The sequence below is a fragment of the Odocoileus virginianus genome, chromosome 20 (genome assembly GCF_023699985.2).
Source record: "Odocoileus virginianus isolate 20LAN1187 ecotype Illinois chromosome 20, Ovbor_1.2, whole genome shotgun sequence".
NCBI lineage: Eukaryota > Metazoa > Chordata > Mammalia > Artiodactyla > Cervidae > Odocoileus > Odocoileus virginianus.
In genome coordinates, this window is record NC_069693.1 from 34,016,557 (window position 1) to 34,303,603 (window position 287,047).

Below are 287,047 nucleotides of genomic sequence, written 5' to 3' on the forward strand. Positions count from 1 at the left end.
ACTCCAGTATTCTTCACTAGAGAATCCCAGGGACAGGGGAGCCTGGTGAGGCCATCTATGGGGTCGCACAGAGTCGGACACAACTGAAGTGACTTAGCAGCAGCAGACTTGTTGGAAAAGTCCCTGATGCTGGGAAACACCGAGGGCAAAGCTTTGGGGATGAGGATTAGAGAGATGGTAGACTCACTGGAGGAGAAGGCAATGGCAACCCACTCCAGTACTCTTGCCTGGAAAATCCCATGGACAGAGGAGCCTGGTGGGCTGCAGTCCATGGGGTCGCTAGGAGTCGGACACGACTGTGAGACTTCACTTTCGATTTTCACGTTCATGCATTGGAGAAGGCAATGGCAACCCACTCCAATGTTCTCGCCTGGAGAATCCCAGGGACGGGGGAGCCTGGTGGGCTGCCGTCTATGGGGTCGCACAGAGTTGGACACGACTGAAGCGACTTAGCAGCAGCAGACTCACTGGAAAAGTCCCTGATGCTGGGAAAGATCGAGGGCAGAAGGAAAAGAGGGCGTCAGAGGATGAGATGGCTGGATGGCCTCACCGATGCAATGAACATACACTTGGGCAAACTCCGGGAGTTGGTGAGGGACAGGGAAGTCTAGCGTGCTGAAGTTCACGGGGGTCGGAGAGTCGGACACGACTGGGCGAGTGAACAACAGTTTAACACTGACTCCCGCAGAGAACTACAACTCCCAGCGTGCCCGGCGGTCCGGCCCGACCCCGGCAGTCATGTGATCGCTGCTCACGTGTCTCCACTGCCAGCCGGGGCTAGAAAGACCGCAGGTAGGTGGAAGGAGGTACAGGTTGCTGGAGGGTGGAATCTGGGTCCCCAAGGCCCCCATCGTGGCAGAACCCTACTCACTCGCTGCAGGGCCCTGCAGCCTGGCATCCTCTGCCCCATGCCCGCCCGGGGTCGGCTGGCCCTTGCTGCGCCTTATCCCGGCCTGTCCCTACCTGGTCTCCACCTGTCAAGCCCCGGAATCCCCTCCCCAGTTTAACACACAGCAGCCCACTCTCCGCCCCGGGTAGGCCGTGGCCCATTTTCCAATGCAGCCCACCCCTCCTATTTCTGGGATTCGGCCCCAGGCTGGCCTGGGTACTTCCTCTCGTTGGGCTCTCAGGGGCCTACTGCAGTGGTTACAGCCCTGGCCTGAGCGCCTGGGCATTAGGCTGCTAGTTCTGACTGCCAACGAGCCCCTGGGACATTAGCCTCTTTCCCTCCATGGCTCTGTTTCCCTAACTGAGCTGGTGCTTCACTCTGTGAGTTAAGAGTGCGTCTCAGTTGCCTTCACTCTGTTGACCAGCAATGGTGAAGTTTGAGAAAGAAAAAATTGAAGGCAGAGAGGGAAGTGGGGAGAATCAGATCTCAGATTTTGGGGGAGAAGGTGCCATAAGGAATAGCTCTCTGTCCACCAAAGCCAGAAGGGTGGAAAGAGCAGGTAAGCCGGGGACCATGGAGCAGAGTAATTTGAGGGGAGGGGAGGCTAAGAGATTCTGGAGCAGTGCAGAGACTTCTTGTGTCTGAGAAGTGAGCAGGATGGAGGACGAGGTCTCACAGTGTGGGGAGCACCAGCTTTACATGGTTCTCTCTGGCGCTACCCTGGAAGCCTGAGAGACCAAAACTGCCTCCAGTACTCATTCACTGCTTTGATTTTTTGCTGAGTTGCTGGCTGGGTGGCAAGTTGCATAAGAGGAAGCCCTGGGGTATCTGACTGATCTTTCTGGATTTGGAGCCAGCAGGGAGACATTTTCCCTGGAGCTGTGTCCCTTGGTTGCATGCTTGGTGACATGTCTGAGGGTCCCCAAATGCCCCCTTTTCCCTCTGATGAGTTTACAGCTCCCAACTTTGTTCAGCCATCACAGGAGGAGCCATGGAAAGAATCAGACCACCCAAGAGGCCTCACTAGACATTTTAAACCCCCCAGTGTGCTGGGGGCACGAGATGGAATGCCTCTGTGATGAGCAGTGGTGAGGTCAGTCATGTGGGAGAAGAGAATTTAAATCCTCACTGAAATTTTGAAGGGCTTTGAAAGCACCACAGAGTTTAGACTCTGGGCCGGAGGGAGGTATGCCAAGCTGTAAGAAACTGAAATACCCACAGTTCTAGGTGAGGATTGTTCTTCAGACCCTCTGGTGTAGAAACCAGTTGAGAAGCCAGACAGATTTGAATCTAAATCTTGCTCTGCAGCTTGCTACTGTATGATCCTAGATGAGTGATTTGATCTCTCTGAACCTTATGACCACTGTCATCTAAGAAATGAATGAGAGATGTGCGTGACACTCCTGCTTGATGCACGGCTTCTAGTGCTGACATGTCGGTACCTCTCTCTTCTGGGTTTGTGTCTTATTTACCTGGTCGGTCCGTAAGCCTGAAGCAGGCAGGAGTTGCATCTGACATCTGTCTGTCTCTGCCATTACCCTGTGGCACCCAGTGCAGTGTTCCACACACTGGCACACCTGGATTTGAATCTCGACCATTTGATCTTGGGAAAGTTGTTATCTTGGGATAACGGTATACCTGCCTTTCGCATCTAGGTTTAGGAGAGCCAGAACCCATAGGCCTCCTAGGATAACAGCCCCACACAGTCTGGGGCACCCTCCAGCTGAAAGTGTGTTCCCTCGGTTCCCCAGCGGATGAGGCCGTGAGACAGAACCCACAGACTCTGCGGGAACAGGACTCCAGGGGCCATGGCCCAGGTCAGCATCAACAGAGACCTTGACGAATGGGGCTTAAGCACAGACTCTGGGGAGCGTGCCCGTCTGCTGCAGAGTCCCTCTGTGGACATAGCCCCCAAGAGTGAGGGGGAGGCCCCTCCTGGGGGTCTGGGCGGAGGCACCACTTCCACACTTGGAGCCATCTTCATCGTTGTCAATGCCTGCCTGGGCGCGGGGCTACTCAACTTCCCGGCAGCCTTCAGCACTGCTGGGGGCGTGGCAGCTGGCATCACGTTGCAGATGGTGAGTGAGGGGGGCCTGGCAGGCAGAAATGCAGAGTGGTGGGTCTGGGCTCCTGGCCTCAGAAGGGAGGCTCTGGATCAGGAGTGGTCAGTGACACATGCTAATCACTCTCCCCTCTGCCACACATGGCTGGCATTATTAAGCTATTGTAGCGTTCTTTCCTTTGAGGCCAGATGAGGTTTCAAAAGCCTTCCTCACAATTAGGGAATTTCAGACATCAATTGCATATTTAATAGTTATGTGGTTATGTTTAAAAAGCGGGCCCACACCTTTTAGAACTGCATGTTGAAATATTTACTGATGAAATGATACAATAGCTTGTATTTTCTTCAACATAATCCAGAGTGGGAGAGGGACGAGATGAAACAAGACTGGTCATGAATTGATGACTGTTTTGTGTTTAATCTTTTGGCCACACCACACAGCATGTGGGAGATTAATTGCCCACCAGGGATCAAACCTGCCCTCCCTGCATTGGCTGCATGGTGTCGGAACCACTGGCCCACCAGGGAAGTCCCTGAATTGATGATTTTTGAATTTGAGATTTGAGTGATGGGTGCATAGTGGTCCGCTGTTCTATTCTATCTACTTTTGCTCACGTTTGAAATTTTCCTCAAAACTTTTTGTCTTTAAGGAAAAATCTCAATTCCAGTAATCTGTTAAGATCGCCCTGCAGGATAAGGCTCATTTGCCAAATGGGCTTTGGGCACCAGGCCAGTAAATGCTGAGCAAAACCAGGCTGCTCTTTGCTGCCAGACCTTTACCACACACTCTTGCTCCACCCTGCCTGCAGGCCATGCTGGTTTTCATCATCAGTGGCCTCGTCATCCTGGCCTACTGCTCCCAGGCCAGCAATGAGAGGACCTACCAGGAGGTGGTGTGGGCTGTGTGTGGCAAGCTGACAGGCGTGCTGTGTGAGGTCGCCATTGCTACCTACACCTTCGGGACCTGCATCGCCTTCCTCATCATCATCGGGGACCAGCAGGACAAGAGTGAGGTCCCCCTTCAGTATCTACCTCATCCCTCCCCCTTGGCCCTGGGAATCCTGCAGTGGGCAGGGAAGAGCATGGAATACCCACCCAAAGCCTGGACCCGGCATTCATCTGGGAATCCTCCCTCCTGGCTGCTGGGCGCATGAGACAGTTGGCGATCCCGGCAGAGATGGAGGACCATGCCCTGCAGTAGACTGGCATCACCTTCTCTCCTTCCTCCCTCTGCAGTTATAGCTGTGATGGCAAAGGAGCCTGAGGGGGCCGGCGGCAGCCCCTGGTACACAGACCGCAAATTCACCATCAGCCTCACTGCCTGCCTCTTCATCCTGCCCCTTTCCATACCCAGGGAGATCGGCTTCCAGAAATATGCCAGGTTCGGAGGCCCCACCCCAGCCTGCGCTGGACAGCAGTTCTGATCACAGGCAGTCAGAGACCCAAGGGCAGCAGGGGAACCCCGCTCCTCCATGCCACCTTGCCTCCAGGGACAGAAAGAGGGGACGAGGCAGGGGCAGACCAGGGCTTGCAGAAATTCTAGCAGAAGACCTTCCTTTTGTGTCATCAGCTAGGGAGACAGTGGCTCTTTGCATCAGGTCCAAATGTCCTTGTCCAAGAAGGGACGGATAGTAATCCTGAGTGTGAAGGCCTCTCCTGGCCTCGGCCTTGTCTTTCTCACAAAGCATGGGATTTCTTGATCATTTGGGATTGTTAGCTTCGCAGCGTTTTCCATGCAGCTCAGTGTGAAGGGAAGGGACTAGCTTCTTGGCTCAGAATCTGAAAAACAGGGATTCTAACCTGTTTCCTGTGATCCTTAATTGAAGGGGTCACGCTCAGTGTCTCCAAGGTTCCCTTTAATGTTAACTTTCTGGTATTAATGCCTTGGAGCCTTCTACCTCCAACCTTTCCTGCTTCTCAATGGCCCTGCTTGCAGCTCTGGCCATAACTGGGCTGCTCTGACTGAAGTAACAGATGTGCTTTGAAGCCCAGCGCCCCCTGCTGCAGTCTCTGAGCTATGGAGCTGAACCACCTCATTTCCCAGGGGCCACACGTGTCAGTCTGGCCCCCTCTTGGCTTCCTAACTGTGGCTTGTTTCTCTGAAATTTATTTCTCATGCATTTCTTAAGTCTTTTGTTTGGAGTGATCTCCCAGTTGGTTCCTTAGACACTTTAGGTCACTAAGGTGAAGGATGGATGTCCCTGGGGATAGAATTGAAGAAGAGGCAGCTGGGACTAGGGAGGAGGAGGCTTAATTCATCCTTCCTGGCAGCTTCCTGAGCGTCGTGGGCACCTGGTATGTGACTGCTATCGTTATCATCAAATACATCTGGCCTGATAAAGAGATGAGCCCAGCAGACACCCTGAACAGGTGAGTGAGGGCCCCCAGGAGGCACCCAGGATAGAAGCTGCACTTGGGCCCCAGGAGATATTGGGTCCGTCATGAAAAAGCCACACAGGAGACTTCCCTGATGATCCAGTTGCTGAGACTCCGTGCTCCCAATGCAGGGGCCCCTGGTCAGGGAACTAAATGCCACATGCGATGACTAAGACCTGGCACAGCCAAATAAATACATTAAAAAAAAAAAAATCCCAAGGCTCATTAGGGGTTTGACTCATTGGTCATTGTAGGAAGGAGACAAGAGGTCCTGATCTCTTTTTACTGGAGGAAAGAGTAAGAACCAGAGATGAGGGCCACTTTGCCATTAACGTCCAACAGATGAGCCAGTGTGAGACTAGGCCTTAGGTTATAGACCCTGCCAAAGTGTAACTGCACATTTTTTCAACATGTGCTTATCTTCAACATGTGCTTACCTGTATCTTCTTTGTGAAAATGAATCAATTTTCCAATTTTTTTTAAAGAAAGGTTTCTTTTTTAAAAAGCTTTAAAACTTTTTTTGATTGATTGATTGATTTTTGGCTGTGCTGGGTCTTCATTGCTTCTAGAGCTTTCCTCTAGCTGTGGCAAGTGGGGACTACTCGCTAGGTGTGGCACACAGGCTCCTTTTACAGTGGCTTCTCTTGTTCTCAAGCCCAGAGCACAGGCTCTTGGGCTTCAGTAGTTTCAGCATGTGGGCTCAGCAGCTGTGGCTCCTAGGCTTAGTTGCTTCTCGAAATATGGGCTCTTCCTGGACCAGGGATCAAACCCCTGTCTCCTGCATTGGCAGGCAAGGTGTATTTTTTTTACCACTGAGAGGAAGTTTGGTTTCCTTTTTCTTGAACAAACCAGAGAAGCAGAAGCCCAAGTGCAAGAACCAAACCTTCTGGATTTGAGTCCCGGGAGGGCCTCCCAGAGCCCCAGTTTACTGACCTGTGGAGTGTGTCCTTTCCCAGCTCCGCACTTGTGTGGGCGGGACGTGTGTAGCTGGCTGGTAGGGGCTGTAGGGGGCTGACTCAAGAGTAAAGGCCTGGGGCAGCTGGGGACTCCGAGGGCTTCCTGGGCAGCAGCATCTTGTGTGTCTGTCTGCAGGCCAGCTTCCTGGATAGCCGTGTTCAACGCCATGCCCACCATCTGCTTCGGATTTCAGGTGCCAGTTGCAAGGTCCCTTTTAAGCTCACTTCCCATCCTGGGATGGAGTCCACATTATTGGTGGGACAGGGGCGGGTGGTCCTGGAAAGGGGAGCTGAGTGGGAGCCCCAGGACTCTGCCCTTTGTCCTTGGGATGAGGTCACCTGCCCACCCTGACCCTGCCCTTCACCCTGACAGTGTCACGTGAGCAGCGTACCCGTCTTCAACAGCATGCGGCGGCCCGAGCTGAAGACCTGGGGCGGCGTGGTGACAGCCGCCATGGTCATCGCCCTCGCTGTCTACATGGGCACAGGTGAGTGCTCCCCTCTGAGGGCCAGGCTTAGAGGGCTCCCACTCTCCCTCATTCCCAAGTGCTCTGGCCCAGGATTTCCTGGGCTTAACCCTGCATTCCCAGCACGTCAAATACTTGTGTTGGCATTTTGGGCCTCCTCCTTCCCAGATGAGAGATGAGTGCATGTGTTCATTCATCAGCTCTCAGTGGGCGCCTAGTCAGTCAGCCCCAGGAGCTTTCTCAGCATGGAGGGGATGCCATAGAGAGAGGTCTGGTCCTGCTTGCATTGAGATTGACAGTCTATTCGGAGAGACAGTCTCACAGGAGTAAACCGGGAATCAGTAAGGAAATCGAGATGAGTGCCACGGTAACAGTGAACCAGGGAAGATGTGAGTGGGGCTGGCTTTAGGGGGTGGATCACAGACAGCTCCCCTCAGAGGAGCTGGCATCCGGGGAAGCCCAAACCATGAGAAGGAGCTAGAATCTGAAGAGCCCGGGGGAAAAGCTTTCTAGACAGAGGAACGAGAAAATGCCGAGTCCCTGAGGCCGGGACAGAAGGTGGTCTGTGGAGCAAGCTGTGGGGGTGGGTGGTGGGCAGCACAGCCAAACAGGGAGCACAGCCAGATCCTTGAAGACTGGTGGGAGCCAGAGAGGAAGCGTTTTCAGCAGGGGTGTGGCTCGGAGAAGGGTTGGCTCTGCGTGTTGTGTGGAGAGTGGTGTGGAAGAGGGAGCAGGACCGGGAGACCAGGAAGAGTGGCCCAGTGATGGCTGCCACAATGGGGCTCAGGACCAGCTCTGTACTAGCTTCTGCGGACACAGCCAGGAATACAGAGCCAAGAACAAGGGAGGGCAAATAGGCAGAGGCCCTGTTCTTCTGGGGCTTATGTTTTTACTAGTTGAGGGAGACAGATGATAAACAAGTGAAGAAAAGGAAAACCAAAGAGAGAGGAACACTGTGAAGAAAAGAGATCAAGGTGATGTGGAGAGAGTGCCTGGGGGCGGGGGTCACTGTGGATGAGGGGGGACCCCTGAGCTGGGACCTGAATGATGAGGAGATGGGCAGGCAGAAGTTAATGCAGAAGCTCTGAGACAGGAACTGCTGGGGGAGTTCAAGATCAAAGAGGTAGCAGTGTGGGGTGGGGAATGTGAGAAGTCAGGGAGGGGGGCTTCTGAGCCCAGCCCTGACAGCCTTCTAAGCCTCAGTCTTAGCCTCCAGGGCTGCTGTGTCACCTCTCCATCTGCTGCTGGACTGAGCAAGGGATGGTCCATCTCCCTAACCCTCCCAGGGTCGCTCTGACCCAGCCCTCTTGTCCCCGCCCTCAGGTATCTGCGGCTTCCTGACCTTTGGGGCCGCTGTGGACCCTGACGTGCTCCTGTCCTACCCATCGGAGGACGTGGCTGTGGCTGTGGCCCGTGCCTTCATCATCCTAAGTGTGCTCACCTCCTACCCTATCCTGCACTTCTGCGGACGGTGAGCCCCTCCCCACCCCACGAAGGTGCTTCTTCTCACCAGGGCCCCTGGATGCCCTTTGAACATGGTCCTGTATAGAGCGAGACACTGAAGCCCATAGGAAACAGTCAGTGCCTAGGATGGCCCTGCAAGCACCCCCAGCCAGGTCTTGGGGGGCCACCTTTGTCCCAGAGTCCCCAGGACAGTCTGTGAGTGCTCTGAGAACCTCTAATCCAGGTCCCTTCCTGAACACCCTGTCTTCTGGATACCCCAGACCCTCCCTTTCCAGGAGTCTAGTGGAATCAGTTCCCATGGGGTGTGCAAACTCTGGACCAGGCAAAGCACTCAGTCTTTCACATTCACCATCCCATCCGGTCCCCATGGCAACCCTGAGAAGAACGACACTAGACCCATTTCACAGAAGAGGAGACTGAGACTCAGGGATCGTCTTACCTACAATCCATCCAGTTGGGGGTCTGGCTCTGTGGCTGGAGTTGGGGGTTGCTGTCAGCAGGTATGCCTCTGAGCCACTCTCTGTGTGGGCAGGGCGGTGATCGAAGGCCTATGGCTGCGCTACCAGGGCATGCCGGTGGAGGAGGACGTGGGGCGAGAGCGGCGGCGGCGAGTGCTGCAGACGCTGATCTGGTTCCTGCTCACCTTGCTGCTGGCGCTCTTCATCCCTGACATCGGCAAGGTCATCTCAGTCATCGGAGGCCTGGCCGCCTGCTTCATCTTTGTCTTCCCAGGTGTGGACCCCCAGTGTCCCCACAGCACTCACTCCCAGACCCTCCTGGCCTCAGCTCCTCTCTTGCTCACCTGCGGGGGAGCATAATCACCAGCGTTTATTGATCACCTTCAGGCTCTGTGGGAACCCCTGTTTAAGCATCACCTCCTGCAAAGAAGGTGTAGTTGTCATCTCCATTTTACCCACGAGGAGGTATGAGGTTCAGAGACGGTAACAAACTTCCCTAGAGGTTAACAAACTCAACTAAAGAATAACAGACCCTTTTCAAACCGAAGTCTGTCCAGATCCACAGTCTTTATAGTCTTAACTCTTATTTCAAGAACCTATTCCTCCGTGACTGTCAGGGATCTGGCTGAGTCAGCCCCTGAGAGGGTAATTAGGGTCTGGCATTGGCACCCTGACACGGAGGTCGGGAGACCAGGTCCCCGGGAAACCTTCCTGTCTGCCCAGTCATGAGTTCTGCCTATACCCAGCTTATTTCTACCCAAGAGGCCACCTGGAAAGCTCTTGCCACTTTGGTTGGAGCAAGGGGGCCACACCTGCTCAGAAGTGCATTGGGAAGGGCCCTGCAGTGAGGGCAGCACAGAGTCGCATCCCAGTGCCGCCCCTTTAGCTCTAGCTCTTGCGTGCCACCCAAGGACCTCTCCTGGGAGACCAGCCGCCAGGCCTCCAGCGGGGTGCAGGGTAGAGGCAGAGTGGAAAATGTGGAGGAAACACAGGCCTTTCTGCATCCACCTCCCCTGTCTCCTGGCCAAGGTGGAGGCTGGCCTGTGGGCCGGGGGACCCACCCAAGCTCTCTCTTCTCTTCCAGGGCTGTGCCTCATTCAAGCCAAACTCTCTGAGATGGAGGAAGTCAAGCCAGCCAGGTAAAGCAGGGCCCAGCCTGTGGGCCTCTCGGGGAGGTGCTGGATGGGGAAGTACCCTTTAAACGGGTCGGAATCAGGAGACCTGTGTACTTTGAAAATAGGAGTTTTTAAAATGCTGTTTAAAAAATATATATATATATTTATTTATTTGGCCGTGCTGGGTCTTAGTTACAGCATGTGAGATCTAGTCCCCTGACCAGGGATCAAACCCAGGCCCCCTGCTTTGGGAGCATGGAGTCTTAGCCACTGGACCACTAAGGAGGTTCCTTAAAATACTCCTTTTAAAATGAGTAACGTGTAGTTGTAACAGTTCAAGCACTTCTGAAGGACTTTAGAGAAAAACGTGGAAGTCCATCCTTCCCCACCGCCCTCTCCCTTCTCCTGAGAGAGCTTCATGTCATGAGCATGGCCTGTGCCCTTTGTAGACTGTCCCTGTGTGTGCACAGATGTCTGTGTACACAAAGCGGTGTGTGTGTATACTCAGACGCATAGGTTTTGTGTCTGGTTAGGTTTTTTCCAAAAATTATTTCAAGCCAGACACACTTTTCTACCTCTTGCTTTTTTTCACTGAACCATGTATCTTGGCGATCACTCTGTGTCCACACAAGATCTACTGCTTCCTATTTCAGTGGCTGTAGAATCTGTTGTTTGAATGTGTTGTTTGAAGCGAACACACTTCTGCGCATACACCTTGGCACAGCTGTTCAAGGATCTTAGTGTCATCGATTCTTAGAAGGAAGTTGCTTTATCACAACGCATGCTCATTTTTACTTTGGCACATGGGTTCAAATTACCCTCTCTAGAGGCAGTACCAGTTAAGAGTCCCAGTAGCAGTGAATGAAAGTGCCCTGTTCCCCATATCCCTCCCACCACAGTACATAGAGGCCTTTTCAATATTTCTTAGTCTATTGAAAACAAAACACTACATTTTTAAAAATTTTACCTTTTTAAAATGTTCAGTAGTATTAATTCCATTCGTATTTTTGTGTAACGGTCACCACCAGCCATCTCCAGAACTTTTGCATCATCCTAAACTGAAACTCTGTACCCATTAAACAGTCATTCCCTCTTCCCCCTCGCCCCAGCCCCTGGCAACCAGCATTCTATTTTCTGTGTGAATCTGACTCTTCTAGGTACTTCCTGTAACTGGAATTGTATTTCTCATTTTTGTACCTGGTTTCTTTCACTTAGCATAATGTCCTCAAGGTCTGTTTGTTGTAGCATGAGTCAGAATGTCCTTTGTTTTTAAGGCTGAATAATATTCATTGTATGTATAGGCCACACTTTGCAAAACACTGCATTGTTTTTAATATGTAGATATTCCTGAATGGTAGAGAGGTTGTGACCAGGTTGCTTACTTTAAAAAAAAAAAAAAACAGAAAATTTTTGTGGGGACTTCCCTGGCAGTCCAGTGGTTAAGACTCTGTTCTTCCAATGCAGGGGGCATGGCTTTCTTTGATCGCTGGTAGGGGAACTAAGATCCCATATGCCATGTGGTAAGGCCCCCCCCCCCAAAAAAAATCCAGTTATAACCCTGCAGCTATTTTTTATATATACGTTTGCAGATGTCTTTTGACTTCTTTTTTAATAAAATTGATCACTCCATGTGACTTGCTTTTTCCTGACCAGCTTTTCCATCAGGAGACATGCATTCTAATTCTGGTCCTGCCCCTGGTGTCCTGACCAGTCAGCTAATCACATTAGGTCTTGGGCTCCTTCCCCGTGGTCTAGGAGTCATCCACCCAGCCCCATAAACCCTTGTGTGAAAGCTGTTGAGAAGTAGGAAGTGCTCTACCCACAGGAGAAGGGGTATAAATAATTACAGTAATTAACTGATAGATGGCAACCCACTCCAGTATTCTTGCCTGGAGAATCCCATGGACAGAGGAGCATGGTTGGCTACAGTCCATAGGGTCACAAAGAGTCATGACTTCAGACATGACTGAAGTGACTTAGTACATGCATTTTCATATATATGAAAGTCAGCAAAGTCAAGAGTGGTTGACTGACCAGGCCCTCTCTCACCCTCTGCTCCACAGCTGGTGGGCGATGGTCAGTTACGGAGTCCTCTTGGTCACCCTGGGAGCCTTCATCTTCGGCCAGACCACAGCCAACGCCATTTTTGTGGATCTTTTGGCATAACTACTGCCTCCCAGAGAATTCTTGGCCTTTGTTGTTGGACCCAGGAACCCATCTCATAGAGCTTCAGGACCACCCTGGGCCCAGCATCATTCCCCTCCACTGGTGGGATGACATCTGCACATCCTTTTCCAGGAACAGTTCTGGGGTGAAATCAGGCCCCACCCCTATAGGCAGTTCAAACTCAGCTCCCTTCCTGCTCCCCCATCCTGGCAGTGCTATGGATGGTAGGAGGAAGTCTCATGTCACAGGGGAACCTCCTCCCCTCCTCCACCTCTCGACTTTTCCGTGTCTGGACACCATGGGTAAAGAGTGTCGGTAGGTCTCCAAAGAAAGAACTCAGCCTGACTTGCCTCTGGAGAAAGAGTGTGCTCCGAGGGGTGCCATCCTCCACAGAGGAGCCTGTCCTGAATAGAGGCTCTGCTCATCACCCCGGGACTCAGCACCTGCTCCAGGCTGTCGGCAGCCCAGCCACCAGTGGCTTCCTCTGGCAAGTCCCAGAGGTAGCTTGAAAGCATATGAGTGCACCAAAGCAGGTAGATGGATGCCTGTCCACTGCCTCCTGGGTCTGCAGAGAGCCCGAGAGCCCCCTTGCCCATGGCTGATTGACATTTCCCAAGGCTTTTGGGGTCTCGCCCTGCCTCTTTATCCAGACCTGATGGTCCAGGCATCCCTCTGCTCCTCCATCCCAGACATCACCAAGTCTAATGTTTACAAACGGTGCCAGCCCAGCTCTGAGCCAGGGGCCAGGGGCCGCCCCGTGCCACGGTGCTGTGAGTACTCCCTGAACTCTCCCCACGGTGGGGAGTCTGCTTTCTCTCTTAGATTCCAGATGGGCCCCTCTTTTCAAAGCAACAAGAGTGGGGACATCCCTGGTGGTCCAGTAGTTAAGACTCTGCTTGCAATGTAGGGGGCACGGGTTCAGTCCCTGTCAGGGAACTAAGATCCCACATGCCTCAAGGTGTGACCAGAAAAAAAGTTAAAAATGGGACAGAGGCCCAAGAGTGGGTGATAGAGCAGGCTGGGAATGCCACACGGGCTGGGCTCGTGAGGATCAAGGTGACTGTGTCTGGTATCTTCAGTTTCAATGGCTGCTGCTTCTCCCTGCCCTCCATGTTAACCCCAGCCAGGTACCCGGAGACGAGACAAGAAAGGCAGCTGACATGTCATTGACTGGACAACATTTGAGTGTAGTCATGCTGGCCTAGAAGTTTCCCTTCCAGTTTGGATCTTGTCTGCTCCTTTCCCCCATCACCTCTTCACCCCCATCCCATTTTCCTATGGAGCTCAGTCTCTCCTACTTACCTAAGTGTGGGAGTGGGGTGGACCAAACCCTCTCTTGTCCACTTCCTCAGCTCCACGTGTCCACTAGGCCTGGCCTTGGAGGCCTGTCGATCACGTTAAGGACATAGCTAGGTTGTGCCCCATGCGAGGTTAGGAGGGATATTCTCCGCCTTCATATTTTGAACACTTTGGCCACTCAGGCCAACCCCAGGCACCAAATCAGGCTTTCTCTACCTGGAACACTCAGCATTTTCCCTGGTCTTTCCTGCCCAAAACCTCTGAATGGCGAAGTGGGGATGAGAGGGACCCACGATCTCAGGGCAGTGAGATATAAGAAGCAGAGGCTGGCTGGAGCCGCATAGACTTCTGCTCAGTCCTAGACTGGCTGACTTGCCCCTCCTCACATCCCCTTGAGGCTCGCCCAGGGCCAGGCCACGTGGCTGTCTTCTCAGCCTGCTACACAGCACCAGGCCCCGCCAGCGCCCATCTGGACAAGGTTTGGGAGGACGGACATCAGCAGGGCTGCACCACCGCCTCATGTTGCATTTCAATCACAGGTGAGGGTCTGTAAGGGGGAAATGAGCTGGAATCTGGCCTGATAACCTCAGGAGCCCCTTCCCCTGCCCTCCCTGCCTGGGCATTTTACTGTTTTCTTTTTTACTTGTGCACATTCAGACCAGGAAGGATGGTTAATAAAAAGGGACTTGTGCTGCTAAGCTGCGTGGTCTGTGTCTGACGCCGAGGACAGTCCAGGCCACTGGCAGAAGGAAGATGGACTGGGGCTGGCAGTAGGGGCTGGGATGTGGCAAGCGCCTTTTTGCTTCACCATCTATGACCCTTGAGCTGAGAATGGGCCCACTGCGTCCCCTTTACCGAGCAGGAAGCCTCAAGTGGTTCTGGACACCTCTGCCTTCCACATCCCATCAGCCTTTCCCCGCTGACTTGGGACTCTGCCTTGGCTCACAGCCCTCCTATGCAGGCACACATTGGCCTCTGTGTTTTATGTCACCCGCCAACCTCAAGTTTTGGGGTGAGCTTCAAACTCCTGAGCATCCCCCGTTTGTCCTTCCAGAGGCCGGTGTTGAGAGCAGGCCCCGTTGTCCCAGTTGAGGAGCCAGTCACCGTGCTCAAGTGCTGGGGAGAAGATACTCAGCAAAACACACCAGCTCTGCTCTCCCTCTGCTGGGGAAGACTGATGCTTGGCAAGTCATCACAAATATAAACACACGAGTTGTGATACATGCCAAGTAGGGAAAATACAGAATGTTAGATTTGGGGGTCTGGCGCTTCTCTGGAGAGGCAAGGAAGGTTTCCTGGGGGAAGTGACATATGAGCTGGCCCGTGAAGGATGTGTAGGAATGAACGAAGTGAAGAGGTGGAGAGATCTTTCCAGGCCATGGGAAATGCATTTGCAAAGGTGGGAGGAACGTGGTGGTTTGAGGAACTGGAAAGTGGCCATTGTTGGTGGAGCATGGCCAGGGTGTGGGGGAGAAGCAGAGGAGAGCAGAGCATTCTGGGATGGCTTCAGTCATCAATGGCTGCCCCTAGTTAGACTTAAAAGTCTAACCAGCTCACCTCCCACACTGTCTATCCCTCTCACACTGTCTACCCTGCTCAGGTATTTTGCAAAGATCCCTCCCTCCTGATGGAGATGGGGACTGTCTCCAAGGAGGAAACACGATACAAGACTAGACAGGTGGGGGACTCCCCTGTGGTCCAGTGTCTAAGACTCCAAGCTTACACTGCAGGAGGCATGGGTTCAATCCCTGGTCTGGGAACTAAGATTCCACATGCTATGCAGCCAAATAAAAAGACTACACAGGTGGGATAGCTTTGGGCCACGCTGCACACTTGCTTAGTGGGCCAGGAGCTTGAGGGTGGTTTCACTTTCTCTGAGTAAACAGAGGGAAGAAAAGCTTACATCTAGGCTATAGGCAAACAAATAGCCAAATTCATCCACTCATCCATTTTAGCCAAGACTTGCAAGGACTTAATCAGTATCTGTCTTACTTCCCCATTAGACTGTAATTTCCATGGAGGCAAGCACATCTCCCTTATCCGTCAGTTATCTTAGCCAGTGCCTGGAACACCCGTAGCAAGTGTTCAATCGTTGTTGCATGAATGAATGAATATCAGCTAACACTTGCTGATTTCCTACTTTGTGCTAGCGCTTGTATCATTCACATTTGGTCTTTATGACAACTCTATGCAGAAGTGAAAGCTGAGAGATGTTACATAGTTTACCCAGGGATACACAGGAAGTAATATTGGAACCAGACAGCCCTCTTGCCATGCATGAATGAGCAAGTGAGCAAAGGGCTCTTAGCCTGGTGACTTCTGACCCCAGAACATAAGTTTAGGGACTTCCAACCCTCATGCCGGCACCAACATCAGATCCTGGAACCCTTGGCTTACCCTTCCAGCCAGACCACATCAAGTGGTGGGATGTCAGCCGGCCAGTGGCTCTGGGCAAGTCACTTCCATCTCTGAGCTGCTCTTTCCAGATCTCTAATGTGGGACTGATCCTCACTGACCTTGTTTACCTCCCAGGATAAAGGAGAGCCAATGTCAGGATAGTGCATGAAAAAATGACAAATGCTTTATAACCAGAAATCCACACTTACAGAAGAAATGTGAAAACTCAGTTTCTACTCAGGAGGCCACAGGCTAAGTTTCCCCTAACACTTCCTGGGAGTCAGGGTATTTCTCAAGCTTTAATGTACAGACAAAATTTTTATCTCCTTAGGATACAAGTAGATTCAGTAGATCTGCTGTGGGGCTTCAGTCTGCATTGTAAATGCTCCCAGTTTTGCCCATGCTGGTCCTTGGACCGCACTTTGAGCATCAGGGGACTGGTAGACAGAGCAAAGGCTTTGCCTTCAGACAGAGCTGGGTTAGATCTGAGCAGTACCTCTTTACACTGGGCACTCAGGAAATCAGTTCACTTCTATGAACCCCCCTTTCCTCGACTATGAAGTAGGAGTTATGTGCCCATCTTGTAGATGAAAATATTAAAAATCCAAGGACACATGGTAAAATATATGTGAAGTGCCTGGTAGATAGCAGGGATTATGTTGGTCATTTCCTTTACTGGAAAGAGAGCGGGGCAGGGGGCGCATGATGTGTAACTGCAGTTCTATCCTTTGGTCAGTAGAGGTCACCTTTGTATAATTTCAGCCTGAGAAAGACCGGCGCCTATGGCTTCAGGGGACACTGCGGTCCTGAGTCCCTCAGGTTCCTGGTAATCTGCTGCCTAGCATTTCTGAATGATGTCCCTCTACTGGGGCAGAGCCACTTCTAGATCATGGCCTCCAACCTAGTGGGGGAGTCAGACCAGTCAAATAATGTAATTATATAGGTACATGTGCTAGATGTAGATTCAATATTACAGGTCCAAATTTGGTAATTCACTGCTGTGGTACAATGAAAAATTTTTCAGTAGATGCAGAGGAAGGCCAGAGATAATGTAGCCAGGAAGAAGGAAGAAGGCAGATACCTTGTCCTCCAAATACTTTATGTTTCCTGAGAGGTGGGGTGGGAGGGGAGAGGAATAGGCACATGATTCATCCATGTGGATATTCTTCCATTAAAAATGAAATTGAAAAAAAGAAAAGAGATATAATTGATGTGTTTCCTAGAGTCCAGCATGTAAGAAGCTTGGAAGTGGCCACTCCATCCTAACAAGTAAAAAATTTTAACAAACCAAAAAAGTCAATTCTTCTAAAATGCATAAGATAAGTCAGACTATAAGGCACACCCCTGCCCCTCAAATTGGAGAGAGACACAAATACAGAGCAGAAACCCACAAGCGGAAACCTCTGTGGGAGTCAGTGCCAGAGTAAGGGGACCTAAACTGTAATTGATGAATTTCTGGAGGTCCAGGGCAGACAAATCTGAGGGAGAAAAACACCAAGGAGCCCCGTCCTTTTGTGGGGAGGGGGAACACTTTGAGACTTTGTTGGTTTTACCTGAAGTTCTACCAAGTTCTCATGATAAACAACAGAAAAAAATCCATCATGCTTCTAGCTGAGAAGGATAAAAAGAACAATTCTGAAATTGCTAGAGCATTCTGTTCTTGCTAACAAAGATGTGCCCTGGGGAGACACTTAAAATTTAACCAGAGCCTAACCTACTGGGATTTTATCAGAGCCTAAGAAACCTGAGGGAAGGGAAACACACAACTTCATCCCACTCTATCCACTGTGTCCCACCTAAGGGAGACTGGAGAGAGAGCTGAGAAACAGAAGGCGTCCACAGTCCAGAAGCGCACAGGCTCACTAAGAGTATGTGATCCAATCATAGGACTACAGAGCACTTCCCCTCCCCTTATACCCTGCAACCTTATTACTAAAGGCCTGCTTACAGCAATTCCTTTTACCTAGTACATTATGTCTGGCTATCAAAAAAAAAAAAAATTGTAAGAGGGCTTCCCTAGTGGTCCAGTGATTAAGAATCCATGTGCCAATGCAGGGGACATTGGCAGGTTTGATCCCTGTGATTTGGAGTGACGATCCCACATACCGTGGAGCAACTAAGCCCGAGTGCTACAACTACTGAGCCCACACGCTGCAAGTACTGAAGCCTGTGTGCTCTAGAGCCCACCTACACAAGAGCAGCCACCACAGCTAGAGAGTAGCCTCCGCTTGCCCCAACTAAAGAAAGCCCTCACACAGCAATGAAGACCCAGCACAACCACAGATTCTTTGTAAAATACAACACAGACTAAAAGGCAGAGAAGTACAGTTTGGAGAGACAGAGCATCAGAGCTAGACTCGGATATGGCAGGGGAGTTAGAATTATCAGAGCAGGAATTTTAAACAACTACGATTAAAATGCTAAGGGCTCCCACAGATAAAGCAGACAACCTGCAGGAAGAACTAGATGGGCAATGTAAGCAGAGATGGAAATTCTAAGAAAGAACCAAAAAGAAATGCTAGAGATTAAATAAGAAAAAAAACTTTAAGAGAGATGCAGAATGCTTTTGATAGGCCTGTACTGTATAGGGAACCCCCATAGAGGTTTCCCAGGTGGCTGAGTGGTAAAGAATTCACTGCAATGCAGAAGACTTGGGTTTGATCCCTGGGTTGGGAAGATCCCCTGGATAAGGAAATGGCAACCCACTCCAGTATTCTTGCCTGGGAAATCCCATGGACACAGGAGCCTGGTGGGGTACAGTCCATGGGGTTGCAAAAGTTGGACACAACTTAGCAATGAAAACAAACACACAGTATAGATTAGATACAACTTAGGAAAGAATCTCTGAGCTTTAGAATATCTCAATAGAAACCTCTAAAACTGAAAAGAAAAAAAAAAAAAAGAAAGAAATTCCAAGAACTGTAGAAAACCAAAAGTAATAATGTACACAGAATAGGAATATCAGAACAAGAAGAGAAAAAGGAACAGAAAAAAATATTTGAAACAATAATGATAGAATTTCCCCAAAATTAATTTTAGGCACCTAATTAACTAATCCTCTGAGGAGAAGGGGATGACAGAGGATGAGTTGGTTGGATGGCCTCACCGACTAGGCGGACGTGAGTTTGAGCAAGCTCAGGGAATTGATGATACACAGTGAAGCCTGGCGTCGCTGCAGTCCATGGAGTCACAAAGAGTCAGACACGACTGAGCAACTGAACTGAACTGAATTAACTAATGACTGATTCAGGAAGTTCAGAGAACCCCAAGCAGGATAAATGACAAAAAATTTGACACCGTCATACCATTTTCAAAAATACAAAAAAATCAAAGAAAAAATCCTGAAAGAAGCCAGAGGCAGAAAATACTACTATACTTACAGAGAAGCAATGATTAAGAATTACAGGACTTCCCCAGTGGTACCATGGATAGGAATCTGCTTGCCAATGCAGGGGACACGGATTCAATCTCTGATCTGGGAGGATTCCACATGCTGTGGAACAACTAAGCCTCGGCGCCACAACTACTGAGCCCGATCTCTGGAGACCTCAAGCCACAACTATAGAGCATGTGTGCCCCAGGTACTGAAGACCACGTGTCTCGAGCCTGTGCTCTGAAACTAGAGAGGCCACCACAATGAGAAGCCCGTGCGCCACAGCGAGGAGTAGCCCCTATTCACCACAGCTAGAGAAACCCCATGTGCAGCAACGAAGACTCAGTGCAACCAAAAATAAATAAATATTTTAAATAACAAAAAATTTAAAACCTGCCTTCCTCCTCCATCCGCACCCCCCGCCCCAAAAATAATTACAGAGAATTCCCAGGACTTCCCTTCAGTCCAGTGGTTAGGACTCCACTTTCACTGCCCAGACCTGGGTTCAATTCCTGGTTGGGGAACCAAGGTCCTGCAAGCCAACAGGTGTGGCAAAAAAAAAAAAAAAGATTCACAGTTGACCCTTGAACAATATGGGAGTTAGAGGTTCTGACCCTCAACATACTTGAAAATTTCTATATAATTTATAGTTGGCCCTCTGTACCCACAGTTCTCATCTACAGATTCAACCAACTGCAGATCATGTAGTGTTGTAGTATTTACTACTGAAAAAAATCCGTTATATATCGACCTTCACAATTCAAAGCCATGTTATTCAAGGGTGTACTGCACATCTGACTTCTCTGAAACTATGCAAGCATAAAGAGAGTTGAGTGAAATATTTTAAGTGTTAAGAGAAACCTAGAATTCTGTATTCTGTAAAATGGTCCTTCAAAAGTGAAGGAGAAATACTTTCTCAGACAAAAATTGAGGGACTCTGTTGCCAATAGACTTGCCTTCAAAGAACTGTTAAAAGGAGTTCTTTAGAGAGAAGGGGAATATTGTGTGTGTGTGTGTGTGTTGGGAGGAGGGGGTACATGCCACCTGGCTTGGCTTGTGGGATGCCAAGGGGTAGAAACCAAGCACCCTGCAGTGGAAGTTCGGAGTCCTAACCACTAAACCACCAGGGGATTCCCAAGAGAAGGGACATTAAATAAAGCAGATATCACAACTATAAAGCCAGAAGATAATTCTTTGAAAAATGGACAAAAAGAAAACTAGCACCTAAAAATTAAAAGTATGATTGCCAAATTTAAAAATAAATCAAAAGAAGAGTTAAAGATAGTTAAGAGAATCTCCTGGAAAGCTGAACAAAAAGACAAAGAGATGGAGGGAATTCCCTGGCTTCCCCACGGTTAGGGCTCAGCAGCTTCATTGACAAAGAGATGGAAAAGAAGAAATAAGAAAATTAAGTTTCAGCTCAGCTACAACATCTGACTAACAGGAATTCCAGAAATAGAGAACAGAGAAAATGGGCAGGGACAGGAAGTGGTGGAGTAGAGAAAAAGGGATATTATCAAAGAAATAACTCAAGAAAAGTTTGCAAAACAAAGACATGAATCTCCGTATTTGAACCAGTGAATTGAAAATTTTAGCAGCTGCACACTGGAAATAAAGCGCAAACCCTAAAGATTTTCTGAGATGTTGGGGAGCAGGGATGTCATGTTTCTTGACATCACTGCAGGCTAGAAGATAACACATCAATGTTTTCATAATTTTTTATATTTTTAAAAAATTGTTTAATTTTTTGACTGCACCAGACACCTTGGGGGATGTACAACATCCCGCCCCCTCCAAGTGGAAGTGCGAAGTTTTAACCACTGGGCAGTCAGGGAATTTCCAATGCCTTCATTTTTTTTTTTTTTTTTTTGCCTTCATAATTTTTGAGTGAAACTTTTCAACCTAGATTTCATGTGCAACCAAACTTTCAATCAAGTATGAGGCTGAAATAAAAATATTCTCAGATAAATAAAGGGTAAATAAATTTACATCCTGTTTTTACCTTTCTCAGAAAGTCACTGGAGAATATGTTTCAGCAAAATAGAGCTGTAAAGCAAGGAAGTGGAAAGCAGAGAATCTAGGAAACCAAGAATCAATCTCAGAAGAACAACCAAGAGGTTTTCAAATGACAGCTGGGCAGCTGACCAGAATGTGGCCAGTTCAGTTGGAGCAAGAATATGGAGCACTATCAAAGGAAAGGCTCCAGGGAGAAATAAAACTAAGAGGTTATCTGCTTGTCTAAGCATTTGGAATAATTACTGACAGATCTGTTGGGGCATTTGGATAAGTATGCATATAAAAGCAAATGGGAAAATATGGCCATTATTAATCACAGGAAAAACAAACAAGATTTACACAAAAGGAAAGGTAATCATAGTAAACTAGTAAGCACAGCAGTGAATGATATTTGCATACTCAATAATGTCCATACTGATTATTTAACCCTATGGGCTATATTGTGACATAACTTCATTTTAAAAGGGGAGGAAGGGACTTCAAGGTGCAGCAGTAAGAAAGCTAAATCTTTTGTCAGTAATTATTGCTTTTAGCTTTTAAATCACGAAATAACAATATAAGCATATTATCTTAAAATACTAAGATAAATGCCAAAAGAAACAGCTTAAAAGAGATAAATGTAGCCAACACAGCGAGCTGGAGGTGGGCAAAGCTAGGACAAAGGACTGCTGGCGTTTCATATGAGCTTTTTATTACCACTGGATTTTCTTTAGAAAAAAAAAAAATTTATTTGGCTGCACCTGGTCTTAGTTGTGGCATGCAGGATCTCTGATCATAGCTGTGGCATGTGGGATCTTTAGTTGTGGTCTGTGGGATTTAGTTTCCTAACCAGGAAGCCAGTCCAGGTCCCCTGCATTGGAAGGGTGGAGTCCCAGTCACTGGACCACCAGGGAAGTCCCAGGACTGGCTTTTTTAAAACAAGACGCATGACTCATTGTTTTGTTGTTGTTGTTGTTTTTGGCTACACCACGCAGGATGCAGTGACCAGGGATGGAACCTGTGCTCCCTGCAGTGGAAGCACAGAGTCTTACCTACTGGACCACCAGGGAAGTCCTGTTTTGTTTTGGTGCTTTAAACTTACAATTCTTTTTATACTTACAATAGCCAAGGTATAGAAGCACTCTAAGTGCTCAGTGATAGATGAATGGATAAGATGTGGTGTATATATATGTGTTAGTCACTCAGTCGTGTCCATGGATTGTAAACCACCAGGCTTCTCTGTGCAGGGGATTCTCCAGGCAAGAATACTGGAGTAAGTTGCCATTTCCTTCTCCAGATTTTCCCAACCTAGGGATCAAACCCAGGTCTCCTGCATTGCAGGTGGACTCTTTAACATCTGAGCCAGTAGGGAAGCCTGTATATATATATATATATATAAAATTTTTATAGAGTGACTGATTATACACAATTAACTATTTTTCAGTCATAAAAAAAAAAAGAAATCTTGCCATTTGGGATAATATAGATGGACCCAGAGGATATTATACTAAATGAGATAAGTCAGACAAAGACAATGATTTCAATTATTTTTGAAATCTTAAAAAACAAATGCCACCACCACAACAAAATGTAAACAGAGTCATAGATACAAAGGTGGATGCCAGAGGAGTAGGGTGGGGAGATGAGAAAAATAATTGAGGGAGACTAAGAGGTACAAACTTCCAGTTACAAAATAAATGAATCATGAGTATGGAATGTACAGCGTGGGGGATACAGTCAGTAATGATGTAATATCTTTGTATGGTGAAAGATAGTAACTAGATTTATCGTAGCGATCATTTTGAAATGTATGGGTGCTTAGTTGCTCAGTCGTGTCTGACTCTGCAGCCCCATGGACTGTAGTCCACCAGGTTCCTTTGTCCATGGGAGTTGTCCAGGCAAGAATACTGGAGTGGGTTGACATTCTCTTCTCCAGGGGATCTTCCCAACCCAAGGATCAAACCCAGGTCTGCCACACTGCAGATTCTTTATGATCTTTGCCACCAGGGAAGCTCATGAATACTGGAGTGGGTAGCCTGTCCCTTCTCCAGGAGATCTTCCTGACCCAGGAACTGCGGTCTCCTGCACTGCAGGCAAATTCTTTAACAGCTGAGCTACAAGCTGAAATGTAGAGAAATATCAAATCCAGTATTGTATACTAGGAAGTAATAAAATGTTGTAGGTCAATTATACTTCAGAAAACCAACAAACCAAATCATGGAAAAAGAGATCAGATTTGTAGTTACCTGAGGTGGGGGAGTTTGATGAAATTAGTCAAAAGGTACAAACTTCTAGTTAGTTATAAGATGAGTCAGTATTAGGCATGTAATGTACAGTATAATAAATATAATTAATACTATTGCATGTTATCTATGAAAGTTGTTAGAAGAGTAAATCCTAAGAGTTTTCATCACAAGGAAAGAAACTTTTTTTTCTGTTTCTTTTATTTTGTATCTATGTAAGATGACAGATGTTCGCTAAACTTATTGTGGTAATCATTTCATTTTGCTGTACACCTTATACTTACAGAGTGCTGTATGTCAATTATATTTCAATAAAACTGGAAGAAATAATAAAATAAAAATAATTAGAACTGAGGCAGGAGGGAAGGGGTCAGGTCACAACCTTTACAAGAATGACATAGGGACTTCCCTGGTGGCTCAGTGGTTAAGAATCAGCCTTGAAATGCAGGGGACTCGGCTTCACTCACTGGTTGGGGAGCTGAGATCTGACATGCTGCGGAGCAACTAAGCCCAAATGCCACAACCACTGAAGCCTGTGCTTCAACTAGAGAATCCATGCTCCACAACAAAAGTGACGCAATGAAGATCCCATGTGCTGCCACTAAGATCCAGCAATGAAGATCCCATGTGCTGCAACTAACTCCCAATGCAGTCAAGTAAATTTAAAAAAAAGAATGACATAGCCTGAGGATAGGGCTTCCCAGGTGGCGCCAGTGATAAAGAACCCACCTGCCAATGCAGGAGACTTAAGAGATATGGGTTCATAAACAGACATTTCTCCAAGGAAGACATACAGATGGCAAAAAAAACCACATGAAAAGATGCTCAACATCACTCATTATCAGAGAAATGCAAATCAAAACCACAATGAGGTACCATTACACGCCAGTCAGGATGGCTGCTATCCAAAAGTCTACAAGCAATAAATGCTGGAGAGGGTGTGGAGAAAAGGGAACCCTCTTACACTGTTCGTGGGAATGCAAATTAGTACAGCCACTATGGAAAACAGTGTGGAGATTTCTTAAAAAGCTGGAAATAGAACTGCCATATGACCCAGCAATCCCACTTCTGGACATACACACCAAGGAAACCAGATCTGAAAGAGACACGTGCACCCCAATGTTCATCGCAGCACTGTTTATAATAGCCAGGACATGGAAGCAACCCAGATGCCCATCAGCAGACGAATGGATGAGGAAGCTGTGGTACATATACACCATGGAATATTACTCAGCCATTAGAAAGAATTCATTTGAATCAGTTCTAATGAGATGGATGAAACTGGAGCCCAGTATACAGAGCGAAGTAAGCCAGAAAGATAAAGACCATTACAGTATACTAACACATATATATGGAGTTTAGAAAGATAGTAACGATAACCCTATATGCAAAACAGAAAAAGAGACTCAGATGTATAGAACAGACTTGTGGACTCTGGGAGAAGGCGAGGGTGGGATGTTTCAAGAGAACAGCATCGAAAATGTATATTATCTAGGGTGAAACAGATCACCAGCCCAGGTTGGGTGCATGAGACAAGTGCTCAGGCCTAGTGCACTGGGAAGACCCAGAGGGATCGGGTGGAGAGGGAGGTGGGAGGGGGGACCGGGATGGGGAATACATGTAAATCTATGGCTAATTCATTTCAATGTATGACAAAAACCACTGCAATGATGTAAAGTAATTAGCCTCCAACTAATAAAAATAAATGAAAAAAAAAAAGAGAGATGGGTTCAATCCCTAGGTAGGGAAAATCCCCTGGAGGAGGGCTGTATTCTTGCCTGGAGAATCCTATAGATAGAGGAGCCTGGCAGGCTAGTCCATAGAGTCGAAGAGTTGAACACAGCTGAAGCGACTTCACAGCAGCAGCCTGAGGACCTGACATAAGCTGTGTGTGTACTTAGTCACTCAGTCATGTCCGACTCTTTGCGACCCCATGAACTGTAGCCTGCCAGTCTCCTCTCTCCATGGTATTTTCCCAAGCAAGAATACTGAAGTGGGTTCCTAACCCAGGGATCAAACCCACATCTCTTGTGTCTCCTGCATTGGCAGGCAGATTCTTTATCACTATGCCGACTGGGAAGCCAATGGCATAAAGTGATTAAAACCAAATAGGTCCAAGATACCACTCTAATGGCAGAAAGCAAAGAGGAACTAAAGAGCCTCTTGATGAGGGTGAAAGGAGGAGAGTGAAAAGCTGCCTTAAAACTCAACATTCAAAAAACTAAGATCATGGTATCTGGTCCTATCACTTCCTGGCAAATAGATGGGAAAAAAGTGGAAACGGTGGCAGATTTTATTTTCTTTGGCTCCAAAATCACCATGGACAGTGACTGCAGCCATGAAATTAAAAGACACTTGCTTACTCCTTGGAAGAAAAGCTATGATCAACCTAGACAGTATATTAACAAAACAGAGATATCACTTTGCCAACAAAGGTCTGTATAGTCAAAGCTATGGTTTTTCCAGTAGTCATGTACAGGTGTGAGAGTTGGACTATAAAGAAGGTTGAGCACTGAAGAGCTGATGCTTTTGAATCGTGGTGCTGAAGAAGACTCTTGAGAGCCCTTGGATAGCAAGGAGATCAAACCAGTCAATCCTAAAGGAAATCGACCCTGAATATTCACTGGAGGGACTGATGCTGAAGCTGAAGCTTCAATACTTGGCCACCTGTTGCAAATAGCCAACTCACTGGAAAAGACCCTGATGCCAGGAAAGATTGAGGGCAGGAGGAGAAGGGGGCAACAGAGGATGAGATGGGTAGATGGTATCACCGACTCAATGGACATGAGTTTAAGCAAGCTCTGGGAGATGGTAAAGGACAGGGAAGCCTGGCTTGCTTCAGTCTGTGGGGTCACAAGGAGTCGGACACAACTGAGTGACTGAACAACAAGGTCCAAGGTGGCAGTTGAGTGGACTTCCACTAGACCTTGAGCTTCTGTGTATGATCACTATAACACATCAGCAAGTGATGACATACCCACAGGCGCCATAACAGTTCCAAAGCTCAAAAAGTGGGTGGTGGCCCAATTCCTGGAAATCCCCACCACTTCCCTGGTGACTCAGATGGTAAAGAATCTGCCTGTAATGTGGGGGACCTGGGTTTGATCCCTGGATCAGGAAGATCCCCTGGAGAAGGGATGGCAACCCACTCTAGTATTCTTGCCTGAAGAATTCTGTGGACAGAGGAGCCTGGCAGGCTACAGTCCATGGGGTCATAAAGAGTGGGACACAACTGTAGTCCCACTACACTTTCACTTTCCCCAAAATAGCTGTAATGCTTCTCCCTCTCATTAGCCTATGAAATCACCCACCCCTATATAAACTGACAACCCTACCCTGGTACCTCTCTCTCCTCAGATGGCCCACATTCTATCTGTGGAGTGTGTTTCTCTAAATAAATCCACTTCTTACCTATCACTTTGTCTCTCACTGGATTCTTCCTGTGACAAGACATCAAAGAACCTGAGCTTCATTAAGTCCTGAGACCAGGTGTACAATCTCAGTTAAAAGACCGTTGGTTCAAGTCTCAATCTGGATTTTGGCTGGGTTTGCGTCCCAGCCTGTGGGTTCAAGTCTCAATATGAGTAGCACGATTCAGAAAGTCAAAGTGTTAGTCTCAGTTATGTTTAGCTCTTTGCAACCCATGGACTGTATCCTGCCAGACTCCTCTGTTCATGGGATCCTCCAAGCAAGATTACTGAGTGGGTTACCATCCCCTTCTCCAAGGAATCCTCCTGATCCAGGGATTGAACCCAAGTCTCCCGCAATACAGGCAGATTCTCTACCATCTGAGTCACCAGGGAAGCAGTTTCAGAAATGCTTGTTAAAAGTGATCATAAAACAATTTTTTTTTAAAATAAGAGAAGTAAAAATTGAATGTCTATTATAGGCCATGTTGGAATTCTAGCTTTGCTGCTTCTAATGAGGCCTTAAGCAATTAGTTAAACTATCTGGGCCTTGATTTCCTTATCTATGGATTACAATATTTGTTGTGGCAAAGAGTGCTTGTCAGCCTTCTCCACTCTTAGACAACGGTACAGCTTGTGAAATAACTTAAAAAAATACATGTGTTGGCCTCTGCCCCATTTCTGGCACAGAGCTCCTGAAACGTTTGTAATTTCCTAAATGATAAGGGCACTTTGGAGCATGTTTTGTTCTAATGTTTGGTCTTTGACCCTGGTTCCTGCACAGAGCTACTAAATCCCTTGGAATTTCCTGGGCAATAGGAGTATCTTGTTCTAATGGGTAGTGATTGGTGTACTCTTGGATAACTGAAGGATTGGAGCAGGTCACAAGAAAGACCAGGTCATGATTAGAAGCTTGGAACTTTCAGCCTCATTCCTCAAACTCTGGGAAGAGGAGAGGAGCTGGAGACTGAGTTAGTGATCACTCAGGCCTATGTGTGAAGCCTCCACAGAAACCCTTAAAGTGCATGGCTGGCAGAAGTTCTGGGTTGGTGAATACATCCACATGGCAGGAGGGGGTACATCCTAATTCCATGGGAACAGAAGCTCCTGTACTCAGGACCCTTCTGGACCTCACCCTACGAACCTCTTCATCCTAGCCATTCATCTGTATCTTAAAATATCCTTTATAGTTTTATATATTTAATTTTGGCTAAATTTTTGGCTATGCAGGGTCTTCGTTGCTCCTCAGACTTTTCTCTAGCTGTGGAGAGTGGGGGCTACTCTCTAGTTGCATTGCATGGCTTCTCATTGCAATAGCTTCTCTTGTTTCCAAGCACAGGCTAGAGGGTGAGCAGGCTCAATAGTTGCAGCTCCCAGGCTCTAGAACACAGGCTCAATAATTCTGGTGCACGGGCTTAGTTGCTCCGAGACATGTGGGATCTTCCCGGCTCAGGGATCGAATTCGCATCTCCTGCATTGGCAGGCAGATTCTTTACCACCAAACCGCCAGGGAAGCCCTGATCTTATAATATCCTCTTCAATAAACCAGCAAATGTAAGAAAATGTTTCCCTGGGCTCTGTAAGTTATTGCAGCAATCGATTAACCTCTGAAGTGGGAGTCATGGGGTCATGGGAGTCATGACCAATCCATAGCTGGTCACCAGATTCAACTGGGGGAAGCTAGGCCCACCCCGCCAAGAGAGAAGTGACAATCAATTTGTGGCCATCTTTATCTACCATATACTCTGGAAAAATATACATACTTAGCCCAAAGGGTTGTTGCAAAAGTTATATCCAATATATAAAAAAGTGCCTTGCCTGTACTAAGGAATAAATAAATGTTTTATTCCTGTTATCCTTTTTAAGAGGTCACATTTGGCATCAGAGGGTACCTTTTTTGTTTTGTTTTGTTTTGTTTGCCCCCATGGTTTACAGGATCTCAGTTTCCTGACCAGGGATTGAACCTGAACCACAGCAGTGAAAACCCAGAATCCAAACAATAGGCAACCAGGGAACTCCCAGAGAATAATTTAACTACATTAGGATAGAATTGTTCACTTAGAAGAATTCACCTCAAGTCTCTAAACAGCAAAATCTCCTTGGAAAAGAGGACTTAGGTTATGTTATTTCACTGACATCTTACTAGCTAGAACTCACCCTTCATACTCACTGAGGTGTCTTTTGAAGGGTCAACTTGGAGAAAGAGGCTTTTGCTGGGAATGTGACCAGCTCCATCTCCTGGAGGGACAGTGGTTGGAACAGGGGCCAACTAAGACTAAATGATGTCCCCAGGGCTTGACTCCTGACGACCAAAGCTGAGGACGGAGGAATGATAGGATGTGTCCACGGGCCACTTGTTTATGCTCAGTGAGATTGATTCTGTGGTCCCTCCCAGCTCTGGAAGATTATCTTGTCCTCAGCCTTTTCCTCCTCAGTTCCTTATCACAGGGGTTGTCAATAGAAGCCCTTGTGTGCTTATCATTTAAAAAGAAGGAGGAGGAGAAAGAAAGAGAGAAAAGGAGGGGGTGGGGGGAAAGAAGGAAAGAAAAAAAAGGAGGAAGAATTAATAACTAGTGAGAACCTATTGTAGAGCATAGGGACCTCTATTCAATGCTCTGTGGTGACCTCAATGGGAAGGAAATCCAAGGAAGAGGGGATATATATGTGTGTGTGTATATATATATATATATATATATATATATATATATATATATACATGCGACATGTGGCTGATTCATTTTGCTCTATAGCAGAAAACTAACACAAGAGCAAAGATAGAAATCTGGATGCCCAGCTTCTCTGAGAAACTACCACATCTAGTAATACTGTGTTCCATCCTGTCTGGAAACCACCAGTTAAAGCTGGGTAGACCCCCGCTTTCCAGTTCAGTACAGTACCAGCCTGGAAGCTTCTGGCATGTATGTTTCCTGCCTGGCACCTGGGGATATCTGGGCTTTGGAGCCCTGCAGTGATCCTTGAGCCAAATCAGCCAATCCCAGCCCACCCACGTGCTACCCGGTAACCCAGCATCTGTCCTGAGGTTCTGAAGTGCCAGTGGCTGAGCAGGACCAGCTCTGGAGCCAGCTGTCCTACCAGCCTCTGCCCAGAAGCTCAAACTGACAAACGGAATGGGACTGGCCAGGAATACTAGCCAGGGCAGTGTAGGGAGTGAAGAGAGATGGATGTAGCCTCCCAGCTTCACCATAAACTTTGGCTGTTCTCAGACCCCAACATTCTCCAGGCTTGCCTGGCATCTTATGGTTAACAGAAGGCCAAGGAGAAGCTGACTGTGCCTTCTTTTGAGCCACGCCTGTGGGGCACCATGCATATTAGTGTAATGGAGGCTTCTGGGTGCTGTGATATTACACTGGATTTCAAGTAACCAGAGTTGACCATAAAGAAGGCTGAGTGCTAAAGAACTGATGCTGTTGAACTGAGGTGTTGGAGAAGATTCTTGAGAGTCCCTTGGACTGCAAGGAGATCAAAGCAGTCAATCCTAAAGGAAATCAACCCTGAATATCCATTGGAAGAACTGATGCTAAAGCTGAAGCTCCAATACTTTGGCCACCTGATGTGAAGAGCTGACTCATTAGAAAAGACCCTGATGCTGGGAAAGATTGAAGTCAAGAGGAGGAGAGGGCAACAGAGGATGAAATTAGATGGTGTCACCGACTCAATGGACATAAGTCTGAGCAAACTTCAGGAGATAGTGAAAGACAACGGGAAGCCTGGCATGCTGCAGTCCATGGGGTTGCAAAGAGTCAGACACGACTGAGCAATGAACAACAAGTACCCACAACCAGTGACCCATCTTTCTAACTGAATTCCTGATTAACCTGTATATCCCTAACCTATAGATCCTTGATGTTTAAAATTAAAAATCCCAAAATGTGTTAGGAATGTTTTCCTCTTTAGCAAAGAATACCTCATAAATACAATACAACTGAATCTTTCTTTGGGGAAAAAAGGTCCGGCAGAGAGCTTCTTTACTTTCTTCTTCCTTCCTCCACAAGCTGTTTTTAACCATCTATGATGTGTCACCCCCTGTCTAGGCTTAAGGACAGAGAGGTGCAGATAGCTGGCTGGAGTGGGTATTAACTAGAGAATATTCCTGAGAAATTGCCTTCATAGACTAAATTCTGAATCCTGTTCTGTTTCCTGTGGATTTGCTTTTTGTTTGTTTTACTATTTTGAGTAGGAAGATCGGGGGGGGGGGGGGGGGAAATCAACCTAATTATGAGCTCTGGGTGGTGGTGTTGTTTAGTCACTAAGTCATGTCCCACTCTTTGTGTCCCCATGGACTGTAGCCCACCAGGCTCCTCTGTCCATGGGATTTCCCAGGCAAGAATACTGGAATGGATTGCCATTTCCTTCTCCAAAGAATCTTCCCAACCAAGGGATCAAACGCACGTCTCCTGCATTGGCAGGCAGATTCTTCACCACTGAGCAACCAGGGAAGCCCAAACTCTGGCTAGCCAAGTTCAAATCAATCAAGGTTGAACTGAGCAGGGCTGGGACACTAGGAGACCCTAGATCCTTGGAATAGAGCAGAGGGGGCTGGAATTGGATAGGTCTGAATCTGAGTCTTGATCCTACATTGTCAACATTTTTTGAGCACTTACTATGCACTTAGCATTGTATTCAACACATCCCAGGCATTATCTCATCTGATAAGTGAATTTTAAAAGCACTGCCTAAGAAATACCAGGAGAGGCACTTTACCTTTCTGAGTCTGAATTTCTACATCTGCAAAGTGGAAACAAAAATAGCATCTGGCACTTTCCCGGCTGTCCAGTGGTTAAGATTCCTTTCTTCCACTGCGGGGAGCATGGGTTCAATCCCTGATCTGGGAGCTAGCATCCTCTCTGCCAAGTGGCCCAGCCAAAAAAAAAAGCAGTAACAACAACAAAAAAAATAGCATCTGACAGGTTTGTTGGGTAGATTAATTGAGCTCAGTGTTGGAAAGTCCTCCGCACTGGGTCTGGGCCAAGGTGAGGGCACAGCAGGTGTGGTGGCCAGGACCTGAGTGTGTGTTCAGTTGCTCACTTGTGCCCAACTCTTTGCTACCCCATGGACTGTAGCCCGCCATGCTCCTCAGAGTATTCTTCAGAGAAGAATACTGGAGTGGGTTGCCATTTCCTACTCCAGGGGATCTTCCTGACTCAGGGAGCAAAGCCCCATCTCCTGAGTCTCCTGCATTGGCAGGTGAATTCTTTACCACTGCACCCCCTGGGAAGCCTGGCAGGGCATTCCAAATGTGTCCTGCCAAGAAGCTCTGCTGGGAAGTCAGATTTGGGTTTTAATTTTTTCTTTCTTTTTAAAAATCTTGTCCCTCTTTTTTTTTTTTTTGGTCATTTTAAGGGAACTTTCTGCCCCAGTTCGACTGGGCATGAAAGATGATAGAAGACTCCCAAGGCCCAGAGCAATGCTAAATGAGTGTTCCTTCTCTTCGCTGGTTGCCTGCCCTCAGCAGGGTGCAGACAGTAAGAGAAGAGTCACTGTTAATCTAAACAGGTTTCTTTCCCTCTCTGGGTCTCAGGTTCCCCTACAGGGGGAGGGCTGAAGCACGTGACTGCGGAGGTCCTTCTGGCTTCTGTGGGTCCATCTGGAATTTGCCACTAACTGCCGCAAATGCCTCCCAAACCCTGACCCATCACACATGGCTGACGGGGCTGAAGCCAGGCCCGGAATTAGCCACAAGAACTGGAGCGGCCTGAGCCTTCAGTAAGGACCCCAGAAAAAAAAGAGAAGCCAGTCATTCCACCCCAACACAGGGTTTCTGTAGGAGGTGGGAAATGGTAGGGAGGCCCACTTTCAAGCAGCTGGGCTGCTTCCTGGCCACAGGATCTGCCACATCATTTGTGGAGTCCTTGCTCAAAAGTTATTAAGAATTCAAGACAGGGACAGCAGAAGAGTCAACCAAGAGTGGGGACCTTCTGACTATCAGACCATGCGACGGCACAGGTAGCGCGCCCATGAAGCTGGCCTGCCTGGAAAGCCTGGGACACAGGGCCGGAGGATCCCTTTCTCTTTCTCCTACAGGTCTGGGGAGTCCCAGGAGAACCCCTCATCCGACCATCTGGTACCCTGGCTGAATGGTCTGCGCCAGAGCTCCATGCAGGGAATTCTGGCCGAGGTGGGCCCTGCTGGGTGAGGCAGGGGCTTCCTGGGAGCTGCGTCGGGGTGGGGCAGGAGGGATAAAGGCCATCTGGTCTGCTTTTTCCTTGGTGATCTAAGCCAGAGCTATAGTGAGTTTCCCTAAGGAGCCCTGCTCCACCTAGTGCCACGTGGTGAGGGCTGGAGAATTAGACTCAGGCCTTCAGAGCCGAAACTCTGGGAGAGCAACCGGTGACAGCAGCTCCCTGTGGTGGAAAGAACACTGGACTTAGGTTCAGGGGCATGAATTGTAGCTGGTGTCACTCTGGGCCAGTCACTCCCCCTCTCTGAATCCCAGGATTCTCACCCATATATTTCCTTATGGACTTCTTAGGATCAGGTGAATAACATTCGATGGAAAGCAAACCATCCTGAGCATTACTAAAAGCTGCAGGGCCAGGGACTTCCCTGGTGTCCCAGGGCTAAGACTCTGAGCTCCCAATGCAGCAGACTCAGGCTCAATTCCTGGTTAGGGAACTAGATCCCATATGCCACAACTAAGGCCTAAGACCCATCACAGCCAAAGAAAGAAAGAATTTTTTTTTTTTTTTTAAGTTGCAGAGTCAGTCCATATGCTATGATAAGACCACCTCCCAGCTGTGGGAACTTGGGCAAATTACTTAACCTCTCTGTGCAGGTCTCTGTGAAGTGGAAAATAATATTAGTATTGTGAAGATATAGATCATTTAGGAGAAGTTTAGCATATATATGCCATGGAAACTGACTAGTTCAAATGTGGGTTCTGCCATATACTAGTTATATAGTTTTAGGTAAAGAAACCTGGTTGGGCCTCAGTTTTCTCATCTAAGAAATGGGAATAATAAAAGAACCTACTTCATGGGAATTCCCTGATAGTCCAGTGGTTATGACTCTGTGCTTTCACCACCAAGGGCCTGGGTTCAGTCCCTCATCAGGCAGGGAGGTAGGATCCCACAAGCTGTGTAACAGAACCAGAAAAAAAAACCTACCTCAAAGGCTGCTGTGAGGAATAAGGAGACAATTCCCATAGAGTACTTAGTACAGTAGCTGGCAGACAAGTTATCTATCCACAAAAGAGAGAATAGGACTAGCCAGGAGCAGTTTTGACATTCAGGAAGAAGCTCCATTGTAAAGTTTGGCCTGAAGTGGGAATACCCTCTGTCGCTTAGGTGGTGGAAGGATTCTCTCCAGGGAAGGCTGGAGAGACTGGAAGACAGAGGGCTTCCCTCGCCTCCCTTGTGATACCGACCTGGGGGATACCCTGGAGCCACCTACTCCCAGGCTGGAGCAGCCACCTACGCCCCTCCCTGGCTGCCATCTGGTTAGGAGGCACTGGCAAGAGGCCCGCAACCCCTGCATTCAGCCTAGTGGGTGCCCTTTGCGCCTGCAGCCCGAAGGTCACCCACACATCTCCCTCCTCCCTACAGAGGGAATGCTGACAAATCCCTCTACGTGGATCCGCACAGCCAGAACCTGGTGGCCCACGTTCTAGACCTGGAATCCCCGCTGGTGTGGGTTTAAAAAGTTCCCCATTTTTTTCCAGCCATGACTTATATGTCTTTGCAGAAAGTTATGGGGGTATATGGGGCTTGCCTCATAGCTCAGTCAGTAAAGAGCCTGCCTGCAATGCAGGAGACCCAGGTTTGATTCCTGGGTTGGGAAGATTCCCTGGAGACGGAAATGGCAACCCACTCCAGTATTCTTGCCCAGAGAATCCCATGGACAGAGGAGCCTGGCGGGCTATAGTCTATGGGATATACATCCCCCCAACCCACGTGCACAACTTTTCAAGGATCCATTTTCCAGCAACTTCAAGGTAAGTCTTGGGTCTCTGGATGGCTGAACAGAAGCCAAACGCCAACACTGCCCAATAATCTTTATCTTGTCCTTCACTCTTCAAACATTCTTTGAGCACTCAGTCTGACACAGACCGGGATATGATGGTGATCAAGACAGTCTCTGCCTTCTAGGTGGGGGGAAAATAGACAATAAATGTACACACATATAAACAAGGTCATTTCAGAGAATGTTAAGGCCTGTGAAGGACTGCTTTAGACATCACAGCTGGAAAACCTTCCTGAGAAGAAGACAAATGAGTTAAATGACTGGAAGCCAAGAGAAAAGCCTCAAGAAAAGTGGTCCAGGCAGAGAGAAAAACAAATGTAAGACGAGGCATAAAAGCCCAGGTGGAAAGAAAGCCACTGTGGATAGAGGAGAATGAGCAGGAGCACGTGGTAAAGTGCTACTGGGGAGATGAACAGGAACCTGGGGGCCTTGTAAGCCATAGTAAGAATTCTCTAAAAAGTCATTGGAACAGGCTTCCCGGGAGGCACTAATGGTAAAGAATCCACCTGCCAATTCAGGAGACACAAGAGACACAGCTTAGATCCCTGGTTGGGTTTGATCGCTGGGTTGGAAGATCCCTGGGGGGGAGGAAATGGCAACCCACTCCAGTATTCTTGCTCAGAAAATTCCAAGGACAGAGGAGCCTGGCAGGTTACAGTCCATGGGGCCACAGAGAGTCAGACACAGCTGAGCGACTGAGCAGCAGCAGCAGGAAGCCACTGGAGGGGTTTTAGGAGGAAGATGGATTGCGGGGGATGGAGGGAAAGCAGAAGGAAGGAACCCAGTAGGGCCTGTTGCAGTGATCCAGGCAGAGATGACGGTGACACATGGGCTAGAATGAGAGCACTGGAGGTGGAGATGAGCGGAAAGAGTTGGGATGTATCTGGAAGACAGAGGTTAATCTCTGACCTTGAGTCCTATCCCCTTGGCCTGTTTCCTGTCTATAGATAAGGTTAATCTGAGAGAAACCAGCTGCTCTGAGATAACTGAGTATGGTTCTGTGTTAGTCGTGCATGGAGGCACTAAGAACAGAGACCTAGAGATGGCACTAAGCTGGGTTTGAACCCTGGCTCTGACACTGACTGGCTATATGGTCATATGGTCGTGAGCAAGCTCTTTAGCCTCTCTGTGCCTCAGTTTGCTTATCTGTAAAATGGGGATACACAAAATAGTACTTGCTTCACAGGATTACAGTAAATAAACCTCTTCAGTGACAATGAACATATAGGGCTCAGAGCAGGGCCTAGTGCTCAAGCTCAGCCATTATCACTGTTACCATCAGGAGAGACTTCTCAGCACTTATTTGTGTCTTCTGGTGTCTGGGCTTCAGCATGGGAAAGGAAATGAGCAACTACCAGATGAGTGCTGATGCACTGATAGAGTATGGTTACTACCATGGGTTCATTGGTAATGAATAAGTCCTGTTTCCTTCCAGTCCCTGGCATGCCTACTTTTGATGCAACTGGCTCTCTGCCGTCCATAGGCCAGAGGCAGGTGATGCCACCAGGCAGGCCGGTTCACATTGATCAGAGGTAATTCATACGGCAGGCAATGGGGTAACTGCCGTGGGAGTGGAGGTGAGCCCAGGGGGCCACACCCTCACTGCCTGATTCCAGGTCTCAGCCCACATCCTCAGGCCTTCCCCCAACGCCTACTACTGCTCTGCATCTACACCACAGAGGACAACTGTTTCAGTGCCATGAGTCCCCCCTCTCGTCCATGAGGGCTGGAAACAGGGCACCTCCTTCCTCCTCAGCTGGTGGGAGAGTAAAGGAAAACGGGGGCTCAGAACCCCAGTATGCAGAGCTGGCCTTACACACACAGTGCATGCTCCCAAGTCAGCTTATAGCAACCCTGTGAGGCAGGCAGATTGGTGGGACTCACATGGTGATTTAAAAATTCTTATTTCTGGGGACTTCCCTGGTGGTCTGGGGTTAAGAACCCACCTTGCAATGCAGGGGACTCGAGCTTGCTACCTGGTTGGGGAACTAAGAGCCCACATGCTGAGGAGCAACTACTGAAGCCCGTGGACTGCACCTAAAGAGAGAGAGTTTGTGTGGGGCAAAGAATATCCCGAGTGCTGCAACCAAGACCCAGCATAGCCAAATAAATAAATATTTACATTCTTAAAGTTTTATTTCTGGAGGGTGGGGAAATTTCTGAAAATGGTCAAAGGGTACAAACTTCCAGTTATAAGATAAATAAGTTCTGGAGATGTAATTCAGCATGAAGACACTAGTGAATATACTGTTACTGTATATTTGAAAGTTGCTCATCACAAGAAAAAAAAATGTAACTATAAGAGGTGATGGATATTAACTAAACTTATTGTGGTAGTCACAATAAGTGATGCCTTCAAACTGTGGTGCTAGAGAAGACTCTTGAGAGTCCCTTGTACAGCAAGGGGATCAAACCAGTCAATCCTAAAGGAAATCAACCCTAAATATTCATTGGAAGGACTGAAGCTGAAGCTGAAGCCCCAATACTTTGGCCACCTGATGCGAAGAGCTGACTCATTGGAAAAGACCCTGATGTTGCGGAAGATGGAAGACAGGAGAAGGGGACAATAGAGGATGAGATGGTTGGATGGCATCACTGACTCAATGGACGTGAGTTTGAGCAAACTTCTGGGAGATGGTGAAGAACAGGAAGCCTGGCATGCTGCAGTCCATGGGGTCGAAAAGAGTCAGACACAACTGAGAGACTGAACAACAACAATGTGGTAGTCATTTTGCAATATATGCATATGTCCAATCATTATGGTGTATACCTTAAACTAATACAATGTTATATGTCAACCGTATCTCAATAAACCAGAAAAAATTTAAATATGTAAAAATAAAATTTAAAAACATCCTGTCTCTTTTTGCTTTTCAGTTGTAAATACAATATACTGTCCTCATTAAAAAGTCAGGCAATATTTCCTCCCCATCTTGCAAAAAAACAAACTACCCCAAAGCCTTCCAGCCAGTAAGAGGCAGAGTGTGCACTAGAATTCAGGATATTTTGTGTCCAAGGGCCGGGTTTGTCCCCTGAGCTATGTGGCCTCCCAGAGGGCCTCTACCTCTGCCCCTTACCCTGCCCTAATCCAAAAGAAACCTATAAAAGGTTTAGCAAATAGACAGCAGATAGGCCCTGATCCAAATCAGATAACATTTACTCTCCCGCAGGAGATCAGGACCGTCCCCAATTGCTCCTGCAGTATTTGCTGTCACACCACTCTAGTCTCTTCCTCCCAAGAGGGTGTGCATATCTGAATGCAAATGATGCCAATCTGAGTGCAAGCTTTAGCACTCTATGATTTTTTAAGCCAAATAAACAGCAGGAGGTCTCACTGGGAAAGATGACAACACTGAGGGGATGACCTTCCCAGAGCAGCATTTCTGCCTCTGCTCCCTAGGCTGGTGCTTGTCCCTCAAGGTTCTTTTTTTTTTTTTTTCTTAAGTATTATTTATTTATTTGGCTGTGCCAGGTCTTAGTTCTGGAATAGGGGATCTTTTAACTGCAGCATGCAAACTTGTAGCTGTGGCATGTGGGCTCTAGTTCCCTAAGCAGGAATTGAACCCGGGCCCCCTGCATTTGGAGTGTGGAGTTTAAGCCACTGGACCACCAGGGAAGTCCCAGCCCTCAAGGTTCTGATTAGCCATTCCCAGAACCCCAAATGGAACACCCTCACACTTTCCTTTGACCCTTGACAAAGTGTTACTGTACAGAGGGAGATATTCCGGTTCAACACATTTTGATTTGCAAATAAGGATGAGCATTTCAGGAGTGTTTACTGAGCAACTGAACTCCAGATTTCTGCCAAGGAGTTTGCCTGCCATGCAGCCTTGCAAAATTCCTGCTATGCGTGCTCACATGAAGATAGCAGAATACCACGAGGAGTACGAATGGGAAAGATAAGAGGACCACAGAGCCTTTGACCCTATCTAAATGGACCAAACTTAAAAAAAAAAAAAAAATCAATTGCTAATCCTGGCCTCTAGAGCAATGGTCCCTAACCTTTTTGGCACCAGGGAGCAGTTTCATGGAAGACAATTCTTCCATGGAGGGGGTGGCGGAGGGGATGATTTCAGAATGCTTCAAGCACATTACATGTATAGTGCAGTTTATTCCTAATTTAATGCGGGTGCTGATGTGACAGAAGGTGTCTGTGGCCTGGAGGTTGGGGACTCCTGCTCTAGAGCGTAACCCACCCCTCTGACTCGGTGGGGCTGGCTGGCACTTGGCGGTTCTCTCCCATGAGGAAGGAAGCAGCAGTGCCCTCAGCTTCCCGTGGTATGGCACGGATGTGTCTCCCCCAGTCAGTGCCAACACGGCTGCCCGTCCAAGAGGCCAGGGGGCACAGGCTCCGGCCCTTCATGCTTTGCTGACTAGTTTCACCATGTTAGGTATCAAAGTCAACAGTGTGCCTGAAAGGCCAGCAAATTGTGTTTTTACCCTCAACCCTGGAAAGCCCTTGGACTGGTCCCTCTCTGCAGGTTCTGGAAGCTCATGGCATGACTCAGGGCATTGCAATCAACATCTGCAACTTCTCACCCTGCTGGGGGGCACATGGCTACCAGGGGCCTTATGCTTGCTGACACGAGCAACCTCTTCTGAAGGTACCACGTCAAGACTTCCCTGGTGGTCCAGTGGCCAAGAATCTGCCTTGCAACACAGGGGACAGGGGTTTGATCTCCGGTTAGGGAATAGGGTCCCACATGCCATGGAGCAGCTAAGCCCAGCTGCAACTATTGAGCCAGAGCGTCACAACTAGAGTCTCAGAGTCTCTGAGAGTCTCTGACATGAAGAAGATCCTGCATGATGTAACTGAGACTCAATGCATTCAAATAAATTAAAAAAAAAAGAAAGCTGCCCTTGGGTAAAAAATTATATATAAAAATATATATTAAAAATTACATATATATATATATATATAAAATACCAGATCAAAATGACCACCAGAGAGTAACTGATTGGCGAGGTGGGGTGGGAAAGATTGAGGGCAGGAGGAGAAGGAGGCAACACAGAATGAGACAGTTGGATGGCATCATCGACTCAATGGACATGAGTTTGAGCAAACTCCAGGAGCCAGTGAAGGACAGAGAAGCCTGGACAGCTGCAGTCCATAGGGTTGCAAAGAGTAGAAACGACTGAGTGACTCAACAACAACGACAAAGGTGGGGTGGGGGATGGTGAGGGCTGTGCCCTGTAGTCTGGAGATAATTATGACAGGTAATGCGTCTCTCCACCTTTGCAACTGGTGCAATCCACCATAATGTCTTGCCTGGATTACTACATCCTTCTAATCTGGAGATTACTGCTGCTCCCTGCCCTTTTGCTCTCCTGAAATTTTTTCTTCTTGCAGTAACCTTTTAGAACTAAGGTCAGCTCACATCATTCTCAGCTCAAAATCTATGTATGGCTTTCTCTTCTTACTAGAATGAAAGCCACAGTCCTCACCATGGCGGACAAGGCCCCACAATTCTGGCTCCCGTCTGATCTCATCTTCTGCTACTCTTCCTCTCCCAGGGCTCAGCCCCAGTGGCAGACTCACCACCCTTCATCCTCAAGGACTTTATACTTTCTGGCCTCCTTCTTGGAACCCTCTGCATGGTTTCCTTCCTCACTTCTTTTGGAGCTCTGCTCAGATCCTTTATCACAGAGGTCTCCCTAAACAAAAAGAGCTGTCCATCTCCCTAACCACCCTCCTCCATCACTCTAGCACCTTGTTCTGCTTCATTACTTTTTGGAGCATTTATACTGCCTCACATGATTTCTTTAGTATTATTGTTTATCACAACCCCCTGTTTAAATGCAAGGTCAATGACTGCAAGAACTTTGCTTTTTTTGCTGCTATAGTCTCAACACCTGGCACATAGGAGGCACTTAAAAACTATTTGTTGGGGCTTTCCCAGTGGTCCAGGGGTTAAGACTCCATGCTCCCAATGCAGGGGGCCCAGGTTGAGTCCCAGGTCAGGGAACCAGACCTTGTTGTATGTCACAACTAAAAGATTCTGTGTGCCACAACTAAGACCCAGCACAAACAAAAAACAAACAAACAAATCTGAAAACTATTTGTTGAATCCATGACTGAATAAATAAAGTATCTCTGTGCCAGGCACTGAGTATTTTACATACTTCATCAGATCATATAACTCTCTAAAGAACCTCCACAGTAGGTATTATGGTGACCTCACTTCACAGATGAAGGAACTGAACTTTAAGAGAGACAACATCCCAGTGCAAGGTTACCTAGGGCAACCTTGGACTGTGGACAGCATGGTCTGAGCCGAAAGAGATCGGGATGTGGGATGCTCAGGATGGTGGGAATGGGGGCAGACAGCACTTCCCCAGGTTCCCCTGACCAGGACAGGTGTGTCCTTGGAATCCTTACTTCTTGGGACTATCATGTGGCAATGGTGAGAGTGGAAGGCAGGCAAAGTAGCCTGGCGGCCCCTCCTCTCTCTGTCCTGCCTTCTTCAGGCAACTCTCCCTGACAATTCCGATTTGGGGTACAGGGTGGACCAGAGGCTGCAGTGGAAGTCAGAACAGTTCCAGAGAGAAAGGACTTCGAGGTCACCTGGGTCAATTCTTCTGTTTTACAGGAAAGGATTCTGAAGTCTAGAGAGGGTGAAAGGGATAAGCAGAATCACAGTAGGGACTCAGGGGCTTAGAACATGGGAAGAGTTTGTGGAATCCCAAAATAGCATCTCTATGAGGCTCACCAAGTTTTGGGGGGGACTGGCATGGAAAGTGGGATAGTGGGAGGGGATAGCTGAGGCTTTCAACTCCTAGTCCCTTCCATACTCTGCCTCCAGTTTCCTAATGGCCCCATCTTTGGGGTACCTCAATGTCTCCAGGCCACACCACATACCTGTGGTTCAACCATGGGGCTGAAACACATCCCCAACTCCCTCCCTGCCTGGGAACTGTGCAGGTAAGCCTGAGGAGATCTAGCAGCTCCTGGTAGAGGCATGAGAGTGTGGATATGACCTCCCAGGATTACAGGGCCTTCTTGGGGAGAGGTGGGGCAGACATACGTGTGTGTGTTACTCACTCAGTCGTGTCTGACTCTCTGTGACCCCATGGTCGGTAGCCAACCAGGCTCCTGTCTCCATGGAATTCTTCAGGCAAGAATACTGGAGTGGCTGCCATTTCCTTCTCCAGGGGATCTTCCTGATCCAGTAATTGAACCCTGTCTCGGGAACTAGCCCAGGGCAGAGACAGCAGCACTAGGATGTAGGTGAGGGCCGGCTGTTTGCTCACTGTTAGGATCCCAGGACTTGGATCAGTGACTGGAACACAGTAAAGACTCAAATAGTTGTAGAAAGAAGAGATGGATGAGGCAGAGGCCCCTGGTGAAGTCGGAAGCAGATGGGATGGAGGTGCAGCCCGAAAGTCCAGAAGAGGTGTGGGAAGGAATCGTTATCCTGGGAGAGTGGATAGGCCTGTATTGAGGGGCAACTTTTCACTGATTAAGAGGTGAGGTTGGAAAAAAAAAAAAAGAGGTGAGGTTGGGACTTCCTTGGTGGCCCACTGGTTAAGAATCTGCCTTCCAATGCAGTGGATGCAGGTTCAATTCCTAGACGGGGACCTAAGATTCCCACATACTTCGGGGCAGCTAAGCACATGAGCTGAAACTGGAGAAGCCAGAGGGCCACAACAAAGGGTTCCAAAAATAAATAAATATGTATATATATATATATTTTTAAAGAGGCAAGGCTGAAAATGGGCTCAGGAACGCCAGTTCCCAGTTTCCCTGTGTCCCAGAGTAGACATGGGTCGTCTGGACCGCCCCTCTCCCTTGAGAGCTGCTGCAGGATGACCTCTGAGCCCTTGTCTATGAGGGGGACACTGACCTGGCTTACAACTTCATGGCGAGGGAGATGTGCGTGGAGGCCCCGAGGCAGCCAGTGAGGACATGACACCCAGGAGAAGGGTGGACTCTGGGGCGGTCTGGGTGGGGGTGGCTGCGGGTCTTTCTTCTTCCCAAACTTAGCAGCCCGAGAAGAGTCACTTCCCATGGGGGCTGTTGCTGGACACTTTCTGCTTCAGAAAAGCACCCTTAGGAGAAGAAGGAGGAGGAGGAGGAGGGCTGGAGAAGTTCAAAGCCCAAGTATTTCCAAAAACACAGAAGACCTTGTCCCTCCAGCTATCTAAAACTGACTGAACTCCAAGGACTTAATTATCATTCAAATGTGCCCCAATCTCTCTATCTTAAAAACAAACCCTCCCTTCCCCTCCACCTACAGCTCTCCTGGCAGCTCAGTCCCTTCTGGTTTAAGGCCCCCTCCCTCCACGCACGGAAAAGGCTCTCTCCAGGGTCACACAGCCCTATCACACAGCCCAAGGCCTTGTCAATCTCTTCCCTGCTTGGCTGCTCAAAAACATTGAGTCCCTCTGTCCTCTGGCTAGGATGACTTCATTTAGCCTCCAGCAGTCCTCAGGCCTCCTGGGCTGGTCTGTTTCCCAGCAAGCTAATGACTCTTCCCTCCTCAACCAGGGGTCTGAGCATAGCTCTTCTCAGGGCTCCAGGGCCTCTGCTCTCTGAAGGCGCCTCCAGGGCCACCCGCAAGTCAGTGACTCCAGTCTCCATCAGCAGTTCCAGCTCTCAGTTGCCTAGGGGTTTAGCCCAAGGCGGCCACTCCACTTGTGTGAAACATATACACTTTTAAACTGAACTCACTATCTCTGTCTTGCTCCTCCAGTCTCCCTGCTTCATGGGATGGAGTTTCCGGGGAAGTACCCAGGAGCAGACAATCCTTCCCTTTGTCCTCTCACCTTTCACATTTGATTAGTTGCCAAAGCCTGGCACTTTGACCTCCCATATCTCTGGTGGCCCCACTTCCCTCCATTCCCACCTCCCCTGGACTTCTGCGGTGGCCTCCTGGTTAGTCTCCCAGCTACGTCTCTTGCTGGACACCAGTCCTTTCGCCATGCTACAGCCAGTAGCATGGCCTTCAAACAATGCAAATATTAGCACATCAGCTGTTCCATCCAACCCTTCAAAGGCTCCCAGAGTCCTTAGGATAAAGGGTTGACCACAGAGGCTTAAGCCAGCCTCTGGCTGCTTCTCTAGGCTCCAACCTTTCTGTTTTTTTAATTCCTCAAAAATGCCAGCAGTCATCTCTTTGAGGCTTAGCTCTTTGCTGGAAGGTATTGCCACTCTGTCTAGAGCACCCCTACTCCTTTCACATCCTTAGAGAGTCTTTGAATCCCTAGACTAGGTTGCAGGTTTCTCCCAAACTCCCTATGTTCCCCATTTGTTAACATTGATTGCATTTGTAATCCTTTGTTCTGACAGTTGGCTTCTTGGCTAGTTTGAGCGGAGGATAATGAGCAACATTAACTTCCACAGGCGCCTGAAGTGCCTATTCTGCTCTGAGCAGGACAGAGCAGATGTTTAATCCACGGTAATCTGTTGAAGAAACGAGGGTTTTGCCCTGGTGGGGGAGGAGTGTGTGTGATGTATGTTGAACTGCCCTGGCCCAGGGTTCAACTGATTGACCAGGGCTCAATCCTTGGTTGGAAAACTAAGATCCCACAAGCTGTGAGGCTTGCATGCGTGCTCAATTCTGTCTGACTCTTTGCAATCCCATGGACTGTAGCCCACCAGGCTCCTCTGTCCATGGAATATTTCCTGGCAAGAATACTGGAATGCATTGTCATTTCCTCCTCCAGGGGATCTTCCTGACTCAGGGATTGAACCTAAGTCTTCTCCATTGGCAGGCAGTCTTTCCCACTCAGCCACCTGGGAGGGGTGGCTTGGCACCCCTCAAAAGGGGAATTTGGAAGACAATATTCAACTTATTGCTCCCTCCCCACTTCAGTTCAGGATATCGTGTAAGTTTATTTCTCTAAGATGACAGTAGAGATGGGCACTAGGTAAATGATGTTATGTGTAAGCTGGGGACAGAGGGATTGAGACAGAGCGCAGAGAAGTCTGTAGAACTAAATGAGAACTATCTGCGAAAGCAGGGGCCCAGATGGGCAGAGGATGAAGAGCTCGGACTAATGGTGCAGGTTTCAGCAATTGTTTCAAACATCAGATCTGTAATCAGGGAGAACATAGAAAATAGGGCAGAGTCACACAGACTCTGCCTGGCTCAGGAGAATTTCATCAATAGTCCTAAAGTCCACACATCTGTCTCCAGCCCAAGTCAGGTTTCTCAGACCTGCTCCAGCTTGTTTGCAAGCATTCACTCAGTGCTAAACTAACCATAAACTAACCATGAACCAGAGGAGATGCTTCACAGCTTTTCCTTTTCCCTCTTAGATTCTTCCCTGTTCACTCATGAAAAGAGACAGAGGGATAAACAATCTTACCCAAAAAAGTCAAAAGTTTCTACACAGTCTTTGGACCGAATACCCTGTTAAGGAGAGGATCTAAAAATTCAAATGTAAACTTAACTGGAAAACTCCAAACTCATGGCAGTATTTTCAGAACCTGTGACACTAATTTATAATACCCCCATCAGATGATGCATCACATTTTTTGGCTTGGAAATTGTCTGGTCACTACCGGATCACTGAACATGACAGTTGAGAGATCACCTAGGGGGGTTTCCAAGTGAAGGCTTAAAGGGCGATAACTGGGAATGTACACCATGAAGTCAGAGAGCTTGGACTGCAAGGCATGCTTTGCCATTGACTAGGTATGTGATCTTGGGCAAGTGATTCAGCTCCCTAAGCCTCAGTTTTACAATCTGTAAAATGGGGTCCCTATTTTACAGGGTCTTGAGGTATGGATGAGATAAAGCATGTAAAATTTTACCTTTAGAGTATAGTACTTGATATATTATTAGTTAATAAGCCTATGTGCACATAAGAATTCCAGGACCCCACAGTAAGTCCTTGCCTTCCTAGGGGTCCACAGAACATAATCACACCAAGCATCCTCAGGTATTGGGGTCACGCCCAATAACCTCAGAATAATGAAGAGGGAAAAAGAAATACAGGGAGGGGAAGTGACTTTCCCAAGGTTACACAGAAAGTTAAGGGCATAGCCCAGCTTAGGGACTGGAGTTTTTAATTCCTCAATGGCCTTCATAGAACGTGCCTCCTTGTTCATCCCCCATCAGGGTAGAGTCACTGAATTCATATCAAAGCCTGGGTGCCCAGGGAGCCAGAAGGTTTTGGAGCTAGGCAGTGGTGATGGACTGGAAGGAGATCAGAATTCAGACTTAGACTGTCAGTGAGTTGCTTTGGATAAGACAGTCAAAAAACTCCTGTAAGTTGAAGTTACTGACTCTGATAAATGGGACTGAAAAACAAGAACATGGAATAAAAAGGTCTAGTATCTCCTCTTTAAGCACCTCCAAACATTTTATAACACAGTTTTCTGCAGCCCTCAAAGTCTCAAAGTCCTTTGTCTTCCAGGTATTTTTGCCTCCACCCCAAGCCAATTCAATAAGGCTTTTGTTTCCTAGCACTTACATGTTCCTCTCTAGGCTATTTTAAGAAACAATTAAAAGAGTTTGTATAGTTCTTCCAGAGTCTGGGATGCACAATTAATTGGGGGGTGAAGGACTGGAAGAAGGCTGAGGAAAGAGGCCAAGTGAGTAATTAACAGCTGGTAAAAATATCCTCTTTCTAAATATGTTTGAATCCCAGAACACAAAATTGCTGAGTTGTAACTCAGCAGGTGATTCAATTCTTTGTGAAGGTCTCTAGTAAACTACTTTGTCCAGACAAAGTATGACTTCCAAACTATGTCTTTCAATAAAATGAAAATAGTACACCAGGTGATCTCCACTAACCCTTCCAATTGGAAAACATTCTATGCATCTCTCTCCTTTCTAGTAAGTATAGAAGCCACCCAGAATTCATGATAACACACAGTTGAAGACCTTTGATCTCCAAGCTAGTTATTGTGGGAGTCCTTGCAGGTACTAGGCTAAGTCCCCAAAGCAAGTCAAATCCTAGGAGTAGTGTTGGTGTAGCTGGGGCTGTGAGTTTGGGGGTGGGAGGCAGGGGCTGGCAGTGGACAGAAGGGTCTCCCAGAGCAGCCTTAGGGTAAAGACAAGCTGAAGTGGGAAAAGGCAACTTAGCTTTATTTTATTCAACTTACTTTATTTTAGGAGATTTATGTCTAAGACCAACTACAATTCTAGTTGTAGAATTACAGCATTGATCTTAAGATAGCTGACCTCTACAGGTATCATTTTAAAAATATATATTTTAAATTATACAAATAAAACATGAATACATCCTCTTTCACAAGTTCAAATAGTATGGTAATAAAACAAAACAAAGGTCAATCTTGTCAAAGCTATGGTTTTTCCAGTAGTCATGTATGGATATGAGAGTTGGACTATAAAGAAAGCTGAGCACTGAAGAATTGATGCTTTTGAACTGTGGTGTTGGAGAAGACTCTTGAGAGTCCCTTGGACTGTAAGAAGATCCAACCAGTCCATCCTAAAGGAAGTCAGTCCTGAATATTCATTGGAAAGACTGATGTTGAAGCTGAAACTCCAATACTTTGGCCACCTGATGCAGAGAACCGACTCATTGGGAAAGACCCCAATGCTGGGAAAAATTGAAGGTGGAAGGAGAAGGGAACGACAAAGGATGAGATGGTTGGATGGCATCACCGACGCGATGGACATGAGTTTGAGTAGGCTCTGGGAGTTGGTGACGGACAGGGAAGCCTGGCATGCTATAGTCCATAGGGTTGCAAAGAGTCAGACAGGACTGAGTCACTGAACTGACTGACTGAAAACAAAACAAAAAGCAAAAGCTCCCTTTACCCTTCCTCATTCCACTCCCTACCCAGGGATAACCACTGATGTCAGTTGGGGGAAATGGCATATCTTTTTAAATCTTTTTATACATTTATTTATAGGTAAGTACAAATATAGTTCCTTTCTCCTACACAAATGGTAACATACTGATTATGCCATCCATTTTTGGTTTTGTTTTTCTTATTCTGCACCTAACGATTAACAATAACTCTTTGAATCATTCCATATTAGTACCTACAGACTTATATTTTTAAAAAACTTTGTGGTATTCCATACTCTTATTCATCTTCTTTTCTGTTGTGTCCAACATTTTCAGTTCAGTTCAGTCGCTCAGTCGTGTCTGACTCTTTGCAACCCCGTGAACTGCAGCATGCCGGACTTCCCTGTCCATCACCAACTTCCAGAGTCCACCCAAACCCATGTCCATCGAGTCGGTGATGCCATCCAACCATCTCATCTTCTGTCGTCCCCTTCTCCTCCTGTCCTCAATCTGTCCCAGCATCAGGGTCTTTTCAAATGACTCAGCTCTTTGCATCAGGTGGCAAAAGTATTGGAGTTTCAGCTTCAACATAAGTCCTTCCAATGAACACCCAGGATTGATCTGCTTTAGGATGAACTGGTTGGATCTCCTTGCAGTCCAAGGGACTCTCAAGAGTCTTCTCCAACACCATAGTTCAAAAGCATCAATTCTTCGGTGCTCAGCTTTCTTTATAGTCCAACTCTCACATCCATACAAGACCACTGGAAAAACCATAGCCTTGACTAGACAGACCTTTGTTGACAAAGTAATGTCTCTGCTTTTTAATATGCTGTCTAGGTTGGTCATAACTTTCCTTCCAAGGAGTAAGTGTCTTTTAATTTCATGGCTGCAATCACCACCTGCAGTGATTTTGGAGCCCAGAAAAATAAAGTCTGCCACTGTTTCCACTGTCTCCCCATCTATTTGCCATAAAGTGATGGGACTGGATGCCATGGTCTTAGTTTTCTGAATGTTGAGCTTTAAGCCAACTTTTTCACTCTCCTCTTTCACTTTCATCAAGAGGCTTTTTAGTTCTTCTTCACTTTCTGCCATAAGGGTGGTGTCATCTGCATATCTGAGGTTATTGATATTTCTCCTGGAAATCTTGATTCCAGCTTGTGCTTCCTCCAGTCCAGCGTTTCTCATGATGTACTCTGTATGTAAGTTAAATAAGCAGGGTGACAATATATAGCCTTGACGTACTCCTTTTCCTATTTGGAACCAGTCTTATTGTTCCATGTCCAGTTCTAACTGTTGCTTCCTGACCTGCATACAAGTTTCTCAAGAGGCAGGTCGGGTGGTCTGGTATTCCCATCTCTTTCAGAATTTTCCACAGTTTATTGTGATCCACACAGTCAAAGGTTTTGACACAGTCAATAAAGCAGAAATAGATGTTTTTCTGGAACTCTTGCTTTTTCAATGATCCAGTGGATGTTGGCAACTTGATCTCTGGTTCCTCTGCCTTTTGTTTTTGGGGCCCCATTAACCCCATCAATGAATATCTTTAAATATCCCTCTCTGTACAAATTTTCAATATTCACCTGTGGAATAAATTCTTAGATGTTGGATCAATGGGTCTATGCATTTCAGTTTTGATAAATCTGGCTAAAATTCTGCTATCCATTGAGGTTTCAGCAACTTTATACAGCAACAAGGCATAGGAAGGACTTATAATCTCATCCTTGGTCTGTTTCAGGGGTCTTCTATCACTAACATTATAATGTTTTAAATCAAATTCTTCATTGCATCATTTTTCAACATTTATTTGCTCACGTGTCTATCAAGTGCCAGGCACTGTGCCAGGTGCTGGGATACAGCTATGAACAAGACGGAAGCAACCCTTGTGCTTATTGTACATGGGGTCCTTCGGCATCCTACAGGTATTTGAAACCACCACACACTCAGTAAAAGTTTGCTGGAAGAGTTGGCATCCAACCAAGGCAGGCGTCAAAAAGCATTTTTAGGAGGTTAGAGAAATCAGTCAGTCACAAAAAGACAAATTCTGCAGGAGTCCACCTGTAAGAGGTATCTAAAGTAGTCAAACTCTTAGAAAACAGAAGGCTGGCTGTCAAGGACTGGAGGGAGGAGATGGGGAGTTGTTCGACTGGTACACAGCTTCAGTTTTGCAAGACGAAAAACTTCTAGAGATCCACTGCACAATATGCATAAATTTTTAACACTACTATGCAACACTGAACAACAACATGCGATACACATAAAAACGTAAATTTTGTTAAGTGTTTTTACCACAACTTTTTTTTTTTAAGGTAAGATATGGACTTACAAACATACTCCACAGAGTGTGGGACATCTCAGAAGGCCACAGGACTTACCACAACTTTTCTCCGCCCCCCCCCCCCCCCCACAACTTTAAAAAAAAACTATTTTTAGGCACAAAATATAGTAGGAGAGATGGCTAGGAGACAACTCCGCGTAGCCCCAAGACGCGGATGACAACGATACGTGTTTTCAAAAAGTAAAAGAGCCACCAGTCAACACTTTCTTCTCACCTCTCCCACCCTGAGTTGGATACAGGTGACTACAAAATACTTTTTTTTTTTAATACTTTTTTTAACCACAAAATCTTAAAAAAGATGTTTCTACATTTTTTTCTCCTGAGAGCACAGGGCATAAGTATTCCTTCTGCTACCGCTAACAGGGACTAAGCCACAGAGAACCTGAGTTTCCTATTTCTCCGCAAAGAGTGCCTTCTTTAAGACGCAGAACTAGACGGGAAAGTTCTCCTGACGGGAGCATGAGAGGACCAAACAGGACTACGTTCTCCAGAATGCATTGCTCTTCCTGGGGCGCCGTAAATGAGGTAGGAGCTCGCACTACTTTTGCGACAGGAATGGGCAGAGTGGGAGGACTACACATCCCAGGATGCAAAGCGCCAGAGCTCTAGTTAGAGCCTGTTTTGCTTGTAGCTTTCTCGTAACCGGTGTTCCCCGCCAAAGAGACGCGGGGGAGGAGGGGAATGTTTAAGATTGGGAATCCCCGTGGTCTACTGGACAGTTGACACTTCGAAAGAGGAAGGAGAGTACTGGGTGTTTTCACTCTAACTCAGCGTAGTTCCCGCGCAAGGTGAAGAGGGTTTAAGGGCCCCCTCCTTTATTGTTTCTGAGGCATTGCCAGACCCCCATTGGTCGAGGCCCTCGAGGGCAGGTGGGAAGTCCGTGAAGCCCCAAATCGAAGTTATCTGCTTCTCCTCATTGGCCCTCGCTTCGAGCGCAGGCGCGAGGGCTCCGACTCCGGTCCCTGGAGACTGGTGAACGGCAATTGGCCAAAGCCCGCGAAGTAGGAGTCTGGATTGGTAGTTGCTAGCAGGAGCCTGGTTTCTTCCTTGACTTCTGCAAGTGATAGTGTGTGATTGGTTTAAATCCGCGGGCACCTGTCGGTGATTGGGCGGGAGCCACAGGCGGGGTGCGATCATTGGCTGGTGCTGGGTCCATCCCTCCTCGGGCGGGCAGCAAATGATGAAATGGGAACGGGGAGGGGAAAGGCCGCGACGTGAGCGCGCGACCTCCGGCGCCATTTTGTAGAGAAACAAGCGGAGTTAACCGAAGAGGGGGGTCTAGGAGAGCCGGAGTCGGGGACCCAGGAGTTTCCTGTGTCCAGCGCCGCCGGAGCCGCTTGAGGTGTGGTGGGCTGGGGTCGGGTGCCGAGGCCGGCGGGCGGTGTCAGCTACGGAAGGCGGGTGCCGGTGTGGGAAGGAACGGGGGTGGTCCCGGGGCTATTGGGAGCGTTTCCCGGGGCTCCGAGGTGTGAGGGGCAGTCCGGACGGGGAAGTGGCGAGGCGAGAGAGGGCGGACTCTCTTTCCTCGGCCCGCGGGGTCTTCGGCCTCTGAAGAGAAGAGGGCTTGGTGAAAGCTCTACGAAACCGAGGGCAGAGCGCGGAATGAGACCCGGGGTTGGCCCCCACCTTGCCCGGGCCTGGCGGCTCTGAGGGCGGCGCTGGCGGCACTTGGGGTGGCTTGGCCCTCACTTCGCGCGGACTGCACCCTTCGCAGACTCCACGAGCTCCTCAACTGCCGGATGCGTGCTTCGGGCATCGGCCTCGAAGGCCTAGCTCCGGGTGGGGGGGTGGGCGAGGTGACCGTGTTCGGAGTAGTTGCCGACTCCGGGTTCCTCTCGGTGGACCTGGAGCTGCCAGCCCCCCTCCCCCGCCCCCAGCACGTTGTCAAACCGCGGGTGTTTCGGGTGTCCGCCGGTGGGAGGGGCGGGCGGGAGCGAGCACTTCCTCATTACTCTCGCCACAGGTTTTGTTCCACTCGCGCGCCCGGGCGCTCACTCAAGTCTCCAAAGTCGGCCCTCACCCACCTGGCCCAGTGTCTGTTCTGTAGTAACGGTACTCCTCGCCCCGGAGAAGTGCCCTCCTAGTGAGCCGAGCATTTGGGAGGCCTCAGTGAGAGATACGACGGGTCTCGAGGGGGTTACATAAGGCCAAAAGCACAAATGTTCTTTTTCAGTCCCACCGCCTCTGCAGATTTCACCTAACCGGGTTCCACAGATGAGTACCCTTCCTAGGATTAAACTTCATTTTTTAATTTTTTTCCTTCCTAGGATTAAACTTTAATGCTTGATGTCTGTGGGTTTGGAGATGTGTTTAAAATAAACTTTGGGCAGAAAGCTTTTCCCTTTGAAGTCACTCAAACATCACATATTTTAGGACTTTTAAAAAGTATTTTTTTCCTGAAAGTATTAACTCTTAGTCTCCCTTCTTATTTCTCTGTAATTCGATTGCCTTGGGGAGTTAATAACTGAGTGAATATAGTTGATTACTTTTTGCGGAGAAAATTGTTTGCCTCGTGACAGTCCGTTTGATAGGAGTAGGGATACACAGATGGAAAAATGATTGGACACATACAAAATCAGGAAGTAGGTCAAACAGATTAAGAACAAACTTGTTTGTGTAGAAGTATTGTAGAAGTATTTTAATATCCTCAGGTTGTCATATCTATCCTTCCAGGGATTGGCAGTGTAGTGTTTTAGCTCTTGGTAACAGTTTAAATTATCCTGTTTTAGGACATTCCAAATTGTTACCTTGTCTAAGGAGAAAATGAACTGATGATAACATAACTAGATAACTAGATGTAAGCATCTAGCTGTGCTTTGAAATGGTCATAGGATAATAAAACTTGTTTGGAGAGTTGGTCCCTTTTCAACAAGTGAAGGGTCCCAATTCCTTCCCTGTAAACTAGGCAGAGATTTGACCATCAATAACAACGTCTTACCCTTTCTTGCCTAAGATTGTAGTCCTGGCAGTTTTAAGGCACCCTTTTCTGGCATTATTGTGGAACAGAACTGAAATGCTTTTGGTTCCTAACTCAAATGGATCTCTGGTTTAGCCAGAGAGAAATATAGTCTCTTAGATTTCTGTTGAGGTTTTAAGTACTGGTCTCTTTAATATTGATCTTGTCAGGCTAAATACTGTAATGTCCTCCTAACTTTGGGTTAAGGCATTAAAAAAAAAAACAAACTCGGAGGACAGAAGAGGAAATGCTTATTTCTTGACAACATGCTTAAAGACTAATATCAAATTATCCTTGAATATTGCTTTTTCCAAGTATGTTTTTGGTTAGATCCTGATCTAGTTATGAGAAGTTTCTTTTTAACCAACTTAAGTTTATGAATTTATGAACTTGAATCTTTATTTCATTCTACCGTGTAACAAATCTTTATTACCCAATACTGTGGAAGAGAATTTGTCTACAGTAATTTAAATTGGATGCCCAGATATTTCAAGACACTTATTTTTGGTAAGATGTTTATGATTCTTGAATTAACAAAATTAGTACCAGTCATAAACTTGGGTTTTTTTTGTTTTTTTTTTTTTTGGGGGGGGGGTAAGAGAACAAAACTAACTTTCAAGTCATTTACAAAATATTGGTCGAAGCATTTCTTAACTGGCCCTCTGTCCAAACTGAACTTCCTGCTGGGAAGTTTCAAAATGGCATCCTACTGAGTTTTATTTTAAGACCTTATATAAAGAAAGATCCTGCAGTTCCTTTCCTATTTGCTCACAATTTTTAAGAAGCATATTTCAAATCTAAAATGGGCTCAATACCTTTGCATCTTTTATGTACACAGTAGTTAATTTTAAGATACTTTTCATTCATGTATTTGCAAGAATGTAGCAAAGCAAATAAATTATTCGTTGAAAAACTCATTTGAGAAGTCAGTAGAGGTGTAGACTTAATTTGAAATCCTGTGTTGAGATTTGAAAGAAATTCAGCCTTTGGGAGTATGGAGTATAGGTTTGAGAAATGCATTTCTGGAAAAAAAAATGCGTTTCTGCCTCTAGGCTAAATTAGGATGTTGAATGAGATGTTAAAAGTGTCTGCAGTGGAGGTGTAGGTTTTGTTGTGGGTTTTTTGTTTTTGTTTAGTGGTGTTGGACTAATTATTTGAAATGTAAAGTGAAAGCATTATTTTGAAAGAGAACATTTTATTGCTCTTAAGCTTCATATTAAGAGCTCAACATTTCCCCTTTTAGATAATTAGTTTGAAAGTTTGTCACCTTGGATTTAGAGCTCTTAGTTTTCAAATGTAGCGTTACTGTTAATTTTTTTGTGGACTCAGAATAGTTCCTTCTTTGTTTTAGACCCTTTTTTGCATTAGCTTTCTAACTGATCTCTAGTATCTTTTGTTTATTGAATTTATTACATAAATAATGCATGAAAATATTGTAAATGATTCCAGGAATACAGTTAGTTCTTTACATTAATGACCAATTTTCTACCAAGTCATTGGTTTGAATCTAGGCATTGTGTACTTAAGTTTTTCAGTACCTTGACCTATCACTGTGTATTGATCCCTCCGTACTCATAGCAGCATTACTAACTTATGGTGTAGTTAAAAGATGGTTGCACAGTGGTTCCCAAATGCATTTTTGCCCTTATTATCTGGAGTGTCATCATCTGTATCTACCAAAACATTACCATTCCAATTCATATTCACATGTACTGTCTATAATCTTTTCCTTGATTTCCCTAAGCAGAAGTAATTTCTTCCTTCCTCTTGGCTAGTTTCACTTACCTGTACCATGTATTGATTTGTAAGTTTTCTATCCTACTTTGTAGTAGGTAAGGAGTCTCTCATCCTCCAAACACAAACAGTTGTCCTGAGTTGTAATTGAATAATGCTTCCATTTGTTACACTTGGGTAGATTTATAGAACATGGCGTTCTTGGAAAACCATACACCCTGGTTTTTGTTCTTTGAGGGCACAGGCTGTTGCTCTTCGAGCTATACTTATAATTCTGTTGACATCTTTTAGAAAGTTAAACTTTGAAATCTAGTCATACAGAATTAATGGTTTGTTTAGAAAATTGAGGCCCAGGAAATTGAAGTGACTTCCTTAGATTAGTGTTAGACCAGGTTTTCCTATTCTAGTCTACTGTTGGTTCTGTCTTGCCATACTACTAAAGTATAAGGAAAACGTTTTGATCGTTCATCAAAAAGGTGAGGATAATCTATGATCAACCACTTATTTTTGGAGGACAAGATACAAGGTTTGAGTTTTTCATCTCTTCGGTGTGAAAAATATAAAACTCAAGTACAAATATAAAACTCAAGTACAAAATATAAAACTCTCTTACAGTTATTGAAAGCGGGCATTACTGAACTTCAGTGTAATAAACTTGCATTTCTTTTGAGGCCTTCAAAGGATGAGCGGCTTAAATTTTTTTTTTTTTACTTAAGTTTTAAAATGTTCTTCACTGTAAGTTGAATTGTGACAGATATTTGAGTAAGTTTTCTCTTGGTGTAGTTAGAGTTTTAAGGTATAGCTCCAAGAAGAGTACTCTTATTTTTTAGCAGTCTTAAATATATACGGCATACGTTTGTAATTTTGCACATGTTACTGGGAAGATGCTTCTGAATATTTGGTTGATTTCAGATCAAGAACTGATTCGTTTCTGATTTTGGAGTAAGCATGCTTTTTTAGCTCTTCACTTTTTCAGTTTTTATAAATAAATTGTTATTTGCTAACACTTTTTTTTTTTTTTTTTGCTAGCACAGTTGTTTAAAGTATGCTGATGTATGGATTGTATTATTTTAAAAGTGTGAAGAGACTTTCCTGGTGGTCCAGTGGTTGAGACTTTACACTTCTACTTCAGGGGGTGCTGGTTCAGTCTCTGGTTGGAAAACTAAGATCCCATGTGCTGCGTGGCCATAAAATAAATAAAATTGCGAAGCTATCCACACAAGGCTATTAAATGTTTTTTAAGTTAGTATTAAGGTTCCATTGCCTTGAGTAAAATTGGCATATTTGAAGTGACATAGTCATGAAGTAAGTCGACTCTTGATTCATCTGTTTTTATCCTTGGCAGAACTTTCATTTCAAACCGATTTATTACCTATCAACTCTTATGCCCTTGAATATTTCCTTATTCCTTGCCAGGTGAGGTCTAAGAAAAAGTTTTACACTAAACCTTTCTAAGCCCGGAAATACATAATTTGGGAGTGTCCACAACTTGAATTATTCATGCTGATGCTCTTTGTTCTATAGGTAATGAAGAGATATGTATACCATGTATAAATAGTCACTATTATGGCATGAGTATTCTAGGAATAATTCTCTTCCCTTTTCAAACAGTTATGCTAGAGGTTACAAAAGTTGAGGTTGTCTGTCCAAAGGTAAAATGTAAAAATTCCTTGTAAGTATTTCATTTTGATTTTTGTCTTCTCTAATTAGTAAGCCCTCAAGGACTTTGGCAACCACAAAATGTTGGCATGATAAATTGCTTTAATATACTAACCTAGTTTTGGGGCATGTGTATAGCTTTTTTTTGTTTTAATGTGTATAGCTTTTTAGAGTTTTTCTGTGTTTGGGTTTCAGTCACTAATTCTCTTAATGTGCTGTTACCTACTTTGCTTTATACCCTTGGCTCCCCTATGGTTTATTCTCATCATCTAGAGTGATTCTTCTTTTTTTTAAGAGTGGTTCTTATATTTTTAAAACTAAGGTCGTGTCTTCTGTTCAAATTGTTCATTGATTCTCCATTTGTCTTTAGTAAAAGCCAAAGGAAGTCCTTTCATCCTTAGCCCTGCCCTGCACCTTCTCATATATTCCACCTTCCCCCAGCCAACTTATTCTCTCCCTCATTAAGTTTACTTCAGCTACACTTGACCTCCATGCCTTTCTTTTCACACATGCTTCCTCTCTGAGGAAGCCTTTGCATTAACTGACAGTCTCTCTGCCTGGAACATTCTTCTCTCAGATGTGTTCATGGCTAACTGAACCCTTCAACTTTAAAATCTGCTTAAATAACTGCTTTCTCCATAAGACTAACTGACACCCTACTTTAAAATTTATGACACCCTGCATCCCCTTCCAACTTGGTTTACTTTACTTTGCTATTTTTCCATAGTATGTAGTGTCTTTTAAAATATACTTGATAATTTTTTATGATTTCTGGTTCTCTCCCGCAGTGGGAATGCAGTGATGTATGACTGTCCACTGATGTAGCTCAGATACCCGACACACAGACTGTTTCTCGGATGAGTTTTGGTAGCCACTTCACATCAGCTGTATACTGTTTCCTACCACTTGGTGGGTATGAGTTGTGCTGGATTTTATGTTAACTTTGTGGAAAGCCAAACTTGAGGTGTTCACATTCTAGGGCCCACCCTGCAGAAAGTTGATGCAAAAGCTGTTTTTTGAACAAGGACACTGTTGATGTTTGGGCAGAATAGTTTATTGGTGGTGCTGTTCTCCTTATTTGCAGGGTGTCTGTTGCATCTCTACTTCACACTGAATTCCAGTGACTCACTCACATTTCAAAATACTTTTGGAGGCAATACTGCCTCCTAGTTTATTCCAGTGAATACTCTTTTGGGGTTCAGATGTGTTGTCAGGGTTATTTTGCTTACTTTCTATTCACATATTGTTGGGATAAGTCACAAGTATACTTAAAATTTTAATTTCACACTGGCATATGTGAAACACTACATATGGAAAAGGAATACCATACTTTACTGATTCTAAAAGATTTTTAACATTTTAACACCTCTGGAGTTGAGATGTATTATGTCAAAAGAAATACTGCCAAATAAACTTTGTAAGTGATAACATAAAATAGCTATCACAATTGAAGACAAACAAACCTGGAATGAGATTATGGAAAATTATCTCCACCTTTGATGGGTGATGAAGGTGGAAGAAATGCAAATTTTTAATACATTTTGTTTCCTGATAAGTCTAGTCAAATTGTTTTTTAGAAACCTAGAAATGGAATACTGGTTTTAGACTTAGCAGGGTCATGGAAGATTTTTGATGCCCTCGAAGCTAGTTGTTTGGTTGGGAGTGGAGGCAAAGAAGAGATAGGAAGCAAACCCAAGGTATGTCCTCAGGAACTGATGAAAAGGATAATACACATGAAACAATAGTGAACAATGTGATTAAATTTTAACAGTATGCAGCATGCATACTGAAGGGAAGGGGAAATAGGTCAGCACTTCAGTCTGTAGACCATCTGATGTGTTTGGATGGTTTTGGAGGGGCTGGGGCTTGGGCCTGGCCCTGGTCGTATTACCTTATGGTTTTATCCTCTTTATGGAGGGGTCTTGGCCTGTCTCCTGGTGACCACTAACCTCCCTCTCTTGGAGGTCATTAGTAATCTCCTAGTAATTCTGATAATTTACAATAATTTCTTTTTTATACTGCCAAATATACGTCATAAAATCTCTTGCCCGTGGTTTTCATAGACTATTATTGATGTGTTAGTTATCAGTTGCTGCACGATGGGTTTAGAAATAGCTCAACTCCCAAGTTTATCTATTTTTTAAAAATCATTTTGGCTTTTTATTCAGAGGCACAGCCTGGCTAGATGCTTCTGACAAAGTGTTCTCACAAAATTGCAGTGCAGGTATCCATAGGCCATAATCATCTCATGTCTGAAAGATAGTAAGAAGGGTCTGAAGGGTACAAGCTTACTCATGTAGCCGTTGTCAGATCTCAGATCCTTGCTGGCTGTTGTTTAGGAGATATCAGTTCCTTGCCATATTGCCCTCTCCACAGGGTTACTCATAACACGACAGCTTGCTGCTTTCTCTCAGAGCACAGGTTTAGAGAGGTAAACAAAGCTGAAGACAGTCTTCATGTAACTTCATCTTGGAAGTGACTTTCTAGTTTCTTATTTTTAAGCCACACTGACACTTAAGGGAGCAGATCACTTAAAGATGTAAATATTAGGCAGAAAATATTGGGGTTATTTTAGAGGCTGCCTGCCATAGTGGACAGATTCTTCCTGGGAGCTCTCTTAGGGGTGTTATCTGTTGCTAGGTTTTAGTTACTACCATTAAGTAGAGAACTTTCCTTGGTTTCTGATATTAATAACTCTCAAGTTTCTTCCACCTCTCTGTCCACTCTTCCCTTTTTGAGTGCCCCTCTTTTTTTCCTTAATGAAGTATAGTTGAGTTGCAGTGTTAATTAGTTTCAGGTGTACAACAGTGATTCAGTATTTTTATAGGTCATACTCTATGTAAAGTTATAACATATTGGCAATATTTCCTGTGCTGTACAGTGTATCTGCATAATAGCTTGTACCTCTTAATCCCCTGCTCCTATCTTGCCCCTCCTCCCATCCCTCTCCCCCATTTAACCTCTAGTTTGTTCTGTCAATCTGTTTCTGTTTTCTTATATTCATTTTTTTTTCCAGATTGCACAAGTGGTAACATACAGCATTTGTCTTTGATTTCACTAAGCATAATACCCTCTAGGTCCATCTACATTGTTGCAAATGACAGTATTTCATTTTTTTTTAATGGCTGAGTAATAGTCCATTTTATATGTATTTATATATGTCCATTATATATGTGTGTGTCCATATATATGTAAATGGACACATCTTTATCTGTTCCTCTGTTGATGGACACTTAGGTTCCTTCAGTATTGTGGCTATTACAAATAATGCTGCAAAAAAAAAAAATATGCTGCAGTGTGCATTGGGGTATATGTTTCTTTTCAAATTAGAGTTTTAATTTTCATTTGATACATACCTGGGAGTGAAATTGCTGGATCATATGTAGTTCTTTTTTTTAACATTTCCATAAGTGCTAAGCTTCCTTAGGACTCTCTGTAGGCCTGTCTTATGCTCATTTCTGTAATTCTCCCATGCTGTCATCTGTATGTTGATGATTGAGATCTGTTATTTGCATCCCACACTTGATGTGTTCCTGGCTGTAACTCCAGCTGTCCAGTGGACTTCATGTGTATGCCTCACTCCAGACATTCTTCATTATCTTTCTTGCCCTTCACACTTTCTTCCTCAGTTGTTTCATGTCAGGAGTGAGTGGAACTCAGGTGCTTAGTCTAGAAAGGTGAATATTTGATTCCTCCTCTTTCTTCACTTCTTTCCTTTTTCTCCAGTTAAGAGTCCTTGTAGTTCCCTCTTGAATGCATTCACTTCTTTTTCTCACTGATAGCCTTAATTTCTCTGACTTCTTCTCAGTTTTTCACATTGTCAAAAATAACTTTTAATTTCACCCATTGATGTCTGTTAGTAGGCAGAGCAAGCTAACATTGTAACTAACAACCCCAAGATACTAGCGGCTTAGCAGGGTAGACCTTTGTAACTTTAATTGAGCGTGTTCATTTAGGTCGCCTTCTGTGCAGTAGTGAGAACCCAGGCTCCTCCCACCTTGTGATGCTGCCTTCCTCTGGGTGCCGGGAATTCTCTTCATTCACCTGGCAGTTGATAAAAGAACCAGAGGAGCATGCGTATGAGGTTCTGTGGACTGGCTCTGGAAGTGGCTCATACCATTTTTGGCCTACATTTCATTGGGTAGAGCTCAGTCTGTTTGCCACACCTGTGCAGGAGCCTGAAAAATAAGTCTAGGTATTGAGCCAGGAAGAGAAAACAGATTTGGTGAGCATTTAACCAGACTCTCACTTCCTTCTTCCCTAAAACATATCTAAGCCAATCTAAATAGCTTCCAGAATTGTCTTTATGATAAAATGTAAAATTCTGAAATGGATTCTGCAGATTGTAGAGACGAGACCCACAAATTGAGTCCACTTACCTTCAGAAGGCACTTCTCGGCTAGTAACAGAATGAATGTGTTAGGAGGTGGGTGTCCAGTAATTCAGTAGGACTCATAGGACTTGGCATATGACTCTACTCAGGGCTGTGATTTATTATAGCAAAAGGATACAAAGCAAAATCAGGAAAGCAAACATGCTGAAGAGTCCACCTGCCAATGCAGGATATGCAGATTTGATCCCTGGATCATGAATATTCCCTGGAGAAGGAAATGGCACCCACTCCAGTATTCTTGCCTGGGAAATCCCGTGGACAGAGGAGCCTGCTGGGGTACAGTCCTTGGGGTTGGAAAAGAGTTGGACTCAACTTAGTGACTAAACAACAACAGCCAGAGAAAACTCGGGCTTGTTCTCCCGTGCCTGAGGCTCTCCCAGTGGGAGTCACACAGGACTCACTTCATTCCTCCAGCACTTGTGACAACACATGTGTATGAAATGTTGCCTGGCAGGGAAGCTCATAGACTCAGTGCCTCGGTTGGTCATGAAGGCACCTTCTGCCTACCACATAGAAAAATTCCAGGTTCCCAGAGGGAAAACAGCTGTTCAGCATAAGCCACATTTCTGGGTACAGTTTAGGCACAATGAGCCTCGTTCTGGGAGTGGGAATTCTCTCAGAATCCAAGTACCGTCAACAGCCAAGAGCCAACCTGGCAGGTCTTCCTAAGGAGAAGCAGTCCCAGGCCTTCTCTGTTAAATTAACTCTCTTCTGCACAGGGAATGAGGTTCAGACCTCTGTAGATTGGGATTTTTGTATAGAGAATCTTGGAATATGCAAAAACTTTTATTGACCTTAAATTTTGTTTTTGAAAATTACTTTTTTATCAGTGGGAAAAAAAGTTAATTCCCATCTTAGCTTCTTTCATCTAACTTTTCACGTATGGTTACTGTTTGTATTCTTCTAGATAGTCTGCATATAAGGACATATACACACAGGTAGCTTGCTTTTATCCCCTAATAGATATTTCCAATCTTTCTAAGTAACTTTTTTTAGTGTTCCATAATATTCCATTTTTTGATTTGCTTAACCAGTGCCCTTTTGGTGGATACCCAGGCAGTTCTCAGTAAGTTTTTTAAAGAGTTGGTCATGTCCTGGATGAAAAAGGAATCAATTAAAAGACAAAGTGCAGAGATAGTGGGCTTAGGGGCCTAAAGCTCTCTCCCTCTTTTTTTTAATGTGATGTATTATTTATCTGAAATTCAAATTTAGTTATCTATCCTACTTTTTTTCTTTTTGGCCACACTGTGCAGCATATGCTGAAGCTCTTGTTATTCATCACTTTCTGTAAGATTGGCAATACTTCTATCAGGAAATGACATTAAAACAATTAGATTCTTTAAAATACTTATTTGGAAGTTATAATACAAGTTGTGTTTTGTAAATCCTGTATCTCCTGCCCCATTATTACCATATTCTCATAATAATTCTACTTATATCTGCAAGTTCGGCTATTTCTCTATGAAGTTGGGATAATATCTTCCTCAACAAGTTACCAGGTTTAAATAAACTGACAAAGTTGACCCTTGAACAATGTGAGAGTTGGGACACCAACCCCATTGCAATAAAAAACTCATGGGCAGCTTTACAGTTGGCTCTTTTTATCTGTAGGTTTAACCAACTTTGGGTGTGGTACTGTAGTATGTATTTATTGAACAAAAATCCACATATAAGAGGACCCTCTCAATTCAAACCCTTGTTTAAGGGTCAGCTGTAGGTAAAATGCTTAGAATAATTCTAATATTAAAGTATTTGTTGTGATTATGCTTCTGTAAGTTATCCTATTATGTACACAGTAATTATAACTAGAATTTTAATAAGTGAGCCAATATTTTGGATGAATGACTTGGAGCTGTACACAGTAAACCTAGAGTCCCTGCCTACTGGAGAAATATTAAATCAGGATATATTTTAAGTTAGGGTGGGTTTGATCCCTGGATCGGGAAGCTCCCCTGCAGAAGGAAATGGCAACTCCAGTATTCTTGCCGGGAAAATCCATTGCACAGAAGAGCCTGGCAGGCTACAGTGCATGGGATCGAAAAGAGTTGGACTCAACTTAGCAACTGAACAACAACAATAAGGGTTTAGTTGGTCATGAAGTGAGCTCTCTTAAGGAAACCAAAGTGAAAGTGGGACATCTGGGAAAATTAGTACTGGTTGCTTCTGGATGCTAGAGTAGATACTTACCCTGATTCATATGGGCCATAGGACTTCACAGCTTTGTCCAGTGTGGTAGCACTGCCCACATACGGCATAATGCAGCACAGATACTTAGTTTCCCAACCAGGGATCGAACGTGAGCCCCCTGCATTTGAAGTGTAGAATTTTAACGGGTGGACTGCTGCGGAAGTCCCTAATTTTGTACTAAGATGAGTTAAAATTAAATAAAATTTTAGAAATTCAGCCTTTTGGTCCCTAGTCACATTTCAGTAGCCGCATGTTCGTAGCTGCCATATTGAACTGTGCAGTTGGAGAACATTTTCATAATTGAAGGAAAGGAATGAGAAAAGAAAGCTCAACTCAGCCTCTTTTAGTCAGTACTTTTAAAGACTTAGTTAAGGTAACAGATTTGTAGACACAGTTAGGGAAGGAGAGGGAGACAGTTCAAAGAGTAACGTTGAAACAAACCTTTGTTCAGTGCTATCTGATTGTTTGCCACCCCATGGACTGCTGCTTTCCAGGCCTCCCTGTCCATCATCTGGAGCCTGCTCAAACTCATGTCCATTGAGTTGATGATGCCATCCAACCATCTTGTCCTCTCTCGTCCCCTTCTCCTGCCTTCAGTCTTTCTCAGCATCAGGGTCTTTTCTAATGAGTTAGCTACCATATGTAAATAGCCAGTGGGAATTTGCCAAATGATGCTAACTGGTGTTCTGTGACAACCTGGAGGGGTGGGATGGGAGTTCAAGAGGGAGGGGACATATATGTATCTATGACTGATTCATGTTGATTCATGGCAGAAACTAACACAATATTGTAAAGCAGTTATTCTCTGATTTAAAAAAGCCTATCACAGGCAGAGCCTTAAAAAAAAGAGAAGAATTTTCAAGGTCAGACTTTGGTATTAATAGAGTATACCTAAGAATTCTGTGTGTGTTTTTTTTTTCTCCATTTATTTTTATTAGTTGGAGGCTAATTACTTTACATCATTGCAGTGGTTTTTGTCATACATTGAAATGAATTAGCCATAGATTTACATGTATTCCCCATCCCGGTCCCCCCTCCCACCTCCCTCTCCACCTGATCCCTCTGGGTCTTCCCAGTGTAGCAGGCCCGAGCACTTGTCTCATGCACCCAACCTGGGCTGGTGATCTGTTTCACCCTAGATAATATACATGTTTCGATGCTGTTCTCTTGAAACATCCCACCCTCACCTTCTCCCAGAGTCCACAAGTCTGTTCTATACATCTGAGTCTCTTTTTCTGTTTTGCATATAGGGTTATCGTTACCATCTTTCTAAAGTCCATATATATGTGTTAGTATACTGTAATGGTCTTTATCTTTCTGGCTTACTTCGCTCTGTATAATGGGCTCCAGTTTCATCCATCTCATTAGAACTGATTCAAATGAATTCTTTTTAATGGCTGAGTAATATTCCATGGTGTATATGTACCACAGCTTCCTCATCCATTTGTCTGCTGATGGGCATCTAGGTTGCTTCCATGTCCTGGCTATTATAAACAGTGCTGCGATGAACATTGGGGTGCACGTGTCTCTTTCAGATCTGGTTTCCTTGGTGTGTATGCCCAGAAGTGGGATTGCTGGGTCATATGGCAGTTCTATTTCCAGCTTTTTAAGAAATCTCCACACTGTTTTCCATAGTGGCTGTACTAATTTGCATTCCCACGAACAGTGTAAGAGGGTTCCCTTTTCTCCACACCCTCTCCAGCATTCATTGCTTGTAGACTTTTGGATAGCAGCCATCCTGACTGGCGTGTAATGGTACCTCATTGTGGTTTTGATTTGCATTTCTCTGGTAATGAGTGATGTTGAGCATCTTTTCATGTGTTTTTTTGCCATCTGTATGTCTTCCTTGGAGAAATGTCTGTTTAGTTCTTTGGCCCATTTTTTGATTGGGTCATTTATTTTTCTGGAGTTGAGCTGGAGGAGTTGCTTGTATATTTTTGAGATTAACCCTTTGTCTGTTGCTTCGTTTGCTATTATTTTCTCCCAATCTGAGGGCTGTCTTTTCACCTTGCTTATAGTTTCCTTTGTTGTGCAAAAATTCTGTGTGTTTTTAATAGTGGAAGTTGGGCGTTCAATAAACCTGGTAGCCTTGGGCCTAGTCTGTTTGGCTTTTTTGCGGGCGGCTTCTCAAAGTACCATGATGGCTACTCCCATTTCTTCTGAGGGATTCGTGCCCACAGTGGTAGATATAATGGTCATCTGAGTTAAAGTCACCCATTCCAGTCCATTTTAGTTTGCTGATTCCTAGAATGTCGGTGTTCACTCTTGTCATCTCTTGTTTGACCACTTCCAATTTGCCTTGATTGATGGACCTAACATTGCAGGTTCCTATGCAATATTGCTCTTTATAGCATCAGACCTTGCTTCTATCACCAGTCACATCCAAAACTGGATATTGTTTTTGCTTTGACTCCATCCCTTCATTCTTTCTGGAGTTACTTCTCCACTGATCTCCAGTAGCATATTGGGCACCTACCAACCTGGAGAGTTCCTCTTTCAGTATCCTATCATTTTGCCTTTTCATACTGTTCATGGGGTTCTCAAGGCAAGAATACAGAAGTGGTTTGCCATTCCCTTCTCCAGTGGACCACATTCTGTCAGACCTCTTCACCATGACCCGACTGTCTTGAGTGGCCACACATGGCCTGGCTTAGTTTCATTGAGTTAGACAAGACTGTGGTCCTGTGATCAGATTGGCTCGTTTTCTATGATTATGGTTTTAGTATGTCTGCCCTCTGATGCCTTCTCGCAACACCTACCCTCTTACTTGAGTTTCTCTTACCTTGGAAGTGGGGTATCTCTTCACAGCTGCTCCAGCAAGGCACAGCAGCTACTCCTTACTTTGGATGAGGGGTATCTCCTCATGACTGCCCCTCCTGACGTTGAATGTGGAGTAGCTCCTCTCGGCCCTCTTGCAACCGCGCAGCCGCTTCTCCTTGGACGGCGGGGCGGGGGGGGGGGTGGCTTGCTCCTCTCGGCCGCCACCCCTGACCTCGGGCCAAACCAACCTAGATAGCATATTAAGAAGCAGAGATATTACTTTGCCAACAAAGGCCCGTCTAGTCAAGGCTATGGTTTTTTCAGTGGTCCTATATGGATGTGAGATTGGACTGTGAAGAAAGCTGAGCGCCAAAAAATTGATGCTCTTGAACTGTGGTGTTGGAGAAGACTCTTGAGAGTCCCTTGGACTGCAAGGAGATCCAACCAGTCCATCCAAAAGAGATCAGTCCTGGGTATTCATTGGAAGGACTGATGTTGAAGCTGAAACTCCCAATACTTCGACCACCTCATGCGAAGAGTTGACTCATTGGAAAAGACCTTGATGCTGGGAAGGATTGGGGGCAGGAGGAGAAGGGGCGACGGAGGATGAGATGGGGCTGGATGGCATCACCAACTCAATGGGCATGAGTTTGAGTAAACTCTGGGAGTTGGTGATGGACAGGCAGGCCTGGTGTGCTGCGATTCATGGGGTCGCAAAGAGTCGGACACGACTGAGCGACTTAACTGAACTCAAAATACCTATTGATGACCATATTTAAACCTGGAACAAGCAAGTTAGATGATGCTATGAAGGTTGCTGGCCTCTGCTGTGAATAACCAAGTTATCTTTACAGAGATGTCTCTGGTGTAGCCAAAAAAGGAATCAGTGGGAGGGACTTTCCTTATGTTAAAACAACAGACTGTGTCAAGTTATACTTTTTTTTTTTTTTTGAGGAGGGAACGCAACAGTCTTTACTTTTCAGTGATTATCAGTACAATATCAGTACACCAAGTAGTAACATGTAACAAGTTAGTGAACTCTACCATCTAGTCAGTTTGAATAAAAGAAACTAAGAGCAGCCCAACACTAGGACCCATTATTCTAATCCTTGGCTGGAAAGGACTATTTTAAGGCTGGCTGCTGTTTCATGTGGGTCACAAATAACTATTTACTACTTTTTCATAGATAAAGCCCCTGACCTTCAAGAAAGATTTAGGGAAAAAAACATTTTAATCCCTTTCTTTCTTAAGAAAATTGGGTTTTTAAAAACTATCTAAGAAAGAAAAGTCAGCGTTGATAATATGCTGCTTGAGTGAAAAGGCATAGAAAACACACAGCATATATCCACTAAATTTCTAAGAAATATGAGGTAAACAAATATAATCTTTGGATAAGCTCTAAGCCTGTACAAAGAATCTACGTTTTCGATTCTGCAAAAAGTGAAGGGACCTACTATATAATGCACAGAAATATTTTAATGCCTTTTCATAAGATATAACTCAAGCCTTGCTAAATGAAACCTCACATTCCATGAAGGCATTCAAAACGCCAATCCACGGAACAGGCACTTTTCTTCTCCCTCTATCCATTTATGCGGTAGTTCTCATGGATTTCTGGCCGGATGTCGCAGACAAAGGCCAAGAGGTTATCCAAGACTTCATCCCTATTCTGCCGGAAGTAGGTCTGAAGGATGGTCATCTTCTCCTGGGTGTCGTCCTCTACTTCAGTGATGCAACTGCCCTGGGATCCCAGAGCCGCAGCTTCCTTGGCCTTGAGCTCCTTCTCCCTCTGCAGGCAGTACTGCTCAACTTCAGCCTGGGCTTCTTCCTTGGCCTGCTTCAACCTCCGGTTCTTTCGCTTGCGGGCCTCAGACACGTTCTCGGCGGCCCGTTTCTCCGCCTGGAGCAGCTGCTGGATGCCCTGCGACTGACTGGCCGTGGCTATGGCGATGGCGCTGGCGGAGGCGACTCCGAGGCCTCAAGTTATACTTTTCTTAAACTAATCCCAGAGCTATTTGTAAAATCTGTGGTTTTGTAACTTTAAAATTCACAAAAACCATCTCCAGAATTTAAAAAGCAGTGTTCTGTTCTCTTTCCCCAAAGATTTTGACTCTTGGTGTAAGGTGATGCTTAGGAATCATCATTTTTGGCCATGCCATGCAGCTTGCACGATCTTAGTTCCTTGATGAGGGACTGAACCTGGGCCCACAGCAGTGAAATCTTGGAGTCCTAACCACTGGACTGCCAGGGAATTCCCAGGAATCAGCTTTTTAAAAAAGAATTTTATTTATTTTTGGCTGTGCTGGGTCTACTTTGATGTGCAGGCTACTCTCTAGTTGTGGTGTGCAGTCTTCTCAGTGTGGTGGCTTCTCCTGTGTGGAGCGTAGGCTCTGGGGTGTGTGGGCTTCTGTTGCGGCACGTGGGCTCAGTAGTTGCACCTCCTGGGCTCTAGAGCACAGGCTCAATAGCTGTGGCAGATGGACTGACTTGTTTCTCGACATGTGGGATCTTTCTGAATGAGGGATTGAACCCATGTCTCCTGCATTGGCAGGCAGATTCTTTACCACTGAGCCACCAGGGAAGCCCCAGGAATCAACATTTTAAATACTGCTTTTTTTCCCCTTCCCACTCCTTACATACAGTTGCCTTGTTGCAAGCGTTGCAGTAAATTCTGTATTTTGTTAAGCCCCTTGAGATCAGTGTTTATTTTTGTGTTTTCTGTAGCATCTAAAGTATGCATATGGTATATGGTTAGGCTCAGCAGTGAATTAATAGGAAGACCATCTCTAGAAGATGATTCTTATGGTATAGTATAATGGAATAAACTGCAAAAGAATCATTTGACATTTTGTATAATCCTGATAAAATAAGGAATAATAATAGTGAAACTTTCCAATTAAAAATATTTTCAAAGTTTAATGAACTTGATCTTGTTTCTCTAGTAAGATTTATGTTGGTTTTATGCTTGAAAGAGCTACACATACTTTAATAATCTCCAAATTATTGACAATCATCATCAGCAAGAAGTTTCATTCGCATAAATATATGATACATTCAGAGCATTTTTTTCAAGACATTCAAAAATTTTGTTAAAGTGCTTAAAGATAAAGGCTTGTCCTTTTTATTTAGTACTGACTTTTAGAAAAATGTGAATGTATTTTGAGCCCAACATTAAAAACAACGATGTAAATGTAAAGATGTAGCTTCAATTTGAGAGTTTGTGTGCATAGCAGCATTGCAGCTGTCTTGAATGCCATTTGAACAGAGAAGACAAGAGATTTAAGGGTTTCAGTTGCTCCTGTCAGGAGCCAACAACTCAGCTTCACCATATCATCGCTGAGACCAGTCAGTCACAGCTTGGTCTGCCTGTCTACCCTTCTTGGCATGTGGTATGTAACCTTCTCCAGCAGCTCCGCTGAAAAGATTGACAGTTGCTTACTTTTCAGTTAGTTGTTAAAGCTGATGTTGAGGTGAAAGAGCATCATCTACTGTGCTTGGGATGGGCACCTTCCGTTGTTCCCATGAGTGCTTAGGAGATCCTTCTCTCTGCTATACCTTCTACCCCTTAAAGATAAACCCTTTTGGGAAAGCTTCGGTGTAGCTGAGAGGTGGTGCAGTGGTAAAGAATCCACTTGCAGGTACAGATGGGGATTCCATCCCTGGGTTGGGAAGATCCCCTGGAGGAAGAAATGGCAACCCACTCCAGTATTCTTGCCTGGAAAATTCCACAGTCAGAGGAACCTGGTGGGCTACAGTCCATGCACTCCGCAAGGAGTCAAACACAGCTGAGCTACTGGAGAGTGAGTGAGTGTACAGGCTCAGTAGTTGTGGCAAATGGACTTAATTGTTCCTTGACAGGTGGGATCTCCCGGAATTAGGGGTTGAACCCATGTCTCGTGCATCATTGGCAGGCAAATTCTTTACCACTGAGCCATTCAGGGAAGCCCTAGGAATTCAGGAATTTTGAATACTGCAGATACACACACACACACAGTATAGCTGAGGCCCAATTTTACAAATGGGGAGAGGGGGAAGCATATATGTTCAGTCACTTATTCAAGGTCATTTATCCTTTTGTTACATGTAGTTACAGGTCTTAATGACTTTAAATTTTGAATTTTTAAAAATAATTGCTTAAACTTACCTTAAATTTTTTACTTTGTAAAAATTACCATATACTAGTAAAAATTTAAATACAATGAGTGCAAAGTCAGTTTTTGGAAATCTCATCATGTGCTAATAATTCCTACTTTTAATTATGAAGGTAATCCCCAGTTTTGTTAAGAAAAATTCTTGGAAATGGCAACCCACTCGAGTATTCTTGCCTGGAGAATCCCATGGACAGAGGAGCCTGGTGGGCTACAGTCCACGGGATCGCAAAGAGTTGGACACGACTGAGCGACTTAGCTAACTTTTCACATGTACAGAAAAAAGAACAGTACAGTGAACAACCCTGTAACATCTTCCTAGATTCAGGTTAACATTCTGCCATGTTTATTTTCTCTACATTTCTATATTTTTACTGAAGTATTTGATCACAAATGTTTCAGCATTTATCTGCTACAAATTAAGACTTTTTGGCACATGTTTGTGTGAATGCTCAGTTGTGTTCCACTCTTTACGACCCCACGGACTGCATAGCCTGCCAGACTACTCTGTCCATGGGATTTTCTGGGTGAGAAGACTGGAGTGGGTTGCCATTTCCTTCTCTGGGATTTTCCTGACCCAGGAATCAAACCCGCATTTCCTGCATTGCAGGCAGATGCTTTATCGCTGAGCCCCTCGGGAAGCCCTGTACTCTTGGTGATTCTTGCCTGAATCGGTTTTTATACTGGGCCGGGGTATTACAAAATGGTAACTTAATCTTCTGTACTTTTAAAATTTGTTAGCCAGCACCTTTCTGTACGAGGTACGTCTTAGCCTTCCTCTTTAAGTGTAATCATGGATTCAGGAATTCTCATTCCCTGTGTTACAGTCATAGGTAATTTTTTTTTTTTACCCTGTGATTTATTGGAAGGAACTTTTACACATAGTAGCTTACTGCAGTTACAGGTTAGATAACATATTTTCATTTAATCTTCTAATTATGTCAGAATGCTTAACTGTGTTTGGATTTTATTCTCATCTGCACACATGAAGGACTTAGAATTCATAAATTTGTGGCTGCCAAAAGTAAATTTGATCACCAGTGTGGATTCAGAAATGTGTGTTCCATGTTCTGTTCCCTTAAGCATTTCTAAGTGATGTGGCATTTGTGGTAAATTATAGAAGCATTGTTCATAAGTCCCTTCTGGTGCTCAAATAGACCTAGCATTAGTAACAGTCCTTTTAATTGGCTCTTGTGTCTTTCTGACATTATCCGCTGGAAACTTCTGAGTGTTTCCCATTTTTGTCACGGGATGATCCAAACTCACCTTGTGTCTTCCTTGTTTAAAAATCCTGGAATTAGTCATATCTCCAAGGAATCTTGATTCTTCTTAGTATTTAGAAACCAAGATCCAGAAGATGAGCTCATTGCTTCTGGGGTATCATTGTTTCTAGGGCTTTTTAGAAATTGAGACAGAATTGATACATAACATTGTAAGTTTAAGGTGTATAACATATTGGTTTGTTACATTTATAATGTAGTATGATTACCTTTGTAATGTTAGCTGATACATCTGTCAACATCATATAATTATTTCTTCTTATGGTGAGAACAATTACTATCTTAATAAGTTTAATGTTTATTATACAGTTTTGTTGTCCATAATCACTGTACTGTGTATCAGATCTCTTGGACTTATTTGCTAGTTGCAAGTATGTACCTTTTAAACATACATTCCCTCACCCCCTGGTAACCACCATTCCACTATTCTTTTTCAAGTTTGGTTTTTTTTTAAACATTTTACCTTATTTTTTATTGAGTTATACTTAACATAATCATTTCAGGCATACATCAAAATGATTTGGAATTTGCATATATTTAAAAATGATCACAAATCTAAATGTTTATTATTACATATAGTTGTTAAATTTGTTTTTTCCTTTTTTCCTGACTTCTCAGATTTATTCTATTAATCACTATAGTCAGCATGTTGTATATTATATCCCCAGGACTTAAACTTTGTAACTGGAAACTTGTACCTTTTGACCACCTTCACATACTTAATGCATACACCTCTGGCAACCATCACCCAGTTATCGGTTCTCTGTATACGTTTGATGGTAGTTTTTGGTTTTTTTTTTTTTTTTCATAAAAATTCCATTAACTTTTATTAACATTTCTTTACATTTTTCTTGCAAATACTATAGCTTCTTCTTTATGAATATGGTTGCTGTATATTAATAATTTTATATCGTCATGGTGAATTACAGGCTTTATCATTATAAAATGCTCTTCCTGGTCTCTTTTTTTTTTTTAAAAGATTCCACATAGAAGGGAAGTCATAGTCTTTGACTTATCTCACTTAGCATAATGTTTTCAGACCCAACCACATTGTGACAAATGGCAGGATATTTTTTCCCCCTCATGGCTGAAGAGAAGTCCATTGTATACAGAGTTGACCCTTGAATGATTATGGAATTAGGGGCATGAATTCCCACATATAACTTTGTAGTTGGTCTCAGTATGTGCAGTTTGGCATCCAGCCACTGATCATATAGTGCCATAGTACATACTTAGTGTAAAAACCTTTGTGAAACCTTTGTTTGGTGGACCCACTCAGTTCAAGCCTGTGTCTTTCAAGGATCCACTGTATGTACTACATCTTCATGTTTGTCCATTGACAAGAAACTTAGTTATTTCCATATTGGCTGTTGTGAATAATGCTGCAGTAAACACAGGATACAAATATCTCTTTAATAACCTGTTTTCATTACTTTTGGATGTATATGCAAGTGAGATTGTTGGATTGTATGGTTGTTTTATTTTTAATATCTTGAGGAACCTCTACATTGTTCTCTATAGTGGCTGAACAAGTTTATAATTCCACCAGCAGTATACAGGGCTTCTCTTTTCTCCACATCCTTGCTCACCCTTCTTGTCTTCCTGTTGATAGCCATCCTTATAGATGTGAGGTGATGCCCTGGTTTTGATTTGCATTTCCCCCAAGGATTAGCAATGCTTCGCACTCTGACTGTTGGCTAGCTGTTTTGGTGTCTTCTTTGTCCACCTAGCTCCTCTGCTTGTTTTAAAATCAGATTTGGGGCTTACCTGGTGGTCCAGTGGCTGAAACTCAGAGCTCCCAGTGCAGGGGTGGGGGTTCAGCCTGGGAAACTAGATTTCAGATGCTGCAACAAAGAACTCCCACAGCCTAAATATTTTTTTTAAGTCATATTTGTTTTTCTTACTGAATTGTATGAGTTCTTTATAAACTTTGGATATTAACCTCTTGATACATGGTTTGCAGATATTCTCCATTCTATAGGTTGTCTTTTCATTTTATTTTTTTTGTTATACTGAAGCTTTTGAGTTTGTTGTGGCCTGATTTTGTTCTTTTTTATGATTGCCTTGGCTGTTCAGGATCCTTTGGGTTACATACGAATTTTAGAATTTTTTTTTTTTTCTATGAAAAAGACCATTGGAATTTTGATACTGTGTTGAATTTATTGATGGCTTTGGGTTGCATGGACATTTTAACAGTATTAAGTAACACTTTCCTTCCTGTGTTTATTACTATTGTTTTTCTGATGCTTGCTTTCAACAAAGTCTTGTAGTTTTCATTGTACAATCTAATATAGTTTATTAGACTCAGGAAATTTGTGTTTATTTGGCTGCACTAGGTCTTAGTGGTATGTGGGTCTTAGTTAAGACCTAGTGGCAGGAGGTTTTAGTTTGCAGCCTGTGGGACTTAGTTTCCTGACCAAGGGTTGAACCTTGGGCCCCCTTTGTTGGGAGAATGGAGTCTTCAACCACTAGGCCACCATAGAAGTCCCAGAAACTTTTCAAATGAGTTCCTGTTGATACTTACATTTCAAATAAAATATTTCAGGTTTTTTAAGCTTTTATCTTTTTAAAAAATTTACTTTTTAATTGAAGAATAATTGCTTTATAGAATTTTGGTGTTTTCTGTCAAACCAAACTTTGATCTTTACTACATTGATCTGTACTCATTCTGGATTCCTATTCATTTATTTGCTGTATCCAGTAATACATAAATGTAGCTTAAAATTGCAATAAAGTATTACTGCTAACTGTAAGATTTCTTTGATTTCTTTCTGTCCTTAAAAATATATCCCACTCTATATCAAGGATGTTCAGGATACTGTGTTAGTTGAAATATTTGTTTTTACTGTGTTCTATCAGCTTGATACTCAGGTTCATTTATTCTTTGTGTTAGTTTTTTTCTTATTAAATATCAAACATGTAAATAATGGTTCAAAAGTCAAAACCATATAAAAGGTATAATCAGTGAACTTTGTTCTGATTCCTGTGTCTACTACCCACTTCTCACCCACTCCAGCATAAGTAGCTTTTTATTAGTTAATGGCTGATCTTTCTATGTATTTTTGCAAAAAAAAAAAAAAAAAAGCAACTGTGTTTATGTGTGCATATATACAAAATAAAAAGTAGCATTTATAGGAATTAAAGCTTTAAACTTAGAGTAGAATACTTTGTACATTATCCGAGATGTTTATTCTCCAGTCACCAACTCATGGCCATTTCTTTGCTATGATAAATATTGCAGTGAATAATATTGTGTATATGTTATGTTACATGTGTGAAGTGTATAGATTTCTTGTGGACGTTTTAAAAGTGGAATTTTAAATGAAAGCCTCTCTGTAATCTCTGTTAATCTATAGCTTGTTTTCTCTGCACATGTAAACATAGGTGTGTTTATGCGATGGCATCATGCTGTTCATAGTACTGCAGCTTCTCACTCAGTGTAATGAATATTCTTCTATGTTAACACTTAAAGGATTAGCTGTAAACCACAACTGCCTGGTATTCCTTAGATTGGATGTTCAGGAAACAATTTGTAATATTGTGTAGTGTTTTTCAGTTAAAATGTGAAATAATTTTATATAAGTTGGACTTCTACGTGCCATTTTAGAAACTTTTCTTCATTCTGCACTGTGTGGTGGATGTTTGTAGCAAAACTACATTTTAAATATCTATTTCACATTTGGGTGGGATTCCGTTGTATGTAGGTAGATAATCCTTTTACTGCTCTGTGTGTGTGTGTGTGTGTATAAAAGATACTAGAGAAAAAAAAGATACTAGAGACAATTTACATGTATACTTTGAGCAGTATATATACATATGTAATATATACATATATAGTTTCTAATATCTTTAATATTAGGAAAAATACCAAGAATGCACTTAAACAATCTTTGTCTTCCAGAGTTGCTGTTTTAATCTTTACATAGCCGTATCCGTGGTAGATTTCTTTTATCCTTGCTAGATTTTTAAAAAAAATTAATTTGCTGTTTATTTGGCTGTACCCAGTCTTAGTTGGCAACATGTGGGATCTACAATCTTTGTTGCAGCATATGGAATCTTCTAGTTGTGGCATTTGAGATCTTTTTTAGTTGCAGCATTCAAATTCTTACTTGTGGCCTGCAAACTGTTAATTGCAGCATGTGGGATCTAGTTCCCTGACCAAGGATTGAACCTGGGCCCCCTGCGTTGGGAGTGTGGAGTCTTAGCCACTGCCATCACCAGAGAAGTCCCTGAAGTTAGTAATTATTTAGCAATTTGAGTCCCTGATACATATGGAGACCAAAGCTAGGCACTGCGTATGCATGCACATGAAATGCTTTTGGGCCACAGATCTCTTATAGCTGAGGAGTATCTTAGAATCTCAGATTTAGTGATCTTGAAATAATTTAACATCTAAACATTTTGATGGAAAGCTGTTGAAAGACATTTTATTGTTTTGCACTTATCTCAATAAAGATGGCCTATAAAGACATTGTGACCCAATTTATATACACATTATGATGCTAAAGGTTAATTGGAAGGGTCTTAACAACTTGATAGTGCAGCTACTGAGGCAGTTAAATTAAAAATTATCTATTATTTACTCTCATGTGATTGTACTTCTGACTAGGAAAATTTCAGTGGATTGTCATACCTTTTGGTAGAGTCGGAATATAAGTGCAAAATCCTAAGCTTCAGTTTATAGTTTTTCAGATATGCAGTGAACTCCTTGTATGTGTCATGTAGTACTTGTAATAAGTTGATGAACAGTAAACAATTAAGATCACTGCTTTCATGGACCTTGAAGAGATAGGCAAATACGTTACCCATGTTTGGTGATATAATGTGGAAAAAAAAAGACTGGTGGGGGGAGGATTGCAATTTTGACAGGGTGGTACTCACTGGGAAGGTGACATTTGTATAGACTTGAAGTAGTTAGCCGTACTGGCATCTGGAAGAAGATGGTTCCAGGCAGGGGAATCTAAGGTAAGAGTGCGCCGGAGCAGCAGCAAGGGGGCCATTGTAGCTCACGGGGGCTGAGCAGAGGCGGGTGAAGAAGAAGGCTAGGACGGTACCAGTGGCTAGGTTCCCTCAAGCTGTGTTTATTCATAGGCCATTGTAAGGGCTCAGGCTTCCTTTCTGAGTCATTGGAGGGTTTTGAGCACAGGATGACCTGAGTGTTTTATATTTGGAAAGTCTTTTTTGTTGTGTTGAGAATAGACTGGTGTGGAGCAAGGGTGGAAACAGGGAGACTAGGAGGTTAATATAGTATTCCCAGTGAGAGATGATGATGCTTGGTTATAGCTGTGGTGAGAAATGAATGAATTCTGCATATATTTTATCAGTAGAGCCAAAAGAATTTTTTGACTGATTACGGTGAATGGGAAATCTAAGAATTTGGCCTGAGTAACTACTGGAGTTGGTATCAACTGAGGTAGGGAGGACAGGTACAGGGATCGAGCCCATGCCCCTTCACTGGAAGCACGGATCTTAACCACTGCACTGCCAGGGAAATCCCAGGGGCTTATTTTCAAACACGTTGTAGTTGAGGTGTCATTAGGAAATTAAATAATACAGTCCTAGATATGAGAGAAATTTGGGTTGGAGATAGAATTTATAGAAGTTATTGCCATATATAGTTTTTAACACTGTAAGACTGAAGTATATCAAGAAAGTTAATGCAGAGAAGTCCAAAGATTCCAATACTGTGAAGTCAGAAGAGGAAGGGCTGGTAAAGGAGACTAAGGAAGAGATCAGTGACATGGCATTTTAGAAACAGGTAAACAAAAGTGTATCTTGGAGAGACAGATCAGTTTGTCTAAGGCTTCTGGATGGCTAAGGTGATCACATGTCCTAGTTTATACCTGTTGTCTTAATGTAAATTGTTAATGATACCCCTTTATTTTCAGAATCATCCAAGTTTGGTTAATAAATGATGTTGTCACCCTACTAACAGATCTCATAAAGTGAGGGCTCAATTGGGCATTAGTTTAATGCATTAACTTGCTTGTGCAATGAAGATTGACATGTTGAAACGTGTGTTACACTGGTATTTTTATCCTTTGCAGTTTTTTGGTTTTTTTTTTTTTGGCCACGCCTTGCAGCTTTGGGATCTTAGTTCCTGGACCAAGGATTGAACCCTGGCCTCTGGCAGTGGAAACACTTAAGTCCTAACCCCTGGACCGCCAGGGAACTCCCTCCTTCGTAGTCTTTAAATAGTAATGCGAAAAAGTTGTAACCCTTGTTACGGAGCTCATGTCAGAAGAGAAGATACAGTTTGAAGTGCCAAAGTTAGCAGGAATTCATTTTCTTGGAAGGTCAGTCAACACTTGCTTTCCTGGATTTGTGCTGTACCACAGGTAAACCTGCTTCCCAAGTGGCGCTAGGGTAAAGAATCCACCTGCCAAGACAGGAGATGCAGAGAGATGCTGGTTCGATCCCTGGATTGGGAAGATCGTCTGGAGTAGGAAATGACAACCTGCTCCAGTAGTCTTGACTGGGAAATCCCATGGAGCTGGGTGGGCTCCAGTCCATGGGGTTGCAAAAAGAGTTGGACACGACTTAGCAACTAAACAACAATATAGTGTAAGGTAACTACTGTTCATGTGAATAATATACTTTGAATAATGCAAATTTTGGGGGGTTTTTGGCTCCACTGGGTTTTCGTTGCAGCCTAAGGGGTTCTCTTGTTGCAGAGCACAGCTCCAGAGTGTGAGGTCTTGGTAGTTGCCATGTTCGCGTGCTCTAGCTGTGGCTCAAGAGCTTAGTTGCCCCATGGCGTGTGGGATCTTAGTTCTCTGACCAGGGATTGAACGTGTGTTCCCTGCGTTGGGAGACAGATTCTTAACCACTAGACCACCAGGAAAGACCTTGAATAATACAGTTTTAACTGAACACAACTTATAAAAATTAAAAATACTTTGACTTACACTTGCCACTAAAAACAAGCATTTTATTTTACTGTTATTATTATTTGGCTGTACTGCGCAGCTTGCAAGACCTTTAGTTCCCTGACCAGGGATTGACCCTGGGACCACGCAGTGAAAGTGATAGGCCCTAACCACTGAATTTCCAGAGAAATCCCTCAAAATGAGCATTTTAGATTTTTAATAAAGAGGTCTTGTTTTAACCTTTTATTCACACAGTTTTGATGATAATGTTATCTGAAGGCATCTTAGCCAAGGGTTTTCTGACTTCGAGTATTTTGAATTTGAGAGGGTATTGAATGGTTTCTTGGACATTTTTTTTCTGGAAATGACTTGTATATAAGCTGCCTGGTTTAGCTTGGATGTGAAGATTCTTCAAACAACCAGTGGTATATATGTGTAGCTCTGTTCATTTTTCCTCTAGTTTGTTTGGCTGATATTTTACCAAAATCTCAAGTAATCTACTTATTCTAAACTTACCAACCATTCTGATGGGTTTCCCCCCACTTTTCTTTGACTTTTCTTTAAACATTTCTTTGAAAAAGAAAGGTGGAAAATAAAATATATACTTGTGAGAAAACAATGTTAGAAACTAAAGAAGGTATAAAGGGCAGTCTTCCACACTTTACGTTCTTACTCAGAGGTAGCTATTAAATACTTACTCAACAAAAATTTCATGTCCTCACCCCCACCTGCAGGATCTTAGTTCCCTGACCTGGGATGAACCTGGGCCTTGGCAGTGAGAGTTCTTACCACTGACCTGCCAGGGAATTCCCATCTATGTCCCTTTTTTTGTCTTAATGAGTGTTTTTCCTCCATAGTTTTGCTTCATTTCTTGTTTAACAGCTGCCTTGTTTCAATATATCATAATTTATTTCTTCTTGTATTTCTTCATATTTAAGCAGTTACTTTTTGCTGTACTTTCTGTTTGCTGTGATACACAGTATTTCACTAAAAATCTATTTCCTTTGAGTTCTTGATGTATATACATCAAAAGATACAGTCTTAATGGTGAAATTATAGTTTCCAGAGTAATGCAAAAATCATCTTAAAATATTGCCAATTTGAGTTTCAGAAAAGGTTGTACCAGTTAATAATGTTAACAATCTTGGTGAAATATGCCATCATCATAATATGAAGGAAACAACTTGCTCTAAGAATTTATAGCAAGCATGTTAGTTACATATAATGGATAGATATCATCAGTTTATCTTTGTCGTCTTATATGGTATTACTTTAGAATAAACAAAAATGCCTTGCCACATCCCCAAGATTCTCTTACTGTTTTTTTTTTTTTTTCCAGGAAGATGTAGAGAAGAATAGCATAGGTAGAATCTTTGCTTTGTATAAACAAAACAGAACAAAGCAGGGTAGTTTTTCTACATTGTTAAGAAGTTATTAGAGGTTTAAATGCCCTTACCAAGGGGGTTTTTAATCTTCATGAATTCCCTTTACCTTACATAGTAAGTTCTGGTGGTAATGAAGTTATGAGCAGATTTCTGATTATGAAGCTGTGGATAAGCTCAGCTCCTTGCATTCAAAGATTCTTGTATCAGCAGTGGTGCTTGGTGAATTCTTAAAAACTTGGGTGGGTGGGTGGGTGTGTGGGTGTGTTGGGTTGTGATATGGAATAGTCCTGTGTGTGTTGTGATATAGAATAGTTCCTGATTCAGCAGGTGGTTGGAATTAATAAAATGATAAGCATCTTGTCATTTTAGCTATATTGCTGCTTTGAGCTTTCCTTCCTAAATTCTGTTACTGAAAAGTTTGAACAGTGCAGGAAGGAACTTGGGTTCTGGGGCCTTTAATTTACTTTCAAGTCAGCTGTTCAAATAGTGAAACATATATCCTAAAATACAGCTTTAAAACCAAACTACTGTCTGATTCTGAAGCAATACATAAGTAGTAAGGTGAATAAATGGAATCTTGTAAATAAGTTGTAGATAGTGTGGGAAGAGGGATTGAGAATGTCAAGATGAATGTTTCTTTCCACAAGCCCTAATTTTAGGGTAATACTTTCTTGTGGCTTCTAAAGGATGTAGTGTAAATTATCATTGAAATTGTTAAAAGAGAAGCCTCATGTTATAGGACATCTTGCTAAAAATACAATCTTTTTTGAAGAGGATGGATATATTTCCTTTTTATACTGCCCCTACCTAATTTTTCAAATTTGGCATCTTTTTATCAGTAATGGTTGAGACATCATAATTTTTTAAAAGGTCCTTAGTGGTATTTCAGGTCTTAAGATGGAGAGATGGTTATTTAACCTTTTTTAATCCTGATAAAAATTTAGCTAACTAAAAATTTCTTTATTTTAAACAGGTGCCATGTTTCAGAACAGAGTAAGGCTCCTGGTAAAAAAGAACTGAAGACACTGTACGGACAGCAGACACAGGCTGATTCCAGAGAAAGCGTTAGCCTGCCTCTGAGGTGACTAAAGGGGAATAATGGTGATTTTGCGCCGGGCTCGGCCGCCTGCTTCCGCCCCAACCAGCAATGAATCTTGACTCGCTCTCGCTGGCCTTGTCTCAAATCAGCTACCTGGTGGACAATTTAACCAAGAAAAACTACCGAGCCAGCCAGCAGGAAATACAGCATGTAAGTAAACTAGCATCATTAAAGGAATGAGTATACAGTGAAGAAAATTGGAAATTGATGTGGGTATGCTGCATGAAAAATAACTTTGCCCCTTATTTCTAGTGATTTCAGCTTAATATATAGAAGAGATTTTACTTCATTCCTTTTTTCAAAATTTTAGGATTCACAGATTTTGATTTTTCTATGAAACTTAGGAAATCTGGTCTGTTTTGTTTTAGTCTGTTCCGTTTTATTTTCTGCCTTAAAAAAAGTGAGAGATATTTCACAAACTATAAAACTGATCCTTTTAAAATGTAAAATTTGCTAGTTTTTAGTATATTCATAAAGTTGTTCGGCTATTGCCATCTAACTCGAGAATGTTCGTATCACCCCAAGAGGAAACACCTGAATCCATTAGCAGTTGCTTTCCATTTCACCCTCCCTCCAGCCACTGGCAACCACCAACCTACTTTGTGCCTCCATGGGTTTGCCTTTCTGAACATTTCATACAAATGGAATCATACCATATGAGGCATTTTGTTTCTGCCTTCTTTCACTAGGGTAAGTTTTCAAGGTTAATTCATGTTGAAGCATGCATATGGATATTTAGGTTTGGTTCCACTTTTTGGCTGTTGTGAATATTATGGCTATCAACATTCATTTACAATTTTTGGGTGGATGTTTATTTTAAATTTTGAGAGTATATACCAAATAATGGAATTGCTGGGTCATGTGGTAATTCAGGAGGACTGTGGTGGAAACTCAGTAAGAATCTTGGCCAGCTCCACAGGGAGAACTGGAACGGATATCATAGTGGTCCCCTGGGGCCCCAGGTGGCTTGGCCTTTATATCTGTGTTGTTGTATGAGGGCTGCCTCGGGAAGACATGTGCTCTTGGGTAATATGATTGCAGCTTAGACGAACACGGAAGGAGCCGATTGCAGGGGCACCTACAACTTTACGTTGAAGTGGGAAATATGGTGGTACTGCCTGGATTTCCCCCAGCAAGGCTCTATGTGGTCAACTTAGTAGTCTGTTATAATTGGTTTGATCATCTTCTCTACTCCAAAGACCTCAAGGTGTGGGACTGTCCTTTAGTCTCTGTCTCCTATACCTAACCTTCAGTGTTCAGGTGCATTTGAATAGAAAGGAAAGAAGGAATAAATTATTTAGTAATTAATTTTGAACGTCGATGTTAGAATGTTTGGTTTTAGCCTTGGGCTGAGGGTTTCAGTGTGTACAGGTTTTCCTTAGACAAGTGTGGCCTCACTGGCACCTTTGCAAGTAGCCCCTCTCTTTTACTTTGAGAATGGTAAGAATTTAGAACTGGGATGAGAGCAAGCTTCTAGTTCTTGACCCTGGATTTCCTTTGGTGATAGGTGAAGGCTTACTGCAGTTCTTAGCTGCCTGGTATTTACTTTTATAAATATTTAGGGGCTTCCCCCGTGGCTCAGACAGTAAAGAATCTGTCTGCAATGCAGGAGACCCTTGTTCAGTCCCTGGGTTGAGAAGATCCCCTGGAGAAGGGAATAACTACCCACTCCAGTATTCTGGCATAGAGAATTCCATGAACTGAAGAGCCTGGTGGGCTACAGTCCATGGGGTCACAAAGAGTCGGACACAACCGAGTGACTAACGCTTTTGACTTGTTGTGGCTTAAATAGGTTGACTGGAATTGTGTTCCTTTTGTTCTTTCTTCTGCTGACAAGAGAAAGAAGGAATATTTATCAGATTTTCTTTAGATGTATGAAAACATCTAAACGTGAATGAGCTAGCTAGCATTACTGTGCTATAGGTGAAAAAGCAACTTGAGAATTTAATTTGCCCCCTTAGTCAGGATTTTATGATGTTTGTTAGAGAGTAACTCCTATAGTTATTTTCTTTGAAAATATTTGTTGTCATTATTAAAGAAAACATGAGGACTTTCCTGGTGGTCCATTGGCTAAGACTCCACACTCCCAACGCAGGGGACCCTGGTTCGATTCCTGGTCAGGGAACTAGCTCCAACATGCCACAACTAAAGAGCAAAGATCCCTCATGCTGCTGCTAAAACCCGGTGCTGCCAAATAAACAAACAAATTAGTAAATATTTTAAAAGGTACTATGTAAGTAAAATATAGAAAAATAAAATCAAGCCTGGTTTTCCTACTCAGCTTTTTAATACTCGAGTAATTTTTGGTTTGCATTAAAAGTATTTTTATTATAAAAACATTTTATACTGTTCTTTAAATGATAGTCTCAATATAATTTTTAAAGTTTTAGTAAAATTTCAATTATTTCATTTATAAAGTATAATAATAATATTAAAGTTTAATAAGGTTTTATTAAAGATGATCTCAATCACACATGAGTAGATATAATAGAACCCCCATGAATCTCATCTGGTTTCATTTGAAACCAGACTGGTTTTGTAACCAGTCTTGTTTCATCTAACCCATTCTCTTCAGTTGTTTTAAAGCAGATCCCAGGCATAATTTCATTCATGTCTCACCATAAACCTAACCTCAATACCATTATCACATCTTTTTTAAAAAGCTCAGTTAAAAAAAAAAAAGCTCAGTAAGTCCTTTTCTTTTTAAAAATGTTATTAGAGTAGATTTACAGTGTTGGTTCGTTTCTGGTGTACAGCAAAGTGATTCAGTTATGTGTATGTATATTTTTTTGTATTCTTTTCCATTGTTGTTTTATTACAGGATACTGAATATAATTCTCTGTTAAGAATAGGATGTTTATCCAGTAGGATGTGTTTATCCATTCTGTACAATAGTTTGCACCTGCTACTCTCAAATTCCCAATCCTCCTCCAAACCCTTCCCCCTAGCAGAATAGTTCTTAAGCATCAAATATCCAGTTAACATTAACATTTTTTCCGCTTGCCTCATTTAAAAAAATGCAAAAACTGTTGACTTGAGTCAGGACCACTCCCCCATAGTTTGGTACATTTTTATTAAGTCTCTTTTAAAGTCTATGGTTTATCTTTCCCTTTTTTTTTTCCCCTTGCAGTTATTCTGTTAAAGAAATCAGATTGTCCCATAGTTACCCACTGTCTGAATATGCTGATTACATTCCCAGGGTAGTATTTTGCATGTTCTTTACTTTCTTGTAAATTGATAATTAAATTTGGGAGCTTAATCAGATTACGGTTTTTCCCTCCCTTAGGACAATTTTATGGGTGGCAGTGTATACTTTATTTAATTAGGAGGGTCATAATGTCTAGTCGTCTCTATTTTTGTGATTTTTGTTAGGCTTTGTTTATTGACTGGATTCATTGACTGTTGAGGATTGCAAAGTGGTAACATTCTAGTTGTTAGCATTTTTTATTAGTTGAAATAGTTCTGTGGATGGAAACTTCCCCTTACCACCTTTAATTGTCTGGTTGCCTGAAGTATGATTTATATAGAGGAAGGGCTTGATTCTGTTTGCCAGTTTTCAAAATGACTTATTTCCTAGCCTCCAAATAAGACCAATGAATGATTTTTTAAAATTAGAAATCTGTGTATTTTTTAACATTTGATGTGTTTGAATCCATTGAAAGTATTATTGATATTCATACATTATCCTCTTTGGCCAGTGAAAGCATATTCTTATTGGCTTCCAAGTCCTTTGACCCTATTTTAAATTAAAAAAAAAAAAACAATTTTCCGCTTCCTTCCCTGAGCCTTTGTTGCTGCGTGGAATGTCTGGTTGCAGTGTGCCGGCTCCCGTTGTGGCGGCTTCTGCTGTGGAGCCCAAGCTGTAGGTGCGCAGGCTTCAGTGGTTGTGGCACATGCTGTCAGTGGCTCCGTGGCATGTGGCATCTTCTTGGACCAGGCATTGAGCTTATGTCCCCTGCATTGGTAGGCGGATGCTTAAACCACTGGATGACCAAGGAAGTCGCTGAAGGTTTTTGTTTTTTAATATGACAGGCTAGAATAGGAAAGAAGTAGTCTTAGTTTCACCATCTTTTACTTAAGAGTTTGACAATTTTATCCTTAAATTAATGTCTTTTCGTTAAAAGTAATCTTTCATGTTTCCCGCAAAAATTTTTCATGTTCTTTTCAATATGTTAAACTGTTTTGAATAGGTGCGCTTTTTAAAATAAAGTGTAATCCAAAGCATTCATATAGATAATACACTAAAAACCCGGAACGAATCTTTTGGCTCGTGGAGTCTGTTAATGTGCTCTTTAATAGACAGATGATTACTCTACATATACATTGTGCTAAGCCTTTTCTTGACTAGATATGACATTAATACAGCTATATAAATTCCCAGTACTCAATTATAGTCTAGTGAGACATAGAAAATAGAAAATTACCTGGTGATGGTAAGTACCATGGAGAGAAGTAAAGCCAGGTCAGGGGTGATGACGGCAGGTCATATTGCTATTTTAGGGAGGGTAGTTAGGAAACCTCTCACTGATGAAGTGACTTTAGAACAGAAACCTAAAGAAGTGAGAAGACAAACCATTTGTAGATATCTGGAGTTTTTTGTTAGAGGGAATAGCATTGATAAATTTGAGCAACAGCCAGAAGCTCAGGGCCAGTACTAATAATCAGATCAGTTCCTTTAGGGCTTTTCCCTGAGGGCTTTTATTATAAAAGTTGTAGTTGTGTTAGATTTCAGGTTTTACTCTTTAGGGTAAAAACAACAATGGACAGAAAAAGTGAGGCTCCCACGAGTGCAGTTGATTAAAAAATTGTTGCCTTACAGCTTCAATGTGTCATTCGTGCTGTTTGATGTTTTTGGTGTAGAGGGGATTCAGAGCACACAATTAGGTGGGGCTAATTACTGATAGTTTTTCTTTTTCTCTCCTTCCTGCTAGTGCCTGTAGGAAGCACTTAAAAAATATTTAATCATAAAATATTGGTACCTCCATCTCAACTCCTAAAACTCTTATTCCAGAATGAACAGTTATGTAATTTGGGATGTTGTCCTAGAGGTAAGTTTAAAAAAAAAAAAAAATCACTCAGTTTTGACTACAAACTCGTATTTTTGGTCTTTTTAGATTGTGAATCGGCACGGTCCTGAGGCAGACAGGCATTTATTACGCTGCCTATTTTCGCATGTGGATTTCAGTGGCGATGGTAAAAGCAGTGGCAAAGATTTTCATCAGGTATTTGGGGCTTACACAGTATATATTCAGTTAGATCCGATTGTTCCCTGAGTTGCATTTTGGGCATAGTTGCATCGCAAATCACACAACACATACAAATAGGATCCAGAAATAATCTTAGCTGAATGGCTTCAAGATAGAGGGACTTCTCCTTTTCTTGTCCTTCTCTTGCCTGGCTGCAGACCATTATAGCTACACAATTTATGCTTAGAGAACGGGGAATGAGACCTGCCTGAAGGAAGCGGGACTGTAGAGCAGTCCTGCTTGACAAGTAATTCAGGCAGAAAGAAGATCTCTTGTTCTAGATTGAGTTCTATAGATTGATTCTCAATCTGGGAGCAGTTTGTCATGATATTACATGATATTATGGTTACCTTGTCAGTGGACACTCTCCTGCAGAGGTTTTGGTTAAAACTTCTTGTTGATAGACTTTGGTAGTTTCAGTGGGATTTTTAAAGAGCTGATTTTGATAATGTAGGAACAGTGTACAGTATCAGGTTACCCTTTAATGTTCTGAGCAACGCTGCTTCTGTTTGATGCAAGAAGATGACTGAGTGCTAATGAAATTTTACTTTTTATTTTTATTTTATTTTGTTTATTTATTTTTTTTACTTTTTATTTTTAAAGACTCAGTTTCTGATTCAGGAGTGTGCGTCACTGATTACGAAGCCAAATTTTATCTCGACGCTGTCCTATGCCATTGATAATCCACTGCACTATCAGAAGGTTGGTATTCCTTTTCTTTTTAGTAGTCCTAAGATGTGATGTCTTATTAGATGTTGTAAAAAAGCCTTAATCCTTGATCTTATATTTTAATTAAAAAACTTCAAATACTTACTTTGGTGGTTTTTATAGCTTTCTAACAAAGTCAAGGTAGTTTGATAATAATTAGAATCTTAATAAAACCAGGTCATATGAAGGCTTAATCTTGTCAGAACACAGTTCCACAACTGTTCCTAGCCTCACTACAGATTTATCACTCCTATGCAGCACCATAATTGGGTGAACAGACGCTTTTATAGGCTTTCTGAAAATTGTATGTTCCTATTTTAAAATAAAGTTTGGTTTGTTTCAGAGTTTAAAGCCTGCACCCCACTTATTTGCCCAGCTGAGTAAAGTTCTCAAGTTAAGCAAAGTACAAGAGGTAAGTGATTTAAGAAAAGAGATAGGCAGAATTAGAAATAAAACAACTATTTGTACTTTTTGGTCAATCTGACCCTTCTTATTTCAGGTAATTTTTGGCCTTGCCCTCTTGAATTCTTCCAGCACTGATCTCAGAGGTTTTGGTAAGTTTTTTTTTTTTTCTTTTTTTTTTTTTGGTAAGCTCGATCCTGTAGTGAGGTTAGAGTCTTTAAAATCTGTGGATTTCTGAATCTTGAACTTCCATAGTTTAGAAAGTGAGATTATTTTTGTTTGGTCTCCTTTATGTGTGTGTATATAGTAAAAACACAGTAAAATTTGCCTTCATAACCATTTTCACATGTATAATTCAGTAGGGTTAACTGTGTTCACATTGTTATGTAATGGATGTCTGGAACTTCTTTGTTCTGAAAAACTGAAGCTCTGTCCCTGTCCAAAAATTCTCTACCCCTTCACCAAGCCCTTGGCAATTTGGTCTTTTACTTTATGTCTGCCAGCTAGAGCTGTGAAAACATAGAGGGTGAAGGGTGAGTTGGTAAATGAGAATGATGGTCATCTATCTACATTTTGATGATATGTGACTTCTGACCTGTTATGGTGCAAAAATAGCTTATTTTGTTTGTTTGTTTGTTTACTTACCTTCTAGCTGCCCAGTTTATCAAACAGAAGCTTCCAGATCTTCTGCGTTCTTACATTGACGCAGACGTCAGTGGAAATCAGGAAGGTGGCTTCCAAGATATAGCAATAGAGGTCCTACACCTCCTCCTGTCCCATCTCCTCTTTGGGCAGAAGGGAGCCTTTGGAGTTGGACAGGAACAGATAGACGCTTTTCTTAAGACGCTGCGCAGAGGTAAAAAGACTGTCTGTAGCCTATAAAAGATGATACAAAAGATGGTTTCTTTGGATGAACACACATGGCAAAAGGATTTTAGAATACAAATGAAGACAGTGATTTACCTTTCTGTTAAGTTGATAATCTTTCAGAAGGAAGAGAGTATTTTATAATTTAAAATACAAAAGCGATCAAAGCCTCGTTATAGAAACAGTATAAAGTAAAGAGCACTCCACTGTCAATCTTGTTATCTAAGTGCCATCTCAGTTTGGACTTGGTGTATTTCCATGTGATCAGATTTTTTCCCTTTTATGGGAGACAGACTATGTATTGTGGCATGTTCTTTTTGGTTGAAAAAATTGATCACTTTTGATATACCTGCTTTAACTCTTTGTCTCTTGGCATTGTTGTGCTAAGATAACTCCTAGTTCTGTTGTTGCCATCTTCCTTCCTGTGATCCTTCTTTTAGAGATAATCTTTAAAACAAATCTTATAGTGGACTAGCCACTATCCATTTTCACTGTTGTTATTGTTTTCTTAACATTTATATAATTTAGGTTTTTTTTTTTTCCATTTATTTTTATTAGTTGGAGGCTAATTACTTTACATCATTACAGTAGTTTTTGTCATACATTGAAATGAATTAGCCATGGATTTACATGTATTCCCCATCCCGGTCCCCCCTCCCACCTCCCTCTCCACCCGATCCCTCTGGGTCTTCCCAGTGCACCTATACATAGAAACTATAATTTAGTTTTAAACGGCATTAACTTTCTCAGTAATAGAAAGTTTTCCACTTGTCAGTGAAATGAAGAGACATGGATGTACCAATTGTTTCTGATGCCTTCCTTGCATGGGAATTGATAGTTAGCTCTGTGTGACATTTTAGAGTGATATATAGGGTGTGAACTATATAGTGATATATAGGAACAAGAGACTGGTTCCAGATAGGAAAAGGAGTACGTCAAGGCTGTATATTGGCACCCTGCTTATTTAACTTATATGCAGAATACATCATGAGCTGGAGGAAGCACAGGCTGGAATTAAGATTGCCGGGAGAAATATCAATAACCTCAGATATACAGATGACACCACCCTTATGGCGGAAAGAGAAAAAGAACTAAAGAGCCTCTTGATGAGAGTGAAAGAGGGGAGTGAAAAACTTGGCTTAAAGCTCAACATTCAGAAAACTAAGATCATGGCATCCGGTCCCATCACTTCATGGCAAATAGATGGGGAAACAGTGGCTGACTTTATTTTTCTGGGCTCCAAAATCACTGCAGGTGGTAATTGCAGCCATGACATTAAAAGATGTTTACTCCTTGGAAGGAAAGTTATGACTAACCTAAACAGCATATTGAAAAGCAAAGACATTACTTTGTCAACAAAGGTCTGTCTAGTCAAGGCTGTCATTTTTCCAGTGGTCATGTATGGATGTGAGAGTTGGACTATAAAGAAAGCTGAGCACTGAAGAATTGATGTTTTTGAACTGTGGTGTTGGAGAAGACTCTTGAGAGTCCCTTGGACTGCAAGGAGATCCACCCAGTCCTTCCTAAAGGAGATCAGTCCTGGGTGTTCATTGGAAGGACTGATGCTGAAGCTGAAACTCCAATACTTTGGCCACCTGATGGGAAAAGCTGACTCATTTGAAAAGACTGTGATGCTGGGGAAGATTGAGGGCAGGAGGAGAAGGGGACGACAGAGGATGAGATGGTTGGATGGCATCACCAACTCAATGGACATGGGTTTGGGTGGACTCTGGGAGTTGGTGATGGACAGGGAGGCCTGGCATGCTGTGATTCATGGGGTAGCAAAGAGTTGGACATGACTGAGCAACTGAACTGGACTGATGGGGTGTGACTTGATCAATAGATAATGGGATCTAAAAGAACTGAAAATATACTCATGACCATTATATATGACAAAGGAACATTCAAATTTTAGCATTGGTGTTGAAGCCACAGTTTGGATTGGGCTAGCCGGGTTGGAAAAAACTGAATAAACTTTGAGTATGAACTTGTAAAAGACTCGGATTTAAGGGACTTTTAAAGAGTGAAAGAGGACAGTTCGTTTTTAATCAATATAGCAGTTATAATTCTCTTCTTCCTTTTTCAGATTTTCCCCAGGAACGCTGTCCCGTGGTGCTTGCACCACTTTTATACCCTGAAAAACGGGACATTCTAATGGACAGAATCCTGCCTGATTCCGGAGGGGTAGCTAAAACCATGATGGAGAGCTCTTTGGCTGATTTTATGCAAGAAGTAGGCTATGGCTTTTGTGCAAGGTTGGTAGTAAGGCATTTTAAACCTTTGTTTACTCTTAATGACAAGTCCAGTGTCATTTTTTAAAGCAAGTTCCTGATGATTTCCTTGATGTGTTATCTTTGCCTCTCAAGAATTTTGCTTCTAAATTCAGTCTTTCACATATTAGTTTTGCTGCCACCTATTAGCGTTTTGGTGGCTAAATTTCTACTTCTCCATCCCCCCTAATTTCTCACATTTACGGATCAGGGGTTCCTAGCTTAGTTGGCATGTTAGGCATTTTTAGCTTTTGTGAGAGAAAGGGCATTGCAGCAAGTGTTTATGGGATTGTGTCCCATCCAGCATGCCTGATTTGCTCCTGCCTGCTCCTACCCTCAGTTTCCTTACTGTACCTTGATTTTTACAGTCTTCCTTTTCTGGCCTTTCATACCCTGCCTCTCACGTATTTTCCCCACCTGCCAGGGGCATCAGGAAATTGCTTACCCTCATGTTAGCACTCAAGACTGTTAAACAGTGGATTATTAATGTTTCTTCTGAGAATATATTATTAAGGGCATTTATGTGCTTTAGTTTGACTTTAAGTGTAACATTTAATATTTTTAAAACTCATGACATTTCCACTTAAGTTTGAAAGTGTATTTCTTATGTGTATGTATGTGCCTGGCAGGCATAAAACTGCTGTTGATGCAAAGTGAAAAAAAGTACATTTTCAAGGCTTTGTGCATATCAGAATAACCCTTGATTGAATATCAATATTTTAAAGAATAACTTGATTATACCAAAGATTGAGGAGGATAATTTTGTTTCTTTTTGAAAGATACTACTTTTAATTCATATTTCCTTCTTTCATTAGTATTTTAAACTTTTTTCTTAATTGGGCAGTTTTTACATTACTTGCTATGTGAAAGTAAGAAGAAATGAAGTGTATTACTTACTCTATGTTAGTAAAACTAGTGATTTCACTCAAAAACTCATATGAGTTTTTCTTAGCCTTGGTGTTGAGAGTGCTATTTTTCTGAAGTTAAATTTTTGTTTCAGTATTGAAGAATGTCGCAATATAATCATGCAGTTTGGTGTTCGGGAGGTCACAGCTGCCCAGGTTGCAAGGGTTTTAGGAATGATGGCTCGAACTCATTCAGGATTAACGGACGGAATTCCATTACAGGTAAGTGTGGCAATCAACTATTTTACAAAGTGAATTAATGTCCTGCCCTTTTTAGTTTATCAAGTCAGTATGATTGTTCTATCAACCCGAGCTGAACACATGCAGTAGTTGGCTTTGTTTAATTCCTTTTTTACTCTTTCAGAGTATCTCTGCTCCTGGCAGTGGAATCTGGAGTGATGGAAAAGATAAAAGTGATGGAGCACAGGCACACACATGGAATGTAGAGGTCTTGATCGATGTTCTTAAAGAACTGGTGAGTACATATAATGTCGTATACTTATGATGTTAGTAAGATGTAGCCCAGAGAATGAAAATTTTAATGAGTAAAGTGCCTAGCTGAATGAGGGCTGCACTGTTTGTAATTTCTGACTTCATTGGCTTAAATGTAATGAAACAAGTAACTATGTACTGGAAACAGCACATAGTTAAACTCTAGCTTTGTTCATAATGAATTGTTGCTATGCAGTTCTGAATCACACTGATGAGATGATTTGCTGGTGGATAGTGTGTGGTTTTGGGGGAAGGATGAATTTGTTACAACAATGATTGTATGAAGAATTATTGAGGAGAAAGAAAGTCTGAATGTTTTCCGGAAGGTGTAACAAAAACCCTGCCAACTTTGTTTATGGTGGATAGGAATAATAAAAATCCATATTTCTCTTACTAGTTCCACTTCTAGAATATCCGTAAACTAAATAATTGGCTCCAAATAAAAAGTACCTCTCCTGCAATGTTGAAATGTTAAATAAAAGGGTAAAACTTCTAGTTATTAAAAGGGAATGTGGAGTCAAGATCAAGATGTATTATTCCAGTCTTGTTCATAAAATGTCAAGGAACTACATATAAGGCTAAAGACTACATACACACACATAACATTCTTGGCAAGGTGTCAGGTCATTTGTCTATCCTATATTTCAGTTTTAGTTTTCCACATATGTAACTTAGAGGCAGAACTGAATAACTGAATACCATTCTCTGTATGACCTTACTACTAACATCAGAGGGTTTTCCTTTTATTTTTCTTAATAGTAGATGGATTTATGATATTCAAACCTATTAAAAAAATAACATGATCATGGCAGAAAACTTGGAAAGTGAAATGAAAAAAAAGTAAAATAAAATCACAGTTTTATCACTTATGGGTAACCAGTTATTAATTTGTTCTTAACCTGTGGTTGTCTGTAAAAGGAAAGCATGCTTTTCCCTCTGTTTCATCTTGATAGTTTATTGCCTTATTGATAATACTTTTTTTTTGTAATTGTAGACAAGGACAGTGTTCCATGTTATCTGAACCTATGTTGATTTGATGTCAGAGTGCAAAGGCTATAAATTAAACACCCTCAGTGTGGATTTGAATAGTTGAGTTAGTAATACCTCCCTCTTTTTCTTATGTATTTGAGTTTCTGTACATTTTTTTGTAGACAGCAGAAGACAATTTCAGACACACATTGGGTTAATAATTTGTTTGTTTTTACTACCCAAGATGGAAGGAGGAAACCATAGGGGCACACCTGTGGACTTCCCAAACTTAACCTCTTTCTAGGAATGCTATTTAATAGTATATTTATGATTCTGTTCTGTCATATTCAGTCCTTGAAACAAATTGTAGGAAAAAATCTCACCTCTGAATGCTATTGTTTGTTGCCTTAGAGTGAATACCCCAACTGAGGTTTACTCTTTGTACTTTATACAAAGCAAGTGTTCAAGTCCTCAGAGAAGTCACTTTAAAGCAAAACTAAATTGGGCATGATGCTTTGGTTGGAGATTTAATTTTGAAGTATGCATATCCTTTTTTTTTCCCTTTTAAGCACAAAATATTCTTTTTTTTTTTTTTTCCATTTTGGCCACATGATGTGGCATGTAGGATCTCAGTTCCCCACCCAGGGATCCAACTTGTGCCCCTGGCATTGGGAGCTCAGAGTCTTAACCCACTGGGACACCAACTTGGGATACCAGAGAGGTCCCAAGCACAAAATATTCTTATTGCTTGGTGCAGAGTGTTTGGTAAATGATCTTCTATAAACTTGTTTCCTGTGCTTTGTGTTTCTTTAAGGAATCTCATACTGCTTTTATGAATACCTTTTCATAAAACATTTTTTAATATAATTTTTTAGTCATTTTGACATAAAGAATTTAGATCACTTTTCCTGATGCATACATTGAGATGCTTTTAGGGGAGATTGTTAAGATTGCCATTTGGGATAATTGATTTATCTTTGCCACTTTGTTCCAAAGTAATGAAATCTTACTGTAAAGAAGAGAGGCATTATTGGGATGGGTGTGTTCATTGCACTGTAGTAGAGAAAGAGAGATTTCCCCATTATGTCCTCATATATATTCTGAAGTATGTCATGACCTGAAAGGTTGGAGTTGTTTGCTGAAAGAGTGGAGTTACTTACTAGTAGAGCTGGTTTATTTTGAATATTAAGAATTTGCTTTTCTGAGACTCCCTGGTGGTCCACTGGTTAAGAATCTGTCTTGCAGTGCTGGAAATACAGATTAGATCCCTGGTCACTAAACTAAGATCCCATATGCCGTGGGCCAGCTAAGCCCATGTGGTGCAATGAAGACCCAGCACAGCCAAAATAAAAACAAAAAAATTTTTAAAAAGAATATACTTCTTCTAAGACTTTGGTAATGCCAGAAAGATTTAGATGATTTTGTGTCTATAATTAGACCATTTTGATTGAGCTAAAGATTTAATGTGACTCTTTGGATAAAGCAATCAAAATATGTACACTTTTGTTCATTAAACTTGGAAGTGCTTTTCTTTTTTAGAACCCGAGTTTGAATTTCAAGGAAGTAACTTATGAACTGGACCATCCTGGGTTTCAAATTCGTGACAGTAAAGGACTTCATAATGTAGTCTATGGCATTCAAAGGGGTCTGGGTATGGAAGTGTTCCCTGTAGATCTCATATACCGACCTTGGAAACATGCAGAAGGCCAGGTAAGTGAATAGTGTTTAGCTATAGAAGAGACACAAAATAACGACTAACATAGTGACATCTATCCTTTGATTAAAATACTGTTTTAAAGTAGAATTTGTTTTGCATTGCTTAGAAAAGCAGACTCTGTAAATTTTGAAGGAATATTATTATAGTTTAATAGCAGACTCAGCTGAAATGTAGCAATCAATCTGTTTTCCCAGTATTTTAAGAATGTTTATCTCCAGGGTCATCATGCACCTTATTTTGTCTGAATTATCTGTGGTTTTGAAAGATCAAATAATTAAGATTTTAAAGGGAAATTTCTGATAACCTTAAGATTGAAATTAGCCTTGTTAAAATGTTTCAGTTTTTTTAACATCTACAGTCATTTATGGTAGTAAGGACTTTTTTCTCTTTTTCCAGCTCTCCTTCATTCAGCATTCCCTTATAAATCCAGAGATCTTCTGTTTTGCCGACTATCCCTGTCATACTGTTGCCACTGATATTCTGAAAGCACCACCAGAGGATGACAATCGAGAAATTGCCACATGGTAAACACTCTTCATCTAGTTTTTTTTGAAGAGTCACTTCTACTTTTTTGAAATATAAGATTAATAGTTAGCCAACTACATAGTTAAAGGTTTAAACAAAATAGTATTTTTAGCAAGCCTGCTTACCGTAAATTTTATATACTAGGGTGTTGTGGGGTGAAAATCTATTTAGTCCTCTATCACTAGATACATCTTTCTTCTTGTAATATCTGACATTGTATATTTTCTCAAACTATCAACATGTTAGAAGGAGATTTGCACTTCTCTGTTAGGGTTAAATCCCTTTCTTTTCTCTGTAGATTTTGCTTGCTTGGTTTTGTAAGTGGCTCAAAATGGCCAACTCATGAAATCTCAAACTTAAGTCAGTTATTTATTTTCTCTGAATTTCAGTTCCAAATTTCTGAGGGAGAATCTGACTGGCTGAGTTGGTTTCTCCTGAAACTTAAGTCATTCCTCTCTGAGGGATGGATGTGCATTACTGTTACAATACTCTCATGGCTATAGGGAGTGGGCATGGGCTGTTTTGGTTCTCAAAGACATCTGCTTTATAATGTTTCTTCCATTTTTTCAAACCATACTCTATTGGGACACTTTTCCAACATGAACAGATAGTTTGAGGGGAGGGGGGGAGGATGTGTTGTGGCTGTTGGTTTTAGGACAGTATAAAGCCCTGTTGGGCTTCCCAGGTGGCACCAGTAGTAAAGAACCCTCCTGAGAATGCAGGAGACTTAAGAGATGCGGGTTCAATCCCTGGGTTGGGAATATCCCCTGGAGTAGGAAATGGCAGTCCACTCTAGTATTCTTGCCTGGAGAATCCCCATGGACAGAGGACCCTGGCAGGCTACAGTCCATAGGGTCACACAGAGAGATAGCTGAAGCGACTTAGCATGCACGCACACACAGAGCCCTATTGACACCATCTTATAAAACAAAGGATGGTAGATTTTCCCTGTAAAGGGTTTAACATCTGGCTTTGCAGGCCAGATGGTCTCTGTGCAACTACTTAACTCTCAAATTGTAGCACAGTATTGGTGTGGGTGTGACTCTATTCCAGCAAAACAGTATTTACAAAAATTAGGCATTGTGAGATTGGGCCTGTGAATGTTGTTTGCTGATCCCTGTTCTGAAAGATTGACCCAAGCAGTGGTTTGTTCTACAGTGTATCCTTTCCCCAGATGTTCCAGGTGGTAGCCAACGTCGGATCTGCTGGGTTGGTTGATTTTTTTTTCCCTCCTGTTAAGACTAATGTGTACGGCAGTGTTCCTTCATTTTAACAGATAAAGACCTTTTTCCAGTTTATAAAACTGAAATGTCATACCCTCAGTAACTCCTTAATACAGCTGTATATTCAGGTTTCCCTAATTGTCTTAAAAGTGGTTTGTAACAGTTTGTATGATTGCGAGTCCAAACAGGGTCTGCGTACATAGTTTTTTTCATTCTATAAGTCTTCTTCCTTTTTTTTTAAAATATAATTCTTGACCGTTGATTTAATGGAAAAATAGCATCCTATAGTCTTCCCTGTGGTATAGGGTATCTATTTCCTCATGGTGTTTAATTTGATCTCTGTCCCATAGTTTTTTATGGACTAGGATTAGTAAGATTTGAGGCTTGACTGAAGCCAACCACATTTAGCTTCTTAGGGCAAGAATAATTCATAGGAGGTATTGTTTACTTTTGAACTTGTATGACATCAGGGGGCACGTAAGTTAAAACTGTTGTTACCAAACTAAGTGTTCTGACTGGGCTTTCTTTTTAAATTGAAATATAGTTGATTTGCAGTGTTGTGTGAGTCAGGCTGTATTTTTATGTAGAATGTTTCTTGTGTTTATGTTTTATTGAATTTTTGACTTTTTAAACTCTAATATTTTTATTTTTCACTCTAATCGCAAGTTTTTCATGGTGAGGAGGTCCATGGTTATGCAAATAGTCAGGCACATCTACTCTCCTTCACTTATTTTGTTAATTTGGATGGCTTTTAAAGTTAGTTTGAAAGCATGCCAGCATTATATATTTGAGATGAATCAGCACCAATTTAAATATTTTTCAAATACTAAAAGATGACAGCAACTTGGTTTTGTCTTGATAGCTGGTATCATTTATTTGGAAAATGGATTTTGTGTCCTTAGATTTTCACTGACAGATTATCTTATTTCCATTCTTGTTAGGAAGAGCTTGGATTTGATTGAGTCTCTGCTAAGGCTCGCAGAGGTAGGGCAATATGAGCAAGTCAAACAGCTCTTCAGCTTCCCTATCAAACACTGTCCAGATATGCTGGTATTGGCCTTACTACAAATCAACACCTCCTGGCACACCTTGCGCCACGAACTCATCTCCACTCTGATGCCAATTTTCCTTGGAAACCACCCTAACTCAGCTATAATTTTGCACTATGCATGGCATGGACAGGTAAGATACGACCATTCCTTTGTCTTAATCAACATTAAAAATTTTTTGTTGATTTGTGTTTTGGGTGTACAGCAAAGTGAGTGTTACACGTACACATTTATTCACTCTTAGATTCTGTTCCCATACATGCTGTTACAGAGTATTGAGAGAGCTTCCTGTGCTGTACATTAGCTTCTTACTAGTTCTCTGTTTTGTGCATAGTAGTGTGTATGTGTCGTTCCCAATCCCCACCCCCCGTAACTATGTTAGTCTCCTACATTTGTGATTCTATTTCTGCATAATAGACATTCTTTTGATGTTGTTCAACTAGAGAAATTGTCAACCTTGGAATCCTGACACTCTGAGAAAGTCACACTTCCAAAAAATTTATCTTTTAGCATCATGTAGGTATTAAGTATAAAACGTGAAAGAGCAAGGAGGCAAGACAATTAAAAAAAAGTTCAGTATTATGAAAACTGTATCGCTAGGATACCAGTGCAAAGCTTCATAGAAACAGAAGCTTCTCGTTTTACTTCTTAGCAGCAAATGAGAGAAGATCACAGATCAATTGAATTGACGTAATTTTACTTTAAATTTAAATCCAACATTGAAATTTTATTTTGGTTCCTGCTGAGTTTTCAAGCCCTTGAGGCACCCCCACCCCCCCAAACACAATTTTGTAGGATGTATTTGACAAATAAATACTCTCTTGTCCATTGATCTTCCCCTCCTCCCCAGTAGCCTGCATTTTAAATGCAGATATATGTAGAAGCTTTAAGAAAAAGCAGTTGTTTTCCCCTTTATACCAAGTGCCCCTCTTTAAGATATTCCTGCTATTGTTTGTTATAAACCAGATAAAACTTGAAAAACATTAGCTGTGGTTCCGTTCCTTTCCTCAGGCCAACTGCGTTGCTGGAGACTGAAATCACATGATAGATAAAAGTTTATAAAGTGTTTATCAAACATTGAACCAGAAGTTTGCAGCGTAGGCATTCTTAGAGCTTTCTCAGCATATCTGTGAGAGAGGGCACAGTGAAGGGACATGCATCACCACTCCTGATGAAATACTTGTCTCACTTGGACTCTGTGTCACTCTGAGACAGTTACTGGAAAGTGGTTTAGATAATAGTAGTGATTGCTGTTGCTCTTCTGAGAGGCATTGGCTAAATATACCATTCAGCTGCAAAGACAGGCTGTTTTCTGCTTAAAACAGTTTGTTTTAATAATTATAGAAAATGAGCATTATTGTTTGTGAAAATAGCTAAATTCAGAATGTACAAACTCTAGTCCCAGAAACACTGAAAAAATATGGCCCTGTGCAACATATAAGATGATTATCTGAAACTGTTTTGTTTTTATAGGCCAGTAATATATAATTGAATTTAAGGGATCATATAAACTTGATGCACCCTCACATTCACATCATATTTTGTCTTTGAAAATGTTTTATAGGACAGATTTGTTGCAGTGAGTATATGACTTAAGGGTTTAGGGGTAGGCACCTTTTGGAAGATGTGGAAATAACACCCCTCCCGCCCCAACACACAAGTCATTGTAATCCATGCTTTATCATCTGCACTGATACAGCTCAATTTTACATGAGTACAGGTGAAATCAGTGTTTGTAATAGCAGTTGCAACAGTGTATCAAAATGGTTAGTAGTAGTATTGCTATTTAACTCCCTTTTTTCTTTTCTTAGGGACAGTCTCCCTCAATCCGCCAACTCATCATGCATGCAATGGCAGAATGGTACATGCGAGGGGAGCAGTATGACCAGGCCAAATTGTCTCGAATACTTGATGTGGCCCAGGACTTGAAGGTGAGCTTGGAGGGAGAGAGTAACTATTGATTGATGATAAAAGTTCCAAGTGTTTTAGGAATAAGTCACATGTAACTCTAGGCTAGAATGGATGAGATTTAGAGTTTTTCCTTAAAGGTAGAAAGAGGTTGGAAGAAGAATGGTTCTTTAGAAGTGTAAAAATGTTTTCATTTACATTTCACTGAGTTTTGTTTGGCCTTCTATGATATTTAAAGAGCTGTTCTAAAGCAAATGATATTGCCATCTTCTTAGATGTAATCTGTGAGATACAATTTTTGGAGACACTGGTTGGCTGTCGACTCTTTTACAGATTTCATTAGCATTAATGGATTCTTTTGACAAATAGTCTGATTCTTAATGTTTTTTATTTTATTTGACAGTACTGGTGTTGTAGTTGTACTTAGGTTAGAGGAAGGCTGAGTTTAGATTTTTTTTTTAATGGATAAAGATAATTTTTCATGCTTTGTGTTTTGCTTTGCTTTAGGTTTATTTGAAAAAACACAGGGTAAAGTTTATTGTGAAGGTAAAGTCATGTGTTTGTCTTTGAAATGTGATTGTATAGTTAGGTACAAGTATTACCATTGATATACATACACCAAACTGTCTAAAAAATTATGATTAAGAAAATATTAGCAATGTTTTATTTACACTTGTTTGTGAAAATAAAAACTGGAAGTCACTCAATTGCTTGACTCGCAGTTTCTAATATTCTTTTTCTTTAGGCTTTGTCAATGCTGCTAAATGGTACTCCATTTGCCTTTGTTATTGACCTTGCTGCACTTGCTTCACGTCGTGAATACCTCAAACTTGACAAGTGGCTCACAGATAAAATTCGAGAGCATGGAGTAAGTGGGATTTGTCCATTTATTACTGCTTTTAAGTTTTGATGGTCAGGATAACTGAAGAAAATGGCAATGAAAATGTTTTACTATATTTTGGAGTTGAGTTGTAGTGCTTAGTCTGAAATCAATTAATGATGAGTTTCAAATACACTGAAAGACTTTCCCTTTTTCAGGAGCCTTTTATCCAGGCTTGTATGACTTTTTTAAAGAGACGGTGTCCTTCTATTTTGGGCGGACTCGCCCCAGAGAAAGATCAGCCCAAAAGTGCTCAACTTCCTCCAGAAACCCTGGCAACAATGTTGGCCTGTTTACAAGCTTGTGCAGGGTAAGAAGAGTATTTAATACTGGAACTGGATTGTGTGGATAATTGTTGATTTGAGGAAGAGGGTTTGAATAATTTAAAACGACAGCATTTAAGGTAATCCAGTGGGTTTTAAGTCCAAAGTACTATACTACTGAAATATGAGATCTGTTTGAGTTAATTTTTTAATGTGTGGTGTGAGATAGGATCCCAAATGCATAGTTTTACATGTGAGTAGTCATTTTTTTGTTGAAGAGACTGGTCTTTCCCTTTGGAACTATCTTCTGAAAAATCAGTTGCACATAATATGAGTTTGTTCTGGGCTCTTAGATCTATTCCATTGATCTATATGCCTGTCCTTATTCCAGTACCACATTGTCTTGATAACTTTCACTTTTAAGTAAATTTTTTAATTGGAGTATGAGTTCTGCAGCTTTGCTCTCTACTTCTCTAAAATTGTTTTGGTCATTCTGGGTTCCTTAATTTTCATAAGAATTTTAGGGTCAGCTTGTCCATTTCTGCAGAGAAGTTACAGAGCCTAGTGGGATTTTGATAAGGATCATGTTGAATCTTTAGATCACCTCAGGGGATAGTGCCATTTTAATAGTATTAAGTCTTCCAGTTAACAAAGCTAGGATATCTTCCCATTTCTTTATCTTTCTCTAATTTCTTTCAGTGATGTTTGCATTGCTTTAGTCATGCTTTTTGCTGGGTATTTGATACAAGTCATGGTATCTGAATAGAGAGGTGTTTTGTTTTGTTGTTGGTTTTTATTTTTATTTTTTGGTCTAATTGTTCTTGCTTGAACCTCCAATCTAAAGTTGAATAGACATGGTGAGAACAGACAACCTTACCTTGTTCCTGATTCAGGAGGAAAGTACCCAGTGTTTGACCATTATAATGTTAGTTATGGGTTTATAGTTATGTTTCACATTGAAGGGAATTTCCTTATCTTCTGTTTCTAGTTTGGTTATATGTGTGTGTGTTGCATGTCTTATTTGTGGTTGAAAGCTGGAAAGTTTAATGTGGCAATTCTTGAAATCACATTTTACCCACTCAAGGGTTTTTTGTTTTGTTAATGCTTTTTTCTGAACAAAATCAGTAGTATCTGTATTCTTTGTCCTCTTTGGTCACTGATATCTCTGGGTAAGCTTTGTGGTTAGCTAAGATTGGAAGTTTTGTTAAACTAAACTCTGGAATCAGTAAGCTATTCTTTACCCAGGTACATCTTTAACCCTAAGTTGGCCCCTTGACAAGTCCACTTGGGTATTCACTTGCTTCTTAGTCAGAACCTGAGGTTGACTTGAGGTGAACGTGGGCTTGAACCTAAGAACTTGGGCTTTCTTAGGTGTTTCAAGGCAACGGCACACTTTAGATGCTAGCACAACCCTACACACACCTCATGCCCTCTAGATTCCTGGGGAAATGTGAAAGCTTTTCAGATTTCCACCCATGGAAATCATCTGAAGTTTTCCTTTTAAACTTTTGGTTAGCCTGTAGTTTAGTCAGACTGTTATCTTCTACCTTAGGCATTCAGGAAGTTAAAACAATGACCTTTAAAATTTTTTCTGCAGATACCCATGGGGAGACCCATGTGTGTTTGCTCTGGGTCAGTTCTTAGGTCCAGTATAGACAACCCGGCCATTGTGGTCTCACAGGGAATCCTCAGATAGGTGAAATGATGATTATTTCTCTGAGAATGAACTTTGAAGATGTTTCAGCCCAGTTCTGAGCCCTCTTCGTCTGGTGGTTGTCAGCTTGCCCGCTGGTTTTCACTGAGATTGTGTGTTTTAATTCTGAGGGAAGCATCAGAGTTGGGCAAATGAAGATGTCTTTATAAAGCCTGCTGTTGTTACCAAAAAGTAATCATCTTTCTGGAAGAAAAATTCCCCTCATTTTTTTTTTTCTTGGCCTCTCTGTGCTGCTCTGCCTGGGGTTGATCCCTGGCTCCAGCAGTGAAATGAAAGCAAGAAGTCTTAGCCCCTGGACTGACAGGGGATTCCCTCCCTTGACTGTTGTAAAGCCTTTTGGTTCATTTCCAGAGTTCTGAAAAAATCAACTCCTATCTTTTTTTGGCTAGTGTTCTAGTTGGTTTTATGGAGGAGAGAATATTTAGAGGTCTTTACTCTACCATCCTCACTTTTGTTCTGTCCTGTATATTCTTTTTTTGTAATTTCTGAAGCATAGTAAAATGAATACCTGTGCGATTCTCAAAGGGGAATAGTAGCAGCATTTCAGTAGAGAACTCTGGATCTGACATTTACAACATTAATTGACTGGTCAGGAGGTCACAGCTCCATTCTGCAGATGCCTCATGATAAAGGCATTGAGTAGAACATTGTGTAAGTTATGTGGTAATCTCATGGTCAATGCATGCAAAATACAAAGTAGCAGACAAACACAAATCAAGGGATGTTGTATAAAAACAAAAAACTGGCTTCTACTTTTTTTAAAAAAATCTAGTTTAAGAAAGAGAAATAAAAGTTGATGAATTATGACAGTTTAAAGAAGCAAAAGAGATGTGACAACCCAGTGCAATGCATCCTGATCCAAGGGGAAAAAAACAGCATTGAGGACATTATCGGAATAACTGATGTAATTTGAATCTGACCTATTTTATTTTATTCTTGCCCAACTTGTATTGAATTTCATAATTGTTGTTTTACAAGGTTATGTAAGAAAATGCCCTTGTTCTTAGAAAACAGGTAGTAAAGTATTTGGGGATAAAAGATACATGATGTATCTAATCTAAAACGTTTTGGAGAGAAGTGGATATTATAGAAAAAATGGTTAAATAAATAGGGCAAAATGTAGCTAATTGGTGAGTGAAGCATTTATGGGAGTTCTTTTAGTACTCTGGTCTCTTTAAGTTTGGAATTTTGTTGGATATGACAAGTTCTGAAATAGCAAGGAATAATATTTTAATTAACCATTTTTATCAATCATAAGATACACAGTTTTAATATTGTAACATCTCTGAAATGATGATTCATCTCATTGGTGACCTCTTACAATTAGAATTAACCCAGTTAATTTTGTACAGCGTGTAAAATAATGGTGTGGCTTACAATTGAAGGCATTTTGTGTTGAATACAATATGATATGCTTGTAGCCATTAACCCATGGCATAGATATCTTTGAAACAGTTTTCCTTTTAGTTTAAAGTGTGTTTTGGTGTGTGGTATGTGTGTTTATTATTAGTAAAACACAGATACCTGTTTCAGATGCAAAAATTCTAAAACGGTATATTCAATGAAATTTTCCTTTAGACTCTGTTGCTTCCATCTTCTAGTTTTCTTTGCCTTTAGTTCACCATTTTTGTTTATTTTGTGGGTTATCTCTGGGTTACAAGTGTATATATTTTCCTTTCACCTGTAGAAAAGGTGGTAGTATATTATATACTTTCTGCACCATGCTTCTTTCATTTGATTATATATCCCAGAGTTCACACCAAACATATAGTTTCTTTATTCCTCGTATTTGCTTATGTAGTACTCTACTAAGTAGATGTTTTGTGCCTTAGTGAACTAGTACCTATTTGTGAATATTTAGTTTGTTTTTACTATATATCACAAATAATGTTGGAATGAATAGCATTTTGCATCCATCATCTTTACCACTGTATATTTGGGCCCATTAGAAGTGGAATTGTTAGGTTAAAGGGAAATGGCATGTGCAATTTTGTTAGGTGCTGTAAAATTTTTCTTCATAGCAAGTTCTCCATTTATTACAACCAGAGGCAGTTGGTCTATTTCCCCATAGTTTTGTGCTTATCTGAAAGATAATTTTTTTTTGTTTTGGCTGTGCCTCATGGCATATGGAATGTTAGTTCCCCAACCAGGGATTGAACCTACACCCCCTGAAGTGGAAGCTCAGAGTCTTAACCAGTGGTCCTCTAGAATATTCTCTCAACTGTTTAATGTAGAGTTTTATTTGGTACTTTTAATATTAATATCCTAATCTGTCCTTTCCCTCCCCTCAGAAACAACTTTCTTGTCTGAGTGACTGCTTTTACTTTTTAGAGTCAACAGTATGATTAAGAATTTAGAGGGTAAGATCTAGGACAGTAGGAAGTTTGCATAGCATTTATGAGTGCAAGGGGTTCCACAGTTTTAGGAGACAATAGCACCCTGTGATAGGAAAGCGGATTTTTCTGTCAAATATATAGCCTAATTCACATTTTAGAAGTCAGTTTTTTACGTGCTTGCCTAATACATGTATGGCATTTTTATCTATACTTAAATTAATGTCTTATTTTTGACTGAGAACCTTGTCTAAAGATTGTTTATCTGTTTACTTTGATACGTCCACATTTGTGCATAATTTTTGATGAAGTAGTTGAGGATATGGAATGTTTCTTAGAGTGGTATTTCAAAATATACCGGCAGCACTATACCCAAGCCTTGTTAATTTCAGAGGTGTTAAAAAATATTTTCACAAGAAAGGCAGTGCTCAGAAAATCCTGGTGATTAATGACAGATACAGAGACATGGGATATAGTGGAAATTGAGCCATAGGTTCCAGGAAGCTTTCTATTTATTAGAAATCCAGATTTGTTTGTTTAGGTGTTCTAGGGAATAATTAATGATATTTTTCACTTTTCGTTTCTCATCAGGAGTGTTTCTCAGGAGTTATCAGAAACCATCCTCACCATGGTGGCCAATTGCAGTAACGTGATGAACAAGGCCAGGCAACCACCACCTGGAGTTATGCCAAAAGGACGCCCTCCTAGTGCTAGCAGCTTAGACGCCATTTCTCCTGTTCAGGTAAATGAACACTACATTTGATACATCTCCATTTGTTCATAGATTTGAAATAGAATAAACTTCTACATCATCATTAATATTCTACTCAAAGGAGATTTTTGTCTGAATTTATTACATTTTAGATAACTGCATGTCTAGTATCCACTTAAAGGAGATCTGTAAATAGGCATTGTGGTTGAGAATAGATTTGAATCATTAAACAGACTATGAGAGGAAAGATACAAAACAACTTAGATAGGTATATGGTAAGGGCTTCTTTTTAAAATAAGAATAACAGACTTGAGAAATAAGCACTGCCTTTGAACCTGATGTGTCTTGTTTGTAGCTTCACGGGCCAAGCAACAGTGCTAGAGCATAAGGACTTGTTATAACTGGGGCTCTTCAGCTCTCAACTGAACTGCTCTTTTAAAAACAAGGTACATTTAAGTTACTCCCTGACACCAACCACCCCCTTCTCTCTGGGAGCAACATATTCCGCTTCTATTTTCAGCTGCATTGAATGGCAGATTGGGGTTTAAGAAAGAGCATTTAGGGAACCACTTCAGTGACCACTTTATAAAAGACATATCATTTATTATTTTCTGTAGTCACAGAAGTCTGAAATAATGTCACAAACTAAGAAACTTGGAAGTGCAGTTATTAGATATTTTATAAAATCTTTTGGTATGAATAGTATACCTTGTTTTTTGTTTTTTTAAAATCAGAGCTGATCTCCTCTAACCCCAAGATTCTCAAAGTTTGACAAGATTTGTTTTGACTAGATTTCTAATTTCTAATGCTTTTATTGTATTAAAAGTTAATTTAATTGAAATTTGTTTACATTAAAGGGGCCTATTGGAAATTATAAGGATTGCCCCATGTCACTACTAAATGTTTAGTAGTACAGCCTCAGAGAACTTCATCTGAAATGTTATTCTTGAAGTTTTATAGCCCTTATATTGTGGCTCTGGTTCTTTGTCAGGGGCTCTTTAAACCACTATATCACAGATTCTGTGATATAGTTGTGATATATTAAGAAAAATAACTGGTACACTTGATTTTGGGGGTTAAGCATCATCATGTTTTGCAGTTTATTAAGCATTTGAAGAGCTATTGCTAAAGATTGCTTTACCTGTGTCATTATCTGCCTTTGCTTGAAGTGTGTTTAATACGTTTTTATAATGTTTTTCTTTAGATTGACCCTCTTGCTGGAATGGCATCTCTTAGTATAGGTGGTTCAGCTGCCCCTCACACCCAGAGTATGCAGGGCTTTCCTCCAAATTTGGGTTCTGCATTCAGTACCCCACAGTCACCAGCAAAAGCATTTCCACCCCTTTCAACCCCAAATCAGACAACTGCATTCAGTGGTATTGGAGGACTTTCATCACAGCTTCCAGGTAAGAGGAGTGGTGGGTAGGGGTACAGATTATTTGTAAGCTTCATCGTGCCTTAGTGTATATAAAGTGTTCTGAGTCATTGTGATAACAGAAAAGTGCTTAAACTAAATTGTGAAAGTTGTTTTCACATCCAGAGCTGGGAAGAGAAAAACATTACGTTAATTTAGTCAAATTGTAATGAGGATATTTATACTTAGACATTTTTTTACTTGAGTTATTCAGTAAGGATTCTATTACCACATGATACTATAAGCAGTAACAACTTTGTTAATCATGTTCTAAAGAACTTAAGCTTAGATCAAAACTCATAGCTTTATAAATTACCCAACGTTCGTATAATAAAGGTAAAATGTTTCATACATCAGATTCAGGTGTATGTCCTGCCTTTTTGCACCTACCTTGAAAATGTTAGGAAATCAGTAGAACTTTCCCACGTATTTTGGCTTTTAACTTAACATGCAAGTAAAGTTTACATTTTCCCCCATAGTACCCACATGTTTCTCCTAAACTGTTTGCACCTTTTATTAAAACCTAATTAGTGAAGTGTTGTAATAACTTGGGCTTCCCTGATAGCTCAATTGGTAAAGAATCCACCTGCAGTGCAGGAGACCCCAGTTCAATTCCTGGGTCAGGAAGATCCACTAGAAAAGGGTTAGGCTACCCACTCCAATATTCTTGGGCTTCTCTTGTGGCTCAGTTGGTAAAGAACCCGCCTGCAATGCGGGAGACCTGGGTTCGATCCCTAGGTTGGGAAGATTCCATGGCAGCCTGACTGGTATAGAAACTGGGGCTCTTGGACTCCCTGCAGTGTAATAACTCTGTAACCTAGTTGCAACTGAGTTAACAAAAGACCATGACTTTTTAATTAAGAACTTGTGTCTTTTATAAAGTGAAGAAGATGAGTAATGATAAGACTTTTGGCTGCCTTCGTTCTTTCTAGTAGGTGGTCTTGGCACAGGCAGCCTGACTGGTATAGGAACTGGGGCTCTTGGACTCCCTGCAGTGAATAGCGATCCTTTTGTACAGAGGAAGCTGGGCACCTCTGGACTGAACCAGCCTACATTCCAGCAGAGTAAGATGAAACCTTGTAAGTGGTAGTGTTGTCTGTGATTGTGAAGTGTGACTGACACATATGTAACTTACATGTCCAATTTGTTGTCCCCAGAGATAGGTGGACAAAAACTTTGACTTCATCTTAATATGTTGTTATAAAGCCATTATGTGTTGATATGCCTCCTAGATCGGTGGGAGTATCATGAATTTAAATTTTTAGAACAAAAGTTTGAGGTACTATTCTACCTTTGATCCTGGATTGTCAGAAGAAGGTGACAGTTAAGAGGTAGCATTCTTCAAGGTGTTATCCTAAGAGTAAGGAGCAAAGTAAAAAAAGATTCAGTAGTTTAAATCTATGTATATAAACCTTTTTTGTTTTTTAAACAAATCAGGAGCAGCCAGGAAAATCTCAGATTTCTGTTTCAGTTTTGCCAGTTTATGAAGTAAATAACTATATTTTAATGTTACAGCTTTATGATATATAAGTACACATAATTATTGCCATATATGTTACAAAAATCAAATTTTAAACTTTGAATCTCCTTTAGTAAGTTATTTAAAAGAGGAGTCTTCTTTGTAAATACATATATATCATTGACTTATAAATATCCTTGTCATTGGGACTAAATATTCATTATCCAAGGTTTGAAAGTATACAAACTGATTTGAAAATGTTAGTGTGAAAGTCTTGTCTGAATGTTACGTTCTGTAGCATGCTTTGTGTTTCTATCAATGTGTCATGCATATGCATTGCTAATTCTTACATGTAAGAGGTGATAAAGTAACCTTGAATGAGGTTATATTGAGGGTAAGTGCATTATAAATTTGAACCTAGTGAACTTTCATGGTGTGAAAAGTCCTTATATAAAGTACTGAGATAGAACTGTGGTTGTAGGGCAGTTTTGTTAAAATCTCTTGTGTCCTTAGAGCAGTTGAATATTGAAACTTGACCCCTTTAACACTTCATTTTAGTTTTTTTTTTCCCTCTTAAAATTCAGACTATATTGGTGTCTCTGGCTCTGTGTGCTTAACGCGGGGGAGTAAAGAAAGAGACTAAATGCCCACTGTTTACTTTTCTGTTTTTAACAGCGGACTTGTCTCAGGTGTGGCCAGAGGCAAATCAGCACTTTAGTAAAGAGATAGATGATGAAGCAAACAGCTATTTCCAGAGAATATATAATCACCCACCACATCCAACCATGTCTGTTGATGAGGTGAGTGTCCAGAATGATCTAATTCTTTATGGTTTAGGTAAATCTTAAATAAATGCCTCTTTCAAAGTGATATATAACATCAAGTGTTTATCTCAAGCTCAGTTTATTGTTAAATATTCTACTTAACAATTGAGAATATTTGAGGAGTGCATTCCTTGGTAGCTCAGCTGGTAAAGAATCCACCTGCAGTGCAGGAGACCCTGGTTTGATTCCTGGGTGGGAAAGATCCCCTGGAGAAGGGAAAGGCTTACCCACTCCAGTATTCTGGCCTAGAGAATTCCATGGACTGTATAGTCCATGGGGTCACAAAGAGTTGGACATGACTCAGAGACTTTCGCTTCACTATCTTAATAACGGTTTCCTTTATGTGTATATCATTTTTGTCTTGCTTTTTCCAGGTATTAGAAATGCTACAGAGATTTAAAGATTCTACCATAAAGAGGGAACGAGAAGTATTTAACTGTATGCTAAGGAACTTGTTCGAAGAATATCGGTTCTTCCCCCAGTACCCTGATAAAGAGTTACATATAACAGCCTGCCTGTTTGGGGGAATAATTGAAAAAGGACTGGTCACTTACATGGCACTAGGTTTGGCCCTGCGATACGTTCTTGAAGCCTTACGCAAGCCTTTTGGATCCAAAATGTATTATTTTGGGATTGCTGCACTAGATAGATTTAAAAATAGGTGAGTGGATAGGTTTTCTGTGAAGGTTCTCTTTTGATGAAAGAAGAAACAGTAGCTTACTTTTCAGCTAATTCTTCTATTCTTTATATGTGTATTAACTAACCTTAATGACGTATGAAGTAAAAGGGAGAAGTGAAAACAGTTTGTTATATTTACTAAATAAGTGGTTGGAAAAGTATAAAATAGCAGTTTTTTTTTGGTTTGTTTACTGAACTATACTTTATAATACGTGAAAGTCAGTATTTTAGGTTAATAGGTCTTTGAAATTCAGACAGTTGTGTAACCATTACCACCACAATCAAAATACTGAATATTTTTGTCACCCCCAAGAAGTTTGCTTACTTCCCCTTTGTAGTTAACTTTCCGCACATCTAACCTCTGGCAATCACTGATTGGATTTGTCTCGTTTTTCCAGAGTATTATTTAAAGGGAGCCCTATACAGTGTGTATGAGTCTGACTTCTTAAGCCGAGCATGATGCTTCCAAGATTTATCCATGTTACTGCATGTTTCAGTTTCTTTTTACTGCAGAATAGTATTCTGTTGTATGGGTTCATCAGCAAACTGTTTTTCTCTTCACCTGTTGATGAACATTTGGGATTCAGCTAGCTGGAAAGATAGTAGTTTTAATGGCTCATAATCTTAAGTAAAACAAAACCTTTTAAAAAAAGGTTTTTTTGATACAGAAAGGGTGATGTTCACAAGTATTTTCCCTCTCTTCTTTGTTCTTCCTTTTGATATTCTCTTCAAATAAGGTATTTCAAAGGTGGAAATGGGAGAAATGGCCTAGATTAGCTTTTGAAAAATTTGAAATTCTACTGCTTCTGTTCTTACATGAAATGGTAAATGAATAAATGTTTTTGTTGACAGATTGAAGGACTATCCCCAGTATTGTCAGCACTTGGCTTCGATCAGTCACTTTATGCAATTTCCACATCATTTACAGGAGGTAAGTGTCTTCAGTACCTAAGTAATTGAAGGGTTTATCTGTTTTAATTTGAATTTGGATTTACTGGCAATGGCATTAAGATTGCCTAATGATTGTTCTGACATAGGTATACGTATTATTTATTGCCTGTTTTGTAGCTTAACCCTGAAAAAATAGGAATTTTATATTATCTTCTGTAAGCAGTGGTTTTGCTTGGTTTGATAAAAGGCTTTTGCCAGTTCTTTAGCCTAATAATTCTATCAAGGAGTAGAAATCTTTCACTGTTAACCAAGAATCCCTGCCTGAGTCTAAAAAGAATTTGGAGTGGGACTTTGATAAAAATAAATTGTTCCTCTGATTTAGATGTTAATGTGAATCAGAGCTATTTATTTCTGTTGTTGTTTGGGGTTTTTGTTTTGGTTTGGTTTTGGGGGGCTGTTCTGTGTGGCTTGTGGGATCTTAGTTCCCCCACTAGGGATTGAACCTGGCCCGTGACAGCGAAAGCGCCCAACCCTAACCACTGGACCGCCAGGAAATTCCCCAGACCTGTTGCATATAAAAGTTTTTAGATCAATGTTTCTTAAAAATACAGCCTTCTTAAACTATAGATTCCTTCAAGGTTAAAAAGGAGATAGTCCCTAAGGAAATGGACTTACAGAATATACATTTTAAACCATGTTATGTGATTATTCTTGAAATTTGTAAATATTTCTTTAATGATTGATTTTACGTGATTACTAAATATTCACACTTCCGTTTTACCTTTGGTCAAAGTCAGCTTACAGAGAACAAGAAAAGAAAGTTGATTACTCTGTTAACTTTATTTTACTTTTTTCAGTACAAAGCAGATGAACTCCTTTATAAGATCATATTTTAAGAAACCAGATCAGAATTTGAACTGATTTTAATTCTGTATTGTAGTTTAGTCCAGCACTTTCTACCTCATTCCACTGGGTTTGTTTGTAGGAGTGCAGAGTGTCATTATGATGATTTAGCCTCGGAAACCACAGCATAGGAGGTAGGAGTATATTCATGCCTATTGAGGGATGTTGGAGGGCTATGCCAAAATTATGGCACTGAAAACTAGGCAAGAAAGCAGAGTTTGAAAAGCTGGGATGGGAAGTCAGAGGCTACTACAATCAGATGATCTTGAAATTCAGACCTTGAAAGACTAGAGAGGGAGAATAAGGGAGGTGGTACGAAAGTGATCACACCAACAGTGATCCTGAGTTCCCACTTTAACACATTTATTACCCAGAGAAGGGGAGAGAAGTCATTGTTCATATTTCAGTTTAAAGGGCTGTATTTTTCCTTCTTGAAAATGTCTTCTTTTTTTTGAATAAAGTTGTGTGTGTGTGTGTGTGTGTACACACACACACACACACATACACATATATAATGCACTAGTTTTTGGTTGGGAACAAGCTGTTGGTAATAGTATCAGAAAGGCTGTGTCAGTCTTCTAATTTGTGTGGGAGAAGGAATTTTTTTGGACTGGGAAATGAGGAGAGGGACAAAACGTATCCTAGAATACTGCTTACCCTCCAGTTGTCTAGGTGGTGTAAACTGTTCTTGTTTTGTGCTATTAGGTTTACTGAGAGAGAACTCACGCTGCAGTGTTTTTTAGGCTGTGGTTTTTCTCATTAGCATCCAATAGAAATCAGTTTATTATATAAATTTTAGAACTTTTAAGTTTACTTATATGAAGGAATTTAAGGAAATTTATAGGCAAGCATTTGTGGCTACATTTTTAAAATTTGTTTTGTTAGACTGGTTCTCTTATAAGTACTTAAGCATAGTAACATTTTAGCTTTACTTCTTCAGAAGTTTGTGGTATCCACTTACATATTACACATATGGGAATAAGCACCAGAATGGGGCAAGATGTAACGGAGATAGATGAATCAAAAGAGTGCTATGAAATGATTTTGAAGTGAGGGGAGTTTAATTCCAAGTATTTCAGTTTCTGTTAAGAATTCTTATTTAATGTGTTTTTCTCTCCCTACGTCTATAGTATATTGAGTATGGACAGCAATCTAGAGATCCTCCTGTGAAAATGCAGGGCTCTATCACAACCCCTGGAAGTATTGCACTGGCTCAAGCCCAGGCCCAGGCCCAGGTTCCAGCAAAAGCTCCCCTTGCTGGCCAGGTTAGCACTATGGTAACCACCTCAACAACCACCACTGTTGCTAAAACGGTTACAGTCACCAGGCCAACTGGAGTCAGCTTTAAGAAAGATGTGCCAGTAAGTAGGTCTATCTTCTTTCTTTGTTGTATTTGTTGTTACATTGCAATACGTCCAGTAGTGAGCATGTACTTTATTATAAATAACACATGCCTATTAAAAAAAGCATGAAAGATCAGCACTTCTCCCTTTGCCACCCTGATTTTCCACATGCAGCCCCTATGAATAGTTCAGTACGTGTTCTTGCCAGCACTTCAAGTGCACAGTTGTACATACCATATGTATTTTATGTACTAAAGGAATCTGTGTGCATACCCCACCCCTAGGATTTGTCTAGTAAGGATTTTAGCTTGTTAATTTTATGCATTTTATTTCTTTAGCCTTCTATTAATACAACAAATATAGATACATTGCTTGTGGCCACAGATCAAACTGAGAGAATTGTAGAGCCCCCAGAAAATATCCAGGAGAAAATTGCTTTTATCTTCAACAACCTTTCCCAGTCAAATATGACACAAAAGGTGAGTCTGAAGTAATAGTTTATGTATCACTACAAATGTTCTCTGTTGTTTTTCTTAATGGATTGGGGGATTTATATTTTATATTCTCTACCCTTTTTAATCTTTAAAGGTGGAGATAATAGAATCAAAATGAAGGGAACATGGATATACAACTAGCGGTTGTGGACTCTCTAGATGTTAAATAGCACTGATTTTACCTATCAATCAATTTATTTATTTATTTATTTTGGCCACATGGCGTGGCATGTGGAATCTTAGTTCCCTTACCAGGGATTGAACCAAACTCATACTCCCTGCAGTGGAAGTGTAGCCTCTTAACCACTGAACTTCCAGGGAAGTCCCAAATAGTATTGTTTTGCAGTGAGTTACAGGCTTTTTGAAGTAAACTTGAAAGTGATTTTATGATGATGGGAATTTCATTTGTATTTCTAGTCACAGTTCACGTCCTCCCAGAGATCAATAACAGCTTGTGAAAAGAAATGATGCTTGCCTTACAAGATCATGTGCTAAGATAATACTTGGAAATGTCTGTTTTTGTCAATACTAATTAGCCTTAACAAATGGGTTTTGAGATGTAATTTATAATGCAAGTACTGTCTTTGAGAATCGCACCATAATTGATTGAGGGAAAATTTTGAAGCATTTTGCATGCTTTTTGGAAGAAGAATTTCACTTTACAAATAATTCCTAGAGATAGAAATGTAGAAAAACATAGTTCTGGCATCAGGCTTGTTAATAACAGGTTGTGGATTAGTAATTTATCTTCTTTTGTTCAGATGGGAAAGTAAGTAAGATGGGGATGAGGGACTACATGTTTTGTAATTTTAAAGCTTAAAGTGACCATAGATGTTTCAGTTCTAATTACCCAGCTTAAGAGGTGATTGACTGTTTACTTACATGGACTTGAATATACTGTACTTGATAGCATCTATGTAAAATTGGGGAGATGTAGCATGTTGCTTTAGCACCTAATTTTGCAAGGAGCCATACACTGTAGTCGTGTTCACAGAAACGAAACATAAAACTGTATTTTATCATCTTTTAATTGAATACTTTCCATGTTGTAATGGTTGGCTAGGTTGAAGAACTAAAGGAAACTGTGAAGGAAGAGTTTATGCCTTGGGTTTCCCAATACCTGGTTATGAAGAGAGTCAGTATTGAGCCAAACTTTCACAGCCTGTATTCAAACTTCCTTGACACGCTGAAGAATCCTGAATTTAATAAGATGGTTCTGAATGAGACTTACAGAAACATCAAAGTAAGTGTTCTTGTGTTTCTTTTTTTTTTTTAATGTATTTTTTAATTGAAGGATAATTGCTTTACAGAATTTTATTTTCTGTCAAACCTTTGTATTTCTTTTTATTACTCTTTTTAGTTTGGAAATATTTTATTGCACAGGTGGAATTGGGGGGTATTGTTTTCTCCTGTATGTTGTATTTGTTACAGTATTTATGCAGGTTGCTTTAGGCATTGTTTCAAACACAGAACTAAATTTTCATGAAGAATTTAGTCTCACAGACATGCTCATTTTCATCGTTCTGTGCCATACCATCATTTATGTCTTAAATGCCAGATATCTCAAGACTCTTGAATGTTGTAAAATAGCTATTTAGGATTCTCAGAAGTTTCTTTTAAGGTCAAACATTTCCTAATGGGCTAATGCTTGTTCTATAAAATCTTAAGTGTTTTTCTTAGGAAGAATAATTTTTAAAGAAAATAGTGTGAACCAGCATGTAGCTGAAAACATTCTTGGCTGAATAACTCGGGATATTGGCTTAGGAACCAGCACTATGTTTAAACCTGTGAATAGGAATTTTCCCTGTTCTTGGTTACGCTGTAGTGCAAAAGAATTCCTGGCTCCTTCCTGTTGCACAGCTGACTTTGTGCCATTCTGCTGTTGCTGTATGGAGTTAAGGAACATAACTAAATTCAGCCTTTGTCATTGGATAGCAGGGATTGTTGGGATATTAAAATCTCCACATAATTTGGATCAAAAGATTCTTTCTTTTAAACAGAAGTATAAATTTAAACTAATAACCATAAAAGGTATTATGTAGGAAATGAATGTATGCAAGACACTGGAGTGTTGGTTCTGTCTCCCTTAAGAAAGTTAAAAGTAGAGAATTGATGAAATGGATTAGGTCTTCTCGAAGTGTGTAAGCAATATTACAGTGTATTCCAGAAAGTTATCGTAGTTGTTTCAAAGATAATGCTAAAGATCACAACAGACCACTGCAATCTTCTTATACTGCTTAGTATGCCTGCTATCTGGGAAGGACTTAAAATTCATAGCTGTAGTCTTCATTTGAATTGAATTTAGCTCTTCAAAATAGATTTGCAGTTGGGTCACTGCTTCAAACTTGGCTAAAATTTTCAGTTTTAAAATACTTTGCTGTGGGACCATACATGATACGTGGTGTTACTGCACGTTGATATGACATATTTTACATTTTTTACCTTCTGTAAAATTTATTTCTGTAAATTTTTTAACCTTTTTTTTTTTAAATGTAAAGACATTTGAAGGTAAAAATGTCACTGAACACAACAAAATATTGCAGTGATACGTGGACAGGACCTACCTTGGGGCATACCTTCTCAGTATTTATGGCTTGTTTTTAATGTAGAATAATGGAATTCTTAAACATTTAGTTGAGAATTTTTTTTATAAGCTCATTTTCATACCTTTCTTAATCCTACACTGTTTCAGGTACTCCTGACCTCTGATAAAGCTGCAGCCAATTTCTCCGATCGGTCTTTGCTGAAGAACTTGGGACATTGGCTAGGAATGATTACACTAGCTAAAAATAAACCCATCTTGCACACTGTGAGTTTTAACCAAAGGCTCATGTAAAAGTTGAGAATGTTCATATAGCATATTCTATCTAAAAATCTTGACATTATTTGGGGCTGTTTTGACGAGGTGTCTGTGAAGGTTTGGCCCATGTTTTGAATCCCTAATTGCATGCTCATGACCTCATAATGTTTAGCAAGATAAAAGGTATGATTGTTACCCCTGGCTTTTCATAAGGTGAGGGTCAATTATTGATTCCAATTTTGGGGATGAGTTTGGCAGAGTATATATTGGGGATATTGAATAAGGAATTTTCTAATATATTCCCAGCATTTAAAAATGTGTTTGTTTTTCTAGGACTTGGATGTAAAATCTTTGCTGCTAGAGGCTTATGTTAAAGGACAGCAAGAGTTGCTCTATGTAGTGCCCTTTGTTGCCAAAGTCTTAGAATCTAGCATTCGTAGTGTGGTGAGTAAATTTTAATATTTTATTGAATACTGATTTGAGTCATCTAATGAGAGTTCGTTTGTTTTGGCACAAGGTCAAGAGGCTGTATCCTCAGTTCTTAGCAACATGGAGCTAGATTGTTAGTTTTCCTCAGGGAAGCTTGGGATTTCCAAATTGAGAGGCTCGGTAGTATACAGGACTCAGTTTAATGGGTGGCTTTGGGTTTTGGTGTTTTTCTGAAATAAGAGTTGTGGGGAGACTAGGGATTTTATTATGGCCACATGGGTGTGAGTGCTTAACTGTTTTAGATAATACATATTAAAGAGTGAGTTTGGGGCAAGCTTAACATAATGGTTTTCTTCAGGTTTTTAGGCCACCCAACCCCTGGACAATGGCGATTATGAATGTATTAGCTGAGCTACATCAGGAACATGACTTAAAGGTAAGTTTGTTGCTCTTTATTCTTAGGAACACTGTCTTCCTTTACATTATTAAAATTTACAGGAAAAAGAGGGTATTTAGTGGGGGGAGCACTATGACAAATGGGTGAGAATACTGTCTATTATTATGAAGCTGAATATTCATTTTTAATATTCTCATTGAATATTGGAATTACACAGTTAAACTTGAAGTTTGAAATTGAGGTCCTCTGTAAGAATCTTGCATTAGACATCAATGAGCTAAAACCTGGAAACCTCCTAAAGGATAAAGATCGCCTGAAGAACTTAGATGAGCAACTCTCTGCTCCAAAGAAAGATGTCAAGCAGCCAGAGGAGCTCCCTCCTATCACAACCACAAGTAAGTGTGATAATTAGCTCTCTATTTATCAAGCTCTCTATTTATCATAGGTTCTCTTCAATGGTACATCTCCCCCCCCCCCCCCAATGGTACATTCATGTGCATCTAGCAAATTGTAATTTTCTAGGTAATGTGGGGTTGCAATTTTGTATACTTCCTGGTGAGCCTTCTAAATTTTTAAGGAAATGTTAGTAATGCCTAGGCATTGTCTTAGGGTGTCTGTCTGGTAATTCTGTCTGTGGTATTCGTAACTAATATTAATCAGTTGTTCCTCATATTCCCCCTCAGCCAGGCTTTGACATTGTTTGAGGTCTTAGAGAAAGAAGTGCAGTGGCATGAAGACCTTTGATATTCCTCAAATCTGGGGATGGCCAGATTGGCTTAACCCATTCTGGGAGTGGGTTTAACCTGCATTAAGAGGACTGGGAGCTTTAGGAGGTGTGGTTAGAATAAACCAGCTTTTCTTTTTTCTCAGCCCTCAAGAATCCCCAGGTAAACTAGGAAACAGAACAGGTTGAAGATTGATAATACATTATATATAGAATAATGCCACAAGGTTTGGGCCAGCTAATGTGGCATGGCCCCTCAATTCATTCCTGTGCCCAGGTGCACGGCCAGTGACTGAGTTTTACATGCTTTGTTCAGATTGTGATAATTCAGGGTGGGAAAAATGTGACCTGTGGCACCCCTCCCCACCCCCATCCAGTCAGTTTAGTTAGATTAAGACCACATGATGCCCTGCTAATGTTATCGTAAAGTCAGGAAGTGTGCTTCTTTCTTTAGCTTTTATTTTTTCCCTACACTTAGCGACTTCTACAACACCAGCTACCAGCACCACCTGTGCAGCCACCGTTCCGCCGCAGCCACAGTACAGCTACCATGACATCAATGTCTATTCCCTCGCAGGCCTGGCACCACACATCACTCTAAACCCGACAGTAAGTGAGCTGCTGCTTTGTCATGAGGTCAGCTGGTTGCTTTCCCTTCACTTTTCAACTTCCTCATCTGGATTCCTAAGTTGTAGGCTTCTGTTGCAGAGAGTAGGAATCGCTATGTGTATGTAGTATAGGTTCATCATGAATATTTTTTAACTTTCTTAAAAATTCAGTAAATACCCATAAGTAGTCTTTCAAGTAAAGCAAAAGATTTCAATGTAATTTTTTAATTAATGCTTGCTGTTTTGAAAATAATAGTTTTTGTAGAAAGCTTTTTTTTCTATTATCTTGATTATTTTTGCATTTCCCCATGCTACTAAAGAAGTTACTTCCTTTAGGAGTCCTCAAGCCACAAATTTTGACTAACCAGGGTAGTGTCTTTAGGTATCTTGTAATTAACAGTTTGCCCATTAAACTTGATGTGTAATCAAGATATAGTGACTACTGTGCCCTCTTTGGAGCCCAGCTTCTGTTTTCTGAGCTTTTCATTATTTAAAGTAGAAATTAGTAGTTCATGGTTAACTTGGAAGTAATTCAAAGACAAGGGTGTGATTACTGATAGAAATTTGGTGGTTTTATTTAAACAAGTTGTTGACTTCTTTTTTCCTCCCTAGATTCCCTTGTTTCAGGCCCATCCACAGCTGAAGCAGTGTGTGCGCCAAGCAATTGAACGGGCCGTCCAGGAGCTGGTCCATCCTGTGGTGGACCGATCAATTAAGATTGCCATGACTACTTGTGAGCAAATAGTCAGGAAAGATTTTGCCCTGGATTCTGAGGAATCTCGAATGCGAATAGCAGCTCATCACATGATGCGGAACTTGACAGCTGGAATGGCCATGATTACTTGCAGGGAACCTTTACTCATGAGCATATCAAGCAACCTGAAAAACAGTTTTGCCTCAGCCCTTCGTGTAAGTTTACTATTTTCTTGTAGTATAAAACTCATTACTGCTTATCTGAAAAAGCTCATTTTTATTTGCTTGTAGCAGTGAGCATTCCACGTACTCTTAATAGTCACCATATGTGTTTGATGTCTTCCTTTTAGATTTGTCAATTCTATGAGGTCGTGTTTATTTTTGTTTATTTTATCCTCAGTAGTGTTTGGCAAATAGTAGATACTCCAGATACTTACTGGTTTAAAGAAATGAAGGATATTTTGAAAACTGCCTAAGTTAAAAGTCTTGATTCTGTTTACCGTAAAGAATTTAGATTTAAAGCACTTTGGAGTAGGACAGTACAAAACAGTTTAAAGTGACTATGCATGCGTGCACACATACATAAGCACATAGCTTCTTCAGATAACTCAGTTACTCATTTGGGGTCTCAGATGTCATGGTTAATAATACCTTTGTTTACTGCTTTATTGCTTTCATAGTGTTCACCATCTTCACAACAAGCTGGTAAGATGTTTCAGTTGAGTAGTGTATCATCTTATAGATGAAGATGATTGTTAGATTACTTCATGGTCACAGCTAATAAGTCATAAGTAGAGTTGGAACTTCTAAAATTAATTTGCCCAAACATTGCATTTTCTATTATCCCATCTATCTGTTTCGTGTACCCACAGAAAACTTTAAATTTTTTTCTGTCTCTTCTCCTCCCAATAGACTGCAAGCCCACAACAAAGGGAAATGATGGATCAGGCAGCTGCTCAATTAGCTCAGGACAATTGTGAATTAGCTTGCTGTTTTATTCAGAAGACTGCAGTAGAAAAAGCAGGCCCTGAGATGGACAAGAGATTAGCAACTGTAAGTGTTTAGCATTTGCCTTTTAAGTATTTGTTTTTCCATTTAAGAAAGTGCCTCATAACAAGAACCTCAGTGATTTTGTTTTGTTTGCAGGAATTTGAGCTGAGAAAACATGCTAGGCAAGAAGGGCGAAGGTATTGTGATCCTGTTGTGTTAACATACCAAGCTGAGCGGATGCCCGAGCAGATCAGGCTGAAAGTGAGTCTTGGGGCTCTGTCTCTCCCTGCCCTGTCTCTGTTTTCTTTCTGAGGACTGGGATAAGGGTTAAATTCTGTTTCTGAGGAAGCATGTTATTTCTCTTAAAGGCTGCCTGTGGGGAAGACACAGAAATAGCTTAGATGTATCCCCTCCCCCTGTTGTTGAAGTGCTGCTGTTAAAAGTTCATATGCCTTCTAGTTTTTGTTTCTGAGCTAGGTCTTCCCTTCTGATACTTGAGTTTTTGTTGCTTGTTGGTGAGAAGACAATGTTCAGAAATCTTACCATTTTTACAGCTCCATTGGAGAATTGCACTGGCCGCATGGTCCTACTTGAGGCATTTGCCAGTGGAAAAAGTCTTTATAAATGAGGGTGACTCTGACAGGTCTCAGGGAAAATAGAAAACACTGAACTGTGTGTGCACACATGCATGCCTATTCAGTCATGTGTTAAATGTTGTAAAGACTACCTCCTGTCTGTCCCTTCTCAACACCCTGGTGCTTACTCCCATGCAAAGTTTCCACTTTGATAAAAAGGTTTCCCTTGATTGTGAAGAGGATCCTGTTAAAACAGGTTTTCTTTTTCCGAGGTTGGTGGTGTGGACCCAAAGCAGCTGGCTGTTTATGAAGAGTTTGCACGCAATGTGCCTGGCTTCTTGCCTACAAATGATTTAAGTCAGCCCACAGGATTTTTAGCCCAGCCCATGAAGGTAAGTACTTGTCTTGGATTAAATTGAGGAATTTACAGTTTAATTTGAATGTTTCTGTCAGTTAATCTGTCACTTGTTCCCAGGAGCTTAAGCTACAAGGAAAAAAATTACCCACAGCTGTTGCATTGTGGAGTGTAGCTACCCTTTGTATCACATCAGCATGGCATCTGGGAATTTTTTTTAATCCACGAAGTTGATTTAACCTTCATATTTGGCATAACTAAAGGAATTTACTTGGTGACTTCATGGTTTGCCCTGTTCTTTGTAAAAAGATTTTCTAAAAATTTGAAATGTTATGAAAGTTGAAAATGTGAGGGGGAAACATTTTCTTCTGAAACATTTGAACATAGGTGCTGACCTTGATGTTCCAGTCACTCTTGTATCCTTTAGTCTGTGTTTCCTACAAAGACATTCTCTGTGACCATAGTAAAACCATTGAAATCAGAGTTAATACCAGTACATTAATATCATCTAATCCTTAGACCTCATTCAAGTTTTACAGAGTGTCCTAATACGGTCTTTTTATAGTAAAAGGATCTAAATCAGAGTCACACACGTCAGAGAATCCCTAGTGGCCCGGTGGTAGGATAGGACCTTGCTCTGCCACTGCGGGGCCCCGGTTTGGTTTCCTGTCAGGGAACGGTCTCACAAGCTGCATTCCCCCACTCCACCCCCCAGAAAAAGAATCGCATTTCATTTAGCTGACATATTTAAAGTTTTTTCCCCAAGTCCATTTAGCCTAGCTCCTTTTCTCATCTTCCATGGCCTTGACACTTCGATTACAGGCCCATGGTTTAGTGGAATGACCTAATTTGGGTTTATACAATATGTTCTCATGAATAGATTCAGGTAGTACATGTTTGATAGGAATATCACAGAAAGGATGCTGTGTTTTTGTTCTCTTACTGAGTTTTAACAGTTGGACTGAATACTATATTTTCCATGGTTTGAATTACTTACTTTCATAGGCTGCAAAGAGATTATTAGATGCTACAAGGGGGTGCTGCCCTCAGCCTGTCTCATTGTTTATCATGCCCTGTTTCATCACTTGTTTGTGTTGATGTTTGCAAAGCTTTCCACTATCAAGTAAAACCCCACGCCCCAGTGCTTATGTTGCACTGCCCCACCTAACAGCATCAAGATGAAATAGTTCAGGAAGGGAAATGAAGGAGCCCTTCCATGTTTTTGAAGAAAAAGAAATTAAGGGTAGTAAACATACCCAATTTTAAATTGCTGCTTGTGCCAGTGAAAAGTCTTTTAATTCCGCTCCCCCCCCCCTCCCCCTTTTGGTTGTTTCCTCCTCCAAAACAGCAAGCTTGGGCAACAGATGATGTAGCTCAGATTTATGATAAGTGTATTACAGAACTGGAGCAGCATCTTCACGCTATCCCGCCAACTTTGGCCATGAACCCCCAAGCTCAGGCCCTCAGAAGTCTTCTGGAGGTTGTAGTATTATCACGGAACTCTCGAGATGCCATTGCTGCTCTTGGATTGCTCCAGAAGGTTAGTGTTCTTAATATGTTTGTTTTAGAAGATGCTAAGTTTGTAAACATCTGGTGACCTGCACCATTATCTACTTTATGGTTAAGATTTTAAAAAATTAATATAAAGCAGGTTCTGTTCTGTAGTAAGCTGGTGATTTTCTCCAGAGTAGAGTGTTAACAAATAGTTACAAATTTTAAAGTGGGAAATCTTTCCTTTTTTCCCATAAAGGTAAGATTTTCAGGAATTATGATTATTTAAGAAACTTTAAAAGATATTCCCTTAGGTTTTGAGAGACAGTTGATCTAAGTACTTGTGGGGGGCAGGGTGTGGGGCCACAATGGGTTTTGGCTCTGCAGGGACAGTGAAGCCTTTTCTGACAGTGAGGAATGTAGTAAGTATAAACTGGAAGGAACTGGGAGAGGGTGTGTGTGAGGCAAGTGGAAAGGGTTTTGGTGTGTGGGGAGCGATTCTTTACTGAGGCCTTAGAAGATACATTGTACTTTGTATCAAGGTTTGGTATTGACTTTGATTTGGGGCTGAGTATTGTATTTTCCATGGATCTGAATGATGCTTTTTTCCCTTGGACAGGCTGTAGAGGGCTTACTGGATGCCACCAGTGGTGCTGACGCCGACCTCCTCCTTCGCTACAGAGAGTGCCACCTCTTGGTCTTGAAAGCTCTTCAGGATGGCCGGGCATATGGGTCTCCATGGTGTAACAAACAGATCACAAGGTCAGTCCCTGTCTTAGAAGAGTAATACCTATTCAACTGCCTTCTCACACGCCACATGGCCCTGTTGATGAAGTTCAGACATACGGAATTTCTAATTTTAAAAAGTAGTGAGAATTATTCTTTCTCCACCTGTTGACCATAATGGATACAGAAAACCAGTACCTTGTTGGGGAATAAATTGGTTTCAGTGATTTTATAGAAGTGATACTTATAAATATGTAATGTCTTAAATGAAGTGATACTTATAAATATGTAATGTCTTAAATGGAATGCTTTGTTTTTGAGATTTAGCAAAACTTTAACACTGGGTTATCTGTTCTTCGTTACTGGTTGTTTTAAATCTTGGAAACTGATAAACTGATTTTCAGTTGGTACTCAAAGCATCCTTAATTTGGAATAAGTTAACATTGAATGAAGCAGGCCCTTTATTTCACCTGATCCACAGTATGGGTGAGCCTTTATGAATAAAGGAATACTGACTTTCCTAGGTGCCTAATTGAGTGTCGGGATGAATACAAATATAATGTGGAGGCAGTGGAGTTGCTAATTCGCAATCATTTGGTCAATATGCAGCAGTATGATCTTCACCTCGCCCAGGTATGGAAAGAATTGCACAGGAGAAGAGGCTCTGGTGGTTGGGAGGTGTGTCTGCTGTCAGTGCTGTCTCTCTTACATTGTGCTTTCTGTGTTGCCAGTCAATGGAGAATGGTTTAAACTACATGGCTGTGGCATTTGCTATGCAATTGGTAAAAATACTGCTGGTGGATGAAAGGAGCGTTGCCCATGTTACTGAGGCAGATCTGTTCCACACCATTGAAACCCTCATGAGGATTAATGCTCACTCCAGAGGCAATGCTCCTGAAGGGTGAGAAGGAAATGTTTTGGGGTTGTTGTGCATTCTGCAGTTTTAGAAATGAGTGTGTAGACTTACTAACTTTCCCTGTTACATAACAGCTTTACCTACAACATATGGTAAGCTTTGGTGAGGCCTAATATTGTCCCTTGAAATACGAAAGCTTAACTAACTGCTGCCAAGCCCTCTTGCTGCAGACCAGTACATACAGCACTAGGTTTGGTGGCAGAGTCCTCTGTTGAAGGCCTGGCTCTGCTGCTTAAAATCTGATTTTAGACAAGTTGACTTATCCTCCCTAAGCTTGTTTCTTATATAAAATGGAAATAATATCTTGAATAGCTGTTGAGAATTAAGATAAGTAACACAAAGCATGGCACATAGTGGGCATGCAGTGAAGAATTTTTTTGACCACGGACATCAGCTCCATTTCATTGGGCATTTTTTGGTCAAGAAGCGACTTAACTGAAGTCAGTCAGTTGCACATTTTGTCCTCATGGGTAAACAGATACAAAGAAAACCGAGGATAGTTTTGTTTAATTATGGGAATGGTAAATGATCATCACTCTTGTGGTTTCTATTAAATAAGCAAATTTCCAACTGTATGTCTTTGAAATCACAACCATGAGTAGACTGATTTTCATTCTGGATTTATTGTACTAGATTGCCCCAACTGATGGAAGTAGTGCGATCCAACTATGAAGCAATGATTGATCGTGCTCATGGAGGCCCTAACTTTATGATGCATTCTGGGATCTCTCAAGCCTCAGAGTATGATGATCCTCCAGGCCTGAGGGAGAAGGCAGAGTATCTTCTGAGGGAATGGGTGAATCTCTACCATTCAGCAGCAGCTGGTCGTGACAGTACCAAAGCTTTCTCTGCGTTTGTTGGACAGGTAGAGCTTTTGGAAAGAAAGGTGCTTTTTATTCAACATAAGTAGGGTGTGATGCCTCCATTATTAAAGCTCAGTATTATGTACCTGTGGTCAGTTACCTCCATACTCATGTAAAACAAAAATGTCTTCATTACTCAGTTTTAAATTGATAACTGTTTATTTTCTCATCATTGGTCACTAAGCAGTAAAAGTCAGCACTTCCTACCCCCTTTAGTACTTTTTATCTGATTTCAGTTGTCACAGCTACAGAATACAGTGGACCAGATAATGAACAATAAAACTGCCAGATGTATATAGTAATTTTACCAGCTTGATTATCAGCAGCGATGAGGTTATGGGCTAAGTAAAGTTCTGTAACAGCCCGTGTTTAAAGTAAAGCAAGGAGCCCCTGCTGGTCTCGTGGTTCGGATTTGGTGCTTTCATTTTGGTGACTCGAGTTCAGTCCCTGGCTGGGGAACTGAGATCCTGCAAGCTGCGAGACACAGCCACAAAACAAAACCATAGAAAATTGAAAATATAACAGAAAAACTTGAGTATTTAAATGGTAGTGCTTTTTATTGTTCTAAATGTTAGCTTAGCTATCTCCTAAAATACTTATTTCTGCATTTTTACCATTGTATTTCTTCAAACTGAGACCAAAGCTTAGGTGTGCCACCAAAGAAAGATTCAAATTATCTTTCATTTGAAGGACAAATGAATATGGAAGAGCTGGTTTGAATTTTAGAAGTTGTTAGGAATTGGATTTGCTTTTCAGCATGATTTTTTTAGTTAAATCATAAGTAAGTAACTTTCTGCCAAAGAATCCAAAGAATTATCAAACATACCCTATTGAAAAGCTGCTACTGCATACTTAGAGCTTGATTTCCAATTTGGATGGAGGAATTTCAAATCAATTGGTTTTTGTGATCATTGATATTTCATGGGTATGGATGTGGCACCTGTCTCAGCTCTTCCTTGGCTTATTTGCTCTTGTTTCTTCTCTTCATTTGAAAAAGATAATGTATTATATTTTTCTGTGCTTTTGAATCTTTTTGAGAATTCCTTTCTCCTCTTATGCTCCCTCTTAATCATAGCAGTCTGTCCTCATTTCTTCTTCTCACTTAGTTTTTTAGATTTCATTGTACAGAAGTCCCTTTGCAGGCCATCTGTTTTGCCTAGGGTATTATTAACGTCAGTTCAGCTGTGTTAATTACTTATCAAGGGACAGTTAGCTTGACCATTATCTTGGAAACTTTTTAAAACAAGTTTTCATTCTGGGCTTGGTTTCATTGCTTAGTAAGCACTGACCTCCCTCTGCAGCCTTAATGTTTTTTACACTGTCTTCTTTTTCTTTTTTTGTACTAGCCAAATAACTTCTCTGCTTTACTTCCAGATTATGTCATAAAATTTGTACTTTATCCTTTCTTTTAAATAAACTTAACCTTTTTCACTTTATCTTAATTTACATTAAAATAGCTGGGTATGATCTGTGAGCATTTTAATTTGGTACCTACTTCTTGTATAAATTATTATTTGATTTTCCTAGTACAGCTAGTTGGAGTTTTCAAAAATTTTGTTGTTTTTGGTTAAGAAAGATGAAAGAAATTATCTTATATTTTGTGAGGAAGTAAAGTATATGTAACTTAATATCTAACTTGGGGGAAATACACATTGACCAGAATGTCTTAATATGACTTAATGGGTTACTAAAAAGGTGGTTTAACTTGCATAGTTAACTTTTGAAATTATTGGCTATGGACTGCTTGTTTAAGATAGCCCTGTTATTCTTTCTCAATTTCCATCAAAATTGATGGAATTCTGTCATGGGTTCTACTGTTTGACAAAGTAACAGTTAGAAATGTGACAATAGGATTAAACGAGAGAATACTTCTTAACGTGAAACTTAAACGTTTATTCATGTGTGTTATCTCATCCTGCCTTCTAATGTTTTTGTTCCCTTGGTAGATGCACCAGCAAGGAATCCTGAAGACTGATGACCTCATAACAAGGTTCTTTCGTCTGTGTACTGAAATGTGTGTTGAAATCAGTTACCGTGCTCAGGCAGAGCAGCAGCACAATCCTGCTGCTAATCCCACCATGATCCGAGCCAAGTGCTATCACAACCTGGATGCCTTTGTCCGACTCATTGCACTGCTAGTAAAGCACTCAGGGGAGGCCACCAACACTGTCACAAAGATTAATCTGCTGAATAAGGTCTGAAATCCTTTCTTGGCTTAGACTTTCGCACGCTTGAAGTCTGCATCAGTGGTTCTCAACCCTACAGGGCCCTCAAAACATTTTGTAGTATCTCCCCTTTCTGTCCAGAGATTAAATTCATAGATAATAAGTAAACATAATCACCGAATTTTAGAAGAGGAGTATGGTGCCTTAACTGAAAGACACCCTCCCTGAAAACAAACATCTGTAAGGCATTTTCAGTGTGTTACTGCTTGGCAGTGACTACATGAGAGGATACTTAGGTGGTGTAAGATGTGCCCCCATGTACAGGTACTGTGAATGGAGTGGCTGGACACCTCCTTTGATAACATAAGATTGACAGCTCAGATACCATGAGGGACATTGCAGTTGTCTTTGATTTTCTGAAAAGGAACAGAGTTTTTCTTTGATTTCTGCAGTGGAATTCCTGGTAATTTGAATGTTAAGATAGTGCAAAAATGAACTTAGACTTTGGTCTTGGATAGTTACAAATGGGTTTCATGTCCCCTGCTCTTCAGTGGTGAAATCAAGTGGAGTGCAGGATAGTTCTGCAACGTTTCTGCAACCTAACAGCATATCTGACCTCCCATCTCCTAAATGCCAAGAGAAGTATACATCATTTGCCTCCTGTAAGCTTTATGTCAGACCAGAAAAATTAGGTTGGTTGTGTAAACAGGATAAAATATGATGTACCATGCTGACTTTTAGAGCTTTAGAAAAACTTGTGGAGTGTGTACATGTCTGGCCCATGTAAAGTTATGGACATTCAGAGAAAACATAAAAAACTACAGGGCAGATCAAACCACCGTGTGTGGTCCCTTTGGCTTCCAGTATATAATTTTATATTTACTTCCATGTGAGGCATAAGAATGAAAGGTATGAAGCATGACTAGAGAGTGGTAAATGAACTATCATGAGATTTACATGCTGTATAATCTGTGTGCTCTATAGGTCCTCGGTATAGTAGTGGGAGTTCTCCTACAGGATCATGATGTTCGGCAAAGTGAATTTCAGCAACTTCCCTACCATCGAATTTTTATCATGCTGCTCTTGGAACTCAATGCACCTGAGCATGTGTTGGAAACCATTAATTTCCAGACACTTACAGCTTTCTGGTGAGTTATTGTTGAAAATAATATTGTTAAGGATTGCTGTTTTAGTGTCATAAAATTTGAGAAGAACTCTGTGGGTTAGAAGCATGTTGATTCACAATGCAGGTTGCATGTTGTCTACTTGTAAGTTTTTTGTTTTTTTTTTTAACTTTTAAGTTGGACTGTGCTTCTGACCAAGGTTTTCTTCTTTCAGCAACACATTCCACATCTTGAGGCCTACCAAAGCTCCTGGCTTTGTGTATGCTTGGCTTGAACTGATCTCCCATCGGATATTTATTGCAAGAATGCTGGCACACACACCACAGCAGAAGGTGTGGCTGCAGTTTATCTCCTACAGATGAAGACTGTAACTACCTGGGACTTACTAGCACTCTTAGTCATTCAGTGATCACTGTACTTCTTTCAGGCTTAGTTGGGAGTCCTTACATTTAATATAGAGTCAAGTCATGGGGAGAGGCATAACAGGTACTTGACGGCCTCTGCCTGAAAGCCACTCCTCAATGATTAGGGTATGGCTTCTCCAAGTTGTTCTGAGTCACCTTATGTCAGCCATGTAAGGGGTTTTCCAAAAAAATGTTGAGACCCTAAAGCACCTCTGTAGACAGTTATATACAACTCTTGAGTAATGGAACTTGGGAACCTGCCAGTTTTACAAATTCTCACTCTAAATACTAAAGACTCATACACTCAGGATTGAGGACCACTGGTCTCTACTGTATTTGAAGAATTAAGATAAAATTTGAGATATGAATTTTTAGTATAATCGTGAATAAACACAGTTATATGAGAAAGTTTCTCTCATCTTGCAATTAAGTGGCAGATGAGTCCTTAGGAAGTACCTTTGATTGACCCTTCAGATCAGAAGACAAATGTGACTACTATGTGTTTTGTTAAAAAAAAAAAATAGTGAAATAATCCTTAAATGGATTTGGTATTCAGTGAATAAGTGCATTCCAGGAGGAGGAACAATACTGAATAAAGTCTACCCAAAGTGCACATAATTGGTATAACTGGAATATGGTAAGCAGGCCAAATTTGGGTGAAAATAAAGGATTCATGTTGTAAATTGGATGAAGTTATTTGCTAAGAGTGGGAAAATCTTTATTTGAACGTGGGAAAAATAAATAGTTGAGATCCAGGACTTGAAGAAATTAAGAAAACAGATGTGCGTTTCTTAGTTGGCTGGGTGTTTTGTGTTCTGTCTGAAACATCCGTCCTCTATTTAAAATGTTGGTGCAGGCAGGACCCATATATCCTGGAATTTCTGGAGCCAGTTTGTTTCAAATATCATTTCCCATTATCTGCATTATTTTGCTTCTTTTTCGTGCCAGTCAGTCTTTAAGAGAGGTTTATGAAAAAAATAAGTCACAGCGTAGCTGCTTGGGCAACCTTTTTGGTGGCGGGATAGCAGCCTAGTGTAATTATGACCCATATGTTTCTTTCTTTCAGGGATGGCCTATGTATGCACAGTTACTGATTGATTTATTCAAATACTTAGCGCCTTTCCTTAGAAATGTGGAACTCACCAAACCTATGCAAATCCTCTACAAGGTAATTAATTTGAAGTTGTAAAATTAGAATAATTAGAACCTAACACTCAAAGTAGTTTAAAATACTTGAAAAATACTTCAACTGGCAGTATATGAGGCCTAATGTTGGTTTTATTAAGCTTTTAAAGTATAACACATATTCAGAAAAGTGCAAAAATTGAACATATTTATATAACCAGTGCTTGATGTTCATATATCAATGTGTGCACCAGTGAACTCTTCGAGAATCGCATTAGACTGTTTGTCCCCATGCTTAACCATATTTCAAAAATTGTCTGTTTTTCATTTTAGTCATTTTGGCAGTTGTGCAGAAGGATCTCATCGTGGATTTAATTTGCATTTCCTTGATTTCTTAATAAGATTTTTGTGTGTAGATTGGCCAGTTGGGTATCCACCTTTGATGATGTTCCTCTTCCAGCCTTGTGCTCATATCCCTCTGGGATTATCTGGGTTTTTCTTCTTTTTTAACAAGGATTCCTATGTATTCTGGATGTAAGCCGTTTGATGATATGTATATTCAGACATCTCCTATTACTGTAGCTTGCCTTTTCACTCCCTTAAAAGTAACGTGGTTTTTGAGGGATAGATGCTTTAAATTCAGTGTAGTCAAACTGACCAGTTTTCTTCTTTTATTGTACGTTGTTTTTTGTGTCTTGGGTAAGAAATCTTTGCCAATCTTAAATTCATTCTGTTCTGCACATGCCCACCCCCTACCCAAAAAACCATTCATTCTGGCTTTTACATTTACATTCAGAAAGCAAACTTAATTAATTTGTAAATGATGAAGGTCCTTTTCTCCCCTTCCTTATACCCTCCAGCTTAATAGATACGTCAGGCGTTTCAGCAACATTTTTAAAGTTTTTCATTTCTTGTTCAGTTGATTTAGTACCTGTATGATCTAGTTGACTATGTATGGGCATCTCTCTAGTTCATCTGCTGATCTGTTCTTAGCCCAGTATCAAAGGTCTTGATGGTAAGACTTACTGTAAAGGTAATCAGGTAGAGCATAGTCGTCTTCAGCTTTGCTCTCCTGTAACACTATTTTGGCTATTCTGTGTCGCTTGCAGTCCCATAAAACTTTGCAGTTAGCTTTACTTGTAAAACTTGCTGGGATTTAGATTGAGATTTCACTGAATATGTAGATCAACTTGGAGAAAATAGATGCCTTAATAATATCAAACCTTTCAACCCATGTGTATCTCCATTTAGTTGTTAGGTCTTTAATTTTACTTTCCATAGACTTATTCCCAGGTGATGTTTTTGTGAAACTGTATAATGTTTTTATAAATCTATAGTTTTGTAGGTACCATTTTCTGGTTAAGGAAATGCCCTTTTATTCATAATTTGAGGATAGTTTTAAAAATCATTAAAATGAGTATTGAATTTTATTGGATGCTTTCTTGAACTCACGGTCATGTGTTTTTTTGGTCAATGTTATTAGTCCATTAATTTTCAGATTCTTAAACTGCCATTGCATTCATGTGTGGATCATTTGGTTGTGATATATCACTGATTTCCATTTCTACTGTTTAGGATTTTTTTTTTTGTTTGTTTTTGGTTTTCTTGTCGTTTTGGGATCAAAGTTATGCTACTTTTATCGAAGGGGTTGGAAAAATATCTTTTTGTATTAAGATTGTGAATAGTGTTGATTTTTTCCTTAAATATTTGTAAGGATTTGGCAGTAAAGCCAGCCGTAGAGTTTCTTTGAGGAAAGTGTTTTAACAGATATTTAACTTCTTTATTATAAAGGGCTATTCAGATTTTCTTTTTTGTTTGGGTTTTGGTAAGTTGTATTTTTTATAAACTCTGGGTACCTAGTTTTGCCTTTTCTCCCTCCTTTCAGTTGAATTTATAATAGTAAAAATGTTACTCTTGTTTTCTTAATGTGGAAACAGCCAATGTTCTTCTTGTTTTTGAAAAATAGGGCACTTTAAGGGTGCTGCTGGTTCTTTTGCATGATTTTCCCGAGTTCCTTTGTGATTACCATTATGGATTCTGTGACGTGATCCCACCTAATTGTATCCAGCTAAGAAATCTGATCCTGAGTGCCTTCCCAAGAAACATGAGGCTCCCAGACCCATTCACTCCTAATCTGAAGGTAAAGTTCTAAATAGTTTAAGGAAAAGAAAGTTATATGTTAATATTTTAGTCCTTTCTCTGCTAAGAGAGGTATATGCTACCCCCAGCACACACATACCTACAAGTTACCAGTTAGATAGCGATGCTCTTTGGGGGGAAGCAGTTATGTTATTAAACCTGATAAAGTATGAGACTGCTGCTGGATATTGGTTCACAGTATTTCTCTAGTTGCTGTTTTCAATCTTGATATTAAATATAGCTGTATTTACAGAACCTCAACCTAGGTATTGGGCCAGTCATTTGTTGGGTGGCCCCAGTGGTGCAGCATCGCAGAATAGACACTAGTAATGCCATATTTCATAGGTGTGTACTTGCATTTTGTTTAAACTGTCAAAAGTGAGAAGGGACTGTATTAAGATCATACCACCCTTACATGGCTACTGTAATTTTTGTTTTTTACTCTTCTGTCATGTGGATTTTTTTTAAAGTAGAGAATATGATGTCTTAACTTTGCTGGGGGCATCTTTTCAAAGACTAGCGCTCTTGGTAAGCAAAGAATCTCATTCTGTATTTTAAACTAGACTCCTACAAAAGATACCTATTGTGCCTTATTTTAAGAAGGATAAAATAGTATAGAATGAGAAATTACTATCATTTTGTATATAGGTACCTTTGAGTAATCTATTTCTTCTAATTAATAACACTTTGCTGTGTAGCAGAAATTAACACATTGTAAATTGCTATATTTCAATAAAATTTTTTTAAATGACTGAATACTCTTCAAGACAAAATTTTATATAAACAGCTTTCTAGCATAGAGACAGTTTGCTATTAAGGCCCTACAAATGCTTCTGATTGTGATTCTTGTATTTGTTTGTGGCAGGTGGATATGTTGAGTGAAATTAACATTGCTCCCCGGATTCTCACCAATTTCACTGGAGTGATGCCACCTCAATTCAAAAAGGATTTGGATTCCTATCTTAAAACTCGATCACCCGTCACTTTCCTTTCTGATCTGCGCAGCAACCTACAGGTTAATTGGTTTGACTGAAACTCTTGGTTGTGTCTTTCATAGAAAGTACTTTATATGCATAGTTAGTCCTATGCATGGTCTCATTTCAACCTGCTTTAAAGGTTTTAAAGCACATTGTCATTTTTAATAGTTGGATGAGAGTATATTATACATTTTAGTATAAGTACATATATTTATCCTATACATGTATAGCATAATCTTGGAAGAGGCAGCCAGGGAATGGACTGGTTTTTGTAAGACTAGGTTGCTGATAATCACTCCCATACGTCAAGACTCTTCTAAGTAAATGGATTCTGATTCAGTTTGCTGTATAGAAAATGATTGAGGCTGTATTATTTTTCTAGTCTTCCCATACCAAGAAACCACATCTTTTTCCCTCTTCATTTTTTAAAAAATAAGTGAGATAATGCATATTTTGACTTTATAAACTTTACTTTAATGCTGATAACTGTTAAAGCTTTGGTTTCCCAAGGGAAATCATACCTCTGTTATTGACACACTATCATAACCATACAAAATCAAAGCAAGTTTCTAAAATTTAAGTCACAGAGAATATTGGGAGCAGTTCAGCTTTTCTCTGAAAGTCATAAAAAGGATTCTCAGAACTGTTGGTGTCTAAATCAATGCTTAAATCACTATCGGTTCAAGTAAGTCAGGAGCTTTCTGTTTTGTCCACTTAGGTATCCAATGAGCCTGGTAATCGCTACAACCTCCAGCTCATTAATGCACTGGTGCTCTATGTGGGGACTCAGGCCATCGCACACATCCACAACAAGGGCAGCACACCTTCGATGAGCACCATCACGCACTCGGCTCACATGGACATCTTCCAGAACCTGGCTGTGGATTTGGACACTGAAGGTGAGTGGAGCCAGCCAGTTCTCAGTCAGGTTTTCTGTGTGTTTGGTCATAGTCTGGTCCTAAAAATACTTTAAGCCACAATAGAGAGTGTTCTGTCAATACGATTATAGGTCTGGCTGATTATTTTAATTCAATAGTATCTGCTCAATGCAGAAAACACAGAAAAGCATACGGGAGTGGGGGGACTATCCAGAATCGTTACCACATCAGTTATTATTTCAGTATATACGAGTGTTGTTGTTTTTTTTTTAGTGTGAAAATAAACATTCTTTTTACGAACCTCTCTTTTAAAGATAGGCTCACTTGTTTTGCTAGCCTGCTTTTTATTCCAGCATTATTGGTGCCTCTTTGCCAGGCAGTATGTTACATATTCCATGTGTAAAGAAAGATTAATGAATAGGACTCCCCCTACCTGCTTTGCAAAATGTTCACATTATAATTTCTGGTGTAGGTTGTATCTCCCTTGCTTGAATGACATCTTTTGGTGTTCTGTATTGATTGTAATAGAGACCCAAGTAGGTGGTGACCAACTATACAGTCCTGCTTGTCTTGGCTTTTTAACTTTGCTATGGATCCGTGAGAGGCTAATTTTAAGTATATACTACTTGCATATTTGTCCAGGGAGGTGGGGGGGCGGTAGTCTGAGACAGCTTAAAAATCAAGATTTAACATAGGTGAATACCACTGCATCCAGAGCCCAACGGCAAAAAAAGAGGGTAGTCTCCAAGGCAGTGTTGAAGCTCATTGTAATACCAAGCAGACACAGACAACCAGATCCAGTTAAGATGATGCTAGTTTCAGAGTAGAGACTGGGAACCCTTGGTGGGTTATCCCCAAGGTAAGCCCCTTACAGAGGGACTGTGAGGTCAAAACTATTTTCATAATGAAACATTTGCTTTTTTTCACTCATTTTGTTACTAGCGTACAGTGAAGGTTTCCAGAGGCTACATGAATGAAATACCATACTGGGACAGACTGAACAAAAGGGCAGAAATGAGAATCCAGCAGAATGTAAAACATTGACACTCTATATAATAATAAAAGTTTTTTTGGGGGGGACATAGTTAAATTTTTTATTTACATGTTATATTAATATGCCATAGTTCTCAAAATAGTTCTCAACTAAAAAAAATTTTACTGTGGAAAATAGTGAAGTAAAACCCACAGAAATGAAAACTCTTTGGGGGTCCAAGTCCCACTGTTTGAAACCAAAGGATAACATGAGAGCCTTTATCAGAAATCCAAACCCTAGCCAGTCAGAATGATTCAGCCTTTGAAGAACAAATTCTTGCTAAGCTGTCTTAATTTCTAGGTCGGTATCTCTTCTTGAATGCAATTGCAAATCAGCTGCGGTACCCAAATAGCCACACTCACTACTTCAGCTGTACCATGCTGTACCTTTTTGCAGAGGCCAACACTGAAGCTATTCAAGAACAGATCACAAGGTAAGACACAAGTCTGTTTTTCGGAGTTTCTAAATGGAACCTCTTCCCTTTTATTATGAATTCTTGAGTGTTTTTCCTATGCATTCCATGTTCACTGAGTATCAGTGTTAAATGCATGTGTGCTTAGGCGTGTCTCATTCTTTGAGACCCTATGGACTGTAGCCCACCTGGCTTCTTTGTCCAGACAAGAATACTGGACAATACTTTGTATTCTCCAGACAAGAATACTGGAATGGATAGCCTTTCCTTCTCCAGGAGATCTTCCCAAACCAAGAATGGAACCCACATCTCTTGCATCTGCATAGGCAGGCAGATTCTTTACTGTTGAACCACCTGGGAAGCCCATGTGTTAAATAGTTGTGAAAAAAAGGACTTGGTTCCTGCCCTCCTGAAAGTCTGATGGGCACCAAAAAAAAAAAAAAAAACCCACCACCACACACACACAATTACTAATCATTGTTGAAACCAAAAAGTAGTTTTCAACACAAGGTGCCAGTATTTTTATAGATAAGGGATTTTTCTCAAGTGGTGGTGTCAGCATATTTAACCTGAGTCCTGAAGCATCAGGCCTTTCAAAGGTCATGTTAAAGAGCTTAAGCTTGTCTTCATTACCTGTAGGTTTTAAGGTTTTAAGCAGGAGAAATAACAGGATCATACTTGTGTTTTACTAACAATAGTTAGGAATCTATTGCAGATTGCTTGGACTATATACAGCATTTGCAGATTAGGAAATGGGTACATCCTAGTGAGAGATATATAGGCAAACTTAAAGAACTGGACCAGACTTCTTAAACTTGCCCCTTCACCTATTATTAGTTTCTAGGTATTAATATTCCTTAGTTTTATATACTAAAAATTAATTAGTACTTTATTGTTAGATGTTCAGATGATAAAAGTCCTTTTTGTGATCACATATAAAGCCGCCAGTGAGCATCCTGGTACTCATGTCTTTGTTCCTGTGCTTTATTACATCTTTAGGGTAAATTTAGAAGTGCAGTTGGTTAGGTCAAAGGATGTGAATATTTAAGCCAATACTGACTGCCATTCAGAAGAATCATCCCACCCAGTTTACATGTGTACTAGTAATAGTAAAATTCCTACTTCCTATTTGAGTATGTATTCTTTAAGTGATTACCTTCTCTGTGCCATGTAATCTGTTGTCCATTACCTTAGTTTTCTAGGCTCAGTAGTGGGAAGAGGTGGGGTTCAAACCTACTTTTATTTTATTTATTTTATCCTAATTCTAGGATCTATTTATGCTAACTATCCTGTATATCCACCTTCCTTTTCTAAAGCTAATGGAGAAGTGTTTTCCTGTGCATTGAGCAACTTTTTCTTCATTCTCCAGGGTTCTTTTGGAACGGTTGATTGTAAATAGGCCACATCCTTGGGGTCTTCTTATTACCTTCATTGAGCTGATTAAAAACCCAGCATTTAAATTCTGGAACCATGAATTTGTACACTGTGCCCCAGAAATTGAAAAGTGAGTCAAAAGTAATTCATTATTTCATTCTTAAGACAGGAGAAATAATCATTTGATGGCTTCAGCTTGGGTGGGCGATTAAGAAGGGAGTAGTAGCCAAAATTAGTAAGACACAAGGCCTGAATTTTTCTCACCACCTTATTACTTGTCTTCATTCTTCAGGTTATTCCAGTCCGTCGCACAGTGCTGCATGGGACAAAAGCAGGCTCAGCAAGTAATGGAAGGGACAGGTGCCAGTTAGATGGAACCACATCTCTGTTGTAAATGTGTCTGCCTGGAGGTCCCACTGTACCAAGTTCATAAACTGGCTGAAGATCCTTTCAGCTCTTCCTGACTTTCCCGGCCCTTTGGTTCTTGGGTATCTGCCCCAGTTACTGTTTGGGTCAGCTACCTGTCTATGTGGACACGTTCCAAAGTTTAAATGCATTTTTTTGACTCTTGGCCAAAATTTAGAAGATGCTGTGAATATCATTTTGAACTTGTGTAAATATATGAAAGAGAAAACCTTTGTCTGAAACTTCTTGGGTTTGTGCAAAATGTGTTCAAGACAAGTAGGTAAACTGGTACCTGCCCAGTTTATAACGGAAGGAGCTGCTGCCACCAGGTACTCTGGGGGCGGCGCATAGCGACATGTCTTCTGACATTCCAGGCGTCCCAAAGAAGACTAAACTAGCAAGAAAGCCAGTTTAAATATTGTGTAACGTATTATTTTTTTAAATATGGACAGGGACCTTGAAAATCACCAAGTTTTTAAAAAAAATGTGGATGTGTAGAATCTGGTATGCCAGGAACATGTGCAGAGTTCACATTTGATCCCATGGGTTTTTTATTTTACCTCTTCCCCACATCTTCAGTTTGCTGCTGGGAGAGTATCATTTTCTCTTTCCTGCTGGAGAACACACCCTCTTGGGCCCTGGGAGACACTTTTTATAAAGGGAAGCCAAGTCAGGTCTAGAGCTCCCCCATCTCTCATTACAGTAACTTGTAAATTGTGCAGAATGGAGCCAAATAGTGTGAACTGCCCTTCCCCATTATCCCAATGAATGGCCATACAGGCTTGAGTTCAACAAAGAAGTCCAGAGGACCAATACAGCCCCTTTTGTAAGGATTTTGAATGTTCTGTAAGTGTATTGGTCCATGTGGTGTATTTTGTATCTTCCTAGTTCCTGGACTTTAGCCTCCCTACTTGTCGTGTGTGTATGCATACTGTCGTCAAGCATTAAAGTTTTGACGCGCGAGTCCACCGTGCCTTTCTCAGTAGCAGCTAGTGCTGGTGGTGAGGAGCAAAGTGGACCGCCCAGCCTTCCCACTGGGGAACACCAGCTTTTGCTGAATGCTAGGTTTTCCACTACCAAAGCAGCATCTTTAAATAAGGAAGTGATTTCTGTGTACTGTTTTCCTTTTTCTTTCTAAAAGTTAACTGCACCAGGTTTCTGTGGTTAAATTCAAAATGCCAGTTTAAAAAAATTGACCCTCATGGCGTTTTGATATAATTTTTAAAAGAAAAGGAATAGGACTAGGTACATATTTTATATTTATCCTACTTGAATATACAAGATAAATAGAAATCTTACATGGGGGCTTGTATGTCACTGGTATCTTAGGCTGCTAAGGAATTAAAATAATTGCCCAGAGTCCCAGTAACATAGCTTACTAAATCCTCCAACAGTTTTTTTTTAAAAAAGGGAAAGTAGTTGCTCAAAATAGACCTACCTAGATTTGAACCAGGTCTACTTTCAAACTCCATGTTCTTAAATGCTAGACTACAACAAAGTGGATCACTATCACATTTCTGCTTTGGTTCAAACTTGATAACAAAACAGCTATGAAATTGATCAGCGTTCGCAACAGCAGCAGTTCACAAGTCTACTGCTCCCAGTCCTCAGCACGTCACTCTTACCTTGGAGTTCATCCTAGTTTAACAATTTCACTACTTTCCCTTTTGGTATTAGTACAAAACACAAAGCAGAAAATCCAAATTTTACTTCTTTCCAAGCATCAGTGCATACCAGCTTCGCATGAAGCTCCTCTTCGGGATACTCCTGCAGGCAGAAGGAAGCCTGCTAACATGTCAGCTCCAACAGCCGGTGTAGAATCATCTTCTGACCGTAACGCACCTGTAAGGCTTGCTGTTCCCTCCAGCTAAGTGCCGCATAGACCTCCTTGTTGCTGAGTAAATCTTGCTCAGTTTTTAAGTCTGTGGCATAGGTTTGCAGGGTCAACAAAACACTGTCCCGAAGAAGCTGTCTCCATGATGCTTTGAGTTTGGGGATATCTGTGATTGTCAGGCTGTCATCTTCACTTTTATCATCTTCCCATCCATTCTGGTCTTTAAATTCTCTGAACTCCTCAGCAGGCATGCACAGTACCTAGAAGCAACCATGGGGCCCTTTAAAGTAGGATGTAATACTTGAATGTTTCTGAAACTGAGAGAAGCTGGCCTATCCTGGCAGCATGTAAGCGTACTCTGTCCAGGCCACCTTTCATCTAGCTCTAAATACTCATTTTGAGCATTTACCTTGAGTGTAGCGGCCAGTTCCTCTTCAGTCAGTACCTCTTCACGCCCAATCACAAAGGCTCCCTCTTCCCCTACCATCTCCAATTTGCATAAGAAATCCCAGCGTTCATACAGTAAGAGCCTTTCAGCTTCAACTTTTGTTCCTATAGATAGAAAAGTACCGGTGTGAAAGTCCTGGTAAACCCAAAACCTCATTTCTCCTTAGTCCACAAAAAGGGGGCAGGGATAGACACGCATACACGGGTGTCTGAGTTAAACCACTCACCCTGTAACGCGGCTTCACGAACAGTCACCATCTGAATGTCAGCTGTGTCATTCATGTTGTTGGGATACGGTTCAGCAAAACCATACATATGAATCAGCTGCCAGTTAGCCATTTGCCCATAAGTGTTGAAGATCTCATGGCCTTTAGGAATGGGCTGAATGGCCACCATCCGAAGACAAGTCTGCGGTGGAAGGGTTCAGAAGCTGGGGGTCAGGCCCTTTCCAGGCCACCCCTAAGAAGATGGCTTCGCTCCTAGGAAAGCAAAGTTCCCTCCAACAAGTCTAGTTCAGTGATGAGACTGATGCTGTATCTACCAACATTCTACTTTTAGTTAAGATCCTGTGCTACAGAATAAAACAAATGAGGCTTATAAAAGTTGAAACTCAGCCCAATGCTTTAGTAGGTGAAACCTCTGCTCAGTCATCTCAAGCACTTCAAAAAGTTGCTAGCTTTAAAAAATGAATTACGGAGGACTTCCTGGTGGTCTTAGTGGTTAAGACTCCAAGCTTCCACTGCAGTGAGGTATGGGTTCCATCCTTGCTTGGGGAACTAAGATCCTATGTGCTGCACAGTGCAGCAAAAAAAAAAAAAAAAAAAAAACCCCAGATCAAAGGAAATTCACTGGTGGTTCAGAGGTTAGGACTAAATCCCTGGTTGGGTGACTAAGGTATGTGCAGCTCCGCAAATAAAACCAACAAAAAAATCACAACCCAGATCAAAGTAGGAACAGCAAATGGAGACAAGGTTTTAAAAATAACGGCCATTTCCTAATTTTTAACTCCATAAACTTACATCTTTTCTTGCAATTTCCCACTTAGCAAATAGATACAAACACAGTCCTGGTATCATCTTAAACCCTTTCTTAGGAACATCCCCTCTTCTGAAAAGTACTGACGCTATGGCTGTTCCAGATTGTTGTCCACAGGGCCCTGACACAATCTCAGCTCATTGACACTGCACAGAACCGACCTAAAGCACCAAAACAACGATGGCACAGGTTTAGCAGAGGATTAATCCCAACTTTCTTTGAGGGCTTTGTGTTCAAAGTACTTCACTGTAATATGCAAACAAAGTATATGGCGGAGGAACTAATTTCACCTATTCATTTCTAGTATGAGGAGAACGGAGCCCATTTGGCTCAATTGCCAGGCCAGCATAAAGAACACATTGGTTTGATTCAAATGCCCAAAGCATCAAGGCACATAAACAAGAACTGGGAGGGATCCACTCACTGGAGAGTATTCTAGATTGGCATTGTGATTGGCTAAATGGTTTAGTATGTCTGCAGCAGGCACCATCAAAGGGGAGTTTGGCTCCTTCTCATCCTCCTCTTCCTCCAGTGGTTCCTGAAAGCTGCCACAGAGAGAACTTGGCTAAAGCCCAGTGTTGGGGTGGGGCTCACTGTTCTTTCCCTTCTGATCACTCAACAGAGTTCTAAAAAAAAAAGAGTCCTTTGCAAGGCTCCGCTCACTGACCTGTAGGCCATCACAAGAGCCACGAGCTGGCGGTAGAGTTCCAGAGATCGGACCCTGGGGCTGAAAAGATCGGGGTGGGCGTCCATGAAGGGCAGCACAATGGAATAATACTCGCTGCGGATGTTGGCCAAATCCTTCTCCACGGCCTCGGGTACGCCTGTGCCCTGCAGCAATCGCCGGCGCTCCTCCTCTGGCCTGCAGTGACACCCCCACCAGGGTTCTTCACCCAACCTACCGAGACTAGCGCTTGGCACCCGAGTCCCAAGGGCAAGCGGTTCGAGCCAGGCTACGTACGGTGTTGGCGCTCCCCAGCCCCTCCTACGGCTCTCACCAGAACATGGGGTGCTCCAAGCGGCCCAGCTCGGGCCAGAGCGCAAAGTAGGGGCTCCAGGGCGAGGCCGGGGCCTGCATCTCGTGGAGCAGCGCCAGCAGCAGCGGCACCCAGCCCGACTGGCTCTGCAGCGCGCCTCGCTCTGGGGGAGACACGGAGATTAGGGACCCCGCGGGCCCAACTCGGCGTCTCTCCACCCCTGTCGGCGTGCCCACCTCGTTCCAGCACGCCGCTGATGGAGCAGGTGTGCTGCGACAGGAGCGCGGCCCGCGGCACCGCGAACAGCAGTTCCCCGGGCTGCACGCTCTCCCGGGCCACCATGCCGTAGCCGGCCACCGTGCCCTGCCGGCTCACCGCCACCTGAGCAGAGAGAACGGCCGCTCAGAGCTGGCCCGCGCCCGCTTCCTCGCTGCACCCGCCTCCCCCAGTCCCCGTCTCACCTTGGGACTCAGCTCCAGTCCCACCCGCTGGCACCAGCTCAGGAAGCTGGCCACCGGAGCCGGGTCGTCGTCGCTGCCCGCAGGCCCGACCACCTAAGACAGGCAAGCGCAGTGGCGCGGCCCCGCCCGGGAGAGCTCGCTGGGGGCGGAGAAGACGGCGACGCGCGCGCGGAGGAAGGTCCAGGGTTGGGGAGGGGACACGGGGAGCGGCGAACGACCGGCGAGGCGCGGAAGAGTGGCGTGGCGCGGTGGAGAGGGGTGCACCCGCGCCGCCCGCCGTGACTTACCCGCCGGCGCTTCGCCTGGGTCGCCATGGTCCGAGGGCACGGAGCCTTGCGCGTCAGTAGACCCGCACCGGCGCTTCCGGCGTCCGGGGGGGGGCCGGACTTTCGTGGGCGGGGCCTATGTCCCCGCCCCGGACCACGTGACGTTCATTTCGCCTTCACACGGAAGATAAGTGGGGATTTGCACTCAGCACAGAGTCGGACACAACTGAAACGACTTAGCAGCAGCAGCAGCAGCAGCAGCAGTTTTTGGACTGTGGTGCCGGAGAAGACTCTTTAGAGTCCCCTGGACTGCAAGGAGATCCAACCAGTCCATCCTAAAGGAAATCATTCCTAAATATTCATTGGAAGGACTGATGCTGAAGCTGAAACTCCAATACTTTGGCCACCTGATGTGAAGAACTGACTCATTGGAAAAGACCCTGGTGCTAGGAAAGATTGAAGGCGGGAGGAGAAGGGGACGAGAGAGGATGAGATGGTTGGATGGCATCACCCACTCAATGGACATGGGTTTGAGTAAGCTCCGGGAGTTGGCTATGGACAAGGAGGCCTGGCGTGCTGCAGTCCATGGGGTCGCAAAGAGACGGACACGACTGGGCGACTGAACTAAACTGAACTGAACTGATATCATCCCCGCTGAAAACATCTTTGAGGCCAAGTGTCCGCAGCTGGGTTTAGAAAACGTGCGGTTGGGTGCATGAAGGCGTGTCCTCTTGCCGCCTTGAGCTCGGTCTGAGCCAGGCACAAAGCTTCCCTGCTTAGGTCTGTGACAGCAGAGGTAGAAGAAAGTGCAAAACCTGGTTCTGGACGCGAAGGGAAGGCCTCGCGAGAGGTCGACTGGGAGCGCGAATAGAGCGGTTTGCGCACTGTTTCGTGGGGAGTGGGCGGGGCTCCCCAAACCAGAACAGACCCTGTCTTGCTTCTGCAGGGCAGAAGGAGGGGTTTGCTTTTATTTACTTCTTTCGTAGCTGACAAACAGCAGGGTAGTGAATGAATCAGAAATGGTGGTTAAACACGGGGAAATAGCATGTCGTTAAATTTAAGAAATTAAAGGCAGCGAACATAGAGATTACAGATCTGGTTTTGAAGTCAATTACTGCCAAGGTCAGCTCCCACTTTGGTCTCTTACTAGGGCAAATTAAGTTTTCTCAGCTGTGAAACTAGGATAATTAATATCTACCTTGTGGAATGTGACAAGATCTGGAAATACAGAGACGGATGGAAATGCCTATCTACACTCTACACTTTGAACCCCACCTAAAACCCAGGAAGCACCAGCCTCACCAGCTTATTCTTTCTCTTTCAAAGCTTCTCACGATGGGCGTAATATCACCATACTCAAATTCTTCTTATTACTTTATTAGTTTTTCAGCACAGTTAACTCTTTCTACGTTGACAAGGGGTTTTGTTTTACATTTTGTCATCTCAAGAGTCTCAGGACATCAGCCACCAGAATACAGGAGAGTAGGCTCTTCACTTTGTACAGAGAGGAAAATAATAAATTCCATTAAAAGTTCACTTTGACCAAAGAAGACACAACCTCCGATGGAAAGCCACACGTGGGGGTACCCAATATACATATATATAATGTATAGATATTTATAGATATCTCATCTGAAAGAACACAGAAAAGAAATCCAAGTTTCACAGCGCTATCTACAGTAAGGGATTAATTCCACCAGCATTTCAAACAGTCACATTCGATATTCAGAGGAAGCGCGTGAGTGAACAGAACTGGGGACAGACTAACACTCCACGGGCTCTAGAGCAGTCTAGAGTAATGGCTTAAGAGTATAGAAGGGGGTGATGTGTGCAGAGGAAATGTGGATGCAGGTGTCTCCTCAGCCCCACAAGCACCCACCCCCTCCACAGTCCTGCATTTTTCATTGCTCTCTCCTCTTCTCTTTGCTCATTTGGGGGCTTATGGCAATTGATTCAGGCTTAGAGACAAATGGCTTCTGGTTTCTGGGCCAGGAGATTCTACCTGGTAAGGTGGGTGGATAAGAAGTATATGGCACAGTGCTGGGCTTCGGGTGACAGGAAGTGGCTGGGGTGTGGTGGAGAGCCTTGCTCTTCTGCCTGGCCCTTGTTCACTTCAGGAACCATCACCTCCCACCCCGGGCGCCAGCAAGCCCCAGCCTAGGCCTCCTCCACCTGGCTAGGACGGTGATGTGGGACTACCTTGGACCAGGTTTCTCCACATGAACTTGCTCAGTGGTGCCTACGTGAAACACTGGCATAGCTTGACTAGAACTCTCTCTAGAAACATTTCTAGTGACCTTGGCCACGCTGTTGCTGAGTTGTCCTCCAAGGAACCTGGGGGCAAAAAGGGGGGTCTCTGAGCCGCCACTGTGCAGGCTTCCAAAAGCAGTCACCACGAAGTTCTCAGAAGTGCACTCAACACGCAAAGGCTATCCCAGCCTTCAACCTCAGCCCCAGTCAGCTCCCCATGGAGGCAGAGGACCAGGTGAGGTTCTGCCTCAGGGCCTTGGCTCAGCAACGGGCCAGGGCCAGGAGGTGGCCAAGTGTGGGGCTGGAAGGGACAGTCTATGGGGTTCCTGCCCTCAGGTCCTCCGTGTTCTGTCTCCGTGTTCAAAGCAGCCCCCTTCAGCCCCTGCCTGCCTGGCCCTGGGGCACCAGGCCTGCCGGGAGAGCACCCGCAAAACTGCTACCTGGTAGTAGCGCCCCCTTGTGGCTGCTGTTCGGACGATTGTCATAGGTGCTAAGAAGAGAAAACAGACGCGCTCGGTGTTGGGGCTGCTGGGGAAAGGAGCTGTCTCCTGGTTCTCACGCCAGTGCTCGAGCTGGACCCCCTGTTCCTGCTGGCCCAGCACCCACCACCTCAAAATCCCCTCCCCATCTTAAAACCTGCCTGGCCCAGGGGGTCAACCCATGCTTTCTTTGACCCAGGATATTATCCTGGATCCTGGTCAGAGGAGGTCTCTCAGTCTTTCCTGAGCTAATCCCCTTCCCTCCCTGGAAAGGTGCCCTCACTGTGCCGGGGCCTTGGGGAGTCGGAAGAGAGGGACTGAGTCAGCCAAGTTAACGAGATGCGTGAGGGGAATGGGGTGGGGAGGAGAGAGCCCCTCAAACCATCTGGAGACTGTTCCGCTGCAGCATCTAGACGGATCCCCTCTTCTTTTTAAACAAAAGAGAAGTAACCCCATTTCCTCCCCCTTTGCCCTCACAAAAATAAACTAAAGGGGAAATGAGCCGCGAGAGGGTGGCCATGGGACGTCGATGCGGGTGGAGGGGGACGAGTGGGCGTCTTCGCGGGACCCGGGGCTTCAACAGGACACCTCCATGGTGTGGTTGACCTGGCCCAGCCCCTCGCTGCTCTCCGAGTGGGTGCAGGCCTGCGGGCGGCCGCCGTCCACCGAGCTGGCGCTGGTGAGGGACGCGGTGCGCGAGCGGGCGAGACGAGTCATGCTGGCCGAGGGCACTGCGGACAGAGAGGGCACCGCGGGTGAGGACCGGCCGGCGGGGCGGGCGCGGGCATGTGGGAGAAGGGAGAAGGATTTACGCAAGCAAAGCGGCCAGCGAGACCCGTTCTTCCGACGGAGGCACGGAGGCCCACCCGCAGCCAGGGCTCTGCGGTCATGCAACGCCAGCGACAGGGAGTGCGCCCCAGGGGCGGGGCCACGGGGGCCGGCAGGACCCTCTTCGCAAGAGCCCCAGCGGGGCAGCAGCTGATGATCAACCACGCGTCCTTGAGCCCGGGAAAGGATGAGACGTTCTTTCTAATTCTGCCTCCCTCAAGAGGACAATGGGGCCGGGCGGGGGGAGATCAGCTCTGTAAAGAAGGGCAAGGTGTGGTAGCCTCAGACGGCCCTGAGTCCATTATTCAGAGTTACACAAGCGAGATAAACTCGCAGGGAGCAAATGCTTCCTTCCTGACCTCCGCCGGCCACCTGTCCAGTTCAGGCGTGGCTTGCCCCTGATTCCAGGGCTGACACCTCTGAGAGGTTCTGGCTCCAACTGCCAGGGCTCTGGAAGCCATGGGGCTCCGGGGAACCTAGAAGCACGACTGGTCCAAAGCCCGGCCACTCCGGAGCCCTAAATGGGACAGGGCCCACAGAAAAGCGGCACAAGAAGTTTCCACGGCAAGATGCGGCTTGGCTGCAGCGCTGCATAGAGGGAGGAGCAGGGGGGCCCGGGGCGACGGCAGCGGGCGGGGGGATCCATGCATCAGGGGAAGGGCTGCGGGGCTACCTGCTCCTCCACTCAGCCTTCGGTCCTTCAAGTACGCAACTAAGAGAAAAGACAGAGCCGGGGGCGGGGTGGGGGGAGACACAGAACACGGGTGAAGAGGCGGTGCGGCGCGGCCGGGCGTTGAGATGGGCCGGAGAGGAGAGGCAGGCACAGAGAGGCTGGGGGCAGGGCCGGCACCTCAGGGAGCCCCCTCCTGCCCCCCCATTACTGCAGCGGCCCCAGGAGGAGCCACTGATGTCAGTCTGCCCCGAGGAGCCCAGAGAGCAGGGTGGGGCACTCATCCGCCTCTGCTTCTCCAGCCTGGGATGCAGTCCTGGGGGCTCTGCCGACAAGGCCTGTGAGGACTATAACCTGTTCCCGGCACCCTCACCGCTCCACTGGGCTCAGTATCCCCGTGGATGGAGGCCCATGCGTGCGTGCTCAGTCGTGTCCGGTTCTTTGTGATCCTGTGGACTGTAGACCTCCAGGCTTCCCTGTCCATGGGATTCTCCAGATAAGAATACTGGAGCGAGTTGCCACATCCTCCTCCAGGGGATCTTCCCAACCCAGGGATCAAACCCAAGTCTCCTGCATTGGCAGGTGGATGTTTTTCCCCACTGAGCTGCCTGGGAAGCCCTGGATAGAGGCCTGTACAATCTCTCAAATCTTCCCAGCTCTTGAGCTGCCTGGTGGTATTCCTCCCAGGGCCCAAAAAACAGGTCCTGGCCCGACAAGTACCGCTTACCCACCCGTCCCAGCCGTGTTTTCCGGGAACCTCCGGGGCTCCGTGTCCCTGCCGGGTCTCACTGTGGGGCTTGGCCTCTCGTTGCCCCACTTGTCCCCAGGCAGGCTGGCAGGGGGCCTGGTCCCCTGGAGGCCAGGAGGAGTTCGATTCCTGGCTGGACCCCCACCCCCCACTGTTTTTCCCTATAGGCCTGTCTTCCCAAGACACAAGCTCCAGAGACTGAAGTCGAGGGGGAAGAAAACAAATTCAGGGAGAGGAAGTCTGCTTCCAGGAGGAGAGCCAGGCATAAGGGGGAGATGGGAGGAGCTCAGGGGATACGCCTGTGTCACCGGAGGGGCATATGTGCGTGGAGGAGGGGCTCAGGAGCAGGGCTCACCCCTGCATGAGGGGAAGCTGGGGGCCACAGGGAGCGGGTTCCACCCACCCCATTGCCCCTGTGACCTCGGGGTCTTCAGGTCTGCTGCCCCCAGGCTTGGCTGCTTTCGGCTCTCCTCACACCCAGACAGCCTCACGTGCCTTCCCCAGGTCCCAGGCTCCAAGCCCGCTTCTCTGCTGCCCCTGCACCATCCAGCACCTTCCCAGCCCTTTTCTGGTGCTGGAGGCCCAGCTGGGGGCATGGTGTGGATGACACCCCTAGGCAGGCCTCCCTGGCAGGATTCAGCTCCAGGCCTGGGTCCCCTAGGGCTGGGAGAAGAGCCCCCCACCCCGACAGGCCCAGTCCTGCCATGAGGACAGTGCCCCAAAGCCTTCCTCTGCAAGGGTATAGGAGGGCAGGGCCTGGCCTGGGATCACCGACTTAACAGCCTAGGCGAAGATGCCCTAGAAGTCCCCAGGCACAGCATCCGGCCCTGGGAAAGGACGCATGCTCACAGGCCCACCTGCTGCCTGCTCCCTAGTCACCGGGGTGTGTGTGTGTGGGGGGGGGGGGGGGGGCGGCGGGGAGTACACTTACTGTAGCCCATGCCTTGCAGGAAGTATTTGAAGGCTTCAGTCAGCTTCCCGGGCTGCAGGACAAGGGACAGGCACAGGGTCTGATTGGCGGCCTGGGATCCGGGGAGGGGGGAGGTTCCGCCCACCCTGGGCCAGGTAAGGGATGGAAGGAGGGCCAAGAGTCTCACCTGTGTGACCTGGGGGAGACCCCCGGAATCTGCCATCTGCAGGGCAAAGAGGGGATGAACTGAGCAGGGGCCACCTCCCACCACACCTTGCCTGTCCCCCGCAAACCTGGGCAGGTCCCCTGACCAGACACACCATCCTGCTCCCTCCTTGGCTGGGACCCCTCCCTGCAGCGGGGCCCATGGTGGGGAGCGGGAGGCCTCACCTTCAGGAAGGTCGTGGTGGTTGGATCCAGTTTGGAGTTGCACTCGACCTGGGGACAAGGAGCAGCATCAGCATGGTGGCACCTGAGGGTATCAGGGGTGCCCCCTGCCCCAGGCGCTAAGGCAGGTTCTCTGCCCAGGGCTGGGGGACAGGGAGGGTGTGCAGGGGGCAGACACAGGCCAGCCAGCACCTCCCTGGGCACCTTGGAAAGGTCAAGGCCCTGGGGATCTGGAAGTGGCTTCCTGAGGGCCTGAGACCCTCTGTTCCACTCACCACTGCTGGTGGGGTGGGGGCTGGGCCCAGTCCTCACCGGGGAGCCAGGGCCACCTCCACGGGAGAGGCTGGGAAAGGCAGGGGCCCCAGGAGTCAGGGGTCAAGGTGAGGGGGGGCTGAAGGTCAGCAGGAGACCCTGAAGCCTCTGAAGCTCTGACCCTGCTTGGGTTACAATGGCAGGCACAGCTCACACCCCCGCTCCTCTGGTCCTCAGGAACAAGGAGTGCGTGGTAGTCTGGGTGCACACTGGGCTGAGGGGGGCCTCCCTGGGCATTCCTGAACCCCAGCTTTCTGTGCTAAGGCAGACATGAAACCCCCAGGCTGCCTGCTGTCAGAGTTCCAACAGGAGAGGTGACACATGGTCCCAAATGTAACAGGGGTATGTGCACAGGGGTATGTGCTCCTGTGCTCACAGATTATTTTCTAACCAATGAATCAGATTTTAGAGAAAAGAGAGTCTCTGGGCATAAAATGGATCAAGACTACAGAGGGGCTGTGCTGCTGTGGAGTGGGCAGAGGGAATCAGTGGCCTGGTCCTGGCCCCAGGGCCCTCCTGTCTCCAGGCTTCCCTCACCTGAAGGATGGGGTAGCTCCAGGCGAAGTGCATGGCAAGACAGGGGGAAGTGGGATGAGAAGCCCAGCACCCACTGCTTCCCGGGGCTGGGTCAAGGGTTGGCCTTACTGGCCAGGAGCAAGTGACCCCTTTACCCTTGCCTCCCACCCGCACTAGGGCACGATCCTCACTCACCACGCCGTCCTCGGCAGGTGCGTTATCCCCGACCACCAGCATCACGGGGCAGCTGCAGGCACAGAGGAAGAGGGCCGTCTGGCCTGGGCACCGGAGCAAGGTGGGGGGCAGTGTATGCGAGGGCCGGGCGGGCTGGAGGGGGAGGGCCACTCACCGGAGTGTCTTGGCGTTGGGCACTGTCCCAGGCCGGTTAATGTCCAGGTCTCTGCGGCTGCAGGGGGAGGCAGAGGCGGGCATCCCAGGACGGGATGCCAGGGCGGGGTGTTGGAGCGTGTCCCCGAGCCTGACCTGCTGTATTTCAGCCACACCCAGTCCCTCCACATGGCAATTACGGACCAACATCTCTCCAGGTGCCGGGCTGGTCCCAGACTCGGGGCTCACGCTCTGGTGTCTCGACTGTAAGACAGAGCCTCATGGATGCCACTGGTGAAATGGGGAGTCAGGGACCTAAGGGCCTTAGGGACCCCGCATATGACTTCTTCCCAGACTCCCCAGCTTATGCCAGGTGGGCCCTCACATTCGGCTGTCATCACAGGCTGTGACCACCATTGTGCTGGGAGTCCTGGGCCTTAGGGGACCAACCGAAGGGGCTCCATGGAGCACTTCATCCCCTCTCCTCTCCACTTTGGGCTGGCTGTCAGCCCTGAGGCTCAGGGTGGTGGGGGCAGGGGTGGCGCCCACATCCCCCACTGCTCCTGCCAGCGATGCCAGGGGTGGAGGAGGGGCGGACAAGCCCTGCTTGCCCTCTGCCCCTCCAGGGGTGTGACCCTGGGCAAGAGGTCACCCCTATCGGAGGCTCGACAGTCTGCTCTCCTGCCAGCCGGCCAGCGACCCACCTCCTCCCTCGGACGGCTGTATCAGGGGTCCCCCAGCGGTGTGAGCCCTCCCACCCTGGTGCTGCCAGCCGGCCCCCGCCGCCCACACCTGTTGTACATGTTCCAGAAGAGCTGCAGGTTGGCCTGATTCACCACGTTCGAGATCTGCTGCCGGTAGCTCTGCACCAACTCTGTGTTGCCCACCAGCTCCTCCTGGGTCCCGGGGGCGGGGCGGGGGGAAGGGGGCAGTGAGCGGTGGGCACGCAGGGGAGCCACAGACAGGGACGCCAGGGGCATCGCAGAGCAGCCCTTGCCCCACCCCCAGTGATGGTGGGGAGAGGAAGACAGCAAGACTGTCGTGGGGAGCCCATGACTTTCAGAGGAGAGGGGACCCCTCCCAGTCCTGGGTGCCGCAGTCTGCTGGCTGACCACAGGGCAGGGGTGGGGCAGCTCCGCTCAGATGCTACATCCACTGCCGCTTCCCGCCAACCCCCGCCCCAACCAGGCTCTTCGGGAGGTTCCCAGCCGGGCCACCCCACTCCTGCATGAGGTCGTCCCGCACCCCCTTACCTGGCTGAAGAGGTGGGATAGCACCGTGTCGGGTAAAGTGCTGGTGAGGCCGGAGAGCTGCGGGCCGACGGAGGCTAGTGTGAGCGCTGCCTCGCACGACCCCCGGCCCCGCCCCCCTCCCGGCTCCGCCCCCGTCCAGGTGGACCGCGCTCACCTTGGTGGCCGCCCAGTCGATCCAGCCTTTGCCGTTGGGGTCGATGTTCATCAGCACCAGCCCCTCCACCAGGTCGGGGAAGATGAGCTGCCGGTGACAGGGAGACAGGGCTTGAAGGGCGGGACGGGGTGCAGGGAGCCCCAATCTTTCCACCTAGAAAATGGACTGCAAAATTCCAACCCTGCCTGTCTCATGGGCGGTGGGGGGTGGTAAGTGTCTGAAGAGGAGGACGTGTTCTGTAAGGGCTTTCAAGGTGCAATCGATGACCAAGTGCCTTCAGCTGAGAACTTGCGCCCCTTCCAGCCCTGCTCATCCTCCTCTCCACCTGGAACTTTTCACAATCCTTTTATTTGAAATCTATGCCTATATCACAGTTTTTCAGCTTTTAAATATATCTTTGAAGAGGTTCCCTCATAGCTCAGTTGGTAAAGAATCAGCCTGCAATGCAGGAGATGCCAATTTGATTCCTGGGTCGAGAAGATCCCCTGGAGAAGGGAAAGGCTACCCACTCCAGTATTCTGGCCTGGAGAATTCCATGGACTATATAGCCCACGGGGTCACAAAGAGTTGGACACGACTGAGCGACTTGCGCTTGAAGAGGTTACTGTTGCAACACTGAGGACTGAACATGGTCAATAAAATATTCTGTTTCTTTGCTTTCATAGAAAAAGCCCTAGTGATATGAAGAAACTGAACTTTCCAAAGCTTGTTCTGTGTTATATATTGTAAAAGAGATTGTAGTTTTCTGTTCGACTGTCTGCCCGTGTTTAGGAGAAAATGGTAATATATACATACTGCAGTCATGTCAAGGTTGTCTGGGGTGGCAGGGAATGACTGATAGTTAACAAGGTGGTTAAGTACTGCAGTCGAAACTGGAGTTGAAAATTCTTGGTCAGTTTTTTTGTTTTATTCTTTGTTTTGAAGAAATAAATACTTTGAGTCCTAAAAATTAAGGTTTTGTTTTTAGAGATGCAAAACTTGTGGGTTTCTCCTGCCTGACATGATGTTTCTGAAATGTGATTTTTTAAACCTTGAAACTTAACATAAGTATAATTTATGGTTAAAAAATGATTCATGTGTAAGTATTACTCTAATTAGTGAATGAGGACTTAAGATAACCCTTACTTAGTGGCTAGTTAGTTGTATAGCTTGTTGGTTTTGGATAATGGTTTAAGCAACTTATGGAGTATAGTGTTTTAAGGAAATGAATGAAAAAATTAACTTTTTTTTTTTTAAAGCTAATTTCCTTGGAGGAAAGAAAGAAAAAAGGACTTTCCTTAGTGAAGAGGAAGCAGAGAGAGGAGGAGAGGAAGAAAGAACACAGAAAGTTCCTGTGGGGTTGCCCCTGTGGGGACCAGTCCCGGGATTAGCTGGGGCTGGGGGTGGTGGTGGGCAGACTTACTGCAAACTTGGCCAGCACATAGGCTCCGGCTCCCACTCCGATGCCAATCACGTACTTGAACCTGACAGAGAGCATGCTGGTCACTCTAGGGGTTTCTTTTTCCATGATGGCCACCCAAAGCAGACCCAGCCGTAGCCCTGAGCCCTCAGCTCGGAGCTGCTGGCCCTGTGGCGGTGGTGGGCAGCCCCGGGGAGGGGGTGGGGGACTGGGCAGGGACTCACCCGAAGTGCTGCACCACACTGGGGAGCATGGCGGCCAGCTGCTCCATGGAGGGGAACTGGTACCTGCAGGTGCAGCGGGAGGTCAGGTTGGGGGCGGCTGAGGGCAGGGGGGCTGGAGAAAGCTGGGGGCGGGGCGCTCCCGGTACCTACCCCTGAGGAAACTGTGACGCCCCCACCTGCTGACCCGGGGCATCCACGTGGCACACCACAAAGTGCTTGGTGATCTCCTGCATGTCCTCAAAATTGAAGAAGGTATTGAAGCACAGCTTGTCTGCAAAGACACAGCTCTCAGCTCTGGCTGAGCCAAGGGACCGGGGGAGCGGGGGGAAGGGAAGAGGATGGGCAGGCCAGTGAGGCCCGTGGATGCTGGGAGGGAGGTTGAGGCAGAGGTGATGATCAGCCTCGTGGTTCAGCGGGGAACCAAGACCCACGTGGCTAGAGGCATAGAGCTAAGCGTGAGTGGGGATCCATGGGGCCTTGTGGGGAGGGAGGGGGCCTCACTGTTCTGGCAGACCCAAGGCAGAGGAGGGCACACTCACGGTTGAGCCCCACGTCATGGTAGGTGAGGATAGCCGGGCGGTTCCCCTTGGGGGAGCCCCGGATCACCACGTGCAGAAGGCCATAAGGCGTCTCGATGTCATGTTCCTGGAGGGGAGAGACCACACTGGACCCTCTGGGCAGCCCCCCACTCCTGGCTCTTCTGGGAAACAAGGCTGGGGAGCAGCCTGGGGGCTGCTGGGCCTGTGGTGGGACCTCCCCCCACCATAGCGTGGGCATCCCCTTCTCATCAGCCCCAGCTGCCCCCAGAGAGGACAGACCAGAGGGCGCATCCCTCCCCACGGGTGTTCAGCACAGGGGCAACGTAAACTGGGCTGCTCATGAAGGTTCCAGTCTCCTCCGCAAACCAGCCCACAGGGCAGCCCAGCCCGGCTGCACTCAGCCCTCCAGGGTCCAGTGAGGCCCATTTTCCCTCATCTCACTGCAGCCCCTCTGGGTCAGCTCTGCCATCCCCACCAAGTCCCGCCCTCATCATGTTCCCCCTGGACTCAGAACCCTGCAAAAGGGCCTCAGCCCACCTAGAATCCACGGTGAAGACCCCACACTGGCCAGCCCAGCCGCCAACCCCCACAGCTGTCCCCGTTTCCACCTCCAGGCTCTTGCCCCTGCCTCTCTGAGATTCCCAAGGCCTCCCGTGGGCAGAGCCGGGCTAGACAGCATCCCCTCCCCCAAAGGCCTTCTGCAGTGGCCGCTGTGGGCTCCTCCTGGGTCCACCCCTTGGGCTTGCTGCTCGAGGTCATTAGTCCTTCAGGAAGCAGGAGCTGGGGGCTGCAGGTCCAGGACCCCCTCTGCCCCTTACTGTGTGACTCTGAGCAGGACACACACCTCTCTGCTTCAACCACCTCTTTCTGAGCCATCTCATGGGGATGCAGGGAGAATGAGATGAGCTGATGCCTGGCCCTGGAAAGGGGGCTGCCGTGGGTGGGCGCATCCCTGAGCCCTGCTGGCTGATCTTTCTGGGAATTGGTCCCTCTTGGCCACTCACGGGCAGACTCCCAGAGGGTCTGTCAGTGCTGAATAAACAGCCCTGCCCTCCCAGGGAGAATCCTGGGGACTGCAGGAGGTGGGTGGTGCCTCCCAGGGAGTTGGAGTTCAGGCTGAGGTCAAGGAGAATCACCATGTGACTGAGCACCTACTGTGTGCCAGGTGTTATGCGAGACAGAAGGAGTGCTTTTCCCCACCTTTTACATGGAGGATGCTGCTGCTGCTGCTGCTAAGTCGCTTCAGTCGTGTCCGACTCTGTGCGACCCCATAGATGGCAGCCCACCGGGCTCCCCCGTCCCTGGGATTCTCCAGGCAAGAATACTGGAGTGGGTTGCCATTTCCTCCTCCAACTGAAGGACGCTAGGACACTCATATTCAGAGAGAACCAAAGTTTCTGCCTCCGACAAGACAGGGGAGCCTTAGGTGACCAGCCTTCTTGGGTCTGGGCTCAGAGGATCACTGCCTGGGCCTGTCTCCAAAAGGGAAGGACTGGTGGTGTCAATCCTGGGGCCCAAGGCCACACCTGGGAGCCACGCTTCTGGGGGTCCACCGCAGCCTCTGCACGGCCCAGGCCTGTCCTTCCTCAGTAGCACTTCCAGCTCACTGACCACTGACCAGGCACTTTTCCTGTACTTTCTGTTTACTCACAGAAGAGGAAACTGAGGCTGGCCAAGGGGCACTGACTTGCCCAAGGTCAAGCTCAGAGACGGCAGGGTGGGCCTTGGAGATGCCTCTCTCAGGCTGCTATTTCTGAGGAAGAGATCCAGCTCCATCCAAGAGACTCCTGAGCAGACCACCTCCCCATAGCTGCCTGTCCCTGCTGGGGGGCCCTGCCGCGTGCCCCCCACACTCCCATGCTCTCTTGGCTCTGGAGGGCGGGGGGGAGGGTGCACGGTGCCATGGAGGGGGCTGGGAGAAGGAGCTCGGTTCTATGAAGGGCAGGGAGCAGGGCAGGAAGGATGCCCGGTGCAATGGAGGATAGGGGCTGGGGCAGGAAAGACCCAGGCTGCTATGGAGGGTGTGATGAGGGCAGGAGAGGTGCAGAGTGCTATGAATGCTACGAGGTGGGGGTGGGGTGGGCAGAAGGAGCTCAGTTCCGTGAAGGGCAAGGAATGGGGGCAGGAAGGACGCATGGTGCTCTGGAGGATGGGGGCTGGGGCAGGAGAGGGCTCCCATGGAACTAGAGCTGCAATGCGCTGCCTGCGGCAGTGGGTCAGCTCTAGCCCTGCAGAGCACAAGTCAGGGCCAAGAAGGGGTCTTCCCAGCTCTCCACCACCCCTAAGTGTGTGTGTATGTGAGGGGGTGCCTGCCCCCTCCCAGTCTCGGTGCGATCGCCTGGGTCCCCATCCCCGCCCTCACCCACCCTCATCACCCCGGTGTGGCGAGACTCAGCGCGGCACTTGCCCCACTAAGGCTCAGCTCCCCAGGAACGGGAAGGGCTGGGGCTGGGCGCGCCGTCGTGGGCGCCGGCCCGGTTGCCCAGTGACCTTGGCTGAACCCTCCACCGACCTCCCTGCACCCGCTCCGAACCAGAACTTCAGATCCAATTCATCCTGATAGAGGCCAGACGTCCCCAAGAGGGGCGTCCCAAGGGCCGCAGGCGGACGCGCTCGGAGCCCCCCAACCTCCAGGGCCGAGGGCTCTCATTGGCTCCCGGTGACGTCAGAGCCCGTCCCCGCCTCCAGGTGGGCGCCAGCGCCAGGCACTGCGGCAGTCCGGGAGCGGGCTCTGATGTCCTGTCTGCCTGTCCCGCTCCCCTCATCCGTGACCTTGAGGGCTGGGGCGGGCGGTGGGGGGCCCTCCGACTCCAGCTTCAGGATGCGCATGTGTGGGGCTGGTTAGATTCTTCCCGTCAACCGCATCAATAATTCAGGGGACCGAGTCTGCAGTGGCGGGGAGGCGCTGACGTCGCTGCTTGGGTGCGGGTGCCAGGGGTGGCCCCATGGCTATTGGACCCCGCAGGGCAGGCCGGGGAGTAGAGGGGTAGGTCTTCCCCTGCCTCTCCTTCCTAGAGTTAGAACAGCACGGATCCGGGGCACCTGCTGCCCCAGGGAGGAAGTGTCCTGTTTCCCCACGCTCACCCCGCCCCCGCCCCCGCCCCCGCCCCCGCCCCACTCCGCCCCTCCAGGTCCTTACCCCGCTGGCTCATCGCCCCAGCGTTGCCCTCCTAGGCCCAGAAAAGAAAGCAGAGACCCCCCTTCTCAGCTCCTCCCCAGTTAACACCACACACAACGCAGACTTCTTTGCTTCTGCCTGCAGTTCCCCCAAACAACCATGACAACCCCCGCAGGGTCAGGAGGTCAGACAGCTGCAGGAACGGACCCCCCCAGACGCCGCAGGGAACAGCTTCTGCAGGGTTGAAGGGTCACAGGCGCCAGGCAGAGCTGGGCACGTGCCATGCAGAGGGCACACCGTCAGTGGAATACACACACGCCCGCACACCCATCCACACGGACTGACAGACAAGTCACAGCCCTTTTCGATTTCAGCAGAGATTTCAGTCTTCCCCGTCCTCCCCCGCGGACCCACAGCATTTTCCTCGCAACCACGCAGCGGACCAGGGTCACCAGGAAGCCTGGGACCCGCTCATCTTGCCCAATGCCCCCCAGGGTGCGCCAACTGAAGGCAGAAGCACCGCCGAACAGACACAGAGCATGCCCCCGCCTCGCTGGTGACCTCGCGGCCCCCTGAGTCCTCACTCACCCCATCCCAGCACTCCGGCATCTTGCCGAGGGAGGCCACCCGCCTCGACCAGAAAGGGCAAACAAAGGCCTGAGTCACTCGGGTCCAGAGGGAGGGGGCCCGCGCAGGTGGGAGACCAGCGGCTCTGTGGTGGGGCCCCAGCTCGCGGGGCACTTATATGGGGAGCGGCCGGGCCTGGACTGGCCCCTCCTCCCTGCGGGGTTTGTGAGCAGCCACTCGCTCACCCGGAGCCCTTGCTCCCGGATTGGCTTTCAGGAGACAAAACTTGGCTCCGATTGGCTTCCAAGGTCCTCGCTCACGCCGGCTTCTGCTCCTCCCACCCCCAGCGACACATCAGTCGGGATGGTCCCCAGCTCCTGCAACCCACTCACCCCCCGCACCGAGGCTCGGAACCGCAGCTGCACACCGGGCCCCAGGAAGACGAGAGGCCACATGTACAGGTGCGCCCGGTGGCAGGTACAGATCAGCCTCACAGCAGAGCAGGCCAGGATGCCCTAGACAGCACAGCCCTCGACCCATACCCTGGGAGCAGGGAGAGCCTGAGCGGCTCCCAAGCCCAGCCTCCAGATCAGGAAGGCCCGGATCCCTTCACCAGGAGAGGTGTGGGGAGTCACTGCTGCCTGCGGCATCCTGGGCTGTGACCCTACTCCAGGAGGCTGTTCCTCCTCCACCCCCAGGGTCTCCCCTTGGGCAGTCCCCACTCTGCCCACATGTACGCCCAGTGCCTGCCCACTGGGGAAGGGAAATGAGGGTTCTGGGGCCAGGGAGCCTGGAGAGATTTCAGGACCAGGGATGTGGCAGGTATACACCAGCTCTGTCCTCCCGTCACCCGCATCCTGCACCCAGGCCAGAGGCCCCCCTGAGAGAGGAGGCGGAGTGGGGGTGGGGCAGCTTGTCCACGTGGCCACGCCCATCTCCCCATAAGCCACACCAAGCCTGGGGCTTGCCTCTCCAGTCTGTGGGGAGCAGGACAGGTGCTGGGGGTTAGGTGGCTCAGGATGTGGGTGAGGAGCTGGTTGGAGACGGACAGGCAGAGTACTCAGATGAGAAGCGGGAGGCAAAGGAGAACAGAGGAGAAGAAATAGGCCAGGCAGGGGCGCAGAGGAGGGAGCCCAAGGACTGAGAGCCGCAGGAGCCACAGAGAGCAGGCGGGGTGCGGGCGCCTGTGCCCCCATTCTGTCGCCTTGGTGAAGGAACCCGCCACTCGCCCCAGCTTGTAGGGACAGCCGTGCATGCTGGCCGGCTGCCCTGGGGGAAGGCGGTCACCTCCCCGTCTCTGGGTGCCTGGTGACCTGGTCAGCACCCACCCTCTATGTTATTCCCGGCCAGGTTCTCTGCCTGGGAGGGGGGCCGGCATCAACAACTTCCCTGCCCCTTTCCGACCTCTCGCCATGTGGGCCTGGTGCAGAGTGCGGGGGCCTATGCGCTCCCAGGGCAGCCAGGGCCTGGAGCGGGCAGCCCCCAGCCCCTCACGTCCTGCCCACATTCCCGGCTCCCTGCAGCCACTTCAGCAAAGGAAGGTGCTCTGGCGGTTGAGGCTGTGTGCCAAGGCACAGCCTGGTCCAGGGACCTGCCACAGGATCCTCCCGTCTGCTCCCGGAAGACGGGCAGGGTCGGGGACCTCCCACCCCTTCTGCCCCTCCGCGGCCCCCATCCAACCTTATGCCCACCTGAACCTCTGAGTGGCCTTCTCCACCCTTGGGCCTGGGTGACCTCGGATACTACCCACTGCAAGCCATGACCCCCTGATTCTGCTCAGCTCAATGGCTTCAAATCCCCAGACTTGAGTTGAAGTCTCAACTTTCCCACCCACTAGCTCGGTGACCTTGGACAAGATTTTTTCACTCCTCTGTGCCTTAGTTTCTTCAACCATCAAACAAGAATTGTGCCTTCCTCAACAGAGGTCCTAGGAGGATGATAAAAAGCTACATACATCACTACAGACCCGACCCCAGGCCTGCCCAGGGGAGAAATGGGGTGATCTGTGTGCTTCTCCTAACTGTGGGTCTCTTCCCTGGAGGTTATACAGTTGTTGGAGCTGAACGAGGCAGGCTCAGGTCCTGGTACCAAACCCTGCCAGTCTCTGCTGTGTGACCTCCGGCAAGTCAGTCAACTGCTCTGAGCCATCATATCTTAAATGGGAGAAGAGCAGAGAAGTTGCTTGCATAAGTAGCTGCAAGGGTAATACATAATCTTCACAAGCCTATGTATGAGAAAGGATAAAGAATCTGAAGCACAGGGAAGTAAATTCTCCCACTCAGCGAGTAAGCAGTGTAGCTTAGTGGCATCTCAGCACTCTGGTCTGAGGTCACATTATTATTACCTTTTTTTATTTTTAAAATTTTTGGCCACACCCCGAGGCACATAGGACCTTAGTTCCCTGACCAGGGATTGAACCCGAGCCCCCTACACTGGAAAGCGGAATCTTATCCAATGGACCACCAGCAAAGTCCCATGAGGTCACATTATTAAGGGTTGTAAACGCTTAGTGCCTTAGCTCTCCAGCGTGCCAGACTCCCATCTAAGTGCTTTGCTATGTTACCTTATTTTGTCCTCTGAACATCCACCTTACAAACAAGGAAAATGACGCGCAGAGGGGTCCTGTAACCTGCCCGGCATCACACAGCCAGAGGGCACAGAGCTGCACGGAGGCAGTCTGCCTCTGGTGGCCACTAGTCAGTCAGCCCAGGGACGAGGGCACCGTCATCAAGCCTATAAACACCTGGGGTCTGAGCTGCCTCTACGAATGAGGTAGTGAGCTGTGCTGGTGGTCGCGTGGCAGGGTCACAACTTGGACCAGGTCCTTCTGCCTCCCCCACTAGCTGGGCCCCCTGAGGCCAGGAACTGAACAGGATAAAAGCCTATCCAGGCCTTGGCCCAGATAAGGACCATCCTGGTGGCTGCTTGACTTAACAAAAAGCAACCGGTGTGGAGTAACCAGAGCAGAGAGTAAGGTGTTTTTTAACACATGCTGCCCTTTACCAAGCAAAGATCTTGAGAACCAGGGTCTCACACACATAGGGTGACCCACCCTGGCCTGGGCCCGGTATATGGATGTGGAGGACCCCAGGATTCTGTCACCTTTCACCCCCCAATCCACCTCCAAGGGTGTGTGTGTTTGGGGGCCTGGCAGCACTATTGGCATCCAGGGAGTCCCACTCAGGGTCAGGCAGTGGCTCGTTGCTCTGGATTTTATTTCAGTGGTCCCTCCCACGGAAGAGGGGCTGTGTGGCACACTCCGCAGCCCTCACTTGGAGCAGGGAGGACAAAGCACTCTGGCTGTCCTAGGCTACCTTGCGGGCACATCCGTCCCCTGCCTCTGGCTCCTGGGTCCCCACTCCCCCAGGTCCCATCCTGTCCTCCCCAGCAGCAGAGGCCTTTGTGATTGGAGCTGGAACTCCCGGAGACGGGAGCATGTGCCCAGGCGCTGCTCTGTCGCCTCCGCCGTGTCCTTGAAGGGGCACGTGACCCAGGGTCCGAAGCCTGGCTCAGATCCACATCCTCACATCCTCGCTGCAGAGCTGGTTTCCTGGGGGAGGAGCCTGCAGGCCGCTCCACCTCCCACGTCACCCCTGCGTCCAGACCACGAGGCCGAGGCTGTCATGGGGCTGGGAGACTGACCTAAATTGGATGGTGGCCCGAGGGCTAGCTCCCACCAGCCAGGACGAAGGTCACAGAAAGGTCTGACTTTGGTCAATGGATTTTAATGGCCAGTGCAGGCCCTGGAACCCCATGAGGCTCCCATTGTGTCTGCTAGCATGCATTCTCTGACACTCGGAAATAAATGGCCACCTTGGGACTCACAGGGGAGAAATGGCGGGCCGAGTGAGCGAAATCAGAAATCATCACGCAGAGGAATAAACACAAAGACTGATCTCAGTTTTCCCAGGGAATCTGGCATCAAACTGAAGAGTACATGGTTGTCCCGGGCAACTGCTGCCATGGAAACGAGAGCTATTTGGAGCATCAACCTGGCTTTCATAGGAGGAAAGTGCTGATTCAGATGGCAGCATCCTCACTCCCCCAGACCTCCCCTTCTTCCCCTGTCCTGTTCAGGGAGGGAGGGGGCATTTTTCCATGGGGCAGGGGGCCAGGCAAAGCTGCTGTGAGCAGTAGGGGTGGTTCTGAAGGCTGCCAGGCGCCCAGTTCCCGCGGCATCAGGCTGGGGGCGCTCAGAAGGGCTGTGACCTTCGTCTGAAACAGGCTGGGTCAGGGAGGGGCCAGCCAGCAGTCGGTCCCCCATTTGGGGAAGCTGAGTGGGGACCTACCTTCCAGTCTGTGTCCACAGCCAAGAGGAAGGAGTCAGAGTTCTCCTACAGGAAGGCAAACAGAGAAGGTGGCTGGTTAGGTCCCAGGCTGGCAGGGCAGGGACGGGTGGCCAGAAGGGGCTCTGCCTTGAGCAGTATCACTTGCTATTCCCATCTTTTATTTTATTTTATTTTTTGGCTGAGCCTTGCAGCATGCAGGATCTTAGTTCCTAGGCCAGGGATTGAACCTGCATCCCTTGCAGTAGAGTGTAGAGTCTTAACCACTGAACCGCCAGGGAAGTCCCTCCCTAGTCTATCTTAACATGAACAAAAGTGACCCAGGGCTTTCCATGCACCAGGTATCAAGCCATTAAGTATGTGACAGATGAGGCTACGAGCAGCTACACACATGGGTTTTTACCTCCTAGTTTCTTTTTTTTTAACCTATTAATTTAAAATGTGAAGATTTCCACCTTGTAGGTGAGAAGGCTGAGGCTCAGAGAGGCTGAGTCACATGGCGAGAAAGTGATGGAACAATCTCTGACCCCAAATTCTTGCTGTTCATTACTCTGCCCATTGGCCCCTCCGATGGTTTTCAAGGTCGACCATCGGGGCACAAGCTCAGAAGCCGGAGGACAAGAACCTGTCTGTCACAGCCACCGAGAGGATGGGGAAGCCGAGCCCCACACCCTGAGGTGCTGCCTGGGCCCGTGCCATAGCTGCCCCCACCTTTTCAGACCCGCCTCTCAAAGGTTGGCTTTTCGGCTCATTTCCGCTGATGATGTGCCCATCTGATTGGTACCCATCCTTTCCACTGGACTGTAGGCACCCAGAGGGTGTGGCCCATGTCCGGCTCGGCTCTCAGCATAAAGCCTGGCATGGACCAGGCTCCTCAAACACAAACAGACCTGGATGAACAAGTCTGACATCACAAGGAGGGCGGCAAGGTTTAGATATACCCACTGCTTAAAAGGTGGCGGAGATGGAGAGCGGAGGAGGGGGAGCCCAAACCCCCTGTGAGTTGCCAGGCTCTCCCTGATGCAGCCTGGAGGCCCCTGGACAATCTGCACCCTCTCTGGGGCTCTATCTGGGGAAGGAAACTTCATGGGGGCCGGGATCCCACATGTCCAGGAAGAGCAGAGATCTGGGGCCTCTATTCTGCCTTCTCTCATGTCTGTCTAGGACCCTCGCTGCTCCTCTCTGCTCGCTGTGGGCAGGCGGCTTAGCCTCCGAGCCTCGGTGTCCGAGAGGCTTAGCCGAGGGCATGGGGAGCAGTTCTCCTGTCCTGGCACCCCTGCTCTGGGCTCTCTGTGCTGCAGAGGCTGCTGGGTAACCATGTGGACAAAGGAGACGATCAGACTAGAACCAGGATGTCGTGGGAGGACAGCAAGCTCGGGCAGGGCTACCAAGTGCAACAAGAAGGACAAGGAACCCACAGCACAGGAATGGGGGGGAAAGAATGAAAACCAGCGGTGCTGATGTTTTTCTCTCAAAACGAGAAGTTCATCCATCTACATTCTGGCAGCTGGAGCGGGAGGCATGGCAGAGAGAGTCAGACAGGACTAGAGGCTCTCACACCAAAAAAGGAGACCAAGAGGCTGTCACCTGTCTCAGGTGACATCAACAGTGGCCATCCTTCCCCTCCTGGTTCCCCCAGGGCCTGCGAGCTTTCTCTGCCTGGGGAGGTGAGGAGAACATGGAGGCAGCCACTCCTGGACCCTCCAAGGAAGGGGGCGGGGCCCTGGGGGAAAGGGACAAGCCTGGATATTCACAAATTTTGTCACCAGAAGACCTGGCCCAAGGTGGGAGGGCAGGGAAAGAGATGCATGCAGGAGATTTTCAAGGGGAGGGGCAGGACCCCAAACCAAGAAACAGCAGGAATAACACCAGCCAATCTGGAGATGCCGGAGGCTGGGAGGAACCACATGAACATTTCGAGGAAGACAGGTGGGAGAGAGGGCCCAGATTGGGGGAGGCGAGGAGGCCCAGGAGCAGCCTAAGGAGACCCAAGTGGGGGATGCAGGTAAGGAGCCCCGGACACAGCAGGCAAGACTTCAGAGTCTCAAATGGTGGAGGGATGGTGGGTGATCACATGGAAGCATTCACTCCTCAGTAGACCCAGGGAATTTACACTTGGCAGGTGGCGGAAGATTTTAAAAAGTGCCAAAGGAGAGGCGACAAGTACTGTCGTCCCGAGTAGCTGGACAAGGGGACTCTGTGGTTGTAACCGCCTGGGAAAGAGGCCAAGAGCGAGGCAGGCAGGACTGAAAGCTGGAAGGCCACGCTGGCAGCACAGAGGAGGATCTGGGGGGCGGGGGCTGAGGCCATTCTTATGCCCTGAAACAAGCAGCTGTGACCGGCGACCAGGTCCACTGCAGAAAGTGGGGAAACCGAGCTGGGGGTTCGCAGCCTCAGAGGAGAACAGAGACGCGGGCCCTCGTGGGGGGGTGTGGGGTACAGGCATATTCAGGTCCAGGTGGGATGACGGGAGACACCAAGGGCAGCAGGAAGAACGCAGAGCCTGGGGGCTGCTCAGAGGGCCTCGGGAAGGGAGGGGCAGCCAGGTGCTGGGCCAGGCCGGGCAGAGAAGGGGTGTGGGGCATCTCCTGCGGTGTCCTGCCAAGGCGAGGAGTGGGAGGGACGCATAGAACGTTTGAGGCCATGGTGCCCTCATCTCTCCACACCGCCCACAGCTGCACACCCTGTGTCAGCAGGGAGCCCCCCCCCGCCCCTGAGCCCTGGTGATGGGTGCAGGGGTCCCTGAGAGCCACCGTCGTGCCCTCACAAGAAAGTCTCTGCCTGCATGCCTCGAAAGACAGGCTGTTTGTGGGCAGGAGGAACTTTACAGAGTTCTGAAAAACTTCTTTCTTCTGTGCTGCATCACAGTCTACAGCTTCCACCAGCCTAAGTCTTTACTGAGCGCCTATGGGGTACCAGGCGCTGTGCTGGGAACTGGGGGGGTCGGGGAACAAAACAGACAGGGTCTCTGCCCCAGGAGCCTGCAGGGCAGGGCCCGAGAGTGGCGAGTGCTAGAGCCAGGCCTGGAGGGTGTGCAGGGGGGTCAGTATTAGACCCTGAGGTCGGAGAAGGCCTTTCTAAGGAGGGGGCATGTTGAGCAGAGCCCGAATAAAATGAAGGGCCAGCTCTGCAAATTCTGCGGCCAGAATATCCCAGGCAGAGGGAACAGCTGGGAAGATGATCAGCGGGGTCGGGGAAGAACAGCGAGCATGAAAGACAGGAGAGGAGTGGGGTGGGGGGAGGTTGGGGTTGGTACAGAGCACTCGCTGGAACCAGGGAAGGACTGTGGCTGTAACTCTGAGAGCAACGGCAGCTGCTGGGCAACAATGCGGAAAGTGACAGGGTATGTCTTATTTATTTTTTGGTGTATGCAAAAAAGGATAAATTTACCCGAGTCCCTCACCAAAGCCAAGAACAATAGTTAAAAACAGGCCTTGGGAGGGATGGTGGCCAGTAATAGAAATCAAATCTTGTTGGCCTAAGCAAAAAGGGAAATTTATAATTAGGATTCAAGGGTGACTTACCAAGCCCAAGGGCAGGACTCACGAAGGGCTGGAACAAGGGAAGGGAGCATATTAGAATGCCAGGAAGGACAGGATGGACTTTAAAAGGTGAGACAGAGTAAGGAGACCAGTGGGGCAGCTTCTCCAAGCAGAAAGAAGGGGTGTGGGGGCATCTCTTGGGGTGCCCTGCCAAGGGAAGGGGTGGAAGAGAACATGTGAGGTCAAGGGCCCTCAGCTCCCTGTGCCACACGCAGAGGCACATCCTGTACCGGCAGGGGGCTCCCGGAGGAGCCGATGGGGGCTTGGAATAGGGAGGGAGTAGAATTGGAGTCAAGAGTGTCCAGGAGAGGGTGGGATGTATGGAGACAGGAACATGGAAACATACATTACCGTATGTAAAATAGATGACTGTGCTTAGTCGCTAAGTCGTGTCCGACTCTTTGCGACCCCATGGACTGTAGCCCACCAGACTCCTCTGTCCATGGGGCTCTCCAGGCAAGAATAATGGAGAGGTTTGCCATGTCCTCCTCCAGGGGATCTTCCCAACCCAGGGATCGAACCCAGGTCTCCTGCATTGTGGGCAGATTCTTCACTGTCTGAGCCACCAGAGGAGCCCATGTCAAACAGACAGCCAATGGGAATTTGCTGCATGACTCAGCTAACTCAAACCAGGGCTCTGTAACAACCTAGAGGGGCGCGATGGGGAGGGGGCTGGGTGGGAGTTTCAGGAGGGAGGGGCATACGTATACCTATGGCTGATTCATGTTGATGTTTGGCAGAAACCAACACAATATTGTAAAGCAATTATCCTCCAATTAAAAATAAAACTAATTTTAAAAAAGTCTACAGTGTCCGGCTCACCAGTGTTTCCTGACCATTGCTGGGGGCTGCCCTCAGGTAATCAGGCCGTATAAGTTAACTCAAGGTTCTGTCTTAGCGATGGGGAGGGGGAGGCAGGAGGGCTTCCCAGGTGGCGCTAGTGTAAAGAATCCGCCTGCCAATGCAGGAGACGCAAGAGATGCAGGTTCGATGCCTGGGTCAGGAAGATCCCGTGGAGCAGGAAATGGCAACCCACTCCAGTATTCTTGCTTGGGAAATCCCCAGCACAGAAGCACCGGAGGGCTCCAGTCCATAGAGTTAGACACGACTGAGCGACTGAGCGTGCACGCAGGCATGGGGGGAGGGAGCGATACTCAAGAGGGAGGGAGGGAGGGAATGCATGTATATTTCTGGCCCATTCATGTTGTATGGCAGAAACCAACCCAACGTTATAAAGCAATTACCCTCCAATTAAACAAAAAATTTTTTTTTTTAAACAAAATTTTTTAAATGTACCCTTCTCTGGGGCAGGACTGCCAGCCTCATGAAGCTGGCCCCCTGAGGCCTGCACATCCACTCTGTCCCCACATGCGGTGCTCACCTGCTTCTGGAGGGAGGCCGCGGAAGGTAGGGGCAGGGCAGAAAGGGGGTGTGCTAAGCACCCAGGGGCTGGGCTCCCGGCTTCCCCATCTAAAGTGAGCAGGCCTGGCAGCATAGCCAGCAGACACTTGTGGCTTTGATGCCCCAGAACTCCACGAGCAGTGGACCCCCAGTTTTTCCTTGCAGGGAGGGAAAGGGAAGTCATGCGGGACGGGACCACAACAAGGGAGTGTGGGCAAAATTAATTCTGGAATCTGATGTCTGGGGTCCTGATGAGGGCCCTTTCGGGTAAAATAACAACAACCTCCAATGCCTTGGTCCCGCTGCTCCTGGCGGCGCTGCTGATAACACCTGCCGGCTTATCTCAGAGGCTTGTGAGGAAGAAAGAGAAGCTGCAGGCCTGAAAGGGTTGAGTGAGTGGGGAAGCGCGGTTCCGCTGCTGGAGGCAGCACTGGCCAGCGGGGACCCTGTTGGGGTCCAAAGGCCGCCCAGAACCAGGGGTTGAATACAGCCTCATTCCCTGATAGCTGTGTGACCCTGGCCAAGTGAGTCAACCTTTCTGCGCCTCAGTTCTGTCATCACTGAAATGCAAATAACTCTTCTCAAGAGCCTCCCTGCCTCAAAGACAGCCAAAGCCCCAGCGAGGCTGGCTGGGTGTTAGTTGCGTGGGCGCTCAGCCCGGGCGGAACAATCCCCCGGCAGGGACAAGGCTTCCCAGGGTGGCCTGAGGATTCCTGGCGCGTGGCTCGCGTCGCGGTTCGGAGGGTCAGCTCCTTGCCATCAGCCAGACTAGAAAGATGGACGGTCAGCTGCTTGCCATCAGTCAGACCAGAGAAAAGACGCGCAGTTTCCTTCGTAGCCACGAGATGGCGCCCTCCACCCCCAGGACCGCGAAGGGGCGACTACTCACCAGCTCCGCGGCGTCCTGGCCCCGGAGCAGTGGCTTCTCCTCGGGGAATCGCAGCTCCTGCAGGCCGGCCATGGTCACGTCGTGGAGCAGGAGCCCTGGAAAGGGAGGGCGAGGACGAGGGCTTAGGGCCTGGTGCGGCGGGGACGTCTCAGCCCGGAGGAGAGGACAGCGCCAGCCCGCACGGGGACAGGGGCACCACCCGGCCGCTCCGCCCCATCCCAGGATCGCGGTCCCCAAGAGCAGGCCCAGCCCAGCGCTTCACCCAGGCGGCAAGACTCAGGGGAGGCCGTTACATCATTTGTTCTTAAAACATGTTCCCCCAAGCCCCCGAAAAAGGGAAGAAGGGGCAAAAAAGGAAGAAGGGGCGAAAAGGGAAGAAAGGAAGGGAGGAAGGAAAAGGAGAGAAGAAAAAGGAAAAGCAAAGCGACACAATATACGATGACCCTTGAAACAATTTCAAGTGAATTGCATTTATTAAGAAGCAGGGGACACGTGTGGGGAAGCCAGACACAGGACGGGAAGCAGACAGAAGCCCCCTGTGGTCATTAGTGGACAGTGGGGTCTGGAGGACACGGAGGGAGCTGAGGGCTATCCTCAGTGCTTAGGACAAGCCTGGGTGAGGGGGGCTCTGAGAGGGGAGGGGGGCTGGCAGTGTGAACCTGAAGGAAGGGGTGCCGGACACACCACCAGCAGGGAGGGGTGACACAGTGACCCCTCAACCACAGTCACAGGCAGAGGGGCCCATGCCTAAGGGCTGCTGGTTCTGGGGAGACTCTGGGCCTCTGAACCCCAGGAGAGGAAGGGTCATGTGTACACATGTGTGTGTCTGGAGGATCCAGTGTTGGGGGGAAGGCAGACAGAAAGGGTGCCAAGACCCCATAAGCCGTCTAGCCTGGCATCACCATTCTTCACTGGGACTTTAGGATGGCATAAATAGGAATGCACCAAGAGAAACACAAGAATTACAATTAGCCAATAAATACAGGGGGAAATATTAAAGCTCACTAGACGTCCAAGATTTTTTTTTTTTTTTTTGGCTAATGGAATTGGTACAGGTTTGTAGCACTGGCAAAGATGCACCAAAATGGGCACTTTTCTTATACTGCTTGTGAGTGTATAAATTGATAAGTCTTTCTGAAGGGCAGTTTTACAGAACTGAATTAAAATAATTTAAAAGGTCCTTACTCTTGGACTCAGCGGTCCTCTCCCTGGGAGAAATTTCCTAAGGAAATCAAATTATTTGATTTGAAATCATTTGATTTCCTTAGGAAAACCAGCATCTAATGATTTATCTCTAAGAAAGCTCACCCCAGTGCCATTGATAATAGAAAACAAAACCAAAAAAAACCAAAAAACTATAAGAAGCCAAATGTCCATAAATAGGGCAGACAATAACTTGTAAGATTATTTAATAATGTGAGAAATGCTTGTGTTGTAATAGATTTTTTAAAAGAAGTTATAAAGCATACAGTATTATCCAAATTACGAGAAATATGAATAGTTTCACACACACACAGAAGTCTGGAAGGCTTTTCATAAAGTTAACAGGTATTTGAGTGAAGGACAGAAAACTAGCTCCTACAGTCTGAAATCAGGGGAAAAAAAAAAACCCATTAAGAAAGACTATCTGAAGATCGTTAACAATTCTTTATTCTTGCAAAGCACTCCACAGCTCCCAAGGCACTTTCCTGTGTTGTTAGATTTCACCCTGATGGGAAATGCGATGAGATAACCAAAGCTCAGAGAAGATCCCCGGCACGCCCAGCCTGGGCCAGGCCTGGAAATGGAGTCTTTGGATTCCTCATCCAGCCCGGTGCTGGTTCTGTAACACTGTCTGTCTTGGAAGGATGGCTTCCTATTCTTCTTTCCAGCCTCCCTCCCTCCCCTCTCTCCTTCCTTCCCAATTCTGTTATCAGTCTTTCTTAAAGGTGAAGCCCTCAGACTTTCCCTTCTGCCCTGAAAGGCTGACCATCCCACTAGCTGGTTAAGAAGATGCCCCCCATCCTTGCCCACCCCTGCTCCTGCGGCTTCTCCCTATGGAAGCCCTAGTGATGGGGGAATGGGCACGGTGGTTGCCTGGGACCCAAGGACCTCGGCTGGAACCCATTTCCTGTGGGCAGTTCAGAGACCAGGTTGCAGCTCCAGATCTCCCCTGGGCTTCCTTCCATCCTATCAGAAGCAGGAAGCATTAGCCCTCAGAATGTTATCAAGATGGTGCCTTGCGACCGCGTGGTGGTCCCCACCTCAGTCTAGTCTGGGGTTGAGATATGCTGAGGCTGGGCTGGGAGCTGCTGGCCGCCCAGGCCTTCTGGAAGGTTAATCCAGCAGTGTGCAGCCACCCCTGGCAGAGCCTGGTCCCCAGCATGAAGAGGCCAGGCAGGAAGGCCCCTGCTGGCCCGGGCACCCAGGTCCCCACACCTTGTGCCACCCTGGAGCTCTCTGTTCCCAGTGGTTTCCAGGGAAACCGGCTAACACAATGCACATGGGCTGTATTTTTAGAACGGCGTCCCCTCTCCCCTCCCCCACTTTCTCTTCCATCCTTTCTGATGTGTGCACATTCATCCCTCCATCCAGTGGGGAGCTGAAAGAAGGGCCCCCACCCTGAAAGTCTCTTCCCCATTAGGGCATTTTTAGCCTCCAGCTTCCCTGAATACCCGACTCAATTAAACGCCTTGGCAGGACTGGGATGTCCCCGCCCTCACCCAGGTCTGTTACGAAACCACCCTGGAGACCCATCCTCCCCAAGGACGGTGCTATTAAAAGGGCTGAGAGTGGGCAGTGCAGGGACAGATGGCCTGTGAGGGAGGGGGTGATGGGGAAGGGGGCTGCAAAGAGAAACCTCATACTCCAGAGAACCGGAGATGTCTCCGCCCCAGGAAAACAGGGACAGCCCAGGGCCCAGCAGGTGGTGGTGTGGGGCTCCAGAACAGAAGCCAGAGCAGGCATTCCCACAGGGTGGTGGCAGACAAGCTCCTTCCTAAGAGAGTTATGATGGGGCTTCCCTGGTGGCTCAGTGGTAAGAAATCTGCCTGTCCATGCAGGAGACGTGGGTTCGATCCCTGATCCAGGAAGATCCCACAGGCCACAGAGCTGCTAAACCTGTGAGCCTCAGCTATTGAGCCTGTGCGAGAGAAGCCACCGCAATGAGAAGCCCACGCACTGCAACAGGAGGGTAGCCCCCGGCTTCTGCTTGCTCACAACCCCCGGCAGCAACGCAGACCCAGCATAGCCAAGAATAAGTAATTCAAACAAAGTTTTAAAAGGGAGCTAGATAAAGTTACAAGAAAATGAGATTCCTATCACATCAATACATGTATACCTTAAACTTATTATACAATGCTATATGTCAAGGGTATCTCAATAAAGCTGGAAAAAAGCTTTCCAAAAAGAGAGTGCGACTGGAAAGACCCAGAGGGATCGGGTGGAGAGGGAGGTGGGAGGGGGGACCGGGATGGGGAATACATGTAAATCCATGGCTAATTCATTTCAATATATGACAAAAACCACTGCAATGATGTAAAGTAATTAGCCTCCAACTAATAAAAATAAATGGAAAAAAAAATAAAAAAAGGATTAAAAAAAAAAACAAAAAGAGAGTGCGATTCCTATCAAGTCCCACAAGGAAGCCTGAGTCAGGTCTGTACAGAGTCAGGGGGCACAGAGCAGGTGCGGTGGGAGGTCCCGGGGGGAGGGGGTCTTGGAGCAATAGCGATGGGCCTTTTCACTCCGTCTTTCCCCTCCTCTTAATCCCCAAGTCCCTGAAGGCAACACAGAGTGCTAGAAACAAATGGGCCTGGATGAATTCCAACCCTCAGCTTCTCAGCGGCTAGGCCCGGAGTTACTGGAATCTCTTCTGTATCGCTCACTGCCTAGCTTTATTTTGGGCAAGCCACTAAGAGGATTGCTTATCTACAAAGTGGGAGTGGTAGCCTCCCTTTGCCCACCTCAGAAAGTTTAGAGGTACAACAAAGACAACAGATAGAAATGTGTTTTTGTAATTTATTTTTAGTATTTTTACTATATACCAAGTGTTCTTTCATTTTTTTAAACTTTTTTTTTTTTCCTGTATCAGGGTATAGCCGATTAACAATGTTGTTAATGTTAATGAACAACATTAACAATGTTGTTAATGTTAATGTTCCCCTGATAGTTTCAGGGGAACAGCAAAGGGACCCAGCCATGCATACACGTGTATCCATCCTCTCCCAAACTCTCCTCCCATCCAGGAGAGTCTGAGCACATAACACTGAGCAGAGTTCCCTGTGCTATACAGTGGGTCCTCGCTGGTTATCCATTTTAAATGTAGCAGTGTGCACATGTCCGTCCCAAACTCCCTATCCCTTCCCCACAGTCTTCCCCTCACCCCAGAACTATAAGTTCATTCTCTAAATCTGTGAGTCTGAGAAACGTGTTTTTAAAATAGAAGATTTCTATACCCATTTGGATGGGACAAAAATCACAGAGTTGATTGGGGTCCTCCTAACCTTCCTCTGCCTACTTGGAGGACTTTCTTTTTCTCTTGTCTCCTGTTTAAGGAAGGGTTCAGACCTGCCGGCAGGGAAGCTCTGCTGATGTTTGCAGTAAAGGGACAGGAAAGGGGTGAGGGAGAGAAAGCAAGGGCTCTTTGGCTGGGTGATGGAAAGGGGCCCTAGAGCAGAGTGAAGGTGGGTGAATTCTTTAAAAGGAATTGCATTTCTTTTCTATGACTTTTGGTTGCTGATTTTGTGCTTCTTTAAATGTGATTCTGTGCTGAGACCTGGGCCACGTGAACCCTCAAACTTAATGGGGTTAAAAATGTAAATGAGTACTATGATTTCATTCCTGAGGTGTGTAGTTGGTGCGCAGTCACTCAGTCATGTCCAGCTGTCTTCGACCCCGTGGGCTACTGTAGCCCGCCAGGCTCCTCTGGCCATGGGATATCCCAGGCAAGAATACTGGAGTGGTTTGCCATTTCCTTCTCCAGGGGGTCTCCCCGACTCAGGGATTGAACCCGTATCTCCTGCATTAGCTAGGTGAGTTCTTTATCACTGAGCCACCTGGGAAGCCCCAAACCTATTCAATAAATGCTTCAATTAAACTGATCAGTGGCAGCTCTGCATCCTATGGAATACAGTCATCGCTGAGTGGAAGCCCAGCTCAGTCAGTAGTAGGGGGCATCTGGAAATACATGCAGGGATTTGAGCTTGTCTCAGCAACCGGGGGCGCCCACAGTGGTTAGGAGGCAGTGCTGTGCAGGGAAGCATCGCTCCCCACCCCAAAACGCCTTGAGCTGCCCCCTGAGAAACACAAGAGCTGAAGGAGAAGGAAGGCCAGACACAACTAGGGTGAAGTTAGCATATGCAGGTGAACCAGATCTTGCGGGAAAGGGAGAAACCAAACTACAAAAGAGGTAGGACTTTCTTGTTTTTTCAATCATGAGAGGGAGGGGTCTCTGGCCGGTCATGGTCAGGGTCTTGGTCCAAGGTGCCCTGTGGTTGGTGCACTCCTGAGTCCTAGTCATGACATCCCATTACGAGAAGAGCCTCGAGCAAATGGAACAAGGAGCAGAGCCAATCTGGCCTGGGCAGTGCCGCCCTGGGAGAGGGGTCTGTGCCACAGATTGAGAAGGAGGTCGCTTAGGGCAGGTTCAGACTCATGTTCAAGCCTGGGCACCTGATACCCTTCCATCTATGCACCCCACGCCAGCACCATGGTTTGAAAAGAAGTCCCAGAACTCAGGGACCCAGAAATCAGGAACTTCGCTTCCAACTGCACTGTGTAGAGGGTTTAGAGCTGCCCGAGTTGCTGGCCCCTCATATCACTCTCACTGTCTGGATGCTGACCTCAGAGGGCTGGGACAGTGCTGGGGGCAGGGCTAGGATGGAGACAGACCTTTCCTCAGCATCCCCATCTCACAGTGAGGCAAGAACAGGCGCAAGGAGGGAGTGACTGGTGCAAGTCCCCTGTGGCGCATCCAGGGAGGAACCCCAGAGTTCAGTGGCTCAGGACTCAGTGCTCTCACTGCCAGGGCCCCAGGTTCAATTCCTGGTCAGGGAACTTAGATCCTGCAGGCTGCATTGCAGCCAACTGTCCCCCCTTCACCCACCCCCCCCACCCCCCCCCCCCCGCAAAAAGTAACAAACCCTACTCTACACAGATTCTGTTTCCCTGGGGTAGACGGCCTAACAGGAGGCTGCAGGGAACATGATCTCATGTTCTGGCCCAGCCTCCATTTCCTCTCTCATTACAGTCCCTTACTTTATGCCAAACTTGACCTAGACCACGTCTCCTGCTCCTTCCTTGATTTGGGCCCGTGAATTCCTATCTCTCCACAACCACTGCCACCCTGCCAACACACACACACATACACACACACACTCCCACTGTGCTGAATGCAGCCATGTTTGGATGCCGACACTCACAGCTAAAGACCCCAACTGACTCAGTTAGACCATTCTTCCTGCAGGAAGCACATACTTCTGTGCATGCTGTTCCCTCTGCCTGAAATGCCTTTCCCCATCACATGCCCACAACAATGATAATGGCAATAATAATGGAAATAAATTGTTAATATTTTCTGACATGATGTGTGTTTGTTGAATGACATGAAATGAATGAATGATTCTTTGCTCAGACTGTAAAGTATTAAATGATTGGTAACATTCAATGTCAATGAGGTTGTGGGGAAACAATACGTAGTCTCATACACCATTGGCTGGACTGCAGTGGGTTCAACTTTATTTGGTGGGCAAGTTGGTAGTTTGTAAAAATGCAAATCTCTCTCAACGCTACAATTCTGTCTCTAGGTATTTATCCTGAAGAAAAACACAAAGAGGCTATGCACAGGGGTGCACTCTGCAGTGCTCTTTGGAATAGGGAAAAAAGTGAAAAGAATCATCACAAGGAAAATAAATGTCAGGAGAATGGTTAAATAAACCCTGGCACATCTATACCCCAGAGCACCACACAGCTATTTTAAAAATGAGGCAGCTCCACTCAAACAGATAGGGAAGGCATTCTTAAATACACAGGTAAGAGAAAAAGGCATGGCACAGAATAATAATTGTAAATAAATAAGCCCATTTATGTGAAAAATATATGCACGGAAGAGGTACATTTATTTGCAAATTAAAAAAGAAAAAAAGATCCTCGAATGAATCAGGGTAACTATCACAATGCTCATCTCAGAGGACGAATATGTGTTTGGAAGAGTCTAAAAGGAGACTTTTATTCTACATAGCAGATCTTATCAAATCTAAGATACCATCGATTAGAGCTGACACTAACATTTTATGTACAAATAGAAAAGAAAAAAAAATACTGATGAAATTAATACTGCCCCCTACATTTTAACTTTTTATTTTGAAATAATTTCAGATTTATAGAAAAACCACAGGAAAAAAACAAAGCACAGAAACTTCCCACCTGCTCCCCATTCGGCTTCCTCGAGAATGCCACCGTGCTACAGAACCATAATCAATTAGAGAAACCAGGAGAGAAAATACTGATATAATACGGTGAAGCAATCTGCAGACTGTCAGTGAATTTCCCGTGTTTTCAGCAGTCTGACCGCCCAGGACGCCATGCTGCCCTTAGTTGTCATGTGGTCTCCTCCATCCTCTGTCTTTTATGATGCTGACACCCGAGAAACATTGAGTAGTTAAAGTCTGTACTGTCCCTCAGTCTGGGTTGTCTCTTGTTTTTATTTTTTATTTTTTTTATGATTAGATCGAGGTTTTGCATTTTTCGCAAGAATACAGCAGAAGAGATGTGCCCCTGTCACTGTACCATTTCATGGGGGACAAGATGCCAGTCTGTCTTATTACTGGGGAACGTTAGCTTGATCACCTGATTCAGGTTCTGGCAGCTTTCTCCAGGGTAAAGTTACTATCTTCCCCTTTGTAACTAACACGTATCTTGTGGGAAGATACTTTGAGATTACACAGACATCTTGTTTCTAATCATACTTTCCGCCCACTAATTTTAGCAACTATGGATGAGGCTTGCCTACAGTTATTACAGTGGTATTTGTTTGATGATTGTTTTCTATTTCCATCATCCCTTCTACATTTATTAATTGGATTTCTCCTGGAAGAAACAGAGTTGTCTTTTCTTCTCCATTCACTGATTTATTCAATTACTTATTTTATTCTATGGGTTATAATCCATTTCCATTATTATTTTATTGTTCTGATTGTGCCAGATTTGGCCATTGGGAGTTCTTTAAGTTGGCTCTTGGGTCCTTTCACCATTCACTGTCCTTTTTTACTTTTTAGTAGCTTCTAATTTACTCCAAACTCATCTTATATTTTTTCTGCCTCACACACACACTTTTCTCTATGTATCTGTATATCTATTAAAAATCTGGAATTTATACTGACATCTCTAATTCCAATTTAACACCACTCAGTTTATTCTAACTTCCCTCTTTTTTTTCCCCTAACTTCCCTTTTTTCATTATTTGTAATTGTTTTTCTTCCACAGTGAGAAACCTGGCTATCATTATCCCCAGTATTTTTGTTTATTTGCTCATTCCTACCACACACACAAAGTAATTGCAGAACTGTCACTAACATAATGAGTTCCTATCATTCAGAACTTTTGGTAATTAATTTTTTAAAATATTTTATTCTTTTAGACTTAGACCCACATCTATCACTCTTATAACTTCTTTTTCTTCTTTAAACAATTGAGGTATAACAATAGAATATTACTCAGCTATTAAAAAGAACGCATTTGAATCATTTCTAATGAGGTGGACAAAACTGGAGCCTATTATACAGAGTGAGTCAGAAAGAAAAACACCAATACAGTATATTAACACATATATATGGAATTTAGAAAGATGGTAACGATGACCCTATATGCGAGACTGCAAAAGAGACATAGATATAAACAACAGACTTTTGGACTCGTGGGAGAAGGCGAGGGTGGGATGATTTGAGAGAATAGCATTGAAACATGTATATTACCATATGTGAAATAGATCACCAGTCCAAGTTCGATGCCTGAAACAGGGCATTCAAAGCCGGTGCACTGGGATGACCCTGAGGGATGGGATGCGGAGCGAGGTGGGAGGACGGAGGTTCAGGACGGGGGACACATATACAACCATGTCTGATCCATGTCAATGTATGGCAAAAACCACCACAATATTGTAAGTAATGAACCTCCAATTAAAGTAAATAAATTAATTTTTTTAAAAGAAAGAAAATTGAAGTATAGTTGCTGTACAATGTTCATAAATTCTTACAAAGAAATAGAAATGGAAAAAAAAAATAGAAGTGAAATAAACTGCATCAGTTCTTCCTAAAACTTCTTCACATTCAGGATCCGATGTTTCTGAATTGCTCTCTCTTTTTTGGCCGTGCTGGGTCTTTGTTCCTGCAAGAGGGCTTTCTCTAAGGGTGCTCCTCTCTAGCTGCAGTGCGAGGGTTCTGCACTGAGGGTTCTCATTTCAGTGGCTTCTCTTGTGGAGCACAGGCTCTAGAGCTTGCTGGCTTCAGTAGTTGTGGTGGGCTTAGCTGCTCCACGGCATGTGGAATCTTCCCTGACCTGGGATTGAATCTGCATCCTCTGCATCGGTAGGTGGATTCTTAACCACTGGACCCCCAGGGAAGTACCACTCTGTCTTGAGGTTGTGGCTGACTGTGCTTTTCCACGGAGTCCCAGCTCCGCTGACATCAGGAATGTCGCTGGTACAGCCTTTCCCAAGAGGGCTCCACTACCACCTCCAGGATTTCCCACCAGACTACATCTTCTGGTGTACCGTGATGGCAAAACAGTGGTCCCGGTGCCCGCCTCACCAAGAGAGGATATGTGTCAGAGAAGTTATGAAGAAAGGTGCATCTGAGAGTTGCTATAACATAGCTCTTTTATAAAATCTTCTTCCGTTGAGGCACAGCACCCATGTGTGAACTCTGTTTCTGTACACAGCCTGGTTCCAGATATTAAACACAGACATAACAAACCTCCAATCCCCAGACCAAGGGCAGACAGAACTGGAATCCCAACAATATGCTCCGTGTAAGCAGCTTCTGTATGGAGCCAGGAAAAAGCCCTACTGGGGCAGAGACTGTTAATTTCCCCTCAGTATTGGTTCTTCCCTTGATACTCTTAATACTAGCTCCCCAAATTTTAGATGAGCAGGTAGACAATGGGAATAAAGCCTATTTATGACAACAATCAGCCAGTTAGATGTAAATGGAACCATGTGACTTTGGGAGAGTGGTCTTAAAGGGAGGAGACATGCCATTCTTCAACCCTTCCTTCTTTTTGCTGACTGGAATACAGATGTGATGGTGGGCACTTAAACAGCCATTTTGGGCCCTGAGGCTGGATACTAAAGGTGGTAGAGTGGCACTATAGATAGTGCCTAAGTTCTTGAGAATCATGAAGCCATAGTTCTAGATGGCCTATCTCTAGACTCTGCTTATAAAAGAGGGAAATAGACTTTTATCTCCTTTTATCTATATTTTAATTGAGGTATAGTTGATTTACAATGTTGTGTTAGTTTCAGGTATTGAGCAATGATTCAGTTACATACATATATTTTATATATTACATATATATTTCAGATTCTTTTCTGTTACAGGTTATTACAAGATATTGAATATGGTTCCCTGTGCTATATAGTAGGTCCTTGTTTATCTATTTTAGAGTAGTGTGTATCTGTTAATCCCAAATTCCTAATTTATCCCCCCCCCCACTTTCACCTTTGGTAGCCACAAATTTGTTTCCTATGTCTGTGAGTGTGTTTCTGTTCTGCCGTTTAATCTATTACTATTATCTTTGGCTTTCTGTCACATACCATAGAAGCTAATTTAAACTTGGGACATTTTTCTTGGAGTCCCAGTCTAACATGCTAAAGGAACCCAACGAAAAGGAACAGGATGGGGCCTGCCCGAGGGGACACAGGGAAATTCCAGGGCCGCAGACCCCTCTTTGCAGCGGGCTGCATTCTCTCTTCAGAGGGTGAGCCAGCCCCTTCCAGACCACCCCTCACAGGCTCACAGAAGTGGCATCAACACTGGTAACCATGACCCACATTCAAAAGTTAAAAAGCTCTCAGTCTGGCACTTGGGGCCACAAATTCTCAAGTTTCTTTAACACAGGTGCGTCGATTCACTCCTGTATCTTTGCCTAATTTGGCAAACATCCCAGAAACAAAGATACTGGATGTTTGTGCAAGATTCAAAGGGGGGTAACACAAGGCAACAAGTCTCCCCCAGCTCGCAGTTCTGCACTGTGGTCTGCAGGAAAGAGAGAGCCTGAAGGAGCAGCTTTCTGACTGGGTATTTCTCTCCCGGAAAGCCCCCGGCCCCTCTGAACTGCCTCCCAAGCCCCCAGGATCACCCTGCTTCACATACAACGTCTGCAGAAAGGGGGACGTGCGTCAGGGCCGCTCAGCCCCAGGCCATCTCTTCTCAGAGCAGCAGCTGGGTGTGGAAATGTCACCCCGGCCCCATTCTCAGCCCACATGGCACAGGAATGACCACGCTCTCAGGGCGGCCGCGTGGCCCAGGTCTACATCCTTCATTTATTCACTCATTCATTCAGTCGCCAAATGCTGACCTACTATGTGCCAGGTACTGTTTCAGGCACCGGAGATAAAAGACCAATGATGACAGACAAGAAGCCCCACGTCTGTGGAACTTTCAGGAGAATTCCAATCAACAAATCCAAGTAAATACATGGTATGTCAGACATGGCAGGTGCACTAGGAGGCAACATCACAGGAGGGGGAGCAGCGTGGGGCTGTGATCTGAAACAGTGTAAGAGGGGGCCTCCCTGAGGAGGCGACGAGAGCGAAGGCGTGGAGGAGGCGAGGGAGGGCGCCCTGCGGATGCCTAGAAGAGTGCTCAGGGCAGAGGGAACTGCAAGTGCTAGGGCCGTGAGGCAGGTGTTTGCCTGCTGGGTTCCAGCGTGTCTGGAGCAGAGTGAGTCGAGGGGAGCGGGGAGGGAGGGATGAGGACCAAGAGTGAACAGTGGAGGAGGCATCAGATCACGTTTCATCTAGAAGGTTTGTTAGAAAAACCCTGGCTTTTCCTGAGGTATCTTAGAGGTTTTTTTTGTTTTTAATATTTATTTATTTGGCTGCACTGGGTCTTGCTTGTGGCATGTGGGGTCTTTGTTGCAGTATGTGGGATCTTTTTTGTTTAAGTTGCAGCATGCAGAATCTTTAGTTGCAGCATGTGGGAGCTTTTAGTTGCAGCAGGTGGGATCTAGTTCCCTGACCAGGAATTGAACCTGGACCCCCTGCATCAGGAGTACAGAGTTTTAGCCACTGGACCACCAGGGAAGTCTCTGCCTTGGAGGGTTTTGAGCAACAGGGTGATGTGATAGGATTTCCATGTTAAAGGCTCCCTTCTCCTGCTATGGGTGGAGCAGACCTAGGGTGTGAGGGTGGGAGCAGGGAGACCAGTCGCTGCAGTAATCCAGGAAAGAGATGCTGAAGGCCTGGGGTGGAGGTGGTGGGGAGTCCCCAGGTTCTGGGTATGTTCTGAGGGTAGAGCCGGCGGGAGCTGCGGGTGGATCACATGTGGGGCATGGGAGACAGAGAAGAGTCCAGGGTGATCTGGGTTTGTCCTGAGCCACTGGAGGGAGAGAGCTGCTGTTTATGGGTCCAGAAGGCCTTGGGAAAAAGCGGTTGGGGTTGGGGGGAAAGCCCAGGCAGCTGGCTTAGACCTGAGCCAGGGGGTGCTGCCAATGGGGTTCTAGAGTCTGCACTTTGGGGGAGAAGCATGGACTCTCCACAGAGATGGGGTCTGAACCCAGAGCTCTCACCAGATGGGCGAGGAGCAGGTGAGTGCTCAGGTGGGACAGGCCAGGGTTCTCACTTGCCCAGGGCTGGAGCATCACCAGGCACATGGGGCCTACACTGATCTCCCCACCCCTGCCCCAGCATGAACTGGAAACACACCTTGGTCCTCAAAGGTATTGGTTATGGGGCTTAAGACATATGGTCATTTTGGTCGGAGTGTACCTTACATCTGTAGTTCGGTGTTTAAAGCACCTGAGGATTGGGACTTCCCTGGTGGTCCACTGGCTAAGGCACTGCACTCCCAATGCAGGGGGCCCAGGTTCGATCCCTGGTCAGGGAACTAGATTCCACAAGCTGCAACTAAGAGTTCGCATGCCACAAAAGATCCCACACACTGCAAATAAGATCTGTGAGTGCGTCTACTCAGTCTCTCAGCTGTATCTGACTCTTTTCAACTCTTTTCAGTCCCTGGTGGGACTGCAGCCCACCAGGCTCCTTGGTTCATGGGATTTCCCAGGCAAGAAGACCAGAGTGGATTGCCATTTCCTCCTCCAGGGGATCTTCCTGACCCAGGGCTCGAACCTGTGTCTCCTGCATCTTAACCTGCTGAGCCATCAGGGAAGGCCTTCTAGGAATTAGGATAGTAATATATTTGGAGGCCAAAATTCAGCCTAGCACGTGTGTACACACACACCCCAGCTGTATGTTATCCACTTTGTCCACGACTTCCTCTTCTCTATGCTTATGGAAAGGCAAGTTCAACATCTACCATGAATGACCCTCCCTCGAGTTTTCCAAGAACATACCCTCTCCACAAAAGCAGACTTCAGACTGCCTTCAGAACTCCCCCAGGAATTCTGGTTTCATCAGACCCCCAGTGCTTCGCACGTTCCCCTATGCATTTGTTAATTTTTCGTTTTTAAAAATAGAACTTGAATGTCATGCAATACACAGTCACTGAGAAAAATCAGAAGAACAGAAGAGCAAAAAGAAGTTAAAAATTCACATATGATCCCAGAAACCACTGTTAACATTTTTGCTTATCTCCTTTCACTTTCAGTGCTAATCTGTACATTTAAAAACAAAAAACACTGTTCTGAACATCTTTTGGACTCTGGAGCCAGATCTCCTGGTTGAAATTTCAGCCAGTTACTTGCCATCTGTGTGACCTTAAGCAAGTTACTTAACTTCTCTGGGCTTTGGTTTCCTCATCTGTCTAAAAGGAGGAAATAATAGCACATATTTCATAGGGTGGTTATGATGATGAGTTAACTTATAGAAAGTGCTTTGGACTGTGCCTGGCACACGACAAATGCCATAGAAGTGTGAGCTGTCATCACGTTATTATATGTCTATCAGGAGACATCTGTTCAGGTGGGTAAGTGACTTTCGGCAGCCCAATTTGCAGCTGCCTGAGGTTCCCTGGTATGAATGTACTCCAGTTTATTTAACCTCCCCTACTGTTAGGCATTTATGTTGTTTCCAGCTGGTTTTTTTTTTTTTTCCTTTCTATAAACAACTACGGGATAACATCCTTGAACAAACACCTCTGAACACATCTTTATTTGTTCCTAAAAACTCAACTGCTGAGTCACAGACCACACATATTTTTGAGCTTTCGATACATTATTGCCATCCTGCCCTTCATAAAGTTGCACCAGTGGAACAGCTTGCCCATCTCCCTACACCCCATGTAAGGATCTGCTCCCCTCCCCACCTCGTCCAGCAGCCCACGTGTCCCTTCACACCTGACTCCAGCACCTGGGTGAAGCAGTGAAGTTTACTAAAATGGACGGGCTGGCAATGAGGATTCAGGGTCCTGGGGGTTGGGGGAGCGGTAAATCTATGCCTCAGTTTTCCCCACATATATTTGCCCATATACCTGCCCACAATAACACTATTTAAATACACATTCCACGCGCTAAAATGATACCAAAATTCCAGACTGAACTGGCAAAAGTTTGGCTTTCTAATCACACATCAAGCATATTTTGAAAGTTTCCAGCGTCTAATACTGAGGCTCCCAAGGGACCATTTTTCAGAGCCTTAAATCTGCCATTTTAGAGCTCTGACTCCGAACCCTCCTAGAGACAGACTGCTGGAGAACAAATGCACAAAAACCATCACCTTCCTGCTTGCAAATAGACAAATGTCCCACTTTTCCCATCTCACTAAGGAATAAAAAAAGGCACGGAGAGTCTGTCCTCTGAAGCCCGCAGAGAGCTTGTGCGTGGGCAGGACGGAGTCCTGAGTCCTTCTTACCACACTAACGAGGGAGGGCCTTTGCTCCCATTTTATTGATAAAGAGACGGAGGATCAGAGAAATTAAGAATATGCTCAGGAGCCGGAGGATCAGAGAAATTAAGAATATGCTCAGGAGCCGAGAGCAGAGAGGACACTCTGAAATTCACACCCTCTGATTCTCGAATCCCTGCTCTTCCTGTGCGGGAGGACCCTGGAAGGGCGTCTGGAAACTAAGTGCTGGCCGCCTAAGCATTGCTCATGGGTGAAGGACCACCCCCTCTTCTCGCTGAAACAAAGAGAGGCTCGGGCTGCCCATAACAATTCATGGGCATCCTTCCAGCCCCAGAAGTGAGGGGGGCCTAGCTTTCCCTACCTTGTGTCAGAGCTGCGGACATCAGACCAGCAGGACTGAACCCTAAAAAATTATGTCTCCCCTTCCCATGTGACGGGGAACTAAGGCTGAAGCAGTGTCCCCCAGAGGCACATCTCAGGAGGCCTGGATTGTGTGGAGAGCCCAGAGGAAGAAAGGAGCTGGAAATTCCCTGAAGAAGGAATCCGGTGACAGGAGCACAGAGGGAAGGGGAGGAGACCCCAGCTTAGGGACAACAGCCCCACCTCTGCCATTCGCGGCCCGCCTGCCAGACGCTGCTCTCAAGGTTTTGCACACAGTCTCACAACTGTGTGGGCGGTACCACGACAAGCCCATTTCACAGATGAGGAAAGTGAAGGGAAGAGCAGCTGTGAGACTGGCCCGGAGGAGCCAGGCAGTTAGAAACGCATAGGATGGCTCAGGCCTCAGGTCTGAAACAAAGCACCACCTCAGCCATATGACATGAGGCAGAGACTGGCCTCATTGGTAAAATGATCATGATAATAAAATGGGAGAATGTGAAAACTATAAACAGTTAAATAAACATGAGTTGAACAAAGAGGTTCAGTGAAATAATTTCCTAATGCTGATGTGCAGGCAGGGAGTTGGAGACCTCTATGAAATTATCCTGGAGATGCTGCTGAGCCTGGCTCAGTCAACAATTATTGAGCGCTTGCTGTATGTCACCACAAGAAACCAGCCACCACCTGTGACCTGCTCATCAGCCAGTGGAGCAGATGAGTCAAAATCTCAGAGATGCATATAACAGGTATAAAGTGGGTGAAGATAGATCCAGACTTCCTAGTGGCCAATCAGCCAGCGCAGGTGGATTCTCCATCACAGGGACAGCTAAGACCAAGGAACCTGAAGGGAGAGGAAGCCCACGAGGTGCCCACCAGGAGCCAGGCCCCAGCCAGGCATGTCACCTGTGCTATTTCAGCAAGCTTCACCCCAGCTTACAGAGGGCGGGGTCAACAGTTTCACCTCTAAGATGAGAAAACCAGAGTCAGAGAGGTCAAGCAACCTATCTGAGATCACGCAGGCGGCCAGCAGTGGGGCTGGGATCTGAACCCAGATCGGCGGGACCAGGAAGAGGATGGGAGGGAGTTGGAGAAAGAGGGAAGGCTGGAAAAACCACCGGAGTGGGGGATGCCCTGTCTCCCAGGGCCTGGTGAGAAAAAATGTCAGTGGGAGCCCAGGACTGAAGACAGTGACCGAGGGAGCCCTGTTCCAGCCTGGCCAGGGGCACAGAGTCTTCAAGAACTGGGCAAATCTGTCTGATGAGGGAGGAGGGGCCCTGACCCATGTAGTCAGAGGATGAGGGTACACTGTATTGGGACCCCACAGCCTGGACCCCTGCCAGAGCCCCCACGCATGTATCCCAACATTCCTCCTCCAGGCCCTTCTGGGGCTAGAAAAGGAGAAGGATCCAGGAGTTCTGTCCTGCGTGGGGAGCTCTAAAAACCCACCCATGGGGTGGTGAAAACTTTCCCCCCGGGGGATCAACAAGTCGAGCCACCTGTGCAATGCCCTCTGAAGTCACGAAGACTGGCCTGCCTCAGGTGAGTCCTACAAAGAAAACAGGCAGGGAGCTGGCAGGGGTGCCGTTGGCTGACTGGGCTCAGATCTTGCTTTTCTGAGTGCTTGGTCAGTGCTCCCAGGGCTCCAGGAGCAGCGCCCATCTCCTCTTCTCTACAAGCCTGGCCTGAGCCAAGGAGCACTCACTGTTACTTGAACCCCTACCCACAACTCCGGGCTTTACCTAACCCCTCCCCGCACTCCATCCCACACACTCCAGCCCTCCAGCCTTTGCTTAGTTCAAGCCTCTCTCATATCCCAAGCCCTCTGCATAGGCTGGTCCCTCCATTCCTCAGCCTGGAGCACTGCCTCCCTCTCCATTAATAGAAAATCTGTCTTTTAGGGTGCAGTTCAAATGCTGCCACCTGCTCAAACCTCTCCTCTCCCCTCCTGTCTCCCACCTCGGGCTCCACCCTGCTTCCTGAGTGTGTCCCCACACTGGGCCCCCTTCCCTGTCCTGTTCTCTGTTCTGTACCCATGCACCAGGTGGCAAGGCCCTCCAGGCGAGGGACTGAACCTCCCAGGTGCCAGAGGACATTTTCTGGAACCCACGTGTCCTTCCAGGACACACCGACTGAGCACCCCTGAGCCCGTAACCTGGGGGCATCTGGACCTCCCTGCTGTTCCCCGTTCCCAGCCCCCATCCTCCAGTCTAGGTCTCTCTGCACCTCTCCCCTGGGGAGACCACGGGAGCCACCAGGAGGGTTAGCCCTTCGGTCTGGGAGAGTGTCTCCACCCTTCAGACCCCTTGCCCCATCCATCTCCTTCTTCCTCTCCAGGGCCGACCCAGTGTCCTCTTTTGTTTCCAGCCACTGCGCCCGGGATGTGGTTTCCAGCAGAGTGGCTGGCCCAAGGCTGAAGTTTCCTGGTCATCAGGGTCCAATCTGGCTCCCCCCTCTCCTGGTCACTGGCCCCTACTTCCAGCGAGTGACTTCTCCCAGGGAGGGCTGCTCAGGTTGTCGCAGGATGCCGGAAATCCGAGCCCCCTCCCCCGCCCGCCCCGAGGTCTACTGGAGCCCAGGGAGCGCCTTTCCTGGGGGGAGCCGAGCGACCCTGAGAGAAGGACAGGGGCTCCAAGCTCCCTCTCTTCTTTTGAAGACCTGACTAGAGCTTGACTCCAGCGGGCCGCTCCCCCGACCACGTCCCGGCAGCAAGCGCTCTACCCACCCCGACGCCGGGCCGCGGAGACTCGGAGAGCAAAGCCGGGCAGGGCACCGCCCCAAGTCGTCTCCGGGCCCGGCTCCGCACAGGAACCCGCAGCGCACAAGGTGGGAATTAGCTGGCGTCCGCACCCCCTCCTCCTGCGCCAGCCCGAGACACCCCAAAGCCCTGGCCGCCGCCACCGTGCCCGGCTCCTGCTCCAACTCGGAAAGTAGCGGGCGGCGAGGCCGCGCCGAGGGGCGGCGGCCGGGAAGGGCCGGCGGTACCTGTCAGCAGCTCTATCTTGTGTCCCAGCACCTTCATCTCGGCGTCCGGAGCTGCCCGCCTCGCGGCTGCGGCGTCGGGGGAGTGCGCTCGGCGGAGCCGGGGACAGAAGCGCGGGAGGCGAGGAGGGAAGAGGCAGGAGAGCGAGGAGCGGAGCAGGAGGAGCCGCCGGGAGCGCTTTCTCGCCGCCCCCCACGCCGCGCTCCCCCCCCCCCCAAACCGGTTTAAAAAAATCCACCAATTGCACGACCGCGCACCCCTAAAAGGCGCCCGCCGCCACCTGGTCCGGGTGAACTCCGGGAGGCGGAGAGGGAGCGCGGGGTGGGCGCGGGTGATACTCCGGGAGGCGGCGGGAGGGTGCCCCTCTGCCCGCCGCGCGTACGAAAAGGCCCTGCCGCCCCCGATGTTGCGATCGGGGAGGCGCGGGGGGGGGGCGCGGTGCTGCGGGGCCCTGGCCCTGGTGGGGGGGGGGGGGTGGTGGTCCCCGCGTCGGGCCGGGAAGGCGAAGAGGAAGAGCCCTGGCGGGGTGGAGTGGGGTGGGGAGGAGATGCCGCCCTCCTAGGCGAAGTGTGGCCCGGCGACAAGGCGGCCGGCTCGCGGGTCGGGGTCGCGCGCGGGGGCTGCACCGAGGCAGCGGGACCAGCCGCGGCCGCAGTGGCCGGGGGGTGGCAGGAGATGGGCCTCGGGGCGCTGCCGACTCACCTAGAGAGACGCGAGCAAGACAGACGCGCAGGCGGGGAGCCAGGCCTCCGCGTCGCCGCCGCCAACGCGCGGGTGCAGGTGCGGGCAACCCGGGGCCCCTCCGCAGAGCCACCGCTGCTGGGGGCGGGGGCCGGGCCGGGGGTGGCGCGCCGCGGGGGGCGTGCCCACGAGGGCGCCCGGAGCGTCGGCGCCTGTCCCGGTGCTGCTCCGGGCCTGGGGGCTGGACCGGGGAGGCGGTTCCTGGGCGCGCGGCTTCCGCCTCCCTCGGCGACCTAGACGCCGCGACACCCGAACCCAGCGGAGAGCCCGGCTTGCTCGGCCTGGTCCTCACCTCCTGCAGGCGGCGGGAGGAAGGGTCTCCGCTGCTCCGAGTTCGCCGGGCGCGGTGGGAGGCCCCGCCCGCCCCGCCCGTCCCCTGGTCGCCGCGCCGCGTCGAGCTCCCGACGGAGGGAGCGGTCTCTGCCCCAGTCTTTGTTTAGCTTACCCGGGAGCCCGGGGGAGACAGCACCCCCCCCTCCCCCGCCCCCGTCGCTGGCTGGGAACCGCTGGGGGACAGTCTTGGGGGGTCTGGAAGAGCCAGGTGCTCAGCGGGGCTTTGGGTCGTCGCCCCTGTTTGCAGAGCCTGAGGGTTTCCTTGGGGAAACTCATGCGGGAGTGACTCCAGGCGCAGGTGTTTGGGGCCCTCAGGCTCCCCCTCCCCACCCCCAGAGCTTCCTCCCCACCCCCCTAACAGAATGTGGCCAAGTCCCTGCTGTCCACCATTCACCCTCCATCATCTGAGCCAGCAGGAACCTGGGGACCCCTTTGGTCCTCATTCTCCCTCTGGTCAGGCCCAGTGACCTTGCTCTCACCTGTTACCCCAAGAGAGGGAGCACCAGTGTCCCCGGATGGAATCCTACTGTAGGGAGAATGGGAATGGGATGACCTGAGAAACTTTACTTGGGAGAGACAGTTCAAGTGGAGGGCTCCTGGAGACCAGGGTTCTACTCAGGTTCTGCTGCTGATTTTGGGCGCGGCTCTGCCCCTGCTAATTCCAGCCTTTCTGGGGCACAGTGACTGTGTGGGACCAGGTCATCTGGGCAGTCTGGGATGTTTCAAGCTGAAAGGTCAATGTGATTCTTCAAGGTCTCTTCCCCTTCACTGGATCTTTATCTGGACTGGTTTGTAGTCCCAGGTTTCCCTCAACTCTAGGCTTCGGAGGAAGCTACTATGATCTTGAGTTAACCCACTCACCAGTGTTTAGGAAGCTGGTAAGACTTGGTGGCCCCAGATGGGGTGCATATTCCTGCTTGGGTGCAGTATATAGACTGCAAGCTTGGGTTCTCCTTACAACTCTGGGGCTCACCTTGGGGAAATCCTTGCCTCTCAGTTTCCTCCTTTGCAAAGGGGATGCTGAGGGGAGGTGGTGACAGAGTAAACCTCTACATCCAAAACACCCAGGAAGCTGGTTCTATAGATACAAGTCTGGAGTTGGTCCTTAAGAGCACAGGCTGGTTCTACGATTTCCTGGCTGTGTGACTTATCCTTTCTGAGGCTTCATGTCCTACTCTGTGAAACTGGGATGATGCTGACCTCAGAGGGTGCCTAAGAATTCAGTGATGGCATAGAATGCTTTAGTATAGTGCCAGAAACACGGTTGAAACACTCAGTAAATAGTCCCTATGATTACTGATGATAAAACTGTAATTATTGTATTAGAGATTCTTTCAGGCTTTTCTGAATTCTACCCTTTCCAATAATTTCAGAGCTAGTCACTGAACAAAACTGATTGCTGATGTTCCAGTAACATAATTCACAAAGCCTAGCCTGTTCTAAATTCCCTGGAGGATAACAGGCCCTGGGAGGATGTAAAAGGCTGCCTGATAACAGCTTTGACAGTGTGACTCAACTGTCTCTGTGCAGAATGGCGTCTGCCAGGGACTTGAAGTAATGTGGACAACCCACCCGGCTCAGAATGCATGAACCCCAAGTGGGCATTCAAGGGGTCAGGTCCTAGACGTCCAAGAGGATATGAAGTCCTAAGAAAATGTAGCGACTCAATAGATGATGAAGCAATGTGATTGTAATAGGCCGCCGGGGCCTATTGCATCAAGGAAAGGTGCTTCGGGTATAGGCAGGGAAGGGGGCTCTGAGCCCTTCTGGAGGAGTCAGTCACACTGGGCAGAGGAGTCCCAGCTGAGTCAGTAGATGGACAAGGTCTCCATTCCTTTTTCTCCAGGGCTCTTCGTGGCATGATGTTGGAAGCAGGCTAGGTGGCAGGGTTATATATGTGTGTGTGTGTATATATATATATATATATATATATATATATATATATTTAATTTTTATTTACTTATTGACTGTGCTGGGTCTCCACTGCTGCACATGGGTTTTCTCTAGTTTTGGCGAGTGGGACCTACTCTGTCATTGCGGTGTGCGAGCTTCTTACTGCGGTGGCTTCTCTTGTTGCAAAGCACAGGCTCTGGAGAGTGGGCTCAGCAGTTGTGGCACCTGGGCTTTGCTGCTCCACAGCATGTGGGATTGTCCCAGACCAGGGATGGAACCCGCGTCCCCTGCACGGCAAGGCAGATTCTTAACCACTGGATCACCAGGAAAGCCCCTGGCAGGGTTTTTAACAGAGGAAAGCAGGGCATGGCAGATGGCCAGGGTGCTGGCTGGGACAGGGGGCTTCTAAGACATGTCCCTCAAGCCTCAGTCCTCATTACAAGAAAAAGGCTGCAAAAGTTGCTGCCCTCTCGGGACTTCCCTTTTTCCCATGTGTAAACCAGGGAAGAGCCTGCCTGTACCTCAGCTACAGACAAGATCGGGCCTATCTGAAGATCTCTCTGGGCCTTCATTTCCCGATCTGGAAACTCAGGCTAAGATATCAGTCTGGGTGGTTGCAGGAACTAGAAACCTACTCTGTCTGGTTTAAGCAAAACAGAGCTATGTTAGAAGGATGGAGAGCAGCCCTGGGGATCTCAGGATGCAGGCCCAATCCTGAAGCATCGGTGCCATCCCCCCACAAATGCTACCGCAGCACCGTCTCTGAGCAGGGATGTGGGATACTAGCGTCAGGACCATGGCCGCCTCTAAAGCCAGAGGTGCTGTGGCCGCTTTGTCACCAGGATGAATTGTCTGTATGGTCTTGGCTTGCTCATGTTACCAGATTCTAATTCACAGACAAGAATGGGATGACTGACTGGAGGTGCCTGGACCACGTACTCAGTCAAAGCTGCAAGGGAGGCTGGGAAAAGGTATTTTCAGTTCCTCTACTGGGAGATGGACCCTGCCTCATAGGAAGGGCATGTCAGATGCTGGTGGCCAAGAGAGTGACCAGTGCCCACTTCAGATAATGATGGACTCATTGTGAAACTGCTATGAGATGACACACACAGGCACTCAGCTCCGAGCCTGGCATAGAGGGAACACATTATCCTAGGTAGCTGAGAGTCATATCACACTGCCAATCTACAGTGTCAAACAAGGCTGCTCCTACATCCTTCAGTCTTTGATTATTCAGCAGGTGAAAGACACAAGGACCTTGAGGACAGTATGGCTCGCTGCCCTTCCAGATGCAGAGGCAGCTCTGGCCCTGCTGCCAGGAGGACAGGTGACTGTGTTTTTCCACTGTGGTGATGAATTGGGCTGAGTCACATCCCTCTCCAGTCCCCTCGTGACCATGACTGGGAGCAAGTGAAAAGAACCAGCAGGTGGAGTCAGGGGTGCAGAGGAGCCTGGGCCCATGGAAGCTTCCTCTCTTAGCAAGGGGAGGGGGAGCAGAAATGGTCCCCCCCATACACACAACTAACCTTCTCCACTCACTCATTATGAGTCAGATGGCCTCAGGGAGAGAAAAGAGGATCCTTTCTCTTCTTTTACAGGCTTGGCTGAGTGCCTCTTTGGTGCCAAGATCTGTGCTGAGTGTACCAGAGAAACCAGAGCGGACCAGGCACTGACCTTGCCTTTCAGGTTTGTGCACCAATGGAGGAGACCAGCTCAGAGCCCCATGATCTGGGTTCTGAGCAGACTCTGCTGACATGTGCAGTTGAGGTTCCTGTGAGGTCCAGTGGGGGTCTGGAGGGGTCAGCAAGGGCTTCATGGAGGAAGAGGCATCTGAGCCTGCAGAGAGGCAGAAGGTCAGAGGATAGAGATAGAAGAGGGAGTGATTGGGAGAGATCCTCCCTGAATCCATCCATCCACCCATCCATCCACCCTACACTGGGTCAGCCAGGCCCCGTGATAAGCTTAGGGAGGCACAGAGCTGAGCGTGCTGCAGCCTTGCCCTCTATCAGGAGCTCCTGGATTGACGTGGAAAAAGCTGGGTGTGCATGAGCAGAAGATAAGGAAGCTGGAATGAGCAAGTGGACAGCAGCGGGTGCCTGCTCTCAGGCATTCTGGAATGTCACCAGCCACCAGATTATCTGCTCCTTGCTCCTGGGCCACACTGGACCACTCACTGGCTATGTTGCCACCTCCTTTCTCCCATAACATGTAAAGACCACCACCCACCCCCCCGCAGGCAGGATCCAACCTTTGCTCTCCAGGAAACTCCAGACACCCTACTCTGTCCTCCCCCATCCCAGAGGAGAGCAGAGCACCCCCCAGTTTCCTTTGAGAGTGCTCTCCATCTCCCCTGGAAGCTTTTCCAGACACATGCAGCCCCAGTATATGCCGAGTCCAGGAAAGGGGTGATCTGATAATATATCTTTAAAATTTCAAAAGTCATCTATGCTCAAAGCAGAACACTCAGTGCAGAGGAAAAAAATTAGAATCACTCATAATTCCATTGCCTAAAGATAACCAGCGTTCACATGTTAACACTGGGGAGGGGTGGGGAGGGGTACGTCCTTTAGCGCTTTGTGTTTTTTCCCCAAGGAATCATACTGCATATATTTTTGCCACTCTGTTTTTTTTCACTTGCCAGTATATCATGAACATTGACCCTGAGAAAATTACTCTTCTGCAATGCAATTATAACAGCTACACTGTCTTTATTGTGTGAAGTGAAGTGAAATTTGCTCAGTCGTGTCTGACTCTTTGTGACCCCATGGGTGATACAGTCCATGGAATTCTCCAGTCCAGAATATTGGAGTGGGTAGCCTTTCCCTTCTCCAGGGGATCTTCCCAACCCAGGGATCAAACCCAGGTCTCCTGCATTGCATATGGATTCTTCACCACCTGAGCCAAAAGGGAAGCCCATTATTGTGTGGGTGCTGCATATTTTCTGTGCTAGTCCCATAGTGTTGGGCATGTAGGAATGTTTTCAATTTTTGTTAGAAACACTGTTGTTAGAAATTTATGCCGAGATGCTACTTTGCTCACATCTCTTGGATGACCTCCTAAGGCCACTCTGCAGCCTCCTTTTGCCTGGCTGCTTGACCTCTGCCCTCTCTGACCTCTGCCAAGGTCAGCCCATCTATATCCTTGACAGGAGACCTGTATTGTGGTGCCCCGATTGGCTTTGTACCTATGCAGGTTCATGCGGGGATCCTGGGGGGGGACATGAGTGATTATCCCACCTTCCCAATTATGCTAATTTCATTTTAAAGCCCAATTTTTTTTTGATCTTGTAAGGTGTTACCAATGGGGGAAACTGAGCTAAGGGCACACAAGACCCCTCTGTACTTTTTGTTTTTGCAACTTCCTGTAAATCTATCATTACTTCAAATAAAATTAAAAAAAAAACAAACACCATGGCTGATTCATGTCAATGTATGACAAAACCTACTGCAATGTTGTGAAGTAATTAGCCTCCAACTAACAAAAATAAATGAAAAACAAACAAACAAACAAAGTTCAGATAGTCCTGGAGGGATCTATTTGGCCCCAGTTTCAGGAACTAATGTTTTTAAGTCTACACTTTGTCACAAAGACCAGAAGTAAGAGTTCCCTGCTTTAGTTTCCCCTGAAGGGTAGGAAACATCCCAGGGAAAGACAGCTCTCCTGGTGGGTGGTGGCTGGCTCTCCAAGCCTTCCTGGATCCTACCTAACTCTGCTGCTGGCCTAGATCGTGAGCTTCAGGGGCCTGATCAACCCTGCTTGCAGTGGGAAGGGAGAACCAAGAAGGCAGGGAGGAGGCACAGCTTCCCCCACAGACCCCAGGGAGCTCCTGGGTAAACAGCAATTTGCAGAAAGCAGACAGAAAGCTAAAACTTGCTCTTTGGAGGACAGCTAAGCCGTTCTCCTTCCAAAGAGGACACACAAGTCTGGAGAAGCCTCTGTCCTGAAGTTTTGGAGAGAATGGCCCACTTTCTACAGGGTGATTGTCCCAACCCCACCCCAGACCGGAGCTAAAGCCTTGGGCTGAGCTGGGGTCCCACGCCCCATACCTGGGGTGGCCCCTAGGCTGAGCGGCCCCAGGCACTCTGCCCTGCTGGGGGCCACAATGTTCCCACAGTGTCCTCGGCACCATGATAACAGGGTTGGGAGGAGTCAGAGGTTCTAACCAAGTTTCCAGAAAATAGAAACTGAGGAACTGACACAGGATGCTGTGTGGAGGGTTCCCAAGACCACCCTCGAGCTTGAAGGACTCTCAGAACTCAAAAACATCACTTCCCTCATGGTTACCATTTACTGCAGTGAAAGGACTCGGGTCAAATCCGTAAAGAGAGAGAGGTGCATGAGCAGAGTCTGGGAGACTCCAGGCACAAGCTTCCAGGTGTCCTTCCCAGAGGAGTCACACACAAGCACGGTCAATGCTTCCAGCACTGGTATGTGACATCACAAGTGGCCTATCAACCAGAGGTGCTCACCTGAGCCCTGGGGCACAAGGTTTTAATTGTAAGTTGGTCACATCGGCACACAGCACCAAGTGACTGACCTAAGCTACTCTGTCTCCAGGACCCCAGAAGTGAAACTGACAGAGTGGCCCAGGGCCCCACAGGCTTTCCCCAGAGGTCACCCTGTGAGCATTCACATCTGATTAGACCCTGCAGTATGGCCCAAGGCCTCAGACACATAGGAACACTCCTGTCAGGCATCGAGATCACCAAGGGCCAGCTCTTTCTGGGGAAAGAACAGGATTTGAGCACCCAAGCCTGCTGAGTTAACCCCTTACAGCGTCAATGACAGTCACTCATTTTGCTACTTACATTCGCAAACTGTCATCTGTTTTCACTCTGATTTCATACAAGGAAGGAGGTTTAACTCCAAGAAGGTAGTCTGGACATCATGGTGTGATAGGGGCTAGCACTCCCCAAGAGAAGATAGGTGGAATCCACATGGTTAATTTTGAAGATGAGAGAAGGGCCAGGAGCCACGAGCATACATCAGGAATCTGATGTACACGCTATTCTTGTTCATCCAAACAGTTTTGTCCCCAGTCAAGGAACAGATGAACTGGGAAACTCCCTCTGGCTCCCATGTGAGCGCGGGTCAGATGTCCCTGCTCTTGGAAAAGAACAGGCTCTGCTGAGGGTGGGAGGGCTCAGTCTGGGACCCTCCCTGAAGTGTCCAAGCCAGTTTGTCCTTTCTTATCTGGAGCCTTGCCGCTGTCACAGCTTATCCTGGGAAAGAGAGGAGCCCATTCTTTCTAACAGTCCCTGCCCTGGCCCTTAGCCCAGTCTCCAGGCACCCCTAGGTCAACTCTAGGGTAGACCAGATCTTCTTCCAAGGTCCCACTTCATCCCATTTCCTCACGGTCCAGCCTCCATGCGTGGAGCTAAGCCATCAAAGCCTAGGCTGTTGGCCTGAGCAGGCCTCGAGATGGGGAGTCAGACAGCCTCGGGTTTCACCCACTCCCTAGTGGCCCTGGGTAAAATCACAAATCTGCAGTTTCTTCCTGTCTCAAACAGGTCTGACAAATAGCAGTGAGGAGTCACGAGTTGCTGCCTGAAGAGCCCTCAGCCCAGGGCCTATTTGGGGCCTTTAGACTAGTGGCTCTTAGGACAATGAATTTTGTGGTTCCAGGCACAAGGTATAGGGGCGGATGAGATCCCTGTGATGAGAACAGTGGCTGCAGTGCCACATCCAGCCGCCTTGGAGCTGGGTGTTTAGAAGCCAGGGGTCCCTATGATTCCTGGGCTTTGGGAGTGGGAACACAGCTCTTGTACACAGCAGGAAGAGCTCTGATGGGCTGTTGGGGTATCATGAGGATGGAGAGGTGTGCTCACCCCAGGGCCCTTGCACATGCATTCTCTCTGCCCAGGGACGCCTTCCTTCCACTTCCTATATTTCCCTGGGCTAATCCTGCTCATCCCTGGGGGATGTCAATTTAGACTTCACCTGATTCCCTTCCTTTGTGCTCCCATCATATCACATTCTCAATAATAATACCACTAATCATCGTCTACCATTAGGAAGCCCTTACTATGTGCCAAGCATAGTGCTAAAGGCATTACCTACATACAGTATCTCATTTGACTCTCCCAGCATTTTGAGAGATAGATACATCTCTTGTTTTTCTGATTTTACAAATGAAGAAATGGGTTTGGAGGAGTGAACTCACTGGCTCCTCTGTATAATGGATGTCTGTGTGCCAGCCCATCTCTGCCTTGGACTGTGAGCTTCCCGAGGGCAGGGGTTGTGTCCTGATGGCAGTTGAACCTCAGCACCCAGCACTGGCCTACTTAGGATCGGCTCAGTAGGTGGGAGTCTCCAGCGGTATTTGTTGAATACATGATTGAGTGAGTGAATGCTTGCAAAGTACTGATGCAGTGCTTGGCACCCCATGGATGATCTGTAGTCAGCAGAAAAATGCCTTCCCTCAAATATATCCGTGTCCTCCTCCCTGGAGCCTGTGAATATGTTACATGACTGGTGGAGGGGAATGAAGGTTGCAGATGAAATGAAGTTGCTAATCTGCTGCTTTGATAGTAGAGAAATTATCCTGGATTATCTGGGGGGGACCCAAACATGGGACCTTAAAAGTGGGAGAGGGAGGCAGGAGGGAACCAGAGACACGGCAGCATGAGGACTTGGCTTGACCACATCGCTAGCTTTGAAGATGCAGGAAAGGGCCATGTGCCAAGGAAAGCAGATGGTTTCCAGAAACTGGAAAAAGCAAGGAAATGGGTTCTCCTCTAGAGCCTCCAATAGGAATGTGGCCCTGCCAACATCTTGCTTTTAGCCCAGGGAGACCCATTCCAAACTTCAGGCCTCCAAACCTGTAAGAAAATTGGTGTGATTTTTAAGCCACTAATGTGGTCATTTTTCACACCAGCAATAAAAACTAGTACGGTGCCCAGTGCCTGACACCGAGGATCACACTTAGTGGTCACTTATTAAATGACTTGAGTTCAATTGGATTATTACTGTATGTACTTCACTATCAGGAAATATAGACAAGAAAAAAGCATTTTTGTATATTTTGGATATATTGCATCAGAGGCCTACTGGAAAAGATCGTGATGCTGGGAAAGATCAAGGGCAGGAGAAGGTGGTGGCAGAGGATGAAATGGTTGGATGGCATCACCGACTCAATGTATGTAAGTTTGAGCAAACTCCAGGAGATGGTGAAGGACAGGGAAGCTGCAGTCCATGGGGTTGCAAAGAGTTGGACATGACTTAGCAACTGAACAACAAGAATTTGGGTTACAGTTTGATCCTGAGACCAAGCCATTGACTCGGCAGGCTGAGCAGAGGTGGGGTCACAGAGAATGACATGAGGGGTCTTCTAGGGGAAGGGAGCCCCAGGGTGTGAGTGAGCAGTGCTACTGGCCAGTAATGTCAGCATCCTGGACAACTGTCCATGGCCTGAGGACCGAGGGTGCCATCTCTGGGTGCCCACCTGCTGCTTCCATAAGCAGAAGGGATGCCACACACTGGATCTTTACCTCTGCACACAGGTCCCAACTTCACGGGCTCAGGCTGCTATAACACAATATCATAACTGGGTGGCTTAATAAACAGATCTAGAGGCTGGAAGTCTGAAATCAGAATGCCAGGATGGTCAGGTCCCGGCGAGGACCCTCTTCTGGGTGGCAGATAGCTGTTTTCTCACTGTGTCCTCACATGGGGAGGGAGGGTCTGGAGTAGAGAGTCCCCTGAGATCCTTTTATAATTGCACTAATCCCATTTATGAACACCCCACCCTCAAAACCTCACCACCTCCCAAAGGCCCCAACTCCTAATACCATTGCATTGGCTGGAGGCCTTAGGACTTCAGTATATGAATTCGGGGGACACAACCATTCCATCCATAACAAGCCCCACTGTGTAAGTCCCAGGATGATGCCGATTCACCAGGGGAGGGAACAGCCAGCTCTTGTGACCTCTGCTGTGCTGAGCATCCTTCACCCACTCAGCCCTCATAGCAACTCCATGTGATGGGTGCCTTCATTATCCCCATTTTACCAACCAGGAAACTGAAGCCTAGAAGGAACGAAGGTGTGGGGGCTCCAGGGTCTCTGTTCCTCCCCACTGGGCTCTACCATCTCTGGATAGAATGATGATTCTAAGAGCAATAACACCCCTAACATTTGGACCCTATCTTTCTGCTCACGGCCATCCTCATCCTGTTTTCTCCTGTCATCCTCCCAGTGGCCAGGCATGTGATGAGTGCCCCTGGCTTACATTTGGGGAAACAGAGCCTATGAGAGGGAGGTCATGGCCTTCCTCAATTCACAGCCAGGGTGGGACTCCTTCCTGGGTCTCTTGGCTCCAAAGCCTGAGTCTCTCCTACCAGCTGCCCCCTGCCTCACCTGATGCATTATTTATGGCCCATTACTTACCTCCTGCAGTCGCCCAGATGCCGCCTGCAGGGCTGTGACCTTGTTGCATCCCCTGGAGAGGACCAAGGGCAGCTCTTTCTCTCTCATCCTCTCTCCTTCCTGTCCTCTTTTGCAGCCTCTTTGGGTCTCGGCAGGCTCCTGGGGTGTGGCCCAGCTGGTCCCCTCTTCCCACCCAGGAGAGCAGTTTCCTCTTTGCCCAGTCAGTAGACGCTTTCACCTAGCTCTTGGCTTTTTGAACAAAGCAGAGGCAGCCAACACAGTCCAGGCTCACCATCCCCTTATCACAGCCCCAGCTTGAGTCGCCAGTGTGTGTGTGCACCGGTGGATGTTGTGTGTATGTGTATGTGTGTGATGAGAGAAGGGCATGAGTGTATGTTCTATATGGGGTGGGCAAGGGGTATGGGTTTAAGTTCTCACAGTTGAACACATTTCAGTTGCCCCTTCTGCATCTTGAAGCCACAAGCAAAGTCAACATGGAGACTGGGAAACGGTGCTTTGGTGAAGCACTGAGGTTGGGAACCGAACTCCCCAGGGCCCCTGGACCCCATAGCCTTAGAGTGATGTGACATCAAACAAGTTGCTTAATCTCTCTGTGCCTTATTTGCTTTCTCCTTCACTTCCTTGAGTGGAGGATTAGATGAGGCAACCAGTACAGGACCTGAGGGATGGCTGATAAACATCTTTTGACCAGGCACCCTATCCTGCCTCCCTCTAAGCACGGAAGGACAAGTTTTTTCTGGCTGTGCTATGCATGTGGGATCTTAGTTCTCTGACCAAGGATCGAACCCTCACCCTCTGCAGTGGAAGCGTGGAGTCTTAGCCACCGGACCACCAGGGAAGTCCCAGAAGGACAAGTCTGGATCACAGACTCTTCAGAGGAAGGGCACTTGGGAAGGGGGAAGCAGGAAGCTAGAGATTTGCAGGCCCAAATGGTCAGTGTCTAGGCAACAGCCGAGTTACCTTCATCTCAGTTTCCATGTTGGTAAAATGGGCAAAGACTAAAGTTAATAGTTGCTTAATGTCCTGGCTGGCATCAGGGAATTCTGGAAAATAAGAATGAAAACTCCAGGAAATTGCACAAAACAAATCACTCCTTGGACTGAACGTTCTCCCTCCTCCTCAGAATTTAAGGCTTTTGGCACATGTTAGCACAAAACCAGAGGGCAGGCACTTCTGCTTCTCCTCCACGCTTTTAAGTACTCACAACGAATCATCCAGGTCCTGAGTGATTCGCTGAAGGTTCTCAGAATCATCTGGAGACCCTGTGACCCACACAATCCATAAGCCTCGACCCCAGGACCCTGGTTAGGAAGGCCCAGAGGCACCAAAGACTCCGCGTCTTTAATGAGCTTCCTTAATGATTCCAAAGCTGGTGGCCCACTGTGAGAAATGAGAGCGCAAGCACTCTGCTGGGGACCATTCCAGATGCCCTTTGAACGAGTCCTTCCAGAATCCTGTCTCCTAGTTTCTTGTCCTCCATCCTAGGACCCTGAAAATGGAACCAGTGGGCTCACCGAAGCTCTCCTCCACACACCCGTCTCCAGGTCCACCTTCCAGCTTTGGGTCCTGCAGTCACTTCCCATTTGCAGTGAATATACTCGATTCCCTATGCCTGGAGTTAATTATTTCAAAAAGACATTCGGAAACTTGGCTCTGTTGGGTCTAACATGTTCCCTTTAGCTAATTTAATAGTTCTGTCTTTCAAAATTGAATGTGCTTTTGAAACATGTTCACTGGATTGTCATTTCATTACTCTCCAGATATCTTCCCACTGCTGTTTTTCTCTTTGGATCCATGCTCACACCAGCTCTGTGGATCTCAGAGGGGAGACCTGTGTTTTATAACCTGCTTCCCAAAGGTCAGGTCTTGACTGTCTGTGTGCCCCAGCTCAGCAACTGGGCGGAAGGACAGAAGGACTTCTAGAAATGAAGTGAAATCATGACTTCATGAAATCATGAAAAGAAAAACCTAAAGTACGGGATCATTTTTAAAAGAGGCAGCTTGGGTTCTTACTGGCGCATTCTGTTCACCAGATGCAAAGAATGATTATTTCTGGGTAGCGGATTTTAAGGGAGTTTCTAGTTTTGTCTTTACCCGTCTATCAACTGTTTTACTACCCATTGTTTTTAATATACAAAAGCATGTATAATTTTAATAATAAAATGAGAATAAAGTTAGTATCATTAAAAATAATATGCATTCAAAAAGAAGAAACTGATCCTTCTGGCAAAGTGTCAAGGCAAGTCTGGCTTTTATGAATTTGTGAAGTGAACTTTTATAAATTTGTCAAATGACTTTTCATGAATTTGTTAATGTCACACCAAGAAGCAGACATCTCTCTGAAAATGAGTAGAACTCTGCACAAAAAGAGAAAACAAGACCGAGGCTAACGCTTATGCTCATACATTTTTGTGTGTGTGTTTTTTAAAAAGATGGGATGGAATTTGAGTTTTTAAAATGTTAACTCTATCACTTGTTAAATCTTAGACACCACTTTTCTTTACATACTTCTTAGCATAATTTGGCATACATACTTCTTGGGCATCATTTGACTTAAATTTGTTTCTATGCTTTCATTTAACAGTTGTGAATTGAGGGCTTCCCTGGTGGCTCAATGGTAAAGAATATGCTTTGTAATGCAGGGGATGCAGGTTCGATCCCTGGCCTGGGAAGATCCCACATGCTTCGAGACAACTAAGCCCATGAGCGGCAAGTACTGAGCCTGTGCGCCCCAGAGCCTGTGATCCACAAGGGAAGCTACCACAGCGAGAACCATGAGCACCGTAGGTAAAGAGCAGCCCCTGCTCGCCACAACTAGAAAAAGCCTGCATGTAGCAACAAAGACTCACTGCAGCCATAGAGAAATACAAATAAATAAATTTAAAAAAATAAAATCTTTAAAAAAAGAGAGCGTCCCTTAAATGAACTGAGTTTTGCTCAGCGTCAGACAGTGTTCTAGGCTCACAGGATTCGGGAAGAACATGGATGGATCCCCGGCCTTGAGCAGCCCCTGATCTGGGGGAGGCGGTGGTGTCCACACTCACACAGTTGGGTGTGTGCTCTGGGAGGACACTGGGGAAGCCCAGGAAAGGCCATTCTTTTCTCTGAGAAAAACCAAGGAAGGCTTCTCAGAGGAGGTAACTGACACAGACGTTTTCCAGGAGGAGCAGGTGACATTCCAGAAGGAGAAGGAAGACATTTCAGGCAAAGAGAGAAGGAGGTACAAAGTTTCCTTCGGGTGGTGGTTGTGGAAAAGCCAGAATTGTGTTTGTGAAATAGCAAGCTGCTGGCTGTGCCCACAATTGAGGGTATATAGTGTGTGTATGTATATGTGTTTGTTGGACCTTGAAAGAGTCTTGACTGATGAGCTAAGCAGTTTATCTGGCTGGGGATGGGGAACTATGAAAAGGTCTTAAACAGAAGTGGCATGATTGTATTTGCCTCTTAAACTGGCAGCTTGATGGTACATCTGTGAAAGTCCATGTAGGTGACAGAAACCATGTCAAATATTCGAACGTAGAGAATTTAATGTAAATAATTACCTAAGTTGAAATGGGAAGTCTACACTTAATAACATAGTAAATACTGGAAAGGGTGTGTCTACACATAATACATACTGGAAAGGGGGTGGAGAAAAGAGAACTCTCCTATATGGCTATGGGAATATAAATTGGGGCTGTGGACACTACGGAAAACAGTCTAGAGGTTCTACTAAAAGCTAAAAATAGAGTCACCACATGATCCAGCAATCCCACTCCTGGGCACATATCCAGAAGAGATGAAAACTCTATTTCAGAAAGATTCATGTGCTCCAATGTTCACAGAAGCACTGCGCACAATAGCCAAGACATGGAAACAGCTGAAATGTCCATGAATATGAATGGATAAAGAAGATGTGATATATATATATACACACACATACCCACAATGGAATATTACACAGCCTTCAAAGGAATATAAATATTGCCATTTGCAGCAACGTGATATATCTAGAGAATAACATAATAAGTTGGGCAAAGAGGTAATTTTTGCAATAATATAACATTAAATAAACATTTACATGAAATATTACAATAAATAAGAGACCACAGGATATTGTAAACATAACTTTTACATGCACTAGGAAACTAAAAAATTCATGTGACTCACTTCATAGCAATATTCACTTCACTGCACTGGTTTGGAAGTGAATTCATAACATCCCTGAGCTATGCCGGTATCTCCTGAGATACAGACGATATACATGATGATTTTGAATGAATACGCTAACAAATAATTAAAGAGCAGTAAATCTCATGGTAAGTCTTTCCTTTCAGTGCTGAGTATACAAAGAGGAAGTCTCTATTAGGTGCCGGGTGTCTTTAACACCTCTCCAGCTCTTGCTAATCCTTTTTAACAAAGAGAACAGCCTCTGGCTTAGAATCATTGCATCTGCATTGTACATGTATTTGCCATAATGGTATATTTATTTCAGTTAAAAATGAGGGGCACTTAAAATAAAAATATTAAGTAATAACAGTCAGGTGGCATGCAAATGTGGCAAAAATCTGATGCATCTGAGGCACATTCTGACAAGTGATATCCCTAGGTCTTTTAACATCTTGGGAAATTCCTTGTATAATAACCATGTTATACTCCATCCCTCTGTGAGGCCTGCTCATTCACTCATTCATATCTACAGAAGAACCAGTTTACTGAGCAGCTATGGGTGTCAGACTCTGTAAGCTGACAGAGATCTAGGATCCCCCTGCCCCTCCCCACATGGGTTCAGAATTCCATCTCCTGCTCAGTTGGCCTTCTCTCCAGAAATGTGCCTTTCCTTGCCCCCCTCTCTTTTTTTAATTTTTAGTTTATATTTTATTCTATTTTCCTTGGTCCTATTTATGTCATATATTTTAAAATTGTTAACTGGCTTCCCATTTATTATTACCTGAGAATTTACCCATGTCATTAAACACTGTGTATCAAGACATTTCCTTATGTCTTTTTTAAAAACAAATTGGAGCTTAGTTGCTTTGCAATGTTGTGTTAGTTTCTGCTGTAAGGCAAAGTGAATCAGCTATTGTTGTTTAGTCGCTAAGTTGTGTGTCTGACTCTTTTGCAACTCCATGGACTGTAGCCTGCCAGGCTCCTCTGTCCATGGGATTCTCCAGGCAAGAATACTAGAGTGGGTTGCCATGCCCTTCTCCAGGGGATCTTCCCAACTCGGGATCAAACCTATGTCTCCAGCACTAGCAGGTGGACTCTACCACTAAGCCACCTGGGAGTGTGTATATATATATATATATATATACCCTTATATATATACCCTCTTCCTTGCCCTCTCTTGATCTTAGAATCCTGTCACCGAGTTGAAAGCACTCTCACTTAAGGGTCAGTGAGTCTGCCTGGAGCTGTAGCCATCAGAGGCTATCAGGGCAGGGAGTCAAAAACCTCTAACCTCAAGGTCCCTAGAGCAAGGGGTGAAGGTCTTACCCCTTGGGGTATACCCAACGAGTAACCAGTCTACCCATGAAGCACTCTCAAAAAAGGGGGAAATGTCAGGCTTTATCTGGTATCCAGAAGCCACTTAGATGAGAAGCCCTTCTGCCTACATCAGACAATCACCCACGCAAACCATAGATCATCCCCTTATCAACAACCCCTCACCAGCCATGTGTAACCAAGTACAACCTGAAGACACTGTTGTCTTGGTTCATTCTGCCTTTTCAGAAATCTGCAATTGCTTTGGGTATGTTTGTGTATTAGAGGAATTTCACTCGACAGAAACCTAATTTAAACTGAGGTTTATGAAAATAAGTTAAAAGTAAAGAGGTAATTAACTTACTCCCTGAACTGAGAGGTGCAAGGATGCAGCTATTTCAGGCATGGCTAACTCCGAGGACTCACATGCTCGCAGGCCTCGGCTCCCCCCTCTCTGGTTCTTGCTGCTTCTGTGTTTGCTTCAGTTTGGGGCTCTGTCTGGTGGCCAGGTGGAAACAGGACTTCCAGTCTCTACCTCTGTCTGGTTTCATGGTCATCTAGAGTTGTGACCATGGGCTTCCCTGGTGGCTCAGATGGTAAAGAATCCACCTGTAATGCAGGAGACCCAGGTTCGATCCCTGGATCAGAGAGATCCCCTGGAGAAGGGCATGGCTACCCACTGCAGTATTTCTGCCTGGAGAATCCATGGACAGAGGAGCCTGGTGGGCTACAGATGGACAAGACTGAGCAATTAACACTTCCATGTTCAGGGTTGTGACCAGGGCCCTGACTTGTTCGCCCAGCTGCTCCTGCCATGGCCAGAAGAGTGGGAGGCAGTGACTAGCTTGGGGTGAGGGGTGGGTCCTGTACTCTTCCCCAGGAACTGGACCTAAGGTCAGCTTCTCTGGGACAGCATGAACCACAGGGGTGGTTTCCCAGAGAACAATAGGGATATTGTTACCAGAGGGGCTGAGAATGGATGCTGGCAGGAAAAAAACAAAAACAAAAACAGATGTTCTTGGATTCACATAGATACTAAAAATGTAGGAGCCAGAGTTGGACCAGGGGTGGTTGATTCCAGAGCTTGACTTCTAAGCCCTGCCTGGTCTGCATCCAGTCTGTATCCCAGAGCTCCCCACAGTGCCTGGCAAACAGTAGGCACTTAATTCCTGTGCACTGAGTGAATTTCCTCTTGCTATATGCTATATACCTGCCTGTTGGGACAACCTGTTTCTCTGAACAGGCACCCTTTGGCTGGCCTCTCATCCTCCAGAAATTGACCCCTATTCTCATGTGTGACCCCTCCCATCTCTTCTTTGGCAGCAAACCTGTCTGAAGTGAAACATTAAGAAAGAAGCCAGCTTATTGTGTTGTGAACACACATGTACACATTCGCAAACCCTGTGAGTCCCTGATGCATCCCTTCCACCTCGGCTGGGGGAGGGGCTGGAGGCTTTTATATGTCTGATCGCAGGGACCTGGGAGCCATGCAGAGATTTCCCTTGGAGTGGGGTACATGGGAACAATGCGAGTGTGCTAAGTCGTGTCTGACTCTTTGTGTCCCCATGGACCGCAGCCCGCCAGGCTCCTCTGTCCAAGGGATTCTCCAGGCAAGAATACTGGAGTGGGTCTCCACACCCTCCTCTGGGGATCTTCCCGACCCAGGGATCAAACCTGGGTCTCTTTATGTCCCCTGCATTGGCAGGCGGGTTCTTCACCACTAGTGCCACCTGAGAAGCCCTTGGGAAGAGTGACCTGGCACAAGCCCCCTGCCAACTCAGGACTGCGTGTGGAAGGTCTGGTACCAAGTGGCGGATGAGCTGGGGCCTCAGCTCTGAGGAAGCAGACAGGCAATGCAGGGTCGGCCATCAGCCCTGGAGAACCTGATGGTGGCAGGTGCAGCTCCCTGGCTGACTGCTGCCTGGCTCTGAACCTAATGATGGAAATGAAAGAGGCTTTGGAAGCACACTGCCTGGCGCTGCACTGTCTTAGCGCAGGCTGGGTAACAGACGCAGAGACTGGGTGGCTCCCTCTTAGCACGTGACAGATGAGTGGATGTTCAGCAGATACAGCGATGCGTGGAGAAGAGGTTCCTGGGATGGCAGGGGGTGGGGGAGCCCTCTGGCACCCTGCTAAAGTGCCAGGAGCCCAGGCTCTGGGTTCCCTTGGTCTGGAGAATTTCTTCCTCCCCGTGGGTTGCTTGAACCCCAAACTCTGGACCTGTCTTCACAGGAGGTGCTAGGGAGTCCAGTTCATACCACACCACTCATGAGTCCTGGCACCACTCGTGTGCGGGCTGGGGGTGGGGGTGGGTGCTGGTCTGGAGGGAAAGCAGTTGTAAGGGTGAAACGAGTTCAAGGCCAGAGTCTTGCCAGCTGGCTCACTTGCCTGAGATCACGAGGCAAAACTGTAGAGGAACCAGGACTTGAACCTGGTGCTGATTCTGGGGCCCTGATCCTCATTCACCCTTGCTTCAGAATAGACAGCACAGTAACTATGGAAACTGCCACTTATTTATAATCTCATACCCACAGCCTGCTGGGAAGGACCCACTCAGGTTTACCTCCTCTTGGCCACTGCAGCCCCCATGGCCAGTGAAGTCCTGGGGCGTTCAGAGGGTACCCTCTGTTTGTAGGCTAAATGGAGAAAGGCATAGAGCCCATAAAGAAGGCTGAGCATCAAAGCATTGATGCTTCTGAACTGTGGTGCTGGAAAAGACTCTTGAGAATCCCTTGGACTGAAAGGAGATCAAACCAGTCAATCCTAAAGGAAATCAATCTTGAATATTCACTGGGAGGACTGGTGCTGAAGCTCTAATACATTGGCCATCTGATGCGAAGAGTCGACTCATTGGAAAAGACCCTGATGCTGGGAAAGATAGAAGGCAAGAGGAAAATGGGGTGAGAAGATGGATGGTTGGATGGCATCACCAATTCAATGGACATGAGTTTGAGCAAACTCCAGGAGATAGTGACAGGGAAGGACAGGGAAGACTGGCCTGCTCAAGTCCCTGGGGTTGCAAAGAGTTGGACACAATTGAGCGACTCTGCGACAATATACAGCCAGGAGCAGGTTGGACTGGCAGCCAGCTCTGCACTCTCCCCATGGGATTGGGGGGGCACTGGGCAGCTCTGCAGACTCTCCCCATGGGCGTTGTTGATGCTTTTCCTGGGCTGCAGGGAGACTCAGTGTCGCCACACAGCACGACCCACTGGGAATGGGGTCTATTTAGGGCTCTGAGAACTCTGGCCAGTCCCAGGCATTGGAACACCCGATTCCCAAATCTGGACTGGGCCATTCTGTCTCAGGGCATACAGCACCAAGGAGGCGGGAAGTACTGAGAAGTCCAAGCCAGGGCTCTAAGTCCCAGCACTGCACAAACCAGCCAAGGGAGACCTTCAACCAGTCTCCTAATCTGCCTGTTCCTAGGTTTCCTCATCTGTAAAATGGGGATGATAATACCACTGGCACCTCAGGTGATACTGTAAGGATTAGAGAAGGCAAATTACACAGAACCCTACTGGGGTTCTGACACTCATGTGGTCCATTCCTGGGGCAGGGGCTCAAGGAAACACAGCCCACCAAAGTTCCAAGTGTTTATGCCTTTTTGAGCACAAAGGAGATTCAGGTACAGACGGCACAGGCATTTTCAGTCTAGTGACCATCCTCTGTAATAGCACACAACTCGGAACTTCCCTGGTGGCTAAGAATCCATGCTCCCAAGGTAAGGGGCCCAGGGTTCGATCCTCAGTCAAGGAACTAGATCCCACACGCCACAACTAAGACCCAGAGCGGCCAAATAAATATATAAATGAATAAATATTTTTTAAAAAACACAGCTTCCATGAGGTATGTACTTTCCTTTCCAGAAAACTCCCCCTTCATGTACTCATGCCTGCCCCACCCTTCCAGGCCTCTGCACTGCGGCCAGAACCCAACTCCAGGAGGCACCGCTCACAGTGTATTGCATGGACGAGTTGGCACAGCAGCCCTGGTTGGCATCTGCTGCAAATATGCGGCCACTGACCTGAGTTCCTTTGGGATGGTTCTGCCCCTTTCTACCTCCCACAACTTGTCAGGCAATGACAGTGCCCTCTAGAGATGGTATAAAGGGAGATGGAGTGGGCAGTGCCAAGGCCCTCATCAGCGGGCCTGAGACAGTGGGGAACACTCACACTCTTTTTGGGGGGGGCTCTCATACCTCATGGCCGGTGAGATCTTCCCCACCAGGGATAGAACCTGTGCGCCCTGCATTGGGAGCCCAGAGTCTTAACCACTGGACTACCAGGGAAGTCCAACACTCACATTTTAAGACCTGTGGTCCCGTTTCTCGCAGGCAAGTCCATGGTTCTCTAAGGTGGCATTTCTAGAGCCGCCTGATGGAAAACTGCTGTAGCTTTCTAGCTAGGCTGCAGTGGGCTTGCAAAATATTTCCAGTCAAGGATGCAAGAACCTGGAGGGAAGCAGTGGGGCCCCCTGCTGCCCCTGTGGAACCGATAGGTCTGAGTGGTTCCACACTAACATGACACAACAGTTCCTGGTATTTTCTAGGTGATGAATTTGGTTTGTGTCTGGAAGCCTGAACTGAAGTGAGGAGTCTCATCGAGCATCACAGGACATGGGTCACTGGCAATGTTCTGGAACCAGAAAACACCCAAGCATGTAGGCTTCTTCAGTGACAAGACCCAGGAATGGGGCTGCCTCACTCTCCACCACTAAGAGCTGCGAGGAGAGTAAGGCTAAAGGGCTGGTGTGTCAGGGGCTGCCTGGGCTGCTGCTCTGTACAGGCCACATGACATGTTGGAAATGCAGCGAGAAGGAGAAAAATCATATGAATTAACCAGAGCTCTTCTCAGGAGAGCTGCGTGTGGGGTAGAAGGAGTGCTCTGGGAGGGTAGAATAAGTAACGTAAGTCATAACAACTGCTGACTGGATCCCAGGTGATGGACGGACTCCAGACCTTGCTTTGCCGAGTCAAGGAAGCAAGTTGGAGTCTGAGAAGGGTTCTCAAGACAGTACAGGGTCTTCCCTGCTGGTCCAGGGGTTAAGAATCTGCCTGCTAATGCAGGGGATGAGGGTTCAATCCCTGGTCGGGGAAGATTCTACATGCTAAGAGGCTGCGAGGCCCATGTGCCACAATTATTGAAGCCTGTGTGCCTGGAGCCCATGCTTTGCAACAAGAGAAGCCACCACATTTGAGAAGCCTGAAAACTGCAACTAGAGACTAGCCCCTGCTCACGGCAAATAGAGAAAGCCCACGGTGAGCAATGAAGACTCGGTGTAGTAAACAAATATGTAAATAAACAAAAAATTTTTAAAAGACAGTACAGAGACCCAGCCCTGTACCAGGCCTTCCTTCTACAATCCCCCACCCAGGGTCAGCCAGGAATACTAGTGTTGAGGGTTGCCTGTCCAGGTGACCTCACATCTCAGTTCAGTCAGTTCAGTCCAGTCGCTCAGTCATGTCCGACTCTTTGCTACCCCATGAACCGCAGCACACCAGGCCTCCCTGTCCATCACCAACTCCCGGAGTCTACCCAAACCCATGTCCATCGAGTCGGTGATGCCATCCAGCCATTTAATCCTCTGTCATCCCCTTCTCCTCCTGCCCTCAATCTTTCCTAGCATCAGGGTTTTTTCAAATGAGTCAGCTCTTCGCATCAGGTGGCCAAAGTATTGGAGTTTTAGCTTTAACATCAGTCCTTCCAATGAACACCCAGGACTGATCTTCTTTAGGATGGACTGGTTGGATCTCCTTGCAGCCCAAGGGACTCTCAAGAGTTTTCTCCAACACCACAGTTCAAAAGCATCAATTCTTTGGCACTCAGCTTTCTTTCTAGTTAAACTCTCACATCCATACATGACCACTGGAAAAACCATAGCCTTGACCAGACGGACCTTTGTTGGCAAAGTAATGTCTCTGCTTTTTAATATGCTGTCTAGGTTGGTCATAACTTTCCTGAAGTGAAAAGCAAAGGAGAAAAGGAAAGATATGCCCGTTTGAATGCAGAGTTCCAAAGAATTGCAAGGAGAGATAAGAAAGCCTTCCTCAGTGATCAATGCAAAGAAATAGAGGGAAACAATAGAATGGGAAAGACTAGCGATCTCTTCAAGAAAATTAGAGATACCAAGGGAATATTTCATGCAAAGATGGGCACAATAAAGGACAGAAATGGTATGGACCTATCAGAAACAGAAGATATTAAGAAGAGGTGGCAAGAATACACAGAAGAATTGTACAAAAAAGATCTTCACGACCCAGATAATCACGATGGTGTGATCACTCACCCAGAGCCAGGCATCCTGGAATGTGAAGTCAAGTGGGCCTTAGGAAGCATCACTACAAACAAAGCTAGTGGAGGTGATGGACTTCCAGTTGAGTTATTTCAAATCCTGAAAGATGATGCTGTGAAAGTGCTGCACTCAACATGCCAGCAAATTTGGAAAACTCAACAGTGGCCAGAGGGCTGGAAAAGGTCAGTTTTCACTCCAATCCCAAAGAAAGGCAATGCCAAAGAATGCTCAAAGTACTGCACAATTGCACTCATCTCACACGCTAGGAAAGTAATGCTTAAAATTCTCCAAGCCAGGCTTCAGCAATACATGAACCGTGAACTTCCAGATATTCAAGCTGGTTTTAGAAAAGGCAGAGGAACCAGAGATCAAACTGCCAACCTCTGCTGGATCATCAAAAAAGCAAGAGAGTTCCAGAAAAACATCTATTTCTGCTTTATTGACTATGCCAAAGTCTTTGACTGTGTGGAGCACATCTCAATTAGGACATGGCTAATGGAGCCAGCATCCCTGGACCTTTGTTACCCGCTTCCTTCCGTCTCCTAGTAGAAGGTTCCTATTACAGCTGAATTATGTCCCTAGAAGGGATGTTGACATCCTAACCCCTGGTACCTGTGCATGTGACTTTATTTGGAAACAAGGCCTTTGCAGAGGTAGTCAAGTCAGAGCAGGCCCTGATGCAACAGGACTGGTGTTCTTATAAGAGGGGCAGTTTGGGCCCAGAGATGGCCACATGCAGCGGGAAGGTGATGGGGGGATGCACAGGGAGAATGCCGTGTGGAGACGGAGACAGAGGCCGGTGATGCACCTGCCATCCAGGAATGCCGGGAGCCAGCAGATGCTGGAAGGGGCAGGGGAGGATACCCTCGGAGCTTGTGGAGAGAACGTGGCCTTGATGTCATTGTGGCTCCTGACCACCAGCCTCCAGAACTGACAGACAAGACATTTCCATTGTTTTAATTCACCCAGTTTATGGTCCTAGGTTACAGCCGCCCTAGGAAACAGTGCTTCCAATGTGAGTGTGTGTGAGCCTTGTCTGCAGGCATTTTTCCTGGTCTGGCCCAGTGCACCCACGATTGGCTGGAGTGAAAAATACCCACAGAGCTTTTCCATGAGGCTATTCCCCAAAGCATAACTGAGAGAACTCTGAAATCTACACAAACTAGCCTTGGCTGCCTATGTGTGTGCTCAATCGTGTCTGGTTTTTTGCGACCCATGGACAGTAGCCCACCAGGCTCCTCTGTCCACGGGATTCTCAAGGCAAGAATACTGGAGTGGGTTGCCATTTCCCACTCCAGGGGATCTTCCACAACCCAGGAGTCAAACCCAAGTCTCCTGCATTGGCAGGCGGATTCTTTACCACTGAGCCACCTGGGAAGCCCTCGGTTATCTCTGTGAAAAGAGAAGCCAGGATGGAATTGGCTCTCTCAAAACTCTAACTTCCCTTAAATTTGTAAACTACCTACCCCCAATCAGACAATAAGGAGCCAAGGAATTGTCAGTCCTTGAGAGTTTGCTCAGCTGAGTACTGGGCAGGGCCCCAGGGGGCTAAGGGAGGTCTCTGTCACATGGGTGTCCATAGGCTTCCGGCTCCCAGGAGCACCTCATCCCTGCTGGCACTAGAGGAGGCCTGCAGCATCTGGGCCAACATTTGGCTGGCCTGGCCACTCTGGCACTGATGACAAAATAAATTCCCAACATAAATTCGGCCCCTCCTCTGAGCTGGGCTCTCTGGTGAATTTTCCCCTATAAATCACATCTTAGGCATTTAAAGCCTTGAAGCTGAGCCATTTTTGATATGAAGGCTTTTACCTACTATTTATAATGTTGCCTCTGTTAGCTTCCTTGGAGATTAAGGGGCCAAATCTACCTGCTCTTTCTAATCTCCAAAGCACAAGGAACTGAAATGGCCAACAAGCAACTAGTCAGTAACTTGATGCTGGAGGTGCTAATATTTCACTGTTTAGTCAACACGAAGTTTAGAAAGGAGGAAAGAATCCTGTCCCAAGGTCAAAAACAAACCAGTGACTTGAGAACAGGACAGAAGAGATATAACTGAGGCAGCTTTATGTTCAGTTCATTTCTAGCTAAAGAGCAGAGCTAAATAGGAGAGTCCCAGACACATGGATCAAATCTAACAAAATGCTTACTCTGTACCAATGGGCAGGGTCTAGAAAAGTGGGTCATTCTGGGATTGACAGTTTGAGAGGAGCATGGGCACATTGGGAATTGTCTGGAGGGCCACAACCAGGATGGAAACCATGTGTATATGATGGACAGTGAGAAAATGAGTTTATAATTTGAACTAGCAATTTCTAGGGCTCTTGCTGAATTCATTTCTCCTGCTACTGTAACAAATTACTATGAACTAGGTGGCTTAAAAGAACACAGATTGAGAGGATTCTGGAAAGACGGTGGGATGGGAAGCACCAGGAATAATGTCTCACCAGGAATATGTCTCCCTTGCTAGACAATAAGGCTTCCCAGGTGGCTCAGGCTAAAAAATCCACTTTCCAATTCAAGGCGATGCAGTAGATGTGGGTTCGATCCCTGGGTCGGGAAGATCCCATGGAGAAGGAACTGGCAACCCACGCCAGTATTCTTGCCTGGAGAAGCCGATGGACAGAGGAACCTGGCAGGCTACAGTCCACAGGGTTGCAAAGGGTTGGAAATGACTAAATACGCCCTAGACAATTATACCAGCAGAATCTGACATAAGTATTTTGGAACTCTGGAGTCTGTTGAAGGACTGCAACTTCCAGGGAAAGGCTTGGACAGTAAATCGTGGTCCATTTTGGTCACTTTCAGCTCTGAGCATAGCAGTTATCTGTTCCCCCATCCCCATGGTGGGCAGCTTGCACACAGCTTGTGGAGCCAGGGTGGGCAAAAAAGGACCCTGCTCCAAATACAAAAGATTCACGCTCCCACTGCCTACTGCTGCTTCTAATCAGATTGTTCTTGCCCTGCCCCCTCCGGTGGAAGTGACTTCCGGGGGAGTTAAAGGCTTGGTAGCTTCTTCTTCCCTTTTCACTTTCTGTTTTCACCCCTTTATAGAGACAAACATTAAAGACTAGGATACTGTATCAGGGTTCTCCAGGGAAAGAAAACCAATGTGAAATATATAGATTAATATCTCTATACAGATCTCTCTCTCTTTTATATATATAATGTGCATGCATGCTCAGTTGCTCAGTCGTATCCGATACTTTGCAACCTCATGGACCATAACCCACCAGTCTACTCTGTCCATGGGATTTCCCAGACAAGAATACTGGAGTGGGTGGCCATTTCCTTCTCCAGGGGATCTTCCTGACCCAGGGATCAAACCTGTGTCTCCAACACTGGCAGACAGATTCTTTACCACTGAGTCACCTGTATACATGAAATTATAGGAGTCAGCTCATGTTATGGGGGCTGAAAAGTTACACGGTCTGCCATCTGCAATCTGGAGAATCAGGAAGGCCATGGGTATTATTCAGTAAAAGGCTGAAGGCCTGTGACCTAGGGGGTGAGGGGCTGCTGATTCAAGAAACAGAAGCCCTGATATCTCCGAGGGCAGCAGAAGATGGATGTCCCAGCTGAACAAGAGGGAGCTAACTTGCCCTTTTGTTCTCTTCAGACCTTTCATAGATGGGATGAGGCCTGCCCATTTTGGTGAAGGCAGATCTTTTTTTAGTCAGCCTACTATTGATTTTCTTCTAATCTCTTTGTTAATCTCTTCTGGAAACAGCCTCAAAAACACTCCCAGGAAACAAATAAGATGACAGAGGTCTCTCCTTACCAGTAATTACTCCTAAATGTAAGCAGATTAAACTCCCCATTCAAAAGACATATTGGCAAAATGGATAAAAACACATGATCCAACTATATGCCAGTCTTTCCACAAGAGGTTCACTTTAGACCAAAAGGCACAAATAGATTGAAAGAGAAAAAAACAGAAAAAGATATTCCACTCAAATAGTAACTAAAAGAGAGAGGGAGTGGCTATACTAATATTGGACAAAAGACTTTAAAAAAAATTACAAGAGACAAAGTAGGACATTATATTTTAATACAAGTTTGATATATCTTCTTTTTTTAATTTTTTTTTTGGATATATCTTCTTACTGTAGCATTATAGACATTTACGTTTCTAATGACAGACAATCGAATAAATGAAGCAAAAATGGACAGAACTGAAAAGAAATAACGAAAAGAGAAAGCAGACAGAAGGAAAATAGATAAAGCAAACCAACAATACATGACATAGCACACTCTACCCACCAACAGCATATTCTTCTCATGTACACAGGGATATTTCCCAGGTTAGACCATATGTTGGACCACAAAAATAAAGTCTCAATAGGATTTAAAAGACAACTTGTCATACAAAGTATTTCCTCTGACCACAATGAGATAAAGTTAGAAATCAGTAGCAGAAGGCAAACTGGAAAATCAAAAAATATTTTGAAAGCAAAAATAAAACAGACTAGATTTCCTTCTGAAATCTGTTATGTAAACCTTTTGTTGAATTCAAACATCACAAGTTTGATAACATCGTCAACGAGGTCCTTCACCACCCGCCACCTATGTGTGTTGTGCTGGGCTTAGTCGCTCAGTTGTGTCTGACTCTTTGCGACCCCATGGACTGTAGCCCACCACGCTCCTCTGTCCATGGGATTTTCCAGGCAAGAATATTGGAGTGGGTTGCCATTTCCTTCTCCAGGGGATCCTCCTGACTCAGGGATTGAACCCATCTCTCCTGCACTGGCAGGCGGATCCTTTACCACTGCGCCACCTGGGAAGCCCTAGGCTCTGGAGGAAAACCCATTTCTTCACCTCGTTCCAGCTTCTGAAGGGTGCTGGCGTACTTTGGCTTAGGACTTCCAGCAATGGTGTCACCCCACCCTTCGCTCTGTCAGCACAGTTCCTCACCGCCCCGGCTGCATCTCTGCACCTCGCCTTCTGACTCTGTACCATCTGCCCCCCTCTTATAAGGTGCCTTATATTGGACACACCTGATTATCCACGAGACTCGCTCCATCTCAAGAGCCTCACACCTGCAAGACCTTCTTCCATGGAAGGAAACAAACTCACAGGTTCTGAGGATTAGGATATGGGCCTCTTTGGAAAACCATTATTCTGTTTACACAACTCACTTCAGAAATACATGCATGTGGGAGGATGTAGATGCAAAGACTTCAAATATTAAAAGCACAGAGAAGCCTAAAGTTGCCCCTGTATAGTACTATGTAGCTGTAAAACGAATGTGCTAGATAACACAGAAGGCTGTCCATGGTGCATTTTTGAAAGAGAAAGACAAACTTCAGAAATTTTTAATTCATTTGTTCGACAAACATTTTCAGTGCCTATCATGTCCCTTTGAATTGTGGTGCTGAGAAGACTCCTGAGGATCCCTTGGACAGCAAGGAGATCAAACCAATCAATCCTAAAGGAAATCAACCCTGAATATTCACTGAAGGACTGATGCTGAAGCTGAAATTCCAATACACTGGTCACCTGATGCGAACAGCTGATTCATTGAAAAAGACCCTGATGCTGGGAAAGATTGAAAGCAGGAGGAGAAGGGAACGACAGAAGATGAGATGGTTGGATGGCATCACTGACTCAAGGGACATGAATCTGAGCAAACTCCAGGAGAGAGTGAAGGGCAGGGAAGCCTGGCATGCTGTAGCCCATGGGGTTGCAAAGAGTTGGACACAACTTAGTGAATGAATAATATCACGTTCCTGGAGCTCGAAACACAGACGTGAATAAAACAGGAGTTTATACTTTCTTTCTGTATAAAAATTATATGCGGAATAGGTGTGTGTGTGAAAAAAAAGGTCTAAGCTGGAAAGTAAAATATTGATATGTTAATAGTGGGTATCTCGGGAGAGGAAGAGCAGGAGGGAAAAGCTGTGAAGAGTTGCCCTTCTTTGGATGTTTTCATATAGCTTTATTTTTTTCAACTAGTATTTACACTTTCTTGTTAAAGGGGCCTCATAAGAAAAAATAAACCTGCTTGTTGAAATCTGCTAAAAAATTAAACTGAGGTACAGTTTAATTTTAATCAGGAGACGTTATCTACTAGGTCTAATCCCACTGCATAATGATAAAACTGTACCAGCTGCAAAAGAGAAAGGAGGGAAGGGAGAGAATAGAGACAAAGAAACAACTGGCTGACCAGTGTTAACTTGGAGCAGGCGAGGCTGGTGGGCATTCAGCCAAGTGGAGCAAAGCGTCCCTCCCTCCTCGGGTGGGAACTGGTGTATACAGGAGGCGATCAATGAGACACTGTTGACAAAGCGGAGTCACAAATGAGAGCGGCGGAGAAGATGACAATGATGCCCAAACAGGAGAGCAGCCGTCCTGTCAGGGCTCAGCTGTGACCCCATGTGGCAGCAGGGGACCACCAGCCTCCATTCTACACTGAGATCCGTCCGCTGTCATTTAGAACCATCTCAGCTTCTAGTCTGGTCCTTCCCAAGCCCTAGTTTATCTGAAGCAGAGGTTCTGCAGCTGGAGGAAGTGAGTAGAAAAGGCCAGGCCACTTATTTCTGCTGTGGCGTCCCCAAGATGAACGTGTGGTTTGCTACTTCTTTGCTCTGACTTCCAGCCTCTGAGCTGGGCTCTCTGCCCTCTGCGTGGGTCTGTGAGGTTGATGCTTTGTGGCCGTGGGGTGCAGGGAAAACAGGAACAGGGGAGGCCTGGGGGCTCAGAACCCTCAAACCTGGACAAGGTCATCTGAGACTTGTGGGCCTAAATTCTCTGATAAACACGGTCTCAAAACCACACACCTGGCAAACAGGCTGTCCTGGGAACACGGCCCAGGAACAAACAAAACAAGCTTGTGTCTTTTCATTTTATTCCTGGTTCTCACTGTTCTAGGAAGAAGAAAAAAAAAAAGATTGGACTTGAGTATGTGAGACATTCACATGTTTTACTCAGAAAATAAGAACTTCTGATTTTCTTAGAGAAACGTTGAGTTGCCTTTTCCTTTTAGTGCTCTTAAGCACACATTGGAACAAGAAAGACATAATTTCAGTTCATTCTAAGTGTTCCCTTGGACACCTACTTCATCCTTTCTAGACAGATCACTGAACAGAATTAAAGCTGCTCCCAAAGTGCAGTTTGACTTAGACTGCGGGCCCTCCGTGACGTGTCCCTGTCCCCTTCTGGGTCCCCCTCCTCTCTTCTGGCTTCCCCTCAGGCACACGTGGCACATTCTTGCCCCCCAAGCCCTCCATACTTAGGCACTCTGCCTGGAACGTTCCTCTCCCCCTGGACCTCAGGTCCCTTCAGAATTACAACCCCTGCGTCTTCTCCATAGCACCTGTCTCTTTCTAGTAGGTCACTTCCTTATTCTGCTTACTGTCTACCCAATTTCTAACGTAAACTCCACCAAAGCAGAGATTTTTATCCATTGCACCACTGGAAATCCAGTCCTGGGATAATGACTGGATCTCTTTATAGAGGGGTTCTGCATCATCCATCCAAAATGTCATAAATAACGCTAATGCCTCCATGCGGCTATTCCACATCTAGGAATTTATCCCTAGGAGGTCGTCACAGGAGAGTTAGATATGTTACAAAACCCAAACACTGGAAATAATAAGAGCTGACATTTAATTAGCACTTACCATGTGCCAGACTCTGTTTTAAACATTTTCCGCATGCGAAATCTTTCAACCTCCCGACAACACTAGAACCCGCCTGTTATTGTCTGGATTTTACATGTAGGGGAACAGGCAGAGGGACTGAAGAGCATGCAATGGAGCCAGGATTTGATGGGGTGTGCCTGACTCAAGCGGAGAAGGCAATGGCACCCCACTCCAGTACTCTCGCCTGGAAAATCCCATGGACAGAGGAGCCTGGTAGGCTGCGGTCCATGGGGTCGCTAAGAGTCGGACACGACTGAGCAACTTCACTGTCACTTTTCACTTTCATGCATTGGAGAAGGAAATGGCAACTCACTCCAGTGTTCTTGCCTGGAGAATCCCAGGGATAGGGGGAGCCTGGTGGGCTGACGTCTATGGAGTCGCACAGAGTCGGGCATGACTGAAGTGACTTAGCAGCAACAGCAGCCTGACTCAAGAGTCCATATTCTTAATATGCTATAGTTAACATGACTGTGGCCTAGCCACACTGAGGCAGTCAGCACAACCATTTAAAATGATGATGTAGATAATGCATTTTTTCCCCACTGGGGAAAGAAGGGACATGAACCCCTAGAAATATATTCAAATTGTGTGATCATACACATGCTGGGAGGAAGATGGCTTCACCAGCTTCTCAAATACATCCAAGAACCAGGGGTGTAGAATGATTCTTCTACATAAATAGTTCAGGTGAACACATCCTGCACTTGGGTTATCAACTATTTAGCATAGTCTTAAAAAAAAATTCTTCTTAGCTTCCCTCCTTTCACATAAGCCTTCCTCCTTTTGTCCCTAAACCACGTTAACAACCTAGAATGTCACCATTCAATGACTCAAAAAGATTTTTGTCAGATACAGTTAATGGCAAAAAGCAGGTTTCTAAAAAGACTACACTTTATAAATACATTTTCATTAAAAATCCATATGTACATATAAGTACTAAAAAAAGAGTTAGATAAATAGATTTTATGTTAACAGCTATCATTCCAGGATGCTGGAATTATGAGTGTGTTAAAATTTCTTTTCTGGTCTTGTTTGTATTCTTTACATTTTTTTGCAAGAGCACGAATTACTTTTTGTAACTGAAGGAATTTTTTTTTTTTTTAAGAAAAAGGCAGCTTTGGGAAAAATAATTTAGAGGTAGCTCTCAAAATTTTAAGTGTATGTGCTCTTTGACCCAGCAATTCCATTTCCAGGAACGTCTGACAGAAATCCTTGCCTGTAAGCCCAAATGTAAGCCTAATGACATTTACGGCAGCATTACTGAGAAAATTAGTAAACAGCCAAACCCTCAGAGAAGGTGAGTAAATAAAATAGATAAAATATTCAATAAAATATAATACCACTATATCATCAAACCTGTGCAGTTGTTAAAAAAAAGATCTCAGAAAAAATAATAAAGGGAAGTTTACCGAACAGAATGTATAATAAGGTCCAACATACATAAAAGGTGTGTGTAAGAGTGTGAAAGTGCTTTAAGGGGACTGGAAGGAAGCCGCCTGTTGTTGATGATGGTGACTCGCAGGGAGGCCCTGGGAGCTGGGTAGGGAGGTAATAGTGAAGGGACTTTATGTTCTGTTCTGGATCATCTGAATCTTTTACATATTATTTATGTAACCAAACAAAATGCACACAGTAAAGCTACGAGAGAGTTATAAAATTAAAAAGGCTTCCAAACTCCAAAATGCTCCCCCCGGCTCACTGGCACCCCACCATGGGGCTGCTCACAGGCTCCAAGTCCAAGCTGCCAGGAAGCCTCAGGAAGGACCATGGTCCTGGTTACTGTCAGGATTAGAAACAGGCTCAGTCACCAGCCAGGGGCAGATGGTTATGTAAATGGGGAGCAGTCCTACAGCACATTCTTATGCCCTAAGCATGAGCAGCAATAGTGAGATCTTGGAGCAGTGTGGAAATTCAGTGACAAAAGCCAAGTGGGAAACTGCACCCAGCGGGCCCAGGGAAATTTGCACAAGGCGCGCAGGGAAAAGGTGAAGAAGCCACGGCTGGCACGGTTAGCCAGGTGAGATGACAGCATCTTGGCCCAAACCTGTTTCTCCCGAGGCCACAAACCTGCATGTCATCTGGACCCGCACCTCTCTCCCTCCCCCACCGTCCGTGGTCACCGCGTCCTCTGCTCCCTGCACTTCTTCCACCCCCACTGCTGGTCTAGGCATCTCCGTCTCTCCCTGCATGATCGCAGTGGCTGCCTAACAAGTCTTCTGGTTCCCAAAGGCCATCTCTCCAGGACCCCGTCTCTTCCTGCACAGCAGCCAGAATGGGTCTCTGAGCTTTTAAAAAGGTAACTTGGCTCGCTCGCTTCCTCGTTTGCTCGTTGCTTTTATAGTAATACCTTTGTCCTGATCTCTGAGCCCTTGTAGGATCTGGCCCTCGCTTGCGGCTACAACCACGTCTCGCTTCCTCCTCTTCCACTGCGTTCCAGCCACCCTGGCCTTTCCCCGGGGTCTCTGCTCTCACTGCCTCTGTGAGCCTGGCTACTCCACACACCCCACCCCTCTGACTCCCAGTCTCTCCATCTCATTGGCCTGTGTATCTGCTTCTTGGGACTATGCCTGTCTGAAATCCTCACATCTGCTTGATCCCCAATCTGTCCCACTAGCCAGCATTATTCTTTTCAAGGCTGCCATGGGCAAAGGGCTTCCCTGTAGCTCAGATGGTAAAGAATCTGCCTACAATGCAGGAGACCTGGGTTCGATCCCTGGGTCGGGAAGATCCCCTGGAGGAGGGAAGGGCAACCCACTGTATTATTCTTTCCTGGAGAATCCCATGGACAGAGGAGCCTGGTGGGCTATAGTCCATGGGGTCACAAAGAGTCGGACACGACTGAGTGACTAACACCACTGCTACTACCACCATGGGCGAGGCGCTGCTCTAAGCACTTTACGGACCACTCATCTAGTGCTCTCAAGTCCGTACGAAACCAATATGATCACAGCACCATTTTACAGATTAGGAAAGTGAGGCACAGAGGTACCCAACTTGTCCCCAAGTCGGGCCATTCTTAGGTGGCCAAGGTGGGATCCAAACCTGGTGACTTCAGCCCAAGGCCTGGACCTTTCATTACCAAATGATCCTGCCTAAACCACTAATGAGATTTAAAAAAACAAACAAACAAAAAAACCCAGCACCCTATTTAATTTCTAAAGCTTTGAACTGGCTGGAGGAGCAGCTGACGGTGTTCACTGGCCACACTGGTGCCAGACAGCCCACCCCCAAGCTTTTAATGCCTATAGTGGTTTGGGGACCTGATCTGACCTGTTTTTTCTCTACAGAACAGGCCATAATGGAGAGAGTTCTCAAACTGCTTCTTGTGGACTTTTAAAATATTGAAAGCATGAGCCCATTTCCCTTCTGTAGTTCTCAACAGGGTCTTACTGCATAAAGGGGACCAGCTCTAACACCTGTGGAATTGAAACCCTGGCTGCAGAAAACTGGGGACTCAATGCCTATTCGGGTTCTATTTTTATTAAAACTCCATTAACTTGTTTCTCTCAGAGCAATTAAAGTGTCCAGGCCTGACGTTCTGCAGCACTGTGGAGGAGGTGCTTATTAACACTGAGCATTCTGTTCTGAGCTCAGGCAGAAAACTTTCTTTCCAAAAGCACCCGGGGTGGGGGTTTATGGGGGACTGACCTCTTGGGCTCCCTCTCACCCCCAAGGTAAGTTTCCTTAGCAGATAATTTAGTAACATCCTCTGTAGCTGGTCTTGAGTCAAATGAGGTTGATAACATCATTTTCCTTCTAGTGGTGGGGTGTTTTGTTTGTTGTGTTTTTGTGGGTTTCTTTCTTTCTTTCTTTCTTTCTTTTGGCTGACTTTTATAACTCAAGACCAGTTGAAAGTCTTCCAATGAATGTTAATTCCTTCCACACCTTGTAAAAGTCTTAAGCACCACCCCAGGGCACACGGAGTGTGAAGTTTGACTTGGCAGAGCTGTAGACAAGCATTTCTGTCTCTACTTTTGCATCTTGAAATCAGTTAAACCCACGTGAGCCAGGCCCCATCCTTATTCCATGCCAGGGTGGGTGCGATCCGCTGGCCACTGTGTGCCCCCGCTGCAGGACTCTGCATTTTAACACAGCGGCACATTCTGGAGGTGGACAGCTTTGCAATTCAACCATTCAATCAATGGAGCATCTACTGGGCACAAGCTTGGTGCTTTGTGCTCCTGGGGATGTGGTAGGTCTGGGTGGGGCCTGAGAACCTGCATTTCTAAGAAATTCACAGGTGGCGCTGATGCTGTTGGTCTGGGGGCCACACTCTGAGACTCACTGCTGAAGGACCTCGCTTAAGTGTCACTCCCTTCCCTTCCACTCCTCCCCCAACCTTGGGATGGTGCTTCAGCCACTGGCTCTCAGGCACTTTGTATGGCCTCCTGTTTGTGATGATCTGTCCCTGCGTCCTTCTCCCCACCTCCCTACCTGTCACTCTCATCCTTGCCCTCCATGCTTCCGCTCTCTCTTCCTCAGAACAGCCTAAACCACAGACCACCCCTCCCCTTTTCCTGTCCCAAGACCTTGGCACCTGCTACCCTCATTGCCTGGCATATTCTTTCTTGGGCTCTGCATCCAGCTGACTCCACACCCTAACTCAGAGAGGCCTTCTATGAACACAGCTGAAAGAAGGTCCCCTGAGCTCTTCCCCTTCCAACACTCTTTATTTCACATCACAGATCCTGTGTTGATCAGATCTGACTCCCCTTGAGAATGTAAACTCCACAAGGGCAGGAAGGAGTGACATTCCAGTCCCCGCTTAGATCCTGCACAGGGCGCAGTCACAGGGTAGGGCAGGGATCCCCAGCCCCCGGTGGGTAATGGTCCACGGCCTGTTAGGAACTGGGCCTCACAGCAGGAGGTGAGCAAAGAAAGTCATCTGTATTTACAGCTGCTCCCCGGTGCTCTCCAATCACCCCCAGATGGGACTGTCTAGTTGCTGGAAAACAAGCTCAGGACTCCCACTGATTCCACATTATGGTGAATTGTATAATTATTTCACTATATAACCCAATGTAACAATCATGGGAATAAAAGTGCACAAAAAATGTAATGTGCTTGAATCACGCCGAAACCATCCCTCCTCCCCCTGAGGACCCTGGTCCATGGAAAAACTGTCTTCATGAAACCGGTCCCTGGTGACAAAAAGGTAGGGACCACTGGAGTAGAGCATCCTTGGAGAAGTGAAGGAGTGGGATTAGCTTCGCTTCTCAGTGAAATCTACATTGGAGGTGGGCGGAAAACCAGCCAGTCTTGCCCCATGGGCTCTTCTTTCTGCAAACCTGCCTGCCATCCGGCCACACAGCACTTCCGTTTTGAGTGAGGGGTTGGGGTGGGGATGGAGGGAGGAAGGGGAGGTTTGGGAACAGCCAAAGTTGCAGATTAGACACATAATCAAATCCAGAGGGTTGCACTGTGTTCTGCCAATTAAGATACCAGATTAAGCAGGCCAAGGGCCCCTGGGGCAAGATGCCACACAAAATAACTCTTCAAAAATAGTAACTTGTATCTCAGGAATGAGCATGAATTGTCAATGACATGAGCAGTGTTTTGAAACAGAAAGACGAATCCTATTTATATTGCAGATAATGGTTACATGACATAGGCATAGCTTGGGCCAATTCTCCCAAAGGAGATACTTAGGAGGGATGGTGTGGAAGCTGTGTTGGAAGGACCAACGCTGAAGAGTAAAGATGCCTGGTGGTGTGGTGGGAAGAGGATGGCCACGGCCCCTGGCTGGGCTCTTGCGGCTTACTGGTCAGTGCAGAGGAGCAGCAAAGGTCTGCCTTCAGGAGCACCTGGATCAGGGCTCCAGCCCTGGGCTCAGTGCTTGTCGCTGTGTGACCTTGACCAGTGGTTTAACCTCACTGGGCTTGTCTCTATCTCTGGAAAATGAGGGGAAACAGTAATTTCTCTCTCGGGGTTGTTGTAGAGTAAATGAGATAATAAGATAATGTGTATAAAGTGGATGTTGCGGTGCCTGGCACAGAGTAAGCACTCAATAAATAATAGCTATTATTAGCAACAACATTAAAATTTTTTAATTGTGGTAAAAAATAACATAAAAATTTACCATCTTAACCACTGTCAGTGTATAGTTCAACAGTGTTATATATACTCACAGGGAGTGCAACAGATCTCTAGAATTTTCTCGTCTTGCAAAACTGAAACTCTTACGTTTCAATTTTTAACCCACATTGAGTTGATTTTTGTATGTGGTTTTAGGTAAGGGTACAACGTCATTCTTCTATAGTAACACTCTTATGTTGAAAATTCCTCTTACCTATTTGTGCCCATTTTCTCTTCTACTAAAAACAAACAAACAAACAAAAAAACAAAAAAAGGTAGGTTAAGAACTTTTCTATTCATTAAAAGATACCACAAAGAAAATTAAAAGACAAGCCACAAACTGGGAGTTTTTTTTAATTTTACAACACAGATAACTGATTCCTATTCAGAATACTTCTATAGGTCAGTAAGAAAAAGACAAATGTCCTCATAGAAAAATGGGTAAGACGCATAAAAAGGAATTTTACCGAAGAGGAAGCATGAATGGTCCATGAACACACAATAAAATACTCAGCCTCATTAGTGCTCAGGAAAATGCAAATCAGCATCACTATGAGGTATCAATTTATACCCGTTAGCTGGGCAAAAATGAAGAAATCTGGTGATGAGGACTCATACATAGCAGATGGGAGAGTAATCTGGTACATTCTGGCAGCATCTTGTGAACTTGAGCACTCACAGAATTCACAAGCCAGCAATTTAACTTTCAGGTGAAACTTCCCTGAGAGAGATTCTTAAGTAACTGATTCAGATATGAGCACAAACATGCACAGTGACAATGTCTGTAACAGAAAAAGGACTGGAGACAGGCCAAATGTCCACTAACGAGAGAATGCTTATAGAGATCGTGGCATGCTCCCAGAATAGAGAGTCACGCAGCAGTGAAAATGAACTGCAAAAACATGGTTGAAAGTTTAAACGTAAAATTGAGTGAAAGAAACATGCGTGTGGCAGGGAATTATTTCTGCAGAGTTCAAAACCAAATCAAAACAACATAGTCATCAGATTTATAAAACAAAGGGACTGTACCCCTGAAACTAACACAACTTTGTAAATCAACCATACCTCAATAAAATCTTTGTTATTATTGGAGAACAACTGCTTCGCAATGTTGTGTTACTTTCTTCCATACAAGGAAGTGAATCAGCTCTAAGTATCCATGTGTCCCCTCCCTCTTCAGCCTCTCTCCCACTGCCTCCATCCCACCCCTTTAGGTCATCACAGAGCACCGAGCTGAGCGCCCTCCCACTAGCTATCTGTTTTCCACATGGTAGTGTATATATGTCAGTGCTACTCTCCCAGTTAAAACAAATTTTTTTAAGAGATAATAAACATAAAACCCAAGATCGTGGTAATTCTGGGGGTGGGAACAGCAGGAAATCATGCAGAAGGAACCAGAAGCATTGATGATTTTCTAGAACTTGAGTGCCTGGAAGTTCCTGTGTGTTCTTGTTATTATAACACTTCATAATCTAAAGATATGTTACACTAATTCCTTTCCATGTATTAAATGTAACATGATAAAGAGTTATTTTACCAGCCTGTAAAGCAGTTAATCCTTATGGGCCCCATCAGCTCTAAACTACTGGGTAGCAGCTACCAATTTAGGGAGACGATAAGAAGCTCTCCATTCCTCCACCATCTGTTTATTCTGGGAAGAATTTGGAAGGGGCAGGCACGACGCTGTCTTTGAAGCCTCCAAAACAAATCCTGGGCACAAAACCCAGACTGGAGGCTGGAGGCTGGAGTCTGGTGAGAAGAGGCACGGAGAACAATCCTGTGGACAGGAGAGAGAGCTGGGTAAACTGTGGCTGACTTGGCTCCCAAGCCACCCTCGAACTGGGAAAACTGGCTTGCACCTTCCTGCACTTTGGCCCGAACCAGACAGGGAATGAGGAGGCCACCCAGGAGACATTTACTGTCCATTACACTTCTAAGAAGGGAACAGGCGTGGCATCGCTGAACAAAGGGGTCCCCCAGAGAATGTTACTGAGAAGTCACCCCTACATTAGTTCTCTATCTTTGGCTTTCCTGGGTTAAAGGCCATCTCGGAGGCCTGAAGACATAAGTTCTTTCCTGAGAGATTTATTTCACCACGTGAGTCCCCACGGGACCCTGCCATGTGGTATGGATGACACTGAAGGAGGTGGATATGCTTGGGCCGTAATTAAGCAAGGCAGTTCATCCACCTCCATGTAACTCAGCTAAACACTTGACTCAACAGATGCATCTGCCAAGACATTTTTTTCCCCTATGGTTTCTCTGTCTGACCTTACAGCAGCAGAAAAGCCTTTAAAAATCACAATGGTCTGTGGAAATAACAGTCTTTCAAAATGGAGTGAGATTTTTCCAATTTTTATTGATTTCTTTAAAAAATGCCTTAAAGGGCTTCAGCGGTAAAGAATCCGCCTCCCAATGTAGGACACACAAGTTTGATCCCTGATCCAGGAAGATCACACATGCTGCGGAGCAACTAAGCCTGTGTGCAACTAAGCTCACGAGCCTGTGTCCTGGAGCCTCGGAGCCACAGCTACTGCAGCCCGGGTGTCCCGGAGCCCGTGCGCCGCAACAAGAGAAGCCACCGCAATGAGAATCCCAAGTTCTGCAACCAGAGAGGAGCCCGTGCTCACCACAGCTAGAGGAAAGCCCGCACAGCAACAAAGAGCCAGAGCAGTCAGAACAAACACATGCGATATACACAGAACAAACACATGCAATATACACAAAATAAATAAATGCAATCTTCAAAAAATAAATAAAAATGCTTTAAACATTGGAGAACATCATTTTCACTGTTGACTATACATAAACATGATGTATCGAGTTATATGGTGTGCTATGGGGCTTCCCAGTGAGTCAACTCTTCACATGAGGTGGCCAAAGTACTGGAGTTTCAGCTTCAGCGTCAGTCCTTCCAATGAACACCCAGGAATGATCTCCTTTAGGATGGACTGGTTGGATCGCCTTGAAGTCCAAGGGACTCTCAAGAGTCTTCTCCAACACCACAGTTCAAAAGCATCAATTTTTCGGCACTCAGCTTTCTTCACCGTCCAACTCTCACATCCATACATGACCACTGGAAAAACCATAGCCTTGACTAGACAGACCTTTGTTGGCAAAGTACTGTCTCTGCTTTTTAATATGCTATCTAGGTTGGTCATAACTTTCCTTCCAAGGAGTAAGCGTCTTTTAATTTCATGGCTGGCAATCACCATCTGCAGTGATTTTGGAGCCCCCAAAAATAAAGTCTGACACTGTTTCCACTGTCTCCCCATCTATTTCCCATAAAGTGATGGGACCAGATGCCATGATCTTAGTTTTCTGAATGTTAGGGGGGATTGGGGGCAGGAGGAGAAGGGGACGACAGAGGATGAGATGGTTGGATGGCATCACCAACTCGACGGACATGGGTTTGAGTAGACTCCGGGAGTTGGTGATGGACAGGGAGGCCTGGCGTGCTGCAATTCATGGGGTCGCAAAGAGTCAGACACGACTGAGCGACTGAACTGAACTGAACTGATGGGGCTTTCCTGGTGGCTCAGATGGTAAAGAATCTGCCTGGGTCAGGAAGATCCCCTGGAGAAGGGAATGGCAACCCACTCCAGTATTCTTGGGTGGAGAATCCCATGGACAGAAGAGCCTGGTGGGCTACAGTCCATGGGGTCGCAAAGAATTGGACACAACTGAGCAACTTATACTTCACTTTCACTCCCTACAAATCTTTGAAACAATCTGAAAATTCAGCCAGTTGAAACCTCTGAAATGTTCATCTGGGGCTAAGTTGGCTCAAAACCTCAGAAAACACTTGCTGGACTGCTCAGGGACTGAAGAGAAGCACTTTACTTAATCTGCTCTCTTGGACGCAAAAATGCGTGAACATACACTGCTAAATTAGAAAATGACAGTGTCTTTTGAAAAGTTTTTTAAATGTCTTGCTCTTGAACCTAAGAGATAGCCAAGTGCCAAGCCCTCTTGTTCCCATTAAGATAAAGCCAGTCTCCGGGAACAACTGCTGTCATCCCTGCCTCCAGTGACCCCAACAGTGGTTGCTTTTAACCACTGGTTTCTGTCTTTCTTCAAGCATCAAAAAATGCCTCCTCATGAGACAAGTGCTCGGGCCTGGTGCACTGGGAAGACCCAGAGGGATCGGGTGGAGAGGGAGGTGGGAGGGGGGACTGGGATGGGGAGTACATGTAAATCCATGGCTAATTCATATCAATGTATAACAAAAATTACTGTAATGATGTAAAGTAATTAGCCTCCAACTAATAAAAATTAAAAAAAAAAAAAAATGCCTCCTCACTACACATTTCCTTCAAAAAAATCACACCATCCTTCTCTCACCTGTGCCCCTTGTTGCCCCTAAATCTATACCTTTTAACTCCTCATCTGCTTTCCCCCCTCATGGGCTTCCCAGATGGTGCTAGTGGTAAAGAACCCACCTGCCAATGTAGGAGACTTAAGAGACATGGGTTTGATCCCTGAGTTGGGAAGATTCCCCTGGAGGAGGGCATGGCAACCCACTCCAGTATTCTTGCCCGGAGAATCCCATGACAGAGGAGTCTGGCGGGCTACAGTCCACGGAGTCGCAGAGTCAGACGTGACCAAATCGACTTAGCACACAGCACTACTTTCCTAAATCAGCCAAAGAAACTGTCTTCAGGGAAGAATTTTAGTTGCCCAGAAAGAGAGTCATGCAAATCAGGCAATAATAAACAAAACAAAACAAAACAAAAAAAACCACAACTTCTCTCTCAAGGGTGATACAGGAGCAGAGAATGTCACAAAGCTATAAACCTCTGGGATTTTTTTTTTTCTTTTAAATTGGCCGTAGGTCAGAGAAGAGTGCAAAGATTAGGTGGTTCTCTGTGCTCCCTTTATGGATTCTGAAACAGCAGCAGGTCTCAGGCACTATTTTCAGAGCCGTGCTGACATTGGTTAATAATGTTGGTGTATAAAGCCGAGCTCATTTTAAACTCATTTAGACACAAAGAAAATTAGCGAGTATGTGTCAGAAGGGAAAGGGGAGAAAATCAAGTTACTGCTGTCACAGAGAGAAAGCGAAAAGCTTGAGGTAAAATGAAAACGGCCGTTTCCCATCAGATGCAAGGACTGGGGGAAAAGTGAAAATTTCAGGTGAAAAGCAAATCCTCTCTCCCTTCTTGAGGAGCCCACGGACAGCTTGCTCCTAAGCAAGCCCTGCTAGGCTCCTACTTGGCTCCAGTTATGCACCCAAGGAAACAACGCCTTTCCAATGAGACTGCCTTCTGAAATTAACAGAGGGAAGAGTCTGATGCTGTTTTGTTTGTCAAAACTGCTCTCAAAAATGACTGCTCTCAGGGCCTACCCTGGTGGCCCATTTATTAAGACTTTGTCTTCCAATGCAGCAAGGCCGGGTTTGATCCCCATCTGGGGAGCTAGGATCCCACATGCCTCACAGCCAAAAAAAACCCCCAAAACCACAAAACAGAAATAATATTGTAACAAATTAAATACAGATTGTAAAAATGGTCCACATAAAAAACAAATATTGCTCCCTAAATACAAAGTAGAAGCTTGGACTGGATTCTGGAAGAGTAAAAGGACAAAAAGTCTGGTGAAATCTGACTAAAGCCTGTGACTTAGTTAACAGTACTTGATAAATGTACCACAATTGTGTAAGATATTAAGGAAAGCTGGGTGAAGGATATAGAGGAACTCTCTATATTAGTTTTACAACTATTGTATAAGTCTGAAATAAAAAAGTTTAATGAAATGACGCCCCTTTAGTTGACTTGACTCTGATCTCTGACAGCCAGCATCTGGCTTCTGGATGTGGTCTCCTTTGCATTGGGCTTCCACTCAATCCTTTGGAAAAAAACAGAACAAACTTTCTGGCCAGCTGTATACCTTCCTTTATCTCACAATGCAGGCAACAGGACAGCACACCCAGGAAGGAGAAGGTTCATTTCACATCCTAGAGGAAGGCTGCTTGGCAAGCAAGCTGTGTCTGGCTGTGTCTCGTTGCACCATGTCTCCTTTAATTAGCAAGGCAGAAAGGCAGAAGCCTGGAAAAATCAACAAAATGAGCTCAAACAAAGACAGGCTGGGCTTGTCACCTGTGTTAATCATCTGCTTTCATTAGAGAGTAGCTGTATATTTTCTCAGACTTGCTCTTGATTTCCTATATATTTTATTCACTACTCATTAATGGTGGAAGATTTATTATTCATTCAAAATGCCACTAACAAGAATTAGCAAGAGAATTCCAAACTGTAGACACTTTTCTTTAGGTTCAGGACATTCAGTTATCTTTTAAAAATTGTTTCTATGTGCAATCAATATTGAAAATTTCAGTTTACCTACATTAGAAGAGGACTAATTAAAGTTAGGGAAAGCTGGGCTTCCAGAAGAAATTAAGGTTCTTGGAGTAATTCTTACAATTTAAGCATCTAGACTATATTTTGTGCAACAAGTTACTTCAAGTATATATTTTTCTCTTGAACACAAAGACATCTACTTTCAGAAATGCATGTATGGCCTCCACAATTATTTTCTTTTGCCAAGATCAGTGTAAAATATTTTTACTTAAACACAATTGTCTCAAGCATAAAGATGAAAAGCTCTCCTTGTATTTCTTGAAGGACGGTAGAACAGAAAATAACAGAGAGACTCAGAGTGGGACTAACTTCTGTATGAACTTGAGTGAGAGGCTCATATTTCTGCATTCCAGTTTCACTATGTCAGACACAGTGGTTCCAGAAACTTCTCAGGTTCAGTGGTTCAGAGGTTCAGTGATGCTGAAAGACTAAAAAGAAGGTCTCTAAAACACTCAGAAATCTCCTAGACAGTGAAAATTTTTATTTAAAATGAGGAACAAATTACTTCTACTAAATAAGAAGAAAATTCAATACCCAATCACTGGGGTAAAGACAGACTTTTAACAAATGGTACTAGTATGACAAGAGTAGGAAGTCAAGAAACACCTGGAGTAACAGGCAAATTTGGCCGTGGAGTACAGAATGAAGCAGGGCAAAGGCTAACAAAGTTTTGCCAAGAGAACGCACTGGTCATAGCAAACACCCTCTTCCAACAACACAAGAGAAGACTCTACACATGGACATCACCAGATGGTCAACACCGAAATCAGATTGATAATATTCTTTGCAGCCAAAGATGGAGAAGCTCTATACAGTCAGCAAAAACAAGACTGGGAGCTGACTGTGGCTCAGATCATGAATTCCTTACTGACAAATTCAGACTTAAATTGAAGCAAGTAAGGAAAACCACTAGACCATTCAGGTATGACCTAAATCAAATCCCTTACGATTATACCGTAGAAGTGAGAAATAGATTTAAGGGTCTAGATCTGATAGACAGAGTGCCTGCTACACTATGGATGGAGGTTCATGACATTGTATAGGAGACAGGGAGCAAGACCATCCCCAAGAAAAAGAAATGCAAAAAAGTAAAATGGTTGTTTGAAAAGAAGAAAAGCAAAAAGCAGAGGAGAAAAGGAAAGATATACACAATTGAATGCGGAGTTCCAAAGAATAGCAAGGAGAGATAAGAAAGCCTTCCTCAGTGATCAATGCAAAGAAATAGAGGAAAACAATAGAATGGGAAAGATTAGAGATCTCAAGAAAATTAGAGATACCAAGGGGGAACATTTCAGGCAAAGATGGGCTCAATAAAGGACAGAAATGGTACGGACCTAACAAAAGCAGAAGATATTAAAAAGAGATGGTAAGAATACACAGAAGAACTGTACAAAAAAGATCTTCACGGCCCAGATAATCACAATGGAGTGATCACTCACCTAGAGCCAGACATCCTGGAATGCGAAGTCAAGTGGGCCTTGAAGTTCGTGGAGGTGATGGAATTCCAGTTGAGCTATTTCAAATCCTATAAGATGATGTTGTGAAAGTGCTGCACTCAATATGCCAGCAAATTTGGAAAACTCAGCAGGGGCCACAGGACTGAAAAAGGTCAGTTTTCATTCCAATCCCAAAGAAAGGCAATGCCAAAGAATGCTCAAACTACCACACAATTGCATTCATCTCACATGCTAGTAAAGTAATGCTCAAAATTCTCCAAGCCAGGCTTCAACAACACATGAATTGTGAACTGCCAGATGTTCAAGCTGGTTTTAGAAAAGGCAGAGGAACCAGAGATCAAATTGCCAACATCCGTTGGATCATTGAAAAAGCAAGAGAGTTCCAGAAAAAATCTATTTCTGCTTTATTGACTATGCCAAAGCCTTTGACTGTGTGGATCACAACAAACTGGAAAATTCTGAAAGAGATGGGAATACCAGACCACCTGACCTGCCTCTTGAGAAACCTGTGTGCAGATCAGGAAGCAACAGTTAGAACTGGACATGGAACAACAGACTGGTTCCAAATAGGAAAAGGAGTATGTCAAGGCTGTATATTGTCACCCTGCTTATTTAACTTATATGCAGAGTACATCATGAGAAATGCTGGGCTGGATGAAGCACAAGCTGGAATCAAGATTGCCAGGAGAAATATCAATAACCTCAGATATGCAGATGACACCATCCTTACAGCAGAAGGTGAAGAAGAACCAAAGAGCCTCTTGATAAAAGTGAAAGAGGAGAGTGAAAATGTTGGCTTAAAGCTCAACATTCAGAAAACTAAGATCATGGCATCCAGTCCCATCAATTCATGGCAAATAGATGGACAAACAGTGGAAATAGTGACAGACTTTATTCTTTTGGGCTCCAAAATCACTGCAGATGGTGACTGCCGCCATGAAATTAAAAGATGCTTATGCCTTAGAAGAAAAGTTATGACCAACCTAGACACCATATTAAAAAGCAGAGACATTACTTTGTCAACAAAGGTCTGTCTAGTCTAGGCTATGGTTTTTCCAGTAGTCATGTATGGATGTGAGTTGGACTATAAAGAAAGCTGAATGCCAAAGAATTGATGCTTTTGAACTGTGGTGTTGGAGAAGACTCTTGAGAGTCCCTTGGACTGCAAGGAGATCAAACCAGTCAACCCTAAAGAAAATCAATCCTGAATATTCATTGGAAGGACTGATGCTGAAGCTGAAACTCCAAACACTTTGGCCAACTGATTCGAAGAGCTGACTCATTTGAAAAGACCCTGATGCTGGGAAAGATTGAGGGCAGGAGGAGAAGGGGACGACAGGATGAGACCATTGGGTGGCATCACTGACTCAATGGACATGAGCGTGAGTAAGCTCCGGGAGTTGGTGATGGACAGGGAGGCCTGGCATGCTGCAGTCCATGGGGTCGCAAAGAGTCGGGCACAACTGAACGACTGAACTGAACTGAACTGAACTGATGACAAGAGTGGCTTTTTTCTGACCAGGGAGGGTTTGAGTAGAGAACTAATAAGATCTGATTGGTTTTTTTTCTGGTTTGTTTTTTTTCTGCTGTACTTCCTGGCATGCAGGGTTCTTAGTTCCCTGGCTACAGCTGTTTAGTCACTCAGTCATGTCCTACTCTTTTGCAACCCCACGGACTGTAGCCTGCCAGGCTCCTCTGTCTGTGGGATTCTCCAGGCAAGAATACTGGAATGGGTTGCCATGCCCTCCTCCAGGGATCCCAACCCAGGGATCGAACCCAGGTCTTCCCTCATTGGGAGTGAAGAGTCTCAACCACTGGACCACCAGGGTAGTCCCTGATTTATTTTTGAACAAGACCACTCTGGTTGCTTCGGTAAGAAGAATCTGAAGGCTAGGGGTGGGGCTGGTGAATGAATGCAGGGAGGCAGGTGGGAGGTGACCACAGCCATTCGACAGGAGTGGAGGTGGGGAGGATGTGGGCAGGTTCTGCCAATGATTTTAAAGTTGATCCAAAGGATAATGAGAGTAAGAGAAAGATGGCCAAGGAGGATTCCTACATTCTTGTCATAAGCAGTAGGGAAAGATAGAGTGGTCAGAAACAGAGATGATAGAGAGGACAGGAAGAGACTGAGAGTAAGATTAGGGCTTCAGTCCTAGCCACGTGGGATCTAGATGTTAAAAGTGAATGTCAAGGTGGTTGGCTGCAAGTTTGGAGTTTAAAGGAGGTCCGGCTGGAGATGGAATGTGGGGGTCATCAGCATATAGGATGTGGTATTTAAAACGACAAACGACATTGGACGGACTCAGAATGGTTAGGAGAGGTCCAAGGACTAAGGCTGGAGCCATCCAAAACACAGAGGTCAGGAGAGTGTAAGGAACTGACCTAGGAGACCAAGCCTCTGCTCCTCTCAGCAGCCCAACTTGTACCTCAAGGAAAAGCCTGAAGATGGCGAGGTCTTTTGTATATAATTAAGCCCAGAATTACCTGGGGAAAGAGCCTTTAAGAGGAAAGAGTGTACATCCCCCCTTGATTTTTAGTGACTGGGGGATTTTTGCAGAAACTAACGCCTGTGGTCAGCGATTTGTTTTGTAAGTGAATATTGAAACACTCCAGTCAATGTTTGGGTAACAAAAGACATATTAATATATCTCTGGTCAATAAGTTGTTAAGAGTTATTTGGTATTTGAGCCAATTTGTTGACTTAAAAAATTCACCTCTTTGAAGGCACCAAGAGACTGATTTGGGGGATGGTTGTGGGGAAGAGGGTTTGGAATTGACAGCCTGGAAGGCAAATTTGTAATTTGGAGATGGGGCTTCAGAAGCTCCTTGCAATATAATTTGTTCAAAATTTAAAATGAAATATATTTTGCATGTGCGTACTCACATTCTTGATGTGTGGCCTCTGAGCAAAAAATTGTTTCTAATAAAATAAAAAATGGCACTAGGGTCCCTGGTGGTCCAGTAGTCAAAGACTTTGAGCTTCCACTCCAGGGGTTGTGGGTTCAGTCCCTGGTCAGGGAACTAGGATTCCACATGCAGAGTGGCATGGCAAAAAACAATGGTAGCAGCCTTAGGATTGGCTTTATAAACAAAGCTGTCTGTGAATTCAAAAATTAAATAGTATGCTTTTCTCACTGACTCTAAATTATTTCTTGGGGTCCGGGCTACATATGAATGCTGTGACATCAACGGAAGTCCCTCTTCTCTAGAACACAGCCCATCCCTATAGGGAATGTCTCCCATATTTATGAGTATTGTGCAAACAAAAGAGCAGTTGCTAAAACATGGATTTATTTGGGCATTACTGTCAAGTATAATCAAAGATAAATTCTCTGAGAGCTTTGTCTGATCATCTGTAGTACTCGAGTTCCAGAAATAGCACTTGTACAGACCGTATTCATGTGCAAAGTGGATCATTTATTTAGCACCAAAATAAAACTTTAAAAACATCAGTTCCATCTTAAAACAGGCATTTAAAAAACATTTCTGACATTCTAAGTTTGCATCAAGACATCTGCCCAATCTGGAGACCCAAATTCCACTGTGATTTCCACTGACAAAGGTGATTTTCACCAGCTGTGGGAAGCTGGGAAGGGAGCCACGGCGTGGCGATAACTGTCCTTCAAAAGGTCCAGTGGGTCCCAGCGATGCTGTTTCCTACCCTGCTGGGGTTTCTTCCTTGCTCTCCAGGGAAAGAGTTTTGTGGTTGCTTACAGAGACTCTTGGTAACTGGTCAGGAATCCACTATATAATCATATTGCAAAATTTCTTGAAGAGGAAAAACCATGACCGAGGTCTCTTGCCCACTCACGTCTGCCATGCTAAGCTCCTCAAACAGCTCTTAATCAGAAACACTGGAGTCCTGATCTCAATGTAAGAAGGGCTGGTTAACACCCTTTAATAACTACTTTGCAATTCCAAATGACTTTCTGACAGCTTTCCTAGGGAAGGCAAGGAGTAACTGAGGATCTCAGAGGCAAAAACAAGCTCAGTTTAACCACTTTCCATCTAGGCTGACTGTAGAGTTCTGTGAAGTCCAGTGTATGAAGCCCTCATCACAGAAAAGGAAAGCAACGTCTTCTCTTTAGTAAAAGCCAGGCCACTCATCAGCCTTTCCCCTTTTCCTTCCTTATTCCTAGCAACTGTTTTTGGAAACTGGGTAATTCCCCATAGGCAGGTGGCAGGAGATACTTACAAGGAGGGCCAGCATCTCCGGGGGTACTGTCCTTTGTACAACCACAAGGAAGATGAGGCAGTTCAGCTCAAGAGGACGTCTTATGAACAGGTTGGGAAGGTCCAATTGTACCCATCCTTTGGAGCTGGTGAAACTGGACATCGAAGGCTGTCCAAACTCCCAGACACAAGGAATCCCAGTTCTAACCCTATTGCGATGTATGTATTAATGATCCTTCTTTATGAAGGACCTTGGCTGTGGGTTCCTGGGTTAAGGAGGCCTAGGCTGTGGGTCAGCAGGTAGGACAGTCCTGGAAGACTCAGAGGGCCAGGGACAACTCCCAGCATGTCATTTCCCCACCAGATCATACCACTCCTGACACTGCTACAGGGAATAAGCCACAAGATGGGACATGATTCTGGCCCTTTACAAGGTCAACTTGGCTCCTATCAAGGACGCACAGAGGGATAAGTCTACAGAGAGAAATTCTGTGTTCTTCTGGCCTTCAGTCTTCCATGTCAGTGAATTTTCTCTTCGCGTAGTTCTGAACCAGGTTGGAAGCTGTGAGCTGAGACGCTTGCCCCTTCTCCCAACACTGAAAGTCATTCAGTCCTTTCTGTCCTGTTTGAAACAAACCTCTCTCCATCTCGTCTAGCCGGGCCACGAGTGCCGACGTGTCTTCATTGTAAGTGTTCTGGGAGGAATCCATGATGCGGCGGAAACGTCCAACAAACGTCTGAGGAAGAAGTGCCAGAGAGAAATCAGATGCATTTTTTTAAAATCCCTGAACACTTAAAGGCAAGAATCTGGTTTAGGACTCAGCCAGAAGGAGGTCTGAGCCTCCTCTGCCTATCACCTGTGATCAACCATTACCCCTTTCTTATTTCCAGGATTTCCTGTTGGTTCCAACTCTTAGCAAGCAAATATGAAGAGCAGCACACAAGTCATAGTTACATGTATATATAATAGGCAAACACAGCCTAACTGTAGGCTGACCTAGAATAACAATATACTGATCACATAAATCATACACTCCCCTGGGTAAAAGTAACATCTGGTGGCCAGCACAGCTGTCTCCTGAGTCATGTGCAATGCCGTAGGTTTTCATGTCAATTACTTGCCTGCAGGAGAGAATGGGAGATGTCGGCATTCTCTGGACTGTCAAAATGCAGGAGCTGGGAGCCGAACCCATAGAAATGTGGTCCCATTTTGTGGAGGTCCACCACGTTGGCATCTGCACTGAACACAGTCCTCCAACCCTCCTGGTAGATCTTGGGAAGTTCCACTGAAAGGATCCGCCGCTTGTTGTCAAAAAGTCCCTTTGCCAGCCACAAAGGGAGTTCAAGCTTTGTGCCCTGTAGCACACAGGATTGTAGGTTTTAAAGACAAGTAACATAGTAAATGTGTTACTATGCACGTGACCTGAGGGAATGAATGAATATCAGTACTGCCTGTTCTCTCTAGGGGAATGACTGCCAAACACAGAAGATGTAGTTATGACTTAAGAAATGAACTGTGTGGGCTGAAGTTTTATGTCATGATGGAATGGAGTGAGAAAAAGGATTTCTATACCAAAAACAGAGTGAAGAATAAAAATGTGACACAAAGGGAAAGTTTTCTTAACTAACGTAAATAAAAACTATCCAACTGCAGATAACAGAAAATAGAAGGAAGGAAAAAATGTTATGCAAACAGTAACCAAAAGAAAGAAGCGAAAAAAAAAAAAAAAAGAAAAGAAAGAAGCATTACTAGAGATAAAGAGGGACCTTTGATAATAAAATGGTCATTAAATCTATTAGAAAAATAGAAATATCTGTCTAAATTAACAGAAGTAAAAGGAAAAATGACAAATCTATAATCATCACAGGAGACTTTAACATATCTCTTTTCAACAAATGAGAAGGAGCAAACAAAAAAATCAATAACAATATAGACAATCTCAACAAAACAAATAAAACCTTCACCTAATTTACATATAGATTATGTATCGCAGACCATGACTTCACAATGTTGAACTTTTCAAGCACATCGCTGTTGTTTAGTTGCTAAGTCACGTTCAACTCTTTTGTGACCCCATGGACTATAGCCCACCAGGCTCCTCTGTCCATAGGATTTCCCAGGCAAGAATACTGGAGTGGGTTGCCATTTCCTTCTCCTGGGGATCTTCCTTGGCCCAGGAATTGAACCTGAGTCTCCTGCTGTGACACATGGATTTTTTACCGCTGAGCCACAGGGAAGCCCTTTCAAGCACAAACCGAATGGTTATCTTATGCTGCGGTTTAAAGCAAATGCTAACTTTCAAAAAACTGATATCATTCAGACTATGTTGTTTGGCCACTGTGGAACTAAGCCAGAAATCAAAATCCAAACTGTACATAGCGAAGTCCCCAGATGTTTGGACCTAAGCACCAGTCTTCTCAATAATTCACGAGTCAAAGAAGAATTCACAGTGAAAATTAGAAAATCAAATAAAAACTTGTGAAATGTAGTTAAAGCTACAGGAAAAGCACAGCTAAAAATGTAAAAAAGAAAGCTGAAAAATCAATGACCTAGGTACCCATCTCAAAATGTGAATGGATGCAAGAGAACAAAGAAAATTAAGTCCAAAGAAAGTAGAAGGGAAGAGCTAATTAAGACAATAACTAAATGACCTAAAAATGAAGGTACAAATGAGAAAGCTAACAGAGTTATTATTCAGTTCTTCTAAAAGACTGCTACAAGTGATAAACTCCTAGTAAGACTACTTAAGAAAGAGATCATAATTTCTCAATATCAAGAATAAAAATCGGGACACAGCTATAATTGTACAGATGTTTAAAAGATAGTAAAAGGATATTTTGAACAACACTATACCACTATATTTGAAAATTTAGGTGAAATAGTCAAATTCCTAGGACAAAAAGCCATGTACCAAGAGTAAAACTAGAATAGAAAATCTGATAGCCCTGTGTCTATGAATGAAATGAAATATGTCAGTAAAAACCTTCCTACAGAAATCTCCCACGCAGAAGAATCCTAAATAGTATATGTAGACACTGCGCCCTCAAAGAAGGGGACCATAACTCCCCTCTCCTTCAGTACAGCTGTACATAATGACTTCCTTCCAGAGAGAACAGTCTGGAAAGGTGGAAAAACAGAGTAACTTTACAATGAAGAATGCTGACAAATCCCACATAGCTCAAGTGATCAAGGTTCCTATCAACACAAGTCATGCTGATGGCATATACCCTTGTTAAGATGTGGTAAAAATGGCACTTTACCTCTATGATCTTCCTCCTCAAAACACAGTCTAATCATGAGAAAACCAACAGACAAATCCCAAATGAGGAATATTCTCAACAAAATACCTGGCCAGCACTCCACAAAATTCATGGTCATTAAAAACAAGAAAAGTCTGATCAACTGTCAAAGCCAAGAGGAGCCTAAGGACACACAATTACGAAATGCAATTTGGTGTCCTGGATGGGAACCTGGAACAGAAAAAGGACATTAAGTAAAAACGAAGGAAATATTAATAAAATATGGATGGTACACCTCTTTATCAGTGTGTAAGAGAACCAGCTAATTAACTACTCTAATGGAAAGTCAAAAAATAATATCTAAATGTTTAAAAACTCAAGATAAATTTAAGAACATTAGTTAGAAATATGGAGGTGAATTTTGAAGAGACTATGAAAAAAGGAGACATATCCTGTGGAAATGGAAAGGGCACAGGGAGAGCAAGGCAGAGCCTCCTATTTTTTCCTATAAATCTTCGGGTATTATTTGGCTTTTTAAACTTGGCATATGTCTCACTTTGATAAAAATAACTCAAAACAGACCAAACGAAAACGCCTTTCTAAACAAAACTTAGGTTAAATAGGAAAAAAAAAAAAAACAAAAACCATTATGGGACTTTCCTGATGGTCTAGTGGTTAAGACTCCAAGCTCCCAATGCGGGCCGGGGCAGGTTCCATCCCTGGTCAGGGAACCAGATTCCACATGCCATAACGAAGTGTTCGCATGTGGCAACTAAGACGCCCACGCAGACAAATAAATAAATATTTTAAAATAAGAACTATTACAAGTCATGTTCCTGGGACAAACTCGAATTTGAAGTCATGCAGTACTAAGTTCGAATCCCAGCTCCCCACTTACAATAAGACCCTGGCACCCTGGCCAAGTTACCCAACATATCTAGGCTTCAGTTTCTTTATGTGTAACAACATCTGACTATAGGGTTGTTAAAGGACTAAAGGGGTAATAGATGCCCGCACTAAAAGCTTTCAGGAAATGGCTGCTCATGCCATCATCATGTCAGGAACGAACAGAGCAATTTGCAGCTTCCAGACATCATTTGCTCCTACAGAAGCCAACACTGTTATTGTGCTTTAAGGCAAAAAATGATCAGAAGTCTGGTCAAGTAGACCGTAGGCGCCAATCCTTAAGCATCAACACACACCGGTTGAAAACACACTGCTGAATTTGGATAGTTTCAAAAACGAAATCCGTGTTGGAGGGAGCCTGACGACCCAGTACAGTATAAATTTAGTTTCCGCAGGGGTCGCGAAGGCTGGGGGCTGGGAGTGGGGCGCGCAGCGAACAGGATTCGGCGCGCGGCTCGGCCTCCATGTGAGACTACAAATCCCAGAGGGCATCGCGCCCGGCGACGCGGCGCCCCAAAGCCCGCAAGTCCTGCCTGGAGTTGTAGTTTTTCCAGACGGGATAGCTTACCTCAGGGATCGCGTTGTCAGTCTCGGCCCCTCCGCTCCGGTCTAGGAAGAAAGCACCGAGGCGCGGCATGGGGATCTCCGTGCGCACCGGAAGCTTCTCGTGGGACATCAGAATGTCGTCCAAGGAAAGAAAATTCTCCTCAGAACCCAGCGCACCGGACTCCACCCGGAAATAAGCCTCGGACATGGCGGCGGCTTGAGCGTCTCCGTTTCCACTCTCGTGATTCGAGAGACCTCCAGGAGTCAAGGATGTAAAGGGAGGAGGCGTCTGAGGCTGATCAGGATTGTGAAGGTTGAGGAGGTCGCTGCGGCAGTCAAGCTGGATTCAGACTCTTTTCCCGCGCCCGCAGACGGCCCAGACAGGAACAGTCGATCCAGGCTGGTCTGCCCAGACAGAAGCAATCGACAAAGCCTGCGGATTTGGTTCTGCGCTACCTAGAGGAGGGGGAACAATACTTGGCCTCTGTCCAGAGTGTTGTTTTTTTTTTTTCCAGCAGTGTAGTCCGGTGTGAGAACTTTAAATAAAACAGGAGGTTGCTTTGAAGCTGCAAAGTGCCTTTGCACTAGATCGTGGTCCTTTAAATGTTTATATGAAATTTAAAACACTTTGCAACACACTTGGGGGCTTCATTGCACCCTCCCTCTCTGACCTGATCCAGTCTGACTTTGCACTTTGTCAGTCTCTGTGAATCTCTGTTAATGCTGGTACTTGAAAGAAACATTCAAAACAGAGCAAAACTCTAGCACTAGCCCCAGATAATTGTTATGGACTATTTGTGGTATTTGGGAAGATCCCCTGGAGAAGGAAATGGCAACCCACTCCAGTATTCTTGCCTGGAGAATCCCATGGACGGAGGAGCCTGGTAGGCTACCAGCCCACGGGGTCGCAAGGAGTCGGACACAACTGAGCGACTTCACTTTCATAGATTACAGTGGGAGGAAAGGTTTACACACAGAACACACATGGTTTGCAAAGGTCCTGAGGCTACTTCAGAACCTCCCAGTTCGTCTTAACATCAGTTTGCTATCTCTTTTTATGGCTCTCATTTTAAATCCTTAAAAGAGGAAATCTGATCGGCCCAATTCGTCTCTTTCAGGCAGGTCACACTGGTCACAGGTGACCAGCCTCTCTGTGGAGTGGTTGCCTGTGTCCAGGGCCATTACTGGTCCAGTGGGAGAGGGACAGGGAAGGGTCATGTTCCATGGTACCAGACTTGGGGGCGTTACTCAGTCAGGGCTCTGGGTGGTGGCAAAGTGTTGAGAGAGGCACTATAGAACTTATTCATAATGGACATTTTCTGGGGCGACTAGAGCTGTGAACAGAGGGTTCATGGGAAAGGAATGTGTATTAATCATGTTTTTATTTTACATTTTATGATGCTGTGACATTTTAGGGCCTTGCAGCCCTGAGAGGAACTGTTCATCTGAGGATGAGCTAATTCCGGGAGTAACAAACAACTTGCCTTCCATGGACAAAGCAACTGAGCCAAAGCCCATACCCTAACCACTTCCTTTATCTAACTCCCACATACCAAGCCAATATTTCCCCTTCCCTAAACCACCCCAGGGCCAAGTAGTGGACAATTAGAGACCAACCTGATTCCAACTATCCAATCCCAAGTTTGCTCAAACTTACCTACTCTACCTCACCTATTTCTTCCCACAGAAACCACCCTAAACTCTGGGCCATCTTCTCCCCTCCCTCCTTCAGCCTCCTGACCGAACCCAGTGCTTCCCCGTGTGGCCCTGCATGGCTTGATGTGCGCCCCTTTCTCCTGGGAACTGTGAGTAATGAAACTTCTGTCAGTGGCGTTGACCACTCTGTGTGATCATTCAGTGACCAGTGGGAGTTAAACCCTGGGCATCATCCAAACAAGAGGCAGTGGGAGAGTGGACTGAATAATGGAAAGCCTTGGGTGCTATTCTAAGAGATTTAGGCTATTCCCTTGGAAACAGGAGAAAAAGTAAGGCTTTTGAGCAAGTAAGGACATATACTTGGGCTTTAAAAAGCATATCCTGGCAGTGAAGAAGGGAGAGGTCAGATGCAGGGAAGCTGTGTTGGGTGTCACATTGATAAAGAATCCACCTGCCAACGCAGGAGACATGGGCTCTATCCCAGGGCGGGCCACAGTTCATGGGGCTGCAGAAGAGTCAGACACAGCATAGTGGGCAGTACCTGGAAAGTAGTTGGATACAGGAAGGAAAGCACAGAGATGGTCAGAGAGAATCTGGGTTTCTAACTTGGTCAGCTAGGTGGATGGAGGTGACGCTGATAGCTGTACAGAGCACAGGCAGTTTGAGGCAAAATTTGAGTTCGAGTTCGCACTTGTGGAGTCCAGAAGCTGAACAGGCAGGTCTACAGCCCAGTGGAAAAACCAGCCTTGAACTTCTAGTTATCTGTTCAGTATTTTGTGATATTTACCTAAGAGCCTTTTCCTTTACTTTTTTTTTTTTTTTCGTCCACATCACACAGTTTGAGGGATCTTAGTTCTCCTACCAGGGATTGAACCCATACCCTTGGCAGTGGAAACACAGAGCCCTAACCACTGGACCACCAGGGTTATCTATTTTGTGGTAGTTATATGAGAGTCTTTTTTAAAAAATCATATTTTAAATATTCATGTTTGCTACACTATCTAATACCAAAATAAACAGAGTTACTAACCAAAACTTCTAATTTCTCTGGTGAAATGGATGTAGGGCACTGGATATAGTTTGGGGTAGAAATATAAGTGAATTTGTCTAATTGAAGGCATGGCAGGTTATTTGCTGACAAAGATAGTAAGCTATTTTTTACATTGAAAGTTGAGATGGATGCTTAATGATCTGTCAGTGCCAAAGAAAGTCATTACTTTTGTGCAGAGACCAGAATATTGGCTCTAAACTCAAATACCACAGTTATTTTGATCCTAAGGTAAAAGGCCAGTGTTTAAGATAAAATCAGAATATCTTGTTTTTCTTATTTAATGTCATGGCTCATCGTGAAACTGTTATTCTTTGTATGTTTTTTCTCCATTTAGTCTGTTTTCTCCTTGAACTAATAAGTGAATAAGTCACAAAAAGTGAAATGAGTGCAAGTTTGAGCTTATGATGCTAGACAGTTGCATTAATTATTTGACAAAAGTGGCACCAAGTTTTATCAAGTAGAGATCTGTTTATAGCCTAAATTTTAAGAGCCGGGCTTCCCTTGTGGCTGAGCTGGTAAAGAATCCGCCTGCAATGCGGAAAACCTGGGTTTGATCCCTGGGTTGGAAAGATCCCCTGGAGAAGGGATAGGCTGCCCACTCCAGTATTCTGGCCTGGAGAATTTCGTGGACTATATAGTCCATGGGTCGCAAAGAGTTGAACACGACTGAGTGACTTTCACTTTCACTTTTAAGAGCCAGCAATGCTTCTCTTCTCTAAGAAAGCTTCTGTTTCTTAGTACGTCTATGTACCAGAATTACATCGAACAGAATTTCAGTATACCTATAATATTCAGAGTATAATCAGTATATTTACAATATATGGAATTTCAGTCTTCTGAAAAGTATCTGCTGAATCCCTGAAAAGCAGAGTAATTTTTCTACTGTAATCATTTCAAGATTGGAGAATTGTAGAACTGTGTGACATACAGAGACTTTAAAAAAATTTTTTTATTTTTGATATGGACCATTTTTAAAGTCTTTCTGAATTTGTTACAATATTGCTTCTGGTTTTGTTTTTTTTTTTAAGATTTTTTTTTTTTTTTTGGCTGAGAGTTGTGTGGGATCTTAGCTCCCCAACCAGGAATCAAACCTGCATGCTCTGTTTTGGAAGTGAAGTCCTAACCACTGGGCTGCCAGGGAAATACCTACACAGATTGTAGATGAAGCAAAACAATGTGCAGCTTTAATTTTTTTTTCTTAAATACCAGTACTTTCTCTTTTGTATTTCTTTTTAGACTTTTTTTTTTTTTTCTTCTGAATACCAATGCTTTCTAAATTTATTCCTTTGAGTTGGGGAGGCTGTGGTGCAGGTAATAGAAATCCAAATCCAGGGTAGTGGGTTGGGGAGGACCTCCGGGGGTGGGTTAAGGAAACCATCCTTCCAGTTGCTTGCTTAGCCAGAACTTACACCCTGATACTGGTCCATCAGTGAATGCTGCCTCTGCCTTCATAATATTTCTAGAATGTGACGATTGCTTGTCACTCTGGTCCAGGCCATCATCATCTCTTGCCTAGATTGTTCCGTAGCTTCCTATCTAGTCTTGCTTCTGCCAGTGGCTTCCTTACTGTTCCTTGAGACCCTGGCACACTCATTCATTCCTCAGGGCTTTGCCCTGTCTGTCCCTCTTCCCTGGATCGCCTTTCTCATATTTCCACACGGCTGGTCCCATTCAGAGTTTCCTCCAGAGTCACCTTGAATAAATGCAGCTCTAGCCAAGTAACCGAGGCCTGCCCTAGCCATCCTGCCTACAATTTTAAACCTCCTCCATGGACATCCAGTATCCCCTCCCTTTCCCCCCTAGCACTGACCACTCATAACATCCTGCATATTTTACTTACTTACCTTGCTCACTGTCAGCCCTACTAGAACCTTCGATCAGTGAGGGCAGGGTTCTTTCTGGTGTCTCTTACACTGGTGTGTCCCTGCTGCTTAGTGCATGGTGAGCTGTGTGTGTGTTTAGTCGCTCAGTGGTGTCCGACTGTTTGCGACCCCATGGACTGTAGCCCACCAGGCTCCTCTGTCCATGGGGATTCTCCAGACGAGAATACTGGAGTGGGTTGCCATGCCTTCCTCCAGGGGATCTTCCCAACCCAGGGATTGAACCCAGGTCTCCCGCATTGCAGGCAGATTCTCTACCATCTGAGCCACCAGGGTAGGCACTTCCTAAATATTTATTGCTATATATATATTATCTATATATAAATAAACTTTATTTATAGTAGTGATATTATTTTCCTTTAAAACAAGGGGTCCCAACCTCTGGGATCTAATGTCTGATGACCTGAGGCAGAGCTGATGTAATAATAATAGAAATAAAGTGCACAATAAATGTAATATGCTTGAATCATCCCCAAAGCATCCCCACTTTCCATCTCCCCGATCCCCCTTCCCCCAGTCCATGGAAAAGTTGTCTTCCACAAAACTGGTCCCTGGTGCCAGAAAGATTGGGGACTGCTGCTTTAAAACATGAGAAGAAAATAATGAATCAGTTTTAAATAAAAAGTGTACAAGTGCAGATATCACAGCAGTCATAGAGGGTAGCTGTGAAACATTGAAAACACTGGCTTAAGTGGTTGAATATACTTTGCTGACGTACAGGTTCAACCACATCTAACTTTCTACATCCAGAAGCTCCAGTCACTCCAGTGCCACAATGGAAGCTCATTGACCAGGTTTTGCTCACTTATTAATACATTTGTTAAAGTTTGGTGAATGCTTAAGTAGAGAGTAGATAAGATTTAGGGACTTCCCTGGTGGTCCAGTGGCTAAGATTCAGAGCTCCCATTGCAGGGGGTGTGGGTTAGATCTCTGGTCAGGGACCTAGATCTCACCTGCTGAAACTAAGACCTGGAGCAGCCAAATAAATTAAATAAATGCTATTTTTTAAAAACGTAGATAAGATTTTAAATGGCTTGGCATAGTTTCCTACCTATGACACATGCCTAGCAGCCATTAATGCTCAGTTGGTGTGTTACTCTGGAATCCAACAAGCCTGGGTAGAGCCCAACTTCCAACACTTTAACTGGCTCTGGACCTTGAGTGAGTTATTTACCAAAAGCTTAGCTCCTGCATCTGTAAAATGGGGGTGATATATATGATAGTAACTGGAATGAACAAGCTAGTCTTCAAAGAGCACTTAGTTCAGGGCCTGGACTATAGTAAGTGTTCAGTAACTATCCTCCTTATCATCACTGTTCATACACATTTGTTCATCGCTGTAACCTCAGCATCCCAAACGATACTTGGCACATGGCAAGCACTCAATAAAATTTGTTAAGTAACTATCATCATTCATTATTCTCATCATTGATCAAGGCCTGACTACACTTGCTCCCTGCTCCCCCCAATTTAAGTTTCTAAATGTACTTGAAAATGATAAATGATTATTCTTCAAATTTCCCCTGCATACATTGCTAGAATTTAGCTCTTGTGAGTTCAAGTTCTTAAACTTTTTAAATTTCTAAATTACAGTACTATGTTTGAAACCTTATTATATAAGGTTAATGGATTTAAATCACTGGAGTTCATTTTTACATAATTTAAATGTTCTGTTGGTTGAGCTATTTCTTGAGCACTGCTTCAAAACGCCTTCAATGAGATCAAAATAAATTGATGGGCATAATGCGACCTTATGTGTGGGCAGCTCCAATTTTAGATTCTTCCCACCATCTTCAGCAGAAATCGTAAATCCATCTTATATATTCAGAGACTTTGTCTCTGTGTATGTCACCCTCTTAACTTGGCAAAGGAGCAGATATCACATCCTTCTAATAGAGGTAACTCATTTAATCCAACTTTTCTTTTTCTGTGTTCCCAGCTCCACAAAAATACCCTTTTTTCCCATTCCTTTCTATTTATCTTTTTCTGGTAATTTATTATGTAATTTAATTCATGATCTGAGAGCCAGAGTTTTTCTCAGTCCGAAGGTAGTGGAGTGGCAAGTAAATCCATTAGTCTGAGGGGAATATAGGAGAAGAAGGGCTGTCATTTATTCACTAAGAGGTTCAGATGTCAGACTTCCTTGGTGATGCAGTAGTTAAGAGTCCACCTGCCCAAGCAGGGGACATGGATTCAATCCCTGGTCTGGGGAGACCCCACATACCTCTGGGCAGCTAGGGCAGTTGTGCTGCAACTACTAAAGCTGGCATGCCCCAGAGCCTGTGCTTCACAAGAGAAGCCACCTCAATGAGGAGTCTGTGCACTGCAACTAGAGAGTAACCCCGCTCACCGTAACTAGGGAAAGTCCATGCACAGCAACAAAGACCCAACACAACCCTAAATAAATGAACATTTTTTTAAAAAGATGTTCAGATGCCTATTAGATGCCCTGGGGCTGCCCACATGACTGCACAGACCGATATGAAATGTTCTGGGCTGTTCAGGAGGATGGTGCCTAGTGGAGAAAATAGTAACATAGGTGATAAAAGTGATAGAAAAAGTGAAAAGTGTTAGTCATCCAGTCGTGTCTGACTCTTAGTGACCCTATGGACTGTGGCCCACCAGGTTCCTCTGTCCATGGGATTCTCCAGGCAAGAATACTGGAGTGGGGTGCCATCTCCAGGGGATCTTCCTGACCCAGGGATCAAACCCAGCTCACCTGCCTTGCAGGCAGATTCTTTACTATGTGAGCCAGCAGGAAAGACCACCAGAGACAAGGCCAAAATGTAGAAGTCCAGAAGGACTGGGGGAATTCTGACCTGGGCAGAAGAGGGGTTTACAAAGGTTTTACAGAGGAAGGGGTATCAGAAGGGGGCCTTCAAGAGTGAGTAAGACTTTTCTGGCAGCCACACAAATGCAAGCATGGGTCACCCCAGATCCAAGGATCAGCTTCTAGTGCAGATGTGGGGTTAGGAGGGCAGGAATGGAGACATGCAGAGAACGGGCTTGTGGGAAGGAGGGGAAAAAGGAGAGGGTGGGGCGGATTGAGGGAATAGCATTGACATATACACACTACTGTGTGTAAAATAGCTCGCTGGGGGAAGCTGCCGTATAACACAGGGAACTCAGCTCAGTGCTCTGTGATGATCTAGAGGGGTGGGATGGAGGAGAGGGAAGGCTCCAGAAGGAGGGGATATATGTATACATATGGCTGATTCACACTGTTTTACAGCAGAAACATGACACTGTAAATCAATTATACTCCAATTTTAAAAAAAGGAATAAAAAGAAGTGGGATTGTGGGAGTTCAGGACCAAGCTTCTCTTCTTACAAACTTGTCCTTTTGCCTTGCATATGCTGGTTAATGGCTCTGCCATCTGCCTGATGACCTGTATCTTCAAATGACAAATAACAGGAAAATCCAGTTCAAACTGGCTTAAGTGACAAGGGATTCTAGACTCTAAAACTGGAGTCTAAAAGTTCATGGTTGATTGGTCCAACAGCCCAAGGATGTCACTAGGAACCTAATCATTGCTTTGCTCTGTACATAGCCACATCCAGTTATGGATCATTCTCCTGGGGTCACAAAATGTTTGCCAATTAAGTCAAGTCTTCGGGGTCTTTATTTTTGTCCAAAACAAGGAGATCATTGGGTCTCAGTAGAGAATTCTGACATTCATCCTCACTGGCAGGTTTAGATCACATACCCCTGAACTCCAAACTACTGTGAGAGCAATGGAATAAGCTAATTAGTGTAAGTCACTCAAGGCCCTGGAGAAAGAAATGGCAACCCACCCCAGTATTCTTGCCTGGGAAATTCCATGGACAGAAGAACTTGGCAGGCTACAGTCCATGGGGTCGCAAAGAGTCAGACACAACAACCCTCATGCAGGCGCTCATGGCCCACTTTTAAAGCTGGGAGGGGGTCAGTTTCCTTAAAGTACACGGGCTTCACAACAGGGGAGACTGAAGGCCAATTTCTGCGCGATAATCTCGGCATTTTTAGGGAAGGGAAGCTGAGGAGTAAAACAAGCACCCACCACCATCACCGCCCAGGTCAGGACCCTGGGAAGAATATCTTGTATTAGTTCTCCTCTCTCCTCTCATGTATCTATAGCCAGCCTTTCAATAGATTCTGCTGATTCCACCTTTTTTCATTCTTTTGTCTATGAAGTTGCCTTTATTCAATCCCTCATCACTTCTCACCTATGCTCTCAAAAAATGCTTCCTGACCAGGCTTCCCCTGCCTCTTCTCCCTCCTTCTTCCAAAGTTCCTCTGCACTACTGTCACAGTGATCTTTCTACCCCCGAGATCTGATCCTGTTACTCCCCTGAGTACAATCCAAACAGCTCCCCACTGGTTATGGAATAAATTCTTTTTTAAAAAACTTATTTGGCTATGCCAGGTCTTAGATGCGGCACATGGGATCTTTCTTTTCTTCAGCTGTGGTATGCAGTATCTTTGTTTGTGGTATGTGAGATCTAGTTCCCTGACTAGGGATTGAACCCAGCTCCCTGCATTGGGATCAAGGAGTGTTAGCCATTGGACTACCAGATAAGTCCCTCGGTTATAGAATAAATTTTAAACTCCTGGGTAAGTCATACATGTCTTTCATGATCTGTGTACTGGCTTGCTAAGACAACCACAGCAAAATACCACAGACTGAGTGGCTTAAACAACAGAAAAGTTCTGACTGTACTGGAGGCTGAAAGTCCAAGATCAAGGTGTCATCAGGGTTGGTTTCTCCTGAGGCCTCTCTCCTTGGTTGCAGATGATGTCGTCATATGGCCTTTCCTCTATGCAGGCACATCCCTGGTATTTCTTTCTTATAAGGACACTGGCCATATTGGATTAGGGTCTCTTCTCCCAGGTGGCACCACTGGTAAAGAATCTGCCTGCCAGAGCAGGAGGCATCAGAGATGTGGGTTCGATCCTCTGGAGAAGGGAATGGCAACCCACTCCAGTATTCTTGCCTGGAAAATCCCACGGACAGAGGAGCCTGGTGGGTTCCTCATGCCCAACTCTTTTGACCCCATGGACTGTAGCTGACCAGGCTCCTCTCTCCACAGGATTTTCCAGGCAAGAATACTGGAGTGGGTTGCCATTTCCTTTTCCATGGGATCTTCCCGACCCAGGGATCGAACCCACATCTCCTGTGTCTCCTGCATTGCAGGCAGATGCTTTACCACTGAGCCACTTGGGAAGCCTAATTTGATTAATACCAGGCAGTAATAAGCTGGTTTCCATCTCCATCCTCAGCTAATTGCTCATTGTTACCAAATGATACAGTTTCCAAGAGCGAAGATTAGCTGGAGATGTCTGATTGAACACAACCATACACACCACCCTTCCTACTTCCTGCCTCACATGTTCTTAAGGATCCCTGCTGTAGGTATTTCATGTCTCCACATGAAACCCATAAAAACATACGAAAGCAATAAAGAGTGCCAGCAGAAGAGCAGATGATACATGAATTCCTATGAGATAGAAAGCAGATGGGATCAGATTGATAGAAGAACTGGAGCAAAGAAAAACACAGCTTAAACATGGATGCGGAAAAAAAACTACTACCAAGGAAACTAGAACATTTGGGGGATATTCTCAGCTCAGTCAACAGACACCTGGAGCCGGAGGAGGTGCTGGGGTAAGAGATGGGACATCTGTATGCATGAAACCCAGATCAGCGCTTGCTTCCATACCACAGAGTAAAACTGGAAGAATATCAGAAAGATTAGCATGGCCCCTGCATAAGGATAAGGTGAACCTGTGAAGCATTACATATTTTTTTATAGTATCACCCCACAGATTACAGGCTAACCACAAAGAAGGCAATGTATTTTTACAAAGGAAAGAGCTGATGGTCACCACGCTATGCAAGTGATCAAACCTAACACACTATTGGTGGCATAACCTGATAGTATGTGTCTATAGATGTCATGCAGTATAATGTATGCCGAATCACCTATGAAGTATTCTTGCCAAAATAGTTAACCTGAATCCTATCAAGCCTCTAGATTCAACTTTACAAGAAATATGGAAGTGAGTGAGGCAGGCTTGAGAAAAAGTAAAACTACATTAAGAGAAAACAAGTAGACAGAATGTGGAGCCTCCTAAGAGTAAAATAGGGAATCGGGTGCATGGACTGTAAGACAGAAGTTTCTGACCTCAGAAAGAATTAAGATGATTCTTCATAACCTATTCAAGTATACAAAAATCTCCCTAGGAATCTTAAGGGCCTGCCTCATTACTCCTCTCAGACAGTAGTGTTTCTAAGACTTCTAAGAGGATGGTTCAATAGCAGCTGCAACAGGGAACTCAAGAAAAAAAAGAGGCATCTCTTGGAATTCCCTGGTAGTGCAGTAGATAAGAATCCATCTGCCAGTGCAGGGGACATGGGTTTGACCTCTGGTCAGAGAAGATTCCTCATGCCATGGGTCAGTTAAGCACACGTGCCACAATGCCTGAGGCCATGCTCTAGAGCACTGGAGCTGCAACCACTAAGCCTGCATGCCTAAAGCTTGTGCCCTGCAATGAGAGAAGCCACACACTGCAACGAAGAGTAGTCCCTGCTCCCCACAACTAGAGAAAATCCATGCCCAGCAATGAAGACCCAGTGCAACCAAAAATAAATACATAGATACAGTAACGTTTAAAAAAGGCATCTCTCGAAGAGCCTGAACCTGATGTCACAACGGGATGAGACTCTGGAGGATGCTTGGAAAAGGGTGTGTGTATCCTGCATGTGAGAGAAAGCCAAATAGAGATGGCCTTCAAATTATGACGGTTCTACTTCAATCTTTTTGATTTTCTACAATGGTGCAGTATGCGTTCAGCAGGAACTGTTCTTCAGATTTTGAATTTTGATGTCTTCCCGGCCTTGGTGGTGTGTGGTACGATCCTTTCGTATGATGCTGGGCAATGGCAGCAAGCCTGCAGCTCCCAGACAGCCAGGCGATCACTGGTGAACAATGAATACACTCACAGTCTGTACTCAGGCAGCCACTCTGTTTTCACTTTCGGTACTCAATAAATTACATGAGACATTCAACACTTTATTACAAAATAGCCTTTGTGTTAGATGAGTTTTCCCAGCCATAGAATAATGTAAGTATTCTGAGTACTTGAGGCTTCCCTGGAGGCTCAGCTGGTAAAGAATCCACCTGCAATGCGGGAGACCTGGGTTCGATCCCTGGGTTGGAAAGATCCCCTGGAGAAGGAAAAGGCTACCCTCTCCAGGATTCTGACCTGGAGAATTCCATGGACTGTATAGAACATGCGGTCTCCAAGAGATGGACACAGCTGAGCGACTTTCACTTTCTGAGCACTTGTAAGGCAGGTGAGGCTAAGCTATCATGTTGGGTAAGTTAGGTGTATTCAATGCATTTTCCACTTGCAATATTTTCACTTTATAACAGGTTTATCAGGATGCCACGTCATCATCAATTGAGGAAGATCTGTCATTTGTGGCCAGAAGGCAGACCATGGTGGTTTTTAAAACATAGCTTTAAATTCTTTGAAACTGGGTGGGCTTTGTGACTGCTTCACACAGCAGGGTCTGATGAAAGTGATGCTGTGTGACTTCTGAGGCTAGGTCATAAAAGGAACACAATCCTATTCACCAAAACACTCATTCTCAGAGTCATGAGCCATTGTATAAGAAAACTACTCTGAGGCCACCATGTTAGACAGGCTATATGGACATGCTTTGGTGGGCATTCTGAGCTGGGAGGCAGCATTCCAGCCATCAGAACCAAGGTGTCAGATACGAGAGCAAAGCCATCTTTCGACCCTCCAACCAGTTCACCTGCCAAGTGAATTTCACCACTGACTATTGTCAATGTCATGAAAAACAAAGAATTACTTGACTGAGCCCTGCCTAAATTTGTGAGATATAAAATAGCTGTTTTAAGCCACTGAAGTTAAAAATTTCTTTATATAGACAGCAGGAACATAATGACATTCTCCAAAATGTCAGTGTTGGACTACCCTGGTGGCGCAGTAGATAAGCATCTGTCTGCCGACACGGGGGACCTGAGTTTGATTCCTGGTCTGGGAAGATTCCACACGCCACAGAGTAACTAAGTCCGCACGCCACAACTACCAAAGCCTGCACTGCTCTAGAACCTGTGAGCCACAGCTAATGAGCCCCTGTGGTTTCAGCACTGAAACCACATGCGCCAAGAGCCTGTGCTCTGCAAGAGAAACCATCACAACCAGAAGCCCAAGTGCCGCAACCAAAGAGTAGGCCCCACTCTCCGCAACTAGAGAAAGCCCAGGTGCAGCAACGAAGAACTAGCACAGCCAAAAAAAAACAAGTCAATGAAATGGGTGCAGGAGAAGACGGTGGGTCTGTTTAGAGCGTTACAGCAACCAAATACAATGTCAGCCTTGATTGGCTCCTGGTTCAAAAAACTCCGTGGCAAATACTTTGGGGGCAAGTAGATAATATTTTTAGGAAATTATTGTAAATTTTGTTAGATATGATCAAGGTATTGTGGTTATATAAGAAAGTGTCTTTATTTCTAGGAGATACTTCCTGAAGTAATTATGGACAAGTGTCATTTTGATCACAACTTACTTTCCAATGGATCAGCAAAACAATCTCAAACACACATGCACGCACAAAGTAAAAATAGCAAAAGGTTAACAATTGTTTGATTCTAGGTACTGAATATATGAGTGTCTGTTATACAATTCTTTTAACTTTTCTGAATGTGAACATTTTTATAATAAAAAGCTGAGAAAAAAAAATCAAGGGAAATTATGAAAACGTTCCTAACTTTGTTAGTCATCAAGGAAATGCAAATTAAACCCAAAATGCAATACCACCCACCAGAATGGCTAAAATGAAAAGGACAGAAAGTGTTGGCAAGACTGTGAAGCAAGTGGAATTCCTTCATAGACCACTGGTGGAAGCATAAATGGTACAACCATTTTGGAAAACTCTTGGCAGTATCTACTAAAGCCCACGGATATCTACCCTATGATTCAATTACGCCTCTCCCAAAAGAAATCCATATTCATGTTCATCCAAAGATATATGCAAGCACTATTGATAGAGGTCTCCAACTGAAAACTACCCAAATATACATCCACAGGAGAATGAATAGATAAATATATACACATAAGATGGGATGCTATACACCCACAAGAAGAACAAACCACAGCCACACAGGACAATGTGGATGAATCTCAGAAACATGCCAAGTGAAAGAAAAAATAAATAAAACCAAAGAGTACATGGTGTATGATTCTATTTGAATAAGATGTATTCTAACGTTTTAATAAAGATAACACAAGTCTACAGCAATAGAAGTCAGGATAGCTACCTTTGAAGGTGTAGTGACTGAAAGGGAACTTAAGGGCCCAGGATGTTGGTGATGTTCTCTTTCTCAATCTGGGTGCTGATCACAAGGGTGTGTAAAATTTGAGCAGTTTTCTGTATCCTTGGCCTGTCCCTCTAGAAATGCTGGGTTTCTGGTATTCTCCTCGCTTTTCAAGTTCATTCATGCCTCAGTGTCTTTGCCATGCTGTTCCCTCTGCTGAGATGCCAGTCTACCTGTCTTCACCTAGCTAGTCTCTACTCCTCTGCATCTCAGCTCAGAACTTCTCTCCTGCACAAAGCCTTCTCTAACCTCCAGATTCAGCTCAGTTCCTTTTCCCCTCTGTCCTATAAAGTAGCATCCATTGTAGACAGTTATGCTAATACTTCCTATACTGCAGTGAAATTCTTTGGCCTCATCTGCTAGACCACAAGCTCCTAGAAAGCCAAGTATTTATTTATTGACATAACTGGTATTTGGTGACTGTTTCCTAAAGTGCCTCAACTAAAGCTCCCTCAATATATATGAATGAAATGTGTCATGAATTCTACATTGCTTTTAAAAAAAATCTATTTATTTATTTGACTGCCTTGGGTCTCAGTTGCAGCATTCATGAGCTTTTCATTGCAGTGCACTATCTTAGTTGCTCCAAGGCACATGGGATCTTAGTTCCCTGACCAGGGGTCAAACCAGCATTCCCTGCATTGCAAGGTGAATTCTTGACCACCTGACCATCAGGGAAGTCCCTCTATATTGTTCTTAAAATACAGCCTGGAGACCTGAATTGAATTTTTTTAAGTGATATTATCTAATTGATATATGAAAATAAAATAGTCTTCTAGTTTTTAGAGAATCATTTTCAGTTTTATAAATTTGATTTCATTTTAAGCAACGTTTCAACTCCTCATCTTAAAATTCAGCAACTATAACAAAAAGATATCCTTTCTTCACCTATCCAATTGACAAAGATTTTAAAAAATTGAGAAGACACTGTGTTAGATAGTATCTTCCACTTCAGAGGGCAGTTTAGCTACTATCAAAATATAAAGTGAACATGTTTTTAATGTAATAACTTTATTTCTAGAATTTTTTCTGTAATATCCTACATATGTATGAAAAGACATGTATAAGGACATTCATTGAAGCCTCGTTCTTCATAGCAAAAGATTAGAATCAACTAAAGGCCCATCAATAGGGTGCTGGTAAAACAAGGTCATTTTACTATGGAACACTACAAAGCCATTAAAAAGAATGAGACTGATTCACATTACTCATATGATATCCAAGTCATATTCTTTTTAAAAAATTGTTGATTTTATTGCTTAAGTGGAAAAATATCCCATTGCAATGAGGCAAAAAAAGAAAAAAGGAAATAAAAGACACAATGTGGAAAGTAAAAAATAGCAATCTGCATTCAGAAAAAATAATGGCAACACCCAATGCTGGTGAAAAAACAAAAAAACTGGGTTGCTGGTAAGAATGTAAAATGGTAATTTTAAAAAGTTTGGTAATTGCTTACAAAATTAAACATACAATTACCATCTGACCCAGAAATTGCAATCTTAGGTATTTACCAAGAAAAACGAAAACTTATGTTGTAAAAAAAGAAACTTGTACATGAATGTTCATAACAGCTTTATTCATTCAACCTGGTGGTCCAGTGGTTAAGAATCTACCTGCCAATAAAGGGGACTTAGTTTCAATCCTGATCTGGGAAGATTCCACATGCCGTGGAGATAGTAAGCCTGTACCTGAGCCTGCACTCTAGGACCCCAGAAATGAGAAGCCCGCATACCACAACTAGAGGGTAGCCCCTGCTCACCGCAACTAGAGAAGGCCAGAGTGCAGCAATGAAGACCCAGGGAAGCCATAAATAGATAAATTTGAAAAAAAAAAAGGAGCAACATGAGGGACTACCCTGGTACTCGTTGGCTAAGACTCTGCACTCCCAACACGGGAGGCCTGGGTTCAATCACTGGTCAGGGAGCTAGATCCCATATGCTGCAACTAAAGACCCAACATGGCCAGATTAAAAAAAAAGAAAAAAGAGCAACATGAGCGATCCCTGGAGTAATGGAGCTGTTCTGTATCTTGACTGTGGTGTTGGATACACAGACCTATGAGTGTGATAAAATTGTATGGAGCTAAATACACATAAAGGAGTATGAGTGAGGAAATCTGAAAAAGGCGGATGGAATCTATCAAAGTCAGTATCCTGGTTGTGGTTTTATATAACAGTTTTGTAAGATGCTAGCATTCAGGGAAACTGGGTTCAGGGTACACGGATCTCTCTGTATTATTTCTTATCATTGCATATGAACCTACAATTATCTTTAAAAGTTTAATTTAAAAAAGCAAGATGCAGAACAATGTATGTAGCATGATACTATTTTTGTAAAAAGGGTGGCGATCTATAGATATGCTTGTCTTTGCCTATTCATAAAATATGCATATTAATGAAACTGATAACTGGTTTTCTTAGGAAGGTAAACTAGGAAGCCAAAGAGAGGAGAAGGGAGACTTACTTTCCGTCATAAAAACCTTTGCACAGCTTGATATTTTAAACCTGTGCATGTGTTACTTTTGCATTAAAAACCTCAAGAAATTTAAAAACAGAGCAAGTGTGAAATTTGAATAAATATTTTTTATGTAATGAAAGCAAAGATGAGCACTTATAAGCCGTCACTTTATATACCATAAATAAAGATCCTATGCTCCTTTGAGTGGGGAAATGGTGGCTGGGCACACGCCAGCAGCCTGTACCCCCCTCCAGAAGGCCACCTGCACCTCCTGAAAAATCCAGGGAGGAGGTGAAGGGAAGGATGTCACTGCTCCCCACGTACTGACAGGGCACCATTTCGCGACATTCTGTGGCTGCCTGTGTAGACAGCCCGAGATGCGGCTTCAAGCCACCACGGCTCAGCCCCAGGGGAGGCTTTTATCTTCCGAAATATCATTACACATCATTTAAAATTTTAAATCAACCCTCAGACCCAGCCACATAGGTGTTCTTATGTATTAACATGTTGAGTTGGAGGGCGAGCTGAAGATAAAGAAGGCCCACGCTTCTGCTGATTGGAAAATGCCACTCCCGTCCATTTCCATGAAGCTAATGGGGCTGTTTGACCTTTAGAAATGGAGCCGGTTTATTTAGCTTACCACAATCAATATCATGTCATCGTTACTGAGTTCTTTTACTTCCCTGGCAGTTGATCATATTTGCCTAATAACTGTTGATGAAACCTCTGCTTAGGAGATACAGATTTTTATTGAGCAAAACAAAAAAATGTAACTGAAGCATCTATAAAAACACACTTTAAAAATCCTGCATCTCACCCTAACAGTGGACAAAAGACAGTATCACACAGGTGAGACTTAAAATGTGAGATTTAAAGTACAAAAATATAACTTTTCCATATTGAACAGATCAATAACTTTTTTTTTTAATCTTTTCCTCCCCCCATCTCCAACCAAAGATCGAAACTATTTCAGACCTGAAAGATGCTCAAATCTGTCAGCGCTTAGCAGTTGGGAAGCCAATGCAAATAGAACATGACACCTCCCCAAAACCTACTGTTCCCTGTTCTTACCGAACAACAAGCCACATTACAGACCGTGAAAAACATAAGCCTTGTTGGTTACACTGACAGTGATCCCAAAAAAAAAGTGTTTAATGCCAGAAACTGAGCATTCAGTTTTCTTGCAAGCAATGCAGTGTGAAAAGAAATATATAGAAAAGCGATAACTTTGGCAGCTCACATGTTTAAGAAGTAATGCACAAAAACACAAGGGAAGAAACGGATCTCGGATTTACTGAAAATTCACGATTTTTGTAAAGTTTCTTGTTAATGGAAAACCCTCTCAGCTTTGTAGGAGTTAGATCTGTAATGCACTTTGGTATTTACGAAAAGACCGGGCTGAGGCAAAGCCGAAGTGTGGGAGAGTCCCCTTCGGGGGCCCCTGTGGGCATGGATTCTGCCGCTGGGACTGGCCACTCCTCTGGGGACCTCTGAGAGCCACCTCTCTAACTGCTCCGTCCTCGGAGGTTGTAAAGGAAGAGCCAGCTCTCCTGGAACACCAGGAGATGCCAGAATCTGGCATCACTGGTGGTGGTGCCCTTGTCTGCTTCGGCTGACGTCTTGGCTTTCACTCTGCCAGCCTGGTTCATGTCTAGGGTGATCAACTGTCCTGGTTTGTCCAGGGACTGAAGGGTTTCTTGGGACACATGATTTTCAGTGTAAAACTGAGCTAGTCCTGGGACTTCCCTGGTGATCCAGTGGCTAAGACTCTGCGATGCGGGGGGGCCCGGGTTCAACCCCTGGTCAGGGAACTAGATCCCACATGCCACAACTAAAGATCCTACGTGTCACAAATAAGACCTGGTGCAGCCAAATAAATAAATATTTTTTAAAAGAAAACTGAGTTAGTCCCAGGTTAGAGACTTAAATAAGACCTGAAACTGTAAAACTTCTACAAGAAAACATAAGGGAAAAGCTTCATGACATTGGGTTTGGCAAAGATCTCATGGATGTTGTCCATGTCCAGTCATGTCCGACTCTTTGCAACCCAGTGGACTGCAGCATGCTGTCACATGAAATGTCCCTCACCATTTCATGGATATGACACCAAAAATTTGGGCAAAAAAGCCAAAAAAAAAAAAAAAAAAGAGGAAGCAAAAAATGGGACTACACCAAACTAAAGAGCTTCAGGACAACACAGCAAAGGAAACAATCAACAGAATTAAGTGGCAATTTCTGGAATGGGAGAAAAATATTTGCCGACCTTATGTCTGATAAGGGGTTAATTTTCAAACTATATAAGAAATCATTCAACTCAATAGCAACAACAACAAAAAACTGATTAAAAATGGGCAAAGGACTTACGCAGATATTTCTCTAATGAACTCATGTAAATGGTCAATGGGTACAGACAAAGGTACTCAACATCACTAACCATCAGAGAAACGCAAATGAAAATCACAAATGAGCTCTCACCTCACACCTATTATGATGGTTATTATCAGAAAAATAAAAGATAACAAGCGTTGGCAAAACTTGGAGATGTGGAGAAACTGGAAATCTTGTGCACTGCTGGTGGGAATACAAAATGGGGCAGCCACTGTGCAAAACAGTATGTAGGTTCCTCAAAAAATTAAATATAGAACTACCATATGATCTAGAAATCCCACTTCTGGGGACATGTCCAAAAGAACTGAAATCAGTATATTGAAGAGATAATCTGCAGGCCCATGTTCACAGCAGCATTACTCACTCTCTTCAAGATATGGAAACAATCCAAAGGTCCACCAGCCGATGAATGGACAGAGAAAATGTGGTGTACACGCATGATGCAATATCATGCCGTGTTAAGAAAAGAAGGAAACCCTACCATTTGCAACAACACTGATGGGCCTCAGAGACATTATGCTAATGAAATAAGTCAGTCACAGAAGGACAACTACTGCTTCATCCCACTTCCATGAGGTATCTAAAATAGTCAAACTTAGGAAGCAGAAAATAGAATGGTGGTTGCCAGGGGGTGGGGGAGGGGAGCATAGGGAATTGTTCAATGGGTAAAAAGTTATAGTTATACAAGATGAATAAGTTCTTGAGATCTACAGTATGACAGAGTGCCTATAATTAACAATTATGGTGTTTTGCACTTCAAACTCTGAGGGCAAATATGATGGGATGTGTTCTCAACACACACACACACACACAAAGAAAAGGGATACAATGGAACTTTTGGAGGTGGTAGGTATGTTTATTTCTTTAATTGTAGTGGTGATAAATCATGGATGTTTGCATATATCCACACTCTTCACAATATTTACATCAAATATGTACATTTTTGTCTGTTGCTTATACATCAACAAAGCTGTAAAAATTTTATAAGTGTTCTTTAGTCAGTGCCCTGCCATAGATCTGAATAATCTCGATGATTTTGACATGGCAATCACAATTTAATGCTAAAATATAAGATCAAATTGGAAATGTTCAGTCCCCCCCCCCTGCCATTTTAAGACTAGAATATCAGACTTCCTTAAAAATAAAAGCAAACCCAACTGAGCCAGTCCTATCCTCAACAGCTAAAAGGTAGAAGCAACTCAAGTGTTCACTGACAAATAAATGAATAAACAAAATGTGGCCTGTCCATACAACAAAATATTACTCAACCTTCAAAAGTAAGGAATTCTGATATGCTACAACATGGATGAAACTTGAGGACGTTATGGGGAGTGAAATAAGTCAGTCACGAAAGGACAAATACTGTATGATCCACTTACATGTGATCCCTAGAGCAGTCAGAGATAGAAAGGCGACTGGTGATTGCCAGGAACTGGGGACAGGGGAGTTGCTTGATGGGTGCAGCTTCAGTTGAGGAAGATAAAAATGTCCTGGACATGGATGGTGCTGATGGTCGTACAACAGTGTGAAAGTACTTAATGCCATAGTATGTATATAAACACGTTGTATATAGAATGACTTAATGCCACTGTATACCTAAATGTGGTTAAAATGGCAAATTTTGTTATATATATACTTTTATCATGATGCAATTTTCTTAAATTAAAAAACAAAACTGAGTCAGTGCTAGTCAAGCCATGTCTTCCACCTTGGTACCTTTTCCCCTCTGCCCTTCCATCATATGGTAGATGTGGTTTGACTCACCCACTCATTCTAACCATGGAGAATTCCCTGTCACAATCCCTATTGTTGGAAAGGCAGGCTCTGAAATAGGATGCTACTCTCCCTCCAGCCTGGGATACAGCTGATTGGATGGGCAGACCCCTGATCCAAGCAGAGCATGACTCATGGGCTGGACCCACCAGGTTCCTCCCTCGACTGTTGCAGTAATTGACACAAAATGCAGCTGCCGTCAGCACTGGACACCAGAGAGGAGAAACAGGGAATCTGACAAGAGAAAGTGGGGCTGGAGAGGGACCCCTTCTTGAAGGCTCGCAGACTCAGCCTTCCTTTACATAACAACTCTGTTCTTATGACACCCTCCTTTCACTCGAGCTACTTGGGCAGGATTTCTTCCCCCAGCTCCCCAAATGCCAGTTGTACTCACTGAGAAACCTTCTGTAGTTAGAATCACTTGATAAAATTAAATTTTATCTGCATAATCATAATAAAAATAAACCCCAGGGAAATCACAGAGCCTATCACTCTCAACAGTAGCTCAGATGGTTAAGAATCTGCCTGAAATACAGGAGACCCAGGTTCTATCCCTGGGTTGGGAAAATCCCCTGGAGAAGGAAATGGCAACCCACTCCAGTATTCTTGCCTGGAGAAACCCATGGACAGAGGAACCTGGCAGTCTATAAGTCTATGGGGTCGCAGAGAGTCGGACATGACTAACACTTTCACTTTCGTGGCTCTCAACAGGGGATGATTTGCTTCCCAAGGCCTATTTACTAACTTAGAGGCAATTCTGGTCGCCAGAACAGGAGGGAGATGGTATGTAGTCCACTGGCTTCTGGTGGGTAGAGACCAGGGATGTTGACCATAACAAGGAATTATCTGTCTCAAAATGTCAGCAGTGACTAGCTTGAAAAACTCTGCTGCAGAGGACTTGAGCCTTTAGAAAAGAGGCATCGGAATTTATTAAAGCCCTTAATTTCCTAAACTGAAAACATCTGAAAGTATTTCCAACCTCTGAGACAGAGAGGATGGCGGACATGGGTTGTTTTTACCAGCTCAGAATCTGTTGGCTATTGAATTGTCCTTAGGAAACCACCCTTCCCCACTCTCAGTCCATGGAGTTTCTGCCAAGTTGACCTGGGTGGTCATGAAACTCAGACTGTCCAATCAGAATATCTACACTTCCCTCCCTCCTAGTCCCAATAGTGATGGGATAAAGAGACGGGTATGTGACCAAACCAGACCCATCCTGGGACCAGAAGCGTCTTCTTCAGGCCAGAGATGCTGTGAAGGTAGCTCTGGTCACCTGGAGGGGAGCACCTGGCTAACCTGGGAGCTTGCAGAGACAGGGATGAGCTGAGAGGTGGGGCAGGTGAGGCTGGGTCCGCTTTCAGGTGCTGGATCCAGCTGTGCCAGAACCATCCATCTTGGCTTTCAGTGACATGATTGGGTATGTTTCAATATTGACATAGGCCACCTGAAGTTGGGTTTCTGTCACTTAATACTGACAGATGGAGTAGCTCAGATAATATCTCCACCATAGGTTTAGCAAAGCACAGGGGAGACTCATATATATATATATATATATATATATATATATATATATATACTATTTGATATTTCATTGTTTTTGCCAACAAAATATTCACGCACCTTGCTCCCATCCCACGTACCTCATTCCCTGTTGGTTTCCTTCCAATACCCTCTCCCAGCCTCACTGTCTTTGACCTTTTGTGCATGCCCTTCTGTTTGTACCAGCGTCTGCCTGCTGGCCCAGAGAACTGAATGGAGGTTCATGCTTACTGAGCACCTCCCAGGTGCCACAATACTGCATCTGCCTGCTCTTATTGGATCTGCATAACAACTCTCCGTGTAGGTACTATAACTTTTCTCATTTTACAAATTATTAATTTGCTCAAGATCTCTCGACTCACAAGAGGTTGACTGGGATTCAAATGCAAGTTTGTTGGGGTCCATTGCCTGTGATCTTAACCGCTATACCACACTGTCAACTATTTTTTCAATAATTAACTTGTTCTTGGCTGTGCTGGGTCTTTGTGGCTGCACACGGGCTTTTCTCTAGTTGAGGTGTGGGGGCTTCTCATTGCAGTGGCTTTTGCTTTGAAGCACAGGCTCTAGGCGCGCAGGCTCAGTGGTCATGGTGCACGGGCTTAGTCGCTCCCAGGCATGTGGGATCTTCCCAGACCAGGGATCAAACCCATGTCCCCTGCATTGGCAGGAGGATTCTTAGCCACTGGACCACCATGGTAGTCTACCATCTTTTTTTTTTTTTTTTTTAAGATTAATTACCTGATTCAGAAAAAAGTGTCTGTGGAATTGAGTCAAGACATTTCTTGGACCTTTTTATCCCTGTTGTTGTGTTAGTCGCTCAGTCGTGTCTGACTCTTTGCCACGGTAGCCTGCCAGGCTCCTCTGTCCATGGGATTTCCCAGGCAAGACTACGGAGTGTGTTGCCTTTCCTTCTCCAGGATATCTTCCTGGCCCAGGGATCAAACCCAGGTCTCCTGCAGTGCAGGCAGAATCTTCACTGTCTGAGCCATCATGGAAGCCCTTTAAAGGGAATCCCTAAAGAGGCTTAAATATGAGGAAAGCTGCAACTTTTCAGTATCTATGACTTAGCTTTTATAATCTCAAGGCATTTTCTCATAAAATAAAGGTTGGCAAAGTTTCCATAAAAGGAAATGTACCTTCCATAGTTCTGGGCTGGTCTGCCAGCTGCTTACCCTATGTAAACTTTTAAATCACTGTTTGACAATGCATATGAGATGCTTAGCAATATTTGATGCCACGGGGCTCCGTGTCAGCATTTCTGAGTCATGGCTGGGTACCTATAACAGCCAGTGACATATGCTTTAATAGGGTCTGACTCACTAATATAAGCCTCATTAACTTGACAGAGTTTGTTTTATAAAATTGAATAGGACTCTCTGAACTTTGATTTTTTTCATCTCTATATATAACAGTGATATGGGTTCAAAATTATCCCCACAGCCTCATGTGACTTCTTCTTAGTCATTGCCTAACTGCTCTCCTTTTATCTCGAGTGAAATTTCTTAAAAGCATAGTATTATCCCTATTATGCCCACCTTTTGCTCCATATGTAATTCTTCACCTCCTACAGTCTGACTCTCTGGCTTCTGCTCCATCCTTGTCACTAAGTGACGTGAAGTCGCTCAGTTGTGTCCAACTCTTTGAGACCCCATGGACTGCAGTCCACCATACTCCTCCATCCATGGGATTTTCCAGGCTAGAGTATTGGAGTGGGGTGCCATTTCCTTCTCCAACCATCCATGTCACTACCCACAATCGCCTAGATCCAATGGACCCTTTGCACATCTTACCTGGTTAGGCTTCTCTGCAGCACATCACCTGCCACTCCATTCTTCTGGGTGTTTTTTTCTCTTTTGCATTTCAGGATAGCATTCCTCCTTGGTACTTGGTATATTATCCCCTTGGTACTTCTCTTGTCTTTCAACACTAACTTATAGTCTCTCTTCCTGGCTGTATTGTTTTCTTCTTCTCTTTCCACGGAGATATTCTGTCTTCACTCCTTTTTCTCTTCCTAGTCTAAACATTATCTTCCATGGATCTATCCTCCAGCCCAGGGTTTTGAAGCTCTCTCTCATGTAACTTGAATAAATCTTTGCCAGTGCCCATCTCAGCTTGGTGTGACATTCAAAGAAACACACCCCAGTGAACAAAGTTAATTAAAAAGACTTCCAACATCCACGTCTATATTTTAAAGGACATCAAAAGAGGTCTGATTCTTAATCCTAGATACTGCCTCCCCAAATTCTCTTTCCCTATTATGTAGTCATTTAAAAGAATAAAGCAAATTTGTATGTACTGGCCTAGAAAGCTAACATGATTAGCATACTCTTTCAGCATCATACTGTAAATCTTAGCTAATTCAATAAGACAAAACAAGTTGATAAAAGGTATACTGACCAGGAAGAAATAAAGCTGTCTCTGTTTGCAGTTGACATGATTCTCTACATAGAAAACCCAAAAGAATTCATAAAAGAATCCTGAAACTAATAAGCAATTATCACAAAGGTTGTAGGATGAAGGCTACCGGGGTCCAGCCTCGGCAGGATCCAGGGGATACCCTCAGGATGAACGGCGTCGGCGAGAGAGAGAGAGAAGACACGTGAGACCAGCCTTGATAGGGCCAAGTCTGCAAGGGAGAGAGAGAGAGAGAGAAAGAGAGAGAGAGAACGACCAGACAGGGGTGTTTGCAGGGTCTGGCAGAGTCTGGCAATGTTTTATTTTTTACCGTAGATTTTATACCCTGAGTTAGTACATTTCTAACGGGAAGACAGTTTAACATTACATCAGCTTGTTCTTCACGAAACCAGGGTGTTTTCTGCATACTTCTTTGTTTATGAGGGTCTTGTACATTATCTTCTGGCCTTGGGGCCTATTAACATTTTATGCAAGTCAGGGGAATGTAAACCTATTTTCTGTTTCTCTGGTGACCTTAACTGAAAGGTAGCAGTCTCATAGGGCAACAGTACAGAGTAGAAGTATAACCTTGTTAACATAAAAATTAATCTTTCTGCAGAAGTTGTCAGTTGCGTTTATCTAAGAAGTTTATCCCACATTGACTCTGCGACTTTGGTGAGGCAGCTTTTACCTAGCACTCCTGGCTGACAATTAACAACCATCGCATTGTTACCACACTAGGGCTAAGTTCTTATTTCTCTAGATCTTTAACTATATTAACAATGGTTTCTATAACACAACCTTAGCATATTAAAAGCAAAAACACAGCAATCAAAACACAGCAAGCAAACATCAACCCAATAACCACCGTTAGAATAATTTTTCTTATGTTTTCTAATAGGACTCCTTCACCCCTCAAAAATGCTCTATGTCTATTAGGGCTTTTATATAATCAGGTTCTTTATGCTATTTTATGATTAGGATATTATAAGCAGTCATGCATATTAGTACCAAGGGCATAAATGCATTTGGCTAACAAACTACCAGCAAAGGAGTTTAAATTAAAACACTCCTTTCACCCTGAATAATCTCATAAAATACCATCACCCGGGAAACTTATTGATTAAAGTTCTAAATTGATTCTTACTTGGAAAGAGATTGGGGAAGGCCTTCTGCCTGTGTCACAGAAATTAGGGAGTAGTCTATTGAAGCAAGCATCAGAAAGACAGATGTCATCTTTAAGGTGAGCGCCGGGGGCAGCTTTTCGGAATCCCTGGAAACCTGATCTGCCTTGCCTGTCAGGCTTTCTCCTCGTGACCTTGTCATGGGTGGGATCTCGTGAGCTGGCCTTTTTGAAACCCCTGAAAACCTGATCCACCTTGCCCATCAAGTTTTCTCCCTCATGACCTTGTCATGGGCGGGATCTTGTGAGCTGGCCTTTTTGAAACCCCTGAAAACCTGATCCGCCTTGCCCATCAGGTTTTCTCCCTCATAACCTTGTCATGGGTGGGATCTCATGTGCCGGCTCCCGGCAGAAGGCTAATATACAAAGGCTAATTGCTTTCCTATACACAAGCTATGAAAAAGCAGAATTAAAAATACAGTATCATTTATACTAGTACCTCTAAAAATTTAATACTTAGGTGTAAATGTAACAAAATATGTATAAGATCTACATGAGAAAAACTACAAAATTCTGATGAAAGGATTCAAGGAGATCTAAATAAGTAGATATTTCATGTTCATGGATAGGGAGTTCAATATTATCAAGATGTCAAGTTATTCCCAACCTGATCTATAGATTTAAGACAATATCAGTCAAAATGCCAGCAAGTTATTTTGTAGATATCAACTGATTCTAAAGTGTGTATGGAGAGACAAAAGACCCGTAATAGCAGACGAAATATTGAAGGAGAAGAATAAAGTAGAGGACTGACACTACCTGATTTCAAGACTTAATATAAAGTTACAGTAATTAAGACAGTGGTATTGGCAAAAGAAGAGACAGATCAATGGAACAGAATTGCAAGTCCAAAAATAAGTCTACATAAAGACAATCAACTGGTCTTTGACAAAGGAACAAAGACAATACAATGGCACGAAGACAGTCTTTTTAACAAGCGGTGCTGGAGTAACTGGACATCCACATTAGAAAAACTTGATGCTAGACACAGACCAGAGAAGGACGGGGAAGCCTGGAATGCTGCAGTCCATGGGGTCGCAAAGGGTCAGACACAACATAGAGACTGAACAACAACAGACAGAAATCTGACACCTTTCATAAAAATTAGCCCCCCAGAAAAGGATCACAGACCTAAATGCAAAATATGAAACTACCAAACTCCCGGAAGAGTGATCTGAGCAAGAGAATCAAGAGGGAGCAGCAAGTGATGCTGAGAGGAAGGAACACCCACAGCAGAGGGGAGGCCAAATCATCTGGTCCCCAGAGTTGGGCTGCATTCTACCTACCATGAACTCCTTCAGTCTCCATCAGGCCGCCTGGTGATGGCTTCTGTGAGGCACGGCAGAGGGGCACTGCCTGATGAGAGTCTGACCTTCCCCACTGCCGATGCCGTCATGACATGCCCCAGTTACCAGCCCGAAACTGTGTTCTTGGATGGCATCACCGACTCAATGGACATGAATTTGAGTAAATGCCGGGAGTTGGCGATGGACAAGGAAGCCCAGCATGCTGCAGTCCATGGGGTTGCAGAGTCAGACACGACTGAGCGACTGAACTGAACTGAACTGATCTGTATTCTTCCAAAGCCTGACTGATATGGACGCTGTACATGGCTGCCTGATTTAATTTTCACAAGGACAAGGAGGCTCCCATAGGTGAAGCAACTTCTATCCCTCTCAAGTGGTGACCTGGATTATAAACTCAGGTTTGGGGGGCTCAGATGGTAAAGAATCTGCCTGCAATACAGGAGACCCAGGTTCCATCCCTGGGTTGGGAAGATCCCCTGGAGAAATGAATGGCTATTCACTCCAGTGTTCTTGCCTGGAAAATCCCACGGACAGAGGAGCCTGGCAGGCTACAGTCCATGGTGTTGCAGAGTCAGACATGACTGAGTGACCAACAGTTTCCCAGAGGGGGAAAATCTACATACAATGTGGACTTAAAGCTCCTGATGGTGCAGCTCTGTCCCAGGCATCCGTGTCTTCATTGATAAGGCAATGAAGAAAGCCAACTGTGTCAACCCCAGACTCTTCCTGGGCTACGCAATGCAGGCTTTTACTCAGCATAGGCATAGTTTTTATAGATCATGTTTCCCACTGCAGAAGTCTGAGGCTCTTCACTAATCTTCGTAATGACAATACCAGATGGTATCCCAAGCCCTATGTGTATGTAACCAAGTTGGTGACAAGGATAATAGGAGGGATAGAAAGTACTAGATCATAATTATGGTGGTTGAAAACTAGTCTATTCAGTTATTGCTTTGTCTGCCCTGAACTTCCTTCCCCACCCTTTTCTGGAATTGCTTCTCTGCTCACTTAGCCATATGGTTTAGATAAAAGATTCCACACCCTGGCTAGAGCTAATTGGATCATAGATGCTCATAAATCATTCCTGCTCTTCTGCAGTCTGGGATAACATGATACCCCCATCTTCTCATCCTTTGATTGGTCCACACATGGACATTTCCAAAGTCGGGCCAATCAAAGCCTTCCTGTGGGTTTATTAACCTGGGAAAACTAAGAGGGAAATTTAAAGTGTGGAGAATGTCCACTCTCTCTCCACGACAATTGTGGTGAACTCTGTAATTTTTAAATTTTAAAAAATATTTATTTTATTTTTTGTCTGCTCCAGGTCTTTGTTGCTGCATGCAGGCTTTCTCTAGTTGTGGCCAATGGGAACTGCTCTCCATTGCAGCGCATGGGCTTCTCATTGAGGTGGCTTCTCTTGTTGTAGAGCCTGGGCTCTAGGGAGCATGGGCTCAGTAGTTGTGGCACACAGGCTTTGTTGCTCTGGGATATGCAGGATCTTCCCAGACTGTGGATTGAACCTGTGTCCCATGCATTGGCAGGTGGATTCTTAACTACTGGACTACCAGGAGAGTCCCTGTGATTTTTTTTTTATTATGGTAAAATACACATAATAAACTTTACCACCTTAGCCTTTTTAAGTGCACAGTTCAGTAATGTTAAGTACATTCACACGGCTGTATAACTCATCTCCAAAACTCTTTTCATCTTGAAAAATGGAAGTTATTATACTCATAAGAGTTACTCCTCATTTCCCACTTCCCTCCACACCTGACAACCACTCTTCTGCCTTCTGTCTCTATGGATTTGACTATTCTAGGTACCTTATGTCGGTGTCATCACACAAACTGCAGTTCTGTAGTGGTTCAGTTCAGTTCAGTCACTCAGTCGTGTCCGACTCTGCGACCCCATGGACTGCAGCATGCCAGGCTTCCCTGTCCATCACCAACTCCCGGAGTTTACTCAAACTCATGTCCATTGAGTCAGTGATTCCACCCAACCATCTCATCCTCTGTCACCCCCTTCTCCTCCCACCTTCAATCTTTCCCAGCATCAGGGTCTTTTCCTGTGAGTCAGTTCTTAGCATCAGGTGGCCAAAGTATTAGAGTTTCAGCTTTAGCATCAGTCCTTCCAATGAATATTCAGGACTGATTTCCTTTAGGATTAACTGGTTTGATCTCCTTGCAGCCCAAGGGACTCTCAAGAGTCTTCTCCAATACCACAATTCAAAAGCGTCGATTCTTCAGCACTCAGCTTTCTTTATGGTCCAACTCTCACATCCATACATGACTACTAGAAAAACTAGTGGTAGTTTACCCTCCAATAATGATTTAAAGGAATTTCGCTAGACTAAAATTGCTTACAGTTTATAAACACTCAAAGCATATTATATTCTGATTATTTAACCACTGTCAGACCATCAGCCCACATTTCACCTTTTGGAATTTCCCAAATGGGCCACAGTAGACAACGTCTTCACTAATCTTCATAATGACTGTACCAGATGGTATCCCAAGCTTGAGTGTTTGTAACCAGCTCAGTTCCAACCTGGTGACAGTTCTGCCTCAGAGGCTGAATCTGTCCACCAGGGGCCCTACATGGGGATAGTTTGCCCTCCCCTGAGAACATCTGGCCACGTCTGGAGACATTTCTGGTTGTCACACTGGGGCAGGGAAACCCTTGGTGGTGGTGAGTAGAAGCTAGGGGCACTGCTCAACAGCCTGTAATGCAGGACATGCACGTGTGCGAAGTCACTTAAGTCATGTCTGACTCTGTGCGACCCTATGGACTGTAGCCCACCTGGCTTCTCTGTCCATGGGGTTCTCCAGGCAAGATACTGGAGTGGGTTGCCATGCCCTCCTTCAGGGGGAATCTTCCCAACCCAGGAACTGAACCTACATCTCTTACATCTCCTGCATTGACAGGTAGGTTCTTTATCTGGGAGGCCCAATGCATAGGACAGTCTTCCACATACGCCCACAAGTACCAGCCCCAAATGTCTATAGCCTTGGAATTGAGAAATCCTATTCTCTACAGTGTTGGCATGTCCCTGCTCCACCCTGACCACAATTTTCCAATCAAGGAATCATAGCAGACATTACGGGATTGATAAATGCCTCCTTTCCCTGTAAGGAATCCTGGGGAGGTACCAACAGCTTCAGTGTATTACCAGCAAAATTATTTCTGAAAAGTTACATTAAAAAAGCTTCCCCTGGGGAAGACGGGTGGGATGAATTGGGAGAGTGGAATTAACATATGTACACTACCATGTGTAAAATAGATGGCTAGTGGAAAGCTTCTGTATAGCACAGGGAACTCAGCTCGGTGCTCGGTGGAGACCTGGATGGGTGGGATTGGGAGGTGGGGTGGGAGGGAGAACTGAGAGGGAGGAGATATATGTATACATATAGCTGATTCACTTCATTATACAGCAGAGACTAATACAATATCATAGAGCAACTATACCCTGTAAAAGATAACAACTGGAAAACTTAAAAAAAAAAAAAAAGCTTACTCTGTCTAGTAATTCCTCAACTTGACCTTATGTGATGCTTTTATGACCTCTCCCCATCTCTTACTTTATATTTTTGGCATTTTTAAGTGGAAACCAAAAATCATACCAATATTCCAGCTTTTTGGAGAGGCGGTGGTCAGGACTCCTTTTAGTTACTGTGTAAGAGCAATTTCAAATGATCTCCACACTAATTCTATCATGCATTGATTAATCTGAAATATATAGGACTTAGATAATCCTCTCCATGAAGCAGCCAATAGCTTATGATAAGAAATTCTCAAAATCCCAGGTAATGGTATTGCTCTGATTTCTTGAGAGCATAAGTGGAAGTGAAACGAGGCACTTTAGACATTATTTATGAGTTCTAATTTGGAAGTAATCAAGACTAGCCCCAGAATCCACAGGCTAGTCAACGACTAACAGAAGCTCTCTGTTTAAGTTTGTGATGTAGTTCAGGAGTCCCCAACCTCTGGGATCTAATGCCTGATGACCCAAGGTGAAGCTGATGTAAAAATAACAGAAATAAAATGCACAATAAATGTACTGTATTTGAATCATCCCAAAGTCAACCTTCCCTGATCCCCAGTCCATGGAAAAATTGTCTTCCACAAAACCAGTCCCTAGTACCAGCACAGCTGGGGACCATGATGTAGTTAACCTTCTCTTTTTTTTTTTTTATTTTTTTTTTATTTGTTGGAGGCTAATTATTTACAACATTGCAGTGGTTTTTGTCATACATTGAAATGAATTAGCCATGGATTTACATGTATTCCCCATCCCGGTCCCCCCTCCCACCTCCCTCTCCACCCCATCCCTCTGGGTCTTCCCAGTGCACCAGGCCTGAGCACTTGTCCCATGCATCCAACCTGGGCTGGTGATCTGTTTCACCCTAGATATACATGTTTCGATGCTGTTCTCTTGAAACATCCCGCCCTCGCCTTCTCCCACAGAGTCCACAAGTCTGTTCTATACATCTGAGTCTCTTTTTTCTTTTTTTTGCATATAAGGTTATCGTTACCATCTTTCTAGATTCCATATGTATGTGTTAGTATACTGTAATGGTCTTTATCTTTCTGGCTTACTTCGCTCTGTATAATGGGTTCCAGTTTCACCCATCTCATTAGAACTGATTCAAATGAATTCTTTTTGATGGCTGAGTAATATTCCATGGTGTATATGTACCACAGCTTCCTCATCCATTCGTCTGCTGATGGGCATCTAGGTTGCTTCCATGACCTGGCTATTATAAACAGTGCTGCGATGAACATTGGGGTGCACGTGTCTCTTTCAGATCTGGTTTCCTCAGTGTGTATGCCTAGAAGTGGTATTGCTGGGTCATATGGCAGATCTATTTCCAGCTTTTTAAGGAATCTCCACACTGTTTTCCATAGTGGCTGTACTAATTTGCATTCCCACCAACAGTGTAAGAGGGTTCCCTTTTCTCCACACCCTCTCCATCATTTATTGCTTGTAGACTTTTGGATAGCAGCCATCCTGACTGGTGTATAATGGTACCTCATTGTGGTTTTGATTTGCATTTCTCTGATAATGAGTGATGTTGAGCATCTTTTCATGTGTTTTTTTGCCATCCGTATGTCTTCCTTGGAGAAATGTCTGTTTAGTTCTTTGGCCCATTTTTTGATTGGGTCATTTATTTTTCTGGAGTTGAGCTGGAGGGTAGTTAACCTTCTCATGTGATGCAGTGAGGTGCCAAGCTGTGTGTAAGTGTGTTGCTGTGTATTTCATCAATTAGGATTCTTGTTATTGTTTCAGAAGACCCAGCCCCATCTGGGTTAAACAAAGTGAATGCACAGCAACTCCCCAGGGAACTGGCTTTGGGACCTTAAAGTGAGACACTCGGGCCTCCATCACTTGGGCGATTGGCTCAGTTCTGCTCTGGGGTTGACTTCATTCTCAGGCTTCAAGTCGAGGTGTGGTGGTCACAGCTCCCTACCCTGCCCCACCCTTCCTGGTTCAAGTCCAGCAAGAAAAGAGAAGAAAGGACACTCATCTCTGCCCTAGAGCCCACCCACAGCCATCAGTGGGGGCACATGCCATCCCCTGATGGGAGGGCAGGGTCTAGTACCCTCAAGCACAGGACTAGGAGTCAGGAGGGGGTGGCCCTTGGGGCAAATTGCTGGTAAGAACAGAAGGGGAAATTGATGCTGGGCCACCAAAATAGGAAATGATCACCATTAGGGGGAAAAACACATAAGCAATAATGTAGTAAAGTAAAAAAAACCACTAGGCAAGTTAATCTTTTAGCATTTGTGCACTTAGCCGCTCAGTCATGTCCAATTCCTTGCGGGTCACAAAAATGGACTGTATCCAACCAGGCTTTTCTGGGATTTTTCAGGCAAGAATACTGGAGGGGGTTACCATTTCCTTCTTCAGGGGATTTTCCCAACCCAGGGATCAAAACCGCGTCTCCTGTGTTTCCTGCATTGCAGGCAGATTGTTTACCCACTGAGCCATCAGGGAAGCCTTTGAACAATTTCCAAGTGTGTTTGTGATTGTTTCCTCAGTCATCCCTGGCAATATTCCTGTGACTTAGTTGAAGTAAGTACAGCCGTCCTCTCTCTTCTTAGGGGAGGAAATCAAAATTCCATGTGGTTTGCTTGATGTCCTTGGTCACCCTGGCACAACAGCCTGACTATACACCTGGTCTTAGGCTCCTGAAATGACTTTCTGTTTATCCTGAGCACAGAAGTGCTTGGTTTAAGCTTATCATGTGAGATTTTTAAATACGTTATTTACTTTTGACAGTGCTGGGTCTTTGTTGCTGGGCTTGGCTTTCTCTCGTCATGGCCAGTACTAGAGGAGTACTCGCTAGTTTCGGCTCATTGCCGTGGGTTCTCTTGTTGCAGAGCACGTGCTCTAGTGCATAGGCTCAGTAGTTGTGATGTGCAGACTAAGTTTCCCTGTGGCATGAGGAACCCTCTCGGACCAGGAATTAAACCTGGGTCCCCTGCATTGGCTTCCGCTATACCACCAGGGAAGTCCTATGAGATTTCTTTTAATTTAAAAAAATTTTAAAGTAGCATTGACTACGTTTCTACTTCAGGTAGGTGAAAGAATCAACCACTCAGAAACCTAGACGGATTCCTAGACGGGTTCATGGTCCTTGTGATGCAACTAGAGTGCTTCAGGGAATCATTTTATTCCCTGAGTCTGGGCTGGAAGAACGCAAAATGTTTGATGAAGATGTAAGTAACAGGGACTGGACTTTTAGGTTGTCTGTGAAATCATAAAAGTCTCAGCAAATCATAGAGAATAGAAAAGTCTATAAAAAGATGGGCACTCTCTGCCCTTGGTTTTAATGTGAGCTGTCGTCCAAGGGCAGCCCTCTGCAAACAAATGGCCTTGGGCCACAGCATCAAGGTTTTGGGAAGTGACTAGCCACCAAGTCATCACCCTGGAAGTAGTTATTTTCCTCATATTCTCTAAGGGGTTAAAACCTTTCTGAAAGGTTCTGGATGGAGTGAGCCTTTGTGCTCCGAAAATTTCTTGTCTCTGTTCCTAATTTTAGAGCTAGCAGCTGTCACTGCTTTGTTCTAACAAGTCGGTAATTTTCCATGCCCCTTGCTTATTTGTATTCTCTTTATATATCTAATCACTCTCCCTGCAAAAACTTCTAACTTGGTCTTGTCACTTTTTTCACCCTCAGGGAAGATGAGTGTGTCATTGAATCTATCATTTAGCGTTTTGTCATTTCTGTAACTCAATAACCACTTTCCAAAAACTTAAAGATTTTTTTCTTCAGACAAGTGTCACCTTTTACTCCACCTGCATACATCCTAGGCATAATAAAATAGAAATGGTCTTACATTGTTTGATAGAGTTTTCACATGCCATGTTTTTTTTTTTTCCTTGGAATTGTTTTTTTTTTTTTTCCATTTATTTTTATTAGTTGGAGGCTAATTACTTTACATCATTACAGTAGTTTTTGTTATACATTGAAATGAATTAGCCATGGATTTACATGTATTCCCCATCCCAGTCCCCCCTCCCACCTCCCTCTCCACCCGATCCCTCTGGGTCTTCCCAGTGCACCAGGCCCTAGCACTTGTCTCCACATGCCATGTTTTATAGGATATGACATTCAATGCTTTTCATCTTCTTAACAAGAAGATTGTTTTTTGTTTGTTTCTTATCTGTCCACTTATTTTTTACGAGTCCATAGGTGCTACTATGATTTCTCGGAAGTGTTTGACAGGGGATTATTTTATTATTATTTTATTTTTTAATTTTAATTTCATATGATCCAAGATTTGCTTCAAAATAACCCAGACGGTCAAGAAGCGAATACGGGCTCATGAAAGCAGACTGGCCATGGTAATGGTTGAAGGGGTTGATGAGAACATAATGGTCCATTATACTACTCTCTCTGTCTTTATGTATGATTGAAATTTTCCATAATAAAAAGTTTAAAATTTTTTTGCACAACTATTTCTAATAATTTCCCTTTAATAAAGATGATGCCAATAGCACAAATACTGCCACCCATAGGTGGAAAATATATTACACTTATTTTTCTCTGATGGACCAGTTGCAACACCACAAAGAAACATTTATTATAATCTTTATCTCCAACCTACTGAGCCATAACTCTAAATGTTATTGTCAAAATTGTTTTCTCAGAACTCTCTATAAATGTGAATTGCCAGGTACAACGCTCATAGATTTTGTTTTTTTACAATCTGTCTTAGTAAAACTAGTGTTTGAAAAAGGTCCAAAAAAAAAAAAAAAAAAGAAAGAGGTCAACTAACACTTCAATATAAAGACACATGATTTTTTTAAAATTTGAAAATACCAAACCGGAATAAATAAAAACGTGTTTTTGATACTTCAAATGCTTTTGGTGGCTTGAGAAGAGTTTATATTTTAAGTTCTCATGCTCATGTGAACTCTATATTTTCAGGTGAGTCCACACACACACAAAAAAGTGCTTGCTTTCAAATTTGCGGGAAATGGAAGAGAAACTTCTTTAAAAGTCTTTATTGAAGTTGTTACAATATTGCTTTTGTTATGTTTTATTTTTTTGACCAGGAGGCATGTGGGATCTTATCTCCCCACCCAGGGACCAACCTAGCACCCCTTGCATCGGAAGGTGAGGTTTTCACCCCTGGACCACCAGAGAAGTCCTGAGAAACTTCTTTAAATTGTATATAGTTAACATGAGTAACTCTATGGATACCACAAATAAGTGACAAAAATAAACCCTTTTGGGATTAAGCAGGATGTTTTGTAAACTGTCCTTGAAGCCTTCCATAGCTCTGATACTGGGATAAGCACAAAGTTGCCGTCAGTACTTATTTCAGGCCTCCCTCTCTCCCTTCTCTTGTGGTTAGAGTTCACTAATCCTCCTTTGTTTTCTGAGGCATAATTTTATTCTTGGTTGTCTTGTGTATGCCTTTCAGATAATATTTATGACACCCTTTGGCCTATAAAAATTCCGAGAGTAACAATCTTTCCTGAGATGATCATGCCTAACATTTTCCTTTCGCTAATTGTTTCTGTCAAACCATGTCTACATCCTTCCATTCTTTACAAGATATTCTGAGAAGGACAGAATTTCACCCACTAATGAAAATATGTTACACTGATCTTGTAGGCCAACATTTCCCTCAAGATTTCTATTTCTTATATAGTGCTGTATGTCAATTACATCTCAATGAAACTGGAAGGGAAAAATGAGGAAGGATTAAAAAATAAAAAATAAAGAACTTATACAACGCAACAATAAAAACAAATAACCCATTTTTTTAAAGGGGGGGGGAGTCAAAGGATTTCAATAAACGTTTCTCCAAAGAAGATAAAGAAGTGACTGGTTGATACACAAAAAGATGCTCAACATCACTACTCAGTAGGGAAATGAAAATCAAAAGCACAATGAGATACAACTTCATACCCATTAAGATTGCCAACACACAAAGCAAATAACAACAGAAAATAACAAGTATTGGTGAGGATGTGAACTAGATAGAAACTTGTGTACTGCTGGTGGGAATGTAAAATGGTGCAGCTGCTATGGAATACAGTACAGTGATTCTTCACAAAATCAAACACAGAATTACCATATCATTCAGCAATTGCACTTCTGGGTATATAATCAAAATAATTAAAAGCATGGGCTGGAACAGATATTTGTATACCCATGTTCACGGTAGCATTAATCACAATAGCCAAGAGGTAGAAGCAACCCAAGAGTCCATCAACAGACAAATGGATAAAAAAATATGGTCTACACAGACAACAGAATATTATTCAGCTTTAAAAAGGAAGAAAATTCTGACATGTGTTACAACATGGATTAAACTTGAAGACATGTTAAACAAAATATACCAGTCCCCAAAAGAAAACATATTCTATGTTAACTCATATGTGTGGAATCTAGAAAAATAGTAGAGATGAACCTATTTGCAAAGCAGAAATAGACACAGATGTAGAGAAAAAATGTATAGATACAAAGTGGGGAAGGAGGATGAGATGAACTGGGAGATTGGGATTGATATATACACACTACTATGTGTGAAATAGATAAGTAATGAGAACCTACTGTATAGTATGGGGTGGGGGCAGAAAGAAGTTGCAATCTGTTTGTAGGACATATATTAAGTTGACCTTAAAAATGCATTCCAATATACAGTAGATGCAGACAAATACTGTTTGATCTCACTTATATGAAGTACCTAAAATAGTCAAATTCATAGAGTCAGAAAGTACATTGGTAGATACCAGAGGCAGAGGTTGTTGGGAGGCAGAGAATGGGGACTTAGTGTTTAATGGGGACAGGGTTTCAGCTTTGCAAGATGAGAAAATTTCTGGAGATGGAAGGTGGTGATGGTTGTACAGCAGTATGAATGTACTTCATGCCACTATACACTTAAAAGTGGTTTAAATGATAAATTTTATGTTATTTAAACTTTTACCACAGTGAAAAATAAAAGCTAAAAAAATTAATTTGAACATAAGTTGCAAATTTTAAAAATTGTTAGGTTGTTGAAAAAGGAAGAATTTTTGAAAGAAAGAACGGGAAAAAATGATATATTAAAGCATAATGTTAATTTTTACCATTTCTGAAATTTTCCTTCAATCATATTTTCAGGATTTCTCTCTGGACCTGGCATTGTACAAGATACTGACTGGATATTGTAGGCACACAAAACATTAGCATCGCATATGAGGAGAAAACACTGATGGGAAAATAAGACATGTGTGGGAAACAAGTAACAAGAAAAGGCTGTATGAGATTAAACTTACATGAGTGATACATAGAACAAGTTAAGGGGAGAAGAAAAAAATTTCAGGAGGTCTGGGTCTAGAGAGGAAAAAAGGCCTAAAAATGAGAGGTTTGAAAAATCTTGACATTGCAGTGAATTTATGAAGTCAGTTCTTCAGTTTGGAGCCATCTCTATTTAATCAATCAAACAACAAATACTTATTAAACACCAACTTTGAGTACAACAGGGGATTGCAGAATTTATTTTTTAAAAGATCTTTTCATAAACAGTTTATGACCATTAAAAAGACACAACAACAAAAACGAATCTTCTGAAAACTCACCATTCCTTTGTTTTTCACACTGAAGGAGCTAAGTTCTATCAATGACCAAAAGAGAACTCTCTTAAGGACGTGGTCAGGAGCCATTCCAAGGCAATTTCTGATGTGCGCAGTCCCACTGAGTTCGTCTGAGTCATTGGGATGCAATGGAACAAACTCCTCAACCAGACATAAAATCTGCCACCTCTAGCCCAGCTGTGCTACCCAAGGTGGCCCAGGCAGTCACTGACACCCACTTCTGTAAACTGAGGGAGTCGGCAATCAGTTCTGCCCCTTCCAACTCCAACTTTACCCATCATGGTCCTTTACCATTGTCCTCAGGGCTAGAACAAAGAATTTGACTATTACTGATTGATTTATTTAGCTGCACTGGGTCTTAGTTGCAGCACATGGGGTCTACTTTCCTGACCAGGGATCAAACCTGGCCCCCCTGAATTGGGAGCACAGAGTCTTCACAACTGTGGTTTTTCTTGTGGTAACAACACGGAGCTCAATCAATGACTGAGGAAGACAGGACAGGAGAGACGGAACCCCAGCAGAGAATAGTTGCCCCCCCACACACCGCCAGGTAAGACAAACTCCCCCGAGACAGATCTGAGACAGGCAGATGCTCTATCCAAGTATCTCCTCTTGTCCAATACTTCCTCCTAACCTAATGCATGGTATGCAGTCCTACTCTCAGCTGTGCTCCTGGAAAATCTCCTCTGTGCTCTAAGCAAGGAGGCCCACCCCATCTTCCCAAACAAAAGAGTTTGAAACACTTCTAACTTGTGCAAATCCAAAAGACTTATATATCCATCATCTTTAAAAAAAAATAAGTTTGATTACCGCTTTCTGAAGCTTGAATTGGCATTTTTATGGGCAATTCAAGCTTACACTCGCTTTTGTGTGTTTTTTTAAACTTTTTATCTTGTACTCGGGTATAGCCGACTAACAATGTGATAGTTTCAGATGAACAGTGAAGGGACTCAGTCATACCTATACATGTATCCATTCTGCCTCAAACCTCCGTCCCATCCAGGCCGGCACACATTAAGCAGAGTTCCGTGTGCTATAGCAGGTCCTTGTTGGCTATTCATTTTAAATATCGCAGTGACAAACACTTCATTTTTGAGAATCTGTTCAAACTGACCTTGACACGGTTTCAACACCATTTCTGTTTGCTAACCTCATTCATTCACTGAGTCAAGAGACTCAGAATATAACCCAAGCTGCCTCACCCATGGCACTTGACACCCCTGGGCCTTTGGGAAGCGGTGGGTTTTGAGGGTGTTCTGTTGGTTGGTTTGTTTTGACAGCAAGAGAACTCCCATCAAATGGAATCTTACCTTTTATCTCCAGCATGGGAACAGGTGCTCGGATAAAGAGGTCCCTTCTCAGCCTCCCAGTTCCATCCCTAAGATGCTGCAAGGGAAACTGAGGAGCAACTGGAACCCCAAGTTTCTATGAGGCAGAAATAACGTTCTAACAATTGCTACCACCAAGGGCAGCACTTCCCTGCAGTCCCAGTCAGCCTGCTCAGCCTCTGCTTTAAGTTCATTTAAAAGAAAGTCCAGGTGCAAAACGGCCTTGCGAAATGAGGCAAATGAAAAAGCCACTTGACACCAATGAAGAAAAAGAAAACGCCAAAATTTTACGTTTTTAACACTTTCAATAAGTTGACGAAAGTAGTTCCCTACCTTCCATCCGCCGTTTCCTCCTCTCCTTCCCTTTCTCCTCTCCCTCCTTTCCTATCCTTTCTTCTTAGAGCACTTCCTTCTAAAAACAGAGATTAGAAACTAGGCTTCCTTGGTTTGCTTTTGAACACTTCTATCTTGCTATTTGCAAAGAGCAGCTTCGCTGTCAAGGAACCCTCAGCAAAGACACCTTTTCACTCGTTAATTTTCTCGAGTGCCACGTCTGGCTGCCCTTTTGAGAAAGGTGACTGTAGAATGTTGCGAGCAAGACCGCCCCCTAACGATCATTGCCTGCAACTGCCGGTGTGGCATCTGGTTGGCGGCACGACTTGGGAGATGAACACGAGGTGGCTGGCAGGACTTTCTTAGACGTAGGACGCGTGATAATGTTCGTCTGGAAATAAACGTGAGTCCCAAACTTACCCATCTGAGGAAAAAAATGTTCCCATTTCTGTTGCAACTCTGCTGGAATCCTCTAAGCCTCTGGAACAACACTTAACTGTCCAGAATGAGTGTTTTACAAACTCATCTTGTGAAATGGAAGCTCTAAAAATATGAAATTTTGTAGAATTAGGAATGATTATATTTTCAAGATCAATCTAACCCATAAGTTCTTCTTTGGGGTCCACAGGAATAACTAACCCCTCATTTTGGGAAGTGGGGCATAGGCAGTGACCAGTTTTTACCCAGCACCGCTTACACCCAGATCCTGGCAAAGTGTTGTGAACAAGAATGCTCCCCAGGCCCCTAGCCTCAGACTGCTCAAAGACAGTCATTCCTTTCCTGAAATACACATTTCAAGCAAATATTTGTCATTTAGGGCACACACTTTGACGTCAAACAAGTCTGGGCTTACATCCCAGATCCATTACTTACGCTGGCTGTGTGACCTTGGGTAAGTTGTGTAGCCTCTCTGGGCCTCGGTTTGCCTCATCTTGGAAATATGGACAAGAAATTCTACCTCCTATAGTTGTTGTGAGAATTCAGTGAGATAATATGTGCTATCTCTTGAGTAAACTGTTTGGCCTGTAGTAAAAAATTAATGTTATAAGTATTCCTATATGTAGATTTAATGTATTTATTGACTTTTCACCTTGACTTACAGGGGTGAGTTATTTCCAAAAGTTTTGCTTTTTATTGATCAAGATTTTTAGAGCCACTTCAACCCGGTGTATGGAGACAGACAAGCCTTATGCTTCCCTGGTTTTCCAATTTCAGGTGAGGGAAGAGACTGCTGCAGCCCCACAAGAGGTCACACTACGCTGTCCTTGAAATTGACACTGACACCAGAATCTATACAACTTTGGTTTACCTAAATAGTTAGTGCTAGGACTTCCCTGGTGGTCCAGTTGCCAAGACTCCAAGCTCCCAATACAGGGGGCCCAATTTCAATCCCTGGTCAGGGATCTAGATCCTGCCTGCCTGCTGCAACTAAGAGTTCGAGTGCTGCGACTGAAGCATGCTGCAATGATCAACCAAGCAACAAAGACTGAAGATCCTGAGTGCTGCAGCTAAGACCTGGCACAGCCAAATAAGTAATTAAATAAAACATTTTTAAAAATAACTAGTGTTCATTGAACTTTGTTTTGAAGCTGAAGAAGTGCTGTGTGAAAATTGTGGGTGGTTTTCTATCTCTGGGAATTGAGTGACCATTTTTAGAGGACTTGCCTTTGCTTGGGGAAAATCACCAAGATGACTTTTAGTCACACAGATATAAAAAGTTTGTGGTGGCAACTGCGTGGTGGATTGTAACTGAGATAGCAGTGCTTCAGCAGACTGTCCTGTGGAGTCATGTGAATGGTGAAGGCAGCTACAGCTTGACTATGTCCTTACAGAACAGGGTTAAATGGTGTTGGGCCTTAAAGATGGACTCAGCCTGCACCATCTCTCAACATAATGACTTGTTTTGGGGGAACGTGAGTGCCCCCAAGTTGCTCACAGGCTGGCCCAGGTAGGAAGGATCAGGAGCAGCTTGGCCTCACCTGGGGGATATGAGGGCACTGGGGGATCCTGAGCTGGGGTTCAGGGACCTCTCTCAGGGGGAAGGGATTATTCCTGAGTTTGATGAGGGGTCCATTGTCAGGTGCTCCTGAGGCTGACAGATAGGCTGGCTGGCCAACATGGAGGAAGAATGTACCAAGATGGAGAGAGGGACATAGAAAGAGAGAGATTCCTTGAGCCCCTGAATTAAACTGTCCAGAGCCAAGGTTTGGGAACTTATTAAACCAGAACCACAGTTTGGGGACCACTGTTTCAATTCAGTGGTTGGCAACCTTGGTTGCATGTTAGAATTATTGGGAGAGCTTATATATGTATACACACATGTATGCATATCCAGGGTGTGTGTGTATACTTACTTGCTCAGTTGTGTCCGACTCTTTGCGACCCCATGGACTGTAACCCGCCAGGCTCCTCTGTCCATGGGGATTTTCCAGGCAAGAATATTGGAGTAGGTTTCCATGTCTTCCTCCAGGGAATCTTCCCAACCCAGGGATCAAACCTAGGATTCCCACATTGCAGGCAGATTCTTTACCATCTGTGCCACCCAGGGAAGCCCATGAATGCTCGAGTGGGTAGCCTAGTCCTTCTCCAGGGGATCTTTCTGACCCAGGAATTGAACTGGGGTCTCTTGCAAAGCAGGCAGATTCTTTACCAGCTGAGCTACCAGGGAAACCCAGATATCCCATACATACCCCAAATGATTGAAAGCAGATGCTAAACAAAGACTTGTATACAAATGTTCATAGCAGCAACAACCAAGTTACTAGTGATTAGTTATTATTTGTGATAATAACCAAGAGGTGGAAACTACCCACATGTTTACTAATGGATGATAAGTAAACAAATTGAGGTATATCCATGTCATGGAATATCATTCAGCAAAGAAATGAAGTACTGATACAGGCGGGTGCAGTGGTTAAAAAGAAAAAAAAAAACAACCTACCTTCCAAAGCAGGAGATGCACAAGAGACACAAATTTGACCCCTGGGTAGGGAGGAGCCCCTAGAGTAGGAAATGGCAACCCACTCCAGTATTCTTGCCTGGAAAATTCTGTGGACACAGGAGCCTCGGAGGCTACAGGCCATGGAGTCGCAGAGTCGGACACGACAGAGCAGCTGACCATGCCTGCAGGTTCAGGCTAGAGCATGGATGAACCTTGAAGACATTAAGTGAAAGAAGGCTACAGAAAGTCTCATCTTGTGAGATTCCTTTTTATATAAAATATTCTTTTATGTGAAATACCGAGTTAAATCTATAGAGATAGAAAGCAAATTTGTGGTTGCCAGGGGGCTGGGTAAGTGGAGGATGAAGAATGTCTGTATCATGCATACCAGGTTTTGCTTTGAGGTGATGAAGGTGTTTTGGAACCAGAGATGGTGGCTGCACAAAATTGTGAATGTACCAAGTGCCACTTAATTGTTCTCTTTTGTTGTTGTTCAGTTGCTTGGTCATGCCTGACTCTTTCTGACCCCATGGACTACAGCACGCCAGGCTGCCCTGTTCTTCACTTTTCCCGGAGTTTGCTTAAACTCATGTTCTCTTTAGCATGGTTAATTTTTTGTGATGTGAATGCCACCACAATAAAAAATTATAATGATATTTTAAAAAGCATATAAATGCCCGAGGCTCCATTGCAGACCAATTAAACCTGAGCCTCTGGGGTGTGGCCAGACACAGGTGTGCTGAGAAGCTTCCAGGTGGCTCCAGGGTGCAGGCCGGTCTGAGAACCACATCCACAGGGGACTCGCTGCCGATTGCCCAACAGCATTTACCCACACCTGACCTGCTCCAGATCTCCAGCCGGTATCTTCTCCTTAGGAGGATGTCTTCAGGGGTGCTCCCTCCTTCTGCCCCTTGCCCCTCCTGCTCCTGGACACACGGCACTCACTTCTTCCCGGAGCACTTCCTGCCCTCGCTGCCTGACTGTGAACTTCCTGGGGGTGGGCACCAGGCCTTCCTTTGACTCAGTTTCCCCAGGGCCTAGCACAAGGTCTGGCGCAGCAGGGAGCTGCAGAAATATAGAGTGAACGTGTGTGAGGGAGTGAGCAAAGGGGTGTGGGTTCTGCAGGTGGGTGGGCGAGTGAATGAATGAACCACCTGGCCCTTGTGTGTCTTCCATCTGCTCAGCTTCCCCAGAGCTTTCAGAACAGAGTTTCTGAAAGTTCCTTTAGGAGCAGGACTTTCATTCCTCCTGCAGGCGCATCTCTGCAAAGTTGACTAGCTTCATTACTGGCAGCTGGAAGGCAGCTAAGTTTCAAACTTCTTAATTGTCAAACTTCTCACATCATTACATCTAGAGCCTCCTCTGTGTGCCTGTTGGAATTAACTGGACTGCATGAACGCACCGGTCCCGCCCGAGTCCCACACCCAGCATCTGATTCAGTTGGTCTGGGGTGGGACCAGGGTGTGGTGCAGTGGGGGCAGCTTTTAAAAGCCCCCAGGTGATTCTAATGTGCCAATATCACAAACTACTGTATGCCTGCTTGGTTGCGGTTTTCTTTTTTTAATTGTAGGAAAGTTGCTTTGCAATGTTGTGTTGGTTTCTGGTGTACAACATGAATCAGTCATAATTTTATAGATGGATGGATGGATGGATAGATAGATCGTCACTGAGAGCCAAGCTGGGCTCCCTGTGCTACACAACAACTTTGCCTGGTTATCTGTTTTATGCATGGTACTGTGCATATGTCAATGCTACTTTCTCAATTTGCCCCACTCTCTCCTTCCTCTGCTGTGTCCACAAGTCAGTTCTCTACATGTGTCCATTCCCTCCCTGCAAATAGATTTATCAGTACCATTTTTCTAGATTCCATAGATCCACGTTAATATACAATATTTGCTTTTCTCTTCTGACTTACTTCACTCCGTATAACAGGCTCTAGGTTTACCTACCTCACTACAACTGTTTCAAGTTTGTTTCTTTTTATGGCTAACATTCCACTGTATATATATTCCACATCTTCTTTATCCGTTCCTCTGTTGATGGACATCTAGGTTGCTTCCATGTCCTGGCTATTGTCAATAGTGCTGCAATGAACACTGGGGTACATGTGTCTTTTAGAATTGTGGTTTTTTCAGGGTAAATTCTCAGTGATGAGATTGCTTGGTCACATGGTAGATTTATTCCTAGGTTTTTCAGGGTTTCAGTATTCTTGGCTCGTTTGATTTCTGAAAGTCCTAAACCATGCAGAAACTGACCTAAGTTTCCCTTACATGGAAGCAAAATGACATATAGCACGAACATAAATATGTTCTAGAATTTCATGCCATTTCTCTGAATTCTGCCACCTTCAGAATCAGACAGCCACCTGGGCAGATGGCCTGCTTCGTTTTCTACAGGCTGAACCAGGCATTTCCCAGGGGAGAGGAGAAGGCTTGAGCAGTCTGTTGAAGAAACAGTTTGTTCTGTGCATGTAGCCTAATACTGTTCAAGAGAGAAATCTTTAGGGACCTGGGAAAGCTGGAAGGTTATATCTTTCTTTCCTGTAAATAAAAGAAAGAGCAAGGTGAAGCCAGCCTCACCCTGACACACCAAGTCTTTCACATTCACACGCTTCCTGTTTTCTACTGAAATGCAGCACCAGCACAGTTCATATTTTCAGCTAAAATGTTTTTAACTCCATATGCCTGTTTTGTTCCAATTATTATACCTTGTTGTTGGAGAAACATAATGCCTACACTCCTTGTTTTAATCCAATAAAGCTTAAATATTTGTAGTTGTATTGGGTTGTGTTTGTTGGTAATGTTTGTTGCTTAGCACAATGTGACAAAACAGAATCCACTTAAATATTTATGATTAATGCTAAAATTAGGTATGATACTGTCCGATGACTTCACAAATACTGGCTTTTCTTAGTTTGGATTTTTAAAAATTTTATGGTAAAGTACACGTAATATAAAATTGGCCATTTTAAAGTGTACAGTGGCATTCAACAGATTAACAATGTTGTCAACAGTCTAGTTCCAGAATTTTTTCATCACCGCCAAATCCATTAAGCAGTCATTCTCTGTTCCCTGTCTTCCCATATATTTATTTTATGATTCCATTTTAATGAAATATCCAGAATAGACAAATCCGTAGAGACAGAAATCAGATTTTTGTTTGCCCGAGGCTAGAGAGGTGATTGTCAGGAAGAAACAGGGAGTGACTGTCAATAGGTATGGATTTTTTTTCTTAATGGTAACAAAAATGTTCTAAAATTGATTATGGCCATAGTGCACAAATTTGTGAATATACTAAAAACCGCTGAATTTTAAATTTAGGTGGGTGAATTGTATGATATGTGAATTATATCTCAATATATGCTTTTAAATAAACAAACATATGCTTTTAAACAACAAAACAATTATCAAACTGAGGCTGAATAAACCTCAGAGTTGTGATAGTTATTGTTTTAATTTTTTAATTTGAAATGTTTTAATCAAGATGCAATTGACATATAACACAGTGTAGTTTGAAGCATTCAATGTTTTGGTTTGGCCCTTGAACAAATCAGGCATCAATGACTCCAATCTCAACCCCTCCACTTCCCATTTGCAACTGAAAATCTACAAATCCAAGTATAACTTTATAGCCGGCTCTTTGAATCCACGGTTCTGTCTTCAGATTCAATCAACCTTGGATTGTGTAGTATGTATTTCTTGGAGAATACCCCCATATCAGTGGACCTGCATAGTTTAAGCTTGTTCAAGTGTCACCTGTCCTATGCTTTTTCTTACACTAATGGGGGATAGGGGTGGATACAGCATAGATACGCTGGACAAAGGGATGATTCACGCCCTGGGAGGGATGAGATTGCTCAGAATGGTGCCTAATGAAAAACTTATGAACTGTTTATTTCTGAAATTTTCCATTTTCCAGTCATGGTTGACCAAGGATAACTGAAACCATGGAAAGCAAAACTGAAGGTAAGGGAGGGACAACTCTATTGTTTTCTTAATCATTATTCTTATGATTTGGAAGAAAATGGTCGTTTTTAAAAAAGATTATTCAAATATCAAGTTATCACCTTCTTATGCTACCCTAGCTCTCCAACTTTTAGACCAATACACGAATGAAGAGCAATTGATTTGGGGGTGATCTTCCTCTTGCACAAGGCCCCAGAGGAGGCTGGGCTGGTGACCTGGCTTCATTAGAAGGCAGGTTTTTTTTTTCAGGCAAGTCTTTATCACAGTCCCTGCTGCAACATCAGGTACTAAGAACAAGTAACAGGTTCCCTTGCTCACTTGCTCCCTGGGGTGAGGCGTGGTGAGATTGCTTCTTACATGGGGTGATGGCAGGGGCATGTCCAGAGATCAGGCCAGAAGGGTGGCTTAGGTGGCTGGTCCACCCCTCTGGTGGTGTTGAATACAGGGGGCATGCGCAGTACTCTGCTTTTCCTCTGGACACCCTGGTTTTACATTAGCAGGCAGTTTTAACAGCAGGGCCTAGTGCTTATTTTCTCAGTAAAAGGCTAGAAGAGGATGTGTAAAGTTCACCTACTTTCCCGAGTATTTATCTGGGACTCTTGCTGGGACTAATGCAGTAGTTCTAGTTTGATGTTTAATCACGGCTAAGAAATTCTGTTGCCATAGATACGGAGGACCAGGATGATGTCACTGTTGCCATTTGCCTCATGAGCTGGTTAAAACTGGCCTTTAAAACTTAAACTTAGTTATCTTTACTGCCAGAATAGGCCCCTAGGGAATATGCCTTAAAAAGTCATATTTTGACAATCATTTCCTTCTTTCCTCATCATTAAAACCGATTTTCTGGGGCTGCCACTGAATCCACATGGGACCTCTTTGAATCACACATTTTCTGAATCCACATTAAGATAAAACTCCTATGTATGCCCTGCCTTCTCCCTGGAGAGGAAGGAGTAAAAGGAGATCCTGGGAGAAAGGTGACCTAATTCCTTCTCTTGGTCCCTCCATTCTCTCTCCATCAATGGGATCACCCTTCAGGAGAAAAATCAGAGGGTGGGGTGGAGATTGTGATGATCCAAGGCACACCTGCCCTTCTTCCTGTCTCTCTCACTCAACACAGCACTATCTTGTTTTATAAAAGCTCTGGAAAATAAATTCTCTAATGAAACTCACTGTGGTTTGATTTAAATAAAAATATCCTCACAAATCATGCAAAGTATCATCTATGCTTCCACGACACAGACTCACGTGCATGGCTGCAAAGCCCACAGCCCATCACTTCTGCTGGTCCCACACTGCTGAACACACATCTTCACTCATTCCTTCTTTGAACAAACATCCTAGAAGCTGAGGAGCCAGCAGTGAATAAAAGTGACAAGGAAATAGCTTCGTGGAGCTACTTTAGGTGTTGAAGACTAAAGACAAAGTGAATACTCTCAGAGGTCACACTACACCCCCTCTGGTGTCAGGTGCTGGGAGCCTGCTGTGAGTACCTATTTCTGATCTGTGGCTTGGGGTAGGGAGGGAAGTTTTGACAAAATGTTTCCAGCTTTTGAATGGATCTTTTACCCATGAATGGATTTTTAAAAAAAAAATTGGTTCATTGAGTTGTGTAGATTTTCCAAATGTTTTCATTATGTAAAATTTTAAAATCATGTTTTTTAATATCACCACCAATCCTACCAGAAAAGTGTTGGAAAGCTGCCAGGTTCACAGTGGTCAATGCAATTTTTCAAAATAGTAATTTTCACTTGCAAGCTCAAATTTCATCATTGCCAATAAATATTTCAGTTATTTTCATTGAAATGACAGTTTCACTTCATTTATTTTCAGGAAAATGTCTGTCAAACACTCAAGTTTGAATGACCATAGTTTGTAAGTCATACTTTCAAGTAAAAACAATGTTCCATAATGAAGGGGGCTTGTTTGACTGGCAACTCAATCGCAAAGTGCTTTTCGTTGGGTCTGGAAAAGAAGCGTTTTATGCTTACTTCCTATTTCATTATGCAGAGTATTTAAAAAGCATGTACTCTAAAGTCATGGTTTAATATAATTACTGACTTGAATGACTTCTTCAAAGATGTTATTAAGTGAAAATGTTTTTCCCCCGTGAATGTATGATAGTGAGAAACCAGTCCAAGCTCATACCTAGGACTCTATAGGCAAATGACACATACTTTGGAGATCTCACGTTTCCACATAGACGACACACATGTCCACAAACAATTCTCACGCCTCAGTGGATAAGAGCCAGGACTTGGAGTGACAGAGACCTGGGTTCAGAGCCTCAGTCTTAAGCTTTCTGAGGCTGTTTCCTCCCTGTAAGACGGCAATAATATTACTACCCTCAAGTTTGTTATGAGCATTAAATAAGCAAATAATATAGTAAACACATCTCACATATTATTAGTAGCAGCTGTTTTAAGTGGGGAAGGTGGACTTTGAGTCTTAAGGACTATATATATGTACGATGCAGAGTTTATCAGTCAGGGAGAGAGGCTGGGGGCAGGGGTAGGGAGATTTCCAGGAAGAGGGTAAAAAGTTGGAAGTCACACAGTTATGTGTGACTCTTTGTGACCCCATGGACTGTAGCCCACCAGGCTCCTCTTCCATGGAATTCTCCAGGCAGGAATACTGGAGTGGGTTGCCATTTCTTTCTCCAGGGGATCTTCCCGACCCAGGGATTGGACCCAGATCTCCCTCATTGCAGGCGGACTCTTTACCAACTGAG

At 44.8% G+C, this 287,047-nt stretch overlaps 6 protein-coding genes, 4 non-coding genes and 1 pseudogene across 30 annotated transcripts; 6 read left to right on the forward strand and 5 right to left on the reverse strand.

The window, feature by feature from the left end:
- The first annotated feature begins 687 nt into the window (after positions 1 to 687).
- SLC38A7 (solute carrier family 38 member 7) lies at positions 688 to 12,043 on the forward strand. 4 transcript variants are annotated; one of them, XM_020890697.2, is made up of 11 exons: positions 688 to 792; positions 2,545 to 2,967; positions 3,761 to 3,959; positions 4,188 to 4,332; positions 5,223 to 5,321; positions 6,420 to 6,477; positions 6,657 to 6,771; positions 8,074 to 8,221; positions 8,747 to 8,946; positions 9,757 to 9,811; positions 11,851 to 12,043. In XM_020890697.2, exons 2-11 carry the CDS (start codon positions 2,698 to 2,700, stop codon positions 11,951 to 11,953), a joined length of 1,392 nt encoding a protein of 463 aa, XP_020746356.2. In that variant the 5' UTR covers positions 688 to 792; positions 2,545 to 2,697; the 3' UTR covers positions 11,954 to 12,043. The 4 variants fall into 4 exon arrangements, with proteins under 4 accessions (XP_020746356.2, XP_070307311.1, XP_020746358.2 ...); XM_070451210.1 differs by having other exon boundaries at positions 2,545 to 2,706; XM_020890699.2 differs by lacking the exon at positions 688 to 792 and adding an exon at positions 802 to 1,448.
- A 38,415-nt stretch (positions 12,044 to 50,458) lies between these two features.
- Positions 50,459 to 136,194, forward strand: CNOT1 (CCR4-NOT transcription complex subunit 1). Of its 13 annotated transcripts, none has more exons than XM_020890702.2 (49): positions 50,459 to 50,478; positions 80,035 to 80,310; positions 85,275 to 85,382; positions 86,010 to 86,108; positions 86,458 to 86,526; positions 86,614 to 86,668; positions 87,169 to 87,372; positions 89,470 to 89,638; positions 90,654 to 90,780; positions 90,923 to 91,033; positions 93,559 to 93,729; positions 94,133 to 94,260; positions 96,426 to 96,666; positions 98,345 to 98,464; positions 99,187 to 99,309; positions 99,480 to 99,631; positions 104,223 to 104,373; positions 105,548 to 105,749; positions 106,690 to 106,836; positions 107,892 to 108,016; positions 108,415 to 108,701; positions 109,571 to 109,649; positions 111,643 to 111,873; positions 112,194 to 112,334; positions 113,413 to 113,592; positions 115,042 to 115,158; positions 115,483 to 115,593; positions 115,937 to 116,014; positions 116,193 to 116,370; positions 117,178 to 117,308; positions 117,920 to 118,216; positions 118,913 to 119,053; positions 119,147 to 119,251; positions 119,838 to 119,957; positions 121,269 to 121,460; positions 122,031 to 122,173; positions 122,662 to 122,770; positions 122,869 to 123,038; positions 123,687 to 123,939; positions 125,863 to 126,111; positions 127,066 to 127,229; positions 127,420 to 127,537; positions 128,676 to 128,777; positions 130,701 to 130,874; positions 131,739 to 131,888; positions 132,569 to 132,749; positions 134,062 to 134,194; positions 135,543 to 135,677; positions 135,840 to 136,194. In XM_020890702.2, exons 2-49 carry the CDS (start codon positions 80,209 to 80,211, stop codon positions 135,916 to 135,918), a joined length of 7,152 nt encoding a protein of 2,383 aa, XP_020746361.1. In that variant the 5' UTR covers positions 50,459 to 50,478; positions 80,035 to 80,208; the 3' UTR covers positions 135,919 to 136,194. The 13 variants fall into 13 exon arrangements, with proteins under 13 accessions (XP_020746361.1, XP_070307316.1, XP_070307315.1 ...); XM_020890701.2 differs by lacking the exon at positions 50,459 to 50,478 and adding an exon at positions 50,905 to 51,032; XM_020890705.2 differs by lacking the exon at positions 50,459 to 50,478 and adding an exon at positions 50,905 to 51,032 and having other exon boundaries at positions 123,687 to 123,918.
- LOC110135587 (V-type proton ATPase subunit G 1) lies at positions 66,949 to 67,880 on the reverse strand. Its single transcript, XM_070451887.1, has 2 exons — positions 67,867 to 67,880; positions 66,949 to 67,334 (listed from the first exon to the last, which is right to left on the reverse strand). Exons 1-2 carry the CDS (start codon positions 67,878 to 67,880, stop codon positions 66,962 to 66,964), a joined length of 387 nt encoding a protein of 128 aa, XP_070307988.1. The 3' UTR covers positions 66,949 to 66,961.
- LOC139030096 (small nucleolar RNA SNORA50) lies at positions 104,662 to 104,797 on the forward strand. Its single transcript, XR_011482409.1, has one exon. It is a non-coding gene; the product is annotated as a small nucleolar RNA SNORA50 (small nucleolar RNA).
- On the forward strand, positions 114,119 to 114,257 carry LOC139030095 (small nucleolar RNA SNORA46). Its single transcript, XR_011482408.1, has one exon. It is a non-coding gene; the product is annotated as a small nucleolar RNA SNORA46 (small nucleolar RNA).
- Positions 136,195 to 137,194: 1,000 nt separating the features above from the next.
- Positions 137,195 to 141,093, reverse strand: SETD6 (SET domain containing 6, protein lysine methyltransferase). Its single transcript, XM_070451219.1, has 9 exons — positions 140,994 to 141,093; positions 140,707 to 140,799; positions 140,482 to 140,626; positions 140,267 to 140,408; positions 139,936 to 140,130; positions 139,693 to 139,813; positions 138,461 to 138,641; positions 138,196 to 138,338; positions 137,195 to 138,046 (listed from the first exon to the last, which is right to left on the reverse strand). Exons 1-9 carry the CDS (start codon positions 141,018 to 141,020, stop codon positions 137,741 to 137,743), a joined length of 1,353 nt encoding a protein of 450 aa, XP_070307320.1. The 5' UTR covers positions 141,021 to 141,093; the 3' UTR covers positions 137,195 to 137,740.
- Positions 141,094 to 142,333: 1,240 nt separating this feature from the next.
- Positions 142,334 to 185,053, reverse strand: NDRG4 (NDRG family member 4). 6 transcript variants are annotated; one of them, XM_070451221.1, is made up of 17 exons: positions 184,833 to 185,053; positions 165,772 to 165,866; positions 159,943 to 159,987; positions 151,969 to 152,074; positions 151,580 to 151,700; positions 151,430 to 151,492; positions 151,209 to 151,269; positions 149,807 to 149,893; positions 149,653 to 149,709; positions 149,192 to 149,295; positions 148,422 to 148,478; positions 148,268 to 148,319; positions 147,248 to 147,295; positions 147,045 to 147,080; positions 146,879 to 146,930; positions 145,203 to 145,241; positions 142,334 to 144,432 (listed from the first exon to the last, which is right to left on the reverse strand). In XM_070451221.1, exons 2-17 carry the CDS (start codon positions 165,841 to 165,843, stop codon positions 144,278 to 144,280), a joined length of 1,155 nt encoding a protein of 384 aa, XP_070307322.1. In that variant the 5' UTR covers positions 165,844 to 165,866; positions 184,833 to 185,053; the 3' UTR covers positions 142,334 to 144,277. The 6 variants fall into 6 exon arrangements, with proteins under 6 accessions (XP_070307322.1, XP_020746370.1, XP_020746372.1 ...); XM_020890711.2 differs by lacking the exon at positions 184,833 to 185,053 and adding an exon at positions 184,133 to 184,302; XM_020890713.2 differs by lacking the exons at positions 145,203 to 145,241; positions 184,833 to 185,053 and adding an exon at positions 184,133 to 184,301.
- Positions 177,979 to 178,051, reverse strand: TRNAR-CCU (transfer RNA arginine (anticodon CCU)). The gene has a single exon. It is a non-coding gene; the product is annotated as a tRNA-Arg (tRNA).
- On the forward strand, positions 178,781 to 178,853 carry TRNAG-CCC (transfer RNA glycine (anticodon CCC)). Its single transcript has one exon. It is a non-coding gene; the product is annotated as a tRNA-Gly (tRNA).
- A 47,118-nt stretch (positions 185,054 to 232,171) lies between the features above and the next one.
- GINS3 (GINS complex subunit 3) lies at positions 232,172 to 238,050 on the reverse strand. The gene is made up of 3 exons (XM_020890738.2): positions 237,663 to 238,050; positions 234,071 to 234,304; positions 232,172 to 233,685 (listed from the first exon to the last, which is right to left on the reverse strand). The coding sequence occupies exons 1-3, from the start codon at positions 237,846 to 237,848 to the stop codon at positions 233,455 to 233,457; spliced, it is 651 nt and encodes a 216-aa protein (XP_020746397.1). The 5' UTR covers positions 237,849 to 238,050; the 3' UTR covers positions 232,172 to 233,454.
- Positions 238,051 to 247,913: 9,863 nt separating this feature from the next.
- Positions 247,914 to 248,014, forward strand: LOC139030079 (U6 spliceosomal RNA; annotated as a pseudogene).
- The last annotated feature ends 39,033 nt before the right edge of the window (positions 248,015 to 287,047 follow it).

Coding starts and splice junctions, on each gene's coding strand:
- SLC38A7 (XM_020890697.2), top strand. CDS start 2,698: ATGGCCCAGGTCAGCATCAACAGAGACCTTGACGAATGGGGCTTAAGC. Junction 5,322..6,419: donor CCAGCAGACACCCTGAACAG/GTGAGTGAGGGC, acceptor GTCTGTCTGCAG/GCCAGCTTCCTGGATAGCCG. Junction 6,772..8,073: donor CGCTGTCTACATGGGCACAG/GTGAGTGCTCCC, acceptor CCCCGCCCTCAG/GTATCTGCGGCTTCCTGACC.
- NDRG4 (XM_020890711.2), bottom strand. CDS start 184,169: ATGAAGGTGCTGGGACACAAGATAGAGCTGCTGACAG. Junction 149,894..151,208: donor ATGTGCTGGCCAAGTTTGCA/GTAAGTCTGCCC, acceptor TGTCACCGGCAG/CTCATCTTCCCCGACCTGGT. Junction 147,081..147,247: donor CCACCACGACCTTCCTGAAG/GTGAGGCCTCCC, acceptor TTTGCCCTGCAG/ATGGCAGATTCCGGGGGTCT.
- GINS3 (XM_020890738.2), bottom strand. CDS start 237,848: ATGTCCGAGGCTTATTTCCGGGTGGAGTCCGGTGCGCTGGGTTCTGAG. Junction 234,305..237,662: donor CTGACAACGCGATCCCTGAG/GTAAGCTATCCC, acceptor TGTGTGCTACAG/GGCACAAAGCTTGAACTCCC. Junction 233,686..234,070: donor TCTCCCATTCTCTCCTGCAG/GCAAGTAATTGA, acceptor CTTCTTCCTCAG/ACGTTTGTTGGACGTTTCCG.
- CNOT1 (XM_020890702.2), top strand. CDS start 80,209: ATGAATCTTGACTCGCTCTCGCTGGCCTTGTCTCAAATCAGCTACCTG. Junction 96,667..98,344: donor ACTATGCATGGCATGGACAG/GTAAGATACGAC, acceptor TTCTTTTCTTAG/GGACAGTCTCCCTCAATCCG. Junction 106,837..107,891: donor GCAGAGTAAGATGAAACCTT/GTAAGTGGTAGT, acceptor TGTTTTTAACAG/CGGACTTGTCTCAGGTGTGG.
- SETD6 (XM_070451219.1), bottom strand. CDS start 141,020: ATGGCGACCCAGGCGAAGCGCCGGCGG. Junction 140,800..140,993: donor CCCAGGCGAAGCGCCGGCGG/GTAAGTCACGGC, acceptor TGCCTGTCTTAG/GTGGTCGGGCCTGCGGGCAG. Junction 138,642..139,692: donor CCAATCTAGAATACTCTCCA/GTGAGTGGATCC, acceptor CTTCCACCGCAG/ACTTGTCTTCGGATGGTGGC.